Source organism: Manis pentadactyla, chromosome 15, assembly GCF_030020395.1.
Source record: "Manis pentadactyla isolate mManPen7 chromosome 15, mManPen7.hap1, whole genome shotgun sequence".
In the NCBI taxonomy this organism is placed as follows: Eukaryota; Metazoa; Chordata; class Mammalia; order Pholidota; family Manidae; genus Manis; species Manis pentadactyla.
The window spans coordinates 10,780,080-11,059,539 of NC_080033.1; the positions used below are offsets into that span (position 1 = coordinate 10,780,080).

Below are 279,460 nucleotides of genomic sequence, written 5' to 3' on the forward strand. Positions count from 1 at the left end.
GAACTGTCCCTGCAGATTCATAAGCAAAATGGGTGTTGTTTGGGGGATTTTATTTTGAGTTTTGGAATTATTTATTATGCAGTAGTGTAGCAATGCTGATACTGCTGGTCCATGGACTACACTTTGAGTAGCAGGAGCTAGATCACTAGATCATCGCCTGGCTTTTGCATAGGTAGTCTTTCCATTTGTTATACCCTCCCGTTCTCTTTCTGGGTCTGTTGCCTTACATGGGCCCTGACCCCTCTGCCCGGGCTGCTCCCATCCTGGCCCTGACCATCTTGGTGGGCCCTGCGTGGCGAGGGGTCTCCCGCTTCTGTTGGGCTGAGAGCTCCAGGAGGGCAGGCCTGGCGCTGACATGGTCACTGCTGGATGTAGCGCAGTAAATGTGGCGCCGAGCACACACCTGCCCATCTCCAGCAGGGGGGCTATGACGTGGTCACTACCCATCCAGAACAGCTGTAAACCCTCACTGCTCATCTGCTCAACCCACATTCCATTCTCAAAGGTCTCAGATAGTGCTGTGCAATTGAAATACAATGGAAAATACACGTGTCATTTTACATTTTCTAGCAGTCGTATTTAAAAATGTAAAAACAAACATGAATAAGCACATGAAAAGATACTCAACATCATGAATCATTAGGGAAATGCAAATCAAACCACGATGAGACATGACCTCACACCATTAGGATGAAAAAAAAGGAAGAAAACAAAACAGAAAAAAAGTGTTGGCAGAGAGTGGAGAAATTGAACCTCCTGTGCATTGCTGGTGGGAATGTCAAATGGTACCAGTTGCTTGGGAAAGAGTTCAGAGGTTCCTCAAAAAGCTAAGTATAGAATTACCATAACATCCAGCAGTTCCATTTCTGTGTATATGCCTCAAAGCCTCGGAGCCAGGACTTAAACAGGTATTTGTACAACCTTGTTCATAGCAATGTTCTTCACAGTAGCCAAAAGGTGGACGCAACCCACGTGTCCATCAACAGATGAATAGGTAAACAAAACGTGGTAGGCACATGCAATGGAATATTATTCAGCCCCAATGGGAAGGAAAGGCTGACACATGCTGCACCATGAATGAAACCTGAACACATTATGCTCAGTGAACTAAGCCACACAAGACTTGTACTGTATGATCCCCCTTATATGAGGTCCCTAGAGTAGGCAAATTCATAGAGATGCAAAGCAAACTGGGGCTGCCAGGGATTGCGGAGGAGGGAATACGGGGTTGTTTAATAGGTACAGCTTCAAGTTTTGTAAAATGAAATGAGTTCTGGAGATGGGTGGTGGTGATGTTTGCACAACAATGCAAATGAGCTTAACACTCCTGGATGGTACACTTAAGAATGATTAAAATGGTACATTTTATTAGCACAAAAATTTTTTTAATAAAACAGGTGAAATTAGTTTTAGTAATAGTTTAATTATCCTAATATACTCAAAATATTCTCATTTCGACATATAATTCTTTTTAAGATTATTGAAATGTTTTATATTATTTTTATCAACTAAGCCGTGGAACTTCAGCATGTATGTTACACCGATGGCACACTTCAGTTCAGAAGATCCACATGTACTCAGTAGCCATGTGCGGCCAGCGGCGACCATAATGGACAGCCTTGACCTAAAACCTTATCTGCAAGCATCCCATCCTATTTGCAAAGACCCGCATCCCCCTGCATCCCCGCTGCGGCTCGTGTGCACACATACCTACTGCTTCTCTGCAAACCAGCCAACAGCCCACAGGCCAGCGCCTCAGTCTCATCTCAGACATCTTAAGAGAAAGCACTTGCTCAGGGAATACGGGTCAATTCCAAATCGACTGTTAACAGGTTGATTTCACCTGCAAATGCCCCCTCCTCTTTGTGTAAATTTGCATCTCATTCGGAAGCATCAGGGCAGGAACTCAGATTGTCATTTCAAAGTCGGGGAGGTGGCGGTATGGGGCTGGGCAGGAGGCGGCCTGGTGTCCTTCCTCCTGCTTCCTCTCAGGCTTCTCCTCCTCCTCTTCCTCCAGGCTCTCCTCCTCCTCTTCCAGGAAGGCAACCAATTCCTCCCTCAGGGTCCCCATCTCCAGCCCCAGGCGGCACAGCTGGCCCAGCAGCTGGATGTCCACTTGGCGGAGGTTCCCCTGCCGGTGGGAAAGGGGAGTCATAGGCACCCCACCAGAAGGCAAGGGGTCGGCGTGCCCCCTCCCGAACCTGGGTGGCAGCAGGTCCCAGCTCGAGTCCTGACAATGATTCTTTGCTTGACCAAACTTTAGTTAGGCTCCTGAACCACGTCCTAGGCCCATTTACCGCCTTGAAAAATCCAGTTTCAGCCCCAATCCCCCTCCTCTGTATCCAATCACTCTCATATCCAGTGGGTTCCTCATCCCTGGCCTCCTTCCAGCAAGAATCCTGTTAGGTTGGTTCAGCCAGACCCCCACCCACCCCTGAGGTTTCCTCTTAGTGATTTTCCATCCACTGACTCCCCCCCTCTGCTCGTTGGCTATAAATTCCACTTGCTTGTGACGTATTTGAACCCAATCTCCCCCATCTAGTACAAAATCCTATCGCAGTGGTCCCTACACCTACCACCTTGCCATCTTTAATTGTACCATAATCTTTTTTTTAACAGCCCTGGCTTGAAGCATGTGGGCAAGGCCCCCACTGTGTCCCTGGACCCTGACTGCCATCCTGCTTCTCCCAGCATCCCTTGATCTCTGTCTCTCTGTCTCTATCTCTCCACTTCATTGTCCCTCCCAGACTCTACCTCTCTGTTTCTGAGTCTCAGTCCCTTTCTTATTTTATCTCCCTCTCCTTGTCTGTCTGTCTCTGTCTTTCCATGTCCCAGTCTTTCTGTCTCTGCCTTTGTCTCCATCTCTCTCTGTCAGATTCAGCCGGAGTCTGTCTCTGTTGCACCCAGTCTCTTCTTTCCATCTCTCTCTCCCTTTCTGGGTCTCTCTGTCTCTGTCTCTTTCATTCCTGTCTTTCTCTTTTTGTCTCTCTCTCTCTCTGTTAATGTTTTTATTTCTCTATTCCTGCCTCTCAGTTTCTGGCTCTTTCTATTCCATTTACTCGTTCACATCCCCACCCCCAGCTCCTGTCCCCCCAAATGCCTCACTCACCAGCTCCTCCCAGATCCACAGCAGACTCCCCCTGGCACCTCCAGTGTCCGCCCCCAAGGACACGAGGGCCTGGCCAGCCTTTCCCACTGGGGGGACCCCCCTCAGGGCACGTGGCAGTGGGCCCAGTCCCAGGGGCACCAGCCCCGCCTGCCTCAGCTGCCTCCACTGCTCCATCGTCTCTGAGCAGTGGTGGCCAGGAGCAGGAAGTAGCAAGGTCCAGAGTGACCCCGTCCCCCCGGAGCGGGGGGTGGGGAGTAAAGGGCAGTGGGGGGGCCTGAACAGCCTCCCAAAGTCCATTCTCCAGTGAGAATCAGCAACCTCATGTGCGTTTTCTTCCTTCTAAAGCCTCCCCTCCCCTCCCCTACAAGGGCCCAGCCCCAGCTCCCCTGTGGGAGGTCACATCGCTGTCCCCTGGCCTCTTCTCAAGCCTGACCACTCACGGGTGGGCGCTCGGTGTCTGCGTGCCTGGCCTCACCTCCTCCCGCCCTCTCCTGGGCCCCTCCCACCGCCGCTCCTTGGCCTCCTCCACTGCCCCCTCCTCCACTGCCCTCTCTATTTGACCTCTGGTTTGCCCCAGCTTGGCTCTTGCCTGTCTTCTCCCCTCAGGCCACCCTGGGCTTCCCAGCCAGTGTGCCTTAGGAGCCAGGGGTGGCTTCCAAGGGACAATCCCTCAACTGGAGTGCCACATGTTCAGGCTGCCGGCCCACAGCTGAGCAGCCAATTCTGCTGATGTTTGACTTGTCCACAGATATTACCACTTATCAGCCTGGATTCTGCCCTGAATCCAGGGCTGGGGCCAATGCAGGCTTCCCTCCACTAGAGTCCAGGGTGTTCAAACTCCATCTATAGATCATATATTCAAATATCCACCTCCAGAGACTCTACTCCTGACCTCTCTCCTGTGCTCCAGACGCCTAGTCAGCATCTCCAGCCAGGTATCGCAGGCATCTCCAGGGGAGTATGTCCACTACAGAGTTCTCAGGACTAACCCCACTGCTTTAGCTTCCTGTTGCTGCTGTAACAAATGACAAGTGTAGTGGCTTAAAACAACACAGAGCTATTCTCTTATAGTTCTAGAGGTCAGAAGTCTAAAGTGGGTCCACAGGGCTGGGTCCTTCTGGAGGCTCTACAGGTGAATCTGTTTCCTAGCCTTTCCCAGCTTCCAAAGACTTCTGCACTCCTAGGCTCATCACTGCGACCTCTTGCGCCTATCATCACGTCTCTTGCTGACTGACCCTCCCACCTCCATCTAATAGGACCCTTGTGATTACATGGGCCCATCATAATTATCAAGGATAATTTCCCCATTCCAAGATCCCTAACTTCCTCACATCCTCCCTTTGCCATATACAGTAACATTCACAGGTTCCAGGGATCAGGATGTGGCTCTTTGGGAGCAGGTGCTATTCAGCCCACCATGCCTCCCCTTCCAAACCTGCTCCTTTCCACTGTCTTCATCTCCACAAACCGCATCACTATTGTTTTAGCTTCTCAAACTATTGGATTGACCTTCAAAACAGGCGCATAATCTGAGCACTTCTCACCATTTACATTACCCCACCCCTGCTGCTGTCCCCATTCATCTCTTGCCTGGATTAATTGCAGTAGACTCCCCTGCTTCTGCCCTTACTCTCTAAGGTCTGCTCCCCACCTGGCAGAAATGACGACAGACCAAATGTAAGTCAGATCATGGCACACCCCTGGGAATGGAATAAAACAGCTTCCTGCCCACCTCTCTGTCTCCTACCTCTCTGCTAGCTGCTTCCCACCCCTGGGCCTTTGCACTGGCTATTACCTCTGCCTGGAACATTTTTCCTCCAGATCTTTGTAATGGCCGTTTCCTTCTTATCCTTCACCTCCACTTAAATGCCACCTCTTCAGAAAGGCCTTTGCTGAAGGCCCTGTGCCCCAGTCACTCCCTATTATATTGCTGCTGTTACTTGCCTCATCAAATACTGTCAGAATTTGTCTTGCTTAGTCATTTGTTTCTTATCCATCCTCTCCCTGACAGGAGTGTTGACTTTCTGAGGGGGGCTTGGACTGTCCTGGTCACTGTGGTAAACTCAGCATCCAGAACAGTGCCTCCATGTGGTAGGTGCTCAGTAAATATTTATCCAACGAATGAATACCACCAGACGTCACACTGAATCTTCACACTCAATCTTCCCACTGAGCTCTAGCCTTGAACTCCAATGTGAAATCGCAAACATATCACAAAACCAGTCCTGAGATCTCACCTGTCTCCTACCCTGAAATCTAACCTCACCACCCATTCGACTTTTCCCTTCCCTGGCCCTGGTTTAAAAAACGAAGTGTTTCTCGGTCACATCATTCCCTCTTTTAAGGAGGTAGCGAGAGACAGCTGGAGGAACAGGGAAATTCAGGGCGACTGAGTTCAGAGGGAAGGGAAGGTACTCTAACAGGAAGGACCGCCCGCCCTCTCCTAGGAAGTGGCTAGTCTCATTTGAAGGTCCGTGGGAGGGCTCTCCGAGCAGCCCCCAGCGCGTGCACCTTTAAGAGGAGGACTGGAAAACGAGGGGGCGTGGCCATAAAAGCAGTCTTAGACTGAACCAAAGGGGTGGGACAAGAAAAGGCCGGCCCCTTCCGGTTATGTAACTGTTGCAAAATGGCGGCGCCCAAGGCGGTAGGTGACCCGAGCGCCTAGGGCCCCAAAATTGAAGTCGACTCTGCTGCCTCCACCTTCAGCGCCTGTGTCGGCGCTCAAGGAGCAAAGAGCGAGAGGGAGCAGGAGGCCTCTCCCGCCAGGCCCAGGCTCGTAGCGCAGAGTTGCTCCTGGGGAACGAGAAGGGTCGGTGCGGGTCACAGCAGAGGAACTCTGGAGAGGAAGCAGGGCGGGGACTTAGCGGAGAGAAACCAATGAGGAAGCAGGGGGGCGTCCCGAAGATGGCACACTCAGCGAATCACAAGGAAGGAGCCGACTGCGGGCACAGGGAGTTGGGCCCGCGGGAATGGGACCAGAAAGGGAAGAGGATTGGGAAGAGATTGGCCGGAAAACTGGTATTTGAGGACAAAGTGTAGAAGACCCAAAGATACAGGATACCGGGGAGGAAAACATGGGAGAGTTTGGAATTTTGATGGACGACCAAAGGGATGATGGGGGTTGGGGACAGGAATCAAGAGGTGAATTTGGGAGTTCCAAGGGAAGGAGGTGGGGGAAATTAAGGGGAGAGTTTGCAATGTTCGTGGAGAGAATTTGGGAAGAATTGTGTAAAATCGAGGAATGAATTTTGGGGAGAAATTAAGGAAGGGTTTGGGAGCATTAAGAAGTTAAGGATGGTATGGAGAGAAATTAAGATTACATTTTAAGGAGCGACATAGTTATTCAGGAAGACTCCCTAGAGAATTGGATAAAATTAGGCGGGGGGGGGGGGTTGTGGGAAATTAAGAGATCAGATAATAGAGATGTTGAGAGAAAAATAGTGTTTTGGGGAAAAATAAGGGTGAGAATTTGGGAAAAATTAGATACGATTAAGGGGAAGAACATGGGGAAATTGGGAGGATCCCAAAGGCAGAATGTGGAAGTTCTGCAAGGAGCATTTCATGAGCCAGGAAGCAATAAGAGAGCGGAGATTCGTGCAGCAGCAAGAACAGGGGGATCTGCCTTTCTGTCAGGAGAATCCAGGGTGAGCGCCTCTTCTCTCCTCCTCCCCAGTTCCTGCACGTGGTAACCCCGATATGGAACAAGGGTATCCAGGGCAGCTGCCGCCTGAGCAGAGCTGTGGCCCCAGAAGGCAATCAGCAGAAGGGGAGAACACTGCTCCAGTTCCTGGCGGACCACTTTTATGACATACAGGCTCTGAGGGAGTACCTGCTCCAAAGGCAGACATTGAAAGTGCACCAGAAAAACCGGTGAGAACCCCTGGCCCTCAAGACCCCGCTGCTCAGGCTTCCCCAGTCAGAGCTCAGGTCTGGCCCCCACTGCTCCCAGGCAGCCTGGTGGCCTCCAATGCCAACTTGTATCTTCATCTCCAGCCTACACCTTCCCAAGGACTCTAGCTCATATGGGCAAACTGCTCCCCACCATCTCCTCTTAGAGGTCCAGCTGGTACCTCAAACCTAAGATGGCTAACAGCAAACCCTTGATTTCCTCCTAAAATAGCCTGTTCACCCACAAGCCTTCCCCATCCCAGGGAATAACACCATTGCCCACTCAGTTGTTTAGGCCAAATTCTAAAGTGTCATCCCTGATTCTTCTCTGCCCTCCACATCCAGTCCATCAACAAAATATTAAGACTATCACCTCCACTGTAGCCTTGCTACAACCCCTCCATCTTGTGCAGTAATCTCCTACCTGGTACCCTTAACCCCTCCAGTCTCGAACAGTCTACGAAGGAGACAAAGGACTCGAAATTAATAGAGAACATTACCACTTTGTTTAAAATCCTCAGATGGTTTCTGATTGCAACTAGAATAAAAGCCAAATTCCTGGGCCTAAAACCTGGCCCCTACGAGCTTTGAGACCCTCTCAGGGACTCCCCTCACCCCACCAACATGGCACCCTAATCACTGTTGGTGCAGCCATCCTGATTCAAGCCCCGCAGCCTGTGCACTAGCTGTCCCCTCAGCCTGGTAGGCTCTTGCCATGACTTTAAAGTTTCTTCCCACCATTCAGATCTCTGCCCAAGTGTCACCTTCTTTAAGAAGCATTTCTTATCACCCAAACCAAACTAGTCTCTTCCATTCCTACCCGACCCACTCCTAGTCAGTCCTCCTGTGATTGCCACCACAGAGTTGATAGTCTCTGCTCTTTGCTCTCACTTCCTGGTTTGTTACCTGTGTTTGCTGTACAATAGCCTCACAAGAACAGGGCCGGTCAGCTATCTTAGCTACCACTGTCCCACAGTGGCCAGCACCTAGTAGACACTCAGTAAATATTTGCAGCCTGACTCAGTCTGGGTGCAGTGAACTCTGACCTCCTCAGCAGCTCCCAGGCCTCACCTGTGGTCCCTGTTCTCTTGGCAGATCCTTTACCTACATCAAGGAGTACTACGGCCCCTATGTCGCCAGCGCCTATTTCATCCTGAAGCAGGGAGGTGCAGTCAAGTATGATACCAGCGGCGTCAGAACAGGGCTGGGGGATTAGAGCATCTAAGCCCTGGGCTCGTCCATCAGACAGGCTTCCGTATGAGCCCCCCTCTCTGCCCTCTTCAGGCTCTGGGGCTTGGGACTTATTCCTGAGCTTGTTTTGTCATCTGTAAAATGGGATGGTAGTTGTATCTAACCTACAGGGTTTGCTGTACAGATTCAAACGCATTTTGCAAAATTTACACACTGGCGTAGCTCAGGCCCTGTTCGTGTTTTCTTTCCTTGTTCCTCCTCCTCTTTTCCCCTTTTTATGGGAAAACATGGTTCATGTAGACTTCATCTTGGTTCTAATTGAAATTTACATTTGGTTTGAGCATATCTCCTAGCACCTTCCATAGAAAATAGTACACATGTACAGATGTCTCAACTTTTGCCCATGTCTGAGGGTTCTTGTATTATAGTTTCTTTTCTCATTGTAATCCCTCCAACGCTCAGCTTCCAGGTATGTAAAATTGGCTGAACATTCTATCTTGGATGGGATTGTCAGGGGGCCCTTAGTTTCGGGCCTGATGTAGAGTAAGTGCCCCAGACAGTCCAAGCATTTTATTTTCTGGGGACAGGGAGCATTCTCAGGAGGTGGGAGTCCTGGGTGGGGCAGGGCACCCTGCCCACTCGCCCTTGCTCCCCTTTCAGGTTTCAGGGTAAGGAGTGGACCCGGCCAGACAGGCAAGGCCGCATCTCCCCCGAGATCCTGGAGTTCCAGGCAGTGCCTGTGGAGGCCGTTGACGCCAGTGGATGTGTCATCAACTACCAAGGCCTGGACAACATCTGTGAGGGGATGGGGGCTGGAGATGGGCAGGGCTCTGTGCCTTCCCTCCCGAGGCGGGCTCCAGAGGGGCCCTCAGTGCCACCTGCCTTTGCCCCCACAGTGGTCCTGAAGGGGCTCCGGTCCCTGTGGCTGCAGCGCTGTCCCCATGTGGACGACTGGTGTCTCAGCCGCCTCTACCAGCTGGCTGACTCGCTGCAGGAGCTCTCACTGGCTGGCTGCCCCCAAATCTCCGAGCGGGGCCTCGCTTGCCTCCACCACCTCCGGTGAGACCTCAGGGCCCCACAGACATGGACATGGGGAGCTGGGAGGGGCCCAGTGGGCTCGCCCATAGCTCTGCCTGCAGGACAGACCCAGATTGTGCATGTGCGTGCACACAGATGAGCAGCCACAGGGACTCTGGGAGTATGAAAGGTCTCCTAGTTCTTCCATGTGTTTTAATGAAAATGCTATGATGTTTACACTGTTGCAGAGCAATAGGAGCCGGAGATACCTGTAATCACGTGAATTTCATGTAGTTGTACAGCTGAAGATGGTTACATACACACACACACACTCTCTCTCTCTCTCTCCCCCCTCCCCCCTTATGCAAGCCTCCCCTTTTTCCTCTCCCAGGAACCTGCACAGGCTGGACATCTCAGACCTCCCTGCCGTGTCCAATGCGGGCCTCATGCAGATCTTGGTGGAGGAGATGCTGCCCAACTGTGAGGTTCTGGGGGCTAACTGGGCTCGGGGCCTCAAGTTGGGGCCAGAGGAGCAGTCTCGGGACACAGCCAGCCCCGTCCCCACCCCCAGCTAGCCTTCAGCCTGTTCCCCATCAAGCTGGATCTCAGTGGGGCTATGTGCAGTGTCTGCAGTCTGGCTTCCAGTTGGTTCACGCAGGGTGAGGGTGGGGCTGGATGAGGTGTGCCACCAGCAGGTCTGAGGGAAGGGGAGCATGACATCGGGCTACCTCAGGGGGGCACTACTCCTGGCAGCCCCTTCCACTCAGTATCTCTCCTCCCAGTGCCAGTAACTTCTTCCTGCCTCTTCAGGCCTGGGGAGGCACGGGCCGCCAGAGGAGCCCCCTCGTGGTTTCCCCACACCTTGCCCACTGCTGTGGCAACGGACTCTTGACACTTGAGTGTGCTATTTCCCACTGGGATCCAGACTGACACAGGGGCTCTGCCCTGTGGGGGCCGCGGCCCACACTCACTAAATGCCAGTAGCATCCAAGTCCCAAGGTGTTCCCGCGTAGAGGTGTACTAGCTCTGCTCCAAATTCAACTTTTGTTTGCTCTGTGAAAATTGCCATGGGCCTTTGAAATCGGTTTCCTTTGCTAACTGGCATGATGGGGCTGCCAGTAGAGGGCGTGCGAGACATCTGAGGAGGAAAGCCTCTGCTTCCCGTCCCGCAGGTGATCGCGCTCAGCAGGCTCCTGCCCCGGCGCCCCCCTGTCCGGCGGGCAGCTGGAGGAGGAGCGCTTCCCGGGGGACACCTCCCTGTGAGCGATTCTGCCAGGCCCCAAAAGGTGGATTTCCCATAAATTCCGAGGAACCTTCCCAGTGAATCCCCTGATTATTTCAATTTGCTGTTAAAGTCGCTGACTCTTATATTAAACTACCTGTTGAAGTTACTCGGTGGTTTTTCTCTTCCTGATTGGATCCAAATGGATACAGCATTGGCCCCTGGAGTGTTGTGGGGATACTCACAAAGACAGGATCTGGGGGTTGGCTTGGTCCTGTCTGTGGCATGAGCACAGTATGAAGGGAAATGGGATATTAGAAGTCCATGGCATGTGCTGACATCTGTTGACCTCTCACCGTGGGTTGTGGGCTCCCCTGTGACTGCTGCACTTAAGGCTGTGGCAGTAATGACATCTCTAAGGGTAGGGGCTGGATGGATTCTTTGGCATGGCCTCAAATGCTTACAAATAAATGGTGACAAGCTCGGGTCTGTTCACACAGGTCGAGTCACCACTTCAGAACTGGAGAGCTTCCTTGAGAGTCCCGAAGTTTGTACTCCTTGCAGCCACAGGGCTGAAAGTGCTGAAAATACAGCACAATACAGGTTTGCATGGTTGCCAAGTGACAAAGGATGAATTCCCAGTCTTGACGTTTCTCATGTGAAAGGACGCTGGCTGGGTGGGGCCCCTGAAATCTGGAATGGAGTCATCCAGCTGAACCCAGAGGAAATCTGGAGCCCCCAAGTCACTTGTGACTCCCTTTCCAGTATCTGAGACCAGCAGCCTTCCTGTGCTTGCAAGCCCTGTCGCCTGGGCAAATGCCTTGGAAGGGGGTATCCGCTCTTAAGATTCACCCTGGCGCCCCCTGCTCTCAAAAGATCTGTAAATACCAAGGGTCAAATCTGAGCATGCTCCAGGGCACAGGTGCTCACTGTGGCCCATCAGCCCCCGCATTAAAAGAACTACAACACCTGCGAATACGTGTGTAGGCAGACACCAGGGCGTGGGTGCAGGAGTGGGTTCTCGGGTTAGAGAAGCGAGGATGGACATAACACCACCTGGCCAAGTCCACTGTGTGGAGGGCACTTAACTAGATTCTGGCAATGACCCAGTGTGGCCAGGGGTGAGGATGGGGTGGTGTCTCACAGCCTTCTCGGTTGGCTAACTGGAACTCGGCCTCAACAATGGCCTACGGTTACTGAGGTGAGAAGCCAGAACTACCCTGGCACAATCTGAGAGGAGGGTCCAGGGCTTAGGGGGGCAGGAACCTTGGACAAAGTTGGTCCTATTTGAGCTGCACAGCCATCACCAACCATTGTCCCCAAGAAGGCACCACTTGTGCTTCAATCATTCTCCATATTTTACTTTCCCTGTTCCAGTTGCCATGTGGTTTCTCTCTCCTGCCTGGACCCTGCCTGATGCACACAGCAACCAAAACTGCACCCTGACATTCCCAGCTGCCCCCAGGAGAAGCAGTGTCACCCATGGTCCAAGAACCTCTGTAGCCCTGGGATGAGCCAGGAGAGCTCAGGGGCCCTGACACCCCCCATTCTCTTCCAGCTCCGGTGGGGGTGGGGGTGGGGGTGGCTGGGCTTGGAGACCTCCTCGAGGGGTCTGTCATTTTCCCTGGCTGTCGTTTCCCACTCTGGCTTTTATTCCATTAATGTTCCCCACCTGTCTGTATTCTCTTCCTCAAGCTGGTCCCACAGGCTCCATTATTCAGACTTGGAGCGGAGATCAGTGCTGGATAGATAACTGTGCTATTGACACCCTGGGTTCCTGAGATGATCCGACAGGGGATGGGTGGTGGGGTTCAGGCCAGGCTCAGTGGGAGGCCCTTAGGCCCACCCCAGGTTCGAGGAGGTCTGGGAAGAGGAATCCCCACCTGCCAGCCTCCATAGAGAGCTGACGCAGCCCCAACAGCAGGTCTCCGGAGGACAGGGAAGTAAACACAAGCAGGCTCCCTCCCGTGTCCCTAGGGGCCGGATGTGAGTGTTCCCGGAGTCGCCGTGCAGCTGCGGGCGGGGCCAGGACCCCAGGGCGGACGGATTCCCACCCCGGCGGCCCAGGCACCAGAGAGGATGGTGGAGGTGCGGGCGTCAGCCCAGCCCGAGGGCTCCTGGGGCCCGCCCCCCGCCCCCCACCCCACTGCCCCTAGCTTGGCCCCCTTCACCCACATGCCCTTCCTTCTGGTCCCCTGCACTCCTCTCTGCACCCTGGGTCTGGCTCTGTTTGCAGCCTCCCTCCTCTCTGCCCCCACCCGCTCCACCACCTGCTCTTTACCCTCGCTCTACCCTCCCGACAGGGGCTTCCGGCCACCCCTTATCTCTGGCTCACTGTCTCCCACTTCCCTCCAACTTCCCGTCCACTATCTCTCTCTCGCAGGTCTCTCCTGCCTACCCCCGAGGTCTCCCAGGCTCGCGCTCCTCCACAATGTCTGTCTCCGCCTGCCTCGCCCCCTCCAGCCCCCTTCCCCACCCTCACCAGGACGCTGGGCAGCGACCGCACCTCCCACCTCTGACCGGGCCGACCCACTCCCTCCGCACGGTCACCACCGCCCCCGCGCGACCAGGCGCCAGCCCCTTGCCTCCCAGCTTCGCCACTTCGGGGCTCTGCATGTCCCTGGGTCACTCCAACACTACCCAGCCCAGGCTCGGGCCTGGCCCTCAGCCTCCCCCTACCCCGGACTCTCCCAGGCCCCTGGTTCTCTCCCTCCTGGGCCTGGCCGGGTCCCGTTGGCACCTTCCACGTCTCACCAGAAAACCAGCCCCAACACGCCGCCGCCGCCGGAGCCCTCCAGGCCTCCCCCGCCTCGTCCTCCCGCCTCCCTCAGCCCCGCCCCGACCCCTCCCGGCCCCTGGGGTCCTCCCAGCCTCCCGCTCCCCGCCCCTCCGGACTGGTTAGGCTGGGCTGCAGAACAACGACAACCAGTGCAGGACAACCACCGCAGGACCGGCACAGAAGGGAGTCAGGGAGGCCCCACCGGAGGCCCCGGCGGAGCTGGCGGGAGCTGGACGTGCAGGTCAGAGGAGGGAGCAGGTCCCTGGTTCCCTGGCCCCTAGGGTGGGGCTGGCAAGGCCAGGGAGGCTGGTTGGCTTTCTGTGAAGGTGGAAGGAGCTGACCCCTGTGCTCTTGGCTTTGGGTGACGGGATGAATGGAGGGGGCGCCAGAATGGCAGAGTCCCCAATCCCTGGGGTGGGGGACGGGCAATAGGAAGGTGGAAGGGTTGGGCTCAGTGGACAGGCAGGGTGTTGGAACAGAACCAAAACGGTTCTGAAGTCCAGCAGTAGGGAAGAGCAGTGCTTTTGGCTGGGGCGGGTTTACAGTCTGGGACTTGGAGAAGCCATTACAGGGGCTGGCAGGAACTGTGGGGGCCCATCCCTTCACCCCAAAGGCCTCCGTGGCTCCTTTGCAGCTCCCGCAGCATCCCTCCCCTGGGCCAGGTCATGCACTGCCCCAAGTGCCTTCTCTGCCTGTCGGCGCTGCTCACACTCCTGGGCCTCAAAGTGTACATCGAGTGGACATCCGAGGCTTGGCTTGGCAAGGCCTACCCAGGGCCCCCGGGCACCCTGCCAGGCCCCACACCAGCCAGCCCTGAGCCCACCCTGCCAGCTAACCTCTCAGCCCGCCTGGGCCAGACTGTCCCGCTGCCCTCTGCTTACTGGAACCAGCAGCAGTGGCGGCTGGGGGCTCTGCCCAGTGAGGACAGCTCTGAGGCAGGGGACTGCCGGGCTTGGGGGAATGCCGCCGCCACTGAAATCCCGGACTTCGCCACCTACCCTGAGGACCTCCGCCGCTTCGTGCTGTCGGCAGCCTGCCGGAGCTTCCCACGGTGGCTGCCTGGAAGCGGCAGTGGCCAAGTGGCCAGCTGCACAGATACCGACGCCCCCTACCTGCTGTTGGCTGTCAAGTCAGAACCAGGGCGCTTTGCAGAACGACAGGCCGTGAGGGAGACATGGGGCGGTCCGGCTCCAGGAATCCGGCTGCTCTTCCTATTGGGGTCCCCAGTGGGGGAAGGGGGACCTGACCTAAGCTCCCTGGTGGCCTGGGAGAGCCGCCGCCACAACGACCTGCTGCTCTGGGACTTCTTCGACGTCCCCTTCAACCAGACGCTCAAGGACCTGCAGCTGCTGGCCTGGCTGGGCCGCCACTGCCCGGGTGTGAACTTTGTCCTGCTGGCTCAGGATGATGCCTTTGTGCGCACCCATGCCCTGCTGGACCACCTTCAGGCCCTGCCACCCAGCTGGGCCCGAGGCCTCTACCTGGGTGAGGTCTTTACTGAAGCCAAGCCCCTCCGGAAGCATGGAGGACCTTTCTACGTGCCTGGGTCCTTCTATGAAGGTGGCTACCCGGCCTATGCAAGCGGGGGTGGCTACATCATTGCAGGGCCTCTAGCACCCTGGCTGCTGCGGGCAGCAGCCCGTGTGGCACCCTTCCCCTTCAATGACGTCTACACCGGCCTGTGTGTCCGTGCCCTGGGCCTGGAGCCCAGAGCCCACAAAGGCTTCTTCACATCCTGGCCGGCAGACCACACCGCTGACCCATGCACCCTCCAGGACCTGCTGCTGGTGCGGCCCCTCAGCCCCCAGGACAGCATTCGGCTCTGGAAACACCTGCGGGACCCTCAGCCCCAATGCTGAGCCTCAGTGCCTGCCCCTCACCAGCCTCTCCTTCTAGGCCTTGGTGTGAGGGAGGAGGTCCTAGAGTTGTGGCTGCCTGCGCCCCTCCTGAGTCCTCCCAGGCCAAGGGACTAGACAGCAGGAGGCAGCAGACTATTCTTCTCTACTTTTTGTTTTTGAAAAATATGCACTCCCCACTTTGAGGCGTGGAGTTGTCTTTGTGCCTGTGGGGCCCGAGTAGCTTACAGAGTTCAGCCACACCCTGACCTTCACACTCCTGACCCTTACTGGGCAGAGCCAGCTCCGATGGCCTCCTGGTCACCTTGCTGGACATCAGCTTTGTCCTGTTCTACGGGAGAGCAGGAGACCATCTCTGGAGCGCCCCCACTTCCTGTCCGCTGACACTGCCCTTCCAGCTTGCTCAAGCTTCCGGGGGAAGCAGATATCTCAACGGCCTTGGCCTTCTTCACTCAAGTGGAGAAGCAGGGGACGGCCCCAAACCAGTCACGTGCGACTCTCCTTCCACATCCAGAAGTGCAGTTAACAGACAAGGGGTTGAGCTAAAGGCAGAGACAGTTTATTCACTACCTGCTGAGCACCTCTCCCTGGGAGTAGGTTCCACAGGCTGACTGCCTGTCCGCCCCCAGCCCGGAGGGGTCTCTAGTCCCGCAGGTGCCCTCGCCCAGCCCTGGGGGAAGGCACTGTGACAACAGGTGAAGAGGGGGCCCACAGAGCGCCCGATGTAACAGCCTAGAAAACAAGGACGGGGAGGATAGCCTGGCCTGAGGGTGCTGGCGGGAGCTGGGTGTGGAGGGGCGTGGTGTCTGCCAGCTCCCTCCAGCCCCCAGAGTGGGGCTGCCTGTCTGGGCAGCGTGGGGTGAGCAGGCCTCACTTCTCAAAGTGGTCCAGGGGGTAGTGCTCGCCGTAGGTCTGGAGGTGACGGGCCAGGGACTCCTGCTGCTTGCGGAGCTGGGCAGGCATCTCCTGATACACGTCTGAGAAGAGCAGGCTGGGGCTGGGCTTTGGCTTCCGCTCCGCCTGCTCAAAGGCCTCCATCACCTGGTGGATGTGGGATGGTGGGCGGGTGCTGGCCTCCCACCCAGCACCCTGACTCCTACCCGGGTGGACACCCAGACAGTGCCCGTGGACAGTGGGCATGATCATCCTAACAGTGGTGATGACTGACATCCTACGTCCCAAGCCCCGCACATCCACCTTTAGGACCAGGCACCGGCCTCAGAGGAGAAGCTGTTTCAGCCTGTCAGGCAGGTAAGCAGCAAAGATGAGGAAGCCAGAAGCACAAAGAAGGGACGTACTCAAGATGGGCCACTATGGGCAGAGCCAGGATGCTCCACGCTGCCTGACACCAGGGTCGAGCAGGACACCCACCCTGCATGCGGATTACGCCATCTAACCTTCAGACCACCTTCTGAAGTGGTACCCAGCCTCCCCCTGCAGATATGAGGGAGCAGGGGGCAGACACTGAGCCAGGAAGATGGGCTGGGACTGCCACACATGCATGGCCACGCTCAGCAACGTCACTAGGGTTGTCCCGCAGATCCCAGCCTCTCCATCCTGCCAGGCTCTCCCTGAGGCAGCCCCCAGAGCAGGACCCCCCAGGGGGCGTCGGCTTCCCACCTTCCTGCGGGACTGCTTTCTCCAAGCCTTCTCCCGCTCATCGTCCCACCAGCCACGGCCCTGCAGATAGTGCCTCAGCCGGGAGATGGGGTGGTCCTGCCTGTCCCAGTAGCTGACCTCATCCACAGAGCGGTAGGCGGAGCTGTCGTCGCTGGTGCTGTGGTGCCCGATCCTGCCAGGGGAGGGGCGGGACTGAGGGCGGGGCGAGGATGGAATAGGCAAGGAAGGGGTGCAGGACGGGGCGGTGGGGCCACACTCTGGAGGCAATGATCCGCAGGGGAAGACGCGAAAGCTGGTGGCTGTGAGGGCTGCAGGCGGATGGGCAGGCAGCACCTGTAGGTCATGGCCTCAATGAGGAAGGGCTGGTTCTCTGCAACGGCCCGCCGCCGGGCCTCCTTGGTGGCGTTGTACACGGCGAACACATCGTTGCCATCCACTCGGATTGACATGATGCCGTACCCAGGGCCTCGAGCCGCTGTGGGGGCAGAGAGGGCAGGCCCAGGGCTCAGACGAGGACGACGAGCACGAGGGGAGGAGAGGACAGCAAACCAGCAGCCCCCAGGCAAAGACCAGAGGAGGGTGGGCTGCGGGGTGGGGTCGGTTACCGATGCCATCCCCGCGGTACTGCTCCGAGGTGGGCGTGGAGATGGCGTAGCCATTGTTCCGGCAGAAGAAGATGATGGGGCACTCAAGGGTGGCGGCAAAGTTGAAGCCGGCGTGGGCGTCCCCCTCGCTGGCCGCCCCCTCACCGAAGTAACAGATGACCACCCTGTTGGCATCGGCCCGCTTGGCCGCATAGGCTGCCCCCACCGCTGCCGGAGTGAGGGCGTGAGCGGGCGTGGGCAGGCAGCTCTCGGCTCACTCGCCCCGCCGAAGGTCAGGCCTGCCCTCCCAGCCTCACCCCACCTCCTCCCGCTGGCTCGTGGCAGCGCTGTCCTTCCGACTCACTGCTCAGGCCTGGCTCTGACCCCTAATCCCGCCATGCCCCACACCCACACCATCGTCAAAACTGAGCTAGAACTGACCCCTTCTCCACAGCCCGTTCACCTCAGCCTGGCCACCCTCTACCTGGTGCCCTCTAGGCAGCCAGAGCCTCTGTTAAAATGTGAGCCAGGCGAGGCATTCCACCACAGCCACTACCTCCCACCCCCGACAGAGGCCAAGCCCCAGTCTGCACCCCACTCTCCCTGCCTCCGCCTTCTCTCCAACACCCCCACACTTCACATCTGCCCCCCGGGTCTGCTTCCTGCATCTCACACACATCAGGACACCTGCCTCAGGATCCCCATGAGTCCCTCCCCCATCTCAAGGTCGGTAGTGAAAAGTCCCTTCAGGAAGCCTACCCCCACCTTGCCCCCTCAGTCCCCCTCCCTCTCACAGGGACCCGGCCTGCTCCGGGCATTGCTCCTTCACCTTGTTTACTGATCATCTTCCCCACTGACAGCAGCAGCACCAAGAGAGCTGGGGTTTGTCTGGTCACCCAAATGCAAGGTAAGGGCCAGGGGCTGGCCTTATAGAAATCCTACCTACCTTGAGCACAAATGCCACCTCTTCCCAGAAAGCTGCCCTGCCTGCCTCCCACGTTGGAGGCAGAATTGCTCCACATCCCCAGAGTGCTAGGCGCCAACATGACGGGGGCCCTCTGACAAGCCGGGTGCTCTGCTAAGCCCCCCAGACATCAACTCCTGTATCTCAGCTGCCTGGGAGCAGGGAGAGCTGTAGCCCCGACTGACCCTCAACCGGGCTGCAGGCTCCAGAGGGAGGCTTGGTCCCGTGGTCCCCACACTGTGTGGGTGCAGGCCTGGCCCCTGGTGGGTCTGCTGGCTGGGCAGTCACCTTCACAGAAGCCACACCAACCGCTCGGAGCGAGTGGGCTTCCAGAGGAAGCCTTAGGGGAGCTGGACTCTGAGGACTGAGGCTGAGCAGCACCAGCACTGAGAACCTGGGCTCTGGAGCCACAGGATCCACAATCTGAGTCCACGTTCTTCTCACTACCTAGCAGGTGGGCTTTGGCAAAGAATCCAGTATCATCTCAGCCACGCATAGTGGGCTGTTTGCAAGCAGACAAATAGGGCGAGCACAAGTGTGGGAGTCAAGAATGTGGTCAGAGGCTCAAGCCTGCCTGAGCGAGGGCACTACCAGAGCCCGCCTCTGAAGGGGCTCCCGCATGGGGCATCTTGAGAGTCTGGAGCCCAGACCAGCACTCCGGCCCTGGCAACAACCAGGCAGCCCCCAGAAGGGACGAAGAGGGCTGGGGCCTGCGCAGGGGTGTGAAGCAGGTCTGCGTGCACAGGGCCAGGGCATGCGTTCTCACCCTGCGGGATCTGCGTGGCCAGCGGAGAGGAGATGGTGACAAAGTGGCGCTCCCTGCAGCCATAGTGGACGGGCATCTGGCGCCCCTTGCCCAGGTCGCTCGCGTTGCTGTAGCACTGGGCCATGAACAGCTCCAGCGGGTAGTCCCGATACATCAGCACACCTGGTGGGGAGGGGGCAGCAGTCGGCCCGGTGGGGGCCAGAGGCAGGCCAGCCCATCAGGGGCTTCCACACCCCTTTCTGAATGGTACGGGAGCTAGGTTAGAGCAGGGGGGGCGATCTCAGATGCTCCCGGGGCCCAAGCGGGTCCAGGAACCAGGTGGGCAGGGCAGAAAGCACGAGCCTGTCCCAACAGGGAGGCCTCTGTTCAGCCCAACTGACTGCTCCCCAGGGAGGCCGGATGGTCCCAGGTTGTCAGATGAAGGCAAAATCTTTTTTTTTTTAAGAAACTACCTGATTTCTGTTTTAACGAATTTCATTACTTAAAAAATATAATCATATGAACCAAATGAAAGTTTGAGCCACAAGCTCACCAGACAAGCAATACTCAAACCTGTTTATGGCAGGAAAACCCTTTCCTCAAGTAACACCTCTGGTGGCCGCCCACCTCACCATCGCAGGGAACCGCACTGGGTGGAGGGGCCTTGCCTGCTAGGCTGGAGGGCAGGAGGGGGATGAGATGGTCCTGGGGTGAGCTACAACCCCCTGTCCCACCTGAAGAGGGGGACAGTGGTCACACCCACACCTTAGGGACAAGCCTGGGGTCAGAGATGTCCTGGGCAGCTCCGAGAGCCTGAGCAGTAATGAGCGGCGCTGGTGGGGTGCGGGCAGGGCAATGCCAAATCCTTCTGCCACAGAACCCTTCCCTTAAGTGAAAATGCAGTGGGGGTCACACTCTATGGCGGTCACATTCTGTGCACAGGACAGTCATCTTCCCTGAGTAACTACAAATGTGAATATAATATTACATTGCCAGGCAGGCGCCTTTATTCTGAGCACTTTTCAGACATTAACTTGATTGAGCCCTACAACAACCCTCTGAGGAATGTTCTCCCATTTACAGATGATAAAACCAAGGGAGGGGATCTACCCTGACTGGCTCCACTGGACACAACCATTCAGAGGCAGAGTAGAGAGCTGGCATGATGTAAAACTCACCATTCAAGGCTGATGCTGAGAAAGTGAGGTGGGAGCACTTCTGTGTATCAGCTAAAGGAGTGTCTTCATCAGGACGTTATCAAAAGCACAGTTTAGTATCTCTGGGACAATTAGCTTTGACTTATGCACTGGAAATCTAAGTTAGGGTTGAAGGGCATCTGGCTTCACCTTTATTTACCTACTTCAACATTCATGTCTATTACAACTTTATCAGGAATCTTCTGTCACACCCTTCGGACATAATACAAATTCACATACAATATGGCCAGGCTGTACATAAAAGATAAAAGAGGAGGCGCTCTGGCTGAAGCAGGAAAGGGGGCCTTGTGGAGGGCCTGAGCTACTGTCCCAAAACCTTGGCCCCAGGCTTCCTCACAGTGAGGTGTGAGGTCCACCCACAAGAGTTACTGGGCAGGGGCACAGGGGATGCTACAAATACAGAAGCACGGACCCCATGCCCAAGTGGCTCTGACTTGCACCAGGAAACGCAGGTCCAGTGGGAGCTACAGCTCTAGGTGGATACTTGCCACCTCTCAAACTCCTATTTCTGAGTATCACTTCCTGCCCAGTGCCAGTGAGCACTCCACACACATCCCTTGGTTTATACCAAACAGCCCTGGGGGGTGGGGGGGCAGCCCCTCGGAGGGCAGCCCCAGGTGGTGAGGGGCCAGGGCTGACTCCAGGGAGGACTCCTACCCCACCCTCGGGGCATAAGGCCTGGGCCCCAAGACAGTGCCTCTCTGACCCCAGCTGCCTACCAGCCGGCTCCGACAGGGACCGGGAGCCTGCCTCACGGTTGCTGGGACATTCCCGGAGGCAGCTGAGTCTCGACCTGCTCTTGCTACAGTGGGGCCCCAGCTGTGCCGCGAGCAGAAATGAGGCAGAGCCTCTGAGCTTCCAGCACTGACGGCAGCAGCCTGGCATTCAAGAGCTCAGCAAGCGCTAGTCTTGTTCCACATACCCTTGTGCTCCCCCCACTCTGTGGGGGACTGAGGGAGCAAGGCAAGGGGCTGCGCATCAGGGCCGGCCCCCCTTCTCCAGCTGCCCTGGTGAAGCAGGTAGAACAGCGACCCTGGTGCGCGAGGCCTCGCCTCTGCAGAGGTGGCAGGGAGCGGAGCAGCCGGCGTGGAGCACCCAGCTACGCCTGAGATACTAGGGCTCTCACTGGCCCTGCCTGGAGCCCTCAGCAGAGGCCCCTTACTGGGACAGGTGGGAGGCCGACCCGGCAGGGGCCTGGCTCATGACCTAGCGTCTGGGGACATCTAATGCTGCAGAACCACAGACTATCACAGGGCGCTTGCCTCCTAAGCGCGTGGGGGTGGGGCATCTGATGCAGTGAGAGGGGAGTGGACAGGACAAGAGCAGCCTGGGAGAACATGCTGGCCAGGGAGGGCTCTGGACAGCCAGCCTGGCCAGGAGCTGCTGTCTCCTGTGAGGCCCTGTCAGAGAGCCAACTCTCAAGAGCTGACCCCATGCCAGGCCCTGTGCTGAGGGCTGCGTGTCACCTGCCCAGTGAATCCTCTCAACAACCTTCGTGGGAGGTTCACCATCTTCAGATGAGGAAACTGAGGCAAGGAACACTTAAACAACTTGCCTAAGATCCTGCACTGCAGCATCGGAGAGGGAGGGTCATGATTCACCCTGCTTCCCCAGCATGGTTCCCTTCCCACAGCCACTCTGGAACCCTCACGCACAGCTCCTGGGCCAGCTCCAACCTCCCACTCACTCACTCAGACACTAGCCAGGACCCCCACCTGCTGCTGCCCCCTGAAGGGTCCGGCACCAGGAGAGAGGCCCGGAGGGACTGCACTGTGTGGGCAGGAGCCCAGCAGTACACACGCTGCCAGAGGCCGGCCCTCACCACGTGCTCCCAGCAGCCCTCAGTGCGGGGGGGCAAAACCACCGTGCTCTCTACACTGGGGGTGAGGAAACTGAGGCTAGAGGAGGGGAGTGACTCGCCCCAGATCTGACAGCTGGTAACAAGCAGAGCATGAAGCAGTCAGGAGCACAGGCTCCTAACCACAGCACCGCCTAGCTTGGCTCTTTCTTGCTCAGAAAGTTCTTCCTCCAACTCTAAGGGCCTCTTTGGTGCCAGGCCTCTCCTAGAAGAGTATGCGGGGTAACTAAAGCGGGCCCCCCCTTCACACCAGGAAGGACTGGGCCTGACCTGCCTGGCTGGGGACCAGAGAACCAGGGCTCTGGCATCTGCTCTGCCAGGCCTGGCCACGGGCAGACGTACCTGCCTCCCGGTACTGGCCAAACACCAGGTCTGTGCTGTCCAGGGCTGCCGCGCTGCCCACGTGTGTCCCCTCCTCGCCGTAGTTGGTCATGTAGAAGGAGATCCGGCCCTGGGGGTGGAGGAGGGTCCAGAAACCCAGGCTCAGTTATGCTGGGCAACAGCAGAGGACCATCCAAATACTGACCGACTTCTAATGACTCCATTTATCGATGGATGCTTCTTGCATGCCAGCTCTGGGCCAGGCCACACTGGGCTCTTGCCTACACGGAGGAACTGCCAGACTGGCTAAAGCCAGGGTGTGAGGCTGTGTGGTGGCAAGTCGAAGGAGGCGCCCGCCCCAGCACGGAGGGCAGCAGGGCGAGTGCCTGGGCTGAGCAGAGGTGGGGGCAGGTGGCGGTTTCCAGGCGGAGAGAATAAAAGCCATGAGGCCAGAGGGGGGATGGGGAGGGCTGGGGAGAGACAGGCAGGCTAGGCACTGCCCAGAAGGCAGGCAACGGTATAGCTGGACGGTACCCTGAGAATGGCGGGAGCCCACTGACAGTCTTCCTCAGGGGAGCAGTGTTTTAGAAATGTCTCTCAGGTTGCTGTGTAGGAAATGGAGGGAGCAGACAGGACTGGATGCAGAGAGCCAGTTGAGATGGGGCGGTGGCCTGGCCTGGTGGTGGCGGGAGGCGGAGAGATGAGGGGAGGGGGGAGCGTCTTGAGTAGGAGAGTCAGCGGTGCCAGGGAGCAGCAGACCCTGCTGCCTGGCTACTCCGGGTTCCAGGCTGACTCCCTTCTTCCAAGTCCCCTAATCCCAGAGCCTGGAAGAGCCATATATTCAGGTTCCCAGCCTCCCTTACAGCCAGAGGGACCACAGAACACAGTTCTAGCCAGGGACCTAAGTGGAAGTCTGCTTTTGCTTTCTTGATAAAAAAGACTGCTGTAGCTGGTGCCAGCCCTTCTTTCTGCCTTGCACATGCCGTAAGCCTGGGCCTGTGGCAGCCATCTTGTGAACATGAGGCAGCAAGCAGAGGATGAAAGCCAACTCACCCACAATGGTGAAGCAGAAAGATAGTAAGTCTGGGCTCCTGACCGTGGCACAGGGCAGATCAGATTTCTAACTAAATACCTAGGGACAGAGTGAGTAAGAGGGGGGAGAGTGATAGCGAGAGGCAGGTTTCCAGTTTGGGCAAATGGGTGGATGGTCACACCCTTCACTGAGAAATGGCCCAAGGCAGGAAGGAAGAAGTCTGGGAGGAGGATGCCCAGCTCAGGTTTGGACAGGCTGTCTTTGGTGTGGGGCATCCAGGGCAAGAAGCCAAGTAGATCTGGGGCTAAGAGGTGAAGTTTGGCTGAAGATAACTGGGAACCGCTGGCACAGAGACAAAACTGAGTTCCCCAGGACCACATGCACAGTGAAACAGCCTGGGCCAACACCTGCAGGCCCCCCTCTGCCCAGTCCCATGTTCTGCAGGCCTAGCTTTCTGTCCCAGTGGAGAAACCAGATGAACTTTTTTCTAAGCGGGGAGCCAATTAGAAGTTAATTGACTTCCCAGTGCTGAGTGGGCCGATGACGGGTGCTAAGGGCCTGGCAGAGCTATCAAGGGTGCATGGGGAGGAGCCTGAGATGGGCCCCTGAAGAAACAGGAGCTGAGCTGGCGGCACACTCCCGGTTGCCTCCCCAGTGTCCTGTCCCGTGTCCTCTTTGCTAACAGAGATCCCATCCCACTGCAGGCAGCAACTACCCACACTAAAGACTACATTTGTGTGTCCCCTGTAGCTAGGAGCGACCAACAGGGTGAGATGGTACTGGATGGGACTGCAAGAAAGTTCCATAAAGGTAGGTGTGGAGAGAACACTGGGATATGCCACGTCTGACCTTCCACCTTCGTTCTACTTCCTGCCTGGAATGAGATGTGATGGAGGGAGCTCCAGCAGCTATTTGGTTTACGAGTAGCCCTTGAGGCTAGAAGCCAATGCTGGGTACCCAGTGCCACTGTGGCGCCCCCATAGCAGCCCCAGACCACCTGTTTCCAGGTTTCTCTCATGCAAGAGAAAAAACTATTAATCTGTTTCAACTACTGCTTTTATTTTTGTTAGGACTGGTGTTGGGGTGGGAGGGGGGAGGGTTGGGGAAGGCCTGCTGCTTACAACTGAACATAATCCTAGCTGACACGGGATAAACTTTGGCAGATGAGCTGATCTTACTGAGGGCCTGCTCTGTGTCAGCCAAAGGCAACTGGCTTTAAGTGCTGGGTACTGGAGAATTCCTATCCCAACCCTACAGGGCGGATTGTCTTTTTAACCCATTTTTTAACAAACTGAAGAAATAGGCAAAGACAAGAAAAATTACCCGCCCAAAGTCACAGCTGTGATGGGACCGTGTGCCAGATTCCACAGCCCCTGTGTGCGCAGCCAACACAAGGGCAGGAAGGAGCCCAGACACGCATGGAGGGAGCAAGGGAGGACTGGCCTGGCCTGGCCTGGTGCTGAGGTGCGGCAGGGAGGGAGCCAAGGCCACGGGGGAGTGGGAGGCAGGGGGAATAGGAAGGGCCCGACTGGATCCGGTCAGGGTGGAGACACTGCCCTATCTTGCTAAACCCATGTGTGTGTTCCGGTGGATGGGAGTCAGCTCAGTCCTGTCCTGCAAGCTGGCGGGCCTCACACTGTAGTCCACAGCAGACTACCCAGGGTCTTGACACAAATGCAGACTCCTGAGCCGACCCCACTCCTGCTCAGCAGGTGCCGTGGACATCGGAGGCCCACCCGCCCAACATTCTCCCCTTTCCTAGCAGGAACCCCCGTGCTCTGCTCCCAGTCTACACCCCCTGGGACGGACCCCACTCCCCTCTTCCCTTGGTCCTGGGGCTGGGCATGTGGCTCCCGCCTGGCCAGTCAGTCACAGGGGTGGCTCAAGGCGGCTGGGGGGCCCAGCCAATGAACACCAGTCTTGAGCCTTTGGCTGGAACATTACACAGCACACATCCTCTTTCCACTGCTAAGTAAGAAGGAAAATAATCTCGAGGCTGGCAGGGTCACAATCAATAGCTAACACTGTGTGCTGGCTGAAGGCCAGTTTTGCTGTTCCTCAGACCATTATATATGCCACCTCAGTCCTCAAGAGAGCCCCACGCAGTAGGTACAGATGAGAAAACTGAGGCCCTGAGAGCACAGCCACTTTCCCAGGGCCGCAAAGCTAGGAAGCAACAGAATGAGGACCTCAAATGTACTGTCCTGCTCCAGAGCCCCACTCTGAGGCCCTCCTCTGCCACCTCTCCATGAGCCTGCAGCTTCCAGAGACCACGACTGCTTGAGAACAAAGAAGCCATGGCAAAGGAGAGTAGAAAGACACAGAGAAACAGGTCTGATAACATCTTCGGAGACCTCTGGATCCAGCTGTTCCTGAAACAGAACCTTCTGGACTTTAAGTTATTTGAGTCAATAAATTCCCTTTTTGTTGACACTGTTTTAACTGGGTTTCTGCCTGCTGATACTAACCCAGATCCCAGCCCAAGTGACATGGGCACTCCAAGAGGCACTGAGGGTCCGTGTGCCAGGACTGTGAGCTCCCAAGGAAGGAACGCCAGGTCCTCTCCTGCCTGCCCTCTCCCTGCACAGCCAAGCCCCCAGACAAAAGAGCTATTTGTAGTGACCTGGTGCATCCTTCCACCCTTGAGCAGGACCCTTCCTGTACAGAGCCTCAAGCAAACCTCAGGAACTCTGAGGACCCCCAAGCAAAGGATCCCCATTCCACCCTCCCCTCCTGAGGAATTGTCTTTTGGGGAATTGCCTACCAAACACAGGTAGGGCAGCCTCAAATAATCCCAGCCTGCCCCCCCAACCCAGCCTGTCCCACGCACCTGGCGCTGGGACTCATACAGGATGCGGTCCATGGTGTTGAGCAGCGTCATGGTCTTATACAACTTGAGAACCTTCTCCTGGGGCAGCTGCAGATGGAGACAGACAGATGTGGGGCAGCTGGGACCAGAGAGGAGATGGGCAAGGGGTCTGGGCAGGGGCGGCACCAGGGCGAGGGCAGCCTCTTACGTGCGGATCCTCGCTGGGGTTGACGATCTGGCCCTGCCGGTCCATGACACGGTAGATGGGGATTCCAGAGATGACATTGGGCTGGATGAATTCTAGCTTGTCTATAAACTCTGCCGAGGCCCCTGGGAACTGGGGCTTGTCATCCAGGGATGAAAAGTGCTGCTCTTGCCTCTGCGGGTGCTGGTGGGGGGGACGAACCAGGTCAGGAGCAGTGGAGGTTCCGCCGGCCCAACCCCATGGTGGCGCTATGGCCTCGTAGTTAAGCCGCTGGGGCCCTGGTGAACTCCAGGGCCTGGTGCACAGGGTCTGAACCCCAGCTTTGCCACTTGCTCAACATGTGACCTCAGGCAAGTTATTAAAACATCTTTGTGTCTCGGATGCTCATCTGCAAAACTGCAGTGAAAATAGTAACACCGATCCCAGAGGGTTGCTGTACAGATTACAGGACTCAATAGTGTCAGGCAGCTAAAGAACTGATTGCCCCTATTACTGTGAGAGGCCCAAGCCTCTCCCCGTGGCATTCAAAGCCTTCAAGGCCTCCGGATCTGGCCACAGACAGGCCCTCTCAACTTTCCACTGATACCACAGGCACACTGACCCTGGCATGGGGCCCTGGAGCCAGCCAGACGGGCTCTTTAGTGACCACGTTCCCACAGAGAGGCCACCCAGAACAGTGGAAGTCATGTGCTTTTAAGAGTCAGCTTGCCAGGGTTCAACCCCCTGGCTGGGTAACCATGGGAAAGTGACTTCCCCCCACCAGCCTCTCCTTTCTCATCTGTAAGATGGACAGCACCTCATGAGATCATGTGTATAAAATGGTTAGCAGAGTACTCCTGTTGTATAATAAAAACTCAAAAACTGATGATCATTTCTACTGCCATCTCTCTGCTCTCATTCCTTTACAAGAATGCTTCTCCCCTATCACTGGGCAAACTGCCCCCTACGCTTCCGCACCCTCTCCACTCCAGACCTAACCCCCAGCAGCAAGCCCAGATTGGCGCAGTCAACAAATATTTGAGCACCTGCTTTGTTCCCGGCCCTGTGCTGGAGGCCTGAGAGAGCAAGACACCTGTTCTTGCTGCCCAGCAGGGAAGACAGCTGCTGAACACAGTCCCACATGAGAAGCCCTGGGGCTAGGGCAGAGCAGATAGTGAACCAGGCTTCCCCGAGGGCTGGAGAGCAGAGTCAGCGAGGGAGCCTCCGAGGCCGGGCCACAGAACCTGTGAAAGGCACGAAGTGAGGAACAGCAGGTCCCTTGCCGAACCCCGAAGGAACTCAGAGGGACTGAAGGACCCCTGTAGACAGCACCACAGCTCCCTAGGTTGGGGGAGGCTGGGCTGGGAAAGCCCTTGAGAAGCCTACAGGCACGACAGCACATGGGCCATTTCCATGTCTCAGCTCTTCAGCAAGTAGCTTTGACCTGGACTCGGTGTCACAACACTTGTGACACTTTATTAAAAGTTTGCTGGGTGCCAAGGGAGCTCCGTACGCACAATCCCACTGAGCCCTCACAGCACGTCTGTGAGGCAGAGACTGTTTACTGTCGCCCTTGCACAGATGAGGAAACTGACGTTCGGGGAGGCAAAACAGTGCACAACCAGGCCACAGAGCCAAACACCAGTCAGCCAGGACTGGGCCTCCAAAGCAGGCTGGGCTGATACTCATACCCCCCGACCCATGCTCCTGACCCCCACTGCCATGCTGGCCTGGTTTCCATACCTCACCTCTACACCCTCACTTCCTACTGGCCACCAGGTTCCTCTGAGCTCAGCACCTGTGGCTTCACTTCCAATAGGAGCTAAAGAATGACCGGGTTTGCCATGAGCTGGAGCTCACACATGTGCTCAAGTGCACCCCCCTTTAATTGCCACAAAGAAGCCATCCAAGGTGCTAGCAGGAAAGCATGAAAATCTGTGTTTATCTGCGTTTGTGGTTATGGGGAAATGAAGGAAATCACCCTCCCAATGGCAGGTCCAGGCCTGACAACGTCACGGGAAACTCCCCCTCGGCTTGCAAGGAAGTAGCCAAACTTGCAGTCGCACCTCCCCTTTTGAGCGCTCACGTGGCCAAAACTTTCTGTCCACCCAGAGGAGTCCGTGGCCGCGTGTCTGACTCCCACACACATCACAGGCTCCAGGAAGGCAAACAGCACGTCCAGGTCAGTTTACACAGCAGGCACACAATAGGCAATACTGAGTGGACGGATGAATGAGCAGTTAAATTCTCCAGCTTTGGAGTCTGAGTGACCTGAGCGTCAATCTCTCAGCTCACTGAGCAGCCCTCTGCAAAACATCTTGTCTGTGAGTTTCCTTGTCTGTCAAAAGGATGCATAAGGCTGTTATGAAAAGTTCCTAAGACACACACAGGGCTCAGTGCAGGAATGGGACGTATTAGGTGCTCAAAATTGGTAGAAGGGAAAAAAACAAAATCTAGGCAAGTGAGGAAATGGGGAAAGGGAAGCAACTGGCACTTAGCAAGAGGGGTGGGGAAAGGAGGCGGGGAAGGGGTTGACTGCACCAGGTGGGACTGTTCCAGAAGGTGGCGGCCCCAGCACACCCCACAGAGATGTGCACAGGCTGCAGGCTAGGGTCAGGAGGACAGAGTCACAGGGATCCATTGGCTCCGAGGCTGGAGAGCTCCCTGTACTTGGGTTGGGCCCTGGCCCTTGCCCCGTCTTTCCTGGGCCCAGAGGCTGCAGTAATTTCCAATGTGCTGGCTCTGGGGAGTGGGCCCTGCAAAGGGCTCAGCACAGTGACTGATGTTAAGAAAATGCTCCATTATAGAGATGGTGTAAAATGCCTGCAGAGGAAGGATGCGACTCCACCCACTTTTTTTTGTTGGTAGTGGGGGGTGTTGTCCTGGTGGCCAGTGACTTGTAAGGACAGCGGCAATCCAGATCAACAAAGAGCCCTGAAGCCACGTCCTCTCCCACCACACAGGAAACAGGGGCCCACTCGGGGGGCTGGTCTACCCAGAGGGTACTGGGGTGGCCCCTTGCAGAATCACTCTCCACAATGTCAAGGTGGAAGGGCACAGAATGGGGCAGCACTGCCTCCTGGCTGTGTAAGTTGAAGTGCCTGAGGCTCAGTTTCTTGTATGACTAAGTGGCTGAGTACCCACCTGCGGGTTGTCAGGAGAATTAAACAAGGTGATGATATATGGACAGTACTCAGCCCAGTGCCTGGCACCTAACAGACGCACCATAAATATGAGTAGATAACAAGTGTTTTTGACAAATATTGTCAAACAGGTAGTTAGTCCGCCTCAGGCCCTGAACAGAGGGCTGGAGATGACAGGAGGAGATTGGTGATAGACACCAAATACACTAGGTAATGACCACGAGGGGCAAACTCAGAGGCAGGAAGTAGTGGGTAACCACAGGGCAGGGCGGGATGCGGACTCTAGAGCTAAATGCCTGTGTTTGAATCCAGGCTCTGTCCCTTTCCAGCTCTGTCACCTTGCCCGGAGACTGTCTCCCTGAGCCTGCGTCCCCTTGTGGAAACAGTAAGAATTTCTACTTCACAGGCTGGTGGTGAGGTGGGCATAAAGCCCCTGCTGCCTCTAGGAGGAACCTTTCACTACCAGCAGCAGATGGAGGAAGAGGAAAAGCTCCCTAGAGGAGTTAAGCTGAGGTGCTGGACAAACAGGGATGAGCCAGGCAAAGGCCAGAGGGAAGGATATGTCGGTCGTTGAGTGGAAAAGGCTCTGGGGCAAAAGAGGGGCCTGGCACCCTCGAAACCACACCTTCCACTTCATCCCTAACTGCTGCACCCATTCTTGTAGTGTGTGTCCAGTAAAGTGGGTGCCTTGATCACTCCCAATTACCTGCAGTTAGTCCTAGGCCACACAGACATTCAAGGTCTCTTTTGGTTGTTTGCTGGTCTGTGCAACACACAGGAAAAGCAACCAGAAGTCCAGTAGCTGCGTCCACACCAGTCATGGCACGTTGATACCCCTCTGACATGGGTAGGGCCCGGTATAGTCTATCTGCCACTGGATGAGGTTGCAGCCCATTAACATCAACAGCTAGCTCCAGGCCTCGGTGCTCACCAAACCCACAAAGTGCCCAGGTGAGGTAGGCACTACTGTCACACTTCCGTGACACAGAGGTAGCCTCAAGATTCACAGGGGTTACATGACTTGTCCAAGGCCGCAGAGCTGATGAGTGGTGATGTCAGCATATGAAGCCTGACCAGTCCTACCTGGGGACGCTGAAGAGAAAGGTGGGTTCTGGCCATGGAAGGCTTCGTGAATGGTTCCACTTCACCCACTGAGTCCTCTCCCCAGACAGGAAAGGCCGCCAAAACCCACTTTCTCCTGGGGTTTGAGGCATTCTGCTCTCACCGCGCGAAGAGCTGAGTCCCGGCCCTGCTTCCAGCTCAGGACGGCCAGCGGCCTCATTGGTGGCCGCCCCTTCCCTTCCCGGGAGACCTGGCAAGTGCAGAGTTGAATCAGGCTTCCTTGGGCCTCGGAGGCCAGGGGACTTGAGCAGCGCTGTGCTCTTCCAGGACTGAAGGCGGAAAGCCCCGAGGGAGGACATCCTTCCCCTGCATCTGTCATGGCCACAGCAGATCTTACTGTCCCAGCAGCCCTCATTTCTCGAGGCCTTACTGAAGCGCATTGGAAGGTGAAGTAAGCGCATCATTAAGAACCATTTTCTTTAATCCTCACCACATCTGTTTGACTGAGGTACTACTAGTAACCCCGTTTTAAAGAGCGAGTCTGGCAATGGGGGTCCAGAAAGTTTCTCTGAGGAAGTGGCCCGTCAGCCAAGCCTAAAGGACCACATCGCTACAAAGGCCTCCAGGTGGGAGGGGCTCATCCAAGGAGGCACTGCACAGGCCTCAAGAGCACCTCGCCCCGCCCACAGGCCTGGGGTCGGAGAATAACATCACTGGTAATTCACGCAGGCCCAGCTCTAGGTGCTCCCGGGCTCCCATGGGGTAGGGCCTCTTGTCATTCCCCCTTGCTAAGCTCAGAGAAGTGCAGTGACTTGGCCAAAGTCCCACTTGCTTCTTGGGGTGGTGGCTGAGAAACTAACTCCGAACTCCTTGACAATGAGTTTCCTTCCTCCTCTCCTCCTAGACAACAACATCAGCTAGCAGCGCAGGGGGAGAAAGGGAGGTGGAGTCAGGCAAACGCCTCCAGGGCACGAGGGTGTTCAGTCAAGGGCACATGACAGAAGGGCCAGCAGACAGGGACCCAGTAGGGCAGCCCCAGCCTGCCTGCCTGCCGGGGCACAGCCTCCCATCCTTCCCCCAAGGCACTATCTCGAGTCTCCCCCTTGACCAGCTAAAACTGCTCTGTCCAATATCATGGCCACCAGCCACTTGGGGCTGAACTCATTACAATGAAATAAAACGAAAGCTTCAGTCCTTCAGTCACACTAACCACTTTGCCAGTGCTCAAAGGCCACGTGTAGTTAGCAGCTTCTGCGTGGGACAGCACAGAGATAGCCCACTTCCAGCATCACTAAATATTCTAGTAGACAGCCCCTGGTCTAAAATCTTTGACTAAATGCCACTACCCTTACCTCCACTCAAGTAAAGTCTCTCTTTCAATCTTAGAAAGAACAAGTGGCAGAAATAAAAGTGGAGAAGAAAAAACAGGGACTCTAAGCACATATAACTAAAAAAATAGGGACTCTGAAAGACATCCTCCTCCTTCCCATTCCCTGCCCCCCACCAAAAAAAAATGAAGACGGGGGTAGTCCAGAGGGAGGGGGAATAGGGAGACCGCGCCAGGAAGAAAACAGATCTAATCAGCCATAAATGACTTTTCTCTCCTTTTGCCCCAGTCCTGCCCACCTCCCGCCTCACAGGCCCAGCCAATGGACTCTTGGGACTGAGATCAGCTGTGCAGGATCTTACTGATCCAAAAAAGGTACCCAAAACAGCCTAATGGCAGGAGACTGCCCCATCCCCATCCTAATCTAACAACCCTTCTGCAATTACCTGCCTCAGGTGACTCCCTTCTTAGGCCCAGACTCTTCATCCTCCTGTTTCAGCCCTGCTCAGAAGCTTCCTCCCTCAGATTCTGTTTTCCCTTGCTAATGGATTAGGATCAGAGGGTCAGACCCAGCCCCACTAGACCTTGACAGATTTTCCTTCAAGGCCCTCAGTAAGGCAGGCCCTCCCAAAGTCACCTCCTTTCCTCTCCCCATCTTCACGGTCACTTTCTGTCCCTGCCCTCCACCCTCACTTTCAACAGCAGCCGGCATTCCTATTGCCCTTATCAAACACCAGGTCCACTTCTTAGCACTTTACATATTTGATTCTTCATAACCCTCTTAGGCCACCATTAGCATTTTACAGAGGGGAACATGGGCTCCTCTGTACAGAGAGGTCCAGAGACGCAGCCCCTTGCCCAAGGGTACACGGCTGGAAAGAAGCGGATTAAGGATGTGAACCCATGTGATCTAGCTTGAGACCCCAATTCCCAAACCACTACTCTTACCTGTGAAATTTTAATTCATAGCTAGTCTGCAACCGGCCTCTTCTCTCCCTCTAAAGAGGCTTCCAGCTAGATTTCTGCAGGTGAGCTTACACACTGTTAACAGCATGAACCTAAAGAGATTCTGACCCTTTTGACAAGCAGATCATTTCTCAAGTGTTTCCAAGAAATGTGTGTAAAGTGCCCTACCCAGACCCCTCTCCCTCATCTCCCCTCATTAATTCAACAAGTATTTTCGGTTCTTCTCCTCTGTACAGTGACCAAATAGACAAGGTCCCTGGCCTGGCATTCGATCAGGGGACATGGGATCAAATGACTTTTTTACACAACTTATTTTAAAATCAGAATTGTAGCAAAGAATCAAAGATACACAGAAAAGTATAAAAACTTTTCTCTCTTTTCTCCTGGATGATGGATGGGGGTCTTTACCGAGAAGAAACTACCCCCTAACCAAGGCAGTTTCAACTCTCCAACCCCTGAGGGAAAAGGCCTCCCCTGGGGATGGGTGGCAACTCACGAGGACCCCTCCCCTCCCCAGTAAGTTGTCTCCCTCCCTCAGGGCCCACAAAGGAGATGCTCGCTTTTCCTCTCCCAGGACGTGGAACTTCTCCCCCTGAGTGTCCTCTCCGAGTGGCTCTGCCAGCCACGGCCCCTTCTGGGACACCCCTCCTCTCCCTGCGGAGTCCCAGCACTCTGAGGATGCGCTGACATCGCTATTCCCCCTTGAGGAAAACTCCGCGGTGTCTCCAGATACTCACACATCTAGCCAGCCCCCGAACGCCAGGCCACCGCAGCAGCAAGACGCCAGCCTGGCGCAAGCACCGACTCGGCCCCCAAATTGCGGCCGCCGCAGCCGCCAGCGCCATTTTGGCCAACAACACCTCGGCGATCCGCCCCTCTCCGCGGGTTGACTGAGGGCTGCCCCTTCATGTGCCTGACTTAAATGCCAGCACCACCCTCTCAAGAAACCACCGGCTACTAGTCCTGCAGTCTCCAGGACACATAGGTGATTGGATAAAGTAGTCTAGCTTCCCCAAAATTATTCGGATCGCCTCATCGTGATCTCTATAGCAGGCAAAGAAGAAGGCAACCTGGCCAGCGCCTCAGGATTTTACGGTCCGGGGGCCTCGGGTAGCACGAACCCAGGCCAAGGCCCGCCCCCTCATCTCTACTCTCCAATGGCTTTCTTGCACTTGCGAAGCGGGAGGGGTGGGGGGCAGATTGTTAGTAAACGCAGGGACACGTGCGGGCGCTGAACCCGGAGTCCCCACAACCCTCGCTCTAGGCGCGTGCGCACTGTATACACAGCCTGTACGCAGGCGCGCGCCTCTCCTCGGAAGCGGCAGTCCTGGCTGCACGTGGGCTCTGGTGAGGTGCAGGGGTACCATGCAGGCTGACGCGAAGATCCGCAATGAGTCTGGAACAGAATCCGATCCTCGGGCCCCCGGCTGCAGTCTCCGGCACTTTGCCTGCGAGCAGAACTTGCTGTCTCGGCCAGATGGCTCTGCCTCTTTCCTGCAAGGTAGGTACTCGACCCAGGTAAATACTACCCCGGGCCACGTTCACCTAGGTCGTATTTGTTTTAAGGAGCGGTTACACTGTACCGTTAAAAGGCGGGCCACCTCCCCTGATACTAGCTGGTAAATGGCCCTGCTGGGCTGATGGACTTCTTGCCTAGATGGATGCGCCAGGGGACAGCTTCTCTCTCCCTCCCGACTAGAAGGAAGAAGGTATCTCCACCCTGGTAAATGTTCTTCAGAATAGGAGCGGGACAGACACCATAAGAAGGAGTATCTAGAATAGGAAAAGATTCCACACTAGGGTGAATATTGCCCTTGACTAGGTACCACCACCCCCCCACCTCCGCCTCCCACACACACACCGTGGCTTAGGCAACAACCTGTACTTTTGCATAAGTTCTTCGTACACTGGAAAATCACCGCCCCTAGCTTAATTATTCCCTAGACCGCGGCAAATCTACCCATGTAAATACTTTTCAGATTGAGGGTGATGTTCCATCCCCACCCCACCAATTGGGTAAATACCCTTTTGACTGGATACACATCTCTCTATATGAGTAAATATCCCTAAGATTTGGGCAGGTCTTACCTATTGGGTAAAAAAAAAAATCTCCTTCCCTTAGTTAAAATACCTTTCAAACGAGACTCAACTCCCTGACCCAGGTAAATATTCTTCTGGAGATAGGCCTAAGACTCACCCTGATAAATGCTCACTTGGGTACAAAACCTTTCACTCATTCCTTCACTGAACATGTGTATTTCTTCTGGGCACTAAGAATACATAAATTAAGTTTTTTTTTCCAAGTCCCTGCCCTAACAATTTACATTCTAGTCAGGGAGACAGAAGATAACTACATGAAATACAGCCTAAAATGCTCTGGGAAAAAATGTAGTAGGAAAGGGGAAGAGAGTGTGCCCTGGAGGGATGCAGTCTTAGTAGGATGATCAGGAAAGACCTCAGTGAGATGGTGGTAGTTGGATAAAGACCCAAAAGTAGGGAAGCAAACTCCGAAGGTATCAGGAGGAAAAGCAAAGCAAGCCTGGGAACAGCGGAACAGAGGCCCGGAAGGAAGAACTTGCGTGGTGTGTTTAGGGAACAGTTGGGAGATGAGTGTGGCTGGAGCAAGGAGGAGGTTAGAAAGGTGAGAAGGGCTGCACAGCATTGAAGGCCTAGCAAGTGAGATGGCAATCACTGGAAGCTTTGCTCAGAGGGAGGACAGGATCTGAATATATTTTAACAGAAAATCTCTGGCTCCAGTATTGACTGTGGAGGGTATGAGGGAAAGGTGGCTGAGACCGGAGTGGAAGCAGTGAAGGTGGTGAGATTCCGGGTGTGTTTTGAAGGTAAAGCCAACAAAATTTGCGGACACTTTGTTTTGGGGGTGTGAGACAGACTCGGGTAACGCAAGGTTTTTCCGCATATCAGCTGTGCTGGGAGGAGACGAGGAGGAAAGTCTGGGCCGTGAAGCTTGCCGTGCCTGGTAGACATTGCAGAAGTGGTGTGGACTGGGCAGTGGGACATACAAGTCTGGAATTCAGAAGAGAGACCCAGTCTGGGCATTAAATTTGGAATCCTCTGGCTGTAGATGGTCTTTCAAGCTACTGAGTGAATGAAATCAGCCAGAAAGTAAGTGTAGATGGAAAAGAGAAGAGATTCCAGGAACTAGTAAGCCTTGGGTCTTCTCACTGGTGAGGAGCTAGCAGAAGACACTGAGAACAAACAGCCAGTGAGGCAGGGGGGAAACCAAGAGAGGGCAGTGACCCAGGGTCCAGAGGTGCATGTGTCTGAGCTGTGAGGGCCAACCCACTGCGCCGGTGCTGCTGAGAGGACGGAATAGACCCATGGGTTGGCAGTCCGGACTGATGCTATCGGGGACACTGTCAAGAGCTGCTCCGGTGGAGTGGTGGGGTCAGTGGGGAGAAGAGACAGCGAATGGGGAAGGCTCTTTGGGTGTGGCAATGAGAGGAGCAGATAAGTGGGGAGTTGAAGGTGAAGTGTTTGCAGAGAGGAGAGAAATGCGGCAGAGAGGAGCTGGAGTCAGTATGGAGGGGAAGGGAGGGAAGGAGGGTCTCTGCCCAGCTGACCACAGGCAGCTCATCCAAGTAACAGGAATGAAGAGCCTAGCGTGAACTTACTCTAGTGGGTAATTTCCCCCTTCCCCCCAACTCCAGGTAAAACGTGCCAACCTGGTTACCTTCCCCCACCCTCCCCCAGGCTTAGCTCTCTTGCTAAATTCAGATGCCTGGCATTTCTTAGACTTAGGAAGTATTGAGAAAGTTAGCCCCACCCATGTTCTAAAACCCCAGAGCCCCAAGACCCCAAAGCAAGGGGAGCCCTCATAAGTGTGTCCTCAGAATCTCTGGTGAGTTTTTTAAGAAATCAGAGCCCCAGATTCCACCGCACACCTACGAAGGCTGGTCCCTCTGCATTTGTAACCACTGCAGTGATCTGATGGCCAGCCAACGTTTTGAAGCTGACTCCAGCGCCATTTCTTCACGCACAGCTGCACACTAGAAAGGCCTACTGGGGCTCTGACACTCCCAGCGCCTGAGCCGCCCTCCCCAGCGGTTAAGTTAGGCTCCCTGGGGGTGGGGCCTGGGCATCCATATCTTTTAAATCTCCCCGGTGATTCCAGCATATAGCCATGGTTGAGAACCACTGCTTTTCGTTAGTGGTTCTTTTTAACTGGAATAAGTAAAAAATATCAGAGTACGTCAAAGCAGTAATGGTGAGAGCTGTTCTGTGAGGTCCGTTGCATTTACACACACACAGATGTGCATGACTTTTGTATCCCACCATAAGATACACTTCTTATTGGGAGTTACGATCAGAAAAATTTGGAAGCTGCTGTGTCATCCAGTCGCTTCATTTTGTAGATGGGAAAACTGAAGCCTGGAGAAGTGAGCAAAATCAGCCAAGGTTCCAGAGCAGGAGGCAGCGGACAGGACTAGCAGCCAGGCTTTTATTTGCCAGGTCTTACCTCCTCACCCCACCCCGTCCCCGTTCCTGGCCACTCGGGGGAAGGCAAGAGTCAGGACCCAGCCCCAGATATTTATCCATTTCTCAGGTGGTCTCGTTGCTGCAGAACCTGAGGAAGGAGAGCTGGACTGAGGGAGGCTTTGGAAGGAGAGGTTGAGACCAGCTGCAGTAATAGGGAGGAAGGTTAGCTCTCAAGAAGAACTTCCTGTTAAAGTTAATAATATTAGCTAAAGTCTGTTGTGCATTCAGCACAGTCTCAGTGTTTTACGTGGATCAACTTACTTAATCCTCACGATGCTACGGAGGAGGTACTGTTATCCCCCTTTTATTGGCAGCAATGGGAAGCAAGTGCTTGGAGAACCACTGCCAGCTAACATTGGGCGGAGTGGGGATGACATGGGGAGCCCTGGCCATCGCCTCAGTGCCCACACTAGTAGGTGCCATGCATCGGGCCCCAGAGACAGGGAAGATGCGGGTGAGGCCTCACACACTGTCTCCCCAGGGGATACTTCCGTCCTGGCAGGCGTGTACGGGCCAGCCGAGGTGAAGGTCAGCAAAGAGATCTTCAACAAGGCCACCCTGGAAGTGATCCTGAGGCCGAAGATCGGGCTGCCTGGTAATTGGGCCCAGCCAGCTCTCCAGATGTCCTGCTCCCTGGGGCCTCTTGCCCTACTTCTCCCTCACCTCCATCCCAGTCTCCATTCTCCCCTCAGCGATTTCTACCTCTTTCTCCAACTCTCTGCCTCTGAGTGTCTCGGTCTTCCTGTCCTCCCTCTTCGTGCCTGGCTCCATCTCCTCTTCTTTCCTCTGACCTGTTTTTTTGGCCCTTTTCCCCTCTGTCCGCCTCACCCCTGGGGGCTGGGTCCCCGCAGGTGGGAATGGGCAGCAGCATGGGCCCCCCCGCCATTTTCCTCTCCCAGGAGAGATGCTGGAGGGGGCAGGGGTGGTGGGTGGTGGTCAGGCCCTGCCTCCCCCCACCGGGGATCCTCTATCATCTATACGGGGTCCTGCACCAGCCCGGGCTAAGAATGCAGGCCCTTTCCAGAGGAACTGGGTGGGCACATGGAGGAAGGTGAGCCGGATGGAGGGGAAGAGCCTGACAGCCCCGCCCCACTCCGATTTCCCCAGGCGTAGCTGAGAAGAGCCGGGAGCGGCTGATCCGGAACACGTGTGAAGCCGTGGTGCTGGGGACACTGCACCCCCGCACCTCCATCACCGTGGTGCTGCAGGTCGTCAGTGATGCTGGCTCGGTATCCTTTCCCACAGGCCGTCTCCTCAGGAAGTCCTCCAGAATGTCCCTGATTGCCTCCCTTGCTGGTGGCCACGTGTGCACCCTGTCCTAGCCAGACGACCTTCAAACACTCGACAGGCACCCACTTGTTGAAGAATAGCCAACACAGCTTGAGTGCGTGCTCTGTGCCAGGCACTGTTTTGAGCACCTTACACATAATAACTCATTTAATCCTCACAGCGTAAGAAGCAGGTGCCATTGTAATCCTTGGGTTCCAAATGAGGAAACTAAGGCACAGCAAGTAATTGGCAGAGCCAGGACTTGATCCCAAGGCCCCTGGCAGGTGGGTGTTCTTGTGTCCGCATGTTTCAGGTAAGAGAACAGGCTCAGAGAGAGGAAGTCACTTGCCCAGGGTCACACAAGTGGAAGGCAACAGAGGCAGAACATAAGCCCAGGCCTGTACCATTGACTGACCACTCTGACCCTGAACTTGGATTTAAGGCTCAATGCTAGGGGAACCCTGAGTCAGCAGAGCAGTTGAGTCAGCAGCTTGAACTAGAAAGAGCCCTATGGTTGGGCGAGAGGCTGGGATGAGGGCCAGAGACTGGCATTTCTAGAGGGCCTTGCTGGTACGTGGCCCTGCGTTGGGCAGGCACTTCACAGACAGCAAGAGGGAAGGGCTGTTGTGACCCCATTTCACACGGGATATATGGAGGGGCAGTGGCAGAGGTGGGACTGACTGGCTGTAAAGCTGGGCCCTTACCTGCTCTGCTAGGCCTGGGGAGGAGAGACGAGGAAACTGAGGCAGGGCCTGCTGTCTGACTCCAGGCCTGTGCTCCCCTTGGACCTTGCCACAGGCACCCTTCACCCCTGGACCATGTGCTCCCTAAGAGCGATAGCTCCTCAGTCTGTCACTGGGTAGTGGCATCCTGCTAGATTCCAGACCCTGGGCCTTGCTCTGCCTCTTGTCACTGCCTCCCCACGTGATCATGGAAGGTTTCTGCCCTCTGCCCTCCATTGTCCTTGAGGGCACTTGGCACCTGCTTCAGTTCATATATGTATCATGAGCCAGTTGAGGCTCAGAGGAAGGAAGTTCCTTGCTTGAGGTCACACAACTGAGAGGTGGATCCCAGAGCCACTTAGAACCACTGTGACACTGCCTGCTTGTGACTAATCAGTGAAGTCCACCGCGAGCGCTGGCAGGGTGGATGGAGGCATGGGCAGGCCTTGCTGGCCAGCCCTACAGTAGAAATGCTTCTTAACCCCTCCCTGTGGCACCCAGCTCCTGGCCTGTTGCCTGAACGCCACCTGCATGGCACTGGTGGATGCGGGATTGCCTATGCGGGCCCTGTTCTGTGGGGTCACCTGTGCCCTGGACTCTGATGGGACCCTCATGCTGGACCCCACAGTCAAGCAAGAAAAGGTAGGTCTGAAGGCCAGAGCTGTGAAAGGTCACCCACAAACACTGCCTCACTTCTCCAGGACAGGCTGGAACCATGTCAGCCTCAGTTGGCAAGCTCTGCTCTGCTTCTCAGGGCAAATGCTAGAAACCCAACTCAGACCTACTTAAGCAGAAAGGGAATGTACTGACCTTGAGCATCAAACTCAGAACAGAGGTGTAGCTGGAGCGAGGGCCTCAGACACCATCAGGGTTTGCTGCTTTGCCTCTCAGTCCCTGCCCTTTGCACATGGGCTCCCTTCTCTGGCCAGCATCTTCCCTGAGGCTGTGACTGGCCCCTAAAGCTCCATGCTTCCCTCTTAAGAGGATCAAAAAGCAGAGAAGAGGAGAGGGTTTTCCTCACTGGCTCAAGTTCAGTGTCCTAGGGTCCTGGTTAGGCAGAGTTACTTGCCCAGTACTGTAATGGTCATGGCCAGGCAGGAAAGACACCACTCAAGAGTATTTCAGAAGGCATTTACTGCAAGGAACTGGCTATAACTGTGTTGGAAGAACTGAAAGAGCAGAAAGGAAAAAGGGGTGCTACCCAAAGACTTGGGAGCCTCTAGCCAGCTCCTGCTCTGTGCTGGTGGAGATGCTGTTGCAGTTCTGGATGCACAGAAGATATCCTGGCTTTGTCCTGGCTGTCAACCCACCCCAACTCCATGGCTACTGTAGGGAGTGCAGCCATGGCACCTGGCTTCTGTTGAGCACAGACCCGGATGCAGCATTCCCTCCTCCCAGTCTCCTACTGGTGGAACTTAGGTGGCAGGGGAGTCTGGGAAAAGTTTGCCAGCTTCCAGCCCTGGCAGGACAAGGTGAGGGCTGAGAGGTTGATGGGTAATGACCAGCAATCTGGCTTTCCCCACAGGGCAGGGAAACTACTTGGAAGCCCCCCTCAGAATGAAGTGGGGAACAGTTCTATGAGAGGAAGAGAGCGTTAGGGGGTCGTACGTCAGCTACACTTCATATGCAAGTGCTAGCTGTGAAAAAGTCCCCTCTTTGGGACCAGCCAAGGTCGTATCTTAAGTCCAGGGTCTTCTATCCCTTGTCGTTAGGAGGCCCGGGCAGTCCTGACCTTTGCACTCGACAGTGTGGAACAGAAGCTGCTGATGTCCACCACCAAGGGGCTCTACTCCGATGCTGAGGTACCAGCGTGGAGCTGGGGGTGACCCCCAGGTTCTTCCCTCCCCCCTGGCACAAGGTCTTGTCCCAGTTCTGCCCTGGGCTCGGATATTTAAGGAGAGCCCCTTACATCCCTTCTGTAAAGAGGAGGCATTTTCAGACTTTGTAGCACAGAAACCTTTTAGGAATTTTAAAGGGAAGCCCAGTTCATGAGTCAGGAAAAGAGCTCACATTAAAATCAGAAGGTGGGAGCACCTCAAGGCCCCCCAGCTTTCAGCGCAAAGCCATGCAACTCCCTGAATTCCAGGTCTTAAAACAGAGTTTGGAAACTCTTGGGTCAGATGGTCTCCAAAAGCATTTCCAACCTGGACCTCCGTGAATCTAGGAATGTGTGGCTGTAAAGACTTGGGGGTCTCAGATGCCATGGCTTTCAAGATTATTTGGAGTCACAGTGCTTGTGGCTCTTATCCCCTCTAAGAAAGCCCATGAAATGGGAAAGAAGCAGATGCACTTGGAATAATCCCCTCCCCACCAGCCTCACGGGGTGTGGGCCTGAGAATCAGATGGGGCCGGGGGCAGCCCGGCTGAGTGTGGCGTGGAGCTGGCCCTCAGCACTGACCAGCCCCTCTCCCTCCCAGCTCCAGCAGTGCCTGGCTGCGGCCCAGGCCGCCTCGCGGCATGTCTTCCGCTTCTACCGAGAATCACTGCAGAGACGTTACTCCAAGAGCTGAGGCGGCTGGGGCAGGTGCCTCTGCTGCCACCACCCACTACCTCCTGCGGAAAATAAACCAGCGGCCCTGCCCTGCCTCACTGTCCTTGTGTAGCCTGGTGAGCTTGTGGTCCTGTAGCTGCAGGGGCCCCTGAGCCTGGGGTCACAGACCCTGGCTGCCCCAGGGAGGCACTACAAGGATTGCGTATGCACTGAATGAATTCATTCAGCCTGAGAAATATCTGCTGAGCCCCCTGTGTGCAGGCCTTGTGGGGTGCTGAGGACTTGGCAGTGGCTGGGACCCAGACAGAGCCCAGGGCTGAGGAGCAGTGGGCAATGAACCAAAAACTGGTGTTTGGCCGATAGTGGTAAATATTACAAACAAACAGCAGGGAAGAGGGGCTTGGGGAGGGCACACCTGATGCATCAGTCAGGGATGTGCTCACGGAGAGGTGTGCATCCGTGGGAAGCCCAGGAGGCAGCCAGGGGTTGAGCTGCAGAGTGTCAAGGACCAGCCAGGAGGCCACTGCGACTAACAAAGCACGTGAGGGATGAGGGGTCCGGGGCGGAGTGGACACAGCACATGGAGCCTTGGCGAGGAACCTGGCTCTGAGTACTGCCGCAGCCGGCCCACAACCCCTCGAGGTGAGGTGGTTATGGCCCCCTTTTTAAGATGAAGAAACCGACTTGGAAGCCAGTTGGTGCAGGAGGCCACCAGCCAGTTGGTGGAGCCAGGGTCCTGCTCAGTCCAGTCCCAGGGCCCTCGCTGCTCAACCTGAGGAGATGCCAGCACACTCGTGGTCCCCCACCTGTAAGTGGAGGTGGCCAAGGCCTGTTGGTTCTCAGCCCAGGGTGTCAGCACGCCCTGAGGGGCCTATGGAAATACCATGTGGATGCACTTTAGTTGCCATGTGACTCCCTCCACCCCCCACCTCTTGGCCAGGAGCCCAGAACATGCAAGCATCCCACAAGGAGTGAGTGTCCCACAGCTGAGCCACATGGTCCCCATCTCCTGTGGGCCACTGATGTTTGGGGGTTTATGATGAAAATGACACGCCTGATAGGCCTCCTGCATGCTTCACGTGCTTGAACCAGCTCACCCAGTTCCCACAGACGCCCCTTTGGGCAGGTGTCATTTTCATCCCCAGTAGCCAAGAAGGAAAGGCGTAAATATGGATAGGAAGTGATGCTCCATGAGATGCTCAGGAGGCCACATGGGAGGAGCGCTTTCTTCCAGGAAGGTCCGCCAGAAGGGCCCTAAGCTGAGTGAGCCAAACCGCCTATCACTGCATTGCTTGGTGGCCTCAGGCCCCACTTAGTGAGCCGCTCCTGTTCTGCCTTCCCAGGCTCGGACCATCTGGTTCCCAAAGAACTGCCTCCCACTGGGGCTCCTGAGACAGGTTCTCGGGTGCCCGCGCCATTGTCCTCCGTCAGGAGTGGGAACCTGCACAGGACGGAGCCAGCAGAGGAAAGGGGGCCACAGCATGGAGACCAGAGCTTTCCTCTCATTTGAGCCCGTGGTCCCAAGTCCGCCCCCCTTTGGTTGCGTAGAGCCTTCCGAGTTGTTCCAGAGCTCAGAGGGAGGCTGCCTTTTCATGTGTGACCCACTGGGCCCTCACCACAGCTCAGAGAAAAGCAGCCCCACTTCGCAGATGAGAAAAAGTGAGGCTCAAAGAGAACTTACTCGGGCCGCTGGTATGCAGCTGACACCCAGGACTTGGAACCCACCTGTCATTCTCCACCGACGCCCCACACTATGCAGAGAACATTCTGCAATTTGGAATTCGTCCTCCCCTCAGAATCCCCCATCTCCAGCTTTGAGGCGTCTGGGAGCTCCTTGGGGACAGCCTGTCGCCCTGGCTTGTTCCTTCCTGGTCTCAGGCAACCCCAGCGCCCTCCACCTTTCCCCCCACATGCAGACAGACAGACAGGGCTGCAGCAGTGTGTGGTGTTTAATCTCACGTTGCAGCAGCCGGGGTGGAGGAAGGGGTTGCCGTGTCACTCCCGATTCTGGAGGCCATGCCACCCCTGCTGCCTCCTGCACCTGCCGGATTCTCTCCTCTGCCCCTGGATGCGCCGCAGCCTCTGGGTTCACAGTGAGGGGTGGGGGCAGCTAGGGCGGGTCTTGAGAGGCGAGGCAGGCGGCCAGGGTCACCAGGGCAGCCACATAAGTGCACCAGCCCAACAGCCACGACCCCAGCAGGAAGGCGCGGCGGGAGGCGGCCCCTGCTCCCCGGACGTCCCCCTTGGCCCACGCCTCGTTCGTCTGTGGAGGCGATGGGCAGCAGTGACTCAGGCGTCCCCTCATCCCACCCAGCTTCCCACAGCCCCAGACCCTTCTGTTCCCTCCCTGAGCCGGCACACCCTCATATTCATATATTCCAAAAACAAATGGCAAGCCGCTACTGTGGGTCAGGCAGAGGGGATACTGGGGGACGAATAAACGTACGTGCACACTACATGCCACTGTCCTCATTCGATCCTCACAGCGACCCTGAGGTAGGAATTACCCCCACTTTACAAATGGAAAATGAAGCACAGGGAGATTAAGTGGCTTGCGCAAAAATCTTGAGTGGCAGACCTAGGATTTGAGTTCAGGTCCTTCAGCGCTGCTCTGGGCAACACTTCATTTTACCCCTGAACGTTTCCAGCAAATCCCATCCGTCTTTCCCCCACCCCTGCCCGGCATGGCTTTTATGATTTTCCTTTTGTTCTGAATACATTTTGCTCATATCAGTCCCCTCCCAGCCCCGTCCACAGACTGACCTTCTGAGCCAGAGAGGAGGCAGCGATGCCCACAGGCCAGACACAGCACAGCATGGAGAAGACAGCCAAGCCCAGGTGGTCGTGGGGTAGGAGCGGGGAGAGAAGGCTGCCCCCATCCCAGCCTGAGTCGCTCGCTGTCACTGGACGACACGTCCTGTGGGTGGGAGAAGGCCTGGGTGGGCATCTGTGCCCACTGTCCTGTTCCCCACAGCCCCCAGAGACACCAAGAGAGAAAAATATTACAGGGGACTGGCTTTTTTCTACATCCTGGATTCCTTTTTGTGGAAGCTCGTAGACCTTGTTTCCAAAGAAGAGCCCCACCCATACCCAAAGTTTTGAGTTAAATTTCAAGGGATTCCCAGGACCAATCATGGATACTACAATGCTTACAATCTCAGTTAAAAGCCTCTGAAGTGGAGATACACACCAACGCAGACAGAAAACTAGAAAAATGGGAGATTAGGAGAGAGACCTGTGGTGGCCTAAATTACCAGGACAAGTCTGCTTTCTAGATAACTAATTTTTTAATCCTCATCACATAGCTTACAATATTTTAAGGAACTAATGTAAAGCCAAAAAGAAAATCCCAGATTAACAGAGTGGTCAAAAGAACAGGGAAGGCCTCTTTTAAATCTCGCATTCGATTCAAGATGATCTCTAGCTGGTGCCCCACGCAGCTGTCAGACGTAAGCCAAATCCTGTCTGGAGAAAGCTACCCACTCTAGGCCTCAAAATAATTTTCCCTAAAAATAACTTTCTTAATACAATGACCAGCATACAGCTAAAGATAACCAGGCACACAAGGAACCGTGAATAAGAACTAGTAGAAATCAGGTCCTAGAAGTCTTCAAACAGTGGAATTCTCTCACCCACACGATGTGGAAGCAGGCTCACTGGCACGCTGTGGCAAGCTGTTTCCAAAAATAGCCACAACCCTCTCTCCCACCCCACCATGCCCTTCTGACAGTGTGACTGATACTTTTCCCATCTAGGGGTGAGGTCTGTGTCCCCTCTCCTTGAGTCAGGGCAGGCCATGACTCATAATTGATAGACTGTGGCGGAAGTAATGCCACAGGAGTTCCGAGCATAAGTCAGAAAAGGTGAGGCAGGTTCTGCTTCGCCGCAACACATCCTGGAGGCTGAGGCCTCGGAGGAGTCTGCCCTGAAGCTGCCGTGCCGTGAGAAGGCCCAAACCAGGCCGCGTGGGGAGACCCAAGAAGAAGCAAGACTACACGAAGAGAGAGACCCAGCCAGCCCCCGGCTGCTTCAGCCCCTGACTGTTTCAGCTCTAGCCACTGGCTGATGGCAACCTCATGAAAGACCCAGAGGGCAGAACCACCGAGCCGCATCCTTCCCAATTCCCAAGGGCCTGGCCCATGGAAACCTCACGGGATAATAACGATTGTTGTTTTAAGCTACTAAGTTTCAGGATGATTTTGTATACAGCAATTGTAATCAGAAAGCCATGTTTAAAAAAATAAAAGGCAAGCTTGACGATGTGTACGAGGAATGAGAAATTACAAGAAGTGACAATTGGAAAAAAGAAAAGAGACCAGGGCCAACAAAGGCCAGAGGTGCATTGGCTCTAGAGGGAGATGGGCAGACAGAGACCAGGGGAGTCCAAAATCAAAGGGAAGACAGCCAAAGGCAAGAGAACAAAGATGAAACAAATGTGGAGATACAGAGGTTAAGAAACCAGCGGAAATGTAAAGAGGAAAAACTGCAAGTGGAAATCAAGGAAGCCCACACATCCAGTTGGGAAGTGACACTCCGGGCCAAAGGCAGATACCCCAGCCACCAGCCCACCAGATGGCCCTCCCAGCAGGATTCACCTCCAGCCACCACCACCCCAACTCCAACTGAGGTCTGCTGCTCCTACCTCAAGATCAGGGGGTCCTGGCTCCCTCAGACCAGCGCTCACAGAGGGAAGAGGTGGTGGTAGGAACTGCCAACCCCTCAAGGATTTGGCAAACATTGTCCCTCGAAAGGGGGACCCTCATTCAGTTCGCCAGGCTTCTGGTCTGGGGCCTCGCAGCCCACACCTGCCAGCAGAGGCTGTTGGAGCGCTTGAAGACTGGGGCTGTCCATGGCTGGGGAGAAGCTCCAGAGTGGTTTACTGGATGTAAGGGAAAGAAAGACCAGTTGTTAAGTCTCACCTTCCTCCTTCCCCTGACACCTGACTCTGGAGAGACTCCAGGCAGAGGCTAGTTAATTCAAAGACGCTAAGACCCACTCTACAGATAGTAAAACGGAGGCCTAGAGAGTAAAAGAGGCTGGCCCAAATTGTGAAGAGAACTCAGGGGTCTGGACATTCAGTAATTCAGATGGCCAACAGGCACATGAAAAGATGCTCCACATCGCTAATCATCAGAGAAATGCAAATTAAAACCACACTGAGACATCACCTCACATCACTTAGGATGGCCACCATCCAAAAGACAAGTGTTGGCGAGGATGCGGAGAAAGGGGAACCCTCCCACACTGCTGGTGGGAATGTAAATTAGTTCAACCATTGTGGAAAGCAATGTGGAGGTTCCTCAAAAAACCAAAAATAGAAATACCATTTGACCCAGGAATTCCACTCCTAGGAATTTACCCTAAGAATGCAGCAGCCCAGTTTGAAAAAGACAGATGCACCCCTATGTTTATCACAGCACTATTTACAATAGCCAAGAAAAAGAAGCAACCTACGTGTCCATCAGTAGATGAAAGGATAAAGATGTGGTACATATACACAATGGAGTATTACTCAGCCATAAGATGAAAACAAATCCTACCATTTGCAACAACATGGATGGAGCTAGAGGGTATTATGCTCAGTGAAATAAGCCAGGCGGAGAAAGACAAGTATCAAATGATTTCACTCATCTGTGGAGTGTAAGAACAAAGAAAAAAACTGAAGGAACAAACAGCAGCAGACACAGAACCCAAGAATGGACTAACAGTTACCAATGGGAAAGGGACTGGGGAGGGTGGGTGGGAAGAGAGGGATAAGGGGGAAAATGGGGCATTACAATTAGCACACATAACGTGGGGTGGGGCATGGGGAAGGCAATATAACAGAGAAGACAAGCGATGAACAGTGACTGTACATGGGTCATGTGGTGGGGACTTGATGGGGGGAGTCTAGTAACCATAATGTTGCTCATGTAATTGTACATTAATGATACAAAAAAAGCCACATAAGTGTTGCACACTTATTCCATAGCCTCTTACACACTTGCCCCATGAGCTACACACCTATCCTGAGTTCACACACCTGTTCCCTCACACATCCTCAATGATGCTCTACACTTCACTGTAGCCGACACACTTCTGTGTCCCCCAAGCCTGCACTCTCTGAATACCCAAGCCCCCTGCCACACACCAGGGCAGGGCCCAACACCCGCCTCCCCCTCTGCGCATTCATCTCCTTGCATACTTGCCCCAAACAACATCAGCTCCCAGAAACACCCCTCTGGAGCACCCAACCTTCTTATACATTCATGCCAAGTGACTCCTTGCACACTCCTAATGCCCCAACATCAGGTTCCCCCACGCGCACACATATGCACAAGCTTCCCTCACATGCACCTGGGGACGTTATCCCTTGCTCCCGTCACTTCCCTGGCACACCTGCCCCAAACACGCGGTCCACGCACGCACCCTCCCCTACTCCACGTACACCCATGACCCACACAACTCCCTGCACACCCACCAGCTCCCCGACACCTCTGTTTTTAACAGGACCCACCTTTGCACAACTCCCTGTAACATCCCCAACCCACCACACACCTACCCACTCAACCACAGGTATATTCTTGACACACGATCACCCTGGGGAGCCCCCAAGCCTCCAGCCCTCACTCCATACCTGGCTGGAGCCGATTTCCCCTCCAAGGGTTTGCCTCCCCATCCCACCACCAGAACCCGGGGAAGGGTCAGTGCCCCCACCTGCGCCCCTCACTCAGTACCCACTCTCGTATGCCGGGACCTCTGAGCCCCGCGCTTCCACTGGCGCTGGGTCTGCGCGCTCCGAGGGCTCTGCTCTCCGCGCCCCGGGCCCGCAGCGCGCGGGGGCGAGGAAGGGGGTGGGCTCCGGGCTCCGCCCCCGGCGGCCGGGAAGGGGGCCTTGAATGCCGAAGTCACCGCCCCAAGCGGGACCCAGCCACCCCGCGTGTGCAGGAGCTGGCCGGGGTCTCGGATCACAGCGGGCCCTGACTCCCCCGAGCCCAGGCTCCTGAGCTGCGGGGTGTAGGAGGTGGCGCCCCGATTCTCCAGGGCTTTGCCGGCTTGGCCCCGCCTCCACGCCACCACCCTATTTGTCCAACAATAACAGCAACAGCGGCTAGCTGTGCGCGCGGCTCAGTGCTCTGCACGTGCGCGTACACATTTATTCCTCAAGGATCGGAGAGGCGTTATCGCTTTCTGTCCTGCTCACCGGAGGAAACAGGCGCAGAGAGTTTAGCTGCTTGCCTAAGGGCTCGCTTCCGGTTCCCTGAGCTCAGAGGGCCCAGCCCCAGGGCTAGAGGCTTTACGTTATCCTCGCGCTGGTTCCTTTTAGTAGCTCTATTTCTAGCCCTATTTTGCAGACGAAGAAACTGAGGCTCAGAGATCTGCGCTTACTTGGCCAAGGTAAGCAACTGGAGCTAAGACCAGCAGATTGTGACCCAGAGCTGTTTCTTGCTGGCCCAAAGGGGGGGTGGGAAATCTGGGGTGGAGGTGGGGCAGAAGGTGGGGTGAAGGCTTCCTGGGAAAGAAGTGGGAGGGAGCAGGGGGTGGGATGCTGTGCTGATTTTCAGGTTAACACGTGATGGTTCTGAGTCAGTGTTTGGACCCACGCAGATCTTTCTTGAAGAGTTCCTTTTCAGGCCCTTCAAGGCACCTACTGTGTGACCTCTGGACTGTGGCATCACCTCTCTGAACCCCAATCTTTTCATCTGAAAATGAGGTAAATATCACCTGCCTCTTGGATGTGATGACATATAAAACGCACTTAGATTCCGCGGGATAACAAATGCCCACCATTTACCCAAAGCCTGGCTAAGTAGATGCTCTGAATGTGTTTGATGGTGTTTATGAGTACTATTATCTATCCATCTCCCGTCAACCATCAGTCTGCTTAAGGGACTTTCCTCACTGCAGGCCTCTACCTCCTTCAGGGAGCCCACCCAGCTTGCACTGGCTTCCCCTTCTTAGAAGCCCTCCATCTCACCAGTCCCAGGCTGCCAAACTAGAGGATTCCCGTCCTGAGGTGGGGCCAGCCAGAGTTCCCTCGCTGCAGGGTGCTGGGGCTCTGTGCCAAGGGTCCAGACGCTGGGGCTGGCACAGGTCCCATTCCCATGGAGAGCAGATGGCGCCTGCAAGTGCACTTGGCTGAGCCAGAGTTTCTGGCAGACGACAGGCGGGGAGACCCACAGGAAGGTAGATGAGATGGAGAGGGAGCAGGATTGCCTTATCAGGGACAGATACCCTGTTACTCTCTCTCTCCTGTCTGCTGGCTTTTCCATACAGCTTGCCACTATGAAACATGTATGTCTGTTTGTTACTTCAATGCTCCCACATTCCTGTCAGCTCCAGGAGGGCTGCGATTCAATCTCTTTTGCTCACTGATGTGCCTCAGGGCCTAGAACAGTGCCTGGCACAAAGTAGACTTTCGTTACCTATTCATGGGATAGGGGCATGAATGCTTATCAGCCTCAGATTTTCAGGTAATCGCTGAGCTGTTTGAGTCCCTTCATCCCCCTAGGCCACCACAGAGATTAATTCCTCTGGCCACCATTAGCTTGGTGCAGTCCCCCCAACCCTACCCATTGCGAGCAGTCACAGGAAACCCAGGCCTGTTAGGATTTATGATGGTCCTGGAATATTAAACATGAGATGACAGTCAGGATCATAAACGGGAGCTTAAACCGTTGATTGGAAGTTTGATTAGGAGCAGGATATTTATTTAGTCTCAAAGATCTTCCTACAGTTACTTATTTGTTACAAAGGGAAAAAATAGTACAAGTGGACAGTATTGGCAGACATCGCCTTAACCAGGTGATAGAAATTAACATCACCAGTATTGGCACAAGTCGACATCATGTGCTTCCCGACCCAACATGCACTGAGAAGGACACAACATAATTTCTGAAGGTTTCCTGCCCAAAATGTTTCATCTGAGTCTAATCATCAGAAAACATGAGATGAAGCCAAATTGAGGGACACTCCAGAAAGTAGTTGGCATGTATTCTTCAAAAATGTTGGTGTCATGAAAACCAAAACAATAACAAGAAAATTAAAAAGCTGGCACCTGTTCTAGAGTAAAGGTGACTAAAGAAGATGACAGCTAGATTCAAAGTGTGACCCGGGATAGACAGCAGACAGTGGTGACATATGATATTGAGACAATGGGGGTAATTTAAGTATAAACTACAAATTAGACTACAGTTTTGTATCAATGTTAAATTGATACTGAGGAAATGTTAAATTAGTATTAGGGTTACACAGGAGAATCCCCTTGTTCTTAGGAGAATTTTACTGTTAAAAATAATGAGTTATGAGTATAGTATACCTGTGTGTGTGTGTGTGTGTATGCAGAAAAGCAGGCAAAAGAATTGAACAAAAATTTCACGAAAGAGGAAATCCAAGGGAACAATGAACATTTAAAAAGCTACTCAACTAGTCGTCAAAGAAATGCTAATTAAAATCACAATGCAACACTGATACACACCCAACAGAATGGCTAAAGGAAAAAAGACTACCTACCACCAAATTCTGGTGAGGATGCAGAGGATGGGCGGCTCATACACCGCTGGTGGCAGAGCACATCGGTCCAACCACCAGGAAAACCATCTGGCAGTTTCTGTTATAGCTGAAAAAATCCTATGACCCAGCAATTCCACTCCAACCAGATGCCAACATACGTCCACCAAATAACACATTCTCGTTACTGGATGGATAAATAAACGGTAGCATTTTCACATAGAGGGAACTATACAGCAACTGGAAGGAAAGATATGCAGCAACGTGCAACAGCATGGATGGATTTCACAAGCAAAACACTGACCAAAAGACAGCAGACACAAAACAATGTATACTGTGTGATTTAATTTCCAACAAGTACAAAAACAGATTAAATTAATTCATATTGTTAGAAGTCTGGTTAGTGGTTACAGTAGGGGGCATCCTGGAAGAGACGTGAAGGGCATCCTGGGGGGGCTGGTCATGTGCTGTTCTGGAGCTGGGTTCTGGTTTCTAGGTGTGTTCAGTTTATGAAATTTAGTCCAGCTGTTCATTTATGATTCCTGTATATTTCTGTGCATATATTATACCTCAAACAGTTTTTTTTAAAGAGAGTGAGACCTTCACATACTGACAGATTTATTTCCAAGATATGTCACTGAGTGAAAAAAGCAAAATGTAAAACAACATGTACAGTCATGATGCAAACACTATAGCGGTTCCTCCAAAAATTAAAAATAGAATTACCGTAAACCCAGCAATTATACTCCTGGGCATATGATCCAAAGAACAGAGAGCAGGGTCTTAAAGGGATATTTGTACACCCATGTTCACAGCAGCATTATTCACAATAGCCAAAAGGTGGAAGCAATCTAAGTGTCCATCAACAGATAAATGGATAAAGAAAATGGGGTGACTGTTATTCAGGAAGAAAAATCTGAAATGCGCTATGATATGGATGAAACTTGAGGATGTTAAGCTGAATGAAATAAGCCAGTCATAAAAGGACAACTTCTGAATGATTCTACTTATATGAGATACCAAGGCAGTCAAATTAATAGAGACAGAAAGAATGGTGGTTGCTGGGGGGAAGGGAGAAGGGGAGTTGTAGAATATGTAAAATATGCCATTTCAGTAACAAGAACAGCAGCATTAACAATAAAGCCCATCAATAATAGCAAACATTTGTAGTGTTTCCTATGTGTCGGGCCCTGTCCTAAATTCATTATGTATTTGTGCTAGTTATCTATTGCTGTGTAACGAATTAGTCCCCAAAACAGATGTGCCATCTGGCATAGTTTCTGTTGGTCAGGAAGCTGGCAATGGCTTAGCTTGGTGGTTCTGGCCCAGGGTGTCTCATGAAGTTACAGTCAGCGTGCTGGCAGAACTATAATCATCTGTAGATTTGACCAGTGTTGGAAGATCTGCTTCCAAGATGGGCCACTCACATGGTGCTGGTTGTTGGCAGGAGGTCCCAGTTCTTCCCCAGTTGGGTCTCTCCACTGACTGCCTCACTGCCACCACAGCAGGGTGGCTGACCACCCCCCACCCCCAGAGACATCAACCCAAGACAACAGCAAGGAGGAAGCCCCAATGCCTTTTATGACCTAGTCTCAGGAGTGACACAGCAACACTTCTGCCATATTCTGTTGGTTAAAATCAAGTAAGTGCAGTCCACACTCGAGGGGAGAGGAATTAGCCTCCACCTATGGAAAGAAGGAGTGTCAGAGAATCTGTGGATGTATTTTAAAATAGCTTCACACATTAATTCGTCATATCCTGACAATCCTATGATTCATTCTCACATTACAGAGGAAGCAACTGAGGCACAGAGAGGCTAAAAGAGCCAAGACTTAAATCCAGGCAGTTGACCTGGGAACCATTTTCTTAATCGCTATTATCAACCAGTGGGTAAGCAACCAAGTGAAGAAAAAACATTTAAGAAGGTGCATTAGCAGCACTTGCTGGCTGATGGGATGTGTGGGAAGTGATGGAATCTAGGGTGACACCCACACACAGCCTCCACGTTCTTTTGATACCGGGAGACATGGATTCAAGACAGGCAGGAGAGCAGAGAGGTGGAGAGCATGAGGCTTAGGGACAGAGTCAGAACTCAGATCAATTAAGGCCAAATTTGTCTGACTTTCCTCTTCTTTTTTTTTTCTGCTTTTTGCCTTTATTGATGTTAGCAGCTTTTTTTTTTTTTGGTATCACTAATATACAATTACATGAGCAACATTATGATTGCTAGATTTCCCTCATTATCAAGTCCCCCCCACATACCCCATTACAGTCACTGTCCATCAGCATAGTAAGATGCTATAGAATCACTACTTGTCTTCTCTGTGCTATACTGCCTTCCCCGTGCCCCACCCCCACCCCCACTACATTATGTGTGCTAATCATAATGCCCCTTATTCCCCTTCTCCCTCCCTTCCCACCCATCCCCCCCAGTCCCTTTCCCTTTGGCAACTGTTAGTCCATTCTTGGGTTCTGTGATTCTGCTGCTGATTTGTTCCTTCAGTTTTTTTCTTTGTTCTTATGCTCCACAGATGAGTGAGATCATTTGGTACTTGTCTTTCTCCGCCTGGCTTATTTCACTGAGCATAATACCCTCTAGTTCCATCCATGATGTCGCAAATGGTAGGATATGTTTTCTTCTTATGGCTGAATAAATTCCATTGTGTATATGTACCACATCTTCTTTACCTATTCATCTACTGATGGACACTTAGGTTGCTTCCATTTCTTGGCTATTGTACATAGTGCTGCGATAAACATAGGGGTGCATCTGTCTTTTTCAATCTGGGCTCCTGCATTCTTAGGGTAAATTCCTAGGAGTGGAATTCCTGGATCAAATGGTATTTCTATTTTTAGTTTTTTGAGGAACCTCCATACTGCTTTCCACAATGGTTGAACTAGCTTACATTCCCACCAGCAGTTTGAGAGGGTTCCCCTTTCTCCACATCCTCACCAGCATTTGTTGTTCCTATTCTTTTCTATGTTGGCCATCCTAACTGGCATGAGGTGATATCTCATTGTGGTTTTAATTTGCATTTCCCTGATAATTAGCAATGTGGAGCATCTTTTCATGACTTTCTTCATTTTAAATAAATTATTATTAATAATACCACCTACCCTGTGGGATGTCTGGAAGAATTGAAGGAGACCATGCATGCAAAACGATTAGCATATAGGGACTGATAATGAGAAAGCACTCAATAAATGGTAGATTTCAAATATATCCATTAGTGGAATATTAGCCTATTGAATTATTTTATATAAATATTATCCTTTTGAAATGTTGTCCCCTCTAACTTTGAGTTGATGACTGTAACTTGTGCAGACTTGTTTTGCTAAGAAGTAAGGTAATAAGTTCCCTTTGGACTCCTGATCTGGGCTAGAGAAATTGGGAATTAAGATTCAAATGGATTTAGAGGTTGAGAAACCTCTGACTCAGTCTCCTTGAGCCCATTAAACGGATGGGAAAACTGAGACTTCGAGCTGTGCATGGTCATAAGATAGCACAGGCAGAGTCCCGTCTTCAAAAGCCTCGTTTTCTGCAGGGGCCTCAGTTCCTCATTTCTCATACCCCTTCCTCCACAGCCCCGCCCTTGCTCAGAATCAGCATAACAGTTTAGAACTGGGCATTATTTCTGAGAGGGAAGTTGATTTATCAGTTGTTGAGGAGACTGGGAAACTCTAAAAAGGGAAGGAAAACCCCCTCCCCAACTTCTCGACTCTGTTGAATGAGGAAGGCTTTTATTTTCATTATAAGGCAGGGGGATGCACACAATGCCTTGAAGAAGGTTTCCCCTTGGCCCTAGCTCAGCTGATTTGCAGTGCTGGTTGGGAGAGTTTTGTGGGGCGTGGAGCACCGACGGATTTGTTTTGAGGAGGGTATCTAGGAGAAACAGCGCTCAGACTTCCTCAGGCTCGACTCAACAGAGCGCTGCCCGGCCACGCCCAGATGGCGCAACCGTGCGCTGCGGCTGCAGCGACGCTTTCCTTAAAAATGGAGAGAGGGGAAGATGAAACGTCCATCACAACTTAACCCCGCCCCCGAGGGCCGCCAGGGCCAATTAGCGACCCGCAGGGCGGGTGCAAAGCCTTAGGAGGAGGCTGCTGTTGCCCCAGCAACAGCCAGGGAGCTCGGGCTCCAGGCAGGCGTGGCCTCTGAGGGATCGGCACCTCAGATCTTTCGCGGCCAGGAAGGTCCTGGGAGAGGCGCGAGCCAGGTCTGGGAAGTCAGCGTCCGCGGTGAAGGGACAGGTCAGTCCCATGAACTCCAGTCCCACGGCCGCTTTCGCCCTCTTAATCGTTAGGGGCTCTGAGGTAGGAATAACGCATGCGTGGGTCTGGAGGCGGGGCTGAGGCGGCAGTGCACTTAACACGCATGCGCATCAGGGGGCTTGAGGTTGGGGGGAATCAGACGCGGGAGGCGAAGCTTTTGTGTCTGTGGGAAGAGCCTTAGGCTCCCAGAGCGGTACTTTCTGCTGCTCCAAGCGGGAGGAAGAGGTTATTTTAGGGGCGGGAAGTTAGACACCAGCAACGCTGCTCAACCCTCCTTCTCCCTCATTTTTCCGGGGCTCTCCTAGAGAGGCAGTTAAGATCTTGGATAAGATTGCAGCCTCCGTGTGTTCACGAAACTAGCTTGGCATCCTACCACTGCCGCATACTACCTGGTGGGCCTCAATTTCCCCATCGGTCAGGCGGGGATAATAGTACTCTTAGGAAACATGTTGTGATTACATTTTCCCCCTCTCAGGGCCATGGCTGAGGTGCACGTGATCGGGCAGATCAGGGGGGCCACCGGTTTCTCGGAAAGTAGCCTCTTCTGCAAGTGGGGCATCCACACAGGTATTCCCGGACCTGGCTCATTTCCTCACCCAGACCCCCAGCATAGGGCTCCAGCCGCCTTGCTTGAGCCCCTGGCCCAGTGCCTGATCCTCATCTTCCACTGGCTCTCAGGATCCCTCTCCCTGACCACTCTGTCCATGTGAGTCTCAGGCTCCCTTCTTACCCCTTCCCATACCATCCCTGGAGGTTGCGGCTCCCACCCTCTGAACACACAGCCCCTAAAGATACAGGGCTGGCCCCCTCGACACACTCCCAATCCTCAAAACACTAGGCAGCCTGACCCCACGGGATTTCATTCACTGTCTTAAGGGTGCCCTGGGTCCCTCCTTCATCTTAATTCTTTGTAAAACAGTGCCCATTTATTGAGTTCTTACTGAGAAGCCACCCTTCTGTATTCATACTTACCTGTGAGAATGTAGGCACCCCGTTCTGGCAGTTGTCCGAGTCCATCCACACAGACCCAGGAGAGACCTCGGAGGCCCCAGTTTCCATGCATTGGCATCAGAAGCAGTATAATGGTTGGGACCATTGGCCACCAGATCTGAGCTTAAATGCTAACTCCCTGGCCTATTGTTTGGGAGCCTTCAGACTTGACCTCTCTGAGGCTTGGTCTCTTTGTTTGAAGTGAAATTAATAGCAACTAAGAGGCGGCAGTGTTGAGCTTAAGAGCACAAACCACCTGGGTTCAAAACCAGATGGTGCTTATTAAGTATGTGACTGTAGGCCTTTGTCTTTGCCGTGATTTCCCTGTCTGTACAATGGGAATAATGACAATACTTGCCTCATGGGGTTGTTCTGAGCACTAAATAATAGCAGCAGCACTTAGAAGGCGGCCTGGCCTAGCCAAGTACTCAGGAAGTATTTTCCTAGTTCTTGTAAAAACTGGATGGGGTCTTGTTTGTAAAGCCCTGGGGGTGTTGCCTAGCAGAGATAAATGAGTGTGGCTGTTGATGTGATCATCATCTCTTCAGGCCCCACCTCCTTTGCAATTGCACTGGTTGTTGAGATTTCCTCGGAAACGGGGACCCTCCAGCTGAGCGGAGGCTCTGGAGTCAGAGTTGGTTCCCAGTCTGGACCTCACCACTTACTTGCTGTGTAACCCTGGACAGGTGCTGTCCCCTCTTAGGATCCTCAGTTTCCTCATCCAGGAAGTGGGAATATTTGTTCTTCATCTGGGTGTTGGGAAATCTTGTATGAGAAGAGCCTGACTCAAGCCTGGTGCTTTCCTTACCTGGCCCAAAAGGGAGCAATAACTGACCTGATTTTTATTATTTCAGGGGGCATGGGGTGGGGGCAGTTAATCCAGCAGAGAGCTCAGGGGGAGTTGGATAAGGGGCTTGGGCCCTGCAGTCAGAGCTGTTTGAATCCCGCTCCTCCATGAACCTTAGCCTATGCGGTCCTGCTGTACCCCTAGCATAGAGAGCAGTGCTAGGCACACAGTAGGTATTCAATAAATGTTTGTGCAATGAATGGTCAAGTGACTTTCCTTCTCAGAGTCTGTTTCTTCACCTGTAAGATGGGAATTATATTAACATCCATCTCCTAGGATCACTTATTTGTCCAACAAATATTTACTGAGCACCTTCTGTGTACCAAGATGTGGGTTTGAGGTCCTGGGGATCCAGCACTGCACAAAATCCCTGGTCTCCTGGGGCTCACAGGGGAGACAGACAATAAGTAAGCAAGTAAAGAACTGAGAGAGACTGTGATTACCGGTAGTGGTAGGTACTAGAACAAAGTGAGATGGGATGATGTGATAGGGACTAGTTTTGGGGTAGGAGGGTGAGGGAGCACCCTCTGTGAAAGTGGCTCTTGAGCTGATCCCTGAAGGATAAAAACAAGCCTGGCATAGGGACATCTAGGAGCAGAGCTTTCTAGGCAGAGGGAACAGTCAGTGCAAAGGCCCTGAGGAAGAGAGCAAAAGTCAGAGCAGTGAGGCTCGAGGGTGGTCAGGCATGGGGAGGGTGTTGGGAGCTGAGTTCAGGAAGGGGGCTGCAGGCCAGGCCCTTCAGGGCCTTGTGGGCTACAGAGGAGAGTCTGTAAACTGGGGGGATTAAGAGTCCTAGAGGCAGATTAAATGAATTACTAAAGCTCTTAGCCAGCATCTGGCATTTAGTGAGCACTCAGTGCATGTTTGCTATTATTACCACCTTCAGTAGGATTGCTCTTATCATGCACCTTTTGTGATGTGCTTATGCTCAAGAAGGACACCCTTGGCCCCTTCTTAGTCCTTGCACTGGGCCTCTAAACATGGGGTGAGAAGAGTAATAAAATGACAGCCAGTGCTTCTCTAGCACTCACTGTGCCCCAGGCACTGTTCTGAGTGCTTTGCGTACATTAGCTCATTTAATCTTCCCACAAAACTATGAGGAATGCATTATTATTACACCCACTTTACAGATGGGGAGACCGAGGCAGAGAAAGGTAATTTACCCATGGTCGCACAGGCAGAAGTAGTGCCAGGGTTTAATCCAGACTTTTGGCTCCAGAGCCCACGCTTTTTAACCCCTGCCCCCAGTGCCAGGGAGTAATAGGGTCCTCTAGTCATGCTGGTGTCTCCTTCCTGATGGCTTCCACCCTTCCTTGCAGGAGCAGCATGGAAGCTCTTATCTGGTGTGCGGGAGGGCCAGACACAGGTGGACACCCCCCAGGTAGGGGACATGGCTTACTGGTCCCACCCCATCGACCTGCACTTCGCCACCAAAGGCCTACAAGGTGGGTTTCTGCCCAGGAACTAGGAGACCAAGTCCTGTCCCCACTCTCCATGCCCTTTGGGGCCCTGGCCCTGGAGCGGCTGAAGCTGAGGTCTCCTTAGGCTGGCTCTAGTGCGCTGGATGAGGGCAAGAGCTGGGGGGGACAGGGCGGGGTGAAGGGAGGGACCAGGGGGAGAGGCGAGGTGGTTTTCAAAGAGACAAATCCAGAGAATCTTCCTTCCAGAAGGAAGCTGGGTGGGGGTTATGAGAGAGAGGGCGGCTGGTGGCTGCTGGCAGGCAGGGCTCTTCTGGCTGCTCAGAGGGGAAATGAGTATGCGGGGGAGGAAGGGTATCAGAAAACTTTTTCTGGTGGAAAATTTGTATCACTGGAGAAGAGTGGATTCCAGGAAATGGCCTGGGTAAATATTCCATATATTTCAACAATATAAATAATATTTACTGAGTGACTGCCCTGTGCTGGCCTGTGTTGTGTGATGTCAGGGAGATGTAGGTAATTGAGACAGCCCCCTGCCCTGTCCTCAGAGGACTCACCATCCCTTGGGGGAGACAGAGCTGTGTCCCCAGACAGTGGCAGCCCAGAGATCCTAGAGGGCAATGGGAGCCCAGAAGAGGTACATGACTCTGACAGGGAGTTCAGGGAGGGCTTCCTGGAGGAGGGGATGTTTGAGCTTTACTGTGAAGGGCCACCAGCAGCTAATGAGGCAGTGGGATGGAAGAGGGTTCCAGGCAAAGAGCTGTGTGTGGGAGGCTCAAAGTGGAAGGTGAATCAACATTTGGAGGACTGAGATGACTGTAGAAGGTGAGGTGGCAGGGGACAGGGGACAGGCCGTGCAGGGCCTTAAATGCCAGACCACATAGCAGAGGCCACACCCTGAAGGCACTGGGGAGCCACAGCAGGTGCCTGACAAGTCATTTTCCTTTTAAATCCTCCTGGCTGCCTTGGGTGATGCATTGGAGGGTGAGGCAGACAATTGTCTTCTCAGCTCTTCTGACCCTAAGCCTCATAATGTGAGCATCATCCTTGCCTCCTCTTTTATCAACTCCCAACTCCATCCGTCAGGAAGTCTGGTGGGCTTGGCCTTTGAAATGCATCCTAAATCCCACCACTTCTCCTCCTGCTCCCCTAGCACCCTGGTTTGTCCACCTGTCACCTGGGCCAATGCAGTAGCCTCGTCACAGGTATTCCTGTCCCATCCCCATAGTCTGTCTCCCTGTGAACACTTAGGTCACATTCCTCCTGTGCTCAGAGCCCTCCATTGTCCTGTCTCAGGATAAAAGCCTTGCTGTGGATCACAAGGCCCTGTGTCGTCTGGTTATGTCACCTCCTCTCCTCTCTCCCTCTCCCAGTCAGCTCTAACCACACTGGTGCAGCCTGACAACTCCCACCTCAGGGCCTTTGCACCTGTGCCCTCTGCGGGCATGCTCTTCCTAGAGGTAATGGCCCACACCCTTCCCTCCTTTAAGTATTCACAGAAATGTCACCTTCTCAGTGAAGCTTTTCTTGATCACCCCCTCTCTAAAACTGCATCCCTACGCCCACCCTGCCTGGCTTTATTTTTCTCCAGAGCAGTTATCACCATCTGTCAGACCCTATAATTTGCTTACTTAATACATTCGTTGTCTAGGATGTCAGCTACACAAGGGCAGGAATTTTTATATGTTCTGTTCACCGCTTCTAGAATAGGGTCTAGCACAGAGAGGCTCAGGAAGGAGGGTGAAATGGGGCTGGATCTCCAAGGGCTTTGCCTACTAGAGTGAGTTGCTGAGCTATATTCTGAGGACACTGGGAAACCTATGGAAGGGGGAGAAAGATGCCTCAGCTGCAGGTAGAAGGTGTATTGGAGAGGGCAAGAAAGAAGGCTCTGAGCCCAGAGAAGACAGGATGGACCATGGGGAGCGGGGGAGGGAGGTGTCCAGGACAAGGCCCAAGGTGCTCACCTGGGGACTCGTTGTCCTGAGATGGGAACCGGAGGGGGAGGCCATAGAGAGGGAATTCAGCAGAGGACAGATCCAAGGGCTTTTGAATGTTGAGGTTGGACTTACACTGAAGGCACTGGGGAGCCATGGAACAATTTTGAGCAGGGGAGGAACATGAATTCAGAAAGGTCCCTTTGGCTGTTGCATGGGGATGGGAGTACAGAGACAAGGCTGGGGCAGGAACCATGGGGGAAGGGATTGGGCCTGGAGTCTCTAGCAGGGATCAGGGAAGTGGGGATCTAGGAGTGGGAGAGCTGCACCCATCCCTGCCTTTCTGCCTCCCTCCTGTCCTGCAGGCTGGCCCCGGCTCCATCTCCAGGTGTGGTCCCAGGACAGCTTTGGCCGCTGCCAGCTTGAAGGCTATGGCTTTTGCCATGTGCCCAGCAGTCCAGGTACCCACCAGCTGGACTGCCCCACTTGGCGGCCCCTGGGCAGCTGGCAGGAGCAGCTGGCGCGGGCCTTTGTGGGTGGTGGGCCTCAGCTGCTGCATGGTGACGCCATCTACAGTGGGGCCGATCGCTATCGGCTGCACACGGCTGCTGGTGGCACTGTGCACCTTGAACTGGGCCTGCTGCTGCGCCACTTTGATCGCTACGGTGTGGAGTGCTGACCCTGCCTCCCACCGCTGGACCCCACCCACATCCCTGGATACCCATGAGGGGCAGGATGGCACAGAGATCAGCAGCATGGGCTCTAGAGACTCAGACCTGACCCCAGTCTAGGCATGATGCCAATTATGTCCTGGCTTGTACCTCCAGCCCAGTGGCTGTCCTCCTGGGTCCAGTTTCCCCGCTGTAAAATGGGGGCAGTAAGTGTGCAGGGTCACAGAGGCTGCTTGCCCATGTAAGTGCTCAATAAAGGAGAGCCAGTCTTACAGGTGTGGGTGCCTTCCTGCCTGCCGTCATCTGTCAGACGTCCCTGCCCCACCCTCCCACTGACACCTTCCATCCTCAGGCCTCCCCCATCTTCTGCCTCAACCTCAATCTCTGACCCCCTCCCAACCCCGGGTGCCCCTCTGACACAACCCCCACGCCTTGGGGGTCCCTCTCTTCTGTGCCCCTTCTCTGCCCCTGCGTCCCCATGCTCTGATTGAACCCTCTGAGCCCAGGTCTTCATTTTCTTGGTGACCCAGGCACAGCCCTCAAAACCACACACATCCCGGTCGCCCACTTTGGTAGCGCTCGGCCGCCAGGAGGCAGCACCCCGTTCGTGGGGCGGAGCCGGGGTGCCCGCCCCCTCCCGCCAGGACTTAAGGGACCCCCTCGGAGCCCGCCCACGCGAGATGAGGAGGGTGGCCCGGCCCCCCTGTGTCTTCTCCCTGGGGGCCGCCCTCGCCCCACGCGCTTCCTGGGTGGGGCCGGGGCGGCTTCAAAACCCCCGCCACCCCGGCCGGTCCCCGCCGCCGCCGCCGCCGCCGCCCTCCGCGCCCCGGGCTGTCCCGCCCCCTCCTCCGCCGCGGATCCGCCAGGCGGCGAGGCCCCCGGCCGGGGGCAGGGGGGACGCCCCCTCCGGGGCACCCCGCCCCCGGCACCGAGCCGCCCGCCGGGCCGGCCGCGGCCGGGAGCGAGGAAGGAGTCGCGCAGGAGCAGCCCGAGGCCGCGGAGTCCGAGACGAGCCGCCGCCGCCCCCGCCGCCGCCGCCACTGCGGGGAGGGGAGGAGGGGCGGGAGGAGGGACGGGCTGGTCGGGAGAAGAGGAAAAGAAGTTTTGAGACTTTTCCGCTGCTGCTGGGAGCTGGAGGCGCGGGGACCGCTTGGCGCGACGCCGCCCCTCGAGGAGGCAGGACTTGGGGACCCCGGACGCCCCCCCACCGCCTCGGACGCCTGCTCCCTGCCTGCCCCCTGCGCGGCGTCCTTCAGGCGGCCCTCCTCCGGACCAGCCTCGGGGAGCCGCGGACGCGGACTCCAGCAGAGCACCCAGACCTCGGGCGCACCCCCTGCCCGCCACCCTCGGCCGCCAGCCTCTCTCCTGAGCCGCTGCGCATCCAGGACCCTCTTCTCCGGGAGCCGAGAGACGGGATCTTTCTCGGACCGGCCTCAGCTTCCCTATCCAAGACCACCCACCTCTGGGACCAGATCTCGCCCATCTCGGTTTTTTTCGCGGGATACGGAGAAACCACCGATCAGAGACTCCCCTCCACCTTCGATCCACCTCCGCTCCGTTCGCCCTGAGGGCCTCAGCTCCCCCTCACCCCCACCCCAACCCTCCTACCTTGCCTCGGGAGACTCCCCGGCCCCTGTAGGGGCGGGGCCTCCCTCTTTTTACCGCAGCCTGTTCGCGCTCCCCGCAGTGCCAAGGGCGCCGCCTCCCCCATGCCGCCCTCGGGACTGCGGCTCCTGCCGCTGCTCCTGCCGCTGCTGTGGCTACTAGTGCTGACGCCCGGCAGGCCGGCCGCCGGACTATCCACCTGCAAGACCATCGACATGGAACTGGTGAAGCGGAAGCGCATCGAGGCCATCCGCGGCCAGATCCTGTCCAAGCTGCGGCTCTCCAGCCCCCCGAGCCACGGAGAGGTGCCGCCCGGCCCGCTGCCCGAGGCCGTGCTGGCCCTTTACAACAGCACCCGCCACCAGGTGGCCGGGGAGAGCGCCAGGCAGGAGCCCGAGCCTGAGACGGACTACTACGCTAAGGAGGTCACCCGCGTGCTCATGGTGGAAAACAACGACGGTACGGTCGGAGGGGCAGGGGACCCTGGAGGGGCGGGTTCACGGAGAGGAAATCACTGGCTGGAGGAAGAGGACCCCCGGCGGCTCCGGGAACACGGGAAGGGGGGCGTCCCAAAAAGTATAGGGCTGAGCTTCCCACCCCGCCGAGGTGTCTGGTCTTGGAGAGCAGGAGATAGTGGAAGAAGTGGAGAGCTTCCAGAGGGCAGCAGGAACGTGCGGGATGGCGGGGCGGAGTCCCCTGGAGGAAAAGCAGCAATTGGAGGGCGGGGATACAAAGACTTCCACCTACTGGGTGCACCAGAATATGGGGGTCGTGGCATGGGGCTGCAGAGAGGGAACCCGCTTGGGGAGAAGCGGAGACCCCAGGAAGGGACAGGCAGTGTGGAAAGCCGACCCAGAGCTCGAGGGTCGCGCGGAGAGGCCGGAGAGTAGTGGGCAGCGGGATTCAAGGACAGGAAAGCTATGTGAGCGAGAAAGTGGAGGGCGCGAGAACACGCGGGGCAGGGGGAGGACCCGGGGAGCTGCGGGGAAGGAAGGGACCGAGGTCCCAGGAGCGGGAAGGTAGCGGGACCGAAGCGGAGCCTCCGCGGGGGGCCGGGGATGCGCGAGGAGGCGCCCGTGTGTCCCGAGTGTGGACGTGAGAGGAGGGAGGAAGCCCAACCGAGGAAGCGAGCCGCCGGGAAACTTAGACGACTGCGGCGTGGGAAGGAGTGTACAGAGAGGGGAGACCGGCGTGGGAAAGCTGGGCCCCGAGGCGGGCGGGGGCAGGAGCTCCCCCGCGCCGCAGGATGATAGGGAGTGGGGTGCAGGGGGAGAGGGGGTGGGTGCGACTCTGCGGGACCGGGTGAGAGAACCGAGCTGCTAACCGGTAGGAAGCCCCACGTGGGTACCACGCGCGGAGGGAGGAGCCTGCGCCTCCCGGAGGGGGAAGAGGACCCCGCAGAGCTGAAAGCTGACAGCGTGGACCCCAAAGGCCCAGTTCCTCTCCGGGAGGCTGGGGAAACCCCAGCGTCCGGCGGCCTAGCCCTCCCTCCCTTTCCTTCCCGTGCCCGGGGGGCGGGGATCGCGCGCGGAGCCTGGGGCGAGACGAGGCAGGTCGGTCCCCGCCCTCGCCGCGGCAGCGCCTCCCGCCCTCTGCACCCTAGCTCCGGGCGGGGCTGCTGCTGGGCCCGCCCCGTCCGCGCCCACGCGGGGACCCAGGTGTCCCGGGCGGCCGGGAGGTTTGGGGGCGGTGCCCCTGCTTTCACTTTCTGTCTTGGGCGATGGACTTGTGCATCCCCAGGCCATTCGTGCACCTAGTTTCGGCGCCAGCAAAATGATAGCCCCTCGCCTCCCATATCTCGGTCTCACGTTTTCTGTGGTCCCTTCACCATAGCTGCAGAGACTTCTTTAACGCTGGTACCTTCTGTCCTCTTTGCTCCCAGACTGGCTGCGTCTCACCCCGAAGCCCTGTGTCTCTCCCGTGTGGGTCGTGTCACCTCTGTCCTTCCATCCTTCTGGCATCCCGTTCCTCTGCCCGTTCCTGGCTCTCCCAGCAGCCGTCTCTCCTTCTCTTCGCCGGCCCTCCCCTCTTTCTCCTCCATCCTCTCTCCTCTCAGCCTCTTCCCATCTCTCCCTCTGACCACGCGCACCCCTCCTTTCTCTCTTCCTCCCTATCTGTCTCCCTTGCCTGGGCTCTCCCCTTCCTTTGGGGTTTGCTGAGGAACCCCTGGGCCACGATAGAGCCCATAGGGGGGCAAGGGCTGGCCTGGGTAGAGTGGGGAGGGGCAGGGGGCCCACAAGAGTTTCCTTTGTCCTTTCTCATCAAATCCTGTCCCCACCGTATCTGCACCCGCCTGCAGAGGCCTGAAGCATTTGCCCCAGTTGATCTAAGTGTTCATAGCCTCACTTTATTCCCAACCCCAGACTTTTCCTAGACTGGAAAATGTTTTTCCTAATTTTCTCTCTGGGAGACAGCAATTAATGATAATGATGATAATGTCTCAACAGCAGGGAGGCAGCGTAGCCTAAGGGTTAAGAGCAGTCTTCAGAACCAGACTGCCTGAGCTTGAATCCCTGTTCTACAGCTTCCTAGCAATGTGACCCTGGGGCAAATTACTTAAGTCTCTTTGTGCCTCGGTATTCTATCTATAAAATGGGTATAAAAATATTTTCCTCATGGGATTGTGTGAGGTTTAAATATTTCAACCCTTGTTAAGTGCTTTGAATAGCACCTGGCAAAGAGTGAGCACTTTTTAACAGATTAAAGTGACAGGTGTATGGAGACTCGAGAATTCCCTTGCCCGAAGTTACCCAGTATTTCATTGAGGAGAGCTGGTATTAAAAGTTAGGGGAGCTTGATGTGGTTGCCGGTTCCCAAAGAATAGCAGGAAACGGAGGCCCCAAGAGGGAGTACGGCTTGCCCACAGTTGCAGAGCTAAAAGCAGCAGAGGCACGTTCTCCAAGTGCCCTTGGATCCTGTGCTGCAATTGAACTTGGATCCAAGATTCCAAGCACTGGGGACGCCTGAGCAAGCAGAGCAGCCCCCCTTAGTACCAGCATTGTACTGAATGGACAGTTTACGGATGGTGGGAGAGAAGGGTGGTTAGGCCCTGTTTTACAGAGGAGGAAACAAATCCAATGAGGGACAGTCACTGACCCAATACCACACAGTTCAAAAACGTCAGAGTCACATCCCAACCCTGGGCTGTCAGCCTTGGCGCCCACGCTCTTGGACTTGGGATGCCCAGCGGCCCTGCCAAGCCCCTGACAGCTGTCCTCTCTGTACCTCCTGCCTAGAAGTCTACAATAAAGTCAAGCAAACCCCACACAGCATATATATGCTCTTCAACACATCGGAGCTCCGAGAGGCTGTGCCCGAGCCTGTGTTGCTCTCCCGGGCAGAGCTGCGCCTGCTGAAACTCAAGTTAAAAGTAGAGCAGCACGTGGAGCTGTACCAGGTGGGCGCGGGCACAGAGGTAGGCCAGGCTTGGGCAGTGCGGGGGCAGGACCCTGAGGGATAGAGGAGCACAGACATGTGGCGCCTTGAAACTTTCAGACTCTTAGCGTCCTAGGATATTCAACACTTTGAAGGCTGGAGTCTTGGAAGTTGGACTCTTGAAAGTTGGAATCTCTGAGAAGGTAGGGGCCTCGAACTGCTCTGTCCAATATGGTAGCCACGACAGATGGCCATTGAAAGTTGCCTAACATCAAATATAATAAAAAATACAATTCTTCAGTCTCAGTGGCCATATTTCGAGTGCCCTGTAGTCACATGTGGTTAGCGGCTGCTATTTTGGACACTTCAGATAAAGAACATTTCCACTGTCACCAAAAGCTCTCTAGAAAAGCTCTGTTCTAGAAGGTTTAGAGTCTCCAGGAAGACTGGGGCCTCCAGAAAGGCTGAAGTCTCTAGAAAGTTATCTGACCTAGAATCCATGTCATATGGAACATTAAGTTTAATGATCAATGTTGAACTCTTACAAGGGAGCGTTAATTTCTTGGAGTTTAGGGCATTCAGCTTTATGCTGCCAGCCCCAGAGGTTCATCCCATGCAGATGTCAGGCATGGGTAACATCTAGTTTGGGGGCATGTCTGTCAGCCTCCTGGCTGTGTAGAACACTGGTCTAGAACTTCTCAGGCTCATTGAATGTGTAGTTCTTGGGGTTCTAACAAACACTGGAGTGAAGGGATGACTTCTAAAGTAAGTCCCTAGAAAGTTAATAGACTCCCAGGATTTGGGGTATCATATTTGCAGAACTGTATGCTCAGTTCTGCAGAACCCCAGAATATCTGCAGGATGAGCTTAACATCATGGGTTGCACAAGCTCAAAGGGGCCTGGCATTTCACTGGTGGGGAAACTGAGGCCGAGAAAGGGAAAGGAATTTCCCGTGGCTCCATGGTGGGTCAGGGTGGAGGCTGAGTTGCCCAGGTGTCTTGATCCCAGCCTGGGGCTCTTCTTCTCTCAGGGCCTCTGTGGGGGTAGGTGGTCCCTGTGGGCCCCACAGTGTGGATGTCTGGGAGGGGACTGCTGGTGGAGCAGATGGAATGGGGGGTGTGGCAGCATCTCCTCACTGTCTCTCCCTGCCAACTCATCATCCCCCAGTTATACAGCAACAATTCCTGGCGCTACCTCAGTAACCGGCTGCTGGGTCCCAGCGACACGCCAGAGTGGCTGTCCTTTGATGTCACTGGAGTCGTGCAGCAGTGGCTGAAACACGGAGGTGAGGACTGCTTGTCTGCCCTGCCCTATTTCATAAAGGAGTTGACCCCATTGTTTGTCCTGGGGTCACCCTGCCTAGCACTCCCCACTCTCTGTTGGTGCCAAAGAGCCCAGACCTGGCCTTCCTCCCAGACACTCAAACCTGAATGATTAATGGTTAATCCATTTCCTGAGCACCTGCCCTGTGCTGGGTGGTGTGAGGATGCAGTAGTGACCAAAACAGCCATTCTTGCCCTCACGGAGCTCCTGGCCCATTGCTGGGGTGGGAGGAAGGAGGAGAAAGACCAGAAAATTGGATAATAATGACCCAGAGTGGGCATGCTGGGGTGGGGAGCCCAGAGAAGGGGCCTGACCCAGCCTCCAGTCCAGGAGTGCTTCCTGGAGGAGGGGACATCAGAGCTAAAGTCTGAGGAAAGAGTGGGAACCAGCCCGAGAAAGAAGTGGCAGCAAGAGTGTTCAAGGCAGAGCAGCAGGCTATGCAAAGGTCTGCTCTGTCTGGAAGAGAACTGTATCTATCCTGTCCCATCTGTGTCCACCACACCCATGTCTCCCTTCCTGGTGTCCCTCTCGTTTACACCTCCATTCAATCATTGCCAGTAAATCCCTGCTCTGTGCCTAGCCCTGTGCTGCGTGGTGCAGGAGACACAGTGGTAACCAAGACGACTTCTAGGCCCTGCCCTCACAGGGCCCACCGTTACAGCTGGACACCTAGGAAGTCTTGCTGAAGCCCTAACAGGGAGTAATAATGGCCAGAATGATCAGGGTCAGGATGGGGGAGGCACTAAGCGCTGTGGAAGCCCAGAGCAGGGGCATCAGGAGGGCTTCCTAGGGAGGCATGAATGTGTGGAGACTTATGGGACAAGCGGTGGTTTGGCCAGATGATGAGGTAGGGCTGGAAGTGGGCACTGGGAGGAGTGGCTGGGCCACTGGACAAAGGCCTTTGTTGGTCACTGCTGAACCCAGAGCACCTAGCTTAGAAAATCATCCACTCATTCATTCGAGAAGCCTTTCTCCTGCAGCCGCCTATGGGCAGGAGCCCGGGTGTGGGTGTGCGTCCCAGCCCCGCCTTTCCCCACTCTGGGCAGCCACCTCCTCCTGGCGAGCTTTGGTGAGGATTAAAGGAGTAATACACACGGAGTGTTTGGAACAGGGCCTGGCACCCAGCGCACACTTGGTAGATGTTTGTTCTGTGACTGCGGGCTAGGCCCCGCAGGGAACAAGAAAACAGGATCCCTGCCCCCATGCATCCTGCTTTCCGTTGAGAACAATGAGGGAAATCAGTAACCAAATGGAAATGTCCGAGAGGGCAAATGCTTTGGAGAAAATACAGTGGTGTCTGGGGCCAGGGGTTGGGTTGGGGTTGGCTGTGTCCTGGAGGGCTTCTCGGTGGAGGTGGCATTTGAGCTGTGATCTGAAGGAGGAGAAGGAGGCAGCAAGGCAGAGAACTAGAGCAAGAGGGTGTAATGAGAAGGCAGGCAGGGGAAGAGGCAGGAAGGAGGCCCCCCAGGTTTGCTCCCTCCTTCCTTCCCCAGGAACTGGTGAGCCACCCCTCACCCTGGCTTCCCTCTGCCCACTCCCACAGGGAAGATAGAGGGCTTTCGCCTCAGTGCCCACTGCTCCTGTGACAGCACTGATAACACACTCCAAGTGGACATTAACGGTGAGGCCCTCCTCCCTGGCCCGGTCCCATACCATGTGCGTGCGTGTGTGTGTGTGTATGGGGGGGTGGAAGGGTGTGAGGGATCCTGGGTGTGAGTGTAGGGCAGGTGCACATGGGGGTGCTGTGTGTGTGTGTGTGTGTGTGTGTGTGTGTGCGCGCGCGCGCATGCGTCCTACCTCCCGCCCACCCCCCATCCATCCATCTTGAGAGAAAGTATGTGTGTCTCCCTCAACCTCCCACCCGACTCCCAAACCAAAGCAGGGTTCGGTTCCAGCCGCCGGGGTGACTTGGCCACCATTCAAGGCATGAACCGGCCCTTTCTGCTCCTCATGGCCACCCCGCTGGAGAGGGCGCAGCACCTGCACAGCTCCAGACACCGCCGAGACCTGGACACCAACTACTGCTTCAGGTGAGCCTTGCGTCCTGGGACTGAGGCCTTCCAGGCTGGGGGCTGATTGCCGTTGGCTGGCCAGTCACTGCAGGTTGGGTGCCCAGCTGGTGCTCTGCTTGGCTGGCATCTCCTTCAGCCTGGAGGGCTCAGGGGATAAGGCCCGAGACCTAGAATGCTGGGACGTGTGAGCTGGGAGTCCCCAGATGAGATCAGGTTGCTTGCTCGCTGGCATGTTGGAATTAGAGACTATTAGAATGTTGACAACAAGAATGTGGGAATTCAGTGTGCCATGTTAGAGTCCTCTACTGTTGGCAGGGTGGGGTTCTAGAATGTTGGGATTCTAGGATGCTGGAATTCAGTGTTACTGAAATCTGAGAATGTTTGACTCAAGGAATGTTGGGATCTTAGAATTTGGGAATTCCAAATTGGAAGATTGCCAATGCTGGATTCCTATACCATTCCTCAATTGGAGTCTGCAGTGTTGGCAGGTTAGAGTCTTTGAATATTGGGCTCAGAATGGTGGAGTACTGTGTTAGAATATCAGCATCCATAACTGTTAGGATTATCATGATATCATAGAAAATTGACACTTACTGTTAGAATGTTAAAATCTTGGAAGGCTGGAATCTTAGAGAGTGGCGGTTTATACCTCTCAAGTAATGGGCTCAGAATTGTGAAATATTGGAGTTCAGGGAAGCCAAGAACTTTAAGAGCTGGAATGTGTGAATCCTACATTGGGAAGGCTCTTGGAGAGGTACTGGAGGCTGCGATGTCAGGAAGTGCAGAGTTGGAGTCCCAGGAATGAAGTGAATTTAGAACAGTCATGTGATCTGAGAGTCTGACCTCATCCCTCCTGTGCTTCGTATTTTGATGGTGCTTCTGGGCCTTATCACAAGCTATTCCCCTGCTAGAAAGTCAGCTCTGCTGTCAGCTCCTTCCCTACCAGACGGTATCCTCAGCTCAGCAACCCTATGAATGAATGAATGGTTCATTCATAGGTTTGAGTGACAACCCCTAGTGACATTACAAGGAGAAGCAGCCAGCCGTGTGAACCTCTGTAGGGAGGGACATAGTGTCACCTGCGGAGTCTTGCCAGAAAACTGAACCTGAAGCTCATCAAGGTAGTAGATCCAACTACCAATTTTCTAGAAATACAGGAACAGAGGAATATGTTAAATAACAATGCAAGCATAGGTGTAACCAACAACAATTAGACTGTGGGAAGCCTGACCTAGTTTCTTCAACAAATAACATTGCAAAAGGGGGAAATAGAGATGGTTCTATAGATTTTAAAAAGAATCTTAAGAGATAGATATATCAACCTATTATAATTGGTAGAACCTTATTTGGACCTTCATTTATACAGGCTATTAAGAAAAAAGATGTTTCTGAGACAGGTGGGGAAATGTGAACTCTGACCTGATACTTAAAGATATCAAGGAATTATTGTTAATTTTTCTTATGTGGTATTCTGGTTATGTTTTTAAAGAGTCCCAATTTTCTTAGAGATACATACTGAAATATTTGTGGATGAGATGACATGGCATGTGCTTTAAGATCATTCAGTTGGGGAGAAGAAGTGGGTAGGGACAGAGGTACAGGGAAGTTGGCCATGACTGGTTGACACTGGGTGATGGAGACATGAGGAGGGCTCAATAGAATATTCTCAGCTTTTGTGTGTGTGGTCGAGGCTTTCCATAATTAAGTTATTTTCAGCTCAAACACTGTCTCCACTGGGAATCCTCTCTGACTTCCCTACATCCAGGTAGACGTGAGCCCCTCCGCTTGCCCTGGGGCCCCAAGTGAGTTTCTTTTACTCATCAGGCCCGATTGGACAGAAGATACAAGAGCTTCCATAATGGTCCGGACCGTGTGTATCACGGGACCAGGATGCAGAAGGCTGGGACCTGCCTGGAACAAATGGGTTATAGAGGGCCTCAGGGTCACCTGGAGGCCTGCTGTCCCTCATCTGTACCCCAACCCCCAATTTCTGATTCAGTGGGTCTGGGATGGGGCCCAGGAATTTGCATTTCCCGCAAGTTCCCAGGCCATGCTGCTGCTGCTTCCGGGACCCCACAGGGAGAGCAGCTGATTTGGGTAGTGAATCACCAACTACTCAAAGCTTAGGACCTCAGAACCCCAGCCACATTTGGACAAGAAATGAAAGGTTATTCTGGACAGTGATTGTTTCCCTTTTGTGAGTCCACGACCTCCTTGAAGAGCTGAAAGCCAGGAACCTTTTCTCCCAGAAATATGCCCATAGGTACACCCACTGTACACAAGGCTTCCGGTCCCCAGGACCTTCCCCGAGCCGTGCATGGACTTCCTGACGCCTCCTTGGCCCTTCACAGCACCTCACTTGGTCCAACATCCCCTGGATCTTTGGATGGATGGGGAAAGCTGAGGTTAGGGGAGGACCAGGCGAGCTCATGGGGAGCTCAGTTTCCTGCCTTCCTTTCCAGGGCTCTTTGGCTTTGGAAAGGCTGTCTTGGCCCCGGGAGAGCCTGTGCCATCGCTTCCCCCCCTCTGCTCGAGCTGCCATGGCCCCTGAGCTCCACCACTCACATGCTGCCTGCGAGCAGGCCACTTGCCCCCTTCTCTGAGGCTGTTTCTTCACCTTTAAGTGGGAAGAATCATAAGGCCTGCCTCTCAGCATTTTGACATTACTTAATTCTCTGTTGATCACTTTTTGAAGTCGTGAATATCTGCAAATGGACCAAACCTAGAAAGGATACACAGAGACCCTCCAGCTCTGAAGAGGCAGCCACTTGATTATCTTTGTGTATTCTTTCAGAGACAGTCTCTGTATGAAACACTTATACACATTCATAGAGATATGATTTTTGTCCAAATAGTAGGGTCTTTTGGGGGGTGGGGTGGGGAAGAAGATGAATTTTTGTTGTTGTTAATTTTTTCCCCCCGATTCTAAAAATAACACATACCCACTGTCAAGAATTTGGAAAATACAGAAAGATAACACCTATCCCACTATCACATTTAAAAAGCCATCATTTTAATATATTTCCTTGTAGTTTAGTGCAAAGCAGAATTTGGGTCATAGTGTACCCATAGTTTTGCATAGTGTTTCTTTCACATGTAATATTAATCATTCTTGGCTGTCCATGAATCAAGCTTTTTAGCCAAGCTCATTGCCCACCTCAGCCATGGCCCCAGAGTCCAGAATGTAAAATGCCCCAGTTCCTTTCAGACAAACAGAAGCCTGGGCTCTAGGCTGAAGAGAACTGACTTTTGCATCCAAGCGTGGGACAGAGATCATGGCTCCAGAGCAGTGAAGTCTTATACACCACTATTTTCCAAAGTGCTTTTGAAAACACATAACATATTGATTCATTAATTTATACGTATAGCCAATATTTGCTGAGCATCAACTGTGTGCCAGGCATTGGCGCAGGCACTGGGGATACATTAAGAGACAAAACAGACCAAAAGTCCTTTCCACAGAGGAAGGCGAATGATGAACAGATAAACCAATCTCTAATAAAAGAGCAGGTAGCAGTAAGTTATAAGAAAGAAAATAAATCAGAGGAAGGGGAAAGCAAGAAATAGATATTGTAAACTGTGTCCCAGAGTGAGGGACTTCTGAGCATGCATTTAAATTAAGTGAAGAAATGAACCAGAGTGGGTATCTGTGGGAATAGCAAGCCAGGTGGAGGGAAGAGGAAGTGCCAAGGCCCTGGGGCAGGACTGTGAGGAGCAGAGAGGATGCTAGTGTGGCTGGAGTACAGGAGAAATGAGAGTGAAGAGGGACTTGAGATCAGCCAGACCCAGTAGCATCTGGGGGTTCATGGGGACATGAGCATTTGTCTTGAGTGAAATGGAGTTGTGTTCGGAGCCAGGGAACATCATGACAGTCTCTAGCATGTGGCCCTAGAAGGCAGGGATTTCTGTGTTTCATTTAAACTGAGTCCCTAGCATGAACATGGAGCTGCACTATGTTTTTTATATTCCAGTTTGTGGATGTACTGTGATTTATTTAGCTGTGCCCTATGTACGGTCATTTGGCTTCTTACAGGCTTGTTTTGAGCATTGCATGAGATAATGGTAAAGGATGCCCTTAGCACAGTGCTTGACTAGAGGAAGTGCTTTATCAGTGTTGGTGATTACCACTACTATCACTGCTATTACTGCATTGCTGTTATTATCACAGGGGATGCAAGGGAGACCAAGATGTAGACTGTACTGGGGGGCAACCAGGGCAAAACACACACACACCACACCTGGGGCGGAGGGGCAGGGCCTGCCCCTGGCAGACCTCTGCCTCCTGACCCGGCACCTTCCGCCTCAGCTCCACAGAGAAGAACTGCTGTGTGCGGCAGCTCTACATTGACTTCCGCAAGGACCTGGGCTGGAAGTGGATCCACGAGCCCAAAGGCTACCACGCCAACTTCTGCCTGGGGCCCTGCCCCTACATTTGGAGCCTGGACACACAGTACAGCAGGGTGCGTCTGGTCCATGGGCTGGGTGTGGGCTGGGGGAAGCAGGGGCTGAGGGATGGGCGGGAGAAACAGAACTCAGAGATGAATTGGCGAGATGGAGAGAAAGAGAGACAGGGAGATGGGAGGGAGATGGCAAAGAGATGGGAGAGAAGCTAGAGACTGGCTGAACGGACAAACACACAACGCAGAGCCAGATGGAGATACGGGGAGACCCACAGAGATGGAGCAACTTGCGGGTCGAGGGAGAGGCAGGGAGATGGAAGGAGAAAGGCAAAAACAGAATGAGAGGAAAAGGCAGGGGACGCAGATCAGTACCGAGAGGCAGTTAGGAATATATTAGGAGAGAGAAAGACTGAGACACAAGCCAATTGTGGAAAATGGGGAGAGGCGGAGTTTGAGAATGAATGGACTGCGGTAAGACAGGGAGATGGGGAGAGGCTGGTGGGGTGCGGGCACCCTCCCCAGGACCCCCGACCCTGACCCTGACCCGCCCGCCCGCAGGTCCTGGCGCTGTACAACCAGCACAACCCGGGCGCGTCGGCGGCGCCGTGCTGCGTGCCGCAGGCCCTGGAGCCGCTGCCCATCGTGTACTACGTGGGCCGCAAGGCCAAAGTGGAGCAGCTGTCCAACATGATCGTGCGCTCCTGCAAATGCAGCTGAGGCCCGGCCCCGCCCCGCAGGCCCCGCCCCCGGCAGGCCCGGCCCCGCCCCCCGCCCGCATGCCGGGCTGTATTTAAGGACACATGCCCCAAGGCCACCTGGGGGTCCATTAAAGCTGGAGAGAGGACTGGGGTCTCTGTGTGATTGGGCGCCTGACGGGGGTCTTCCTGCCCAGGTTCAGGACTCCACTCCATCTGCGCCCCCCATCTCTCTCCACCATTCATTCGCCCTCCCTGCACAAATGCTGAGCATTTCTGCTCCAAGTGCTCCCGATGAACACCAGTCAGATTTATTTATTGGGCACCTTGGACTCTTAAGGGCCTTATATTAAGTCACTTGATCACCATAACAAAGCTCTGAGATACAGACTCTAATAAGACCTACTCACTATCAAGGGGAGAAAACAGCCCAGAGAGGTTAAGGGACTAGTTCCTGCCCACCGGGAACATACTTTCAGTGTGCCCTACACAGGGTAAGTGGTGTGAAGAGACGAAAGCAGGATGGGGCAAGACGTGGCTTTGGGGAGGAGAGAGGGCTTCTCAGAGGAGGTGGCATTTGGGACTTGAAGGAAGCCAAGAAAGCAGCATGGGGCCTTGGGGCAGAGTGTTCTAGGTAGGAAGACAAAACAGAGGCCTAGAAGTGAGGACGAACGGTGGCTGAGCTTCACAGGGAGGAAAGAGGCCAGGGTGGTTGGGAGGGAGGGGCAAAGGGAAGGGTGACGGGAGCCGAGTCAGACTGTCACATTCCAGGCCAGAGAGTAGTAACAAGTCTCCACACCAGGGTCTACTCACTCACTGCATGCTCTCCACAGCCCAGCAGAGCAGGGGTTGGCACACTATGGCCTGCAGGCCATGCCAAGCCACTGCTGGTTTCTGTACATAAAAGTTTTATTGGAGCACAGCCACGTTCGTTTACGTATCATCTGTGGCTGTTTCAGTACCACCAGGGCAGAGTTGAGTAGGAACTGTATTCAGCACCGAAAATATTTACTCCCTAGCCCTTTACAAAAAAGTTTGCTAACTCCTGCTAAAGAGACTGCTTGCTCCCCACTTTACAGATGGGACTACTGAGCAGAGAGACGCTCTGTCTAGTACTGCTGTCTAGGCTGCACCAGGCCTGCAGGGAACCTGTCTGAACTTGGACTCGGGAGGGAGACGGGAGCCACACTAGGTTTCTGAGCAGAGGAGGGGTGTGATCTGACTTAGGTGCTGAGGGTCCCTCTGGCTGACGGCTGAGAGTAGGCTGAACAGGGCCAGGGGACTACGGGAAGACCAGTCATCCAGGCCAGGAGTGCCGGTGCCCCGAGCCAGGGCGGCTTTCCGCTGCGGGTTTCTTCCCAGCGGCTGTGGTCTTGTGAGCTCTCTCCTGCTTCCTCCTCCTCCCACCTCTCAGTTTCCCTTCTTCCTCCCAGGTTTCAGTTCCCCCATCTCTTCCCTGCCCTTCCTAGGCTTGGGCCCTGACCTGCTCCTTTGCCAGGCAGTTGTCCCAGGGGAGGACTGTCCTGGGGGAGGACAGTGTGAGTGCTGAGCCTCCTTTATCTGGGTGAGGGGGCCCTGGGGCCCACCCAGACCAACCCAGGCCACATGTCTGGCTCAGAGGGCTGGGCGGGGGCGAGAGCAGTGCCCTGCGCAAGGACCTGCTGCTGCTGTCACCACCCTCGCCTGTGGAGACACAGCCACATGGAATGTAGTCCCTATAGCCCTGTGAGGATGCAGCACATGCACACACACGATCACACTCACCCAGAGGTTCAAACATGGACAATGTTCCACAGCCACACTAACACATTTACTCTGAGAGCCACGGTAGACACACAAAACTCCTTCAGGACTCATGACACATGGATTGTGACACCTGGTAGCAGTCACAGCCCACACATGCCACCCCATTACATACACACAACCCAGAGCTGGAGCTTCACTGGGACACGACACAAGTAGAGACTTCAATAGGGACAAGGCGAACCAAAATCACACATTCTATAGGTTCACAGTCATGACCAACACACAGCAGACACAGTTTCAGACACAGCGTCACGCACAAACCCACACCTCACAGCATCAGCTCCGTCAGGAAATGAAACAGAGACTCCGGCTAGGACCGACCAACAGTTACACAAACATCCTCCCTGGGGTCATGGTCACAAAGAGGCACAGTGTACATGCACACGACCTGACACATCACAGTCCCACCCAGACACACACAACACATGGAGCTCTTGACACGTCACGATCACAGACTGTAAGCTGGTCGTGCCCACTCGGTCTGACGTCTCATGGCCCCACACACGCAGGCCTGTGGAGTCCCACAGGGACCTAGAGACAGAAGCTGACCCCTCATACCCAGACACGCTGTCACACCCCAGGTCCCAGACGGAGCAGTCCCACACACCCAGACACACCCCCAGGGTCGTGGCCCTCACACGCCCAGCCCATGCCTCTGCCGAGGACAAGTCCTGGCCCACACTCCCAAGGTGGGCCCAGACCCTCGCCACGCCTTCTGTGACACACCCCACCCACCTGCCCGCGGGCTGCCGGGTGAGCTGGCAGGCAGAGCTGCCCTCCAAGGGAAACGTGCGGGCTCAGCACCTTCCCTGGGCTGCCTGCACGCTGCCCCTGTCCGACCCCGGCAACCACCCCTGGCCCCTCGAGGTGGCCAGGCCCCCTTGGCACTAGGCAGACCTGGCCCTCAGCACCCACAGGGCAGGACCAGGGTTTGGGGTGCCCTGCTCCCCTCCCCCACCTCTGCAGGCAGCCTGGGCGTGGAGGGAAGTTGTGGGGGGAGCTCGGGTTCCGCTGGAGCCCCAGCTTCCCGTCCGGCCCCCACAGGGCAGGAAGCCGGGCCAGGGGAGGTCAGCTCAGGCCTTCCTGCTCCTTCCCCGAGACAGGCCTGGGACTGGGGTCAGCATGAGAGGGAGAGACAGGGAGGGAATGGTGGGGGGAGGAGAAAACCCCTTGTCCCTAAATCTCTGGACCTCTGGTGTGGGGTGTGTGTGTGAATCCACAAACTTGGTGGTGTGAGTCGTGTGCCTAGTACCAGGGTCTCACACCAGCCGGTGCCTGTGGGCTGTGCTGGGAAGCGATGGTGTTTTCAGTGTGTGTCCTCAGCACGTGGCCAACTCCGTGTGACTTGGCAAGCCTATGCATACTAGTGGATTCTATCCCTGGGGCATGTGTGTCTGCATTTTTTCTCAATGTTTGCTGTTCTTGGGGTGTAAAATGTGCGCCTTCCTAGCCTAAGTCTGTCTTGCAATGTGGGTGTTTTCACTGTATGTTTATAGGTCTGTGAGAAAGGTGTGTTTCCAGGTGTTGTGTTTTGTGTTTCCTGCACGAACTGTGTTTTCAGTGCGGGTGACAGTTCCTAGTGTTTGTATGCCTGTGGGCGAGTGGCTTCTGGGTTACGTTTTGTGGTCAGTGTTGTGCGTCGCTTGTAGACAGAGCACGTTTGTGAGAGTGCATGTCTGCCCCAGAGACTGGCATTCTCAGATCTGTCAGCAGGTGGGTTTGCACTGTGTGTCCCTGTGTGTGGGCAGCTGCAAAGGTCGTCATTCTGCACCACCTTCCGGGGCGTCTGGAGTTCTCGGTGGGGTGGGTGTGTACTCCTGTTCGCAGCATCTGCGCCTGCGGGGCTGCGTTTCTGTGGTGTTTCCAGGGCAGGCAGGCATCCCGCGCCCCAGTGAAGCTCCTGGGGCCTCCGTGCTGAGAGGAGGCTGCGCCTGCGGCGTGTCCCCGTGCTGGCTGGTGCCACGCTGGCTCAGGGCTGGCTGCGGCGGGCAGGGCAGGGCAGGGGCTGTGGTGGGCACTGGACCCGCGCCCGGACCTCGGTATAAATATCCCAGGCTGCCGTTGGCTGTGTTTACTCGGCCCCAGTCCGGGGGCGGCAGCAGCCCGGCAGGTCCTGGGGGCGGGGATGACCAGGCCACAGCACAGACACTTCCTTCTGGCCAGACAGGCCACAGCCTCCCAGTCCCCCGCCTGTCCCTCTGGGTGGGGGCAAGGCAGCAACCCCTCAGGCTAGGCTTCCAGGGGCCCTCAGGGAACGTTTGACCTGGACGTCCCTGCTGGGTTTTCCAGGGTAAGAGACAGAGATGGGGTGAGGGGAGCAGGCCAAGAGAGAGAACCGGGAGCGGGCGGCGGGGAAAAAATGAGGGTGAGGACTAGCAGGAGCAGAGCAGGAGGGACACTGCCAACAGGCACGGGGAGACAGCGACAGTGGTGCTCAGACAGGGATTGAGGGACTGACAAGGAGAGAAGGGAGAGGAGGTGGCAGAGGCCCAGGAAGAAGGAGAGAGGAGGCCACGGGAGGGGGAGTAAAGTGATAGGGAGACACGGAGAGCCAGAGGTGCAGAGTGGAAAGCCAAGGAGGGAGGCAGAGGACAGGAGACAGGAGCGGGGAGAAAGACCGGCAGGAGGGGCAGGGAGCGCGGGCAGCTTCGCAGGACACCGAGGTGTCAGACATGGGCGGTGGGGGCAAGGACTGCGGCCAACTGAGCTGGCCAGGGCAGACAGGAGACACGAGGGTGGGGGCCGGATGCCCATGGGGGGCTCCCCCAGCTGGGCCCTCCCTCCCTGACTCAGCCTCTCCGCCCACCCCAACCCCAACCCCAGGGTGGGCAGAGACAGTGCTCCCCAGGCCCCTCTGCGTGTCGGCAGCTCCGAGGCTGCTGGGGGTGTGTCTCTCGGCTACAGACGCTCCCATCTCCATCTGACTAACCCTAATTGACTCAGTTGCTCTCTCATCACTCCAAAAAAAAAATTATATAACAAATTTATGTATGGCAAAGTATATCATAAACAACTTTAATCATCAAATGATAAGACTGGTGAAAAATGTACACACTGCCCAGGGCTCAGCCCTCTTATGAAATGGCTTTCACAAACTGAAGGCATGAACCAAGGACCCAAGATACAAACATTTCTCTCTTCGGTGTGAGTCTAGCTGGCTGGCTGATCTCGGGCCTCCTCTGGAGACGGACCATCAGTACTGACGGTATGAACTATGAGCACCACCGGATGCATCGGCAACCCAAGTACTTGTCTACACCGGGACGATTCAGTCCACACCTGTGTGCAGGACAGCGCCAAGCGCGAGGGCAGAACCCCCAAGGCGTCCCTGTTGTCATCCTCAACAGCTAACTCTGCTTCAGTCTTTCCAACCGAGGAAGTCTGTCCGCGGGCCGGCCCTGACAGCCGACACGCAGGCTAGCAGTGGTCTCACAGCTTGTGTGGTTCTAGGCCTGGGTCTCCACCTCTGATGGCCTTGTGGCCTTGAGTAGGTCACAGCTCCTTTCTGGACCTCTCTTGGCCCACATGTATGGGGCTGTTTGGAGGATTCAGTGTGGCAAGTTCAGGTCAATTCAAAACCACTCGGGCCTGGCACAGAACTGCTCAGTAACCGGAAGTTTCCTTAATAGTCTTTCCATCTGAACGTTCCTTGGCCTCTGTCCAGCTCTCTTTCTATGTCTGGCTGTAATTCTGGTTGACCCAAAGGGCAGAGCTGAGGCCTGGGGGTCAAGAGCCGTGGCCCCAGGTGGCCTCGGGGTCTCCCCCTCGCTCTGGGCCACATGCCTGGGGAGGTGTTTTTGAGGGTTCTCCAGACTTGGTTGTGGCAAGATGCCACCATTCTGGCTCATAGGAGTGAGGGGTCGGGTCCCTAGGCCCCACCTGATTCTTGGCCTGCGCTCCCATCCTGCCCCCTGCAGCTGGCCCCTTCTGTGTGTCTACTGGGGGAGCATGAGCTGGGTGTGGGGGCATGGGAAGGCAGGACGCCTGGGTTCCCACAGGCCAGTGGCTGAGTCACCCGGCGGCCATCTGGCTCCCATTAGCCCAGGGCGGCAGGGGGCTCTGTGGGGCGGGCCCTGTGGCCGGCGGGGGCAGGGATGCCGGGGCAGGCTGTGTGTGGGATGACTCAGGGCCCATGATAACAGCCTGTGCGTATTTGGGGAGTATAAACAGGAGAGCGAGAGGGAGGCGGAGGAAGTGAAGGGAAATTGTGGCCAGGCAAGAGAGGGCTGGTGGGGCTAGAAGCGGGGGGCTGGGAGGGGAAAGCCCCCCTCCCTATACCCCAAGCTGGCAGGCCCATGATGCCCACTGCTGCCCCTGCTCATCCCTCCCAAGCCTGGGTGCAGAGGGAAAGATGAGAGCCAGTGGCCACCCTGCAGTCTCCCCGCTGCCTGCAATGAGGCTGTATCACTGGGCAGCCCGACTGCAGGGGACACTGAAACCCCGAGATAAAGGCTGGAGACAGACAGAGGGGGACAGAGCACAGAGGCCTAGAGATGGAAATATACTCGGAAGACCCACAGGCCCAGAGTGAGGCTGAAGGAGAGATGGGAACATGACAAGAGGCAAGGAGGGACGAACTGGAGCCTGAGACACAGGAGAAACCAGGTAGAGACCAGGGGGGCAAGGCAGAGCTGCGCCAGGCTGGCTCAGCCCCAGCCCCAGCAGGGCCCTGGCACCAACCTGGCTGCTCCAGCTACCAAGGGCCCCACTGGCCTCGGACAAAGGGAAGGTGTTCATCCTGGGGACAGAGGCCAAGGCACAGAGAGAAAGAAAGAGAAAGGTAGAAAAGAGAGTGAGGAGTGGAAAGAGGGAGACACACGGGAAGCAGATGACAAAAAGGCAGCAGAGAGACACAGAAGGAAACTGAGATAGCAGAGATGCAGGGTGGGGAGGAAAGCAGCGAGGGGGAAGGCAGGGAACCCAGAACACGGACCTGGGTGTCTGGGACAGGACTGGACCCAGCGAAGCTGAGGGTGAGGGGCAATGCCCTCCCGTCAGGGAGCCGGCCTGTGATCGGCTGTCAAGTTGGGGAGCGGGCAGGGCGGGCAGCTGGGGGCCATCAGTTCCCGTCCAGCTCTGGGCTGGGTGCATCGTCGGGCTCCTCCTCGTCAAAGTACCTCTCCTCCTCATCCCGAGCCACGATGTCCAGGTTGTCAAAGTCGGGGTTGTCGTCCACGGTGCTGCAGGGGTAGGGGCTGTCAGGGGCTCGCTCTGCCGGGGATCCCAGCCTCCCCACTTTTCTGCTTCTCACCCTTTGGAGGAGCTGGGGCCTGTCCCTCGACCTCCCCGGAAGGCCAAAGGCTGCACACTGGCAGCTGAGAGCAGGAGCTAACTTCCGGAGGGGGAGTTGGTCTCAGGGCCTCAAACAAAAGGCACCATTTCCCAAATTGGAGATGTTACATAAAAACTTCATAAAGCTGGAAGATGTGGTGACATGGGCCTGTATTCCTGAGTACAGGGGTTCTCAACCAGTAAAATTTTGCCCCCCAGGGGACATCTGTTGATGACTGGAAACAGTCTGGCTGCCACAACTGGGGGGACCAGGGATATGTCACTCAACACCCTGCTGCAGAAGACCATTCCCTGCACAGAGAATTATCCCACCCTAAGGCAATGGGTGACCCCAAATTGTGAGGGCCCCCACTCCACTCCATGCCCTCCCACGGCTCCCACCACACTGACTCAGTGCACAAGCTCTATCTGACCCAGCCCTACCACCTGGGACAAGACCTCCTACTCTTCAGTCCTCGCCCCTTGCCACCGCTCCAGCAGCCTTGCCGTTCCTCCGGGACACCTTGGGGCTCTTGCACTGGCTATTCCCCACCCACAGGAACTCTCTCTCCCCCAAGATTTATTTCACTTACCTCTTACTTCCTGCAGGTCTCTGCTCAAATGTCACCTGCCCAGCCAGCCTTCCCTAGCCCCTTGGCACTCTCCCTTGCCGACCCCGCTGTGCCTTTCCTTGTGGTCCCATCTCCACTAGATGCCCAAGGGTGCCTTGGCTTCCTCACTGGAGCGGGATGCCCTTCAGGGCAGGGAAGGCTCAGTTCCCACCCCTCCCATTCCTCACTCAAGGCCCACTTCCTTGTGGGCACCGGGGTTTATGGCGGCAGTGGTGCCCCTACCAAGGGTTCCCCATGACCCAGGTTCTCTGCCCACTGCCGGGTGTGGGGATTCAGGCTGTTAAGGCTCCAAGGCAACTGAGTGGATCAGCCAGGTGTGCCTGCAGAGCCGGGATTCCCAGACTGGGTTGGTGATGCTCAGTCCTGGGGTTGCCTGTGGCCGTGGCACCCGCGATCCCCACTCTACTGATGAGGCCCTGAGGGTCCACTTGTTCATTGGAGCTGCGTTTGAAACCAGGGCCCTGTTGTCACTCCCAGTGTTCGGGACAAGGTGAGACTGTCTCAGGTGACAAGACTATTATCCTTGACTCTGACACTTCACTCTCCTGTGTCCTTTCCCATCCTTCCCAGTGCAGCAGCCACGTGTCCTGCCGCTGGAGTTGCACTGGGAGACTACAACCAGCGCTGCAGGCTGTCCACTACATGCCCTTCTCCTATGGGGCATTAACTCTGCCAGGGGCCCCTTCCTATAACATGAGGCAGGCCAGGCTCCTAGAGAAGCTGAGGTCCCTGGGGACACTGAGGGGACTTGGGGTAGCGGCATCCTACTAGGCCACCACCACGTACCCGAATGGAAATGTTTCAGTGTTTTATCAACTTCAAGCTGCATGCCAGCCCTGTTCATTCCCCTCCTTCAGGTGAGGGGACCGAGACTCAACAGACGGGCAAAGCTAGTCCGTGGTCACCTGCTGACACTGACCTTCTGGGGCCTTCTAACACCAACAACTGAGGCCCTTGGAGGAGGCGCCTGGGATCTGGCATGCAGCCGAGGGCTGTGGGGTGCCAGCTGGGGTGGGGGAACGGGGCACAGGAGCACCTGTAGTCGAAGTCCCCGTCCTTGCCATCCAGGAAGTGCCGGTGCATCCGGCTGGTGAACTCTTCCCGCAGGATCAGCCTCTCTTCTGAGTCGGGGACCCAGGCCTCCGAGTCTTTGCTGGGCCTCTGGTCTGCAGTGGGGACATCCACAGTGGGGGGGATGTGAGGGGTGTGCTGAACCCACGTTCACAGAGGGCTGCTTCCTTTGTGCTGGGAAGGACTGGGAACAGTAATGACCAGGACAGCCCAGTCTCAGCCCCCCAGGGCACACTTCACACACGGAGACAAGGCAGTGCACTGGACACTGCACAAGGTCGGGACCTGATCCCCGAAGGGTGCTGAGGTGGGGGCATTCCTGGAGGAGGGCACAGCATGAGCAAAGGCCAGGAGATGAGGGATTGCTGGGTGCTTTGAGAAGTAGGGGACGGAGACGATGGACAGGCAGGGAAGGGCCAGGGCACCCAGGCCGGGCAGGGGAGGATGCGATGTCAGCTCTTGCAGGTTGGGGCTGCCCTGCTACTGGCCCTAACCTTCCTCATCACTGTCCTCCTCTTCTTCCTCCTCCTCTACACAGGCCTCTTCCTCCTCCTGCTGCTGGAGCAACCGCTGCTGCAGCTCCCGTTCTTGGTAGGACTGGAGTAGCAGATCTGAGAGTGGGCAGGCAGGCATGCTCGGGGAGCCGGGCCTGGGTGGTTGGTGGGTTGGGGTGCGCGCGCTGAGCTCCTCCTGGGTTAGGTACTGCCCGATGTACTGCTCGTACAGCAGCGGGGCCCGGAACCGCATCTGCTCGTCGCTGAAGTACTCGCCCCCTACACAGAGGAGACAGGGTGGGCAGGGGCCAGGGGTCTGCAGGCGAGGAGAGGCCTGGGTCTAGAGTACGTGTCTGAGCAGGTCATGTGTGATTGTGCTGGTGGCAGCCACGAACATGCAAGCACAGGCATGCGTGTGCACACTCAGGCATGTAGGTAAATAGGCAGATACAGGAGGTTGGCAGCCACAGGCACTCCCGCGTGCATCTGAGCTTGTGTGTGTCAGGCCTCTACACGTGCCTGGACAGGATTCCCAAGCTCCTGCCCGTCCGTGTATGTGCATGGTTACACATGTCCACACATTCTGTGAGTGTCAGCACGCATGGCCACCCAAGTGCCAGGGAGCTGGCATGCACGGTATTGTAGGCAGGTGTACTGTAGACTATGGGCACCTGTTTACTGAGCCCCCTTCCAGCTGAGGGGGAATCGCCTGGACACGGATGCACTGTGGGGCATGTAAGCATGTACATGCAGGGAGCTGGCATGTGTGCGCACAGGATCTGGTAGGCAGGGCACCTGCCCAGCTGTGGGTGTCCCTGGTGGTCTTCCAGATGCCAGATCTCACCTTTCCCCAGAGCGCCCCTCTCTGCAGCTACCCCTTGGGTGGGCCTGGCTTCCCCACCCCTCCCAAGCCCAGGTCCTTCCACTCCCCTGGCTGCTTGCTCTTGCAGAAGAAGCTCTGTCCCTCAGAAAACAGCGTGACCTGCCCTGGGCCCTTTCACCCAATCAAGGGTGAGAACCTGCCTGGCCTCTGCAGCCCTGGGGTCTGGCTGCTTGGCCCTGCCCTCTCACCTCCACCTCCCTGGGTCTGGCATTTCCCACCACCTAGTTTCTCTCGCTCCTTCACCCTGCCTGTCACCCCTCTCTGGGTCTCAGTTTCTCCCTCTCCACCATTCCTGTCTCTCTTGCTTTCTCAGCTTGTCACCTGGGCTCCCCTCACCCAGTCCTCCTGCCCGTCCTGTCTTCACCTCAGCTCCCTGCCTGCTGCTGTGCCTCACTTTGTCTCCTCTCCCTATATCTCAGGCCTTGTCCCTAACTAGAAACTTCACTTTCTCTCTGCTTCATTTGCTCTCATTTCTTAACTTTAGGTCAGGTGTCTTTGGTCACAAAGATGCTTGTAATTATGTCAAGGTCAAAAAGGTATGAATGTTTTCCTCCATGCTTGTCACATGTGCCTTGTTCCAGAGGGTCTTTGTGTCCCTAGGGTCATAAACACATTCTCCTCGGTTTCCTGCAGTGCCTTTGTGTATGGTGTGAGGTACAGAACTAATTTTCCTAAGGGATAACCAGTTATCACAGTGCTGGGTACTGGGTCCTTGGCCCACTGACCTGAAACGGCCTCCTGTCACATCCTAAATTCTGACCCTTCCCACCACTTGTCCCATTCTCTTCCCCGGGACAGTGTGTCTCCAGCTGTCTCTCCCCAGCACCTCAGTGTGTCTCAGCCTCTCCCCGTGTCCCACTCTCACAACCAGGCCCTCTGAGCCCCCGACTCCCTCCCACCAGCCCCACCCCCACACCTTGGATGAGCTCCCGCAGGGCCGCATAACGCCGGTTACGCAGGCAGGTGCGCAGGGCGCGTGGTCGGGCAGTGTCCTGCCGGGCCACCTCAGCACAGTAGAAGTCTGCGCGGTAGTCACCACGCAGGTGGCCAAAGCAGGCCAGGTGCTCCTCGCGAAGGCCCGTGCGGAAGCGCTCCAGGAACACCAGCGGCTTCTCGCGGTACAGCCGGCCCAGGATGGCCACCTTCTCCCGCTCAGTCAGGTCAGGCTCACCCTGCTGCTGGCTGCACACAGGCAGGTGGCTGGCGGCCACAGCACGCAGCATGGCACTCACCGCCGCATCCTCAGCCTCAGCAGGGTCACTGTCCAGGGCCCCCGGGGCTCCTTCTGCTGCTTCCACCTTGTCCTGGGGTCTGGATGGGCCCAGCATCCAGCTCGGCTCCCCCCAGTGTGCAGGACAGGTCTCTGTACAGCCTGTGGGGAGAGGGGAAATTTGTTAGCCCAGGGATGGGAGTCGGGGAAGGGAGAGTGGGTGGAGAGGACTAGGTGTTCAATGGTCTACTCAGTTCACGTTTACTGAGCGCCTACTATATTGTGGGCACTATTCTAGGCTCTAGCAATAAGTTGGCATTTTACTGTGGAACACAGGCAATTAAAAACATAATTACTGAGAACATAGTGTATTAGGAAACACATAGTGTGTTAGGTGGTTTCAAGAGTTATGCTAAAAAAAAACAGAGGAAAGGAGGGGGGAACCATGGGGGAAAGCTGCAATTTTAAATGGGTCAGTCAGAGAAGACCTTGCCCAAAAAGTGACACTTCACTAGAAACCTGAGGTAATGAGGGACTGAGCCATGAGATTTCTGGGGGAAGAGTTCCAGGCAGAGGGAACAGCCAGTGCAAAGGCCCTGAGGCAGGACTGTGCTTGATGTGTTTACTCAGTCCTTTACCACCTTTATTGATCCACTCAATTCTTTACCTTTCCACTTATTGCCCCCCACACCCACTCACTCTCTCCAGCTCATTGCACATTTATCCAACCACTCTAAATCTATGCAAGACCCCAAGCTGGGCAATGCTAAGGGTCCATGGGAGGTATCCAATCTAGCTCCTGCCTTTGGGGAGCACTCAGTCTGATGTGGAAGACAGGCAAGCTCAGAGAAAATTACTGAGCACCAGGAAATCATTGGTGAGAGCTGTTTCTCAAAAGTGGAAAATGAAGCAAGGCTGCAGCAAGCAGGACGTAAGTGCAGCAGGAAAACGAGAGGGGGTGGTAGTTAGAAAGCTGTTCAGGTGGCTGGCAGACAATGGGGTGGAAGGGCTGAGAGGTGAAGGAGGCAGCCAGTTAGGGCCCCGGCTCTACCCAGGGACTGGTCAAACTGCCGAGACAGAGTCATGGATTATGAGCAAATTTTGGGAAAGATGTTGAGGGCTGTTTGGGATGTGGAGGGTAGGAATGGACCTGGGACATCCCCAGGGAGGCACCTAAGCATCGCTGGAGACTTCTTAGGAGAGGGGGCTGGGCTGGGGACAGAGTGGTGGGAGTCATCAGAGCCCAGACAAGAACTAAAGCCAAAGGAAATGAGAGGTGGCAGGGAGGGTCAGGGAGTGTGTGAGGGATGAGAAGAGGGGGCTAGGAGAGAGCCTTAACTGGATGGGGAGATGTCCCTGTGCAAGAGAGTAAGAGGTGGCCCCTGAACCACCATCACCACCACATCTTAATTCCTAGAACCTGGGAGTGTTACTCTACATGGCCAAAAAAAAAGGACTTTGCAGACTGGATGAAGTTAAGGATCTTAAAGAGGGAGCTTATTTTGGATTATCTGGGTGGGCCCTAAATGCCATCTTAGGTGTCCTATAAGAGAGCCCAAGGGAGATCCGACACACACAGAAGAGAAAGCAATGAGAAGACAGATGGGAGCAAACATTGCAGTGATGTGGCCACAAGCCAAGGAATGCCAGGAGCCACAGAAGCTGGAAGAGGCAAGGATGGGGTTCTCCCCTTAAGCCTCTGAGGGAGTCCTCCACGTTCCTCCCGATGCCCTGATTTTTCAGCCTAGTGATCTTAGACTTCTGGCCTCCAGAACTGAGAGAGAATAAACTTCTGTTATTTTAAGCTGCCCAGCTTCTGGTCATTTGCTATAGCAGCCCTAGCTAGTAGAGGCTGAGCAGGAGAAACCCAAGAGTGAGGAAGGAAATCAGAACGTGGTGGTGCCACTGCGACCAAGGGAAAACTTTCAAGAGGAATGAAGGGGCACCAGAATCTCCAAGTAGCCTAGTAAGAAAAAAACCCGAATAGGGTAATTGGGTTTAACCACATGGTGGAGGTCACTGGTGACCCTTATCAGAGCAGTTTCTGAAGGTCAAAGCCAGACTGCAGTGAGTGGAAGGTGGGAAAAAGAAGACAAGTGGAGCTGATTTTGGAGAAGGCAGGTGGTATCTATCTGGAAGGCAGCATGGGTTCAGGGGGTAGACTTTTTTTTAGGTGTTTAGTTTTATTTATTTTTTTCTTTTTAATTATGGAAAACTTCAAACATGCACAAAAGTAGTGAGTACAATGACCAATGACCACCCCCTCCCCCACATACCTATCATCCAGCTTCCGGATTAACCAATTTTTGGCCAACCTCCCAACCACACCTCTGGGGACAGGGCATTACTCTGAGCAGAGTGTGCATGGGCCAGGAGAAGGGCTACCCTGGAACAGTAAAGGAGTTAGCTTGGGGCAACGAAGAGTCACTGTGACACAGGGAAGGTTAACTTGAGAAGCACGGTTGGCTGGGACCTTGGGCCTAGGGCAGAGGGGAGGTTCAGGGCAGAGGGGAAGTTTATGTTAACCTGAAAGTTAGCCTGGTAAGAAGTGGGTTAGCCTGTGCCCCGGAAAGGGCTGGCCTGGAACTTGGAAGAGATTAATTTCGGGGTGGGGAGGATATGAAGGAAGTCGGCTTGCAACCAGAGAGTAGTTAATCCGGACAAAGTAGTGAAGGAGACAGGTAAGGCCCAGGGCAGGTGTCCCCCTATAAAGAGTCTTCCTTTCGCGTTAACGGGGAATTATTTCCGTCACAATCCAGCCACACATTCCGGCCACCTCCGCGTGGACAAGACCTCACCTTCATCGGGTTTCCTCGTAGCCGCCCCGGTCTCCATCCCGATTCTGTACGACTTGCTAACCGCCGCCGCAGCTCCGCACGCCCAACCAGGTCCCACGCCCTCACCGGTCACTTCCGGCGGAGGACAAGCTCATGGTCCGGAGCTCCGCGGAACCTGGAACCTAAGTTCCGGGCCCAAAGACGGCTGTCCTACGCGCATGCGTCCCTTTCCGGGGTACCGTCCTCCGCAGCCAGGAAGGAAATGAACGTCTAGAGCAGAGAGATCCTTCCGCCCCCACCCCACCAAGCCACCTGAACTGCCGTGAAATTTAAATATGTGTAAGGATCTGAACCATTGTTCAACCTGTTAGCTGCTGTTGACTCCAAAGCCTGGGATGCTTAATTTGGGGACTGATGGTTGAATGACTACCTTCCCCGGCCTCTGATTTGTGCTTTTAGAAGCGTCTATTCCCTTAACTACTAAAAAGTAGTATTTACTGAGCCTTATCTTGTGTCTGTCATCACACCCACTCCCTAGCTAACAGATGGGTGTCGTGAGATAGAACTTCCCACTTTGTATTCCCAGGACCTGGAGAATCTAAGATGTGGAGAGGTAGAGCTTGTGGTCCTGATTTACCCTAGGTTATGAATACTCATAGTCAGGTGTGCTACTAACAGGAGTAGAGACATGTCACCAGTGATGATCCTGAGTGGCCAGGGCTCTGGTGGATCCACGGGGTTAGGGGAGCTGCCCGCCCCAGCTTGGAGGGTCAAGGAAGGCTTCTTTCTGGGAGGAGGGAATGCTCAAGCTAAGACCCAGTGAACAGGAATTAGAAGAGGAGGGTCTTAGGCAGGAGGTTGGACCCTGAGGGGAGGCCAGTTCCGGTTGTTGTATGGTCACAGGAATATGGAACAAGCTTGGATTCCCTGACTGGGCTGCAGAAAATTTGAGAACCTCATAAATCTTTATACACAATCCCACATACATGTGCTTTTTGCAAGGCAAATTCACATTTCTAGATTCTAAAAGGGATCTGTGAATCTCCAAAGAACGAACCACTGATTTAACGTTCAAAGGGGGAATGGTAAAGATGAACCCAGTGAGGCCAGCAAGCGGTCAGGCACATAGGGCCTCATAAATTGTATTAAGTAGCTTGAGCTCCTTTATCTTAGGTGAGCAGGCATGGGGTATCAGGGTAATGGACTGGAAATCAGGCAGATCTGTGAGGAGGCAGGCATAATCGAGACACTGTGGCCAGGAGCAGAGATGCAACTTCCCACTTGCATTCCAGGTTAGGGGATCTGAGTGGCTCATCTGCCGCACTGGATAGGTGGGGACTACAGACAATAGCCAGGAGGGGCCAGCAGGGGGCGCTGTTGCCCAGCGCATGGACCAGTAGAGAAGGGGACTTCCCAGATAGCAGGGACCTTGAGGCCCTGTTAGTTGCTCTCCCAGAGCCAGAGAGGTGGGGGCAAACTAGCCAACCGTAGCTCCATCTCAAAGTTCAGATGCCCCACCCCTAACCTCAAAATGGGTTGCCTTCCTCCTCCCTTTCTTTGCAGCCTGTTTCCCCTTTACAACCATACTTCCTGTGAGGGTAGGGATGGAGCTGAGCTGGCCATGGCCACTCCTGTGCCAGCATTGTCCCTCACAAGTGGCCAGGAACACATGTCCAGAGGGATGAAGATATGACTGAGGCTTCTGGGGAAGGGAATGATAGGCTGTGGGGAGGCAGAGTCTATTTAAAATGTTCCCTTCTTTAGGAAACCCTCACCTCAATACAGCCCCACCCCAGGACTGCACAGCTGGCCACTTGGTGCTATCACTGTCTGACAACAGGTCTGTTGTTTCTAGACTGGGAGCCCCGAGAAGGCAGGTGCAGGACTGCCTTGGCTATGCTGTACCCCCAGCACTGTCCAGACAGATGAGGAACAGAGCATGCGCCCAAAACATACCAGCTAGAGTAGCCCCTGGAATCCCAACTAGCCTGGATCCAAGAGTGTAGGCAGAACTGTCCTAAGTCCAGCACACAGGCCAGGCCTGATGTGGATGGGCTGTCACACCCCATGACAACCCCCAAGAGCCCAGCCATGGTCTCTACTCCTGTGATCCTACCTTGCCTTCCACCAAGGGACCTGTTTCATGCTTTCTACTTACAAATTCCCAGAGGCATTTGGGACTGTGAACTGACTGGAAAAGGCCACTGGACCAGAAAACCACTTTAAACTGAACTAGTATATTTTAAACTGAGGGCCCCAGGCTTAAGGAGACACTGCCAGCACCAAAAATGGGGCTAGGCACACGAATCCCTCAATAATGTATGAATGAGTGTAATGAATTAGTAAATAATGTCCCCTTAGAAAAGTCCCACCCCAATTAGAGGCCAACTGCAGTTAACACTTCAGGGTATCAACCCTGCTTCCTTCCTGCTAGGAGGTGCCATGTCATTTATTGAAAGAAAACAAAACAAAATAAAACAAAACAGGGCAAACACATTTCTTAATAAGTGCAGTTTGTTAAAATCCTGTTAAAACATATGGGTCAAAGGGAAGTAAAAATAATCAGAGGATCACTGCAGGACAAACCTTTAGGTATGACACCTGGGAGACCTCTGGAGAAGAGGTAGTGGGAGAAATCCTTGTTCTAAAAGGAAGGATGCCCCCTCCCTCCACCTCCCCTTCTTCCCTCTCACCCTCTTAAGCCCACCAGAAACTACCAAGACGCCTGGAATAAAAGGATTCAAGTTCAATAGTCACACTCTCTCCAAATACAAAAAGCAGTTACAATTCAACTCAACACAGAAGCTTGTGTGCAAAGTTATGGGAAACTGAGACATTGTATAAAAGTTAGGTTAAAGATGATTCTGTGGTTTTGTTGTGTTATATGTTTTGTGTTGAGGGTGTGGCTCTTCCTCTGTCACCTGAACTCAGCAAAGAAATGGTTATCCTGATAAGTATCAACAGCCACAGTAAAAACGGACAAATTCTAAAAATTACAAAAAAAAAGAGGCATAATTACAAAAAAAAAAAAAAATCTGTCACTGCTTCCTCCCTCCTCCACATTTTGTTTTTTAAACTTGTGGTTTTTTTTGTTTTTAAGTTTTTGATTTCTTTTTTAATTCTGAAAAGTAGACAGTAAAACAGCTCCTGGAAGAATTTACAACTGCATCAGGGTCTGGGAAGCTGAGGGGTGCAGCAGGGCTGGGATGAGGGGACAGGAAGGGTCTGCCCCTCAGCCATTGTAGCCTCACTGTATGACCAAGGGAGGTGGGGTCTTTAGCCAAAAAGGAGGAAGGCAGGAAGAGGAGGAGGAGGCGGCGGCAGAGGAAGGAGGGGGTACGAACAGAAAATAAAAGGTCATTGTTGCCTGTTTGAATCCAGAGAAAAATGCCTGGCCCCGTGTGGGGAAGAAGCCCCTCACAAGGGGAGGCAGTGGGCTGGAGGCGGCAGCCCTGGGATGACCCATCCCCCAGCACCACGGACCCGGTTGGGTAGCGGAGGGGGCCGAGGTGGGCGCTGGTGGAGGAAGCCGGCAGGGCCTCCAGAGCACACTGGCTACTGCGTGCTGGTGCCCCCCTGTGTGTTCCCGGAGTAGCTCCCGTAGTCATAGTTCCCGTAGTACGGCGGCCACTGGCTCTGGTTCTGATAGTACTGGTTCCACTGCTGGGCATACTGGGGGTGGGGGGCAGAGAAACCAAGAACACCAGGTTGTCCATCATCCAGACCCATATTGGAATCCTCCCCTGGTCCCGCTCTTGCCAAGGTAGTGACATGGGTCCCAACAAAAATCAAGGCAACTTGGAAGAACAAGTGAATGACCTGCTGCCCAATGTGTGGAGTTAGGGGCTGAAGCCCAGGTTTCCTGGCCTGCCAACCCAATGCCCTTTCAGGTACAGACAGACACCAAATTCAAATTACTTAATGATAGGTGTGGCGGCCTAGAACCAACCCAGCAGAATGGACACTGGCCATGGTGCTGAAGCAGGCTTTGGAGGCTCCCAGTCTGCCCTTGCTGCACTGGGGAGGGGGGCTGGATACCAGTTATTTAGCGGTCAGTGCAGAAGTGTTCTCCAAACAGAATGTCTACACTAGATGACCACCACCAGCCTGAGGCTAGTAGCCTGCCCATCTTCTCAGGGATCAGCAGGGACTCAAGTCTACATGGTGCCCCTGGATGTCTCCCCATTCCTCTGCCCACTGTGCCCACTACAGCCCCCCAACCAACTGGCACCTACCTGCTGATACTGGTTATAGCTGGGTTGAGGGTAGGTCTGTGCGGTAGGGGGCGGTGGTGGGGTGTAGGGGGCTGGGTTGTAGCCGCCGTAGCTCCCGTAGTTGTAGGTGGGTGGTGGTGGAGGTGGAGGTGGTGGGGCTGTATAGCCCTGGTTGTAACCTCCCTGGCTGTAGGGTGGCTGGCTGTAACTCGGCTGCAAAGTGGGGGGAAAAACCAGGGCCTTATGAAATAGCCAGCTCAGCTGGGATGGCAGGAGACCCTTCATAAGCACTGGGCCCACAAAAGAGTGGAGGCTGTGTGAGGGCTGAGGAGGTGGGTCAGCCCTAGAGAAGGGCATGGTAAGGCTGGACTCTAATCAGCTCTGAGACCCTGAGGGAGCACAGCACACGCTCTCTTAAAATCCCAGGGTTTTTCCCTGGAGAAAAGAGAGAGAACTACACCTTCAGATGATTGCCTTGCACATTCAGTAAGCTGAATGTGTGCCCAAAGTACGGGGCACTCCGTAAAGGTGGGAGCTGTTATGGGAAGGCCTGAGAAGGAGCAGGGGGGCTTTCCTAGGTGCTGCCCGCACCCAGGCTGTGTCATTCACTCATTAAGTCCCCATCAACTCTGGGAGGTGAGGCTCCACTAGCGTCATCTTACAGATAGTCCAAGGCCCAGGGGTGAAACCACTGGGCCCAAGTCACACATCTAAACGTGGCAGAGCCGGAATGTGACCCCACATCTGCTCAGTCCCCAGCATTACCCTTCAAGTTACAGTGCCACTCATCCCTCAACAAAGCCTGGAAGTGAGTTCTACTAACAACTCTGGTCGTTCATGAGGCAAATAAGGTCCACAGAGGTGAAGCTGTCCAAGGTCACAAAACCAGGATGTTGCAGGGCTGGGGTCTGAGTATGTGGTTGCCCAATTCCTGTCCAGAAATATTCTGGTTAGACCAGTACTAGGAACTGTTGATCTCTACCTTCCGGCAGCTGTTCTTAGGCTTGGCATGTGGAAGGTGCTCAGGTACTGTGCAGTAAATATGGAGACTATTCTGGTTAAAAGGGGCCTGTGGGCACCAGAGCCTGAGCACTGGCTTTCAGAGAACTGGAAGTGAGCCAGGAGCTGCTCTGGGGCAGAGGGTGAATCCTCCCAACCTCAGGGCCTGTTTCCACATCCTGAAGGGTCAGCTCCTTCCAGCCTGGGCAAGGGGTAACTCTAATTAAGCACTTTCTTAGGGGTTCTATGAGTCCAGCAAAACAGCTGAGAGAAATGCACTTGTTAGAGAGACAAATGCTTGTAGCTTGTCCCCCTTTTTGAAAAGTGAGAGAAGAGGTAGGTTCCTGATTTATGCTGGACTTAGTAGTAATCTGGGATGTCTAGGGTCTATACTAGTCAAAAGCACTGCCAGGGAAAGAGCAGGGTTCAAGGTGAGAGTGGAGACCTGTGGCTGGAGCACGTGTTGGCATACGCCCAGGTCCCACCTCCTTTCACCTGCACGTATGTGTGCATGCATGCACACACACAATTTCTCTCACCTGTGGGGGGCTGTAGCTGCTGACAGTGGGGGTGCTGGTATTGGCGCTCGAGCCAGGGATGTTGCTGTTCTTGTAGCTAGGTGCCCCTGGTGGGTTCCGAGCAGGGCTGTAGCTGGGTGGTGGTGGCGGCTGCTGCGGTGGTGGCTGTGGTGGTGGTGGCTGCTGTGGAGGTGGCTGTTGCTGGGGAGGCCGGTTGTAGCTGCCTCTGTTGGAGTTGTTGTTATCCCGGTTGTTGTTACCCCAGCGGTTCTGGTTATAGCCACCACCTCCGCTACGGTTGAAACCTGTGTTAAAGAAACCAGATGAAAGGCCCTGTCATTCTCAACTTGGGACCCTCAGGAGCTGGACTGACTTGGTGACTATGGTCCCAGCATGACCAGGCACAAAGCAAAAGCTCAGTTCACGTGAAAAATAAAGCCCTGCTCTGGGCTTCCCTAGTAACAGTCAGCACTGTCTGCCATGGACAGGTTTGTTCTGCTCTCTGACTACGAGCCTGGGACAAGGGCTGCCTTGCTTTCTACCATGTCCCCAGCATCTTAATAGCTGTCGAACAAATCTGAAGAGATATTCAGAAAGAGAGATGCTAAGCACTGGGGACAGTCCTCTTGAGGCTTGGCCAACAGGCTTGCCTCTCCTGAGCCCTTGTGCACCTGTTTATTGGGCCCAGAACCCCCCAGCCAACTCCTACTGGTCTCTGGGCCTTAGCTTAGACATCAGTGCTTGAGGAGGCCTTTCCTGAGCCCTGTTCCCCCACAGGCTGGACCAGGTATTACCTGAGCTCACAGTACCCCCTGCACTTCCCATCCTTCTGGGCTGTCACTACAGAGTGATGTGTATGGGTCATGGCTGTGTCCCCAGAACTATCCAGCACAGACAAGTCTAAAACAGAGAGTACGGCATGCTAGTTAAATTTTACTTCAGAGAGAGAGGAACCCGGTGTCAAAGAACTTGGGCTTTGGACCACTTGATCCCAGCTCTGGATTTAGCTTAGTGAATCTTGGGCAAATTAACCTCTCTAAGCTAGCTTCTCCATGTTTTAAAACCAAAAACAAGTCCTAATATTTGCTTTAGCTCAGGTCCTGAGCTGGGAGCCAGGATTGGTAATAAACTCGGTCTGGCCCCTCTCCTAAAAGAGCTCATGGTCATATGGAGATTCACAAAAACAATGGCAAGGGGACTACAAATGAGCGAGGGCTTCAGGAGCAACACCCAAGGGTGCAGGGCAGTGGGAGTTTCCCTGAGGTCCCAGAGTCTGACTGATCTCGGTTCTCTGCCAGAATTGAGCCCACAGCTGGTGCTAGGGAAGCTTCATCTACTGAGAATAAGCAGTCACAAAGCCCAACCCTGATCCAGAACCCAAAGTGGAGAGAGTGCTGTTTGAGATGTCTCACCTCCTCGGTAGTTGCCTCCTCCACCACTGCCTCCCCCTCGGCTCTGGAAACCTCCTCGGTTGCCCCCAGGGGGGCCTCGGTTGTCATAGCGCTGGAAACCACCGCCACCCCCGCGGCCCCGGAAGCCGCTTCCACCTCGGTTGTCAAAGCGCTTTTCAGGGGGTGGGCCGGCCTTGCGGCCTTCTTCGTTGTATTGCCTCACCAGCTTGTCTGCTTCATCTCGCTGCAGCTCAACGAACAGCACCTCGTCCAGGAAGTCCCCAATGTCTGGCAACGTGAAGTTGGCTAGGAAGACGGGATGACCCCAGAGGGAACAAGGAGAGGCAGGTCAGTATCTTCTGCTGTCTGCACCCCTCTATACCCAGGGCACAGCAGGTGAGAGGGGAGGAGGCACTGGAGTAATGAGCAACAGAGGTGAGGCAGGGTCCCAGACTCAGCCTGACAATAGCCAGGGGCCAACAAAGGCCCTCTTCTCTCTTTCTTGGAGAGGTGGCTGGGCGCCACCACACTGGTGTTTGTAAACACTCCCTCTGGCCTCATCCCAGGGAGTGGGCCAGGAAGGTGGAAACCCCACCCTTATTTTTAAAGAGAAGCAAAGTGCGGCTTGCTCAGTCATCCTGCCCAGCAGGCATGACCATGACCGTGCAGTCTCAATGTCTGCCCCCACGCATCATCTTCCCAATCCTGCCCTGGCCCCATCTGGGCTGAAAACCCTGCCACTAGAGACAGAGGCAGCTTTTGCAATCACAGCTGCACTAGACAGGGAAGGAACAAAGGAGAAACAGAGAGAACAAGCTTAAAGAAGGAATAATCAAGGAGCTGGGGAGAAGCTGCCTAAGGAGCTTTTCCTTTAAGGACCCTGCTGTGGTGTCCCCCTGAGAACCACTCAGCTCCTACCTTTCATTTCTAAGACCGCGTGATCTGGGACATCCTTCCCTTCCTCGTCAGTTCGCTTTATTGTTCGGTCTTTTAGGTCCTCATCAGTGGGACAAATTACAATAGCTTTGCGCTGGAAGCCTTCAAATGGTCTCATTTTTCGTCTCTGGGCTGACCCATAAACATTTGTCTAGAGGAAGGTAACAGAAGAGACAAAAGATAGTACATTAAAAGTTTTTCCCTCTGTGGGGCATTATGTAGGCCAGGTACTGAGAAAAGGATACTTGTTCTCCTAAGCAAAGAAATTCTGGAAACTGCTTTCCTTCACTTTGAAGATTCTTGAATCCACTCCTCAGTAAAAACTGACATGGGAAAGTGGCTACTGACAGTCATAGGACAAGGGATTCCTAATGGCTGGGCTTTGCCTTTTCATCCTATTTGTTCTTGGTATGTGGCTTCACTCCACCTGCACCTGCTCTAAAAGTAATACTGTTTACAGTAAAAACTTCAGAGAGCAAGGTGTAAAGTTTAGAGTAAGAATCCCTTCATCTGCCTACGGTCAGACTGAATTCCCAGAGATGAGCTGTTCTCTATTTCTCATGTACTTCTAGTTCTAGAACATTTGTGATTTCTAACACTAATGGAATCATACCATACATACTCTTCTGAAGGCTTTTTTCACTTAATGTTTCTGTAACATTTTTCTGTGCCAGTGTTCTTTTAATGGCTGCTTAATATTTACAGAATTGATGTCATAATTAACCAGGCCCATTGACAGTTATAAAGATTGTTTTTATCAAATTGGTTCTTTTATTCCCTCAGTGCTTCTCTGAAACATCAGCTTCACCCACAAGCTCCTAACCAGGGGGCTTCCCAAGGCAACAGCCTGTGCTTTTCACAAGTGTAGTCTTCCTGCAGATGTTTTCTTCCCTTTCTCCAGGTGTCAGGCAGGGGCGTCCTAGGCTGGTACTGGCACAGAGTTGTGCCCTACGACACATCTGATTGAGAGCAGTAATGACAAGAGATCCCATCTACTGAATACCTCCTACATGCCAGGCCCTTGGTGATTTGAGCTCAGATTTGTTGGACCCCAGGGCTCCATGGACTCAGCTTATACGTCTGAATCACTTGGAAACTACTGAGAGAGCAGCCCAAAGCTCACCTGAGACCTCCTGAACTCCAAACTCTGGAGGTAGGACTCAGGCATCTACCCTATCCAAACTCAGACACCCAACAGAGCTGGAGTAATCAGGAATAGCTGCATTTAAACCACTTTTAGGGGCTCTGACAGGGACTTAAGGGAGAAGCTGTAGAGGAAAAGAACAATCTGTAAAGGGACATGCACAGATGGATAAAATATGTTGTATTTTGAAGATGTGGGTAGTAGGGTGGAAAGAGCCCAGGTTCAAGTCCTGGTACAGCCACTAACTCTGGCCAGTCCTTATGGTTGCTTCATCTGTAAAATGGGGAAGGAAGCCTCCCCTCCCAGGGCTGGTGAATACTGACTGGCCAGACAGCCACAAAGCTACTGAGCATGCGTGAGGAACTCCTAAGTGGGGGCCAGGAGGTGGCCTCCAGCATGGGAGCTGCCTGACTGAGGCAGGCAGTGTGGCTTGGCACAGCCCAGCTCTAACAGTACTTCTACTCAGAGCCTCAGCCTGATCATCGGTGAAGTCCACTTACTGCATGTTTACAACAAGAGTCTCAAGCTTTGAAAGAGGAAAACAGTAGGAATGTCATATGGTTGCTACTAAAACGGAAGGAATTCATGTGAGTAAAAGCCCTGGTTAGCCCTGGGCCTGGCTCAAAGCCAACACTCAACAAATGGAGCTGTTGTCGATGCGGCCGTCACTGGGCGGGGTGCCAGGGAGGTTCTGTGACAGTGCCTTGAAGCAACCCAAACCAAGGGAAGTTCTGGCTACAGTGACTTCCCATCAGCAAGGCAGGGACAGTGAGGCCAGGTGTGAAGACCACAGGCTCTGGGGAAGAAGCTCGGAGTTGAAATCCCAGCCATGTCCCTTCTTTTTGTGAGATTGTAGGCAAGTCACCTAATTAGTCTGAGTCTCAAATTTCTTCATCTCAAAGACAGGTATTGTATCACCTCCTCCTGGATCTGGTGGGGATTTGGAGATGTGAAAATGTCTGGCATGTGGCAGGGAGGGGCAAGAAAATCAGTCAACACACACAGGGTAGATTAGAAGTATGGCCAAGAGGACTGATATTGTCCTAGGGGAGGCTTCACACTGGAAAGGACCAAGGAAAGTTAAGTTTGAGAAAAAGATGAGGCACAAGAGAGCCTCTTCCAAGACACAAGAACAGGAAGCGGGCTTGTAGGTCAGCCAGAGGCCAGGGCCCCCAGTGCATACCTGCTGGGAGATCTGGGCTGTGGATGCAGCTCTTCTCTAAACTGACCTGACCCTCTGGCCCCAACACACATACCAAGAAGTTCTTCCTGGTTCCCCTGGGAAAATGCCCCAGCCTTCACCCAGTGTGTGTGCTGGGCATATATATGCTGTGATCTGGGCCTTGAGCACTGGCCCAAGGAGAGGCTTTGGGCCACAACTGGTTAAAAAGCCCACAGGTTACAGAGGAAAAATCAAATCCCTCTCCCCACTGCTCCTTCTCCTTCTGGACTCTGTCCCTTAAAAATACAGAGGTAGCTAGTCAAGGAGGATATAAGTTGGCTTCTTCCAGCTGAGTAACAAGGTTTCCCCCTGGCTTACAAGTCCTAGTGGGGAGGCGCCAGGGTGAATGTGGCCTCAGACCATTCCCTGGACAACCCATTCCAGTTTGTTTGCCCATAAGAAACAATCCTATTTTGACTCCTTTGAATTCCAAAGCCATGGATAAATACCTCCTGGGTTTTCTGGGGGGGAGACCTGCCCTGTCTTATGTTCTGATGAGGGAACAGAGAAGAGAAGCAGTTGCCAAGAGGCCCAGCCTTTGCACCTCCAAGGGATGAGAGAACCTGGGGCGGAGCAGACTGGACTCATACATAGCTGGCCTCTGTTCTGGGAAGTGGCTAGACTCTTGAGGGATGGCTCCTCAGACTTTGGAACTGAGGTACTGAGAACCCAGCAGTTTTTAAGACTGTCCCTCCCTCCCCTTAAGTCTTTGGCCCAGGAAAGGGAAGAAGAGTTCTGAACCATGCCAGCAAAAATGCAAATACTTGGCTTTCCTGGAGGAAAGGGACCTCGCTGCTGGTGGCTGTTGCCACAGCAAACACAGTGAGGTCAGAGCCCCCGGCTGGCCCCGCACTGCTGTGGCCACTAGGGGCTGCTGGTGGCTATTGCTAGGAGACCAGCACAACAGCTAGGCCAGCTTTTCCAGCTGTGCGGGCTCCCTCTGCCTAGCTGCTGCTTCTCCTAGTTTCACCCTGCTTGAAGATGCAGACTCTTTGAAGGTCTTGGGCTATCTGTGTCCCCTGGATCCCTAGCTGCCTCCAACCCCCAGTAATGCAGAACAAAGGACAGCAGCTGGGTGTTTCACAGAAGCTGTGTGGGCAGTTTTAGTGTGTGACAATCTGTGGGAGCAGGGGGGAATACAGCATGCTGCTCACAGCTTGAGTTCTGTGAGAGTCCTACTGTACCCTGTCCACAGCTCAACAGGGTCAGGCAGCAGAGGGAGAAACCTGGCTGGATCCCAGAGGAGCAAACTTCAAGTTGAAGACAAGGAGAATGGGCTGAGGCTCTGGGGATGGGAAAGGTTGAGGAAAGGTACATCCCCTTTGACAACACCTGCCAACAAGAGGCAGTTTACTCTACTCTAGGCCTCTGCTCTAGCCCTAGGATTCTGTTTCAGGCAAAGGCATGGCACCTGTCAACAGGGATGCAAAGCAGGACTAGAACCGCATGTTCTGATGGTGTTGGTGATGATGTCATATCCAGCCCTGCCTCTAATCACTGCCTAGCCTTGCTCTGAGCTGTAAAGCCCTAAGGAACTCCAAGACTGCAGTCCTCAACTCGGGGTAATTTGGGACCCTCACACATGAACTTTGCTGCCTCACAGAGGCCAGCTCCTGCTCTACACCCAGTCTTGGGGCTCCTTGGTAGGCTAGGGACAGAACAGGCAGCATCTCATTCTGGAGGCTTTCCACGAGCAACAGTGGACCCTTACGAGTCACTGGAAGCAAAGTGGCCTCCTACTTTTCTTTTCTCCTTGCTCTTCAGCCTTTCACTAGCCAGGCAAATTTAGCCATATCCCTCCCTGATTAAAACACATCCATGGCTCCCCACTGCCCTTAGGGCAAAGCCTCAACTTTTTTATTATCTTTCATGTCCTGACTCCAACATCGCACCCTCAGGAAGTGCTCCCAGTTTTCCACCATGGCCCCAACTGTTCTGGGCTGTAGCCATCTGGGAAGTCAGCAGACACACAGTCTACTAGTAAACTGATGGCATAATTTCAGACAGGTTCCTTTTCTTTATTGGGCCCGTTTTCCCACTGGTCTCTTTTTCTCCTCCAACATTCCACAGCTCTAACGCCCACATGATCTGAAGAGGATACTCAGGTCATCAAGGAATGTTGGGTAAAATCCCCAACACACCTGAGAGCTTGTATCTAGTGAGACACATCCAGGGGTGGGGGCAGGAGTCCAGGCCAAAGGTAGAATCCTGTCTCCCACAGCCTACTTGGCTTTTGTAGGCATGTTCTTAAGCTCAAGACAAGCAGCTTTGCAGCCAACCTACATTACTAGGAGACCCAGAAGAATCGATGTGGGAGGTCTGACCACTTGGCAAAAATGAGAGGGGAAAAGGATAAAGACAACTCTGAGCTGAGATCGAGAGACTGCAGGGACTATGTCTGTAGTACTGGCTCCGCTCCAGGAGTTTCATCTAGAGCAGGACAGTTATGTCATCAACTTACTGACACACAGTTTTCTGGAACCCCCTTTTGGGATTTAGGCCAAAACAGTCAAACCACTGGTTTTAGACCTCTTCCCAGGCCTGAATAACCTAGAGCTTCAGGCCCAAGTCCATCCTCCAATCTGTGGTTAACCAGAGAGCACTCCTCCCTGACCTGCAGAGTTTAGGTTGTTTTGCCTCACTTTTGGCCTAGACCATTTGGCCCAACCTGCATGTCCCTCCACCAATAGCCTTGAAGACCACAGATGCACCTGGTACAGCCCTGGACCCATACGCAAGCCAACACAAGCCGAGGCCAACAGTCTTTACAGAGCTCAGCTGTTTGTGCCTGGCTGGGGTGCTAGAGGCCTGATTTCCAGAGAAGGCCCAATCTACCCTAGGACTATAATCCTTCTCCACTGGGCCATGTATGTGAAATGGGTTTCACAGCAGATATAACCAGCGAACTGAGAAAAAGGCAGGCAATACTTGCTGGGGTACCCCCAGAAAAAAGAATCATTGGGGTGTTAACACACCACCACTGCTCTTTCAGGACACTGAGTTCCCTAGGGGGCCAAGCCGGAGTACGATTCCAAAATGCCCTGATGAGAAGAATGGGGCCAAGTGAGGTCAGGGTTAAAAAACAGAAAACCAACAAAATTGTCTTGGACTGCCCTATGCTTAACTGCTTTGTTGTTGCTTTTCCTCTCCAGAAATAGATGTCTTCTAGACATTAGCCCAATTAGTCTTAGTGTTTTTATCAGAATTCAGTATTATGGGATCATGTCCTGTCTTCGTTTCAAATGTGAGTCTTCAGGGTTCGGTCCCATAGTTGTGGCACTAGTCATTGGATGAAAAGTACATGTTTCCACATCCACCTTCCAGAAAAGTAGAACTCAGAGTAAATCTCACATTACCACTGTAATGGAAGAGTGCCAAGGGTGTGGCACAGCCTCAGCCAACTTTCAGTTTTTCCAGCATGGCTCTTTCATCAGCAAACCACAGATTTCCACTCACACCACCTAACTACTTGGCAAGATCATTTAAATTGTCCTATCATGAAGAACCATCACAAGCCAACAGCCTTTTCTCTTTTTGTCTTTAGAAACTAAGTTCTCATTATGTGCTCCTTTCAAATGTTGGATATAAGGCATAATTTCAACCGTTAAATACTAGATCATTGGTTTATTATAAAAGGAATGGCCAGATGTAAGAGATGCATTGGGCAAGGTATGTGCGAGGGGTGTGGAACTCCCATGCTCTCCGAGATACCATTCTCCCTAAATCTCTGTGTACACCAAGCCGGAAGCTCCTGCTCAGTTGTTTTGTGTTAAGATACTCACTCCTATGCAAAGGCAGCTTGGTCCTGTAGTTTCCAACCACCTTTCTGACAAACCAGTCACCATCACTAGTTCACTAGTTAGCCTTCTGAACTCCTGGTGACCAAGTACCCAGGGCTACACAGAGGGATAGTACCCCTGTAAGGCTGCCAGGGCAGGGGTGCTACACTCAGCTTACATATTTACACACTCAGAGGTTTTTATGGAAGCACAAATGCAAGTGATGGGAACAGAGGCTTATTTACAGATCCCCAAATACAGGGTCATCTACTTGAGCAGGCCTTCAGGACAATGTCAAGAATGATGTCCCACAGGTAGTAAACACTAGGAACTCATTATTTTGAGACAGGAATCCCAAACAACATTTGGGTCACTCACACTTTTGGGAATGTTGAAAGCTATGGACAATCTTCCTATCTTAATTCAAAACTGTCTTTAAAAAAAAATGACATATCTGAACCTCCATATAAAATTCTGTGTTTGATTTGAAAGACTCCCGGATTGCCTGATGGAACCCTGCTCCTAAATTAAAATGCAAGTAGAAAATATTTGGCTCAGTTATGTACCTGACCGTAGAAGCTGGGATGTACCTATTCTGTCGAGTACTTAACAACAGTCTCTGGCTAGTCTGTGCCAGCCTTGTGCTAGGTATGTGGGTCCATCATGAGCTCTGTTTTACAGACAAGAGACAGATTGGGAGGATGAAGTCAGCTGTCCACAGGCACACAGCCAGGGGTGTGGCAGAGCTGAGATTCAAGCCCAGGATCATTCAGCTTGGAAATCCTGGTGATGTTCTTTGGGCTACTGAGAGTCTGAGCTAGGTGTATCATGGCCCCAGACTGGGCTCAGAAGGCTGTGATCAGTCTGCGTCTGCACCACTATGTGTGGCTGACCACCAGTGCCATAGAAGAGCGATATGGGGAAATAAAAAGACCGGAGGGGAATTCCCAGGCACCCAACAGGCCCGTTCCCCCTCCCGGGGCATCATGGTCACCAGTAAGTACCTGATCTAGGATATAGTTGCGTTTCTTGCGGGCGGCGATCTGGATGAGGCGGTTGAGACACTGGGTGGCCTGCTGGATCAGGACATCCCAGCGGCCAGCGTAGTTCCGCTGCCGGCGTAGGCCCATCACCTGTAGGCAGGGGATGGTGAGGGGAGGGTGGTCCTGGATGCAAGGCAGCAGTTGGAGGGTGTGAGGTGGACATGGAGAGACCAGGGGCCATCCTTACCCGCATCTTATCCATGATGGCATTGGTACCTAGGATGTTGTACTTCTTGGAAGGGTTGGAGGCTGCATGTTTGATGGCCCACGTGGTCTTACCAGCAGCGGGCAGGCCTACCATCATCAGAATCTACAAGAACGAGACAGGGAGGAGCACAGTGAAGCAGCAGCAGTGTGTGGCGCGGCAGCCTGGTCCCACCCTGACTCACTGGTGAACCCGAGGGTGGCTCTAAAACTCACGGACACTTCTGGGAAATGGAAGCAGTTAAGAGCAGCTACCTAACACTGATGCTGTTGGAAACCAAAGAGATGAGGCTTGCAGAGGGTCTGGCATGGGGCAAGCACAAAATCAATGCTATTCTACGGCTATTTACATTTTTTGTTCACACATGATCAAATAACCTCTGACAGGGAAAGGCCCAGGGAGAGCTGTGCACCGGGACCAACCCACATGGAGTGCACATGAGAAGTGGTACAAGTTTCCTGGAGTGTGAGATGGGGATAGACTGTATGCACAAGGACAACCATCCTATCTGTTCAGTTTATTTAAACTTTGGCCAAGTACCAGATGCATCCCACATGTCCAAAAAGGGGAATGGTTAATTTGTGAGGCCAATTAAAAATGGGTTTAAAAAGAGGTGTTCATATGGTAGGATAAAGGCCACAAAATAATGTTAAGTGAAGGGGGCAAGATATCAAAATGCTTATACTCTTAGGATCTTAATTAAACTTTAAAAGTAAACTTATTTGTGGATGGTAGAATTATGTGAAACTATTTCTTAATTTCCTACAACAAACATAAAATCATTTATAGATCTAAGAAAATACTATTTTGAGAACAAAGCCCGCCAGCATGGCTTCTGTAGCCAAATCATCCCCAAAGCTAGTTATCATTTTAAGACAGCTTTGGATAGGAGTGTGAAACTACAAAACTCCTTCAAGAATGCACTTACCAGGAAGTGCCTTCATATCCTTTTCTGCAGGGTGGAAAGCCTCGTTTCCACGGTTCTGACCTCATCAAAGGAGTGCAGTGTGGAGGGAGCAACGTGGCAACTTCCTTTTGGACCCTTTCCAAGAATTAGGTCTCTTACCTCAGCCCCACCCTCTTCGGCCTACGCCACACCAACAGCAGCTTTCAACTTGGGAGTGGAGCACTGAGGAGCGGGGAGGAGGAGGTCCCCTTGCCCCAAGGTTACTCACGCAGTGAGGCTGTGCTGCCTTCATCACACCCAGCTGCCAGGTGTGTCCCCTCTGTTGCCCTGCCTCGGCAGCAACATGGCTCTGAAGAGGGAGGCACCACGTCAGTCTTCCAGTCCCACTCACCTCACACTCTGCCTTGCTCTTTGGTCCGACAGTGCCCCGGATCCGCTCACTCAAGGGAAGGTGCTGGATGAAGGTGAAGCCTGGGAGGACAGAACAGTAGGGCTCTGCCCTCTGCCCAAAGTTGAACTCCACTGCACAATTCTTCACCAGGACATGAGGATAGAGCGCCTGACCCCCCAAGGCTTCCTTCTGGATTCTGAAGGCAATGCCCATCCACTTCCCGTTCTTGGTGAAGGAAAGTTCCACATCATTTCCACATTCAAAGTCCTGGGAGAAAAAGCCAAAGGAAGATAACTGCTAATGCTCAGCCTCAGGCACTAAGGACCACAAGCTGGAGAGCAGATGCAGGGAGTGGAAATACAGCTGGCCTCCCAGATATAAGTGCACCCCTCCCCAACACACAGATACATCAAGCAGCACCAGGGAACAACTCGGAGAACATGCAGCCCAAAGCCCTCCTTGCCCAAGATCCAAAAGCTAGTAGATGTCATTTTAGGAAGCCCCAAGTATTTTGCATCTTGTGTCCAGCCTGAGACAAAGATGAAGGAAAAAGCATCTCTCCAGTCTCAACCCCAGCTCTACAAATGCAATCATCTATTTGTTCAATACATGTTCCCTGAGTTTCTGCTCTTCCTAATACATGTATCTGTGGTGATATGCGCCTGACAGGGCTCAGGGCCTGGTGGGGAATTAGACAGAGATACTACCCTACTTCAGTAAGCACACTTCAGAAGATTCTCTGAGGTGAGGACTGATAAGCCAAGTCCTGAACAATAAATGGAAATGAGACACATTTGGGGTGGGAGGAGAGTCCTAAAAAACCTGGCAGTGAGAGAACATAGATTGGCTGAAGCATAAAGGATGAGGGGCAAGTAATTTCGGGTACAGCTGGAGGCCCAGCAAGGACCAAGACCATATTCGTTCACTCAAAAACTATTGTTTATTGAGTTCCCACTGAATGGCTGTATCAGTTAAGATCCTGTTTTTCAGCTCCACCATTTACTAACTGTGGGGCCCAGGGCAGCTGGAGTTGCCCAAAGCTAAACGGTTATTTCATACTCAGTTTCCTTATTAAAGAGGGAGGTCAGGAAGATTCTATATGGCATATGGTTGTTCTGTTAAGTGGACCTTTACTACACAGCAAGCACAGAATGAATGGGAGCTATCATTCCAAGATGCCTGGCACTGTGCTAGGTGGGAAAGAAACATGGTCTCCGCCCTTAGTGTGAGGGGCTCTCTATCACCTCAGGAGGCTGGACTTCAGGATGATGGCAGAGCAGAGTCCCTCACTTGTTCTGAATATGGGGTGGCCTGGTCAAAACTTGTTTCAGAAAGAGCATTTTGGCTGTAGGGTAAAGGTTTACAATTAAGGAAGACCAAGAACTTGGGATCAGACCACAAACTGAAGCAAAGTACAAGATCAGGTTCCTGATAAAAGTATAAGATTTTATGGGTACTCTTTCCCTCTGAAATGGGGATACCAGCTTGGGAACTGCCCTTTAAGAAGCAGTGAAGGCTCGCTTACCCAGGGAGCTTCCTCACCATCCTCCTCAGTGCTCGCACAGAGCAGCTCTATGGAGTCCTTTCTTATCTGTTCATGTCTAAGTGCCCACACATGTCCGGGCTGTGCAGAGGAGACACATAAAACATTTGCCAGACTAAATTCTGCCCAGTCCTGCAGCTTGGTCCTTGCATGTCTTCTCACCTGAGCGAGAGTGGCCCAGGTCACCTTTGCTCTAACATGGAAATGAACGTCATGGGGTTAACCTTCTTCATGGCCACAAGCTTCCCTTCCCTACTGAACTTGCCATATTGTGCATAAACCAGCACCCTCAACTGACCAATACCCTACTGACAGGCCATCTGTGCAAGAAGCAAGTGTAGTCAGGTCATTCCTGCTAAAGAACTTGTGGTATCAGTCCGGGCCCTACAAAGTCCTCAAGCCTGGCATTTTCGAGAGCATGCCACTTTTGTAGCCTCATCTCTCACATCTTGTGTTGTCCTCAAGACTCCAAGGATGACACTCCCATGGTTTGCTGAAATGGGTTATACTCTTCTCTACCTGGAAGGCCATTTTTGTCCTTTGTTTTGTGAATGTCAAAAACTCAAGAGCTGATGCAAATGTGCTCCACCTCCCCGCCCTGCTGCAGGTTCCCTCAGTTCACTGTTTTTCACACCTCCTCCAACCCCTCACCTTGAGATTTTTATGGGATCCTTTGAATAAAGAGAACTGCACACAGAATGTTAAAAACAGAAGTAGAGATGACCTAGTTGAAGCAGCTGCCACATTCACAGAACCCCACATCAGATGGGAGAGTGTGTGGAACACTGTCACACACTAATGACATGTTAAATTGCTACAACCTCTTTGGAGTACAGTCTTGGTGGTAGCTATCAAAACTTAAAAAACATACCTTTGACCCAAAAGTTATGTATTTAGGAGTAAATATTACAAGTATATTCCCCACAAAATGCAAAGATGTATGTGCGAAGTACTCACCCCAGCACTGCTTAAATGTGCTCCAATGGGGAAGTTAGAAAGACTAAATCACACAGGAGATCCATGTGTGGAGACACAAAAACATCTCCAATGATATCCTCTGGTAAGTGGGAAAAGATAAGCTGTCACTGCAGCTATAACTATCCCAGCAAAATAACTTTGAGGTCCACCAACAGAAGACTGGCTAAATGAAACCAGGGTAAAGTGATGCCTGCAGCAGAATACTAGGCAGCCACTAAATAAAGAAACTACCCAAATGTCCACTTCTAGAGGAGTGAGCATGTAAATACGATAGATCCACATGATGGTGACAGACTATAAAAGAACAAAGAAGTGCCCTCTAGATAGTGACATAAAAAGAGCTCTAAGGTATAGTTAAGCAAATAAAGATATAGAATAACATGTATAATATGCTACCTACAATATATTTAATATATAAAAGAAGAAAAATAGCAAACATCTTTCTTATATTTGGATGAAGAAATCCTGAGCACCACTGGGTTCACATGTGGAGGAGGGGATAAATGAACAATGGGTGGAGGGGAAGGGTCTGAGGAAGATTTTACACTGTATATACCTTTTTATATTTTTGCTATTTCTGGAAACCATGTGGATTTGTTAACTATTCAAAAGTGTTTTTAATTGAGCTAGATCTCTATTATCTGTGCAGACAAGGAAAGATAACCTAAATTTACTGTTAAATGGAAAAAATGCAAGGTTTAGAATAGTCTGTAGAGCATAAACATGGTTAATTTGTAAGAAAATGTTTTTTTCATTAAAAAGACAATGAGGTCATAAAAGACAAAGGAAGACAGGAACTGTTTCAGGCTAAAAAGACATGACAAGAGTATGCAGTACGTGATCCTGGACTAGGTCCTGGGCCAGAAACAAAACTGTTCTAAAGGATATTGTTGGGAGAACTGACAAAATTTTAGTATGGACTGTGGAGTAGATAATAGCATTATATTAATGTTAAATTTGATAACTGTACTGTAGTTAAGATAATAGCTTTATTAAGAAATACACACTCAAGTATTAAGGAATAAAGACATGAGTACACAACCTATTCTCAAATAGGTCAGATAAAAATCATATATGTATCTGAGAGAAAGATAATGCCAATGTGACAAATGTTAGAATCTGGACAAGGCTCTAACAAGAATTCGTAGGGCTTTTCTTTAAGTTTGAAATTATTTCAAAGTAAGAATGAAAAAGAAGGGGGAAAATATACGTGTGTACAAATATGAGGGAGGAAAAGAGAACAACACCAAGACCAAGTACCCACCTGGGTAGCCACTGCCTCACACTCTACGAACATCTGTGACTCCTGATGATAACCATAAAGTAGTAATTACTGCCTACTTACTATGTGCCAGGCTTTGTTGTAAGCACTTCTAATGGATTTACTTAATAGCCCCACATGAAATTCTGAGGTAGGTGCAAAGGTTCTCTAAATTTAGAGACTGAAATATAGTGAAGGTAACTTGCCTAGGGCTGTGAGTGGAAGAGCAGGGACTGGATCTAGGAGTTTGGCCCCAGAGCTGAGCTCCAGCCTCCACAGCACTGTGAGCATCAGTCACTACTCTCAGGGACTGAAACTGGGCAGCTGCTCACACACCCTTTATTTCTTGTTTTGTACCTATCCCAACTATCCTAGAAGGCAGTACACTGTAGGAAGCCTGGCTCAACAAATGTGAGGTGAAGGAAGGGTGAAGTCTGGGAAGAGATGATGCTGAAGTGGGGCAAGAGCCAACAGCATGGCCTTTGAGAGCAGATAGGCTATTCTGTAGCAAAGAGAGATAAGAAAGTCTTGGGTTTAGAAGACGTCATCTGGAATCTAGGAACGGAGGAAGGCTGTGCACACCCAACATCCCCACACCTCTTCAGGGTGCCATCAGACAGCTTTGCACAGAAGACCAGAGGGATATAATGGCAGAATTTTGCACAGAATGACAGCAAACATTCCCATCTGTTGAAGAGAGACAAGAGGTATGGCAAGAATGGCTGGACATGGGGCAGACAATGGGCAGAGACAGTCTGAAAAAAAGGTCTGCAGGTCCATCTGACAGGACTGACATCTGGTCTGCTAACTCCCACAGGCTGCCAGAACTCACCGCAAAGCAGCCAATCACATCATTCTCTGCAAACTTGTCTCCGTAGTTCTCAAACCGGCTACTGGTGGACTTCTTCCCAGTGCCTCCATAGCCATAGGAGAAAGGCTCTTCACCTAACGGAAAAAATAGGCAAAGGCAGGTTAGCCTGCGATGATCACAACAGTGTTTATGGCTGTCACATACTTGTAACGAAAATAAATCATTTTCTTTACTAGTTTACTTATCAGATGTTTTCGGGGAAAGGTGAGGAAGGTTCTGAGGAAAGGAAGCCATTCGTTATGCAGAACTCCTGAGGGCTTGATGGGTTTAGGTGATAAGGCTGGGAGCAGGGGCTGAAAGGAATTGCTCTGTAAAGAAACAGAGAATTTGGAAAGAAAGGGAAGAGGGGAAGAGAGGACCTGGGATGGAGGCAGGTTATCCACTGAGATGCAACCCTTCCCTGTGATACTCAATGTTCAATCAAGTCCACTATTGGCATCAATTTTTGGTGCCAGTGGGTTTTTTGGCAGAAATCAGTAAAGGAGCTGGGTTTTGCTTCTGGAGACCAGGAGGTCTAACCCTTAGGAGAGGTACTGATTTCCTTAGGCTATAGGGCTGGGGGCTGAAGTGGTCTGACTGAGATCCTAAGGGCCCTGGCTTGTACCCAGGTTATATGAAGATCCTTGGTCAGGAACCCAAAGAGCATCCTACTAGAAAAGCAGGAGCCAACAAGCAGAAATTTCAGGTCCAGTTCTTCTACGGGCCAGTTGTGTGACCCTGGACATCTGCTTGACTGTTCTGTATTTTCTAACTTCATCTATACCAATTACCCATCACTTACATTTCAAAACTGAGACAAACATTACATGAGATGACAGAGTCTTAAAAGCACTCATAGGTCTCAAAAGGAAAACTGTACACTCCTTCTGACTTAGCATTTCTACTTCTAAGGTTCAGTCTTAAGTGAATAGCCAGACCAGTGACACACAGGATAGTTCGTGTTTAACAGCAAAATACTGCAACCAACTTAACTTACTAAACATTTATAAGTAAGTGATACAACTATTAAAATGGAAAATTATGCAGCAAAAAGCTATGCTTATTTATAAAAATATGCCCATCTTATATTAAGTAGGAAAAATAAATCAGGCTATAAAATAGTATGCATAGTGTGACCCAGTTTGAGGTATACAAAGAATAAATGAACTGTAGATGAAAATGTTAACAGTGGTTGTGGTCTCATGGTTTAAGATTTTCATCTTTCCCCTCTAGTATGGCCTGAATTTTTACAAGGTATACATATTATTTTCATAATCAGAATGTCTGTATGAGGGGCAGAAGGTCTCAGTATAGGTCACCGAAATCAGTCCCTTGGGGTTAAGAAGGTCATTGAGACCAAGATCCTGTGAACACTCAAAACCTCTCAATGGGCACCCCATCTCCATCTGCCAAAACACCCCAGCTCCACTATGCTCTGGTTCCCCTTTCACTCTGGGTTAGGCTCTAGACATTAAATCCCAGACATAACTTAATGGTGCTTAAGGAACTTAGTTTCAGCATGGTTTGAGGACAGGAGACAACTGATCTTTTTTTTAAGAAAGGGAACCATTTCCTAAAGAGAAATCTGGACCCTTTCCTAAAAGATGAAAGAGAAAATTTTCATACAAGGCTTAATATGACTATGGTCTTTCCAGTTGAATTCCGTATACCTGAAGAGAGACAGTGGCATAAACCTAATTTATGTCTTTTCCACCCCAGACTAGTTCTGTTCTGAGTGCAATGCTGGGAAGAGAAGCTTAGGAGGCTTGAGAATCCAGGGATAGAGGCTATCACTCTATCCTCGGGTTTGCTTGGCTGACCACCCCTTACCTAGCTGGGTGCTGCAAGAGTCCAGGGACCAGCCAATGCGGACAACGTGCGGGTCAGGCTCTGTGGATGGAAGGTGCTTCACAGAGATTTCCTCATTGATCTGGGGACGGAGAACAAGAGAGCTCAGAATTGATTCTCTGGAGGCTGGTGGGTTACAAGGCAATACAGGAGGAGTGCGCATAGGCATTAAAAAAGTTACGGCTTTTGCTGCTGGGGAAAAGACATTTAAGCTGTTCTGAAGGCCCTGTGCACTGAAGTCAGGGCCTCCAAAGGGCTCAGGAGAGCGTAGGGCTATAGAAATAGGTATTTTCAAATGCAATTATTTTTTAGTTTTAATTTAACACTTGTTGCAGGGGAGACAGGGACTCTCACATTATTTATTGGCTGTAGAAGGTAAACAAGTACAATGTCTTTGGAGGGCAATTTAGCAGTCTCTGTAAGAACTGCGAATGTCTAAGTGCTCTAGAGCTCAGCAACCCCAGTTTATCCTACTGATACGGTCATGTGTGTGTGTGTGTGTGAGAACTCACACAAACATCTAGTGTGACATGGTTTCTACGGAAAACAAACCCAAAACAAAACCAGAAAACAATAAGGCACCAGTCACATTATGGCACATCCTCACCACAGACTATCACAGTTAAAAAGCTTAAGGCAGGGCTAACATACCTGGTATCGAAAAATGTCTAAGATATGGTATTAAGTAAAAAGCAGAAAGAATAAAAGTAAGCGGAAAGAATTAAAAAGCACCTTCCGATTTATCAGGGGTTAGGCTGCCTAATAACCATATCTAACTGTATTAGTCTGTGGCTTTTGGTAAGTTACTCTATTTCACTGACTTGCAGATACACATTTTTCAGTTTTTAACATCTCCAAAATCAGGAAGTATCTTCCAATTGGTGTGGTAAAGAAGCACTCTGTCAGTTTAATTAGCAGTGTTTCTGTGAGTAGCACACAAAACAGTGCAATGTTAACAAGGAATGGTGGCTTAGTCCATCAAATATGACAGCCCTCAGCCTCAGCTTCCCCTCTAAAAGTGGGGATAACTGTACCTATTTCATCATGGTACTGTGAGGATTCATGGAGATGTCCCTGTGAAGAGCTTGGCACCAAATCTAGTGTATGTAAAGGGACCTATAAGTGTAAGCTACCATAAATAAATTTGGATATATAAAAGATACACAAGAAATTGTTAACACGTAAGTTACCTCTGGCGGGTAGGACAGGGACTGGGAGGACACAAATGTAACTTTTGTTTTTTCTGTCCTATACTCCTCTGTGCTCCCTGAACTTTTGTTAAACATGGCCAAGCATTATTTCATAAACGTAATTTGGCACGAAACTGTGACAAGATGATGGTAGAGGATGGTCTGAGGCAGAACCTTTCTTTGCCCTGCTCTTCCCTTTGGCTTCCCTCTAATTGGTGATTCTAGAGCCCGTTCTTTCAAACAACTCCTTTTCCCTGTATTACAAACACATCACACCCTACAATGGTTGGCTATGTAATACCCGAGTCAAATCGTACCAAGGAAAAATTTGCTCGATGAAGCAATATATGGTTAACTTGCTTTTCTGATACAGCACTGAGCAATGGTTTAGTTCTCTTCAGTTCATCCTACTTTTTTTTTTTGACTGGACAAAGCCTATGTTCAATCAAATCTCTTGCAGTTGTGGGCCTGACCACAGTGGCTGATGTCAGGCTATTCCAAAGACGGACCTACTTTCTGTCCTTATTCCCTATGTTGCTCGCGCTCACCTTCATCTCGAAGCACACACGGCCCCTTCTGACCCCGTAGCTGGCACGGGCTCCTGACCATAGGTATGCAAAGCCCTCGATTGTGAGTGGGTAGCCACTACTCCGGTCTCGGGCCACCTTGAAATGGAGGTCACAATTATCTGTGGAAGAAAGTGTGTGGATGGTTGATGTTTTAAAAGGTCCCAAGAGAGGGACAGGCAAAGTTAAAATTCCCCAAGAGTGTTAACCAGGAGCACAACAAGCTGACACGCTATAGCGACAGGGTCACAAGAAACCAGCTACCACGTCTGTTTTTTCTTTCAGTACAAAGGCTCTGGACTTTTGCAAACTGGCCTGCACTGGTTCAAAGCAGCCATTCCACAAAGGAATTGGGGTTTATCTGGCTGGGGTCCAAAGAGCCATTAAGAGGACCCCTGGAAACTGGTACACGAATGCTTTTTACTGGGATGTACACTTGCTAGGGAGAAGGTACATATGTTCACCAGTTTCAAGGGTTTTTAGAGAAAAAAAAAAAAAAAGAGGCTAATCCCCGCTGCCGTAAGCCTCAACCATGTCCCCACACTATCAGTTTGGGACCCAGATTCCTGCTATCCAAAAGCTGCACAAACATCTGACCCTGACCCACACCTGCTGCCCAGGCACCACTGTCAGGTGTACCACAGGCTCCCTCCCACTTCCTCTTGTGGGCCCAGGACTCCTCTGCTGTAGTTCAAACTTTTCCCACTCATCAAATAACCGGTCATGCCTCCAAGAAAAGTCTTTCCTGACCATCCTGTCCAGGAGGCTCCTTTCTCTAAAGACTGAGTGCTATGATCTGTACATTTGGCATTTGATCAGATGTTGCTTCATGGACCCCTGCCATCCAACATTTTAAAAACGCCTGACTTTACTTTGGGTGTACTGTCTTTGAGATCTTGTGATAGAAGGAAGTGTGCACAAGATATCTTTCTCTCTTCCAAAGCATGTAGCCACTGCTCTTTAATCATGAGTTACATCAAGGAACATGTGAATGAACTGCTGTTAACATTCTGGTCTGTTGAAAAGTACAGTGTTCTTGGACCTGACTGGGCTTCTGGTATTTTTAAAATTCAGATTCACAAGTTCTACAACTTAAGACTCTATCTTAGGAGGTCTGAGGAAGGACAGGACTTCTATAATCATTCCCTCATGTGTTTAGATGTGTAGTCAAGGGGAAAGCCACTTATCCAGTGCAAAGAAAACTGAACTGGAGGACAGACAGCAGGGCAGCCCAGGTTAATGCCGCAGAGAACAAAGTAGCATTGGTTTCACCAGGAACACGAGCAGATGATGGAAACTGGGGAACTGGTCACCAAAGAGTTAAGTTTCCCCAGCAGCACTCAGGTTCTCTCTGTGATTAGTGACAACCCCTGTGTATACAGGGTGGCGTTCAAGGATTCCGACATGGCTCTCCCATTCGTTCTCTGATGAGTGTCACTGAGAGGCCTCTGAGGTTTTAGGGCAGGATTACTCCTCCCTGAAGAGCTCAGAGAAGTAGAATGACTTGCCCAGGATCCCAACTAAAGCTGGGGGCAGATCTTTCTCCAAACCAGCACCCTCACTCCACAGCTCTGCTTTCTCACACCTGGACTAACACTGGCTTTGGATGGTGCCAGGCAGGGATTTGTGAAGGTCAAGCCACAGTTTCCCAATACTGATCGGAAGGCAGAATCAGATAGGTACTCCAAGGACTCACATGTGTCGATGGCAACAAGGGTGTCATCAAAGTCATCTTCATCTTCTTCAGCAGGAGGCTGAGGAGAGCGGCCCCTGTATCAGAAAGAGGGGTCAAGTCACATGACATCGGTCAGACAAACACAGAAGAAGGAAATGAAGGTTCTGCTGGGCTTTACAAGTTCTTCCTGTATTTCAATTTCTTCCCACAGAAGTTAGCAAAAGAATACTAGAAACAACCAAAGTGTCCATCAACAGATGAATGGATAAAGAAGATGTGATACATATACACAAAGGAACGTTATTCAGCCACAAGAAATTCTGCCATTAGCGACAACATGGATGGACCTAGAGAGAATTGTGCTAAGTGAAATAAGCCAGGAAGAGAAATACCATATGACTTCACTTACTTGTGGAATCTAAAAACAAAACAAAACAAACAACAGTAGACTCAAAGACACTGAGAAGTGACTGGTGGTTACCATGGGGAAGGGGTTGCGGTGGGTCAGGGGTGAGGGAGATAAAGGGTCACAAAAATTTGTCATAATATAAGCTGATCTCGGGATGGTAGTACAGCATGGAGAATATAGCCTATGGTTCTGTAACATCTTTCTGTGTTGACGAAGTAACTGTACTAGTTGGGGCAAGGATTTAATAGTGTGTATTAACTGTTGACCCACTGTAACTGTATACTTGAAACCAATACTATGTATCAAACTATACTTGAAAAACAAACAAAAAACTTTGCAACCCTACATCCTTGCAATGAGAGCAATGACTGTTAACTCTTAGGGTAGGGATGGGCACTAGAGAGGGCAAGCTCTGCAAGAGAGGGCCATCAGAATCAGACAGCTTGTCAAAGAGGACAGTTCACTCACACCCCAAGATTCTGATCCATGCCCTCTGCATATTGAGAACTGCCTCCTAACTGAACTCCAAATGGAAGCTGTGGTATCCCAAAGGGTAATGAGCCAGGAAGGGCAGTGTGCAAGAGCTTAGATAAACCCCAATAATTACAATCTGTCCACACACCAGGCTTCTTAAACCCTACATGTGGAAGGATTTGAGATGACCCATTTTCTCAGTCTTTCTCACTTTCAAAAGTATCCTAAATTATGAACGGGATTCCTCTTTCTACCAAAACACTAAAAAGAGACTACGCTAAAATATCACTGGTTTCCAATGTATAGAAATAAGGGAGAGGGATCAAAGGGTGGGGTCTAATGCTCAGGGTCCTGCCCGGGACAGTCTGGATGACTGCAGTCCACCATGTGCCCAGATCGGGTATCCCATGCCCTGGCAGGCTTCCCTCTGGTGGAATGCCTTTCTGGCCCTGCCAGTCTAGGGTTAGCACAGAGCCTGGTATGAAGCTCACCACACGGTAACTCCATTCTAGGAAGCTTTCTCTGCCAGCCTGGGATCAGAACAAGTGTTCCTTCTGTTTTCCATCAGCAAGCAGCTCTAGGTCCTCTGCTGTGCGGGAGGCAGGGGCAGAAACTCCTAAGAAGTGGGGGTCCATGTCCTAACTTTAGTCACAGCCATGAGACCATGTCTTAAAAAGAGTCACAAGCTAGAAGAGGATGGATTCCACCAGGTAGGAAATAAAATGTATAAAATGACCAGTGCAGATGAGTTAGAGGAGTGGTTATTCCTAGTTTCTGTGATCTGAAAAGGCTTCACGCAGGACCTGAAGAAGGAAAGGGAGAAAGATAGGACTGGGTCTGGAGGGGGAGGGGAGGGAGATGGCTTGCAGGAAAAGGAAAAAGGGAATGAACAGGGCAGAGAGGCCACTCCTTCCTGTGAGCTCCTGACACTCACATACCCTGACTACTCATCCCAGTATGTTGTGGCTTACTTATGTGTCTGTCTCATCCCTATATTGGGAACAACAGAAGGCCAAGACCCACTGTTCAAATCGTCTGTGTCCCCAGTGTCCAGCCCGAGGGTGGGCACTTTGTAAGAAGGATCAGGAAACAGACCTTTCAGTTGAGGAACATGGAGCAGCCATTAGAAATAAACACTGTGGAGGACTGCAGGGCAGAGGGTGGGGAGGACTGAAAAGGCAGGCTGGCATCTCACACATGAAGGAAAGCTACTTGGACTTTACCCTGCAGGTAATGAATGGGAAGGGAGGCATGAGGAAAGGAGCAAAAGCTGAGCAAACTGAATCTGGACGTGAGTGCAGGAAGGACTGGAGAGTGAGGGGGCAGGGCACTCTGCTCTGCCCCTTGGTTAGGACAAAGGTCCCAGTGGGCATCAGGCTATGGACTTAGAGACCTACTGGAGAAAGGGTGACTATCACCTCACACACCCACCTCCTATCCTCTCTGTGCTCGAAGTACCCCCGTCCTCGGTTTTCTTCATAAGGCCTCTTGCGACTCTGGAATTGCTGTCTGTCTGGCTTGAGTTGAGATGCTTCGGGAGGAAGGAAACTTGTGGGTGCTTCTTGCTTCATCTCTGTCTTCACTTCTACTATTGGGACAAACGCAGATGGTCAAGGCACTCAGAAACTCCTCAGCTATCACTTTCCTGGTCCCCTTTACCTCAGGAGATACTGGCAGGATCACGACGACAGTGATGAAGTGCTGGGCACAGACAGCTTGCTGGATTCAACAGAAGCCTGCTGGGGGAGCCAAGAAGGCTGTACTGGAGAACGGAGGGCTAAGATAAAGGAAGGCCTGGGAGGGCCGGACAGGTACATCAGCACTGGCAGGCAACTGGGTGACTGATGCCAGTCAGACAACTCGCAGGCTTTCTCAGGTGGGAGTGGAGACTTTGGCATTAAATAAGGCCAGGCTCTCCAAGGGCCCACCCAAAGGTAGAACGGCTGCCTTTGGCTACTTTGCCAGAGGCCCCATGATAGTTGGCAGCTACCTTGGCCTGCACTAAGTGGGAGGGAGCCCTACAGGAATTCTAAGGTCCCTGAGATTCCATGCACCTACATCCTCTAATTTCTCCTCCCAAACAATCTCTCCACCTTAGTTCTTACAAAGCTTCTTCAATCTGGTAAGGACTGGGGAAAGGTCAATTCAACAGGGTATTAGAGTCCTGCAGCTAACTCTCCTGACTTTAATCACTCTACCACAGAGCCCAGAATCTCTCCAGAGGGAGATTCAGCACTTAAGCCAACTCAAAGGTGTGACGGCCTCATTAAGTCACACCACAACAGGAAATCAGCATGGGATAATATGCTGTGGACTGCACAAAGTCCCGGTCCCAGGAAGACTCCAAGAATCAGCACCTAACCAAGAGCAAACCGTAGACTCAACCTAGCCTTATTCCTCCCACACCATCTATGCCTGACGCTGTGGGTCACGCATATCTTCTCATTTTAGCACTCACCCAAGCCCACCATGGACCACTCCCCAGCTCTGGCATACAGACCAAATCACATGCAGAAGGCTCCCATTCTCCAGGGCAGGGAGACCCAACAGTTCCCAGCACAATTTTGTGCTCACAGGAGGTTCTGATAAATATCAACTGTTGATAATGGCACAGAAAATACTCTCCTTGGGCCAAATGATCCCACAAGTCTCACAGAGCCTGACATACATCTGCAGTTTTAACCTACATTCATTAAAATCCTAAGCCACCCATAAGAAATGTCTGGGGATTTCACTTTGTGGATGAACCAGAATTAGACAGAATCAAGTAGACTCACTAGAAAAAGGCACTGGAGCCACAGCACAGTGAAGAGAACACAAGACAGAGAGTGAGTCCTGGTCTGTCATCACTCAACAGTGGGACCCTGCTTTCCAAACAATAGGACACAAATGATGTGCAGTGCTGCTTATTAACCAAGAGCAGTGGCCTGCAGCCAGTTTCCTGGGTTCTAACCCCAGCTCTGCCATCAGACAAGCCACCTCCCCAATCCTCTGTAAAATAGGGAATAGACAGCTGGGTTACATCTTTCCCAAATTGGCATTACAGGGAACTCTTTTCTTCAAAGACATATTTACATGTTGGAAAATCCTGGGTTTAAATAATGTGACAGAGGCTTTTTTAAAATCCAGGACTTCTCAGAGCCTTTAATGCTCTAATGAGCACAATAACTCCTGCAGAGCTGGCAGAGTATATGCTGCATTCTCCAGATGTGTTTGACCAAAGAACCCTTTACTGAGGAGTCCCTAACAACGTATCTTGGAACAGTATTTTTCAGAACATGGGAAATACTGGACTAAACTTAGAAGGCCCTTTCTGGCTTTCATGTTCAAAGATACTAAGAAAGATTCAAATATTGGCCTCTAGGCTAACTTCTCCAGGGTGCTGATACTAACACCTCGAAACACACACCAAGGAGACCCCCTCTCCCAACACCTGAGAGGAGAACAAAGTTCTTTCCTTCAAAAAAACCTTGCCAGAGTGACAAAGCCCCAGTGGACTGCCCAAGAGGAAAATGCAGTTTCTCTGGGAGGACAGGCTCTAGGTGGAGGGTTAGGGCCACACAGAAGTTCTATTTCCTTCCGGAGACAGACCACATGCTCTCCTACCTGGGCGATAGGCCTGCTGCTGTGGCTCCATTTCCAGCGGTCGCCTCTCGTAGCCTAACTCATTCTCTTGCTTGATGACCTGGGTCTCATAGAATTGGTTCTGCCTGGTAATATTGTCCATGACATCTTAAAACAAAAAAAGACCAGTCAAATGGGTGCTTCTTGGGACTACAAGTGGCTTTTTTATGCTTCACAATGTCATTTCCACTGGGGATAGTTAATAGCCTATTGTACAGAGGACAAATACATCTGGGCACAAACCAGGTGGAGCCCAAAGGGAAGAAAGTAATCTGCCTGAGGACATGCCCTCTTACCCCTCAAAAGGTTGGAGATCTGTGACTGGGCTCTACAGAATCCCAATATACGAAACCAACTGAAGCAGAATTGTTCTGGTTGAATTGAGGAGATGGGAGGGTCAGAGAAGAGGTCTGGCTTGCCCTTGCCCTCTAAGTCCCCACTTTTGGGCAGGGAGCAACTCTACAGACACCTGGGACCCCATGGAGCCCAGTTAAAAAATTACCAGCCCTGGCCGTTTGCTGACATGGTATAATGCTTAGAGAGTTGCCTTCAGGGCATAACCTTAAAATTTTGGGGGCACAAGCCAGTCTTCTGCCAGTCCAATTTACTGTTCCCACCTGCACAACCAATCCTCTTTAAAATTCTCTCCCACCCTGCAACTGCTGCCAAGATAAGTAGCAACCATATCTGTTGAAGGAGAAATGGAGAGGGAAAGGAAAGGAACTGTTAAGAAAACAGGAGTCATGATAATAATGGCCTTCAAATTCATTAGGGATAAATCCTGAAATATTTGGAGTTAGGTGGGAAGGTTTTTGGGAAGGTGTCCTTGTGCGTCCAGGAGTTGCTCAGTTTAAGAACAAGACTAACTTCATGGAGTGCATACTACACTCCTGAACCTGGGAAAGGGCTGAGAATTGCCCCACTGAAACCTTCAGTTCAGTGAGACAGACATACATTAAGCGAATACTTAAACACAAAAACCTAATTATAATTGTGTTAAGGGCTATGAAGTACCAGGAGCTAAGACAGGGAATCAGAAAGTAACAGACAAGCCTTGACTCAAAGGATGCATGGGTACTAAGTTAGTGACAAGAAAGGAGAAAACATTCCTGGGACTGGGACTAAAACAGGACCAACCAAACCTGAAGCTCCCTCAACAACCTTGCAGCCAAAACCAGACAGAAGTCGAAACCCAGGCTGAGCAGCATACAGGCACTTTAACCCAGGGGCAAGTTCTGCAAGGTGCCTCTAGGGCCCTACTAGTGACTGTGCCAGGACCAGTGAGGCAGAACCACAGGGAAGGAGAAACTGTTCTTGTACTGGCTAACTGATTGGATCCTTTCTCAGAGGACAAATACATCTGGGCACAAACCAGGTGGAGCCCAAAGGGAAGTAAGTAACCGATCACGTGGTTTGCTACAGGTCTGTTTACCAGGGCGGAAGGCAGGGTTGGAGGCAGGCATGAAGGGGGCTTAAAGAATTCTGTTGTAGGGAGTATGGGAGAGAGGAAGAAACAGACTATGTCCTTAATTGGAACACCAGGGCCCTTTCAAACCATTCTGTTTCTTCCAGGCTCCAAGCAAGGGTTCTTCCCACAAAGCCTCACATCTCTCTTCCCAAGACTCTCTCCTTTGCCCACAGCAGTCTTGCCCAGAGAAGCTATAATTCTGGGGTCTTTCTCCACTCCCTAAAATATCTACCTTCTAACAGTAAGGCAGGCCCAGTGCTAAGATCCGTACACACATGATCTCATTCATAACAATCTGGAGGTGGGGAACACTATTATTATCCCTACTTTACACAAAAGGAAACTAGGGTTCAGAGGTGAAGGGACTTGCCCAAGTCATGAAGCCATATTTGAAATAATGCCTGATTCTAGAGTTTCAAGCACCCAGTTCACTTTCCTCTGATACACCTCCGGCATTGGCCCTTCCTCCTCAGCATTCCAGCCAGGGTGTTTCCTGCCCTAGACCTGCAGATTGGGCCACACTCTTCTTTCACAGGTCTGTGCAATGGTAAGCACTCTTCCTAGCACATGGGTCCTGGACAATCACCAGGCTCCTCTCCACCCCAAATCTAAACTTAGGTTACCTGCACTCCATGAAATCCCATCTCTCATGAACAAGTAAGTCTGGTCCTGTCTCTTCCCTGGCTTGCTCTCCTTATTCCCTTAGTCCTATGGCTCATGCCCCCTTTTCGGAGAAATACCACAAGGCCTGGATGCCAAAGTCCTTTCTACTTACTCCTTAACTTCTTCAATCCTCATTCCCCTGTCCTGCTAGAATACCACCCTTTACTGCCTCCCACACCAAGGTCTCCTCTCTTCAGACAATCACAGATCGACCCTATCTCCTCTCATTCTGAGCCATACCTCTTGGCTGATGCAGAGGTTCATCATTTGGCTGCTACCCCCTGAGACACTCCCCCAGTCCCTGACACACAAACAATCGCTTCTGGGGAACCAACGAGCTCTCCTGTGGAGACAGTCTCAGAAACACCTCCCCCAGACACTCTTCATCCCCTCCCAGCTAGTTAAGAGGTTTTCTTCCTCCTTCCACTTCTACACTCTCCCCTCCTCATTTGCTAGACCAGCTACACACTCTTGTGCTGAACACAAGGATCTGTTGCCCCAGGTACTCCATCAACTCCAAACTCCACCAACTTGTTATCTGCCACACCCCACCGCTAGCTACCTCTATTCTCCAAACAATCCATACTGTTAATTCAAAACCGTTCAGCAGTAGCCACTGAGTTACCCGTTCTCAGAATCCCCCCAGCTCTGGACCTCTAGGTCCCTCGGCCAGTGAAGCATCCTTCCCTCCCCACCTGCCTCCAGAAACCAAAGTACCTTATACCACCTCCTCTAGAAGCCAACCAGAAGGTCCCCAGATTTCCCAGCACCAAATACCCGGGTTGCCCCTGAGCCTTCCAGCCCTGTATCTCAGAGTCTCCCAGGCTACCCTCAGATTGATGGGGGACTCCCCAGTCCACTCACATGGCGGACTCCCACAAACCCTAAACGCTCGCCAGCCGGACACCAGAGTACCCAGTCCACCAGACTTCTCTGGCCAGACACCAACACTTGCATCTCAGCAATCCCTCCCAGTACCCCATCAGCAGCAAACTCAGGATCCTCCATCCGCAGAACTCTCCCAGCCCTGGACATCGCCTCATTTCTTCCCTAGCACTGAAAACATCTCTCCTAACGCCCAGCCCACACGCTGGACTACCACAGCCTCAAGCCCACCCAGCTCCAAACCTTAAGATCACCATTTCCAAGATCCTCCTTAATCCTGACTAGAAAACCTCTTGTTCTGCTATCTTTGGCTCCAGAAACCACGGCTTCCGGTCCCCGAACCCTAGGCTCCGGAATTCTCTACACCCCCTAGACCTTTCTCATCTCCGACATCGAGAGCCCCCACTCCAGGATCTCCTTGCACCGAATGCCCAGATCCACCCTCCGGTCGTCCCAAGGCCCTTCTCCCCAGATTCTTTCCAGCGGCGGGTGGCGGAATTCCCCCAGTCCTCACAGCGTCTCCCCGACCTCAGGTGCCGGACTCCCGCGTCCCACAGCCCTTCCTCGGCCCGGATTCCGGGCCCCCCGGCCCCCGCCCCGCGCACTCTCACAATGTCCGTCCGGCCCCGAGTAGCCGCCGGGCTCCGGGTGCGGCTGCAGCCCGGGCGGCGGTGGCTGCGCGGTCCCCTCCAGCTCGGAGCCCCCCTCTGTCTCGACCTCCTCGTTGTTGTGCCCGGGTAGCCTCGGTTCGTCGTCGGCCTCGAGCTCCCGCTCGTCGTCAGGCTCCTCGGCCTCCAGCGCAGCCTGCAGCCGCTCAGCAAGCTCCGCCTTGAGGCCGCGAGTATCCAAGCCGCGGCGCTGCAGCTCCTCGCGAAGTTCGTTCACCTTCAGACGGCGCACATCCATGGCCCGGGACCCCGGGGCGGCCCCCGAGCCCGCCCCGGCCTCCCAGGGCTCTGTCCCCCTTAAACCTTTCCTGTCAGGAGGCGAAAGGGGAAAGGAGGGGGGGACACTCCAATGGCGGCGGCGGCTCAAAATGGCCGCCGCCGCCGCCACCTCCCCCTCTTCCGTGGCCCAGTGCGATGCAACACGGGTACCAATTGGCCACCGCGTGGGGACAACGGGCGCGGGCCTGGAGACTCAGCCAATCAGAACGCATGTTTCAAAAGCACGTCACTGAAAGAGCTCAGGAGCCACCAGGGAGGAAGTATTGGCCTACGTCGCTGCAGCAGCCGAACGGAGGGCGGGAAAAGACGAGAGGCAGAGTGTGTGGTGATTGGTACCGCCCGCGCTCCCGCTCCCGTAAGGTCAAATGAAGGAAAGGGAGTAAGGACTCAAGCCAATCAGCGATGAGATCTCAGAATGAACCCTCCCCCCGCGCCCCGCCTTTCCTGCGCGGTCTTTTCATCAAACTAGTGTCTCTGTAACATATACTCCAATTGGTCTAGATCTCCCGCCCCTGAGGAGTGCAAGCGGGTAAAGCTACTAGAACCAATCAAATGGAAGGTCGGCCAACACCCAGCCCCCACCCTTCGCTATTGCCTTTAATAAACGGGAAAGATGAATTCCCGAAGGACCCGCCCCTTGCCGTTAGGGCGGTTTCAAAACAATCTGTTGACCAATCGCAGTTATTGTCTTATTTCACTGAAGCTAGTACAGTTGGATTGCTTTAGGAAAAGCTAACCAGATTGGCCATTCTTCAGCGGACTGCCTCACAAATTTCACTGTAGAGGGAGTATACGAAATAGGGATTAAGCAGATAAACTATTCTTAATCTAGAAGAAACTCAGTTGCCTTTATGAAAAGCAACGGTTTACTTTCAGAGACCTGAGAATTTGAAAATATTGGCTAGGTTAAACGAGAAAAGGTGTAAAGGAAATCGCACCCTCCCTTTTTGATAGTACATCTCACAGGGCGCCTCTTTCCACGGTGGTAGCTTCGCCAGACTTTTTCTATGGTTATTATCTTACGTGGAATGGGCGCTCTGCAACGCGACCATAGAGCAGTTCCCTCCCGGAAGACCTCCAGGAGTTCGCGGGCTCTACCCCAAATCCTCTGAACTGCTGTTCAATAGATATGTGGCGTCTATACGGACAAACTCAAAAACACACAGGTCCGTAGTTGGGCCTCATGCTACTAAACACAAACGCAGCGAGTTTCACAATACCTGACCAAAGGACAAGAAACTTATGTGATACGCAATAGAGATACACAGCAAATGCCCGCTGCCCTCTGAGCCATAGTTTACGCATACAAAAGCCACACAAAACCTCTACTTAAACAAAGGTACGCACAACACAGATAAACAAGTGGCCTTGAGTCGGCCAGTAGTGCAGTGTAGATGTGCCCAGTAAGGTCTGCAAGGTAGGCGTCATCAAATAATGACACAAGACAGTTACCCACAAGTTTACAATACGGCAACCTAGACACACAGCACCCACTCAGAAGTGGGACAGACACTCACGTGGACCCGGAGGTTCCAGTCCAGACACCCCACCCCTCGCCCACGTCCGACTTCCTCTCTCCTCCCAGCTTCCCTCAATGATTTGTTCCAAGAAAGTTTGTGGCCCGGATTGAACTGTTGCGGTTCTCAGAAACCTCCACCGGAGGGCGTCCGGGCGCTGCCTAGGGTTCCTCCATCTGGTGCGGGACACACCCAGGACCGTGTGCCGGCGATGCGAGCAAAACACAGCGGGCTTGCCTTGGCAGGAGTCCCTTTGTGGACCTGTGATTATCGGAGGTGCTCTGTTTCTATGTGAATCTGAACTTTTGCATCTGTGACTACTCATTGTACTCTGAGTATTTGTGTCACTTTCTTTACTCTTTGTATCTGTATCTGTGTCACTCTAGTTTCTTCTATTTCTGGTAGCAGCCTGTGCGTAAGTTTATATCTAGGTAATTTTGTGTGTCTCTGTTACTCTTATGCATCTGAATTTCAGTGGCTCAGTATTTGTGACCAGGTGTACCTGAGTATGTACATTAATTAAAGTGTCTGTTATTTTGGTGTGTGCGTTGGGGAGGGGGTCTCTGTGTGACCCTGTGAGGATCTATGTGCCTATTCCTCAGTAGGGGTTTGGGAGAGTCTGCATTTCTTTTCTTGCATTTCTTTTTGTCTATGTGTATGTTCATTCCTACCCTCTTTGTGAGAGGAGAACTTCCACCAAACCCCCCTCTGTTTACTGATGGGGAAACTGAGTTGACAGAGAGAGGAACCACATACTTGACAGCTGAGTGGGATTACAAAGACAAGAGAGGATGGTAGTGGGATTACAAAATTTTATGTGATCTGAGCCCCTCTGGAGGCACCAGAGTCCATACTCTGTATAGGGGGCATGAGAGACTGGCTCAGGGGGACAGCATGGCCCACAAGGAGGGGACTGTCCCCTGGGGAAAGGAGGTATCCCTAATGCATTGCACAGGCTTGAGGTGGGGGGCACACTCCAACAGAGGGAAAGAAAGCAGAGGTGCTAAGAAGGGGAAGGTCACACAGAAGAATGGTACAAGGTTAGAACCTTGGAACCGTATCTTGGAATTCTAGACCCGGTAGATCTTTAAGAATCTCACAACATTTGAATTACAGTGTCTAGAATTGGAACTACAGTGCCTAGAATCCTAAGATTTAGAACTGTGGATTCTTGGACCCTTAACTAAAATCCTAGAAAGGTGGAATGCAACACAGAACCTAAGGTGTCCAACGTTAGAAATGATTAGAACGTTGGTATCTAGTTAGTCACAACTAACTAGAGTCTTATACTTAAGATGCTGAGGTTCCAAATCTTGGACCAATAGAACTAGTGTGCCATGGAACGAAGAACAGAGCATTAGAATCTTAGAGTTTAATAATCTAGAATCTTGAAGCATATGATCTAGAATTTTAGACATAGAGGATCTAGGTTCTTAGACTAAGTCTTAGAACATCACATCTTAGGACATTAGACCTTAGAATCTCCATCTTTATACTCTTAGAACTTATGAATTGCAGATTCTAGAATCTTAGACCATAACTGTCCATGACCTCATAACAAGAGTTTCAAGGATCATAAAACCTTAGAACCTATAATTGACCATCATTAGAATCTTAGAAATTAAAAAGATAAAATCTTGAAGCCTTATGATCTACAGCCTTAAGGCCAGAGGCCTTATGCTGTAAGAGGCTTAGAACATTATGTCTTAGAACCTCCACGTTTAGAACTGTAGAATTTTTAGAACCATAGAATCTAGATTCTTATATCCTAAGGACTCAGAATCCTAGAAAAATATAATTTGAATCATAGAGCCTTAAATCCTAGAAGTAGAATCTTAGAGCTTTAGAACCTAAAATCTTGTGGGCTTTATCAAGAATCTTAGAATCAGAAAAATCTAGAGCCATAGAATCTCAGAGCCTTGGCATAGAGGCCTTGGAACTTCCATGTCCAGAACCTTAGCACTTTAGAATGGAGACTTTGGAACTTCAGGTCCTTAGAACCAAGACCTTAGAACCTTTGAATCTAGACTCTTTAAACCTTAGAATCTAGAATCTTTGACTGTTAGACCTGGGAGGACCCTTAGGGATTGCAGTTCAACCCTTTCCTTTTACACACAGGAACACTAAGGCACGGAAAAGGGAGAAGATCTGTCTGGGATGGAAGTGGAATAGATAGGAAGAGAGGGCTGCAGCTGAGGGTAAGACCCGGAGTGGGAAAGTATCTGGGGGGGAGGGAGGGTCCCCCCAGTGGCAGTGCCTAGCTGGGTCCTGAGAGGGAGTCTCAGGTGTAGGGGTGTTTCAGGCTCCATCCTCCTGCCCTGGGGCTGCTGGGGAGCTCCTGTCAGCAGGCAGGATGGGGCCAGGGGCTGTAGAAGGGCAGAGGACATAGCGTCCAGCAGGATGGACCTCAGCTGCGGTGAGGCAGCTGCAGGAATCCTTAGGGTCAGGCTGGGTTGAGGGGTCAGCTCCTCCAGCAGCTCCAAGTGGTTCCGGATGACCCCCACCCTCATCCATGTTGACGTAGAGGATTTCATCAGGCTCCTGGGCAGGGGGCAGGGCCTTCAGTGTGTTCTCCAGATCTTCCCGCAGTTCTGCAAAACTCGGCCGGTCCCGGGGGTTTAGCTCCCAGCACCGGGACATCAGGGCATACCTAGGACAGCAAAGTGAGGGATGGGAGACTGAGCAGGAGCTCAGATGGGGGGCCATTCTGAAAAAAAATGTGGTGGGGGGAATTCTGGGAGTCTAGAGGCATTTTAGGACACTCAGAGAGGACTGTAGCATTTCATGGGACCAGAGGGAACCATCACAGTTTGGGGGCACCTATAGGGATTTGGGAATTCTCAAGAGTTTCTGAAGGGGGTTCCTGGAGTTGGAAAGGGCCTTGGGAAACATCTCTGTGTATTTGGTGGTATTCTAGTGAGGGCCGGCTAGAGCAGAGCTTCCCAGTGTGGCTCCCCAGAACAGACTCTGGCATCAAAGCCTTGCAAGCTATGTTGGTTTAAAATAGGTGCTCAATTTCTTTGACATTCCTCCCTTCAAAAGTTGGAGCCTGATTTCCTTCCCCTTGAGCATGGACTGGACTTAGTGATTCATTTCTGACTCGGCAGCAGGGAGGTAAGAGTGACTTCTGGGACTAGGTTATAAAAGGCAGTGCGGCTTCCTCCTTGCTCTTTCTCTCGGAATGCCCACTGGGGAAGGCCAGCCACCATGCCACGAGGAAGCTCAAGCAGCACGGTGGAGGGGTCTGCACGGCAAGGAGCTGAGGCCTCCTGCCGCAGCCGTGTGAATGAACTACCTTTAAAATGATCTTCCAGTCCCAACCTTCAGGTGGCTGCAGCCCCAGCTGACATCTTGACTATAACCTCATCAGAGACCCTGATTCAGAATCACTCTGCTAAGCTATTCTCAGACCCCTGACCATTGGAAACTATCCCTCTAATTTATCCTATGGGAGGTAATAAATGCTTGTTTTAAGCTACTGGATTTTGGAATATACATAACTAATACAGCAGCTATGCAGACTGTGGCAAGTGATTTATCTTCTCTATAGACGTCAGTTTCCTCATCAGCAAATGGGAATAATAATGCTACCTAGCCACCTCATATGGCTGTGGGAAGAACCGAATGAGTTAATACATGCCAAACACCTAAAACAGTGCTTTCTGGTAAGTTCTATAGAAATGGTAGCTATTATTCTTAGTCCCTCAGCCCTTGCAACACCCAAGGAGGAACTGGGGAGTCTGAAGCCCCAGGCTTTCCCCTCCTGACCCAAGTAACATCTTCTCTTTACCCTCAAAGTGCTGGATAAATGTTCTGTTCTCTTTGTGCCATGAGATGGCAAAGTTTGAAAAGCACTGTCCTAAAGGATCCTCAGAACATTTCAGAGGAGACCTGAGAGTTTGGAGAAGTCAGTGTAACACACTGGTGGGCTTTGCAGAGGATTCTGGGTGTTGAAGAGCATCTTGGGGAAGCACAGGTACCCAGGAGTCTGGGATGAACTAGAATTCCTTGAGAGTGGGGGTCTCAGAGGCAGGGCGCCCAGGGAAGTCGTACAGTTATTCCCTGCCCACAGACACCTAGCCAAGAGGGCTGGTCCAGCCTGCATTCCACGTACAAGGCAAAGGAGGAAAAGGCACCCTTTGTTAACTTGCACCCTGTCTGCTGGAAGGGGTCCTGCAGAGCACTGGTCGGGGTACCCTTTCATTCCTCACAGTCTGAGGAATTCTGTACTGGTTTTAGAGGGTCCTGGAAATGTCGGCCATGTGGGGTGCTCAAGGTTTTGGAATGAAATCTGGGATTGTGCAGGGCAGGGGAGGGGCCCTAGGGGTCCTCACAATCCATCCAGACAGTCCACAGGCTGCTTCAGGCGGTGTCCCTGGCACAGGTAATCGTAAATCTCACTGTTCTCCACTCCTGGATATGGGGTTTGGCCCCGTGTGGCAATCTCCCACATTGTCACCCCGAAGGACCACTGTGGGAGCAGAGGGGAGAGAATTAGAGGGAATTAGAGGATGTCCTGCACAGAGACATTCCCCCAACACACAGGTTCATGGGTGCACCCACACTTATGTGCACAGTGTCCACAGCTATCTTTGTGGGGCACCACCGCTATTCCGAGACACTTTGGCACATGTACATATGCATAGTGCAAACTTCTGTGCATAGACATGCTAACCCATGTGTACACGTACATACTTCACGGACACATGGTGTCACATGTTCCCCTCCATACCCTGGCTACTCACATGTATACATATTTACTGCTGCCACTCCTAATCCAAACTGTCCACATGTCCCATGAATGAACCAGCCAACGTGCACACATGGGCCTGCGTAGACCCCAGAAAGCCCCCACTGCTGTTCACAGACACCCACCACACTCCCAGACATACCCAGCTCATGTGGACAGGCCCCTGTGCAGGGAACCCTAGTGCCCCCATACAATGTGAGATGATCAGACAATGTGAGATGATCAGGCCATGCCCCTCGCCCCCACTCCCATGGTGGGGTGCACATACCACATCACTTTTGCTAGTATAAACGCGATCTGCCAGGCTTTCGATGGCGATCCACTTGACTGGCATCTTGGCAATGCGACCCTGGCGGTAGTAGTCCCCATTATAGATCTTCTTGGAGAGCCCAAAGTCTGCCACACACACGGACATGTTCTCGTTCAGCCTGCCCGGATTGGGAAGAGGACAGGGTCGTGCTATCAGCCCCCTCCACCAGGAAGCCTGTGCTCCCTCTCAGACACATCTCCATCTCCTGTCCTGGCTGTCCTGCTTGGGGATGGGGATCTGCCTACCCCATTGCTCCAGATCTGGAGGGAACTGTGTTACTTCCCATTCTTTGCATAAATTGAGGGAGGGGCAAAGGGCTGCTGAAGGCCTTCCCAGCTCTGGCTTTTTGTTGGATTCTAGGGTCTTCCCTAGGCTCCTTGGGTTCAATTCTTTGTTTTTTTAAAAGAAGTTCTTGAAGTATACTACATTTACACAAACATGCACAAATCTGAAGTGAACAGGTCACTGAATTTTCATAAACACACCCATATAACTAGCACCCAGATTAAGAATAAGAAAGAAGAAACAGAACATCGCAGGGCATCCTTACAAGGAATACCATACAGCAAAGAAAAAGAACGAATCACATGGGCTAACCTCAAAAACATCATGATGAGCCAAAGAAGCCTGACACAAAGGAGCACAAACTGCATGACACCCTTTACAGATATTTAAGAACAGATGACATAAGTTGGTGGTGACAGAAACCCAGAACAGTGGTTACCCCTTGGGAGCAGTCACTGTGTTGGGCATTAGGGAGCCTGCCAGGGCCTGAACATGGTCTGTGTCTTGATCTCACAGTGGTTATTTACACGGGTCTACAGACATGTAAACATTCTTTGAGCTGCACAGATCAGATGTGCATATTTTAGTGTGTGTAAAATATACACCAATTTTTTTGAGGATAAAAGAGAAACATATTACCATTCCCCACTTCCTGTAACTAGCCCTCCAAGGGTAACCACGATTTTCACTTCTGATAGTGTGGATAATTTTTGCTTGTTTTTGGGCTTTATAGAAATAGGCAATTCCCTGACTCTTGTATCTGAGTTTCTGGGATTTAGTTTTTTAAGAATTGATGATTTCCAGCCAGGGTGATGGATGGGCTTGGGCAATGACCAATCAGAACAGACCTGAGAAGCCCCTGATATACCAGGAGTTAACCTTTAACTGCTGGGTCCAGGGAAGGTCCAGAAGATAATGGCAAGGGGGCCAGGAAGGAGGAGGGATGTCTGCACATTTGGCTAGTGTCTGTGGAGCATGTCGGAGGCTTGGGGTAAGGAAAATGGAATGCTTCCAACTTGGTAAGGAAGTATTTCAATGTTTTAACTTAACAAAAATGCACCAGGTGCATAACAATTGCTTGTCCATTCTGATTTTCAGAATCGTTATCTCGGGGGATTGACTAGGATCAGCCCAAGTTATATGGAATTAAAAGATTTTCCATTTTGACTGAGTCTATTCAAGCCTTTGGGTCTACTTTCTAGTTCACAGGAAATACAGGGAACAGAGGAACAGAGCAAATGCCATCACAAGGAAACAGACACATCTTATATGCAGGACATCCTAGGAGACAACGGACCTGGTTTCTTCTGAAAGAATATGCCATAAAAATATAAAAAGGTGGTGGTGGGAGGCTGTTCTAGACGCAAAGAGACCAAAGAAGCCTAAGAATCAAATGTGATGTGGCTCCTGGCTCAGGGGAAAAGAGCCCCTGAAAGACATTTTGGACGACAATTGGCAGAATTTGAATATGGATTGGATATTAGGTTATGTTATGGAATTCCTCTTAATCTTCATAGACGGGTAACAGAGTTGTGATTATTTAGGTGTAAGTCCTTATTCTTAGGAGATACCTGCTGAAGGCTTAGGGGTGAAGCATCACCATCTTGGCAACTTACTTTCAAACGGTTGAAGGAGGAGAAAGAGGAGAGAGGAGAAATGTGGCAAAATCTCAACAGGGAGAGACTATGGGTAATCACTGTACAAATCTTTCAACTTTTCTGTAGGATTGGAACTGTTCAAAATGTAAAGTTGGGGGGAATAAAGAATTTTTCATCCGTATTCCCAAGAGTTGTGAACATTTACACATCTTGTAGAAGACTCTCTGATCATTCTGCTCCAATTTCTATGAATCTAACACTGTGATGAGGCTAACAGTCTAAGCCCGTGTTTACATATGCACACTCACACATACACAGCATCTTCACCATGGACCTGATTCTGACCTACATTCTGCTTATCCATTGATAGGGGATCTTGTCTCCTTATTCAATGTGGCCCCTCCCCAAGGGCAACTCAGGCCAGACACTCAGCATGGACGGGGACAGAGATGCAGTTTAATGTCATCACCCTCATTAGTCACCTCTGCTCCCTTCATGCTGTTCAGTAAGCTCACCCTCTTGTCTCTTCTCTCTTCATATCCAGTACTCTAGGATTTCAGTTTAGGGCCCCACCTCACCCAGGAAACCTTCCTCAACCCCCTTGCTGACCTCTCTATCCCAGTCCTGAGTTCTGACCTGCCTGAGGGGTGTGTGTGTGTCTGGCCTCCTCTTCCATCCTGAGAAGGAGGGAAGGAGCCTCCAAAGGAGGTGGGGGTCCCTGGAAACCTTGACACTCACATGCAGTTCCTGGCAGCCAGGTCCCGGTGTATGAATCTCTTGGTACTCAGATACTCCATGCCACTGGCAATGTCTGCCATGAACTTCACCAGCATCTGAGTGGGCAGGAACTTGGGGCAGGGGGTGGGGACAGGACAGGAGGGAGCAGAGGTCAGCAGAGTCCCAGAGAGCCATCCCTCTCCCCTTCCTCCTTCCCTTCCTGTGTCTGCCTAGCTCTGCCCTGTAATGTTTTCCCATGGCTCTGAGAATTAAATCCAACACCTTTTCAACAAGGCCCTATATAACACACCCTGCCTTCCACTCCAATTTGACCTCCTATTATTGCCTTTGACATATGCTCCTTTCTGGCCTTTGTTCCCACCTCTCAGCCTTTGCCCACGTTGTGCCCTCTACTACGATTGCTTCCTCCCAGACCTTCCCATCTCTCACCAGCTGGCTCCTCCCTCAGGGTCACCTCCTCAGTGAGACCTTCCCTGTTGGCCCAAACTGACTGGCTGGCTGGACTCCCTATTATTCCTCCTTCCTAGTGCATAAATTATCTTATTTACTTGCTAACTTGTTTGTTGCCTGGCCCCCCCACTGGTGAGTGGCTCCTGAGAGCATGCTCTCGGTCACCATGCTCTTCCAGTGTCTGAACAGCAGGGATGTGTGTAGGTGCTCAATTAATACTTGTGGACCAGATAATGAAATGCCCCTCACCACTGGCTGGTCCCCAAGCCGGGAATAGAGAAGGAAACTGTGGAGGTCTCCGTGTTTCATGAAAGGTAAGATGACCACAGGTGCTGGGAAGCCTTCTCGTTCAGAACCCTGAAAACAGACGCCTGAGCCCCCAGGCAGCCATGTCACTCCGCTGTGCAAGAGAGGAAGCCATCTCTTCTCTCAGCCCTGGCTCTCCCTCCCCCTCAAATCTGGCCCGGAAATAGTTGTTGGGGGGCAAGGACCAAGCTTCAGAGAAGCCATTTCCAGGACTGTTCCCAGCAATGTTTCCCTAGCCCTCCTGGGGACCTCAGCTATTTCTGGGAGAGGTCAGAGGTCCCATTCCAAGAGGCGGGAGAGAAGGAGGGGGAGCTCGCTGACTCTGAGGGAGGGAGGGGCAGGGAGCCTGGAGGTTGGATCTTCTCAGTGCCAAAGGAGGGGTCTTCCCTCTGCTATGGCCCCCACAGGGTCTGCAGATCCTCTAAACCCGCCCCTCCCTCACCGATGAGCCTCATGACATTGGGGTGGTCGAATTCCTTCATGCAGACAGCTTCGCTCAGGAAATCCTCCAGCTCCGACCTGGTGCAGATGGCAACTTGGGGGAGAGAGGAAGGTGGGTGAGGAGGGGGAGGCAGGAGGGGGCTCCTTCCTCTTCTCCATCATCATCATCTTCTTCTTCATCAAACATGATTAGTAAGTACCAGGTGCTGTATTCACCCAACTACATTTATTAAAGTCACTTAATCCTCTGAGGTGCTACTATTATTTTCCCAGTTTGAAAGATGGGGAAACCAAGGCATAGAATGGTTAAGGAACCTGTCCAAGGGCACACACAGCTTGCCAATGGAATAGGATAGTTCAAACCCAGGTCTTTGTGTGCACATCATGCTAGGCCCCTTGCCGGCATATTTCCAACAGTCCTGGGAATCCATATGTTATCCCTATTTCACAACTCAGGATGCTGGCTCACAGAGGCAAAGTGCTTGTCCATGGTCACACAGCTGGGATTCAAAGTTAGGTCGAGAACATAACCTGGTACATAGGAGGTGTTCATTAATGAATAAATGAGTGAGAGTGAGTGATGACTCTACAACCCAAGCTTTTAGCCCCTGTGATTCAGAAAGGACTATTTCTCACCTCCACCTCCAGCTGACCCTCCCTTCATCCCTTTGTGGAAAAGACTTAGCCCTGGACTTCCTGTGCTGTGTGACCCTGGACTGGCTCCCACTCTCTCTGATGATGTAAATAATATAGTCACAGTCCACATTAATTGTACATACTAGCATTCAGTGTTTTGCCTCACAACACCCTAGGAAGTAGGTAGTATTAAGATCTTTTTCTGAAAGTCACTTGCCTGAGATCACACAGCTGGTAAATGATGAAGCCAGGTGTGCCTCATTCTGGACCCTCCCTGTTCTGCTATGAATATGAATCACAGAACCTGGCCCCTGAAAACTACATTTCCCAGGCTCCCATTCCAAGTAGTTTCCTGTTGGAGTTTGCCAATGGGAAGCACTGATGGGAGATTGGCAGGTAGGCGGGACAACGGGAGAAGCCAGGGTATTTCATCCAGCATCCAGTATCGCTGTGGGTGGTGGCTATGTCTCCTTTGTGTTTCAAACTCCCACAGGGTGGCCTCTAACTATGATTCCCAAATCCCACCAGGCTTCCTGGCTGTGGGCTCTGGTAACACCACTTCCCACTCTGCCCTGCATCCTAGGGGTAGAAGTGACATTGCTGCTGCTAATCTCCAGGAGGCCTCGCTGCTCCCAGAGGTTCCTTCAATTCTTTCTACACCTTTGTGGTCATCTCCCCGTGTTAAATTCCTCCTGTTGAAGTACCTGACATGGACTCTCCCATCTGGAAACACTGAGGTTCTGTGGTAGGCCTAATCTGCTAACTCTTCTGCTCTTCTGCCTTCTCAGGGATATAGGGAAGGGGGCTGGGGTCAAGGTTAGGGGACAGGATCCCACATGTGTGCACATGTATGCACAGACTCACTCTTCATTGTCTTCACAGCCACCTTGAGGATGGAGTCATCCTGGTTGAGCTGGCCTTCCATTACAGCTCCAAACTCTCCTGTGGGGGATTGGAGGGAGACATTGACCTCACGGGGGCCTGTGGGGACTGCACTTCCTGTGGTTGTGTGGAGGTGGGAAAGTGGAGGACTTCCTCTTTCAGGGGGATGTGTGTGTGGGGGGCACTCACCTTCTCCCAGGGTCTTCCCCAGGGCCACCTTGTGCCTGTCCACCATCACATCCCGCAGCTTCTCCTTCAGCTCCTCGCTGATGCCCAGGCTGTTCACTGCACGGGGGTGGGTGCAGACAGAGCCATGAAACAGCGCTGACATTCAGGTGACACTCACCAATAGGGATATACTCATTGTTGACATACTGAAATACTTCTGCATGCATTCAAAAATCGACGCTGCCCTGAAGACCCCCTGCCCACCCTCGTTCCTCCTCTAGACCCGCTCAATCTTCCCCCAGAGCAGCAACTAAAGGGTTAGAGCTTGGCACAAAATCTTGCACCAGTGGCTACCCTGATTGGCCAGTGACCTGCCGAACTAGTTGTTAAAAACATTACTTAAATTCTTATTGAATTGTAATCTGTACGAATCATAAGTGAGCAGCTCAGTGGATTTTCACAAACCAAGCACAACAGTATAACTAGCACCCAGGTCAAGAACAGACCATGAGCTGCCCTCTCAGGAGTGGCCACTTTCCTGACTTCTTTTTCCTCAGATCAGTCTTCTCTGTTTGGGGATGTTGTTCACATGGAATCACGTAACATGCTCTCTTTTGTGTCTGGTTTCTTTCACTCATCGTGGTGGCTATGAAGTAATTGTAATGTAGCTGCTGAGTGTAGCTGTAATTTACCTCTTTTCATTGCCATATAGCAACAGTTCTCAACCTTACATTCTTAAAATTATTGAGGGCTAAAAAGAGCTTTCTTTCATGGGAGTGATAGATATCGATATTCACTGTATTAAAAATTAAAACGGATGGATTTGTGAAGTGCCAGAATACTCAAGCACAGGTTCTATCAACCAACAAAGTGACATCATCACACATTGGGAAGCCTCTGGAAAACTCCATAGAACCCTTGTGAGAGAATGAGGGTGCAAAAGGGCAATTAATGTCTTGGTATTATTATGAAAATAGTTCTGACCTCATGAACGCCCTGCAAAGGTGTTGAGTACCCCGGGGACTGGGGTCACACTGAGAACTGCTGCTGCATGTTATTACATTAGGTCTCCACGACCTCCTAACTTCCTCTTCTTTCTCCTCTTAAATAAATGTCTTTCCCAGCCCCATCTGATGTCTCCCTGGGGCCCTGGCAGCCTTCTCACTGTAGCTAGGAAGAAACCTAACTCTGTCCCTTCTCTTTATGGATTGAAGTTTTCCCAACTGGAAAGATTAAGTTTTGACTGGGTGGCCTCTGAGGTCCCTCCTTAGCTGGGACCCTCCATTACTCTACAGTCTACTAACAAGAACCTATAGTTCTGAGGTCCCATGATTTTTCAAGATCCCAAGGGTCTATTCTACTGAGCTTATAATTTCCTAGGCCAAGATCAACTCTATCTCTCTAGCATTCTATAATTCCAAGAGGCAGTTTAGAGGATGGACTTCAGAGTAAAATTGCCAGCATTTTAAGTCCCAGCTCTCCAACATACAAGCTGTGTGGTTGTGGGCCAGTTATGTAGTCACTCCAGGCTACAGCTTCCTCATCTGTCAAGTGTGGGGGATAATATACCTACCTTATTGGGTTGTTATGAGGACCAAATTAAGTGACACATGTACACCTGTCACGTAGGACATGCTAGGATTGACTTTCATCATTAGCTTCCTGATCATCTCCTTCATCTTTTTCAGCATCATTATCATCTTTATTATCATCATCATATCACTATTCTAAGATCCTATGGCTCTGAGGTTTGGCCTCTCTAAGATTTACTGTGTCTGAGATTCTATTATTCTAAGGTTCTGTGTGGTTCCACATTTCTGTTGTTCTTAGGGTTTGTGGTTCTATCCTCCTAGAATTCCAAAAACTTCAGAAACTTCTGGTTCTTGCAACTACAGAAGCCCAGCAGACCCAAATCTCTACACTCGTCCCTACTCCAGGGCAGGGAGGCATGCGGCTCACTTACAGGTGGCTTCAGTGGTCCGGCGACTGTAGGACTTTCGAACGCGGTACCTGACCACCAGCTCACCCCTCTCCACGGTTGGTTCAAACACCTCTCTGGGGGAAGTGGGGAGGAGGTGAAGGCAGGGCTGAACCATGTGGAAATGCTCTTTCCACCATCAGTGAAAGCGAGCACCATCCCAACCCCAAGCCCTGCCTGCCCACTCCTCCCGTGTTTGCTGAGCATATCCCAGGCCTTCCGCCTTCCATTCATTCCCCAGACTCTTGCCCTCATTCCAATTCTTGGTAAACTCTCCTCCTGCACCAGCCTCCTCATAGTTTCCCTGCTTCCAGCCTCCTCTCCATCCCAGTCCACATTAGCCCTCCCCACTCCAGCCCTCGTGGTTCCAACTCACCCATAGCGGGTCTCCTTCTTCCGCCGATGGACAAGGAACAGGGCCAAGATGAGGACACAGGCAGCGGCCACAACTGCTCCCAGCAGTACGTACCACCAGGGCCACGAGAAGGCAGGGGCGGGGGGTTCACTCACTGTCGGGAGTATGGGGTATGGGGACAGGTTATGGCTGAGGCCCTGGATCCAGCTCCCTCGGATCCAAGGCAGATGTTGGAGGGAGACAGATGTGGACATATTTGATGAGGCATGTTATAAGTACATTCACATATTGGAGGAGACTGGGCTGGGCACTGCATACAATGGATGAGATAGGAGTGTGCATTACAGTAGAAGCACAAGACTTGTGGGGTGGGTGAGGTGAGTTAGAATGGGATGAACACTCAAGTGTGGAAGGAGAGTGCAGGACTTGTGCAGAATGGGTGTGAGTGTGGGGAGGGCTGAATGCACACTGGGTGGGTGTGAGTAAATCTCAAGTTGTATGGGCGTGTATGATGTGCGCTGACTGTGCAAGGAGGAGAGACTTGAGCACTGAAAAGCAGGTGAGTGGGGACAGAAGGCATGCAGGATGGGACTGGTGCACGAGGTATGCGTAATGCACATGCAAGGAGTGTCAGGCTTATGGGACAAAGGGCAGAGGAAGAGTTTTCAGGAGTGTGCACTGACTCTGGAATGGTTTCATAAAGTGAGGGAAGTGAGTGAAATAAATGTGCAAAGGGCCATGGTGTGCAAAGGAGTGTGTACAAAGAAGAATTTTGGATGGGTGTTGGAGGAGTTTGCACTATGTGAGTGAGGTGTATTCAAGGAGTTTTAGATACAAGGAGTGAGCAGTGACTTATAAAGATGTAACTTCAGTGGGAGAGGAGTGTGCAATGAGCACATAAATCACATGGGAAGGGTAAATGAGTGGCGTGGAATGAATGGAAAGGGTGTGCAAAAAGGGTGGGAGTGGCTGTGCGAGGAATGGGGAAAGGAACGGGTATGTGCTAAGAGTACCAGGTGTTTGGTGTGGGTGTGTACACACAGTGAGAATGGGTTGGGATTGGCTAGGGGGGAGGGGATAATGTGTAAGGAGTACTGGATGAGTGTGCAAGGAAAGTTGTAAGGTGTGGGATAGTGTGGACAGAAGGTTTTTCAGTGTTTGTAATATGGATGTATAGTGAGTGTGCAAAAAGTATGCAGTTTATGAATGAGAAGTGTGGGTGTGTGCTGGGTTTGGGAGGCATGTGTGAGGAATGAAGGATTGTAATGGGATGACCATAAAGGAAGGTGGGATCAGTGTGCAAAGGGTTTGCAAAGAAATGTAGGAAGGCATGTGAAGAACAGCTTGGATAGTAGGTCGTGTTACAAGAGGTGGGCTGTAATAGTGCTAGGAGGGTACAATGGATGTAGGAGAGTTGTTGGAGAATTATTTGAGGGGGATAGATTTGAGAGGGATAATTTATCTATCCATCTGTCCATCCATTCATCCATCCACCCACCCACCCACTCATTCATTCATCCACCCACCTACCCATCCATTCATTCATTCCCTCATCTACCCATCCATTCATCCACGCACCCATCCATCCACCCACCTACCCATCTACCATTCACTGAGTACCTACAATGTATGGGGCTATTCCAGGCACCTCCATCAAGGGCCACACTCAAGGACAGAATGATGAGTTTGAGAAACACAAAAGGGACGTGCAAAGAGCATGTGGTTATGTGGTGATGGGGTCTTCCCTCGGGGTTGAGGGAAGGGAAGGAGGAGAGGGGGTGTGAGAGCCCTTACCCAGCTTGTGGATTGGCTGTCTTTGTCCTGTGAGGAGAAAGGACAGAGGGAGGACATACTCAGAAAGGGCAGGGATGCTGTGGCTGGGTGAGGCAGGGAGGGTCTCAGAAAGGCTCCAGGCAGGAACAGAGCCTGGAATGGGGTGACTCTGAAGGGTTCAGGGAGCAGGTCAGGGGCCCCTGGGAGAGACGAAGTCCTTGTGGGGAGGTCGAGGGGGCTGAGTGTGGCTTTGGAGTTACCTGGGTGCCAGGGCTCCAGGGGCACAGGGAGGCTCCAGGGTCCATCCCCGGCGGTGGTGTAGGCTGCCACGCATACTGTCAGGTTGGACACAGTCCCATCGCCCCGCAGCTCCAGGGTCACCTCTCGCTTGAGCCCTACGTCCATGAGCACCTAGGACGCCGGATGTGGCAGCAGGGTAGAGCCCCAGGCCCCTCACTCCTAAGCATACACCCTTGGCCTCAATTCCCCACCTTTCCCAAAGCCCTCTGTTCATCTCCAGCCTCTCACTCTTCCTACCCCTCACCTCTCACTCCCCATTCTGTCATCTCTGTCCTTCCACCAAAATGTCAGTTCCACCGGGACTGGGCCTTTGACACAGTGCACACAGTAACTTTGTCTTAGAGCTGAATTCTCATCATTCACCCTCAACTTTCCACCCGCTTCTGACTTCCCACCCTCTTTCCCACCCATCTCTCCACTCCAGGACCACTGCTGGCTCAGATGGCACCTTTGTGCAAATTAGAAAAGACACTCCTTGCTCAGGATGCTATACAGTTCTCTGCTGTAAAACTGTGAAAGTATGTACAGAAGTCTACTGAAACTCTTTTACAGTGATTTGTAAAGAGCCATTCTCTTACCCTCCCCTGGGGCCCTTTAACCTCCCCAGAATCGCTCTCCTAGCAGAGCGCCATTGCCTAACCCCCAGCCTGCACGACGGTCCATGTCTGCCCTGTCATCTTCTCCTCTCCACCTCCCTCGTCCCCAGTTGCTCTGCCTCAGCCCAGCCAGCAGCACCCACCTCGGGGGTGTCCTGGCCTCGATAGGCCAGCCGATACCCTAACAGGGTGCCCTGCAGGGGTGCTCTTGGCTCCTGCCAACGCACGAGGGCTTGGCTCCCATTCCGCACGGCACTAACATTCTCAGGGGGACCCAGGGGCACTGGAGGACAGGGAAGAGAGAAAGCTGACATCCCCATGCCTTCCTGACCCCCTCCCCTGTTCCCAGGAAGTGGGGGCACAGTGCAAAGGGCATGCGCAAGGGCGACTTGTACAGGCCTCCAGTGAGCGGAAGCACAGGGAAGAGGTCTGGGCGAGATGCCAGTGGGCAGTGCTGAGGAGTCGGGGACTGGATCGGAGGGACAGCGAGGCCACATGGGGTAAATGGGTTGGAGGACATGCTAAGCTGGCACCGATGTGAACAAGGTCCAGCAGGGCAGCGAGCCCCCAGCCAGCCCCTACTTACCTCCCTCTGGTGTCTCCACGGGAAGCCAGTGGGTCCAGGGTGAGGGGCCTTGGCTACTGGTACAAGCCACCCGGATGTGATAAGGGGTATGAGGATGTAGGCTGCCCAGCCGAAGTTGGTGAGGGGGAACAGATGCTTGCAAGATGAGGGGCTCCTCTGGGGGGTCTGGCTCTCTCAGCCAGATGCCCACCCCATCGTCTGACAGCACAGCCTAGGGAGAGGGGAGGGAGCATGAGGACAGGAGGGCCATGCAGTCACGCAAGGCAGCCACACTGCTCCCAATGGTAGTGACCCTAGTGTGACAACACAACTTTGCAAAGATGCATGGGTGTGTGTGTCACAGCTCTATACTAGTGCAACATGGGCACCTGCATTTGCAAAGTGAGGAGATCACACAGCTGCATGATGTGGCTCCATCCCCACTTGTAAAAGCCACCTCTGGCTCAAGACTCTCTGAGCCTCAGTTTGCTCATCTGGAAAATGGGGGCTTAAAGGAGCAAAAATGCCTTACAGGGCTGCTTAAAGATGAATATAGGACAGCTGCACAGTGCATGGCAGGTGATCAACATGAACATCAATGACAACAATAACAGTAATGGTCAACCACAGGCAAAAGCAACATCCTACTTTCAGAAATAGAAGTAGTAGAACAATACAAGTCAGAGAGCAGGCATCTTTGGGGACTGAGGGAGGCTGCTAGGGGCTGGGAAGGGTGTGTGTCTTGATTTGGAGATAGGTACATGGGTGGATGTGTGTGTTAAACAATCTAGGTGCACACCAAAGATGATGCACGTTATGTATGTTGCATCTTAATAAGAAAAGAAAAGCCCTTTACAAATCAGAACTCTCTGACCCTCACCTCTGCCCTGCCTTGTGGACACCGTGTTTACCCCCATTTACAGATGAGGACACTGAGGCTCAGAGAGATGGAATCACTTGCACAAGGTTGCCAACTTGTCACTGATGAAGCTGGGACCTGAACCCCCAAACCTTTGCCCTACTTCTAGTAAGAATGTCCACTTAAGAACTTTCATAATAGTAACAATACTTCTTTTCTGTCCAGAAAGGCAGCACAGCTGGAGAGCACAGATGCTGGGCCAGGGTGCAAATCCAGCCTTTACCCTTCCCCAGCTCTGCGCCTCAGTCCCTCATCTGTCCAATGGGATGGCAACAATGCTCCTGCCTTCACAGGGTCTCTGAATGGGCGCTTGCAAGCACTTAGAAGTGCACCTTTGCATATTAAGTGTTTGTCATTATTTCGGGCGGGTGTGAGGTTGCCTGGCAACAAATGTCAAACCCTGCACATCCTGCAAAGTGGCACAGGCTGGCACAACCCCCTGGTCCCCAAGAATGGCGCCATCAGGATGGCAGTGGCCACAGCTGGAGAATGTATCTGCACAGCCCTACCACACAGAATCAGAAACGCATCTCAGAAGTGCTTTCTTCACCTTGGGGAGCAACCAGGAGACCCAACCACGTCACCACACAGTGTGTGGGGAAGGAGTTTATTGCTTAAGGGTGTGCGCTCCGAAGCCAGAGTGCTTGGGTCCAAGTCCTGGCTTGGATATTATTTGCTGTGTGACCTAGAGTGAGTGTCTTAACTTCAGAGTCTCAGTTCCTGTCTCTGGAACACAGGCATCCAAGAGTCCCTACCTGGCAGGGTGTGAGGTTCAATGACATGATGTAAACTGGTTTGCACATTATATCAACAGCTAACATTTCTTGAGTACCAACTATGTACCAAGCACCCTGTCAAATACAATCCTGCATGAACTCGTTGACTTCTTACCGCCTCCCTATGGGGGTCAATTCCTTTTGATTCCCATTTCACGGATGAGGAAACAGAGGCCCTGAGAGGTTCGGCAGCTTGTGCAAAGTCACAAAGCCCCGATATGGGCAGATGGTACCACTATAAGGCCTGGGGAGGAGGTGGGTGGATGGTGGGTAGCAGATGGGGAAAGGCTGTCCCCAAGGCTGCTCTCTGACCCACAGTGACAGATGAGAAGGGGAACCTCTGCTGGGACAAAGGGGACATGGGTGCAGACAGTCAGCCTCCCCAGGCCTGCTCCCACTTCTCTTTTCCCTGGGACGGTGGTGACCCTCCCATTCGAACCCTCCAGCCCCAGGCCGGGCACAGCAGGAAGTGAGACGTGGAGACGGAAGAGGACACCCTTCTGCTTTCCTGTGGGCACTGGATGGATGTAGGTTGGGGGGTACAGCTGATGCCTGATCTGGCCTTTGAGGTCTCCCAAACCAGCCCAGCCTCTGGGATTGAATCTGTTTCATCCTTTTCAGCCATTGAGGAGGGCAGGTCAGTTCCCCTCTCTGAATTTCAGTTCCTTACCCTAAAAATGGGAAGATTAACAGCCGCTGCTTTTGAGGGTTAAAATGACAAGTGAATGAGATTGTGTCCGGGCTCATAATTATAACAAGACAGCTCTGTTTAATCAAGCACTGGTTCTAACTGGTTTCTAAGGAGATAAGGAGCACCGTTTGGTTCTTTGAGACAAGGGTTCGAATTCCACCGCTACCACTTCCTGGCTGTGACCTCGGGTGACTTGCTGACCTACTCTGAGCCTTAGTTTCTTCATCTGGAAAACGGGTGTATCCAGAGGCCCTACTTCAGAAACGTACAGAGGTGTAAAGCTGTACACCTCCTTGGTCACAAGACTCAGTACACAGTTGACACTCGACAAAAATTGTCAGTGGCTGTCCCAGGTGCACTGTCCCACTCTCCCTCCAACTCCAAAACTCAGAGAACGTCAGGCCAGAACCGGGCATCGCATTCAGAGATCTGTTTGTTTATTTTCTACTCTAGAACAGCAGCTTTGGTGCTGAAGGCTGGATCCGGCACATTTCACTTGTCATGTGTTGTACCATCGAACAATTCCCTACTCTAGGTCCGGGCCTGGGCTCGGCGATGATGGACACCCTGTCGTGCCTGGGGCTGCCGGGTCCTGCCCTCCCCAGACAGACTCACCCTCAGACAGTGATAGCCCAGAGTGGGCAGGGCTGGGATGGGAGAGGCCCAAGGGTGACAGAGATGGCTCTGGGCCCTGCTGTCTCAGAGTCCCCATTTCAGCGAGAGTCAATATTACTAAGACTAAAAAAATTAAAATAACAGGTAGTTTATTAAGCATTTCCTTTGTCCTGGATACTATTTTAAGTTTGTTCCTTTTGTTCACTCATTGAACTCTCACAATAAGCCTATCAGGTCAGTCACCATTATGCCCATTTTATAGATGAGAAAACTGAGGCCCAGAGAGGTTAAGGCACTTGTCCAAGCTCATGGAGCCAGCAGTTGGTGGAGCCAGGATTTGAATTCAGAGCGTCTGGCTCTACTGCCCCTCAACACACAGACGGCTGGGAAGAGCTAGTTTTCCTGGGGAAAGGTTGGGAGCCTGTGGGTGTGGATGGAAGGAGGGCAGAGACTGAGGCGAGCAAAGACTGAAGTCTCACCTGCAGGGTGCAGTGGGTGAGGGGGTAGATGCCACTCAGGCCTGGAGTCCAAGCCACCTCCAGTTCTGTGGGCTGGCTGGAGACCAGGTGGAGGTCGCAGGGCCGCTGGGGTAGCACTGTGGACAGATGAGGGGATGGACTGACTTAGGAGGCCGCGGCCCAAAGCTCCCCACCTTGTCTTTTATCCCAGCTCTGACCTTAGACCCAAGCCCCCCACCCTCTGACACCCAGTTCCCTTTCCTGTTACCTGTGATGGTGGCCGTGCGAGATGTCGTGACCCCTTTGGCATTGAGGGCTTCACAGGAGAAAGAAGATGTCTTGTTTAGACCTGGGGAGTGATATGAGGGAGGGGTCCAGGGTCAGAGAAGGGAAGGAGGGGTTCCTGGACCTTGCTGGGCCACCCCCTACCATGCCCCACCTGACAGGGTCAGTCCAGCTCACCTGGGCACCTGATGGAAGGCAGAGTATGGGAAGGGGAGGCAATGCATGGGGAACATAGGCCTCCTTCCCCAAATGTAAGGACAGGCCTATGGCCTCAGCCCTAAAGCCCCACCACACACACACACAGAGGCACACACACACACTTATGCACAGATACATGCATACGCATACACACAGACTCAGAAACACACACAAAGAGACACATACTCATACATAGACACACCAGACACACACAGTTATACACACACTCTCTCACACCCAGAAGCATATATAATCATCCCCAAACACACACACTCACATCCAGGCACAAACAGTCACAATCACACTGAACCACAGAGACACACACAGAGCCATGTATACCGAAATAGTCACACACTGAAGAAACAGGCCCTCATGAGTATGTGTAAATATAGAGGTGCTTGTTCATTCATAAGCTTGGCCCCTACTAACCCCTCTCCCCCTTGCTCACTCACTGGCCTCCAGAACCTCTGGAACGTTCCCACCTCACCAACTCTGCCCTTCTGGCCCCTCTGCATGGAGTAGTGTTCCTGGACATGTCTACGAGGCCCTCTCTCACGTCCTTCTCATTAGCTACTCAGACCCCTCCTTCTAAGTCACTCAGTCCCTGACCACCGTGTTGCAAGCTGGAGCCTCCCCTCCATGCCCACCCCCTTCCCTGCTTGACTTTTTCTCTTTGGGTCTTTTCATACTTCACATGTTACTGTATGTCGTGCTCACTGTCTCACAACTCCACTAGCAGGGCAGCTCCAGGAGGCTGGAGTTCTTGTGTTTTGTCCCCTGTGTATCCACCCCCTAACCAAATGGCCTGGCACAGAATAGGTGCTCCATTAATGTCTGTTGAATGTGCCAATGAATTTATGTGTGTGCTTTTGAGTACTTAACATTTCTGTGTGTGTGTAGAAATGTGAGCGTGTGCGATTCTGTGGTGAGTTAAGGTAGCGTCTTGAATGACTGCTTTTGAGTGTCTATGAGTGAATTTCCTCCCCTCCCCAGTGTGATGGTGGTGGGAACGCAGGCAGGCACACACACACACACACACACACACACACACACACACACACACACACACACACATGCAAACTCACATACCAGTACAGAGACACAGACACAAACACAGAGATGCACAACACGCACAGCTATACAACACCCACAGATTCACACACACAAAGACATGCTCACGATGTCTGGGTGACAGGATGTAAGGACCAGGTCTTAAGTCTGCGCGTGTGCCCGCAGGTGTGTGTGTCTGCGGAGGCTGTATGTTTGTGTGTGTCTCCCGTGTTCGTCCCGCGTGTGTGTGCCTGCGTTCCCACCATCTCCCCGCAGACACAAGTTTCCTTTCCTTCAACAGCAGAGGGAGTGGAAGGACGGACGGCCACCGCGGCCGGAAGCGGGCGGGCAGGGAAGCTCCCCAGCCCGGGCCCGGGCGGCGCTCCCGGCTAAGGTCAGGTGCCCGCCGCAGCCCCGCTGCCCGCTGCGCGCGGCCCGGGAGGGCCTGGACGGCCGGCCCCGGGCCTGCTGCCGGAGGGGCGGGGAGTCTGGGGGCCGCCCAGCCACCTGGCACGTGGGGGCCCGCCGGGGTCACCGCGCCGGAGCTGGCGCTGCCCACGGGGGCAGCCGGGCGGGACGGGGCTCTGGAGCCGGCCGTGCTCCGACCGCAGCATTCCTGCCCGGGCGTGAGTCACCGGGCGCCCCCCGCCCCCGCCCGCACTTCCGGCCCGGCCCGGCGCGGCCGAGGAGCCCCCTTCCTCAGCCCGCTGCGGACCCCGAGGGAGGGGAGAACAGGGACCCAGGGGCCTGGGGCCCCCTCCCCCTGGGGCCCCCTCCCCTCCAGCGGGCGCCCCCTCCGCGCAGGGAGCACGCCGGCTCCAGATGTGCTTTCCAGATGCACTGCCCAGCCCCCTCTGCGCCCACGCCCAGCACCCCACCTCCACCCCACCCTCTTCTCCTCCCCACCCCCCACCCGCCCCAGGGAATGAGGGATGGAAAGAGAGAGGGGGCGTGTCCTGAGGCGATCAAGGGACAGACTCACAGACTGACAAATTCCTTACACAGCCCTCCCCCAACACACACACACACACACACACACACACACACACACACACACACACACACAATGAATCACACTGAAGACACAGGAGCCGTTACTGGCCCCAAAACGGAAAACTGGACACTTGCGAAGCTACACACTGGGCTGGTGCTGTTGCAAACGTGCAGTAACACAGTATACATTCAGTGACTCACATGTATACACACGGGTTGACATTGCTGCGTATACACAGACACACACATAAACATAAACACATAATCAAACGTGCGCATATCAGGTATGAACACCCAGCAACCCATTATACACATAGGCTGAAACCAACAAACACACAAACCTCCCTGTAGGTTGAGATGCACACACCAAGCAACAAACATAGCATTGAGGCTGCAATGGGGCCAGCAGGTACACACCAGAGCGCGAAAAAGCAGAGTCAAGCTTCCAACACAGCTAGACACACTCAAGTTGCTTCAGAGACATTCATGGAGATGCAGACTGATACAAAAGCATGCACTTGTACAGACGCACAGAGCTGCGGCAGACATACAAGCGGGGAGACGTTGCCGTGTGCACACAGGCAGCTTCGGGTACACACACATATACACACGGGCTAGGAAGCACCCAGTTTAATCTACTGAAAGGCAGTTGGAGCAGGGCTGATACAGCGGGAGACCAGACAGAAGCAGAAGGCGGTGGTGCTGCAGGGACTCACACACACACACACACACGAACAGGCATTCATACACAGATACAGGGCTATGCTACATACAAACAGTCTCTCCAGTCACATGTATACAGACACCAGAGAGACATCTGTGGACACAGTCACAGTTAATGAAAACACACAAAGTTGTCTGCTGACACATCCTGACTCCGCAAGGAAACAGAAGTCCACACTAAGACACCCTCACACCCATAGGTGCACACCTGTGAACTGATATTCTCACCTCTATACAGGAAACAAGACAAATACCCACAGAGCACACTACTGTCCCTCACTCTGCCATCTGCACCTCTACTAGGCTGACACTGGTATACTCAGTCACACACACGCTGGCGGCCCTGGACAGACTTACAGAGAATTACGACCAAAATCCAAACCCACAGTGGCACAGACACCAAGGCTGACAGGAACATACCCAGCGAGACGCACACACGCACGAGATTCACGCTGAGGCTGACCCTCGCTGAGGCACATCCTCATGCAAGGGGGATGATGGTGACAGACATACTGAGACTCAGATGGAGAGGGACACGGCCGTACACCCAGACCCCTCCACATGCACACACTGAGACACACACACAGCGCCCCCTGAGAGTACCGCGACACACTGGGCACACAGAGACCCCCCGCACACCTTCGGTCTCCCTATTCCTTCTTGCTCCTGGCATGGGGTGGGGGAGCCGTTCCCCCCTCCGCCTCTCCTGGGTCCTGCCAGACTGACTCAGGCCCCAGAGACTTGGGCCTGACTCACCCCTCCGGGGGCTGGCATGCTCACCACGCTTCCTTGCACACTCAGGGCCCGCGGAATGCTGGGAATGTGGGCACCTCCCTCTACCCCAGGACCCTCAGTCCAGAGTCCCCTCCCCATCCCAGCAGATGGAGGCAGCAGGTCTGGGGTGCCGGACGCTGATGCCCTCCAGGGTGCAGACTGACTCACTGAGCCTCCCCCATCTGTGTCCTCTGTCTCTCCTTCCTCAGTGAGGTGGGACCCCTGGTGCCCAGGGTACCCCAGCCCTGCCTCAGACTGCTATGTGACCCCAAGCTAGGTCCTGTCCCACCTGAGTGTGGTGCTGAAGTTTCTCCCGCCACTCAGACGTCCCTGTCCCGTCTCTCTCGGCCATGGGTTACCTCTGCAGTCTGTCTCTTGCTCTCTCCCTCTCTGTAGCTATCTTTCTTGTCTCTTCCACCTCCCCCCCTGCTTTCAGCTCTGTCCCCACCCTGGGGCTCATCAGGCACAGAGGTGGGCAGGTAAGGGGGAGGTGGAGGAGAGGAGGGCACCTTTGATTCCAGGGCCCTGCTTGGGGTCAAGGGCTGACAAAGGGGCACCAGGCCCACACACACTTGGGCCATGGCACAGCTCAGAGGAAACCCAGGACAAAGAATTCATTCAGAAAGGCTGGGTGAATGGAGGGAGAAGGAGCAGGGAGACAGACACACAGACACACAGACACACAGAGAAACAGAGATAGAGAAAACATACAGGGAGAAATGAGGCAACAGGGACAGAGATTCAGAGACAGAGACTCAGAGACAAAGGGAAAAAGCAGAGAGAGACAGGGACAGAGACAGAGACCAAAGGGACAGGAGACATGTGCCCAGAGGCATGACGGGCTCCCTTGCTCTCCACTTCCATCCCATCTGGCCGCATTCCCAGACTCACCTGGAACATGCAGCATGTGCTGGGGGCCGCGGCTCGTGGCCGGAGCCAGGGGCACTGCATCCTGGAGCCAGAGTAGGTCCACAGGCTCCGGGGGTCCCTGGGCCTGGCAGCTCAGGTTGAAGGGGGTGTTGGCAGTCACAGCCCTGTCCTCAGGCTCCTCCAGGAAGTAAGGCAGGCCTGGGGTGGGGGGAGAGGCTGGGGTCCCTGCGAGCCCTGGTGTCTGACTCACAGCAGGGCTATTGCAGGCTGCAGGGTATCTGACCCCTCTGTCTTATCCCTCAGGACACTTGAACTTTCTTCAGTCTCTACCCCCAGGACACACGATCCCAATATCTGATTCCCCTACCAATGTCTGACCCCAGGACATTGGGGCTCTTGTGTCTCTTTTCCAGAATGTCTGACTCCTCACCCCATTTCACCAACGAGGAAAGCGAGGCCCCCAAGAGTAGGGGAGAAGGGTAAGTCATGCCTCTGACCCCTTATCTGGTCCCCAGAATGTCCTACCCCAACCATGTCTGACCCCAGGACATCTGACAACCCCCAAATGTCTTTTCCCCCAGAACATACAATCCCTCCCAGGCCTGCCCCCAATAATTTATAGACCATCCCATCTTCCACACCCTGTATCAGTATCTCCCACTTTCCTAGGCTGCATGTCCCCGGGGACACCCAGAATCTTCCAGTACCCTCTGACCCCTCAGGATTCTTGCCCTCCCATGACCTCTGAGCCCAGGGCTTACCCTCCAGCCCGACATAGCCGGGCTGGGACACGAAGGTCTTTCCTCCCAGGACTGTGGCGCATTGGTACCAGCCTGCATCTGACAGCTGCAGGGATGAGATTCTGAAAAGGCAAGAGGGGTTGGGGAGGCTCAGGTCAGGCTGGACACTGGGAGGGGGTCATCAGAACTGAAAGGGGGTTCTGGAGTCATAGAAGCTACGTGGGTACTATTATTAACTCATTTTACAAAAGAGGAAAGTGAAACCCACGGTCAGGTCACATGCTCAAAGCCACACAGCTAGCGAGTGGCCACTCTGGGGTTCAGACCCAGGTGGGGCTCCTGCCCATGACTTCACCGTGTGATGGAGGTTGGAGGGGAGGGACCAGGAGGGATGTAGGGGCAGGCTGGGCACCTGAGTTGGCTGACCACTTTCCAGTCATCCTGCCCGTCTTCGCCTAGCGGCACCTGGGTCTGGGTGCTGTCTGCCAGCTCCAGGACCTGGCCATCCCGAAGCCAGGTCACCTCGGGGGGCTCTCCCTGAACCTGGAGCTCACACCGAAGGGCTCCTGTGAGGCCCCGGGCACCGGTGACGTTCCCCGGACTTCCCACAAAGGGGTCTGCCTCAGCCTGTGTGCCTGCAGGGAGATGGGGAAGATTAGCTTAGGCACCCAGTCTTCCCCAACCCCTCAGTCCCACCTTGGTCTGCCCAGGGCTACCAGGACCCTGCCAGGCCCTTAGGCCCACATAGTTGTAAAGTGACCTCAGCGGGGGGTGGAGGGAGGAGGCTTTGAGGGGAGGAGGGGAGCCTTCCCAGGGAGCTGGGGTACGGCCTCCGTTTTCTCATCTGCTGGAAAGGAGGCAAGCAGGATCTGGCTGCCTCCCACTCCCTGGACTGCAGGGCAGGGCCAGCGCCTGCCCCACTGCCCTCCCTTAGGGTCTCTAGAGACTTGACAGATCTGGTTGGTGGATGGTGGGGAAGAAAAGGCGGTGGGGAAGGAGACAGAGAGATTGAGAGAGAGAGAGAGAGAGAGACAGAGAGACAGAGAGAGGCGAGCCAGAGAGAGAAGCCAGAGAAAGTCAGGCATGGGGAGTTGGAGTCAGAGAGGAACAGAGACCTGGAGAGAGAGAGCGGGAGAGATGAGAAGAGACACCCCCAGAGGGGAAAAGGCTGGGGGAGAGACACACGAGAGAAACAGAGAGACATTGATAGAGACACCTGGAGAACAGGGAGAAAGACAAGAGACAAAGTTAGAAACGGGAGACCCACAGAGCTGGTGGACTGGAGCCAGAGCCAGGGGCCTCCGCCCCAGAGATGGAGAAGACGGAGGGACAGGCGGGCAGTGCAGGGTGGGGGAGCAGCGACCAGGGCGGGGGTGGCCTGGGGGCTTCCCCAGGGCTCTGCGGCCCTCTTCATGCTGCTGCCTGACTTGGTGCTCCTTTCTAGAAGATTCCTTCCTGGGAAGCCCCCAGCTCAGCCCCTCTTCCCAAGGACCCCAACTCCAGTCCGGTCCCCACTCTGCCTTCGGCTTCTGCCTGGCTGTCTCTCTGTGTCCATCTCTTCCCTTCTCTGACCCTCCCAGTTTCTGTTTCTTGTCTTTCTGTTTCTCTGAGTCCCTGTCTCGCCCCGGGCCTCTCTGTGTCTCCCTGTCTCTTTCTGCTGTCCCAGGGAAACTCCCTGAGACAGCCCAGTATTCACCCCCGACACCTGCCACCCATGCGCCCCTGCTCCTCCCACCCCAGCCCCCCCGGGTGGTCTTGCCCACCGGTGGCATCACTTACCCTTGGGGGCCACGCACCCCCAGCAGCACAATGCCAAGCCCCAGGCCAGCGGGACCCTGCCCATCCTCGGGGCACTTCGCAATCGAAGCCAAACTTTCCTCACAAGTCGCTGGGCACCCCGCGGGGGAGGGGGCAGGGCCGGGCTGTCCCCGGCCCTCCCCCCAGCTCCGGGATCCCCGGATTTGGCACTGCCCTCCTGGCACGGCGGAGCCCCCTTGCCGGATCTGCTCCGTGGCCGCCTTCCCTGCTCCCCTGTCTCCTACTTTCCCTCCCGCCTTGGGCAGCCCTTTTCCCCGCCCCTGGCCAACACCCCCCGCCCCGCCCACCGGCCCGGAGCCCAGGGGGCCACCTGGGCTGCCAGGGGTTAACCCAGAGAGGAGAGGGCCAGCCCTGCCTTAAAGGGGCCCTGGAGGCAGGCTGAGGAGGGCGAAGGGGCCCCTGGTGGCTGCGCCCCTAATCCTGGGGAGGCTCTGCGTCTCTCTGTCCTGGCTCCAGGCGCTGTCCCTCTGGGCTGTCTCAGAGTCTGGTAAACATTCCCCAGAGCTCCGCTTCCCAGTCAGACGTGACAGCCCCCTGCCCTGCCTCCACCCCCAGCCCAGCCCCAGCCCCAGCCCCAGCCAGGCACTCCCCCTCACACAGCTCCTTGTACAAGGGCACACACAGTCTCACACACACACACACACTCAGATGTCATCGACACTCAGAGGCTGGGACAGGAGGAGACACGCAGGGGCATGCTGCCGGCCCACAGGCACACTCAGACAAGCTGGGTCAGGAGCGCCATTCCTGGAGAAACCTCAGAAACCAGGAACAGGAGGATGCTGCTGGGTGGGCATCCCCTGGGTGATGTGGGTCCTCATGCAAAGGAGACCCACATGGGCACAGAAACAGGACCCCAGTGTGTGGGCACTCACAGGGGTGCCTCCAGACCTGGGCTGGATTCTACCGCCAACCATGTGACCTTACAAGTGACTGGCCTCCCTGAGCCTTGGTTTGTCCATCTGGAAGAATGGGAATAAGAATAGAACCCACTTAGCAGGCTAGAGAGAGGATGTCCTAGGTCATCACACATATGGTTCTTTGCACGTGGTGGCAACAGATGACAAGGGGCCCTTGTTTCTTTGTATCTCATCTGTCTGTCTGTCTGTGCATTGCTGACTCCCTCTGGTGGGATTGTGCATCCTCATCCTTGCAGATCTGCTGCCTGTGTGTTGGTCCTGCTGCTCATGGATTTCCACGCCCTGTGTACTTTGCACGTGGAGGTCTCTGCAAGCCTGGGTGCCTATGCAGGAGGCCGCTGGCGTCCATCTCCCTTCTGTTGGTGTATCGGCATCCCTACAGCTCATCACAAGGTCCTGTCTGTTCAGTCCTTCAGTGTCTCTCCCTGTCCGATATAGTCCAACCCCCTCCTGCCTTCTCCCTGGCCTCCTCCCCTCCCCTCTGGCTCCCTCCAACTCATCTCCCATTCAGCAGCCAGAGGGATGTTTCTGAAACTCAAATCTGACCTTGTCCCTTGGCTGCTTAAAACCTTGACTCCCCACTGCTGTCAGGGAGAGCTCCCAGCTCCTCAGCCTGGCACTGGGGGCTCTTGGTCATCAACTCCCTCCCCTGAACTGTCTTGTTTGTGTTCTGTTTCAGTCATGGCCTCAGCATCCATCCTGCCATCCAAGCCTGACCCAAGGGTGCTCTTGGACACCCCCTACCCTGCAGTAAGATATCAAGTCCCATGGAAGATTCGGCTTCACAAACTCCTTTCCCTCCTGACCCTGCTCTCCTCCCCATGACCTCACCCTGATCAGGCCCCATCCTTTTCTACCTGGACCCCTGCTCTGGCCTGGTTCCCCAGCCTCCACTCTCCCTGCCCCTGACGTGTGAACAGTGAGAGGAATGTTTCTCCGTTCTAAATCAAATCCTTTCTCTTGTCTGCCCAAAAACTTTCAAGATAAAACTGCAAACTGCTTACATCGTGTCCCCGCTGGTGCCCTTGACCGTCTCCTCCCCTTCCCAGGCTTCTTTCTCTTGTTCATAAGCTTGGGGGCCTCCTCCTGCAGCCCTTTGTCCCCAACTCCTACACACCCCTCAGCCCCATCTCAGTCACCCCCGCTGTCACATCACTGCCTGGCCCTTCCCAGTCTAATCTAGGTCCCTCTGTTGTTCCCTTCCAATATTCTGTCCTTTTCTTGCACCACTTCATGGGTTGTCATGATATGTTTATCAGCATGACTGTGTTTCCTGTCTCCTCCTGCTGCTCTGTGGGCTCTGGGAGGACAGGGATTGGGTATGTCTTGGTCGCTGCTGCAGCCCTACCACCCTGTAAGAGGTCTGTCATAAAGAGGTCAGTTAATTATTGTGGCCTTATTTTGGATGAAAATATGTGCAAATTTCTGCCCACTTGTTTGAATACACTGGGAGGCTCAACACGCCTAGGTCTCTGTGGACCTGGCTCTGTCCATGACCCCTTAAACCTGTGATGGTTCACTCAAGAACTGTTTGCCGATCATCTACTATATGCTTGTAATTTGCTTTCGAATGCATTTATTTTTTAATTAAAAAATCTTAAAGTTGAAGTATAGTTAACATACAATATTATATTAGTTTCAGGTTTGCAATATAGTGATCAGGCAATTACATACATTATGAAATGCTCACCATGGTAAGCGTTGTTACCATCTGTCACCATACAAAGTTATTACAATATCATTGATTATATTCCCTATGCTTTACTTTTCACCTCCATGACTTATTTTAAATTAGAAGTTTGTACCTCTTTATCCCCTTCACCTATTTCACCCATCCCTGTACTCCCCTCCTCCATTATTGTAACACCAGTTTCTCTTTTTATGAGTCTGTTTCTGTTTTGTTTGTTTGTTCATTTGTTCTGTTTTTTAGATTTCACATATAAGTGAAATCACATGGTATCTGTCTTTCTCTGTCTGGCTTATTTCACTTGGCGTGATACCCTCTAGTTCCATTGTGCTGTCACAAATGGCAACATTTCATTCTTTTTTATGGCTGAGTCATATTCCAATGTATATGTTCCATGTCTTCTTTATCCATTCAGCTATTGAATACTTAAGTTGCTTCCATTTCTTGGCTACTTTAAATAATGCTACACTGAACATAGGGGTGCACACATCTTTTGAAATTAGTGTTTTTGTGTTCTTTGGGTAAATACCCAGAAGTGGAATTATTGGATTGTATGGTGATGGACATGTAGATAGAAATGTTTCCTGTACCAGGGCCTGGGGATTCCACAGTGAGCAAGACAGATCTCTGCCCTCATGGAGCTCATATTCCAAGGGGAAGAGAGACAACAACCAGATATTTATCAGGAGGGAACATGGGCAGTGAAGAAAAATGAAGCAGGGGAGGGGATGTCAAATGGGGAGAATGCCATTTTGAAAGGAGTGGTCAGAGAATGTCTCTCGGAGGTTTTGATCAAGATCTAAAGTGTATTAGCAAGAGAGTCATGTAGGGAAGGGCATTCTAGGCAGAGGGAACAGCCAATGCAAAGGCCTAGAGGCAGGCATGTGAAGAATTCAGGGAGGATATTTCCGTGGATGGAATGGGGATTGGAGAAGAGGTGGGGTCAGGGAGGGCCTCAGCCTGGGGAGAAGGACTTGGCTTTTATTCTAAATATGACAGAACCCATGGGTGGGGGGAGGGGCTACTTTACCCCCAGCTTTATTGAGATATAATTGACAAAGAAAACCATATAAATTTAAGGTGTATAACATAGTGATTTAATACACGCATATATTGTGAAATGATTACCACAGTAAAGTTAGTTAACACATCCATCATCTCACATAATTACTACTATTTTGTGTGTCTGGTGAGAACATTTAAGATCTACTCTCTTAGTAAATTTCAAGTATACAATACAGCATTGTTAGCTATAGTCATTATACTGTACATTAGATCCCCAGGACTGATGCAACTTATTACTGAAAGTTTGTACCCTCTAACCAACGTCTCCCTTATCCCTCAGCTCCTGGCCTCTGGTAACCACGATTTTACTCTCTTTTTAATTAATTAGTTAATTAATTTTTATTGAGCTATAACTGACATATAGAACATTATATTAGCTTCAGGTATACAACATAAAATATGAAATTTATATATACTGCCAAATGATTGCCACAATAAGTCTAGTTAACATCTGTTACTACACATCACATGTATATTTCAATCTTTGTATTTATTGTAAAACGATCACCATAATAAGTCTGTTTACGTCTGTCCCCAGGCATAATTACCAAAGAATTTTTTTTTCTTGCAATGAGGACTTTTAAGATCTACTCTCTTAGTAACTTTCAAATATACAGGGTAGTATTATCAACTATAGCCACCATACTGTACATTGCATTCCTTGTTTCTGAGTTTGGCTTTTTTATACCACATATAAGTGAGATTATACAGTATTTGTCTTTTCCTGGTTTATTTTACTTAACATAGTGGCCTCAATGTCCTTCCATGTTGTCACAAATGGCAGGATCTCCTACTTTTTTATGGCTGAATAATATTCCATTATATACACACACATATCTATATGTATTATGTACATACATATATGTGTGTGTGTATCTCACATTTTCTTTTTCCATTCATCTGCTGGAGACACTTACTTGTTTCTATGTCTTGGCTATTGTGACTAATGCTGCCGTGAACATAGAGATGCAGGTATCACCTCGAGATAGGTTTTGTTTCCTTTGAATATATATACAGAAGTGGGATTGCTGGATCATATGGTATTCTATTTTTAATTTTTTGGGGAATCTCTGTACTGTTTTCAATAATGGCTGCACCAATTTATATGCACAAGGGGTCCCCCCTGGGGGACTTTGAGCAGGAGAGAGATCTGATTTGATCTGGTTTTAAAGGATCCCTCTGCTAAGGCTGGTAAGTGAAAGGTTGAGGGAAAACTTACTAGCAAAGGCACGGGCACCTGGACGCACTACATGGAGCCCCTGAAACGGCAGCGTGATGCACCGAGGGGCCCAGCACCTCCAGGGAGGAGCTCTTCGCAGAATGAGCCCAATCCGATCTACTACTTCCCAGTTTCCAAGTAATTCCTGGGAATGGAAAGACACCTGGAGTGGCACCACAAAGATGCCAGCAGCCTAATCTGGGATGTGAAAAGTCATACAGGGCAAATGACTTAGTTTCTTAAGAAATACCAAGGGCGGAGGAATGGTTACAGAAGGCTTAAGATGGTTTAAAGGAAGGCACTGCGCGGTGAGCTTTTAGCTCCTCTTTTCAACAAACTTGACCACATACGTTTATGAGACAGGGAAACGTGAACACTGATACAGCCGACCTGTTGTGATAGGGATGAAAATGGGTATTTTGGTTGTGACTTTTAAAAAGTAAAATTTAAAGGGGGAGTTATTGTTCAGTAAATAGAATACATTGGGGATAATGAAGAGTTTGGGGTATAGATAATGGGGATGGCTACGCAGCGTGAATGTATTTAATGCCACTGAATTGTACTCTTACAAATGGTTAAAATGACAAATGTTATGTGTTACCATACCATTTTACACAAAAAACTGAAGATCACACTAACTCTAAATACTTTCACTTTGGGCCCAATTCATTCTTTACTTCTTAAGACATCCTGGTTTATATATTCTCTTACTACTAAAATCATCCTAACTCACACCAATTTTCAAATTGTGCAAGGTCTCTCTTTAAATGAGTTTGCTGGTATTTCTGATTCCAAATTTCCCTGAGTGTGAATTTTGAATACAAACAAAAGCAGTCAGTGCCTTAATTTAAAAGGAGAAAACCTTCAGCCTCGTTCCTTCCTTCCGATAGCACACTGACATATAAAACATAGTAAAAGTAAATCCAAGAGCTTAGCATGTTATTTCATTCCTATCAAGTTCCATTTTTCCCATTTCTCCTTTAAAATTTAGTCAGTCTGTTAGAAGCTAAATTCCTGGTCAAGGTGTGACTGGCTAGAAAGTGGCAAATTTAGGATCTAAATCCAATGTCCTCTTTTTCAATTCTTTATATCACTATTCTGTGCTACTTCCGTAGAACGTATGGAATGCTTTGAGGCATTCAGAACGAGATAAACTGATGTCTGTCATTTACTTCGAAATGCCTTTAAAAAAAGTGAGCTTGTTGGACAGGTAGATAGAAATGTGCCAAAACAACGTGGCAAATTGCTGGTGGGAGCATCAAGGCGGCAGGCCATGGGCCTTCCCACAGAATCCCCGCAGCTCTGCTGCACGGTTCAAAATGCCATAAAATGTGTGTGAAGGGGAATGCCCTTTACCATTACAAATGCATATTTAATTATTTTCTGGGTTTTGCTTTAAAATAATTGTAGGAGTGGTAGAATAAAAACTAGCAAAAAGGGGATAGATGAAATGAAACTAGCAGAAAGTGGATGGTTATCAGATGAGATGGGTGATGGGCACCAGGATTCCTTGTTCGGTTCCACTTTTGGGTGACTGAAAACTTCCTTACCAGTTTATTAACAAAGAAAAGGATGCTTCTGGTTTCCTTGGGAAGAGTAGGCAGCGGGCAAAGGGTGCTGGGGGTAGGGTTTCTGCATTTGCTTGTTCAGACTGGGAGAGTTCCCAGGGCCGAAGGGCACCCTCAGCCGCCCCCGCCCTGCCCCCGCCCCCAGGCCTGCGTCCCTCCCTTACCGTGTCCCGGTCCACCCCTCACTTCTCAGCCTCACCGGAAGTGAGGCCTGGGACAGGCCCCCTCCCCCACCTCCACATCTGGTACTGATGTCAACAGCCAGTGTGGGCGGGGCCCATGTTTTTCAGCTTCCACCCGGCCTCAAGGGAGGGGTGGACCCCCTCATCCCCACCCCTTCCTCACACTGATGGACACTGTCACGGACGCACCAGGCCCTGCCACGGGCCAGAAATGAACTTTTATTGCAAAATGGGGACCTTCAAGTTCTAAGGACGTCAGAGCTGGCCTCTTCCTCAACACGGAGCTGGAACCTGGCCCTGCTTGGTCTCCAGCCCCTTCTACTGGGTCTAACTGGGACTCCGAGGCAGAGGAGGTGTGCGTGGGGGGTGGGACAGGGAGTAGGGGACACTTTCAACATGGTTACATAAGAGGAAGAGGCTAGGGAGTGTTCCTCTGGTCTGAGGGTTCTCGTATGCCCAAGTTTACTTGGTTCCCAGGCCTGTGTGCACAACTGCACACTGGGGGTGTGTTTGTATTTGGGAGAACTGAGAGATCAGGGTGCTTGGGAAGGAGGGGGTGTCCTTGAGGGTTGAAAGTGTGGAGGCCGGGGCTGGTGTGTCTCAGTGGGGAGATATTCAGGAACGGGGAAGGTGTCATGCGTGGGCTGGCTGTGTGGTTCAGAGGTCGGGAGTATGTAGACAGCGATGGTCCTGTGCCTGGATAGTGCTGTGGCCACGTGAGAGGGCATGAGGGGCTGAGGACAGGGACAGGGCCTGTGTGATGACATGACCCAAGAGGGGGCAGGCTCCCAGAAATGGTGGCACTGGTAAGATTGATGGGTGAAGGGGCTGTGTGGGCCATGAGTACTGTGGCTGTTTCTGTGGCTTGTGAAGGTGGCAGCCTCACACCTATGTGTGGGCTGTGGATCCAGGGGAGCTGTGTTGTGTAGTTGTTGGTGGGTTACCTGGGCATGTGGTCATGATTCCAGACAGACTAAACTTAAATCTGTAGAAAGCTGGGGTGGCCAAGGTGCCTCATGACCCTCATGCTCGTGTATGAGCGTGTATACCTATCCTATTGACAGCTGAGTGAGTGTGAGTATACCTATCTTGGCTGAGTGAGTGTGGCCCTGTGGACATGTAGGCTCAATATCTGTGTGACTGACTCCAGGAAACATCTATAGGTGTATGTGTGGCTGCCTGTGGTACAGATTGTGGCTCGGGAGACAGAGCCACGTCCATGCCCCCTGTCTTGGCCATCACCGCCCAAGACTCCTTCCTCCATCTGGTCCACACAGTGTGACGGAGATCAGCGGGGCTGGACTTGCAGCTGGAAGGCTGGGGGGATGTTGAAGAGGCCACTGACAGCTGGCTGGAGGCTCAGGGCAGCTGGTGGGCATGGGCTGTCCAGGGAGAAGGCCTGCAGGATGGTGGTGAAGAGGAGGAAAAGCTCCGCTCTTGCCAGGCCCTCTCCGAGGCAGACGCGCTTACCTGGAGGCAAGAAGGAGATGCGCTGAGCCAGCCCCCCTCACGTCCAGTCCCAGGGCGGAACAGGGAGTGGGCAGGAATGGGCCCAGCAGATACCTAGGGAGAAGGGCAAGAATGCCTCCTGCTTCTGGAACCTTCCGTCTGCATCCAGGAATCGGCCTGGATTGAACTCCTCTGGCTGCTCAAAGATCTTGGGGTCATGCAGGACGGAGCCAAGCAGGGGGAAGACCTCAGTGCCCTGAGGGGGAATAATAGTAAAATTACAAAAATTTTAATTTTTTAATTTTTTTAAATTGCCACCCAGGCCCAAGAGCACAGCACAAGAGACTGGAATGCTGGAGACACCAGTTCATAGAACACAACGATATCAATGGTGTCAGTGGTTATTGCAGCCCAGGCACTGGATTGAGCATTTTATATGTATCATCTCATATGCAGTAAGTCTATGTATGGTGCACACACACAACAAACATACACACAAACTAACTCTTTTTAACAAGTCTAGGCAGCAGTAACTAAAAGGATCCCTACGTTAATGATGAGAAAACTGAGGCCCAGAGAATGTAAGCAATTTGGCTAAGGTAACATCTGGATATGGAAGAGCTTATGCTTTTACATTTTGTTTTTAAACTTTGAGGGTATGTTGTGATTCATCTGCGGCTGTCCTAACCACTTGGATCAAGTCTGGCTTTTTCCCACTATGGTCCTGCAGAGGTGAAGGCACAGGTGGGTAGGTGAGGGCTGTCCTCAAAGGCTCCCCCTGTTCCTGGAGGGTGGCAGCCCCTCCAGCTGAGACCAGCTGTCATGTTCCCAGGGCTGTGTGGCGGAGGGTGAAGGAAGTTGGAGAGTGTGAGGACAGGGAGAGGAATGTCCTTTGCTAGGGACTATAGCTACCAGGGGTCTGAGTTGGGAAGCTGAGGGGCTCTAGGAAAAGATAGGGTCGTGTTATTGCTATTAAAATAAGAAAAAGGCAGATAGTAGTGGTCAAAGCACAGGCTCTGGGTACAAATCTTGCCTGGACCCCATAGAGGGCTGGGTGACCTCGGCAAGTCTTCCAGCCTTACAAGGCCTCAGCTTCCCCTCATGCAAACTGGGCATGATAATGGTGTAGAGCTGCTCTGAAGATTAAATAAGGTAATATATATGTAAAGCACTTAAAATGATGCCACAGAGCGTGCCCTCCATTACTGAAGCCAGTTAGTGTCATCAGTAGTCCTTGGAGTTGCAAGTCACTGATTTAGCAACAGTTGCTCCTGCCGCGTACATTGGACTCCTCCCATCCCCCCCACCTCATCCCATCGCCCCACACCAAGGGCTGAGCTGCTGTTTCACAAGCCTTATCTCCTAGATTCCTTACAATCCCAAGTGATACTCTTATCGTTCCCAGTTTAGAAGAGGGGTAGATGCAGTTCAGATGGAGTGATTTGCCCACAGTCCCAGATAGGAAACAGTAGGACTGGATTCTACAGTGAAGCTCAAGGAGGGAACAGCTGGCAGGATGGTGCCTTGGGCTCCTGGGAAGACATCGCCCCCTGGTGGTGCTGGCTCGGAGTTGCTCTCTAACCGAGCGGCAGGCACTAATGGGGTGGAAGGAGAGAGAGGGCAGGGGAGAGGCGGACTGCGGGCATCTGCAGAAGTGGGGATCTCTTCTAGCCCTCAGGTCTCAGAAGGCTTCTCTGTCACCTCATCTGATTGTCCCAGCCACCTTGGGAGTAGGTAAAATTAGGATAACCACTATGTAGAGGGGAAAGCGAGACCCAGGGACAGATTCAAAGGGCTGGAGAAATGATACCAGAAGAAACAGAGAGAGATGCAGAGACTGGAAGAGAGAGGGAGGGAGAAGCCGTCAAGAGGAGAGCGAGTGAAGAGGAGGAGGATGCAGAGCTGAGAGACACAGAGAGACCAAGATCCAGAAAGTCAGAGAAACACAGACAGCAACACACTCTGCAGAGGCAGGACACCCGCTGGGCGGCAGGGACTGCATACCCACCTGGGGCAGGGTGTACCCTCGGAAGCAGGTGGTTTTCGTGAGGGTGTGGGGCATTCCCATGGGCACCAGCGCCAGCAGCCGCTGGGCCTCATGCAGAACTGCATCCGTGTACGGAAGGCGGGCTCGGTCCCCCAGGCCTGGCGCCCGGCCTGGCCCCAGCTCCCGAGTCAGCTCCTCCTGCACGCGCTCTGCACCCAAGAAGAGGACAGGGCTGGGGGGTCAGAGGGGAGATGGGGGCCTGTGATCTTCCCCCTTGGGAGCTCCATGGTCTTGAGCAGCTGTGGACAGGGTGAGGCTGGCAGGCCAGGAGAAGTCCCCCAAGCCAAGCCTGGGTCCCGCACATCCTGTGTGCTGGCCATTACAGCTCAACTCTCCTAATTCTCACAGCAATCCTATGAGGTAGGTACAATGATCAGTCCCCATTTCCCAGATAAGGAAACTGAAGCCCAGCAAGCTGAAGCCATAGCTGACTCCAACCACCGAGGTCCCAGCTTCCAGCCCAGCCCACTGCACTGCCCAACCCCCCAGTGCGGGGGCCCCTTGGGGCTCATTCCAGCCCTGCTCTTTCCCATACACTCTCGCTCACCATTGCAGCTTCAGCTCCGGCCTGTGCTCTCACGACCCTGATGTGTCCTTTTATTTTTTATTTTTTTTAAGGTATCCTTGATATACAATCCCTCATGCCACCATCTTTTGGGAGGAGCCCCTGATGTGCTTTTTATCTCTAGTTCTGACCTGGGTGTCTGTGACCCCCTGGAGGCCTCCCACCAGGTGGCCCCAGGCCCCTCATATTGAGATTATTCCAAGTTAGCCTCAGCATCTCCCCTGGAACAGCTGCTCATCCCTTCTGTGTCCATCTCAGCATGGCCCCATGGTCCCCCAGTCTCCTGGCCAGAGCCCTGGTCCCTGCCATTCTCTACCCCTGTCCCCTCGGCCCCTCGGCCCCTCCTCCCCTCCCCACAGCTTGGCCCAGCCCTGTCATCCTTCCTGGGCTCCTGGCAACCTTTTTCACACCTTACAATCTACCTTTCCATGGCAGCTCCATAGATTTTTCTAAAATGCTAATTTGACCCCACCCTCCCCTCAACATCCCTCCGTGGCTCCCTATTGCTCAGGATCAGGCATACAGTGTACCACCAGAGCCACAAGGGCCTGAAACATCCATCTCCTGCCTCATTTCTTGTTTCATTCTGCCTCATGCTGCAACGGCAGTCCCCCAACTTCTCACCCCTCAGACACCCAGAGGCCAGACTCATTCTTGCCTCCAGGCTCTGTCTGGCTGCTCTCCTGAACTCTTCCCCGTGGGCCCTCACTCTGTTCCCAGGGCCTGGCTGGTGGAAAAGGCCCCTACCTTGGACCTGAGGGTATTTCAGCAGAAGCAGAAGGGTGTAGCGGACTGTAGTGCTGACTGTCACTGTCCCAGCAAACAGCAGATTAATGACAGTCATCAGCAGGTTCTTGTCAGTGAATTCTGTGTTTGCATCTTGTTCCTCCTGGGAGAAACCAGGTAGAGGGGCTCAGAGAACACGGGCTGTGGGACAGAGGCCGAGCACAGCCAGGCTTGGGGTTGTTGCACAGGAAGTTAAAGCTTTGTCAGGAAGTTTAGATAAGTGTTTGGGAAAGTTAGGGAGTGGGCTCTTGATATTAGTTCTCTCGGGTTTGAACGTTTTTTAAAATGAAAAGAGAATGGCCTCTACGAAAAACAAACAGAAAACGTCAAGTGTTGGTGGGGACGTGGAGGAACTGGAACCCTTATCACCACTGGTGGGAATGTAAAATGGTGCAGCTGCTGTAGAAAATGGTATGGCGGGTCCTCAAGAAATGAAAATAGAATTGCTGAATGATCTAGCAGTTCCACTCCTGGGCATATACACAAAGGAACTGAAAGCAGGGTCTTGAAGAGATATTTGCACACCCACGTACACAGCAGGGTTACTCACAATAGCCAAAAGGTGGAAGCAACCCAAGTGCCGCTGATGGATGAATGGATGAGCCAAATGTGGGGGATACATACAGTGGAATACGATTCAGCCTTAAAAAGGAAGGAAGGAAATCCTGCCACCTGCTATGACAGGGATGAATCTAAAGGACACTATGCTATGTGAAACAAGCTGGTCACGAAGGAACAAATACTATATAATTCCACTTATAAGGAGGTCCCTAGAGTAGGCAAATTCATAAACAGAACATGAAATGGGGGGGTTGCCAGGGGCTGGGGGAGGAGGGAATGGGGAGTTAGTGTTTAATGGGCACAGTTTCAGTTTGACAAGATGAAAGAGTTCTGGAGATCTGTACAACAGTATAAATAATTAACACTAATGAGCTCTCCACTTAAAAATGGTTAAGAGGCAAATTTTATGTTATGTATTTTACCACAATTAAAAATTTTAATATAAAAAATGACAATTTTTTAATATAAAAAAATGTAACAAGGTTAAGAAACATTTTCTCTCTCTCCATGTTCAGAGTGGCTGCGTTTATTTAAAGATGTGTCTCTGAATATCTCCCATAATTCCAAAGTTTGTACAATTCAAAACAGTTGTTCTTATGTAATTAATAGAGTGGACTTTATTAGCATAATTGATATTGTAAAGTTTCATAATTAAATGATTATGCTTCACTGTGCGTGTGTGGGTGGCAGTGGCGGGGTGTGTTGGAGGGAGGCGAAAGAAGAGATACACACACATGCAGAGAAACACATGCACCGAGGGGCATGCAGAGAGAGAGAGACAGAGATTCCCAGCTACACCTGGGTAGGGCCAGCCAGGCCACCAGTCCGATTCAGGGGGTGCCCCCATCCTAACCTTCCCCCACCTTTGCCATCTTCAGCCGGAAGGCATCCACGATGTCGCGTGCTGGGCCTGAGGCGTCTAGGCTCCCCTGGTGCCTCTGCACCTGCTGGATGGCGAAGGCAGCCAGGGTGCCCAAGTGGCCGAGGAGCTGCGTGTGGGGGCCCGGCAGCGGCTGCAGGAGCCAGGAGAACATCTCGTAGGTCTGCGGGGAGGAGGGACAGGTGGGTGGGGTGCTCTGGGGTTTACTTGGAAGAAGCGGCAGGAAGCGGCTGGAGAGGGGTCTCACCCATTTACCTGGCCCCATGGGGAGCTGATCCCCAGTAGGGTGCTGCCAGCCGCCTGCACCACTGCCTGGAATTCCTCATCCTCATAGGGAAAGCGGAGGCCGAAGGTGAGGGAGCAGATGATGTTGGAGGTGGCCTGGGCCAGCAGCAGGGAGGGGTCAAATGGCTGCCCTGAGGGGGAGGGGCAGAGGGGAGCTGACCTGCAGGCCGGATGGCCCCGTGGGGACGGAGTGGGGGCGGACACCACAGGAGACAGGCATAGAGAGAGACAGACAGAGAGACAGGGAAAGAGAGAGGAAAAGGGAGGCAGACTTACAGGAGAGAAAAACAGAAAAACGGAGAAAGAAGAGAGGCAGTAAGAGTGATGTGACAGTACCAGGCAGACAGACAAAAGGTGGAGGAGGAGATGGGGGCTGCTGGGCAGAGCCCTCAGCCTGGCCCCAGAGTCCACCACCTCCCCTCCCGCTCCTCCCGAAGCATAGTGGGGAGGTCCTCCCCCACTCAGGCAGGACCCCGGGGACGCCGGGCTGACCCCGCCCTGCCGACCTTCTGTCCCCCGGAGTGCCTCCACCAGGCACTGGGCCTCCTCCCGGACCAGCTCCTCGCCTTCACGCTTCCCCATGCCCAGGTCCCGCAGAGCGTGCAAGGTGAACTTCCTGAGCTGCCTCCACCGCTCCCCGTTGGCGAAGAAAACCCCTGTGGAGAAGGCTAGACTCAAGGAGGGACCGGCTCTCCATCGCCAAAGCTGCTCCTTCCTCCCAGTGAGGTGCTGGGGGGTGGGGGGTGGGGGGATTCTCTGGGCCCTGTCCTGGGTCCTGACCAGCCTGGGAGGAGCACTCAGTAGGTGCTAAATAACTGCCTGGCCATGGGTCCGAGGGTGACAGTCGCCTGAGAAGTTGATACCTGGGATTATCCAGCCTCCTTCTTCTCTCCCACCCACACACCCACCCATCCCGACATTACAGAGTACGATTGGGGCCCAGGCCCCAGTCTGGAGGCTGAACAGGGAGGGAGGGTAGAACTGCACTGCTTTCCCCCTTTACCCAAGGGCCTGGACAGACCCTTTGCTTCTCTCAGCTCAGTGTTCTCACCTGTAGAATGCCCACCCCAGGGGCCCCCCGGGGACTCCTCCTTTGAGTGTCCCAGCCCTCCACCCCCTGTACCCTGGTTACCTCTCCCAACCACCCCCTCCCATACCCCACGTCCCCAGCCCTGAACCAGCCCAGGCCCCTCCTGGTGCTCCTACACAGCAACCAGAGGATCTTTCTGACTCTGACCATACTCCTTCGCTGCTAATAATCGGCAGCACCCAGGAAAACTCAAAGCCCAAACACTGACGGGACTCAGGCCCTGCATGGCCAGGCTCTGTGGACGTCTCCAGCTTTGTTTCTCAGCCCACTGTAATTGCACTGGCCTTCTCTCACTTCCTCAAAGGTGTTAGGATCCCTCCTCTAGGCCTTTGCCCTGCTGTTCTCTCTGCCTGGATCACTTACCTCTCCGGTCATCCTCCAGGTCTCAGCGCAAACGTCACCTCCTCTGAGAAGCCTTCCCTGATTCCTCTGATTCTCCTGCTCCTTCCCGACCTTGGGCCAGTATAGGTCTTTGTGTCCTGCTCTCAAAGCTGTACCTCTCATTTTAGAATTCTATTCTTCCTATCCACTGTCTTATTACAAGCCCATCTCTCCTGCAGTACGACAGGACACCACATCTGTCTTGGTTACCTCTGTGTTCCTAGTCCCTAGTTTGCAGCCAGGCATAATGAAAATGTGTCCAAAGGACAAATGAAAACTTCTGTCACCTCCATGCCTGTGCATGGCCGGTCGGTCTCTCTGCCTGGAACACCCTTCCCATTCATCTTCTGAATCTGAGCTTAGCCACCCTGTCTTTCAGGAAGCCTTCCCAGGCATCCCCCACCAAACAGGCTGGATCAGGTGCCTGCTCGGACGCCTGTAATCCCAGGGCATGCACACTTTGTGCAACACCCAGTCCTCAGTCAATCCTCAGTACAACCTGATGTTAATAGGCACTATTATCATCCCACTTTGTAGATGACATGGAAGTCCAGGGACAGTAAGCCAGGCACAAAGGTCATCTACAAGTAAGTGGCAGCAGGCTCTGAGGGAAGGAGCAGGCACCCTCCAGCTTGCCTCATGACTCACCATGTCCATCAAAGGTCCTGTCCAGTGTCGCCAACATCCCCCGCCCACTGAACTCCTCGGCGTGACCTCCCAGGGCCTCCTGCACCGCCTTGTGTCCAACCAGGACCACCACACGCCGCCAGGGTCCCAGGTACACGGTGAATACTGGTCCATACTTCTCACTCAGCTGGAGGCAGAGGGGCAGAAATGGGCTGGTGCTGTGGGGCAGGCTGCTGCCTCTCCCAGTCTAGGTGTCACCATCATGGCCCTGTCCCTGGATGGGCCACCAAGGACACCCCTCCCCGAGTTGGGAGGCTCAGCTCTCCTTTGTACCAGGTCCTTTATCCTGAGAAACCCCCTCCCTCAACATGCTCTTTAGTCCCCATCCTCTGACTCACGCGGAGCCCTAACTTCTGGCCCCAGGGGAACCCACAAACCACCCCTACCCCCCTCAACTCAGACATTTGGCAGCAAAAACTGGCAGCTGCTGCTCTGGCCCCTCCTAATTCCTCAGCTTCCCTCTACCTCCAAACTAGCCATCCTTTTCTATCAACTGCAACCCTCCAATTATGGGGAAGATACTGCTGAGCTCCTGCCACATCTCTCCCCCAGACCCCACCGTCCTTGCCATGCCTTGGAAGTCCCCAGACTCCTTTTGAATGGGGAACCTCTGGCCTCTTCCCACTGCCCACCCCCACCCCGACCCCCACCAAAGGTTAGGGCCGCTTCTGCTTTCTTTCTTGCCCTCCTTCCCTTCTCTGCTCCAGGGACTTCCAGCCCCCTCCCAGCTGAGCTCCACCTACGCTCCCACACCCAGTTCTCTGCAGACAGATTCCTGGAACCCTCCAGCCCCTGTCTCTGCTGTCCCCCAGGGACCTCTCCCCCTTTGCTTCTCTGCCTCCTGGGAGCAGCGGGGATTGCTTGTGTCTCCCAAGCAATCTCTTCCCATGGGACAAGGACCAGCTTCTCTTCTACCTGAGGGCTTGTCTCTCTCAGCTTCCCAGGATTCTGTGGGCCCCTCTGCCTGTGGACCCTGCCACAGGAGCCCATTTCCCTGCTCACACCCTCTCCAGATTTCTGTGGGCAGAGGTCTCTGCCTCTCCCAGTCCTGGCTCCACACCCCAGACACGCCCTCACCCTTCTTAGCCCTGGACCCCCACTCCCACCCCACCGCGAACGGCCAGAGCCCCTTGCCCTGGGACCCTGGCCCACCCCGTCCAGGATACCCCCAGGCCTTTCTGCCCTAACACCCTGCTGTCTTTCCTTGGGTCCCTCTCTTTTGGCCCTAGCCAGGGCGTCCCCGCGGCCCCTTACCCGCAAGAGTCCCAAGTACAGCGCCCCGGGGCGAAGCTGCAGGAGGTTCCCCAGCAGCGGCAGCGGTGCAGGCCCGGGAGGCAGGTGGCCGGAGGTCCGGGTCCGGGTCCTGGGCAGCGCCAGCGTCAGCACCAGGAGGAGAACCAGCAGCAGCGCCCAGGTGCCGGCCGCCTCCATCTCGGCGGGCGTCTCCCGGTGCCAGCGGCTCCGCGCGCCAGGGCCAGGGGGGCGGCTCCCTCGCCCTCGAAATCAGGCGGAGGGGGTGGGGCAGCCAGGCCCTCCCCGCCTACAGGCAGGACTCTCGCCCGCCGTCTGGCGTCTCCCCGTCTGGCGTCTCCCCGGCCCGCCGCCAGCACGTGCTGTTGGCGACGCGCTCTCGGGTCTCCCAGGTCACCCCGGTTCCGGGGGGCGGAGACAGCGCCGTGGGCCCCCAGGTAGGGAGGGGGCGAACATAACGAACCTGGAAGCCAGAGACTTCGGCGGCCTCCAGGAGGCCACACCCGGTGCTTGGCGGTGACCCCGCGCCGCCTTCCCCAGCCCTTAGCCCGGGCCTCATTGTAACCTCTGGGCGTGCGTGCGTGCGTGGTCTCCAGCATCCTAACATCTTCACCACCGACCAGGAGGAGGGACTCCACCTTTAGCAATAAAGAATCTGAGGTTCAAAGAATTAAATCGGTTGGTTCTAGGCCACACAGCTAAGACGTGGCAGGGCTGGGATTTGAATTCAGGTCACTCTGAAAGATTGATTGAATCATTTATTCACTTAGCAGTGCAGTACACGGTGGTTTATAGTGATGTCTGAAGCTAGACTACCTGAATTCACAGCCTAGCTTCTCTGCGCCTCTACTAACTCTTTTGTAAGATGAGGATCATTATCAGGATTAAATAGGTATGCGTGTGTGCACAACTGAAAACAGGGCCTGGCACATCTATAACAAGGGATATATAAATGTCAGCTAATATTCTTTCAATTAATTGTTACTGAGGTCTAACCATAAACAAGGCTTTGTTCTAGACCCAGGTAAAAAGCAAAAGGGCCCTTCCCTCCTGAGCTCTATCTACATGCAAATGAAGTCATAAATTAAGATAATTTCAGGTAGTATGAAGGCCTGCCAAGAGAATAAATGGGCTTGCTGAGGAAGAAGATGGTTCGTGGATCATGTCACATCCACAATATTTCGTTCAAAGCTGTAACCCCAGCATTTAGAGCAATGCCTGGCACATAGTACGTGCTCAGTAAATATTTGTTGCATCAAAGATTAAATGTGGGACTTGAGGTCAGTGAGGTCAGCAGGGACCTCCTGCAGGGCTTGGAAAAGCTTTGCATTTTATTTCTAGTTACTGGCGGTGCAGTTGGTTTGCTTTGCATTTTCATTTAATATTTTATCATGAAAACTTTCAAACGTAGACATCTGTATATTCACTACCTAGATTCCACCAATAGCATTTTACTCTCCTTGCTTTGCTACTTACCTATTCATGCACCATCAATACACCTTATTTTTTTGATTCATTTCAAGGACAGTTTCATACACCAGCATACTTCCTAAACATATCAGCAGGTATATTTGCTAGAATTCAGTATTTGTGGACAGGCCATTTCCCCAGGTAAATTATAGTAAAATGCACAAATCTTAAGTTTATTTTAGATGAATTTCAACAAATACATCTGCATGACCCAAACTCCTATTAGGACCCAGAAACTTTCCTCGTGTCCCTTCCCAGCCAATCCCGCCACCCCTCCCACTTCTGTACTGATCACTGCCCTTTCCCCCAGAGATTAGTTTTCTCTTTGCTTTTAAAAAGACCGTTCTGGCTGCCCTTTGGTGAATGATTTGTGGAGGACTGGGAGCAGGGGAAGAAAACACAGGGAACTTAGTGTAAGCAAGCTCCAGGCAAGGGGTGACAGTAGCTTAGAGCAGAGTGGCCACAGTGGAGAGAGAAAGAAATAGATACATTTGGTAAGTATTTGGAGGGAAAGCCAGCAAGACTTGCTGACTAATTGCATTTGCCAGCAAGGGAAGGAATTAATTAACTCTCAAATATAAACAATTCTGGTCTTAGGTAAGGAGACTTTCTACCCAAAGACTTGCAATAGAAGGAAAGTGACTCTTGCAGAGACAGGGAACAGACCAGAATCTGAGAACCCAGAAGGAGGTGTGGTCTAGTGAAACATACATTTTCCCCTACTCCTAGATTTTTTGTCCTCAGCAAATAGAAAGGTGGTGATATCAGCCTTTCACAGAAGTGAAGAAGGAGACAAGGGAAGGTATGGGGACCATGGGGGTGGGGAGCTGGGGGAACAGGTGTTGCAGGAGGGAGGGAAATCAGGAATTCTCTTCTGGGCCCATGAAGGTTAAGGGGCCTATTAGCCATTGCAGGCAGACAGGTTAGAGGCTGGATTTCCAGAATAAGGCAAAGGAGGAACCAAGAACTGGCACCTACTTCCTGGCAGCAAAGGTAGGCCAGCCTCCCCACCTCTCCTTCCCCAGTTGCAGGGCACACCCCTCTAATATCAGAGGCTAGAATTAAGACCAGAAGAGACTGAATGGAGCAGTCTGGTCAGGTTTTGAGGGAAGTGGCTCTGGCTAGAATAGAAGTTAGAAGATTTCAAAGGTTCTAAGAATCTAATGTTGTAAGATGACCTTCGCTGCAAGATGCTGTAAGTTAAGAAAACCAAAAAGTTCCCAAGAGTCTAAAAGATTCTGAGACAAGATTTCCCCCTACCCTGATAATAAAAGTCAAGCCCCTCTTGGTGGCCTCTAAGGGCCCTTTAGATCTGTCTGCTGGCTGCTGGGTCTGACGTCATCTTGCCCCACTCTGTTCTCTGCTCACGGCACTCCACTCGTGGGGCTGCCCTTCAGTTTCTTGATGCACCGAGCCAGCCTCAGGGCCTTTATACTAGCTCCCTGCCTGAGATGCTTGGCCTGGGGATTGAGGTTGGCTCATTTTCTGTTCCCAGCTCAATGGCCAGTCTGCTCCAGAAGAGACTTTCCCAGATCACACAAGCTGAAGCAGCTCGCTCCCCCATTCCAGGCTCTGCTTTAATTTATTAAATAAGATATTTCATAAATATTAAATGAGTTAATATTTTCAAAGCACTTATAATGGTACCTGACATATAGTACATTTTGAATGTGTTTGTTAAATGCATACAAATTTCTCTTCACAGTCTCTTTTGATCATCTGAAAGCATCTTATATGTTGATTTCCATTTTTATTCTGACATCCCCCACCAGAATGTTCTCTCCATTGGACAGGGACTTCTGCCTGTTTGGTTCACTGATGTACTCCCAGGGTCTGGCATGCAGTAGGTGCTCAATAAAATATTGTGTTGACTGAAAGAACTGAGTACAATTTGCTAGTCTCTCAAATTCTTCTAAAGAGCAATCAAGGTTTCCAAATTCTTTAGTCGAAAGAGCAAAGATTCAGAGGTTTCCGCATAGATTTCATAGTACTGAGTCATCTTTGGTGGATACTAACCTCCCCTCAATCCAATGCTTACCCATCCTGTTCAGCAGCTGACATCTGACCTCTGCTATCCCCACCATCTACTTCCCATCACCTGGCACTGGTTTGGGCTGGTTGGGGCTGGAGTGACCTCTTTAAATTTAGCCTCCTACCCTGGATCGCCATAGGAAAATCACACTGGAGGCTGCTAACCCCAGGCTTCCAGCAGGTTGAGTGGAGGGTGGATTCTGGAAATTGCTGGAGCGTTTATTTTGCTTGAGATCCTCCAAGCCTAATGGCTCTGGCCCAGGCCATCCCCCTGACTTTGTCCTCTCAGCCTTGCTTATCTCAGTCCCTCTCCCTTCCCTCTTTCAAAGCCACCCCACCCAACGCGGGGAACTGGGCAAAGGGGAAGTCAAAGATGAGTCTTGCTTTCTTCTGGCCACCGTGGGCAGGCCTGGGGCTTCCCCGGATTCTAAGAGCACCCACAGCTGCTGAGTGACATCAGAGAACCATCTGTGTCACAGACCCTGGAGCAGCAATGCTCTTTGGTCTAATACCACTGCCCCCTCATGCCATCCCTGGCTCTGTCACATGCCCTACCTCATCTTCTGCTTTCCTGGCACCTTCTCCGTGCCACATGCTGTAGTGGGAGGAGGCACAAAGAAACTGGCACAGCTCCCACCATTTCCCACCAGGAAGGCCACCAAGGGCTCAGAAAATACAGTTGCAAAGCTTCTCCCGTGGCCCTTGCTCCTTCCCCCCGACCTCTGTCTGCATAATTATTGTCTGGTTCCACCCCTCCTCTCTTTTGCTTTAAAATAATTATTGCAAACACAGAGACAGGATGGGTTTGGGGGAATTGTCACAATTGTGTACACACACCTATCTTTACTATATCTTAACATTTTGTCGTTTGTTTATTTAGAGAAATAAAATATTCCTGACTGAGTTGGGGTTTCCTCTGCCCCCTCCCAGATGTCATATCCCTCCTCCAGAGAACCACTCTCTTAGAGTTAATATCCTGAGATCCTTTTTTAAAAAATTTTACTACATATTTGTGCATCCACACACAATATTTGGGGAAGTATTCTGTAGGTTGAAAGACTGTACCCTGGGCAGCACCCAGCCTACACACCTTTCTGCAACTGGTCTTTGTTCTTCAGTTTCTGAGATTTGTTCATATGAATACACACAGCCCTGGTTCATTTGTTTTAACTCCTGGGAGGTATTTCGTGGAATGGCTTTGATGCAACATCTTTCCATCCACTTTGCTGTGGCCCCATCTCTAGGTTGCTTTGTTTTTTGTCTTATGGACAGCACTCCATCTCTCTTAGTTGAGAATTTTCTTGTTTCAAATGCCTGAGGCCTGGGGTCTGATTCCTTTGGCCTGCAACCTTTGGCTTCTCTGCCCCTTCCACCCTCTCCTCTCGGGTCCAGCCTAGCATCTGGCCCCTGCCAGTCTCCTCCCTGAGCTGCTGCTGACCTCCAGGCCTGCAGGCTCACCTTCCCATCCACTCTCCATCGTAGCGGGGAGCGGGGGTGTCTTTAAACTGCACAGCTGTGATCATTTGTCTGATGCTCTTGGCGCCTCCACATCCAGGGCTGGACAAGGGTGGGGACAGGGCTTCCTCACCCCCGGGTGCCCCCGCAGCACCTGGCTGGGAAGACACATTAAGTGGGAGGAAAATGTACCAGTCTCAGCAGCTGGCTTTGGAATTCTCCCAGGACAGGAGCTGTCTTGGTTGATGAAAATATGTGGCTCAGCCGGTTGGTGGAGGCGGCAGGAGTGAAAGAAGGGTGGAGGGCCGCAAAGGAGCTGAATGGTTTTGTGTTCAAAAGGAACAGGAAATGTTCAGGGAGGCAGCCCAGGGAGGAGTGGGGTGGCCCATGTTTGAGCTTTGGAAGGAACTTTTGGGAACAGGAGTTACCTGAATTCTCTTTTGTGACATCGGCCAAATAATTCAACCTGTTTTCCTCTCTGTCAGTGGGGCTCCTAACTGCACGCAACTCTTGGGGATGCAGCAGCAATGAAATGCCACAATGTTGTGCTCTCGTAATCTTTTTGGCGAGCCGGCAAGAGTGAGGGGTTTTTGTGCACCTCTGAATCCCCAGGCTTGGAGGGCTCAGTTAAATAGCAAGCCTTGACCGCTCGCCCACCAGGCTGGGTTAAAGAATCCCCTTTGGTCCCCTCCCTACGAAAGCTGTAAATGTGAATCATACTTTTGCTCAGAGACGCTTGGAAGGACATGCTCTATCACCTCCATCTCCAGCAGAGTAAATGCTCTGGAAGAAAGTTGTGCTCAGCTCCAGGTCGCACGTCTAAATAGCCCTTGTTCTGGGTTGCTCCCTCACGCTTCTGCCCCTCACACTGCCTCCCTCTCCTCATTTTGGGAGGACTGTTCTGCCCCATCCCTACCCACCGCTGGCTCTGGGCCATGGGGAAGGAATGAATGAGGAGTCCTCGCCTCCAGCTCGGCCCACCCCTCTCTGCTTTCACCTCCCAACCCTCTAGCTTCCATGGGAGGGTGCTGGGGGTCACCCCGCCTCACAGGTCACCTCACTGGGCTTTAGCTGGGAGTGGGGGAAGGGGCTGAGGAGAAGGCTCCCGGATGAGGAGAAAACCCTAGACAAGGGGGTGAGGAGAAGCTGATGGGGGCAGAACATAACCCTCCCCCTCCTCTTCCACCTGCCAGGGGCAGCCAGGAGTTACCCGGGTTCAGATCCTGCACTGGCCTCGATGAGCTGTGTGACCTTGGGCAGGCGACCTCGTCTATTCCAGTTTCTCCTCAGTGAGGTGGGGGTGATATATTAGTACCTCCCTAGGAGGATTCATGGGCATCACAGGATCAATGGTCAATCCTAGCAGACAGTCAGCCTGCAGCCCCAGGTCACTGGTCAGGTGCCAGGTGTGGCACGGGAACCTCACAACAGCCCCAAGGCACAGGAATTTACTGCCATTATAGCTTTTCATAGAAACTCAATTACACAAGTAGTATATGATTATGAGCTCATTACAAATTTCAAAGACTACACAAAAAGAACTCCCTCTCTTCCTGTCAATCTTGAGGAACTGCTAAAGTCACCGGTGTTCTCAGTTCAATGGCCAGAACCAGCCTGGACTGGTTCCCTTATTTTCTATCTTTCTACAAATGAGACCCACCCTTGGAGAGCTGACAAAAGGCCACACCCAGGATCCAGAGGTCACGGGCCCCTGGTGTTACTTTGGGGGAAGTCACATTGTCCGTCATACACCCTTGTCTTCAAATCAAGGTAAATTCCAGGCTGCATTTAATTCATGTTTTATTTCAACATGCCCCAGCTTCCAGAGTAAGGAGTGGCTGGAGGAGACAGAGGGAGAGGATGCAGAAGGCCTCTGTGCTTGGTGGTGCTGGAGGCCCCAGGGACACTGGGCCGTCGTGCCTTACATTCAGAGCTGATGCCGGCCAGCTGTGTGTCCAGGCCTGGCTAGGCAATGCTGGGGTCTCAGTGAAGACAGGCAGCCCTGCCCTCTTGGGGCTCACGGCCCTGTGGGGGAGACAGATCGGTCACCACTGGCTGCCTAGTAGGGCTTGGGCTGGGCTCTGGGAGGCACAGGCAGAAGGGCTGGGGTTGGAATGGAGGCATGGACGGAGAGTTCAGGGCCAGGATGGGGGAGGCACAGGGGACTGTGGGAGCCCAGAGTCAGTGCCTGTCCCAGGCTGGATGTGGTGGGGTGTCAAGGAGGGCTTCCTAGGAGAACATATGCGAGTCTGAAGAATGAATAGAGGAAGATCATGGGGGAGAGTGTTCCCTGCTGAGGGAATGGCATTCTGGGAGGTTCGGAGGTAGCACACGGGATTGAAGGAGCTCAGGGCTGTTGACAATGATTCCAGCACAGAGTGTTGGTGGGGGTGGGGGGACAGGTAGGGAATTGGTTTTTACCTCAAGGAGGGGCACGGCTTGGGAGGAAAGATGGGAGTAGACATTCCAGGTGGAGAAACTGAGAGGCAGCTTGGAGAATCAGCAAGGTCCTTGTGATCGGATGGGAAGGGGGCAGGCAGGGGCTACATGATGCCAGATCTGGGCACTGGGAATAGGTCTGGGGGTCCTTAGCAGACAGAAATGGCATTTGAAGCCTGTGAATTGATGAACTTACCGAGGAGAGAGAGCAAGAACCTGGGTCCTAGCTGCAAGGAATCCTAGCTTTTGGAGGTGGGGCTGAGGAGGCCTGGAGCCCAGAAGACTGAAGGGAGGGTGCCCGGGGGACAGGAGGACTGTTCCCACTGGTCAGGAGGAGTAGAGGTTCTAAGCCAACAGAATTTGTATTCTAGAATGACGTGTGGGACTAATATTCATTTTGCATTACAATTTAGCTTCTTAAGACTTTGTGCCAGTCTTGCAGATCCCTGGCGATGTTTCTAAGAAAGTTTTCATCAGCACTGCAAATTTTATAACCAGAGTTGAATATTTTTTTTAAATCATAGCTTGGTATCCTGCTCTGTGAACCCTGAATTCAGTGCCAGAATTTTGATCGAATTCCTTTTCAGTTACCTGAAGAGCAGTAGTCTAACTATTTTGCTTTGGTAGCACATAAACATTTTTTGAAAATTTTTGTATTTTCACATATTTTTAAATGGTTGGTAAACTTTGTTCATAAGTTTAAATTGTTACAATTTTTGGTGTATTGCAAATACTGAAATTAAAAAAATGAAAGGTATGCCACTCTCTTAAACATATCCAGTGGAATCTTTGAGACCTGAGATCAACTGACTATTACTCTTTTAAGAAAGACATATGCACCTTTTTCTTTAATTTTACATTTTCCTTTTGCTTTTTGAACTTGTATTTCATTCGGATAAAACAGAATTTTATCCTAATAGGTTATTTCATTCTTAAATAACCTTTAGTGATCATTTACACCTTCTTGTCCAACAAAATATATGTAAATAAACAAAAACCAAACAAAATTTGTTTCTTGTGACCATTAGGCTCTAAAAGATGAACATTTTTCCTTTTGAATTGGGTTTTTATTATGCCTATTATCTGTATACAAGTGATCAAAACATAACTCATTACATAATTTGATATGCAATTATTAAACATAAAAAGCAAAATTATATTTGATACTTATTTTTTATGGGCTTTTTCTCTGTTATCTATTGTATCTGTGAATAAAAACTACTAATTTTACCAACAGAATTCTGCCCGGTGTGAATGACGGTACCATGAGCATTTAAAATACTTGTCTCTTGATATATGTTTATGCATTTCTGTTGAGTAAATACTGAGGAGGAAAATTTGGATGGGTCATTGGATGTGCATTGCTTTCCTCTTGGTAGTTACCACCAAATTTCAGAAGTGATAATACAATCATAGTAATTACCATTTGGACGAACAGCAAATTTTCTGTAACCCATCTTTGCCAACATTTACTCCAGACCTTGTGCTTTTAGCAAATCTGTGAGCCTGTTGCACCGCGGTTTTAGTCAGACTGTCCTGACAGCTCATTCGGTTGAGCATCTTTCAATATAATTGTTGGCCCCTTAAACTTCCTCTTTTGTAAACGCTTGTAACTTTTGTTCATGTTTCTTTTGTGTTGCCTTCTTTTTATGATTGCTCTTTAGGAATTCTTTATCTGTTCTGGATATAAGCTCTTTGCCGGTTACTTATTGCAAATATCTTCTCCACCCTGTGGCTTGGCTTTACTCTGCATGGTGTCTTCTGATGAACTGTCTTTGAATGTAACCCCATTTACCAACCTTTCCCATTATTGTTAGTGCTCTTCTGTGTCTTCACTTAGGAACCTGGTCTCTTCCTTGATATACTCCTATGTTATCTCCTACAGCCCTTATTGTTTTGCCTTTCCCATTTAGATCTACAGTCTATCTGGAATTGATATTTGGTATAATGGCAAGTAGTTGTCAGATTTCCTTTTTCTCCATATACTCAAGTGTCTCAATCCCAGTATTGAAAAGGCCATCCTTTCCCCATTGCTCTGAAGTGCCATCTCTGACATCAACCAAATGTGGGTCCCTAGTTTTTTCCATTGTTCCTACTTGTGGCAACTCCACACCATCCTAGTATAGCTTCATAATAACTTTGATATCAGAGAGAGTAAATCTTCCTACCTGGTATTCAGGAGTGTCTCGGCTTTGATTGATGTGTTGCATTTCCATGTACATGTGCACTATCCACATACATTTTAGAATGAGCTTAGCAAATTCCACAAAATAATGCTTAGCCCTAAGTGGCTGGGCATTGCCAGCCCAGACTGTTATGAAAAGCTGTTGTAAACTCAACAGCAATGACATGTGGAGTGTGTGGCCCTAGGTATTTTGCTGTGTTCCTAGGAGGCAGTGCCTTATTTGATCCCCATTTTACAGGTGAGGCCACTGAGGCTCAGGAGTGTTCATTCATTTTCCAAAGACCCCCCCAAAACCAATAACTGGCAGGCTTAGGGCTCAAACTCAGATCTGCCTGAATCTAAAGCCTGTGTCATACTGCCTGGGGCCTCTAGGCTCTCGGCACAGTGGAATTTCAACCTTGGGACCCCTTAGAGACTCTCTCACCTATTACCTCTGTTTTGCAAAGGAGGGGCTGGGTCCAGAGTCAGGGAGCTGCTTGCATAAGGTCCCGCCAGGGCGTAACAGGTGCAAAGGGTGAAGAGGGTGCTGGCAGCATGGGTTTGAGCTTCTCATTGTTGACATTCAGATACCAGGACTTTGGTACAGTTCCTTTTGAAGATAAACACCTGGGGGCACCAGTGGAATGAATTGCTTAATTTTCTGAGAAATTTCTCCAGGAGGTAGGGGCATGGCTGAAATGGCTTTAGGGAAGCCCAAACCAGATGCTCCAAAAGGTTCACTACCAGGGCCCAAATAGGCACGGGCTGGTCCATTTCACATTGTCAGTGGACATCCCACGAGAGTAAGTCAGCAGAGTCCTGACCCCAGGTACAAAGTGACTGATGATCAGACCTTAAATCTGGATTTATTCTGAAGCCTAAATCCTACCGCAGAAGAAGATCCAGGGAGGGGCAGAGCCTGGCAAAGACCAGGAGGTGAGATGCATGTGGTCCGATGGGGGCACTGGGCTGTGTAAGCCAGAGGGACTCCCCAAATCTTTGTGTCCACAAAAGCCACCGCAGAGGTATGGAAGGGAGGAGGTTGAGGCCAGGAATCACCCAGGTATGGGGTCTCCCTCTCATCCCACTTCAGAGCAACTTGGCATCCAGGTGTATTAGTTTCTTATGGCCGCTGTAACAAATTGCCTCAAACTTCATCACTTACCACAAGGTTATTTTCCTACACTTCTGGAGGTCAGACATCTGAGATGAGTCTTAGGGGGCTGAAATTAAGGTGTCAGCAGGGCAGGTTCCTCCTAGAGACTCCGGGGGAGACTCTATTCCCTGCCTCTTGCATCACCTAGAGGCTCCCACTGCGTCACTCCAACCTCTGCTTCCAGTGTCCCATCTGCTTCTCTGACTCTGGCCCCCTGCCCCCTCTTATAAGGTCTCTTGGATTACATCGGGCCACCAGGATAATCCAGGATAGTCCCCCCATCTAAAGTCCTTCAATTTAATCACATCTGCAAAGCCTGCTTTACTGTGTAAGGGAGTACATGCCGGCCTTAGGGCACGGGCATCTTTGTGGGAGGGGAGCATATCAGTCAGCCGCCCACCTGGGCACAGAGCAGATCCAGTGACCTCAGTCTCCGACAAAATCCTTCAGGAGCCGAATCCTGGAGTGCCTTTGGTGAGCATTCCCATCAACGCCCATTCTCTCCCCCTCCCACCCCATGGTCCCTCCCTTGAGTTTATCATCATTTCTAGTTAAATCAGTGCCAGATGTTCACATTATTATGACCATGTAGAGTTCACAGCTGAACCATCCAGCACACCCATGACTGCATTTCTTTTCTTGTTTTTCCTAAAGTTAGTAACTGCCTTGTATTTTATTTGCTCACTTTTCTAAGCACTTGTCTGTATTTCATCCAGAGATACAGACATAAGCATAAAACTCTCACTATGATCAAGCATATCAGCAAATCAACCTGATACTCAACAGAACATTCTGGGTCACTGCTGAAGGACCAACACATTTATCTGAAACTGATGAAAAAAAAAAAAGGAAATAATTAAGCATTTCTCTTGCTTTTTCTACACAGACAGTATATCAGGACCCCTTTCTCTTAAGCTGAAGATCTTGGTTCTTATATTAAACATTCACAATATAAATAATACTTTGTAAGATCTTGGTTCTACATAAATATTAACATAATTACCTGCTTTATCATCTGTATCTATTTATGCATCCATATTGTATGTTCATGCCATATTTATATTGCCTATATTCAAATATCTACCTATACATTATCTACATCTATATAGCCTGTCTTTTTATTTATATTATATATCTGTGTCATCTTTATTTTATACATAGCTATGTCTATACCATCTCTATGAATACCAGTTGTATCTATACATCTATGCTAATATATATCCATATTCATAGGCTATGTCCAATAGTTTCATAATAACAGCATCAGCATTATTACTATCTAATTACTGAAAGCCATTTAAGATGTTTTTCTGGTCCTTTTTGTTTTTAGGGTGGTACAGTCAAGCTACTGGGTCCAAATAGCACATTCACATAATCACACTCACACAGAGTGTCCCAACAGTGCAGGTACCCAGCTGGGGCGCAGACACACCCTTGACACACCTGCTGGGAGAGACTTATGCACATACATATGCTCATCTCAGAACCTTCAGGTTAGGCTGGTTCCAACTGTCTCAGACTTTCAACTGCCCTTCACGTACGCCTTTCACTGCCAAACCCACGCATGCACGGAGCCCAGATCCACGGACACTCGGCACAACATGCACAGGGGCACTCTCTGTCCCACACACAGACTGTGGTCTTTCCCAGAGAGGGCAGGAAATGTCCAAGGCTCTGGAACCCTCTCCAGCCCAGAACCTCCTCTTAATCAGCTCCTGTGTCATGTTCCCTCCAAGGATCTGACTCTCCAGACCACAGGTGGTGCTGTGAGCCCCAAATGACTGGTCTAGCTGAAGCGGTCAGGGGGAAAGTGGGGTGAGGAGATCAGAAAAGGTTAGGGCAGGAGATGGCAAGAGGCGGAGAGAGAGAGTATAGTAATAGTAAGATGGTCCCATTTAATTCTCAAAAAATCCTGAGGGAGCTACGCTTATGATTCCCACTTTACAGATAAGGAAACTGAGGCTCAGAGAGGTGATGCAATTGCTTAAGTTCACACATCTCAGAAGCAACCGAGCCAGGTTTGAACCTAGATGTTCTGGCAGTGAAGCCCTCTTTCTCGAGCTCTGTGTGTGACAATATGTGCCTGTGGGTTAGTGTGCACAGGCTACAGGTCCATCCCTGGTCATCTTAGACTGATTGGACTAAGACAAAATATGTGTGTGTGCACTTCTGAGTGTGAAATGAAATACATGTGCAGTTACCATGCTGTCAGCATGGAAAACTGACTGGTTATTGCATGTGTCTGAATGTGTCAGTGTGTATTACCCTGACTGAATTTCTGTACAAAGTACAGTAAAAATGACTCTGCTTCATATTTTCACCTCCCTCTCCCTTTTTGAGGTCACAGTACTTTACAGTTTATTTTTTATTTTCTATTTTGGTATCATTGATATACAATTACATGAACAACATTATGGTTACTAGACTCCCCCCATTATCAAGTCCCCCCCACATACCCCATTACAGTCACTGTCCATCAGCGTACTAAGATGCTATAGAATCACTACATGTTTTCTCTGTGCTGTACTGCCTTCCCCGTGAAACCCTCCCCACCCATTATGTGTGCTAATCGTAATGCCCCATTTTCCCCCTTATCCCTCCCTTCCCACCCACCCTCCCCAGTCCCTTTCCCTTTGGTAACTGTTAGTCCATTCCTGGGTTCTGTGCTTCTGCTGCTGTTTTGTTCCTTCAGTTTTTTCTTTGTTCTTATACTCCACAGATGAGTGAAATCATTTGATACTTGTCTTTCTCCACCTGGCTTATTTCACTGAGCGTAATACCCTCTAGCTCCATCCATGTTGTTGCAAATGGTAGGATTTGTTTCTTTCTTATGGCTGAATAGTATTCCATTGTGTATATGTACCACCTCTTCTTTATCCATTCATCTACTGATGGACACTTAGGTTGCTTCCATTTCTTGGCTATTGTAAATAGTGCTGCGATAAACATAGGGGTGCATATGTCTTTTTTGAATCTGAGAAGTTGTATTCTTTGGGTAAATTCCAAGGAGTGGGATTCCTGGGTCAAATCGTGTTTCTATTTTTAGTTTTTTGAGGAACCTCAGTATTGCTTTCCACAATGGTTGAACTAGCTTACATTCCCACCAGCAGTGTAGGAGGGTTCCCCTCTCCCCACATCCTTGCCAGCATTTGTTGTTCTTAGTCTTTTTTATGCTGGCCGTCCTAACTGGTGTGAGATGATACCTCGTTGTGGTTTTAATATGCATTTCCCTGATGATTAGTGATAATGGGCATCTTTTCATGTGCCTGTTGGTCACCTGATTTCTTCTTTGGAGAACTGTCTCTTCATATCCTCTGCTCATTTTTTGATCAGGTTATTTGCTTTTTAGGTGTTGGGGCGTGTGAGTTCTTTATATATTTTGGATGTTAACCCCTTGTCAGATATGTCGTTTACAAATATATTCTCCCATGCTGTAGGATGCCTTTTTGTTCTGTTGATGGTGTCCTTTGCCGTACAGAAGCTTTTTAGTTTGATGTAGTCCCATGAGTTCATTTTTGCTTTTGTTTCCCTTGCTCAAGGAGATGTGTTCATTAAGAAGTTGCTCATGCTTATATTCAGGAGATTTTTGCCTATGTTTTCTTCTATGAGTTTTATGGATTCATGACTTACATTCAGGTCTTTGATCCATTTGTGTTTACTTTTATGTATGGAGTTAGATAATAATCCAGTTTCATTCTCTTACATGTAGCTTTCCGGTTATGCCAGCACCAGTGGTTGAAGAGGCTGTTTTTCCCTATTGTATATCCATGGCTCTTTTATCGTATATTAATTGGCCATATATGTGTGGGTTTATATATGAGGTCTCTGCTCTGTTCCATTGATCTATGTGTCTGCTCTTGTGCCAGTACCAACTTGTTTTGACTACTGTGGCTTTGTGGTAGAGTTTGAACTTAGGGAGTGTGATACCCTCAATTTTGTTCTTCCTTCTCAGGATTGCTTTGACTATTGGGTGTCTTTTGTGATTCCATATGAGTTTTAGAACTATTTGTTCTAGTTCGTTGAAGAATGCTGTTGGTGTTTTGATAGGGATTGCATTGAATCAGTAGGTTGTTTTAGGCAGGATGGCCATTTTGACACTTCACAGCTTTTTTTTGAAGCCACTAAAGCCTAAGCGACTAACTCATCAAACTTCTTTCTGTTTGTCTCTGGATCAAATAATCTAAAAACCTAGTTAGCCCAAACTGATTTATCCAAAATGCTTATTTATTGAATTTGCTTTATTTCAGAAGTATCATTCTCAGCCTCACTGTCACAAAACAACAGTGGCCCCATTTACTGGTCATAGTAACAATAGTGACACCACCTACAGTAGCTCCATTTGCTGGGGCTTCATCTGGTAGATGGTTAAGAGGGTCCAGCTCCAGCTTTGACACTGAACTACTTGTGTGACCCTGGATAAGTCACTCAATTTCTCAATGTGTTAGTTTCCTCACCTGCAAAATGGGATGATTTAATAGTTGTTATGTTACAGGTTTGAGGTGAGAATGAAATGAGGGATTAAGACCTGTCTGTGCCTGGTACTTTGCAGTGTCACACATTATCTAAACCTGAAGCTCTATTTACATTTTTAAGGTAAAATTGACATAGAATAAAATGCATTATATAGAACACTACCATCTCCCCAAAAAGTTGTCTCAGGTCCCTTCCCGGTTAGTCTCAGAAGTGATGGTTCTGTGTGTCTGTCCACATAAATTAGTTTTGCTTGTTCTAGAACTTAGAACAAGTGGAATTATACTTCATGTATTCTTTTTTTTAAGACTTGTGTTACTCAGCATATGATTTTGAAATGCATCCACGTTGTTGCATGTTGTTTAAAAATGGCCAAAAAAATTTTATGAGCAGTTGTATCAGTTTATAGATCTGCCAGAGATGCATGAGGGTCTGGGATCCTTGCAGCATCTGGTGCTGCCTGCCTCTTTCAGTGTAGCCATTCTAGTGGGCGTGTACTGGTATCTCAGTGTGTTTTTATTTTCCTGATGACTGATGATAGAAATGATATAATGACTTTTTCATATGCCTATTGGTCAATTTGGTTGGGTTGTTTTCTTATTGTTCTTATTCAAGGTTCAAGTCTTTTATGAGATACCTGTTGTGAATGTTTTTTCCCCAGCCTGTGTCTTGCCTATTTATTTTCTTAAGGGCGTTTTGTATGAGCGGAAGCACTATTTTGGACTCAGTCCATTTTATCAATATAGTTAGTGATTGGTATGTCCTGAATTAAAAAATTTGTCTACCCCAAGGTTATGAAGATGTTTTTCTAGAAGTTTTACAGTTTTAGCTTCTGTATGGTGTAATTTTTGTGTATGGTGTGAAGTAAAAGGTAGGATTCATTTTGTTTCCATGGATAGTCAGTTATTGTACCATTATTTGTTGAAAACACTATCCTTTCCCCATTGAGTTACCTTGGTCAAAAATTAATTGATCAAAAACCAAAAGTTTCTGTGATGACTGCCCTTGAACGGTTCACCATGTAAGAACTTATTCACTATGTAAGAATTTGTTCACCATGTAAGAACTTGTTCGTTATGCTTCAGAAGATTGGAGACTGATGAGAATTAGGCTTGGGGTGGATTAATGACTGTGCATTGAGCATTGACTCCCCTATACAGAATTTTATTGTTGTTAACAACCATTTGATCAATAAATATGAGAGATGCCCTCTCAAAAAAAAATTAATTAATCACATATTGATACTTTACATTCCTTTGGTGGGTATTTCTACCTGTATACCAATAAACTTTGTCTTTATTATTAGAGTTTTATAGTAAATCTTGTCATCAAGTACCATTAATCTTTCAACTTTTTCTTTTTCAAAATTGTCTGGCTATGATTGATTCAACATTTAAATATAAATTTTAGTCTCTGCTTGACAAAAAACAAAAATTCTTTAAGAAATAAAGCTTGCTGGGATTTTGATTTTTGTTTAGGATTCATTTAGTCTATAGGTCAATGGAAGATTGACATCTTAACAATATTAATTTATCCAATTCTCGGACATAGTGTATCTCTCTGTTTTTTCTGTCTTACTCTATTTTCCTAAATAATGTTTTGTGGTGTACGGGTCTTACACATATTTTATTAAATTTATCCCTAGGGGCTCACAATTTAGAAGTGATGGAAAATTATGTATATTTTATTTCAGTACATATGAAAAGTACATACAACACGTGAGTATCACTCAGTTAAGTGTTACAAATCGAAACCGGTGAAGAGCCAGGAGGTTTCCTCTCCCCATGACCACTACTTCTCTCCTCCCAAAGGAAAACATTTTCCTGACTTTCTTAGCATTTTAGTGTTTTTGCTTGTGTTTGCATTTTACCTCCTAAGTCTGCATCCTTAAATGTATGACTTTGTGGACTTTGCATAAATGGCACATGAAATAGCTATTGGTTTGTGTCTGGCTCCTTTACTCAAAATCCTTTTTCTGAGATTCATCTTTTTTATTGCATAGAACTATAGTTCATCCTTTTCCTCACTTTATAGTAGTAATCCGTTTTATGAATATATGACAGTTTATCTGTCCTGTTCCTTTACCTTCATTTTTATGTAAATACAGCCTATGTACAGTAAAGTGCAAAGCTTTTAAGCATACAGCTTAAGGAGACATATTAATAATAGATACAGAATTTTTTTTGTACCCTGAATGGCTCTGTCCTGCCCCTTCTCCAGTTGATACCCCCTCAACTGGAACCACTATTGTGACCTTTCTTATCTAGAGCACCTCTGCCTATTTTAAAATGTCACATAAATGGAATCATATGCTATATATAGTATACAGTATGTACTCTATTTCTAAATTTTAAAACTTTGGAGGGAAGGTAATTTCAAATGTACAAAGAAATTTCAAGGATAAGTATGGTAGAAATAACATGCATTATACTCTACCAAGATTTGCGTTGGGTTAACATTTTAACCATTTCCAATATCATTTGTCCCCTACCCCTTTCATCTATCTATCTAATACTTTCTCTGAATCATTTAGGGTAAATGACATACACCATGGTCCTTTACCCCTCAATACTTCAGTGTGTATTTCCCAGGAACAAACATGTTCTCCGATAGAGCTGCAGTACAGTTACCAACTTCAGTAAAGTTAACAATGACACGGCACTTCCATCTCTACTGTTTGTATCCCAGTTTTGTCAGTTTGAGAAGCAGTTTGACAGCTTTGTAAAGAAATGGCAGAGTGTTATTGTATGAGTGACACCACACTCTGGAGGCATTAGGTAATTAGAGGCCAAGATTCTGGAGGCAGACCACTGGGGGGTGTGTGATCCAGCCTTTGTGCCCCATCAGCAAAGTGACATGGATCAGGTTATGGCAACCTTTTCATGCCTCAGTTTCTCCAAAAGTAAAAAGGGGGATACTTTAGAGACATCTAATTGAAAATATTTACAATGAATTGATACACTGTCTGGGCTTTGCTTTAAAATAATTCTGATTTTTTTTTTAGGTGCAGGGCGAGGGACTTTTTGAGAGTACAAATGAAACTATGTTGGCCATGAAATAGCTAAATGTTGAAATGGATGATGGATATATCATTATGTCTACTTTTGTAAATGCTTGAAACCTTCCATAATAAAATTGTTCTTTTTAAAGAAAGAAAAATAAAAGTGGGGAGGGTGGATATTAGTTAATAATTACATGCTTTAGAGGATTTTTATAAGGAGGTATTAAACAAATTAATCTAAATTAAATCTAAGTAAAACATTTAGCACAGTGCCTGGCACTCGGCAAGTGCTGTCAGTGTTAGCTGTATTGGTCTTGTTCCTCCTTCGGGCTCAGAAGCAGTCAGATAAATCACCACCAGGTGGCGCTATCTCCCAACTCCACCGGATTCCGGGTTCATGCTTAGCCCCGAGTTTGAATCCTGCTCTGCAGCTTCCTACCTGAGACTTGGGACGTTTACTATCTCTGAACTTCATTTTAATCATGTATAGAATGGGGGCAATAAGAGTATCAGCTTCCAAGTGGTTAGGATGGTTGAGAGACAATGACGTAAAGCATCTAGTGCATACCTTTCCGGGCACCTGTCTCTGGGGCTGGATCTGCCTGGGGACCCAGAGTTCCTCGTCTTTCCTTTGGGGATTCCCCAACTGCCCAAGAGACTGAATTCTGAGAGAGGCTGCACAATGGGTAAGCTCTTTCTCCCCTACCTCAGCCGCATCCATTCCTACCGCAGGCCAGCCCTCCAGCCACTAGATGGCGCAGTCTTCCTAGAAGACAAGAACTTGGAGATACCCAGTTTCCTTAAGTGATTAAGATGCCCCTCAGTCTCCTTCTTTATAAATGTATTTCTATATATAAAATACACCAATCACACCTGCAGCATGAGGTTCAACATGATATTATAAGGGAAAGCATTTAATACAAGGCTTGGAACAAAGAGCTGCTCCTATCAACATTAAAATATTAGGATGAATAAGCTACTATTTTGAGGGCTTATTATGTGTGGGGCATATAACATTGTGAATTCTCATAGTAATGATCTAGATATTGATCACCATACAGGAGAGGGAACTGAGGCTCAGGGAGGAGGGGTTACCTGTCGAAAGTCACACAACTGGTACATGGCAACTTTGGGATTTAAACTCAAGCAGCCTGTCTCCAGAATCTGTACTGCAAGCTGTTATTCTAGACTAGACTCCTTCACCCTCTTAAAACAAGTTACATGCCCGGAATTCAAGTTTCTTCTGGGCCTGAGGTCTTTGAACTTCCATCCTGGCCCCCTCCTGAACAGGAAGGGATGATTCAAGAAATACAAAGCCCTTCCTGCCCGTTGACCACACCACGGGGCTGCGGTCCTCTATCTTGAGCATCCATCATGATCACCTAGAGTCCTTGCTGAAACAGAGATTGCTGGGCCTACCCCCAGTGTTTCTGATTCGGTAGATCTGGGCTGGGGCTTGATAATTTGCATTTTTAACAAGTTCCAGTTGATGCTGCTGGTCTGCAGGCTTCACTTTGAGAGCCACTGAATTATGGCAGAGCACCAAGATGAAGAAGTGGACCCTGATTGGCCACATGGAGGAGAGCACTTGCCATCTTGGGTAACCTGCCTACCTTGAGAGGGCCAAAAACGAGAGAAAGAACCTTCTATTTTATTTAAGCCACTATATTTTGGGATCTATTGGTTACAGCAACTTGGCCTTTACATTAATTAACACAGATATTCTCCAGGCCTTCTTCTTGGAAATGCCCTAATAGACAGCCTTGGTCCCACCAGTCATCAGTAACTTGGCCAACATCTTCCCGCAAGTCCAGCTGACTCCCCTCAGGGGCCTAGTGACTGTGGCTGGTGGCCAAACAGTGAGTGGCTGTACAGTGGTGCAGGTTGTTCACTGCACAAGGAATGAGCACACATCCTGCTCACATTTCACCTGCCAAATCATGCACCTTGGTACACAGGAAAATACTTTTTTATTTAAGAAAGCGACATTCATCAAACTTTGAGGAATGGAGCTGTCCAGATGAGATCCTTTTTTAAAAATTTATCCACCTAGAGGGACACCTTTTTCTAATTAACACAAAGACACCCAGTTGGCTCTGAGTTCAGATTCAAGAACCAAGAGTTGTCAAGATTTCTGGTGTTATAGGCAACTTCCATGGCATTCCCCAGAACTGAACCATCTCCCTGATACTGGTTTGAGGGAATTGTCCAAATAGACCTGAAATCTGGCAATTAGGGGCCTGTGGTTGATCGAGGCCATGGTAAGACCCCGGAACAGGAAGAACCCTGGAAGGAAAATCCTCCTTGAAACCCCCTCCAGGCTGGCCTGGAAGGACAAAGTGGAGAACTTCAGAGAAGAGGACTAGAGGTATGTTGGTTGTCAACGGGAGTCACCTCACTGCCGAGCTGTTGGCAGTCAGAATGTTTTTAGTGCCATGTGGCCTAATTGTTGAGAAAGGCAGTCTCATGTGTACCATCTTTTGACCCCAGCTCAGCTGCGTAAGAGCAGGCCTTGGTCCTGGAACACTTCTTTACCAAGACATAAGGAGCCCGCATAGCCTGTTCAGGCTTATAATTTTGTGAAGAAATATCTTTCCCTGTCTCAGACTCCAGGCGTATTGTCTTGTTCTGCTTAATCGCATGTGTCAGTGGCTCTCAGGCACACCCCCAGCTTTCTGAATTTCAGACTGCATGGGGAGGGGTTGGACAGGAATTTCACTGCAGCACCAAGTTAGGGGTGTGCGGTCGCATCATCGGTGCTGGCTGTGGAGTGGATCCACTGGCCGGCGGACTGACGCCTTGCAAGGGGCAGGGTCTGGTGCCCTCCATCTCTCTCCTGCTACATGTAAAGGCTGTGCCACTTTTGCCTGATGGGCATGTGTGGTCTGTGCCCCGCCACCTCGAGTCATGCACTGTTCACTGCTGTGGGTTGCATTTATTTGCCTTTTATCCTTGGCCCCACAGCCTGATCACCCAGTGAACTGGTGAAACAAGAATCTTGGATCAACAGTGGATTTCACAACGAAGATACTTAATTTATCTTACAAAGCAAGGAGTCTGAAGGTGTAAGCAGTGCCAGAGCTGAAGCAATAACTCAACGAGGGAATAAAACACACTGTTTACTCTGTTCTTTTGCTCCATAATCTTGTTTGTTGATTTTTAGGCCTTGCGTGACCTTCTCCAAAACAAGCAAGCAAAGGGCAGCCTGAACTTTAAGAGGGCTTGCCTCACATTCTGCTCTCTTTTTATTAAAGGGGAATAATCTTTTTCTGGGAACTCTGTCCCAGGAATCCCCCTAATAGCTCACAGACCACCTCTTTGTCACATGGATACCCCTAGCCACAAGGAATTCTGGTAAAATGAGTATTTCCAAACTCTTCTGTGGGACACGGACCTTTGCAATTTGAAGAAAGAGGATGGGAGTGGCTGTGGTGTAGGCAACCCACAGGTTCCACTGCAGGGAGACAGAGCATGGTTTCAATCATCACTTGGCTGTAGATTTTGGACATCTGACTGACACCTCACACCTCACTCAGAGTTCCTTGATGAGACACTGGCACAGCAATTAGACTTTATGTTGGGGAGGAAGGTAAATGAATTTTCAGTCATGTGTGGGAGAGTTGCTTTTGTGTGGGGTAGGGCATTTTTGAGTTGCATGTATGAGCAGGTCTGTGTGTCTCAATGCTGGTCTCTAAAACGTGGACTAGGACTGAGGGATGTACTGTTTACTGTCACCCAAGCATACCCTCAATTCCTGCCTGGCCTGGTAACCCCTTGATTTGGGGAACTTCCTCTGCAACATCTGGCCCTAGGCAGCCCGTCATTCCCTTTCCTGCCCCTCCCACCCCCACCATCCTCAAGGGTGCCCCAGTGGCTACCATCATAAACTCTTGGTGATTGGCCCAAGGATGGGCATGTGACCCAGGCAGAGCCAATCAGAGTCTCTCCTGAGTTAATGGGAAACTGGGACTGTCAGTGACCATTCTTCTTACCAAAAGATGTGAGGGTGACAGCAGAATGAAGCCCTAACACCAGGCGGGGGAGGGCAGGGGCAAAGGAGGTTGGGCGTGGAGAGAGGGGGTGTTACTGAAGCCAGGTGCAGTTACACAATCCCAATTAACCAATGATAGGAGCTAATGAACACTGCCCCTCTGTTCCTTTCTGCTTTCTTAACTGGTCTGAGCAGAGTTATTGCAGCTGGAAGAGAAACGCCATTTATGTATTGATTATCAGTCTTCTCCACAAACATCCATGTTCCACGAGGGCAGAAACTTTGGTTTCTGGCTGAATTCCAAGTTCTTAGAACAGTGCCTGGTGCAAAATGGGAGCTCAATAAATATTCGTTGGGTTAATCAACCAGTTCTGACTATTCTGTTTCCATGACCGGAACCCTTTTGTGCGACCATAATGAGCTGACCTCCCAAATTTGTGCCTGGCCTTCCAGAGTTGTTGCTGGGAAGTGGCTGTCTAGTGAGTGTTACGTTAATGAGACCGAGCATCTGGGTGCAATCCTCTCTACTCTTTCCCCGAGTTGGCAAGATAGAAGAGCCACAAAATGGGTGGGGTGGGGGGTGGCGAACCCCATCAGTCTCCTCAAGTCACCACTAGGGGGGCGATCCACCAAACCATCACCTAAATGAGGTGCGAATGAGAAATACACTTGTGTTAAGCCACTGAGATTTGGGGGTTCTTTGTTACAACAGTTATCTTCTCCTGACTATTACACCTCAGAGTCATACTACCCTCCTCCCTCTCCCACCCCCATAGTCTGTCTCACCCCCTTAGATCCAGTCTCCAAACCAGAGTGCATTTTCTAAAGCACAAATCTGTGACCTTTGCTTCAAATCCTTCATGAGTCTCCAAGGCCCTAAGAAAAAGTCAAAATTCCTCAGAGGGACATTCAAAGATTTTGCTAACAGTCCAAGGGAACTCTCTGGATCCTTTTTCCAAAAGCTTCCCTCATGGGCCCTCTGGCCTAAGCACTTCCCTTCTTACCTCTAACCAAACACAACACACAGTCTCATGGCTCCTGGTCCCTGCTCCTGCCAGCCCTTCTCCTTGCAGTGCCCATCATGGGCCAGGCTGTGTTCAGGATCAGTGTGGAGTCAGCAGCTTGGATAGGTCCTGATGGGTGACCAGGGTCAGCATTCACTGAGTGACCAGGAGCCAGATCAGTGCCCTGGCTGACGCAGGGCTTGGGCTTCAGATTGCTAATTTTTAATTTTCTTGGAATGTTTACAGATCTGTTGTCGGCTGATACTTTGAGATATCTGAGCCCTGGCCCATCAGGTGCCAGAGAAAGTTCAACATCTGGGGTTGTGGGACTCTGTATCAGAGTAGAGCACCTTGGCCCCCAGCCTGTCCCTGGAGCCCCAGAGCCCCCTCCTTGTCCTGCTAGGCCAGGGGCTCAGATCCCCCCATGAATGCATTTAGTAGGTAAAGTTTTTTAAGCAAGGTATCTGCTAAGCTTAGTACACTCACGTCCTCAATGAGTCTTCAAATAACCCTATGAGAGGAGTACAATTTTACCCCCATTTATAGGTAAGGAAAACGAAGCACAAAGAAGTCAAGACATTTTCCAAGCTCACACAGCTAGTAAGTGGCTGGTCCAGATTTCGAATTTAGACCAGTTACTTCAGGTCTGCACCCCCATACACTCCCCATTTTGCAGCCGGGAAACTGAGGCACAGTGAGGGGAATGGGCTTCATCAGGATCATACAGGAAGGGCTAGTGTATTCCTCTTTCAAAGGCACAAAGAAGTACCTGATGGATTCTGGGGCCAACCGGGTGGAGGCACTTCTCAGCAGGAAGAGTACGTAGAGTGGGCGAGACATCAGAACACAGTTCCAGAAAAAGGGATTAAGGGCCAGTGCCCGCTTTGTCCACAGTGTTCATGGTGTCCTCAAGAAGGGCATGAAAGAAAAATGTGCAGGATGTCTACAAACACTGGGTTCTGATCCAAGACTTGTGCCTCCTCTCTGCCAGTGTGGTCCTTCCCAGGGCTGCAGCTTGCTGGGGGAACTTACACAGGATCCTTTCTTCCCTGGCCCTCTGTCCCTTCATTTTCAAGTTCAGGGTGGGGGAGGGGGTCCCCTCTATGGTTCTAAGGTGGCCTTTGGAGGCAGACACAGCCTGGGTCCAAGCACACCTCTGCCACCTGCTCGCGGGTGACCTTAGCATCTCTGAACCTCGGTTTCTCCCTCCATGAGGAGTGGGGGTTAAATAATACAGGTCTGTCAAGCGTCCAGGTAGTGCTGACTCACAGCAGGCACTGTAAGGAGAACGTTCTTGTTGTCATGACCGTCTGGTTAAGTTAACATTGGCAGTAGTGTGAAGAAAGCTTATTGTTTAAGGGTCTTGGAGTCCGGCCAACCTGGAATCAAATCTGTCTCTGCCACATTCCAACCCTGACCAGAGACCACCCAGCTGATTCAGACACCAATGGGAGAGGTCACCACAGTCATGAGTGTAAATTGCTCAGTGCAATGCTCAGACTAAGGGCTCTGTCAACATCAGTTCTTATTAGCTTATGATTCTAAGATCTTGGGGTTCTAAGAGACTGTAATTTTAAGATAAAAAAATTCATTCCAAGATTCAGTCTGCAAGGGGGGCACCTCCCACAGCCCCTGCCCTGCCAGGTGGGGCACCTGCCCTGGAGGGCCTCCCCTTCCCCCCAACGAGGGTGCTCAGGCCCCAATCTGCTCATCTAGAGCAGTAGCAAGCCCAGGGCAACTCCCAGCCTTTGTGTGCTCGGGAACTTCCCAGCCAGCTTGCGTCCCAGCCAGAACCCCACTGCGGCCTTATCCTCGGCACATCCCCTCCCTAGCTGCCTTGATGCGACTCATCACTGCCTTCTGTTCATTTTACTTCCTAAATATCTTTCCAATGCATCCACCCTCTGCATCTCCACCAGTGTCATGGATTGACACAGCCTCAGGGTGTCGGGCTCCCTGCACAGCTCCCCCAAGTGGCTCACCTGCCCCCTCCTCACAGCAGCCACAGTCTTTTCGGCAAAGTGCAGGTCTGATTACATCCCTGCCCTCTGCACTTGGGATGAAGGTTCGGGCCATGGCCAGGTCCCTGTAGGGTCAGCCTTGGTGTCCAGTCACCAGGGATTTCTATGACTCATGACCTCAATGCATTCAGGCCACTTCCCGAGGGTCTGCCCTTGGGTGACTGCCCAGCGGAAGCAGCAGGCCCCCCTGCAGCCCCTTACTCAGGTTTGGTTTGCTTCAGACTACTACCCGACATGGTGCTTTGTATCTGCTTAGTACTTACTGTCTGTCTCTCCCACTAGAATGCAAGCCCCGGGAAGGCCAGAAATAACTATCAAAATCTATTAATAAAAATCAGCATCACTAAATATCAAGAAGAAATGGATGGGTGAACTCTGAGAGGCCATCTGGAAAGACCCCTGAATCAGTTCCTTGGGGCTGCTGTACCCAAGTGCCCCAACCTGGGCGGCTTTAACAGCAGACACATGCCATCTCCGTTCTGGGGGCCTGAAGTCCAAGATCAGGTTGTCTGCAGGGCCGGCTCCTCCTGCGGGCTGGGAGGGGGAGTCTGTTGCAGGAGCCTCCCAGCATCTGCGCCGTGCAGGCAGGCTTTGGCGTTCCTCAGTTTGGAGATGCATCATCCTTTTTCCTGCCTTCATCTTCACGTGGCCCTTTCCTGTGCATCTTGGTGTCCAGATTTCCCCTTCTTATAAGGACACAGACACACTGGATAAAGGCCCATCCTTCCCCAGTATGACCTCATCTAAGTATGTCTGCAAAGGCCCTATTCCCAAATAAGGTCACATTCTGAGATACAAGGGGCTATGATTTCTGCATATGAATCTGGCGGGACACGAGTCAACCTGTAACTCAGTTATCTCATCTGGCCATCGCCTCAGGCTTTACTTAGCAATCATGCTGCCTCTGCCTCAGAGCTGGGTTTCAAGATCTTCCTACACTCTGGTCTAAATACAATCCTCCTAGCAAGATGCCTGATGCAGGCTGCCAGTGAGGTCTGCCAGCGACACCTTCAGCTAGTCCCAGGGCCTCAGCAATCAGCGTGGGGTCACTTCTGTCCCAACCAGAACCAGCCAAGTCCAGGAAGCTGTGTGTCCAGGAAGGAGGGGGCAGAGTCTCCTTTTTCAGGGTGGACATCATTCTCCCACTCATTTCCTATCCTCACCTCGAAGCCAGAAAAATCTCTACCAGCTCAGGCTACAGAGTCCGTGGTACATTTCCTTATCTGTTATTCCTGTTTGAATGATTTCCATCCTGCTGTGGGATAGAGTTTGGAAACTCAAAAGCAAAGAAACAAGTCCCCTTTCCTCTGATTCCTTTTGTGTCATCCCTTCCATGAAGCAAAAATTGCAAACTATCTTTATTGGCCAAATGGTCAAAGGGCCAAGACACAGGAAGAAATGAATGGGAAGGAAATCTTGGTTACTATTTGGCGTTGGTAGGGCCGGCTTCGGGGGCCGTCTCTTTCTTTGGCTTGTGGATGGCCAGCTTCTCGCTGTGTCCTCATGTGGTCTTCCCTCCGTGGGCACATACGTGCCCCTGGAGTCTCTCTGCATCCACACATCCTCTTCTTGTCCAGATACCCGTTAGACTGGGTTAGGGCCCCACCCAAGCAGCCCCAGTTGTGCTTGATCACCTCTTTAAAGTTTCTATCTCCAAACACAGTCATTCTGAGGTGCTGGGGGTGAGGGTTTCCACGTAAGAATCCAGCCCGTGACACCAATCCTTCCTCTCCTTCCCTCTCATTTTCTGCTGTGGTTCCCCACTGGCCAAAGCCACCCGGAATCTGAGACTGTCCATCCAGGTCAGTCTCCTGGGGCCCAGAGCAGGTGGAGAAGGGTGGATGGTGGATCTAGAAGGCAAACGGAAGACACTTCGTGGAATTCTGTTGCCATATGTCTCACCTCCATAAACCTTTGCCTACTTACCAAGAAAAGTTACTTAGCGGATTTCCTCTCCCACCATCACCACCATCTGTGTGCTTCAAGCAGGTGGGGGCCAGGGCTCTGGCCCCAAATGGTTTCTTTAAAACAGTGATTCTCACATACAAAGGAGCAGGTGGCTGTGCAGGAGCTCCTCGCCCACCTTCAGCCCCCTGCCTGGTTCTCCATGGTGGGCCAGGAAACCAGCTACATCGTCCAGGGACTCCTCCTTCCCAACAGGGCTGCATCCATGTTCTAGCTTCTTCCCAGAATTTGGGGCCCCATACAGTTCCTCCTGAGCTGCAGCAGGCCCCTAATGGAGTGGCAATCATCTGTTGGGCAGTGATAACTCTCTTTGCTCATGACAATGGACTGTCAAGCCTGTGTCCCAGTCCACACCCTGTTCCTCCTCCTCAGTGTATTGTCCTCACCATGGTCCTCTAGACATATCATGTGAAAAGGGAGATGGGTATTTACTAAGCTCATGCTCCTCTACTGGTCCCCTTCTGCCTTCCCAAATTCCCAGTGGTTGATGGGGTGGAGCATTGCTTCCAGTAGAGTCATGTATATTTCCATCCACTGATTCCTTCCACAGTGAATTTTCTAGAACATAGCTAGACCATGTCATTCCCTGCTTAAAACCCCCTGTGGCTCCCTACTGCCCTTAAGACAAGATTCCCTTTTTGGCCTGATACTGGAGACTTTCATCCTCAAACCCCAGCCCCTTCTCCCACCATCTCCCTCCACATACTTCTTTTCTCAGTAACCCACACTCTTCACCAGACCCCAAACGCACCACCCATTTTCCTGCTTGCTGGTCTTTTCTCCTGCTGATTCTTCTGGGATGCAGAGGCTCATTTTGGAGCCGGGTAAGGGCTCAGGCTGCTAATGAAGATCCACTATTTGGAAGTCACCTGCTATTTTGAGGTTGTCCAGGCTCTGCTCACTTAGACCTAGGGGCGATATTCCAATTTCTGGGCATGAGATACGGAGTTCCCCAAAGGTTGCTTCAGCCGTGCCCTGCCTCCACAGTCTCCTGCCCGTCTTTGGAGCACTATATCCACAGACTCCCAGGAGACCTTGCTTGTGGTACTTCCCTCCTTTCAGTAGCCTCTCTTGTAAGCATGTGGGAAGGGGAAGGATAAACATATATTCAACTGAAATGTGTTTCCCAGCAGTATTACATATGTCATCTCACGTAATCTCCTCAGCAACCCCTGGGGATCATTAGTCCCATTTCTTAGATTCGACAGTTATCTACATTATTAAATGCTCACCCCAGTGAGTGTTCTTACTATCTGTCAACATAGAAAGATATTAGAGTATTATTGACTCTGTTCTCTATGCTGTACTTTCATTCCCCGTGACTACTTAATATTGGGTGTTGGTGTTTATCAGCAAACCTCAGATGGGAGTGGAACCTGCTGGCCAAGGTCCGCCAGGACAGGAGCCCAGGGCCTTGGAGGCTGAAGTGTTTTGTGGACAACACAGTGGAGACCAGGAAGCCCCGGGTATTGCTGAGGAGGGTGGAGAACATGGTCTGATCTCAGTTCCAAAAGGAATTCCTCTGGAGATCAAGTGCTTGTTGCTCAGAGTGCGCATTAGCCCTTAGGGGCTGGTACCGAGGAGGCCTGTGCTCAGGAGTGTTAACTGAGAAGACTCCCCTGGCTTTGGCCCCTTTCTTTATACCTTTGCTGGGTGAACTTAACATTAATTCTCTGAGCTGAAAATCCCACGTCCTTCCAGAAATGTCACATTATAGTTCCAAGTAGGGGTGATATTACAAGTGTCTAACACCTGTACAATGATCTGGCAGGAACAGGGTGGGGAGGCCCCTTGCTTGTTAACCCTTTAGGTGCTGGATTCTGAGAAGGACTCGGGGCCCTGGGGTGGGCCAGGGCCATATGGGAACAGTATAGAAAGCTGGATTCTCAGGGTAGTGGATTTTTGCCAACCAGCTCAGGAAGTACTTAGATATTTTACCAATATTACACCTTGGCTCCCAGATCCTAAAATTCTGAAGTTCCATAATTAAGGGACTCCACAGTTCCATATGTCAGTGTAGCAATGGCAGGGAAGAGCGAGGACTCAAAATTCAGACAGACCTCCCTTTAGTTCTGCCCCTGACAGTTCCTTCAGCTCTTGTAGTCCTTGTTTTGCCATGTGCAATGGAGTGATGCCTGTCATGTATGAGCCCAGGATTAGCATGAAGCAAATGATCACTTCATGGGAATTGTTGCTGGGGTATTCGTGAGGCAAAATGATGCTATGGTTAAAAGCGTGAGCCCTGAGGTCAGGCAGACCCTGTTTAAGTCTTAGGTATGCTGCCTTCTAGCTGTGTAACCTCGAGCGAGGCCTTCCTTTCTTACCTAACTCTCCCCATCTTGCCCACTCAACTCCAGCCACACAGGCTCCCTTGCTGTTCCTGAATACACCTGGTCTACTCACCTCAGGGCCTTTGCACTGACTGGCTCTTATGCTTGCAATGCTGTCCCCTAGTATACCCGTGGCTCCCATCCGCACCTACTCTAGGGTTTTGCTCAAATACTCTCCTTCTCAGGGAGGCCTCCCCTCTGCTCCAGCACTTCCTTCATCTACCCCTGTGGGTAAAATTGTAATATTTCCAGAATATCTTGCCTGGCTTTAGTGCATATGCATATCAATAAGTGTTCCTCAGGGATGGATATAAGTTCATCTCCATATTAATGGCTAATTACCTGGTGTGGGTAAAATTGTAACATTTCCAGAATATCTCGCCTGACTTTAGTGTACCTGCATATCAATAGGTGTTCAGAGGTGGAAAGAAGTATGGCTTTAGTACATTTGCATCATTCCTCAGGGGTGGAGAGAAGTTCATCTCCATATCTATGGGTAATTACCTGGGCAAGGAGGGCTTATTTGTACCTGAGAGGTGAGGAGGAGGGCTGGTTTTGGGGCTACTGGAGGAGGAAAGAGAGATGGCCATGGGCTGCAGTTTGTAAGCAAAAAACGGATTTCAAACTTTATTTCTCCCTCTGACTGATTTTGATTTTAGAGGTATTTTGCCCCTGGGATTTCATCTCCCTGGAGTTACAACCCCTCCTAACTTTATGTTGACCACAACACATAACATCATCCGATAGGCCATACATTTTGCTTGTTTATTTATTATCTGTTTCCAAACACACCAGAATGTAAACACTTTGAAGACAGGGGTTTTTGTCAGTTTTATTCACAGCTATTGTTCTAGGTACATAATAGGTACCAAGTAAAATTTGGTGAGTCAGTGAGTGAGTGAATGAATGAATACAGTTGACATGGAGGATGAATGGATGTGCCAAATATGGTTTATCCATACAGCAGAATATTCTCAGCCTTAATAAGGAAGGAAATTCTGACACACGCCGCACTATGGATGAACCTCAGGGATACTGTGTAAAATGAAATTAGCCAGACACCAAAGGATGCATGCTGTATGATTCCTCTTTTTTTTCCCCTCTCCCCATGATTCCTCTTATTTGAAGTACCTAGAGTAGGCAGATTCATAGAGATGGGTGGTGGCTGGGGCTGGCCGAGGGGCAAATGGAGAGTTCGTGTTTAGTGGGTAGTCTCAGATTTGCAAGATGAAAAGCTGGATGGTGGTGAAAGCCGCACAAAAATGTAAATGTACCTCATACTGCTGAACTGCACACTTAAAAATGGTTAAAATGGTACAGTTTTATGTTATATATATTTTACCACAATTAAAAACCTATCAATCTTCGGAAGAAACCTGAAATAGGGGGCCTTACACCTACTCCACTGGCTTGTTGAAAAGCAAGGCGATCCATGTGAGCCTTCAGCAAATACATGTGATTTTTATTTTTATTCATACAAAATTCTAAATTGTCACCCCTCTGACTAGAGAACGGCACAGAATTGTGAAGCAGGTGTAGTATAAACCCTGGGCAGCTTTTTCCCTTTCCTTTTTTGTAATGTGAGTGCCTGATTTAAGCTTCCAAAGCTAAGACATCCATTTCAAAGAGGCATCCACTGCAAGGACGGCTCTCTCTTGAATAAACGATAAACGCATGGCCAGCCCCACAGCTAGATAAAGAGCCAGGCCACCTCCTCCCACTGAGGCTCCTTTCTTCTAGTGATCTTGGTTGGTTTCGTAATGGACCATTTGTGCCACACACGTTTTCTTTTCCTATACTTTAAATTCTGGCTCTGGTGTTTTAAATTCCCTAATAAAGAATGAGCCCATAAAACCCTAGGCCCCCACCCTTGACCCCAATAAAGCAGAACCCCAGCCCGTACATGCTGTCTCTCAACTTGCGACCGTGCTGTATTGCTCCAGGTGTGCTGTGTAATTTCCAGGTTCTGTAAGTAATAAACCTTAACTTTTAAAGTTTTCTGGTGGTTGTTGCTGAAGGACATTTTGCAGTCATAAGAACCGTAAGGGCTGCTCCAGTCACATTGGTTATTGACGTGCTGAGACCTGCACATAGAACACTTGGCTTATCCAGCAGGGTTGGAGGGTTGCCCTTTACCTGCAACTTGTTGAATAACCACCTGACCCAGGCAGGTAGCACCATCTGGAAGGCAGCACTGCTTGCTGGGTGTCTGGCTCACTACCGTGTGCTTTGCATATGGGTCCTGTGCTGCAGATGGCATGCAACCCCAAAGGTCATGGCTGCTGTAATAATCCAACAATCTCCCTAGAGCAGTGTGATCAAGGCCATATGGTCTAATGAGAAGATTAGGATACTAATTATAAAGGCCTTCACTGGCTGTTCATGAGAGTAACGGTCTTTCAGTGCCTCAAGGCCAAGGAGAGCTCAGGAAGAAAGATTGGATCAAAATGCTATTGTATCCTCCCAAAGACAGGCTCTGGCCTAAAAGATTCCTGTAGGTGAGGCAGATGGGAGACCACTGAGTCCTCAGTCATGCCCAGATTATGGTCCTAACCCAGAAGAGTGAAATAACCTTCCAACTGGAAACCAATGGCACCGCCAGAGGGAAAATACAAAAAGTTCTACAGTCTCTGTGTCACCACTTAGCTCAATACAGATGCTTTGCATCCCCTGACCTGGGATATTGTGGGTCCAGTCCCTGGCAGGATGTTGCTAAAATACTAAGGGACAAATATTAATGTCTAGAACATCTGGTACCAGAGCCTCCTAAGAACCCCGAGGAGATATACCAGCTCCTTGATAAATGCAAAACCCTATGAAGGCTTCCTGGGAGTTATTCAGTGCCATTTATATCAATATGCCAAGATTCTGGTGTCATGCTCCAGAGGCCTAGGGGCTTTCCACACAGGCCCTGTGCATATCATGCCAGCAGAGGCAGACCCCACTCCTGGAGCAGTCTCTTTCCAGGCACACTGGAAAGGAAAGTGGTCACCTATGAAGGGGTTCACAGTGACACTGCTGTGGGGGTGGAGTTCGTTGTCCTAGGTTCTTGTCCCCGCTGCAACAAAGACTGAAGGGCAGAGACACAGTAGTGAAGTGGAGCAAAAGTTTTATTTGAATGCCCTTGAAGGGAGGGATGGGCTAAAGTCAAGGTAGATAAAGGCAGGTTTACTTGAATAAAGCAGAGAAGAAGGAAAAACAGAGGGAGGAAAGGGATGCTCACTAAACTGCTGCTCGGGCATAACCCCTTGCCAGCTCCTAAAGCCAGCGTCACCTGGAGTCCAGTGTCCGCTTGAATTTGCGTAGCGTGGGAACTAAGTTCCTACCACCCCAGGATGATTTGGGGGAACCGCAGAGCAGTGGATGGAGTGAGATGATGCTCTGAGAACTTCCTAAAGGCAAAAATATTTTCAGGCAGGCTACTAAGGAGCATGACTGTATAGCTGCAGTTCCATCCAGGTCACCCAGGCAGTGGGAACTTGCAGGCCCAAATCAGAGCTCTCAGTAGCCCCTCCCTCCCTATCTGGAGTGGGACATAGTGACGACTTATGCTTAAAGTGTGGGAAATAGAATGAAACAGCAAAGTGACAAAGACCCATTAGAAGAGCACAGAGACAACATGTAATGGGTTGAGTAGTAAGAAGTCTTTTAAAAATACCCACTCCAAGAAAGGGGACTGCGGACCACCTCTGAGAGGACAAGGTATGCCCAAAAGCTGGGATTCACCTTTTAAGGAGTTTCAGGAATGGGCTGAAGGTGAAGGGTTGGTGGCACACAGGCTTGTCAGGTGGTCTCGTGATGTTTATCTCTGGTGAGGGACAATATGTCTTTTTCTATAGCCAGTCCTCTAGATAATTCTGTAGTACAAACCTTTTATTCTCCTCTACGATATTGGCCACTCCCAAGAATTGGGAACACATCTGTTAAAACTGCCTGCCTTTCCTTAAGAGAAGTCATTGGCTGATTACCAAAGAATGTTAGGAATCTAACTTCCCAATTCTGTTTCCAAAGTGGAATCTTAGCCTTAAGAGAAGCTCCTCCTGTTCTTGTTACGCTCATATTGGCATTTTTTAAGGAAAATTAATCATAATGCTTGACTCATGTCCCTGCCCTATCTAACCTGCATTAGCTAAGGGCAAGTCTCAAGGTCAGCCCAGATTCAGAGCATGAGGAATCAACTCACATGGCAAAGGGCGTGAGTCCTTTCTGGCTTAATCTCATCAACTCCCTGAGTTCTTCGTGGGCCCCGCCCTCTTTTGATCCCACTCATATCTGTCTTTCTGCCTAACAACATCGTCCAAAATTTTCTAGCAACAACATTAAAGATTAACAGGAGAAAAACAAGAAGTAGAAATGGAGATAAAAAACTATATCTTAACTGAAATCCAACTTTCTTATATGCCACAGGGAGGAGTGAGGGGAGCTAATTGGCTATGATGGGGTTTTTTGTTTGTTTGGAACAGGCTCTGATTTATTACTTGCAGCTGCCAAAATGTGTCAGCTGGTCAGTATCTCTAAAGACCCTAAAATCCATAACTTCCTTTAAGATCCCCCTGGGCTATATGCTCACTCCTCCCAAGATACCACAGATCCTGAGCCCCCTTGGCTTTCCCCTGAACAGGGCAAAACTAAGGAGCACGCTTCAAGAGGCATCCCTGCGGCCAAGGGGAAAGCTGACGGGGTTGGTGGGGCCTCCAGTGAGGAGGAAGCCCGTAACTCAGGGGGAAAATAAGGTTCCAGCCTGGGGCAAATTACCTTTGAAGCTGAAATCAAAGAGAGAAATTGTCTTTTGCCCTGTATGTTGCAAATGCTGGTAACCATTGGGCTACATTAGAGGCAGGCTTTCCTTCTAGCCGATGCACCGCACCTGGGCCAACGTGTCCGTTTCATCATTCCCTGGGGATGCCTAAGGCAAATGGCCAGTCATATGATAAATGGTAACTGTCTTAGTCTGACCAGAGGCCCATAGGTTTTGCCACAACTCTTGCCCCCAAAGTGGTCAGTGACCAACCATCCAGTTGGCACGGTACCATGTAGGTAGCCACAGGGCCAAGCCCCAATTGACAGCCCAGCTGTCAGTGCAGACAACTATAGGGGAGAGCTCCTGAGTGATCACGAGCCATACCGCCTGCAGCTCAGCCCATTGGCTGCTCTTCCCCTCTCTGTCTTCCATCCACATGGTCTCAGTCTTGGGATGGAAAGCCACAGCCCTCCACTTCGGGGGCTTCCTGTGACTGGAGCTGTCTGTATGCCAAGCATCTTCAGATATAGGGGCTTTTCCCTCCTGATAAGGACTCTTGGCTACCAATGGCTCAAAATCAAGTTCTTCCTGCTTTCCACTGGTATACATCACTGGCCCCAGTAACTGCTGGAGTTCTCCATTTAAGGGGCTAGTAGACAGGGCACTACGCTGCTGTAAGTAAGTGCCCCATTTAGCCAGTGTTAGGTGTCTGTATCACACCATTCCATGGCCTTTGGGTCCAGTGTCACACCCACCGTGCAATGGGATAGTGGTTATTACCTTGGTCAGAGCTGTTTCATGATGGGCTCCATAGCCAGCAAGGCATGGTACACAGCCGCCAGTTGCTTCTCTATCAAGGTGTATAGGACCTCTGCTCCTTTCCATAGTTGTGAGCAGAATCCAATAGGTTGGCATGTCCATTCAAGCTGCTGCCAAAGGCCTCATCCATAACCTTCTTCAGTTACATGAACATCCAGCTCACAGGGCCTTGATGGGTCCATTACACTCAAGGCCTGTACGGCCTTGACTGCTCACTTAGCAGCAGTAAAAGCAGTTGCACACGATTCATCCCTAACTTGTTCCATCTGCCAGACACAATTTGGATTTAAATGTAATTTACCAACTGGTGAGTTTTATATTGTTGTACTTGATTCATGGATAAAATTTGGGAATGGAAGTTATAGGGTCTAAGTTTGTGTCTGCCTGCATGTTTATATATGTCAATGGATGTATGTTTTATACATGTGATTCACCATCTTTTCAGATAGTATTGCCAAAAGTAATTTGTTAAAAAGCTCTATTTAATTGGCTTAAAAATAAACACTTATGAATTAAGTATTCCTAAAACTAAAAAATACAGAAACTAACCTAGTATTTCTCAAGTTCACATGATCTGAGAAAATGTTCACTAAATAAAAGCTAGTTTAAATGCATTGGTTTAATTAAAAGCCATCAACATTAGATATAATGCAGACATGCAACTTTTATTTTTCCTGGATTTGCTATTCAAATAAGTTTATGTTATCTCTTCATAATCTTTTCAGCAAGAAAAATAGCTTGGGATGATGGCTGATTTTGTCTAATGCGTCATGAAGCTTTCATGAGTAGTCTAAACATAATTGTTAAGAATAAGTGATTTAAATAGATATGAATGTAATAAGACTTTAGGTGAACTTTTCAGCAATAATTATGTGTTATGGTATATTTACTTAAAATAGTTTCTCAAATCTCTTGTAACTTGAAACTTCAGAGTTTTGCTAAGTTAAATTAAATGGTGGGGAATTCAGTGAATTATAGGCATTTCCAAGTAAGATAAAATACTGAGTTATTAAGTGCTAAGCAAGTCTAAGTTTACTTTCTTTTGACTTCTTATTACAGAGGAACTAAAAATATTTGGGTCAGTTAGTAAACATGTCTTGTGCCACACTGGAAAATTGTTCTATGAGGAAATGTATGTTTCCAGAAATTATGAAATGTAGACATATATTTGTCAACCTAAAGAAGGCTGGTGTAACAGTTCACAATTGCTTACTTCTTAGTTTTCACTAGAAATTAAGGGCTAAGAATTCTAATTAATGTATGTAATTAAAACTACTAGAAATAATAAGGGAAACATCTCTGTATGCAAGGAAAGTAGGATTTTCTTTTCTATTTGGTTAATAAAGGTATGAGGTATGGAGAGCAATTTTATAAGGGAAATGAAAAAATAATTTTGCCCTAACATAAAGCTGATTATTTCAGAATGGGAAAGAGGAAAATAAAGGACAAAATGGTATAGAAAGTTGGGAAGAGAGAACAAGAAAGAATTTTACCTTGAGTGGTCAATAACTGAACTGTTATTATAAGGATTTTTTAAAATAAGCTTTAATATCAATAGTATGCTCATGTAATTTTCTGTCATCTGCTAAAAGGACAAAGTTTTCTTTAAGTATTGGTCTGATAAGAGACTGTGATAGGTTTTTCTTTATCTTAAGCAATCTGGCTATAATGCAAAGTTTTTGTTTTATCAAAATAATTTCCTATGCTTCTTGTTATCTTAATCAGGTATTTAATTACTTAAGAAAACTGAGTCTTCTCAATATTAAAAGAGCTAAGTTTTGCTCACAACAATGTAACCCTCTATATTTGCCTTGAAAAGCTTTGGTCATTTGGTTATACAGGTAATTAAGTATTGTTTCAATCCTATTTAGTCAAAGGTGTCTAAAACCTTTTGATATTTTTTGACAAACTGCCCAATATCAAATTCTAAATGAAGTCTTTTTGACCTAGAAGTAATTTTGGGATTTTTCAGAGGGTCCCAGGAGCATCTCAACAGATTTGCTCTCTCTTTATAAAAAGAGAGACATTAAACTAATTAGGCTTTTTTTAATGTTAAATTACATGGGAAGCATTGTCAAATAAGAAATAATGCTAAACCTTTTTTTTTTGATGATAGCTGCCATGCTTTATTATTTTGTCTTAAGACATTTGTCTTCAGTACAACTTTATTTTATGTCTAGATGTGATAATTTGTCTGCAAGAGAATCTACATATTTTAAGGAAAGCTGTTCATAGTTTGTATGTGTAGACCACTAACTGCGGAGTTGGGAGGGAGGGAGGGGATAAGGCAGAAAGACGGATGCAAAGGTCCAATCAAAATGAGCCAGAAGAAACTTGGGGGTATTGAGGTAGCAGTCAACGGAAGGAAGGGAATCAAGAACAAAGTAGTTGACAGTGTCAAACATCTAGGGACACCAATGAGGAAGAGGGTGAGAACTACAGAGCAGCCATCAGGCTGAGCAAACAGTGGTTTGCTTGGCATGAACATTTCACAGGAGGAGGAAGACTGCTGTCAGTCGGTGGGTGAATTAAAAAGGAGGTGAGGAGGTGGGTAGAGTATGGTCAGAGTTAACCTCCAAGAATCTTAGGTGTGGAGGGAGGTGACAGGATTTCTAGAGGAGCGGAGAAGGTTCAGGGAAGCTCTCCAAGTCTAGATGCTTCTACCGATATGGATAGGATATTACTGTCAACAACACATTCTCCATAGGCTTAGAATGGGAACTTGGGTGAAAAAAAATCTCTTTACAGTGTTTACTCCAGTTTCATACTCATTTTAAGTACTCAATAAGTGTTAAACTATATTATTTTTAAACTTTGAAAATCTGGAGAATGAGTACTGTTTCATTATTTTTTATATTATTCTGTTTCTTTGAACTATTTTGTTGGCCCCTTGAGCTTCTGTGAATTGTGTTAATACTGTTTGCTTGTTTTTTTTTTCTATTGAGTTATTCTTCTTGTGCTTATTATTTTCAGAAGCTTTCACAATATGTCTTGTTTATATATGCCTTTGTCTCTTCACACTGCACACTGGAAGACATTTTTTTTGACATGTTTTTTAACTTTTCCGTCCAACTTCACCACCTCCTTTTCTTAAAAAGAAAACACCACATTTTCTTAAAATCCAGTGGAATTTTAGTTCTGGATGATAATTATTTTTGCATTAGGCCTCTAAGTACTTGAAGGAATTTCTTAGCACTCCTATGTTTTATAACCCTATTACAGCTGTATATTTAGACTCCGTAAATGATACAACTTTTGTTAGTCTGCTCTGCACCCTGTTGGTCCTTCTATTCCGAAGGTAAAATTATTTCCCTGCACCACTAAGCTGTCTTTTCTCTTTGACTTCTGTGATTATTTTGTCCTTTACATAACTTTCTACTTTCTATCCCCTCTGTAGAACTCCTATGAGGTGGGTTTTAGAACTTCTAGATTTTTTCTCCCATGTGTCAGTGTTTTTCTTTTAATATCCATCTTTTGTTCCCTTCACTGCTAAACCTTTTTTATGTGTATCCTGGTATGGATATATGTTATTAATATAAGTATTCCAGAAATTATATGAAATTCCTAAAAATCTGATATGTAAAGTTATCAGTCATAATTCCAGTTACCATCTTAAAATGTTGTGTGTCACAGAAGTAACCAAATATCCTTGTCAATTGCATTATAATGAACTTTCAGCAGATCTCTAACCATGGACATTTTAAAGGCTTTCATCATTGTCAGGCACTTATGTTTTACTCTGATGCTTTTGCAAAAGCGTTTCATCTTCCAGGAGATTCATGGAAAGGACTCTGGTGAGTACAAGTTTCTGGTAACTTTCAGATTATACCACTGAACTGGATAGGAATTTACAGAGCGCTAAGGAAAACTGGATTTGTAAAACTGCTAACGGAAGGACCAGATCAAGAATTAATTACATAGGACTGAATGAACTGATGAAGATGTTTATAATTTTTTATGACCTTTTATTTGAAACATTGCTGGTTCTTTAATCTTTCATTTTCCGATTTAAGGAAACATTTCTCCTTAGCTAACTATGACTTACAGCAATTCTATAAAGCAGACTTTTGTGAACAAAGATGAAACAATTGCCTGTTCTCCCTACCTAACTTCTCCAATATTCGGAAACTCTCAGTGAGTATTATTTTCATGGCAATATAGTTATTTGCATAAGTTCAATAAGAATCTGTTCTCTTTGTAACAGGACACAAATGGAATCATTGGTTATATTACCAAGGCTTTGCCTGGAATGTTGTGTTTGAAAAAGATATGAATAGACTCAGATATGACCAGACAACTTTAAGGAACTAAGGTAGACTTTGTGGACCACTAAAGCCCTTTGGGAAAACTGGCCTGGTTCCCTGCTTGAAGGGTTCCCAGCAGCCTTGTGAGTAAGGAAGGTCACTTCCCGGCAGGTCCAGGAACCTCAGGATATTTTGGGGACCTCAAGAAGAGAAGAAATCACCCAAATCTACAGGTATTGCAGACCAAGTATGATGATGATGAGTCTTGGCCTGGTTTCTTAGCCTCTAGAGTCTTTTAAAAGCTCAATTTGAGATTCTTTAGGAAAGTCCCAGCAAAGCAGACTTAAAAGAGTCCATATGGTGGGTCACTATTCTTGCTGCACATATGTAAATGACCAGGCCAAGTTTAATGAGATGAACTTACTTTACAAACAAGTTAGTCTTGTTTTTACTATCTCTTATAGAAATGGGGGTGATTGTAGAGAGAAAAACTATGTTTCAGTAATATATCTTTGTGGATATCAGATTCTAGTCCTGTTCATTGTCTTTGAGGTTTATTTTCTACCTGTAAACTGGACTGAAGACTGAATTCTTGTTTCCTCCAATATCCAGCTATAATTATCTAAATGAATGTTTCCAATTTTTCTCCCATCCTTTGACTTGGAATCATTGAGATCCAAAACTGCCCTTTGCCTGAGCCATGTAAGCCAAAGAGGGACAACTTGATATAAACTCAGAGAAATCACCACCACAGCTTGTGTATGGACCATCTTTGTGCTGGTGGCTGTGTGGGCCGCTCAGAAAGATAATCAGAGACATTCAAACTCCAAAATGGTAAAATCTATCAGATTGCTGTTGTCTACCATCACGCCACGGGAAGATGCTTTGAGCTTGACATCTAGGCATTGTCTCAACTGGCTGCCTTCAGAACTCAGAAACTGGGATTATAATCTATTCGAATCATTAATTGTTTTTTTTTTGCTTGTTTCTGTAGGATTGCCTTTTATTAAGTAACCTGATGCAAATTCTTGCATCATGCAGATCTAACTTGGGGAACTCACCTGCATCCCTACCACCTGAAATGAGACACAACCTTTACGTGAACTGACCTATTCTCAGGACTAAGAGACTGATTTGATGAGATATGGAACAATCTACCAACTCAGGACAGGTTCATACCTACTTACACTAGATGGCTCAAGATGTGGAAATATTTCATAATATTACCCAAATCCTTGAAAGGATTCCCAGGGTTGGCTCCCAAGATCACTGACCCATTTTCACAGCTGGACCCTTTCAAGTTTGTGACAATGGCCACGGATTGGATTTCAATAGATCGCCTATATAATTTTACAGGATTTCCCACTGTAATCCTTTTGAGACGTGTACTTCCTGGGTTACAGTGAGCCACACCCAGGCAGTTAATGGCCTCACTATGGACTCTGATGTCTCGGCATCACAGGGTGGATTGTAGTGTAAACCCAGACAGCTGTTTTATTTTTTCTTTTATTTTTTGTAATGCAAGTGCCTGATTTAAGCTTTGAGTGCCAAGACACCCACTTCAAAAAGGCATCCCCTTCAAAGATGGATATCTCGAATAAGCACATTGCCAGCCACAAAAGTCAAGAGCCAGGTCAGCTCTCCCTCTGAGGCTCCTTTATTTTAGAGATCTTGGTTGATTTCATAGCTGACCATTTGGGCCACTTGTGCTTTCTTTCGTTACACTTTAAATTTCTGCTTCTATGTTTTAAATCTCCCAATAAAGTGTGAGCCAATGTAACCCTAGCCTGCTCCCCTTGGCCTCAATAAAAGCAGAACTCCTACCCAGGGGGTGCTCTGTCTGTACCCTTGATCTTGCTGTGTGACCCCAGGTGTGCTTTGCAATCTCCAGGTCCTGTAGGCAATAAACCTGTATTTTTTTTTCTCTTTTGGTATCATTAATCTACAATTACATGAAGAACATTATGTTTACTAGGCTCACCCCTTCACCAAGTCCCCCCAACAAACCCCATTACAGTCACTGTCCATCAGCGTAGTAAGATGCTGTAGAATCACTACTTGTCTTCTCTGTGTTGTGCAGCCCTCCCCGTGCCCCCCCCCACACTATACATGCTAATCGTAATGCCCCCTTTCTTTTCCCCACCCTTATCCTTCCCTTCCCACCCATCCTCCCCAGTCCCTTTCCCTTTAGTAACTGTTAGTCCATTCTTGGGTTCTGTGATTCTGCTGCTGTTTTGTTCCTTCAGTTTTTCTTTGTTCTTATACTCCACATATGAGTGAAATCATTTGGTACTTGTCTTTCTCCAGCTGGCTTATTTTACTGCGTATAATACCCTCTAGCTCCATCCATGTTGTTGCAAATGGTAGATTTGTTTTCTTCTGATGGCTGAATAAGATTCCATCGTGTATATGTACCACATCTTCTTTATCCATTCATCAACTAATGGACACTTAGGTTGCTTCCATTTCTTGGCTATTGTAAATAGTGCTACCATAAACTCGGGGTGCATCTGTCTTTTTCAAACTGGGCTGCTGTATTCTTAGGGTAAATTCCTAGGAGTGGGATTCCTGGGTCAAATGGTATTTCTATTTTGAGCTCTTTGAGGAACCTCCATACTGCTTTCCACAATGGTTGAACTAGTTTACATTCCCACCAGCAGTGTAGGAGGGTTCCCCTTTCTCCACAACCTCACCAACATTTGTTGTTGTTTGTCTTTTGGATGGTAGACATCCTTACTGGTGTGAGGTGATATCTCATTGTGGTTTTAATTTGCATTTCTCTGATGACTAGCGATGTGGAGCATCTATTCATGTGTCTGTTGGCCATCTGAATTTCTTCTTTGGAGGACTGTCTGTTCAGCTCCTCTACCCATTTTTTAACTGGATTGTTTGCTTTTTGTTTGTTGAGGTGTGTGAGCCCTTTATATATTTTGGATGTCAATCCTTTATCAGATCTGTCATTTATGAATATATTCTCCCATACTGTAGGATGCCTTTTTGTTCTATTGATGGTGTCCTTTGCTGTACAGAAGCTTTTCAGCTTGATATAGTCCCACTTGCTCATTTTTGCTTTTGTTTCCCTTGCCCAGGGAGCTATGTTCATGAAGAAGTCACTCATGTTTATGTCCAAGAGATTTTTGCCTATGTTTTTTTCTAAGAGTTTTATGGTTTCATGATTTACATTCAGGTCTTTGATCCATTTCGAATTTACTTTTGTGTATGGGGTTAGACAAACCTGTATTATTTTTTTAAGTTTCCTGATGGTTGTTGCAAAGGGTGTCTGGCAGTCATAATAACACAGAGCTGATCCAATTACAACCTCAGTTATTGACAGGCTGGGACTGGCATATAGCAGGATATTTCAAGTTCTGGCTTCCCCATTTATCAGCTGGTAGCCTCTATGGTTCAGTTTTCTCAACTGTAAACTAGAGATAACAATTCTTACCTCTTAAAGTTGTGGAAGGATTAAATGACTTAATAAGTGTAAAGTATTTACAGCATTGCCTGGCACACAGTAAGCAGTTAATAAAAGCCAGCTATTTTAGTTGTTTGAAGAATCCACAATTCTAACATCCAATCTATTTATGATGTTAACTATTTACTCTTAAAGTCCCTAACTCCATTTTCCCCCCAGGTAACTGGGCTGTAAAATCAAACTGTTTTAACTGGAGGCCATATACTTTGATGTCCACTCTGGGATTAAAAAAATTTTTTTATTAAACTATCATTGACATACAATCTTACATTGGTTTCAAATATACAACACAGTGGTTCAACAGTTACCCATATTATTAAATCACTCTGGGATAGTTTTGAGAGTGAAAAAGGCCATATTAATAATTAAGCCAAGACAAGGGACAAGACCCTGACTGTCTCCAGCCAATCCCTGCTAAGGATAATCCTTGCTGTAACTCATTCCTCCACAGGGGGCAGCAGAGAGCGAATCATCCTGCTGACCCTACAAAACAGGGTTCGCTGGTTCACCGCTGCGCAAGCCTCCTTTCCATTACCCGCTGTATTCAAGGACTGAGAGTTAAAGCAAAAGACAAGGGAAAAAGCACGTGAACCTTCTCCTGGGTACATGCCACGGCTCCGAGGCAAGAGCGTGGGTGGGAACCCAGCCTTGGCGTCCTGTTCCTGCTGGGGCTGAGTGGTGGCAGGGGACTGGAGAAAATGGTCTCTAGGGCCCCACCTCTGCTGTGTTTGCCTCAGGGAGACGGTTCCTTGGGGACAGACAGGTATGCAGCTAGAGGGATCCTTTAAAAGCATAAGTCATATCACGTCCTCTGAGGAAAATTCTCTCCTGTGTTCCATTTCTCTCATGGGAAAAGCTGAAATCTACGATTTGTCCCATCCCCTCTATGCTCATCTGCCACAACGCACCTGCTCACTCCTGTGCCAACCACGCTGGCCTCCTGGCTGCTTCTCCAAACTCTAGGCACATCCCGCCTCAGGGCCTTTCCACTGGTTGTTCTTTTTGAGGAGACTCTTCATTTAGACGTGTGTGCCAGCACTCTCTCATCTCCAAGTTTCTGTTCAAATGGCCCCTTCTCCACAGGACCTTTCCAGTCACCCCACTGAAAACTACAAATGGCTCCATCCCACACCCCTACCCCCTAATTTAATCTCCCCACAGCTTTTATTACTTTCTAACATCCCATACAAGCTAGCTTTTTCTTGTCTCCTGATGATTATTTATCTCCTTCTCCCACCCCTGGACTCTCATGAATGTCCACTCCACAAAGGTGAGGCATTTTATCTATTTGTTCCCTAGAGCATGCCTGGAATAGCAGAAGCCTGATAAATAATTTGTTAAATTAAGACTAATAATGGTTTGTGAGGCATGTATTTTTATTACCCCATTTTACACATGAGGAAACTGAGGCTGTGAGAAGGGACATCACTTGACCCAAGGTCACACAGTAGAGTAAGTTTAGAGCTGGGATTTATTTTAAAAAACTCATATTCAGCAAATATTTATTGAGCACCTACTGTGTGCCAGTCACTGTTCTAGGAGTTGGGGATCCCACAAGGAATGAGGAAGTCCCAAACCAAGGTGTGGACCCTATGAAGCCTCCATGTCTCCTTGTTGTGCCTGTAGGGAAACTGAGTCCAGACAATGGAGGGAAGCCACAGGGTCATAGCCAAGTAACGGTGGTCAGGGTGGGAGGTGGGCTTGGGCCTGCAGGAGCTGTTGTGGTTGTAGGACTGGCTGCAAAAGGGGTGGCTGCTTCCTGAAGCCTCTGTCCTGGGGCTGCAGGTCACAGTGCTGAGGTGGGTGAGAGGTGATGCAGCAGCCATGACAGGTAGAGAAAGAGCTCAGTCCAGGCCAGGGACTCTCCTGGACATGCTTGGCACCCAGGGGGCAGCAGGGAGATCTGCCATCAGAGGTGGGGAGGGCGTGGGAGGGACAGAGCTGAGACGAGAGGACACTTAGAGAGAGAGTTGGGGGGAGGGGATAGATCAGAGATGAACCACTGGTGGTTTAAGACTGAGTGATTTCAGCCACATCTTTCCCTATTTCCTCCTTGAATATATACCTTCCTTCTCTCATAAGCCAAGGTGTCACGAACTCTGGTCCACCTATGATGGCAGGAACATCCTAGGTGGTCATCTTAGAGAGTGTGGACAGCTCCATCTGAGAAGTGAAGCTGCCCCTTGGTCTCTGGAGGAGATACACTGCGACGTTTTCAGTATCTTCCCAGAGGGACCATGCGTGAAGTGCTGTGGCTTTCAAAGACCCCAGGGCTCATTGCTAGGTTGTAGGACTTCCATCCTAGGGCCAGGATGGAGGAGTGTCTTGCCAATGGGTTTCAGGCCGGGCAAGTTCGCTATGGATTCAGTGTGACCAAAGAAATTGACAGCAAAACGTTCTTTGGGATGAAAAGGTTTATTACCCGGCTTGTTTTCCAGCTGTAGGTCGAGCACTAACGTCTCTGCCTCCACCGAGAGCACTGGGCCGAGCTCTCTATATAGCGCAATAATAGCTTATTGCCTACAGGTGTGGAAGCGGCAGCCCAGCAACAGGCCAGTTACATCATCAGGTGGTTTTAAGTTTAGTGAGGATCCTGGCCGTAGGGACTCCAACTTCCCCACACTCCACCCCTCCAGGATTCTTGCCTTACAATCTACATGCTTTCAATCTTCCGCAATGGTCCCTGTGCGAGAAAGCTGGAGCACTGTAAACAGATTCCACAACAGCAGAGGAAACAACAACTTAGAGATAATAAAAATTAAGATACAGCAAGATTTTGATACAAAAATTATAATAATCCTTAAGCCAGAGGAAGTTCCCAATTCACAAAGACTTTAGGGGCGATAAAACACATGTTTTAATGCCACCAACATAGGCAAATCTTGTCCATCAGGTAGGATGCATGCAAGAGAGTGGTCCTGTGAAAGGACTGTAGCAGGAAGGGGGTCCCTCCCAGGTCTAGTATACCATACTTTTACTCCTTTCCCTGTGGGGGTTACTGAAGGGTCTATATACAGTGCTACTGGAGGTGCATGCACTGGCCATAATGATAAAACAAAACTCCCCGGTAAGATGCTCGTTCCTTCTGGCCGTTCAGGATATACTACTGTGACCTTTGGCGGCCACTCTGCTGTTATTCCAGGAATACACAGGAGGCCAGCTTCCAGGTCTTGTTCCCAAAGGTGCCAGGAGAGCCAGCCATCGTTGGTCCAGGTGTCGAAAGGTCCAGTGGAGTCTCCGGGGTTCAGTGCAGTTGGTGCTGGCAGCAAGATGTTATTCTGGTAGCCAAACCTTGGCTGCAGTGATTCTTCCTTGGTTTGTACTTGCAGTTGTATGGGGGAGGCAGCCGTATGTGTTAACATGTCGATGGGGCTCAAAGCTCCCTTTTGGGGTTTCTCCTTCAAATGCCATAGCACGGTCCATAAACAGACTGACCATCCCCGCAAACTATTGGTATCTGACTTTAGTCCTGATTTTAACAAGCCTTTGTGCCTCTCTGTCATGCCTGCTGCAGTAGGATTGTATGGCACATTAGACTTCCACTTGATTCCCAGCTGTCGTATCCATTCTTGCAGTGTATGTCCAGTAAAATGGGTGCCCTGATCACTCTCAATCACCTGAGGTCGGCCATAGGCAGCAGAGATGCTCCAGGCCTCTTTTGGTCGTCTGGTCTGCACAATGGGTAGGAAAAGCAACCAGAAGTCCTGCAGAAGGTCAAAGGCAAGCCCCACTGACGGGCTACAGCCCACATTGTCTTTTGCCCTGCATGCAACAACCACTGATGTAGCCATTGGGCTACATCAGAGGCAGGCTTTCCTTCTAACCAACGTATCTGGGCCAATTTATCTGCCTCATCATTTCCTGGGGATGCCAGTGGCAAATGACCTGTCACATGGTATACTGTAATTACTTTAGTCTGACCACAGGCCCACAAATCTTGCCATAATTCTTGCCCCCAAAGGAGTCGGTGACCAACCAGCCAGTTGGCATGGTACCAGGTTGGTAGCCACAGGGTCAAGCCCCGATAGACAGCCCAGCTGTCACTGCAGACAACTAACTATAGGGGAGGGTTCCTGGGTGATCACAAGCCACACAGCCCGCAACTCTGCCCATTGGCTGCTCTTCCCCTCACCATCTTCCATCCATATTGTCTCAGTCTTAGGATGGAAAGCTATGGCCCTCCATTATGGGGGCTGCCCATGGCTGGAGTCATCTGTGTACCATGCATCTTTGGGTATAGGGGCTCTTCCCTCCTGATAGGGAATCTCTGCTACTAATGGTTCAAAAGCAAGTTTGTCCTGCTTTTCACTAGTGTATGTCACCAGCCCCAACAAGCATTGGAGTTCTTCACTCAAGGGGCTACTAGAGAGGGCACTATGCTGCTGTAGGTAAGCACCCCACTTGGCTAGTGTGGGTGTTTGTGCCACACCACTCCTTGGCTTTTGAGTCCAGTCTCGTACCCACCCCAAGATGGGATAGGTGGTTATTACCTTTATGGGGCCATTGCAGTGATGGGTTCTGTAGCCAGCAAAGCATGATACATGGCAGCCAGTTGCTTTTATATCAAAGTGTATCATATCTCTGCCCCTTTCCAGACTTGTGACCAGAATCGAACAGGTTGGGGAGATGGTTCAAGCCGCTGCCAGAGACCCCAGCCATAACCATCTTCAGTGACATGAACATCCATCTCACAGGGCCTTGATGGGTCTATCACACTCAAGGCCTGCACGGCCTTAATGGCCTGTTTTGCTGTAGTAAAGGCAGATGCACATGTCTCATCCCAGTCCCACCTGACGCCTTTTCATACCAACCAGTATAAGGGCTTCATAATTTGCGCCAAATGCGGTATAAACACTCTCCAGTAGCCCAGAAGACCCAGAAACTCCTGTAGCAATGCTACAGTTGAGGGGGTAGGAAAGGCCTGGACTTTGTCTATAACTGCTTCTGGTATAACTTTGGTCTTACCCGACCAGATGACCCCCAAGAATTTAACAGACAAACCAGGTCCCTGAACCTTGGTGCTGTTCATAGCCTGTCCTTTCTCCTGTAAATGTTGCAGCAGTCTAGGTGCTGCACCTTCTAGATCTGAAAGAGAACCAGACATGAGCATGACATCATCAATATAATGGTACCACCGCACTGTTGGCGGTTTCTCCCATGTAGCCAAGTCCTGGGCTCCAACTCCATGACAGATGGTGGGGCTGTGTAGATATCCCTGTGGAAGGACGGTGAAAGTCCTTTGCCATCCTTCCCACATGAAGGCAAACTGTTCCTGACTTTCCTGCTCAATGTCAATGGAAAAGAAGGCATTAGCAAGATCTACCATGTAATGATATGTTCCTAGTTCATGGCTGAGGGTATCCATCAGGCCTGCAATAGAGGGGACAGCAGCATGCATAGGGGGTATGACTTTATTTACTTCTCTGTGATCCACAGTCATACACCAGGAGCCATCTGGCTTTTTTACAGGCTACACTGGGGAACTGAAAGGACTATGGGTGGGCTTTATAATACCCACCTTTTCCAGCTCCTGAAGAGTTTCTGCAGTCTCTTTATGCCCTCCAGGCAGTTTGTATTGTTTGGTATTAGTCACCTGCTGAGGCACAGGCAAAGCTATGGGCAGGTGCCTAGCATGTCCCCTTAGAACCCCCTTCACCACACATACTCTCAGTCTGAACTCACCTGCAGTGGTCTGCAACCATACACCCTGCAGAATATCAATCCCAAAAATATACTCAGGGATAGGAGATTTATACACAGTATACTCTTTTGGGGGTAGATGCCCTAGTCCCAAAGAGATTTGGGCTTTTTTCACCCTGATAGCCTTCCCCCTGTATCCATCTATGATAGTGGGGGTCCTGGGGAACTGCTCAGGGTTACCATAAATTAGTGAACATTCAGCCCCTGTGTCCACCAGAGCCAGGACACATTGTATGCTCACTGGGGACCAATGGATAGCTATTTCAACATGTGGCCTCCGTTCCCCCCGTCCCTCAGGGCAGATACCTTGACCTTTCCCTCAGTCAAACCGTGTTCCCCAATCACCTTCCTGTGTGGGCTTAAGTGAGGTTGGCTCACTCTCCAGCAGGAAGTCTTGCAAATACACAGGCCGGACTCGTGGCTCTGTCTCTGACCTCTGCCTCTTTGGTCTTAATGGCTGGAACTGCTGCTCTGGTTTTAGCTGTTACCATAGCTCCAGTAAGATCCTATTGGACTTCCCGTCTAACTTCCTTCCATCTGCTCCTGCCCGTATTAAATCAACCCACATCTGGGTCCTCGTAACCTTCATGGGGCCCTGTAAATTCTTCTTGTGAGTAACAGGTCTTATTTCTTTCTGGATCCTCATTGCTTCTGCCTCTCCTAAGTCTGCTACTGTATGTGTCACCTCGCTTATGGGATATCCTAAGTGAGGGGAAAGAATGGTCACTACAGACCCAAAGAGGGATGTAGGAGTTGTTTGAAGTACAGTATTTCTCATCCCAGTAGTGAAAATCTCTTCATCTGGGCCATAATTCTCTGGACTATAGATGGCATTTCTTATGCCTAGCTCTCGTGGCACCTGTTGGAGCTCAGCATATGTCTGCCATCTAACAGGAGAGGATGGCAGATCACCCAGATTGGGCCACACAGCACGAAGTGCAGCCATAAGCCAATCGAGGAGGAAGTGACTCCTTGGGGTCTGATGTGCATTTTGTAATCGCTGCCTCAAGGCAGGCTGCACTGTCAGGGAAGCCAGCTTTCCCATCTCTGATCCCCACAGACAATTCCATCCACCCCTGAGTCCCATAGATGCAGGAGCCAAGCTGACATTGACTCCAAGGGCTTCTGCCTAAACCGGAAGCCCAAATCCACCAGCTCAGCCTGAGTACAGGGGCGGACCATGGAGTGCTCCATGACCTGGGGAGGGGGCCGCTCCTCTCCTTGGGGAACTTTCAGCTGCTGGGTTTTTATTTTCTTTATAACCACTGGGCATGCTTTCAATACAGGAGGCGCCAGGGCCTCCAGCACCACCCCTTCATCCTTCCCCAGCTCCTCCATTTCTGGGGCTGATGGCCCCTTTCTCTCCCCTCCCCCAAGTGCCTCCTCTGCTACAACCTTTACCTTTTCTACAGTGCCTCACAGCAATGCTGTCTCAGTCATCAGAAGGTCTCTTACCTTCAGCTCAATGCTTCGCAGCTGATGCTCTCGTGCCACCTCTGCCTGTGCTTCCCTGAGGAGTGCGTCCTTTTCCTTGATGGCCTCTTCCTCCTTCAGAACACCTGGCAGTGCAGCTGTCTCGTCTCCAATGGCTCCTTGCTGCCGGCGCTCTCGTGCTGCCTCCTCCCGCTTCAAGGCCATCACCCTCTTCAGGGCATCCACAGAAGTCTGCAGCTCGTGTTATCCTGCCGTCTTGCAACAATGCCACTTCCCTCCTCAGGGAATCTACTGAAGTTTACTGCTCGCATTCTCGTGCCGCCATTTCTTGGGTCTCCTCTGTAGACCTTTCTAAGACTGTGAGAAGCAGCCAACCCGCAGCCCCACTGCCTCCCGGGCACTCTGCTTCTCAGAGGATCTGCTCACTCTACCAGGAGCCGCCCCTACTGCCTCACGTGTCACTTCCACCTGCCTCCAGTCCTGGGGTGGGGCCCAGTCTTCTAGGAGGCAAGCCACCTCAGACCACATACCCATTGGGGGGTGATCCACTGTCTCCCCATTCACAGGGGCAGCCCGCTGAAGCACCCCTCCCATAGGGCAGCCTGTCTTTTTCCTTAATCAACAGTGAATCCTGCCGACTATGCCAATTGTCTTGCCAATCGGTTTCAGCCCCGGGCAAGTTTGCTATGGATTCAGTGTCACCAAAGAAATTGACAGCAAAACGTTCTTTGGGGTGAAAGGGTTTATTACCTGGCTTGTTCTCTGGCGGCAGGTCAAGCACTAGCATCTCTGCCTCGGCCCAGAGCACTGGGCCGAGCTCTCTATATAGCACAATAATAGCTTATTGCCTGAAGGTGTGAAAGCGGCAGCCCAGCAACAGGCCAGTTACATCATCGGGTGGTTTAAGTTCAGTGAGGATCCTGGCCATGGGAACCCCAACTTCCCCACAAGGAGGAAAATTTTACTTTCATTTTATTCTGTTGTTCTCCTTGATTTCTCTTTTTTTTTTTAACCAATGTTTGCACTGTGCATATAAATAAAGACTGGTTTAAGTAAAAATGTTAGCCAGTGTTTGTATAGCTGTCTAATTTTTAGACAACTATAACAAAAGTGATCATGTCAAAATATTTAGTATTAAATGTGCTGTTTATTTTATCTGGAAGTTGGGGGATTATGCAATTAATTTTTTTAGCAAATGGAAAATTAAAAAACAAAATTTTGGGGGTGTTGTTCACGGATCTGGCCAAATCTACAGTTTCTGAGTGAGGATTAATCTCAGGATTAACTGTGGTGTGGGGGGTTGTATCTGCCTTCCCCATTCACCCTCCTCACCCGAGCCTGGCCTGTAGCATCTGTCTTCCAACCAGCAATTAGAAAACCACTTGCTTATGTTAAAGAAGGAGGTGCAAAGGGGAAAGGCATCCTCCCTGGAGCCCCAGAGCAGCCCCTGGCCTGGGCAAGAGCATGGATGCTGACCTTGCAGAGAAGGGCAGAAAGGCAGGGCTGTTCCAAAAGACCCCTTTTGTATCTAGGAACCTCTTGGGCTGGAAGGAGGTGGGGTCTTGGAACTGGTCAGGATAGAGTGAAGCAGCGCAAACCCTGTGGAGCCCTGTGGAAGGCGTTAGTCCAGATGTTCATGCCTGCCCACCCAAGAGAGACCCCCAGAGGTTGGCCTAAAGCTGCCTGGTCTAGTTGGCCCTGGGAAACAGCAGGGTGAGGAGACTGTGGGTTTGAATCCCAGCTCTGTCACTTCTAGCTGGGTGACTGAGTAAGTGACTTTTCTCTGAACCTCAGTATCTCCATCTACAAAATGGGCATAATAATAGTACCTATTATCATGGAGTCAAATGAAATAGAATCATTTGGGACAAAATAAGCACTCAGTAAATGGTTGTTATAACTACAGGGCTGCCACATGAGGTCACAAAGGCTACGTCTTGCACAAGTGGGGCTGAAATCTGAGATGGGCCCTTTTCCTTCATACCAGGCCTTCAATGGGCCATTCGCCCAAGAAGGTGCCTCCTTAATTTCTCACAGAGGTGTATTATAAGGGCTAGTGGCAACCCTGGTACTATTTGACTGCTTCTGAGCATGTTATAGATTTCTCAACCTCTTCGCCTCAGGGAGGGTTTTTTGTTTTTTTGTTTTTGCTGTCAATTCCAAGCAATGTTGATTCCAGTCAACACTAAGGGCATTCGGGAACTTTCAGGCTGCTGAAGACCAAGTACAAGAACTCCCCTGATGAGCTTCTCTCCAACCTGGCACTGCTCACCATCGCTATTGCAGGGGGAGGAAAAAATCTCCATGGCACATCACAGAACGCCTGTGTATGTGGGCACACTGACCCTCACATTCAGGGAGATTTTGCAGGTGCTGGAAGCCTGATATTTCTGCTGCGATTTAGGTCTGGAGAGGGTGTCTGAGAGGACTTCTCAGAGACAGATCCAGGCCTGGGCATACACCCAGAAGAAGTGAAAGCAGGGACTTGAAGTGATCGTTGTAAGCCCACGCTCATAACAGCACTATTCCCAACAGCCAGAAGGTGGAAGCAACTCAAGTGCCTGTCAGCAGAGGGCTGGACACACAAAAGGTGGTCCATCCACACAATGGAATATTATTCAGTCTTAAAAAGGCAGGGAATTCTGACACACGCTGCAACACGGGTGTACCTTCAGAGCTTTGTGCTAAGTGAAATATGCCAGTCACGAAAGGACAAACACTCTGATTCTTCTTATATGAGGTTCCTAGAGTAGCTAAACTTCATAGAGACAGGAAGTAGGTTGACTGCCAGGGGCTGGGGGAGAGGAAAGTGGGGATTTAGTGTTTAATGGGTGCAGAGTTACAGTTCTGCCAGATGAAAAAGGTTTTGGAGATGGATGGTGGTGATGGTCACACAAGATGTGACTTAATGCCACTGAACTGCCCACTTCAAAATGGTTAAAATGGTCAATTTTATGTTGTGTGTATTTTTTCACATGTTTTAAAAAAGAAAAAGAAAAAGAAACAGATCTAGGCCTTCTGACCCTCTTCCAGCCATGCCCATGAAATTGGGGAGGAGTCTGTTTGCAAGGATTCCTGCTTTCTGGGAGCCCTTGCTCTTCTCTGAGCGTCCCTGTGCACACCCGGGCTGCAGGATTCCCTGTCCAATGGCCTCAAGTCCGTGTCCAGAGCCCCAGGGGCCTCCTCTCTAGGTTCATCCTCCAAGGGCAGCCTGTGCCCCTGGTGTGTGCACACCAAGGCCCCAGGGACGGTCAAGGGTGGCTAGATGTGGGTGTGGTGGGGAGCTTTGCACATGTGGGCTGGGGGGTAGGATGGAGCCGCCAGGGGAAGGACAGGGAGGTGGGCCTGGGGCCAGGGCTATTCTGCTGGAACCAGTGCGTTTCTTTGAGGAACTCTGAGAATATCTGGGTCAAAGCTTGCTTTCCAGGCCGCTGGGAGGGTCTGTGTCAGGGAAGAAGCCGTGCTTTATTTGACCGTTGTTAGTGATCTACTGCCAAATACTTAGAGAAGGCTGGACCTGCACTGGTGTCCTGTCCTGTGTAGTGGGCACTGTGGTGGCTGCCCAGACCTCCTTCGTGACCGAGATGCTTCCTCCTAGCTCCTGGGAGTGTCTGCTGTTAACAGCTCAGAGCGGATCCCTTGCCGAGAACTGCCTTTGGCCAGAGAGAGCTACCCATTCAAGTGGGTGCTTCTCCCCATGAAAGCCACATCCAACCACTGGTCCGTGCTGGAGTATGAAACCAGCTCCTCCCTTCAGTTTGGGACAGCTCTGTGGGGGCACTGTGTGACAGCCCACCGCTGTGCCCTGCCCCACTTCCTGGCAGGTGTCTGTCTAGAAGCTTCTCTGTTGCTCCTTCTGTGTGCATGTATCTATCTCAGTGTCTATGTCTAGGCACCCAACCCCAGAGCACACTGTGTTCACAGATGGTCCATGTGGACCTGGGACTTTTCTCTCTGGGCAATTCCAGGGCCAAACATGGTCCCCAGGAGCCCCGTCTCTCCTCCATGGTGACACCTCCACCACCCCTTCCCCTTGACAGACACAAATGCCCCACTTGGACTAAACCAGAGAGACACATCCCTCTGTACTGTGCAATCAGTTATTCATTTGGGAGCCAGGAAGGGATTCCTTTGGGAAGGTGACTTCTGAGCAAATTCTAAAGAACAGGAGAGAGTGAGCCATGGGGGTCTCTGAGGGAAGGGCATTCCAGGCAGGGGGACAGTCAGTTCAAAGGCCCTGAGGTGAGAGATGCCCCAGCACATGCCAGGATAATGAGGAGGCCAAGTGTTCTGGGAGTCAGCTAGGAAGACAATATAGGAGGTGAGCTCAGAGAGCGATCTGGAGGCCTGGTCATGCCGACGGGAGCCACGGGGGAGTTTTGAGCACAGAAGAGATGTGACCTAACAAGTTTTATAAGATCACTCTGGCTTTGGTGTTGGCAATAGATATCTGGTTGTAATAATAATCAAAATAGCTAAAAATTTTAAGCATTTACTATGTACCATAAACCCACTGGATCTTTTCAACTACATAGTGTAGGTAGTATTATGATGCCCATTTTGTAGAAGAGGAGACTGGGGCTCAGAGAGGTTGAGTCACTTGCCCAGAGGTGTACAGCTGGGAAGCACAGGTGCAGGGATTCTAAGGGTCCCCAGAGCCCCAGTTCTCAACTGCTGCACTTTGGCGCTCCACTAGGGAGCTGGCAACTCCAGCCCCGCTTGGGTTGAGGGAGGCGAGGTAGGGGTCAGACTATGGAAGGACCTAGGAACCTAGTACTGAGAGGCCCAGCCTTGCAGCTCTACATAGGAGACCTGGAACACCAGCTGACTCCAGAGGATCCGTACTCAACCTGTATCTCGGAGATGTCCTCGGAACGGGGTGTCCTGGGTGACAGTATGGGGCACACCAGGGGCATGATGTCTGTGAACCTCAGGATCTCCTGGAGAACAGTATCTGTGTGTAGCCTCCAGGCTCTGGCCCCACTGCTCTGCTTGGTCAATGCCTTGCTGTTTGAGTTCTGCTCCATTCAGAAAAGGGTGGGAAAAAGAAAGCCCTGGTCACAAGAAGCCTTGTTGCCCTGGGCACCTCCTTCCACCCTCAACTTCTCAGACCTCAAGCCCAGGATTGCATTAATGGCAGCCATGAATCCTCTAAAGTTAGTACTAAATGCCCTCTGCTCTCTCCCCACAGTGATATGCTATGAGTCCTTGGTCCTTGTGCTCAGCTTGATGACATCAGGATAAGAAGAGAAGGATTCGTCCTAACCTGTAACCGGTGGGTGCTTTAGGAGGATCAGGAGCCCATATCTGAGGGTGGTGCTGGTTGTCTCGATCTTGGCAAAAAAGATGTTGAGAGTGGAAATGAGCAAATTCTCTTGGTTGAATTCTGTGTGGGGGTCCGCTTCTTCCTACATACAAAAACACAGAATCACAGAGGGTCAGAATTAGAGAGGAGCCAGGAGAGGCCATCTACCTAGACCAGGGATGGCAGATACACAGCACTCCTATTATACTTCCACCTCCTGATTCTTTGCCCACAGCAGGCATCACCAGTCAATCCCAGCACTCTTGTGCACTAAACCTCAGACTCCTTCTCCAACCCCCTATGTCAAAGGAACAAAGCTGATGCAAGAGATGAAGCCTATCTGTAGTTCCATATCTAGACCAAAGGCTCCCCTACCAGCACATTGATTTTACTGATAGAAAACCTGAGATCCAGAGATGTGCAGAAAATAGTATCTGGTCACACAGTAGGCTGAAAGGCAGAATGGGGGATTTAGGACCCGAGCCTCTTGAGTCCCACCCAAGGATGCTCCAAGACCCTCAGCCCCCACAGACCCCAGAATGGAATGAATCTTGCTCCCAGTCTCAAGTGTTACATGAGCATGAGGACGGCGTCAATGAAGTCCTGGGGCTGAGCTGCATCCAGAGAGAACTCATGTTCTCTTCCCACTTCAGCCACAAACTCCTTCTGCTCCTCAAAGACCTCAAGGAGCCAGTTGTGTGGACTGGGAAGGCGCCTCAGCAGAGCAGGGAAGAGGCCATTCATCCTGGGGCGGGGAGAAGAGAGAAAGTCTCTTGGCACCTGCTGCTCCCTCTGCCTTAAATACTGCTCCCCAGCCTTCTTCTCACTTCTGCTGGTTTAAGCCTGTTTACTTAGGTCTCAAGTTGGATTTATTCTCCTTCAGAACCTTCCCTGACCTCTGGACTGTGCCAGGCACTGCCTCTGTGCTGCCAGAGCTGCCTGAGCTCCAGCCATGCCCCCTCTGCCTGTACCCCCAACCCAGCACGGTCCATTCTGAGCTAACACTGTCTTGTGACAGGTCTGTCTCTCTGAATTGAGAGCTCCAAGAGTGGCAGGTCCCAGGGCTGGTCTTGGTCACTCCTGTGTCCTCAGCATCAGCCGTCACAGGCTGGCATGGAGTAGTGAGTTCAGTGAACATTGATTGAATGACTGCACAGTTTGTCACAGTTCTGACCATTCTGGACCATCAGTGTCTGGTGATGGTCTGTCTGCACATTGGACTGGGAGCCCCATAAAGACAGGCCTGGAGCTTTCTTAGCTCCTGCTGTATCTTCAGTACCCAGCAAAGATCTGGATACAACATTCGGGTTCATGGCAGCTCTTTGAATTGAACAATAGGATCTTGGAGGAAGGGCTATGGGGTGGGGGGAGGGTTCAGTAGCTACCTGCACCCAGAACGTGTCCACGTGCTTCAGGTTTTCAGTTCACAGTCCTAGGAAGGTCTTGAAGTCCTCATCCTGGTAGGCAAAACGGTGGTCAAAGAACACAGAGCAGATGATGTTGGTTGGAGATGGAGCGGTGAGTCAGGAAGGTGGGGTCCTAGGCTCTGCCTGTGCCAAGCTAGGTGGAGTCATCTGCTCTCGCAGCCACAAGGACAGGCCCAGCCCACCTTCTACACAGCAGCCAGACTCAACCCTTCCAAGCACACATCTGACCATGTCACTGCCCTGCTCAAAATTATTCCATGGCTCCCCAGTGCCCTCAAGACAGAGTTTGAGTTCATCACATGAATACAAGGACCTCACGTTGTCTGGGCCCTTTTTGCCACTCCAGCCTTGCCTCTCACCACCTCCTCCCACTCTAGAGGCTCCAGAAAACTGGGATTTTTTGAAGTTTCTCCAGAGCACTGAGTTCTCTTGTCTGTAGATCTTTGCCCATGCTCTTTCTTCTGCTCTTCTCTTATCTCCCTAAACTGACTAATGTCTATTTATCCTCAAGGGTCACCTCAAAACGTCTCTAGGAAGCCTTCTCGACACCTCCCTCCTTGTCTTCAAAGCCAAGAGCTTCCTCTGGGCTTTGCCATCATGGACCAGAAGGGTCAGTGCTGTGATGGGAGAAGCACGGGGCCCTCGGGGACCCAGAGGGGGCTCTTGAGAGGGTGGTCAAGTGGTGATCAGCACAGGCTTCCTGGAGGAGTGGGTGTCTGAGCTGAGACCTGAGTAGCAGCCAGCCAAGCTAAAGAAGGGGAAAGAACATTCTAGGCTAAGAGTTTGGCTCATGCAAAGGCCCTGAGGAGTTACACCAGGATGGCTGTGCAGGGTGTACACAAAGGTGGAGTACGTAAGGGGATCAATTACATTGTAGACGCCTGGATTTACATATCTATTCTGGCTGCTCTCCGGCAGATGGTAGTCAGGTGTCTTGAGATGGAGGCACTTTTTCTAATTCACAGAGGGGCACCATGCAGCCTAGCAGTAGCCCTGCCCTTAGAGGCTCTCAAAGGCTTTCATTCAATATGTATAAATTTATTACTGTATTGACAGATTGAAGAAAAGAAATGCATGCAAATGCAAGTACTATCTTCAAGGATAGGGGCTTGTGGGACACTTTCCAGAACCCCGGGGGGGGGGGGCACGGCACAGCATCAGTTGGAAAATGCTGATGGAGTCAAACTGCCCTTGGTAGTGGTGAAGAACAGAAGGAACAGAGAAGGGAAGGGTTTGTTCAAGGTCATGTGGTAAGAGGAGCTGGGTTGGACTGGTGTGCATGCACACACACACCCCTGACCCTCCCCTGACCCCTGGCTCTCACCGCATGTCTTCTCCAATTCCTCCTTCAGGCCGCCCACCTCCTCCTCGATCTGCTCTTCCAGACTCTGCCTGCCCAGGCCTAGATCCTGGAGAGACGTCAGGACAAACCCCCTCAGAGGTCTCCAGGGCTGGCCCTGGCTGAAGGCAGTGCAACGTCTGCAGGGAGAGGCCTGGGGTCAGGAAGCAGGTGAAATATTCCATCTCGGCTGACCCTTGACAAGGAGATATAGCAGAGGGAGGTGTGAGGTGAGAGTGGGGAGAGGAAGGTGCATCTGTGGGCCTGAGGCAGGAGGCCTGTGGGGCTGGTTGCGCCTGGAGCAGGGGTGTGTGGTTGGTGAAGAGGGGCTGGTGGTCAGCAGCGATCAGCAGGGGCCAGACCGTGAGGATCTGGTGAGCCAGGATGGTGTCTGAGGGCTATGGGAGGCCCTGGAGGGGATTTAAGGAAAAGAAGGATGTGATGTGATCAGAATCAGCCCAGCCAACACCTTGATCTTGGACCTTTAGCTCTAGAACTGCGAGACAGTCAGTTTTTGTTGTTTAAGGTCCCAGGTTGTGGTACTTTGTTACGGCAGCCCTAGCAAATACAGACTAGGATGCCGCAGAGAAACAAATATTTACAGAGCATGTGCTACGTGCCAGTGTCTGTCTAAGGGCTTTATGCATATTACCTAACTGAAATCTCACAGCATCCCTGGGGTTGAGGAGCTGGCATAATTATTCCCATTTTACAGATGAGAAAAGAGGCACAGAGAGGTTAAATAAGGTACCAGTCATCACACAGAAAGTGGGTGGCTGAGATCTGGACCCAGGTCATAGAGAAAGTGAGGGGCTGGGATTTGGACCATGTCACAGAGAAAGTGTGTGGGACTGGGATTCACACCCAGGTCCTCTGGCTCCAGCACCTGGGCACTTAACCACTAGGCACTGATGCATCTTGCAGGGAACTTGGGCATGACCCGACCCAGAGCCGGCCCCCTGCCCACCCTGCCAGCCTCATAATAGTCCCACCCCTGCTGGTCCTCTGGGACCTGGCCACCTGAGCTCGTCCCCTGGGGCACCACCTCGTAGCTGTAAAGCACGACCACGGACAGACATCAGGCCCAGGAACGCCGTGAACACGGCCCGACCCGGGCCCTCAGCTGCAGCGACAGGACAGTAGGGGCCCTGTGCGCCTGCCTGTCTCCGGGCAGGTATCCGCTCCAGTGCTGCCCTCTGTGTGTGTCCCTGTCATGCGGTTTCCCTCCGATCTGGGGTCTCTCTGTGTCTCTGTGTCTTCATTTCCCCACACCTCCCAATCTGTTCCTCTTTCCCTCTGGCCGCTTCTCTCAGGGCCCCTCTCTGGGGCCCCTGCCTCCCGGGTCCCCACACCTGTGTTTCCATCCCTCTCTCTCTGTGCCTCTGTTCCTGACTCGTGGTCCCTCTGCCTCACTCTTGAGCTTCCCCGTTCTCTCCCTCAGGGTGTCTCCTGGCCTCGCCATTTCTCTGTCATGACCTCTGTCTCTCTGCATTTCTTTCCCTGATTCTCTATGTCTCTGTCTCTCCTGTATCTCTTTCACTCTGCTCTTCTCCCTGTCTCTTACTCTCCTTGTCTGTTTCTGTCTTTTGCTGCCTCGCTCTTCCTGGGTTTCTCCAGGTTTCTGCCCCTGGGCATTTCTGATGGGGAATTCCTCCAGGCTCCCCTCTCTCTGCAAACCAGTCCTGGGCCCCCCCACACCTGAGACCTGCCCTGTGCTTGCCCCGAGCACAGCCTGGAGGAAGGGCGCTCCCCTCAGCTGCAGGAGGTTGCCCGGCCCTGGGAGGGATGGTGGGCCTGGGAGCAGGCCCACACGGGGGGAGCCTACAAAGAGGAGAAGGAGGAAAAAGGAGAGAAGAAACACGGGCAAGGCCATGAAGCCTGGGTGCTGAGGGCCCAGTCTTGGCTGGAAAAAGCAGGAGGAAGAAGTAATCCAGGTGGGCTCCCCTGAGTCTGGGAGGGGGCAGGGAGGAGTTGGCCAGGTCTACCTTTCATCCTTCCCGCTGCCTTTCTCTCCGCTCCTCACAAGTCCCCTCAGCCCCTCACTAGTCCCTTCCGCCCCTCACTAGTCCCCTCAGCCCCTCACTAGTCCCTTCAGCCCCTCACCAGTCCCCTCAGCCCCTCACTAGTCCCTTCCATCCCTCACTAGTCCCCTCCGACCCTCACTAGTCCCCTCCGTCCCTCACTAGTCCCCTCCACCCCTCACCAGTCCCCTCAGCCCCTCACCAGTCCCGTCCACCCCTCACCAGTCCCCTCCGCCCCTCACCAGTCCCCTCTGCCCCTCACTAGTCCCCTCAGCATCCTGTCCTTTCTGTCTCTTGCTGTATCTTCATTTTCCACATTTCTAGGTCTGTCTTCCTGTCTTTGTGGGGGGGTGCTGGTTCCTCTCACCACCTGTCCTCCTCTCTCCACCTGCCTCTCTGCCACGCCTGTGCTCCCCCTGCCTCAGGCACCAACACTTCCATCTCTGTGCCCCTTGCCCTGACAATAACACCACCGCACTCTCATGTGATGATCAAATGACTTCACACTCGGTGCACGTGGAGGGAGAACAACCAGGAAGCACAAAGCAGGGCCCGATGCCTGAATCCAGCCTTGTCCCGAGGTGAGTCACTGTGCTTACCTCTTTCACTTTCATCTGTTCCTCCCCGAGATGTCAGGTACTTGCCTGTTTTGTTCTCAGCTGCATCCCCAGGGCTGGAGGAGGGCCTGGCACGGCATAGGTGCCCCATCTGTGTTTTGAATGACTGCTTGCCGCTCTCGCTGTCTCACCAGGACCTTGTCTCACATTTCTCCCTCTCTTGTTGCCTCATCCTGCCGTGAGGCTCCTTCTGGGGCTGCCTGCCCCTCTGTAGCCACAGTCTCTGTTTCTCCCTGCGGTGTGCAGTCACTAAGCGCCCGTTATGTGTCAAGGCTCTTGCATGTCAGGTCATTTCTCCACCCTCAGGATGACCCTGTTGGGTAGGTATCCACATTTTCCAGATGAGACCCCAGGCTTGCAGGGTGTCTTGCCAGTGGGTTTCAGCCCCAGACAAGTTCACTATGGATTCAATGAGACCAAAGAATGACAGTGGAACATTCTTGGGGTGAAAGGTTTATACCCGACTTTATTCCCACGGTGGCAGGTCAGTCCCTAGAATCCCACCCACTCAGAGCGAGTCTGCATGCAGCAAGCCCATCTCTGCTTCTGCACTTTTCTACCCCCACAGCCATCTCAGTCTCTCTCTTCAGCATTGCCACCACTCCAGTCTCGTCTCTGCCTTCCTGCAGCCTTGCAGCCATGACACCACATCAAGCAGAGCACCAGGCAGAACTTTTTATATGGAGTCAATAACGACGTATTGCCCACATGTCTGTAGTGAGCTAGCCAACCAGGGCCAGGTGAGAATCTTGGCCATAAGAGCCTTCAGTTTATCCACACAGGGGCAGACACTTGCTCAAATATCTTTGGCATGACAAAGAAATGATGCAGCTGGGTTTTGAGACTGAGTCTGTTGACTAAAAACGAGGGCTGTATTCTGACATGTGAGCACTTCCCAGAGTGCCTGCTGGAGGCCCAGACCTGGGAGGCACTGATGGGTCTTCCAAAAGAGAAAAAAGAAAAAGAAAAGAAAAGAAATAATAGGTCATATCAATGGGAGAGCTGCTGTCAACTCCCTCTCTTCTTGATGAGGTATTTATAGTGCACATTAACAATCTAAAGGCCCTGAAAAGTCCTGCAGGGGGAGGAACCAGTTTATTTTGTTTAACCCAGTCTCTCCCTTGTTGGTTTATCCATAGAATCCCTTTTCCCAGAATTTACTGTCCTCTTCTGCCTCTCACCTTCTCTCTTTCCCTTTCTGCCTCCACTGTCTGCTATCTCTCCCTGTATCTCTGCCCCTCTTTCAGAAAGGCGGCATAGGGAAGTGTTTGAAATAGCAGGCCCTGGAACTAGACTGGCTCTGCTACCTGATTCTACCTCTAGACAATTGTGTGACCCTGGGCAAGGTCTTAGCCTCTCTGTGCTTCACTCTTTCCACCTATAGAGTGGGGATGACCACAATACTGGCCTCACAGGGTGAGGATTAAGAGAGTTACTCCATGTAAAGCACTTCATGTCTCCCCATCTGTGGTTCCTGGGGTTGGAACGATGACACCAACCTCAGGGCCAGACCACACAGGTTACACAGAAGAGCAGGAGCCAGGATCTGGGGCCAGGAAAGGCCATCATGGCCCCTCTCCAAGTTCAAGAAAGTATAGGTTCCAACCCTGGACTCAAGAGGTCAGGATTTTCAGTCTCTCCCGGGTTAGAGGAGTTTAGGGTATGGCTGGCTCTGATAGCTTTGGCCTTCAGATTCAGGTAAAGCACATACTTGCCTCACTCCCATGCATGTGTGGTGACATAGCCTGCCCCACCTGCTGGAATCAGGATCCTCAGTGGGGGCGAATGGTTTGTTTAGCTTTGCAAACAAGGTGCTGCTTTTCCCCATTTTAAAGGAGAGAGAAAGACAAAGACTGATAGCCAGGCAGAGACAGGCAGACATGGACACATTCATTCACACGGTGGGCAACCTGAATGGGGCAGATCTGAGCCTAATGGACATCCCCTAAATTGGACCCAGACTCTGCACTCCTGGAACTCAGAGCCTGGAGAGAGAGACAGAGAGACCAAGAAAGAGGGAAAACTCAAGAGAGAGAGCTGCAGAGAGTGTCTGAAAAAGACACCCACACCTGGCAGACACAGACAGAAGGGACAAAGAGAGAACTGTCTGGTTTGGTCAGAGAGACACAAAGAGCCCAAGAGAGACAGGCCTCTGAGCTGACTGTATGTTCCATTCTCAGATCGCAGTCTGTGCCGCTCTCCACCTGTTCTGCCCCTGCCTCTGGGCCTCACCACCTTTGTTTTTCTCATCATCTCTCTCTGTTGCTTTCATCATCTCTGTCTTTAAGGCTGTCATGGAAAAAGGGAGGTGAAGGAGAAAAATGCTGAGCATCTGCAGGCCCAGGATATGTGTGCGCATGCACACACACACACACACACACACACACGCACACACACACACATATACGCGCACACACACATGCACAAGTATACAACACACACATGCATACTCATATTCAGGAGCACATACCACTGCCACCATGCAAATGTAAACACACCTCACACAGAAAACACTACAAGCCTACACAAGCTTACGTGCAGATGCCACCGCCTCATCCCAGGAAGGCACATATAGCACCTTACGGCCAAGGACAGTGCCCACGTCAGCCCTCTCGCTGAAATAACCACCACGTGGAAACAAGATAGGAAAGAGGTTTTATGAGACAAGACGTCAGGCCACGAAGGACAGTTATCCCTGAGAGATGGGAACCAAAACAGAAGAGCACTACCCTAGCCTCAGTTTTTGACCTTAAAGGAGTTTCCAGGCTGCAGTGCAATCACTGCCTCTCATTTCATTCTAAGTCTTTGGAAGGTTGTATGTGTTTTGCACTCATAGCACATCGTAACTTGGAGCCTAACATCTTCAGAAACACCTGCTCTGTATTTAGATTTCAGGAGATTTACAATTAAAAAAGTAGATTCATCTACCTAAGTTGTTCCAAATATACTTAGAAGTTTTCTAATAACTGAATTGAGTATCAGTTTTATAACTAAAATTAGATTTTTTATTTTAATTATTTCTACTATCCCTATTTCAAGTGCTTAATACCCACCTGTGGCAAGTGGCTACCATGTTGGACAATGGGGCTCTAACCTGCTGTGTGACTTTGGGTAAAACTCTCCACCTCTCTGTGCTTCATTCTCCCTATCTATAAAGTGCATATGACAACAATACCCACCTCAAAGGGTGCGGCTGAGTGAGTTACTCTGTTTGAAGCACTTCGTGCTTCCCCATCAGTGATTCCTGGGGCTGGAATCAGACCCAGAGTCAGTGCCAGATCACACTGCACAGCGGCAGCCAGGACCTGGGGTCGGGAAAGTCCACGGTGGCATCTCTCCCAGGTCAGGAAAGTGGAGGTTCCACCCCTGCGTTCCAGATGTCAGGGTTGTCAGTCCACTCCTCTCGGGTTGGTGGCATACGACTCAACCCCCAGGGTCAAGGACCTGGGTCCAACGAGGGGTTTGCCTAACATTGCCTAACATTTCAGAGGAGAGAGACAGAGAGGTGGGACGCCAGACCCAGAGCACAGCAGGTGGACAAGGACACATTCATCCATGTATTCAGCAGATACGGCCTGAGACTGCCAGGGGCTCAGAGCGGTGATGGAGACAGATGTGGGCCAGGTGGACATCAATCAAAAATGAACGCTGACTCTGTGCTCCTGGAGTCAGCCAGCGTCTAAAGGCAGAAACAGGGACAATGAGTCAGGAGAGATAGCAAGAGACAGAGAGACACACACACATGCAGATTATCCAGAGAGGGCCCGAGAAATGTCCTGCTCTGTGAGGACAGAGCCCAGAGGCAAGGTGAGGACCACCCCGAGGACCCGAATCTCCACCTGCCAGTCTTAGTCTCTTTCTGTCTCTCTCCACCTCTGACTCCCACCTGTTCTGGTCTGTGTCTCTCTCTGCTCCTGTTTCTGCCACCAGCCCCATCTGTGGCTGTCACAGAATGGGGGGTGGAAGAAAGGATGACTGGAGAGATAGACACCAAGCACCTGATGGCCCCACAAAGACAGGCGCTGGGGCTGTGCACACACAAGCATGCACACTCACACACAGGGCCATTTGCCACTAGCACCACCACGTCAACACAAACACACGTGAGCCCACCTAAATACACACATGCCCGCGTGCAACGATTATACATGATCACACACTGCCTCAGACACAGTAACACATTAGCACATCAGCACGTTCAAATACATACAAACACCCCTCCACATGTAAAAATCACAGAAGCACACACAGATGTTGCAGGCAAGCATGGACAAAATTCTAACACCCAAACATGACCAAGAAAAGCAGTTTTGAGTTCATTTGTCCCCACAGAAGTAAACACAAGCATGGCATGTGCACACACCCATTCATGTGGACCTTGGTATCTGTGCCAAGGTTTCTGCCAACATCTAGGGTTACCTGACTAGGAAGTGTGGGACGCCTAGGACTCCTTTCAAGTTCACACTCCTGGACAATGATGAAGGGGTGGCAGGGAACTGCTGAAGTTACATAACTGGTTGCGGAGGTAGTTTCCAGATAAAAGGCCCAGCTCAAGGCTGCAGTTGGGTGGAAGGCAGCAGGGCGTGGATCATGGAGCTCAGTGTCCTCTTCTTCCTTGCTCTCCTGGGACTCTTGCTTCTCCTGGCCAGGGGCCACCCGAAGGGCCATGGCCGCCTCCCGCCAGGCCCCCATCCTCTGCCCTTCGTGGGGAACCTTCTGCAGATGGACAGAAGAGGCTTACTCAAATCCTTCATGAAGGTGAGATGCAGGTGACAGAGTCCCAGGGTGGCTCCCGCCTCTGTACTTGGGGAGCGCTCACCAGGAGTGAGACGGCCTTCCAGGATCAGGGGTGGGGTGTGTGAAGGGTGGTGAGTGAGGGTCCTGGAGCTGAGCAGGGTGGAGGGCAGTCAGATAGAAAGAGGTGTCCCTGCTCCGTTGAGGTGTGTGGGCACTGTCCCTGGAGTGGGCAACCGGGCATGAAGAGGCATCTGGGGATGAACCCTGAGAATAGAATTTCATACTCTTTTGCCACCCTGTGTTGCATCCCTGGGTAACTGCCCCCCACTGGGAGAAAGAGAAAAATGGGTGATGGCACCAGCAAGCAGGTTTCTCCTCTGCCAGCCAAAGAGAGCACACAGCGGGCTCATGTCGGGACCTGGACAATGGGGAGGTGGGAGGGAGAGCAGGATGGGGAGGCCAGGGGCAGATGCTCACCAGGAATGCACATTAATGCTGTGTGTGATAGCTGACACCATGGAGTGTTTACTAGGCTCTGCATTGCTGCTTTCCAGGTCTGATTTTGTGTTTGGTATCTGTTTATTTGCTAATAATGTCATCTATGCCCATGAACCCGTGGAGGAACTGGCACACTGATGTAACTTCCAACCACCCTGTGCTGCTCTGTGCCCCACAAACTCTATGGCAACCACACTCTTGACTCTTGGGCTTGCCATTCCTTTGCTTTTAATCGAGAGTTTTGTCACATACCGAGAGGCCCCAAGCATGTATTACTTAGTTCATTGTCTTCAATGTATCACTAGGGTACCATGCTTTTGGGCAAACTCCTGAACTTACTTTCTTCACTCAGAATTATGTGGCCGGGTTTTATCTGTATTGTGGGAATTCATTAGGTCTCATTTACAACACTCTGTGGGCTCGGTAAGGTACTATCCCCATCTTAGAGATAAGAACAGTGAGGCTCAGCCTGGGAAAGTTACTTGTTACAGAGGGGAGGCTGGGGCCCAGCTGGGGTCTCTTCATATCCAGTGCCTCATAGATTGAAGCTGCCTAGAAATGTGAGGGTCACTAGACCCTTTGAGAATTCGATGAAGGCTGGGAGCTCCCTTCCCTCCAAATATCCACAACCATTTTTGCATAAAATGTTGAGAATTCCAGACTCTATAAAGCTCTTCCATGGACCTCCAAGGACCCTCTAAGTGTCCGTGACCTCTACTATCATTGCATCTCTGTGGAGAGAGAGATAAATCAGTTAAGAGAGGGAGGGGGGTGCATATGGGATAGTGGGTGTCATGGTGGGGTTGATGGGGTGGGGATACTGCTCCTCCATTCACCAATATGCTCCCCAATCTTTCTGCAGTCAGACGTCTGCTTGTGTTTCACATTCAGCTCTTGTTCATTGAGCCTCAGTTTCCTCTTCTGTAAAACGAGATGGTGATGGGTAAGGATGTGTGCTCCCAAGATTGTTGTGAGGATCAGAGGAGATATTTCATAGAGCCTGGTGTATAGCAGGCAGACTTGTCAAATGGCAGCCACATACTTTGTCTTTTTTTTTTTTTATCTTAGGCCTGTACAATATTTTTATTATCATTTTTTTTTTGAGAGGGCATCTCTCATATTTATTGATCAAATGGTTGTTAACAACAATAAAATTCTGTACAGGGGACTCAATGCACAATCATTAATCCACCCCAAGCCTAATTCTCGTCAGTCTCCAATCTTCTGAAGCATAACGAACAAGTTCTTACATGGTGGACAAATTCTTACATAGTGAATAAGTTCTTACATGGTGAACAGTACAAGGGCAGTCATCACAGAAACTTTCGGTTTTGATCATGCATTATGAACTATAAACAATCAGGTCAGATATGAATATTCGTTTGATTTTTATACTTGATTTATATGTGAATCCCACATTTCTCCCTTATTATTATTATTATTATTATTTTAAATAAAATGCTACTTTGTCTTTTAACAATTAGTAGAAGTTTATTGTGCTCACTTCAAGAAGATAGCTGTAGAACGAAGAACTCAAACCAAAACACGGAATGAGGCTCAGGGTTATGTTGTTCTAAGGCAGCTTCTATAGTGAGAAGGCAGTGACTGTTTATTTTTCACAGTGATTGGCTATAACATTGGAATTTTCTCAAATGATAGGGCGTTGAGTGGTTAGATTAAATCAACCTTGGGAAACAGTTTTAAGTTTTGCTTATGGTTTCCAGAGGCAGAGCAAGCAATGATCCAGGTACAGTTAGTCTTTCAAAAAAAGCTAAATTAAACTTTGTGTTATTAGATTGGCATTATCTGCTCAGAGAATTTTCAGGGCCGGTCCCCATTTGTGAGCCTGTGTTCCACACTTACGGCACACCTCATTTCCAATTAGCCCACGTTTTCGGTGCTCAATAGTCACTTGTGGCTACTGTGTTGGACAGCACCATACTAATTAGCAATGTAAATAAAATTAGTTAATATCTGTGTAGTACTTTGTAGGTTCTGAAACTCTTTTGATATGTAAATCTCATGTTAGCCTGGGTGGGTGGATCTTACGTGTAATTCACCCAAGGTGGTCAGCTAGTGAACAAGGGCACTCAATCCTTGTCTTCAAATGTGGGCACTTTCTCTTCACTTCCTTTTCTAAACAAGCAACACAAAGGGAAACATTAATATTATCATACCTATGGGTGCCAAGGCTCAGGGCACTAGTGCTAAATGCACGAAAAGTCACTCTTCTTTCAAAATCCACCTAACATCGCCTCTCCTCCAAAAATCTTGCCCAGTTCAGTCCCACCTGAAAAATGGCAACTATTTTGATCCCCTCAGTCATTTATTCACTCATTCGGTAGTTATTTCCTGGGCACCTTCTGTGTGCTGGGGAATATTCTAGGCATTGATGATGTGGCATTGGACAGGGCGTACAAAATAAACCAATAAGGAAATATTAGGTTAGACGGAAGCTATGATGAAAATAAAGCAGGGTGCTATTTTAGAAAGTGGTAGGGCTACTTTAGGGTGGGCGGGGGGGAAGGCTTGGTCTTGCTTTGTTTCTGAGCAGAGGCTCTGAAAGATGCAGGAGGAAGACATCAGAGAGAGGAAGCGTCGGTGCAAGAACCTTGAAGCAGGAGCAAGCTCAGCATGTTTGGGGGACAACATGGAGGCTGAGTCTGTGTGAGCAGAGGGGTGCGGGGGAGCGGGAGCTGGGTGAGGGGATGGGGCCACTTCGTGTGGGGCCCTGTGAACTGCAGTGGGGATGTCAGATCCTATTCTCAGCTCAGTCAGAGTGCTGGAGGGTTTGGAGCAAGTTAGAAATACTATTTAATTTACATTTTAATAAGATTACTCTTGCTTTAGGGTGCGGTGGGTGGTGAAATGATTATAGTGGAGACAGGGAGACGGCGGAGACCAGCTCCACAAATCAGCTGAACCTGAGTGGAGTGGAGGAGGAGCTTTAAGAAAACAGAGAAAGATACAGGAAAGACACGGAAACCAAAGCTGAGATCAGGAGGTTCACTGCTTGCTGATGGCAGACAAGTGACGCAGTTTATTTTCTGAGCACCACTTGTATACCCAGGCTCATAATGATGTCACTTCTGGACTGATCGCATATCAGGTTATCTCATATCCGGTGTAGTTGCTTCTGTTTCCAGTGATCTCACTTCTTGTTGATACCATTCCCTGGTGATATCACTTCCGGTGATATTACATCCTGTAACTGGGTCTGGTGATGTCGTTTTCAGGGTGACCTCACTTCCAGGGTGATATTGCTTCTGGACCTCCACAGGAGACCAGTGAAGGGGCTTGGCCAAGGTCACTGTGAGAGATTTTCCAGTAAACAACCTTTTTATGATTTTAAGTCAACTTTTCATTGAGGTTTAACATTGCCCTAAGAAGTGCACAAATCTTAAGTGTTCAGCTCAGTGAATTTTATGAAATGAACACACTCATGTAATTGACATACAGATAAGTAACAAACATGGCCTGTCCCCAGAATCCCCTTCATGTCCCCTTCCAGCCGTTCCCCTGTCACTATCCTGACACCACAGATTCATGTTACCTGTGTTTGAACTTCATATAAATAGAGTTATGATGTATGGGATCTTTTGTGTCTAGCTGCTTTAGCTCAGTGTTACACCGGGAGTTTCATTCATGTTGTTGGCTGTAGCAATGCACTGTGCCTTTTCATTGCTGCATAGAATTCCATGGTATGAATATACCACTATGTATTTATTCTTTGTCTTTGTTGTTGAGCATTTTATTAATCAGTCTTCCTTGTTCTTTTTTTTTTTTGGTGAACTTATGTGTTCATTTTGGCTGGGATGTATGTGGGAATAAAGTCACTGAGTTGCTGAGTATACATACTTTCAGCTTCAGTAAATATCGCTGAGCCGTTTTCTGAGTGGCTGTACTGATGTTGTGATTTTTCAGATTTCATGATCACCCTTAGGGGGCCGTCACTTTTCTTTCATGTCTACCTAGTGGGTGGTTCAGGATAGTTCTCCAGGGAAATTGGCAGGAGGCAGGTAGAGGCAGGTAGCAGGTCGAAGTTGGGTCACAAGAAGGATGATTCTTTAGCTGTGATGTTGGGAGGATCTGGCCAGATTTAAGGGTATGTGCAGGGGTGATATTAGAGATATTTAACCATCTGTACTGCTTAGGGCACCAATCACGTGGACCCTGGCTGGGTCATGGGTTAACCCTTTAGTTGCTGCATCCTGGAAGGGGAAAGACAGCCTGGAGTGGAGGGCCTTGGGGACAGCAGCTAATTACCAATCTATAGGTAAGTGTTTTAATGGTTTAACATGGGGGTTGGCATACTGACTAATAGCAACCCTGGGTATGTGTACGCTTGGCAGCTCCGAGAAAAATATGGGGATGTCTTCACGGTGTATCTGGGACCAAGGCCGATAGTCATGCTTTGTGGGACAGAGGCTCTGCGGGAGGCCCTGGTGGACCAAGCTGAGGCCTTCTCTGGCAGAGGGAAAATCGCCATTGTTGACCCAATCTTCAAGGGATTTGGTAAGGGACTCAGAGTCATGGGGATGGGACAAGACGGATGATGGAGCTTGGGGAGGGTGAGCCTGGGAAGGGCAGGTAAGGGGTGGGGAGGGACCCAGAGGCTCCTTCCAACTTCTCTGCATCCCATGCCTCCTCTACCCCCCAGGTGTGATCTTTGCCAACGGGGAACGTTGGAAGGCCCTCCGGAGATTCTCTCTGGCCACCATGAGGGACTTCGGGATGGGAAAGCGGAGCATTGAGCAGAAGATTCAGGAGGAGGCTCAGTGTCTGATAGAGGAGCTGCGGAAAACCCAGGGTGAGCCCAGGGGCGTGGGTAGGAAAGGAAGACAATGAAACTGGGAGAGATGCAGGGTGCAAAGCAAAGAAAGGGGTATCCGCAGGCAGAGAAAGAGAGGTAGAGAGAAAAGATAGAGCCTGGGAGACTGTAGGACAGAGGGACCGGGACAGAGAGAGGGGCAGAGACTTGTGGGAGAGGAGGGAGCTGACGTGTGGCACGGAGGACAACTCAGGCATAAATGAAGAGCAGAGGGCTCTGCACTGTGCTCAGGGAAACCAGCTGATGGGTTAATTGTATCTAGTAAAGGCAAAACTAGGATTTATATAAAGTGAGAGCAAAGAGAGAAAAGGGAAAACTATGGACTCTTTGAAAATGAGGAAATGTGTTTTCCTTCCCTTGGGTGAACTGCTCGCAGGCCGGCAGTGGGCGAGGGAGGCAGTCGGGGTGTGCTGCTCTGGTCCTAGGTGCGCCGGCAAAGAAGCCCTTCTGTCTGTTCTTGGATTCTCCATAAACAGGTGTTTATGAGACCTAAGGGGGTCAGGGTCCTTTCTTAAGAGGCTTGGGGACATAGCGTAGAGGCTGGAAGGGAGTGTAGGAGGCAGAGACATAGGGAGCAATAGAAAAATAGGGACAGAGGACCGAGAAAGGCAGGAAGGAACAGGGTGACACAGACAGAGAGACAGAGAGGGAGAGACAGAGGGACCCAGACAAAGAGGGAGAGCGGAGGGCACTCGGAGGGGCAGCAAGAAGCCCAGGCAGAGAGAAACCAAGGCAGGGAAAATGGGAGGCAGAGGGGCTTGGGAAGGGTCAAGACAAGACGGACAGGTAACCCCCACAGAGACAGGCCGCACTGACCGCGCACCCGGTGGCGTGCGCGACCGACTAGCAGGTGCAGAGGGGTTCCCTGAGGGCCAGAGAGCCCTAGAGGTGGAGAGGAGAGGAGGGCGAGGCGGAGGGGCGCTTGCGATGGATGCAGCACTTGCTCTGTGTCCCCCCGGCCCCTGGGACTGCACTCTACCTGCTTCCAGAGTCAGAGCTGGGGCCTGGGTGGGGACAGGCATGGTGGCTGAGCTGCTTGGGTCTGAATCCTGGCTCCAGTGAGTAGTAGCTGGGGATCCCTGGTCAAATGACTTAACCTTTCTGTCTGCCCAGCTAGGAGATGGGGATAACAGTCACACCTTCCTCACAGGCTTAATGTGAGAATTCAATAAAATTATATGTGTAGTGCTCAGAATAGGGCCCAGCCCGTCACGTAGGCTACTGCATGTTGGCTGTCGACATTAATGTTTTCCTTATCATTACCGAGCCTTGGAGGACACAGGGATGGAGCAGCAGCCAAATGCTCCCCAGTCTGTGTCCCATGACCTGTGCCTCCTTCTTCTCCTAGGAGCCCTCAAGGACCCCACCTTATATTTCCACTCCGTTACCGCCAACATCATCTGCTCCATTGTCTTTGGAGAACGCTTTGACTACAAAGACCCCAGGTTCCTGCGGCTGCTGGACCTCTTCTACCAGACCTTCTCGCTCATCAGCTCTCTCTCCAGCCAGGTCAGGGGCAGGCGGAGGGAGGGAGGAGATGAGGGGACATCCAGGGCAGCGCAAGGGGACATCTGCACCGGGGGCCCCAAAAATGCAGCTTTGGGCTGGAGGAAGGGTGGAGACAACAGGAGAGAAGGATCCCGAGACCTTTAGGGAGAGCGAGACGTCAAGACAGAGGCTGAGAGACTATGAGAAAAAAGGGGAGGAGAGAGGAAAGAGAGTCAGAGAATCAGAGAGACTAACAAAGGAGGGCTTGGAAGGGAAGGCAGAGATAACAAGAGGAAGGGCCGAGATAAAGAGATCCCAGGAGACAGAGTTGAAGACGAGAGAGAGAGAGAGAGAGAGAGAGAGAGAGAGAGAGAGAGAGAATGAATCAGACTTTCTGTCTGCAAGGGCCCTCACTTGAAGAAATTCCAGCATACATGAAAATAAGGAACCACATTTCTTCATTTTCCCTGTTTCTCCTCCCTTTTTCTGATTTTTAAAAAAATGCCTCCCAGGTTATAAAGTAATACGCTCCTCATTTATTTATTTATTTATTTGCTATTGAAGTATAACTTCAATATTGTATACAATACTGTATTGGTTTCAACTATGCAACACAGTGGTTTGACAGTTATCTACGTTATCACATGCTCACCCTGACTAATGCCGTTACTATCTGTCAACATAGAAAGATATTAGAATATTATTGGCTATATTGTCTATGCTGTACTTCGATACCCATCACTAACTTAATATGCCCCCTTTGAAAATGACATAATAAAGTCCTCTTTCTTGACTAACCTGGAAATACCTGGTTGTATATTAAGTTGAAACAATTAAACTGACTGCAGAATGGTATGCTTTGCTATCGTTCTTAGCCAGGAGTATATGTCAGATCTGCACATAGGACTGTCACAACGACAAACTCCCACGACCTTCTACTGGAGTGTCGGAAAGGGGCCCAGGTGTTTGCGACAAGCCCAACAGCTGATTTCAGTTTTTCTCCTCTCAGAGAGAACCATGGAGAGAGAAAAGTCTGGAAGGAGACCCACCAGTTAGCAATGATTATCTCTAGGAGGAGGCATTAGGAAGGAATTTTACATTGCACTTTATGTGCTTCTGCATTCAGAACAATAAAATATGCTCCATAATAAATCAGTAGTCCGAAGTAGCCAGTAGACTCATCTGTGTAAGCATCACGCTGTCTGTGCCTGACAGAGCAAGGGAGATGGGAACAGCGGAAAGAGTCAGAGAGGTCTGCACCAAACAGACTGGCGGAGGCAAAAGAAGCACAGAGAGGCCATGGGAAGGAGAGACACACCGAAGGAAGGAGTGGTGGAAAGGGGAGAGGCAGAGAGGTGGGTCAGAGACCAGCAAAAGGACTTGAGGATGAGGGAGGGAGATGGAGAAAGAGAAATGAGTGAGCATAAGAGATCAAAGGAGACACAGAATCAGTGAGTGAGGGACTCAGATACAGAGAGACAGGGACAAAGACATAGAGACAGAGACAGTGAGAGAAACAGAGACAGAGGGAGACAGAGGTTCCCCTCTGAGGTGCGAGGGCCCAGGAGGGCCTCACAGCCTCTTCTTTCCATAGATGTTCGAGCTCTTCTCCAACTTCTTGAAGTACTTTCCTGGCACACACAGGCAAGTCTACAAAAACCTGCAGGAAATCAACACGTTCATTGGCCACAGTGTAGAGGAACACCGCAGAGCCCTGGACCCCAGTGCCCCGAGGGACTTCATCGACACCTACCTGCTCCGCATGGACAAAGTGGGCCTGGGAGAGGGCAGTGGGAGGGGGGAGGGGCAGGAGGAAGAGATGGGGTGAAAGACGGCAGGGGAGAGGGGGGCAGAGTGGGAACGAGGGGAGGGTGGGAGGCAAGCGGAAGGGGACGGAGGGGAGATGAAAGGAAGGAGAAAGTAGGGAGGAGAGAGTCAGGAATACAGACCAGGGACAAAACACCGCAACGGGTGGGGAGGCCCACACAGGCAGAAAGAGGCTGGGAGAGAAAGGGACAAACGCCCAAAGAGATACAGAGATGGACGGGAACAGAGCCAGGTGGAGTGAGGAGGGGCGGAAAGAGACAGAGAGAGTGGTGCCCGGCTGGGCATGGGCAGGAGAGAGAGGCGAGCCAGCCGGTGGGAGACCCAGCAACAGGTGGAGGGTGCTCGGACAGCAGGCGGGCAGCGTCCCCAGCCGCCTGACACGCACCCTCCCCGGGCGCAGGACAAGGACATCCCCGACAGCGAGTTCCACCACAAGAACCTCATCCTCACCACGCTCGCGCTCTTCTTCGCCGGCACGGAGACCACCAGCACCACCCTCCGCTATGGTTTCCTGATCATGCTCAAATACCCACACATTACAGGTGGGCGGCTGGGGACAGCCCATCCAGGGGGCGCTTCTCACCCCTTTTTGTGCCGCGCAAGTGCAACTAGGGGTCTTTCATGAATGAAAGAGGCAGAGTTCTACTCTTATACCAGGAGCACTGCGGGTTTAGAATGAGCCCCCAAGTAAGCCAGCCCTGTTGGTGGCTGGATGAATGAAGAATCTGTCAGTCTGTTCCCACTGTTTCCTCTGATGACTTAAAGATCATCCATCCACCCATCCATTCATCTGCCTGTCCTTTTACTTATTAATTAACTTGTACACCCGGATTCTTTCATCTATGATTCATCCAAGCACATACACTTCCATTCTTTATTTGGATTAATTGGTTCATCTGTTGATCCTTTGCATCCATCTGTCCTTCTATGAACCAGGTTTCACTTCTTAATCCCTCCACTGGTCAGTCTTTTGATTCATCCTTCATCTATCTAGCATTCATTTAACAATTCACTCATTTATTCATCCTTGATTTATTGATGTTTCATTCAATCTATCCACCCATTTATTCCTTTTTTTACCTATTCCTTCACTAATTTATTCATTCACTTGTTCCTCCATAAATGTAGTTATCTATCCATTCATGTGATTTATGGACCATTTATTAATTAATGATCCATTAATTAATCTGTATAAGTATATACATATATCCATTCATTAATATTCTTGCATTTATTAATCTTTCCATTTGTGCATTGACCCATTGATTGATGGATTCATTTAGTTATTTATTCAGGTGTTCATGGGTTAATTTATTGATCTACTCTATTGTTATATTCCTGACGACCTAGCACAGAGCCTCAACTATAATAGACACACAACAAATCATTTTCTACTCATCTTAGAGGGGGAATTATAATAGACTCATAGCCTTGAGTTCTTGATTGGAAATTCTATGCAAAATTGTGATATGAGTGTGTGTGTGTGTGTGTGTGTGTGTGTGTGTGTGTGTGCATGCGTGTGCTTACCTGTGCTGGTGGGGAGATAATCCATAACATTCATTAAATTTCAAAGGGTGAGAATTCTTGCTTCTTCACACTCCCCCCTCATCCCACTCCAAGCTGGTTTCTCTGAAAGGTGTCAATAATCTAACCTTAACTATAAATTGTTCCCAGCACATTGGTGCATAGAAAACAAGGTCCCTGCTGAGATGCTTCTTTAAAGTGAGGCTCACTGGTCCCACCCACTCTTCTTTGCAGAGAAAGTTCAAAAGGAGATTGACCAGGTGATCGGCCCACATCGCCCTCCAGCACTTGATGACCGAGCCAACATGCCATACACTGATGCAGTCATCCACGAGATGCAGAGATTCGGGGACCTCATCCCCCTCGGCGTGCCCCACACGGTCATAAAAGACACCTACTTCCGAGGCTACATCATCCCCAAGGTGAGGCCAGCCGGGTCCCAAATCTTGCCTATGCGGGCATCCGGGTTCTAGTCATCTCTGAACTTTGACCTCTTTGTGGTTTTATCACTGGGGCCCTCTTGTTCTGTTTGTTTTGTTCAGTTTTGGGGAGTGGGATGGGGAAGGGAATGGCAATATCTTTCCATCTTGTGACTCTCCTTCAGGACACTGAAGTATATCCCATCCTGAGCTCTGCTCTCCATGACCCACTTTACTTTGAAAAACCAGACTCCTTCAACCCTGATCATTTTCTGGATGCCAATGGGGCACTGAAGAAGAGTGAGGCTTTTGTCCCCTTCTCCATAGGTAAGCTGGACCCAAACTCCCTTTCCTAGGCACCAGAGTGCAAGTGCCATTCCCAACCTGAGGCAACAAGGAGAGGTCTTTGTTTATTGAGCAGTTAGTATATGCAATTGGCTTAACTGCGTCAACCCACTCCATCTTCGCTGCAACCATAGAGGCTGCTAGAGAATTAAGATCATGTCCCATAGACATATCTTGGTAAGCTGGACCTTGGGAAAGTATTTTAAACTCCCCACACCTCAGTATAAAATATCTCTGGAGCACTACTCTGAGCCCAGTACTCTTTTCGAGACTGAAGGTAGTGCTTTGGCTAAGTCACAGAGACCCAATTCCTGCCCCAGGAAATGGCCAATCAGCAGTGGGGATGGGCTTCCAACAAATGGTCACAAAATAATACCTCATTAAATTAACTGATGTTTGCCATATGCTTAGAACTGCTGGGCACAAAGAAAGAGCTTTGGAGCAATTACTATTATTATAATTAATCATAATTGTGATAAATGCTCTAAAAGGCCTTTGGGAGCTCAAATAGAAAGTCCTGACTACCCTTGGAAAGTGTACCTGAGGAGCCCAGAGTCCAGCCCAGAGCCTTGATTTCCATCAGTGACTTTGGTGGCCCAAGGCTCCTGGCTCTGCCCCGCGCAGTGGCCTCCTCTCTCACGTCACCTTACATGACAGCTGGGGGACACACAGGGCGGTGGGACAGGGGTCAGTTCCTCCATTCAATTCCCGCTCTAAGTTTAGAGAGAGGCAGAGATGCAGAGAAACAAAGACAGAGACAGTCAGATGAGGACACAGGGAGTGAGAAACAGAGAGAGGGAGAAGGAGAAGAAGGAGGGAGGAGGAGGTGGAGGAGGGAAAGGAGTCAGAAGAGGGAGAGAGAGAGCATAAGAGAGGGACAAACCCAAAGCGACTGAACGGAGAAGAAACAGCGAAGGAGAAAATCCGTGTATGTAGAGGGAAGTGAAAAATGAGAGAGGTGCAGACAGAGTCAATCCACATAGACAGAGACAGGGAGTTGAGATTGAAGAAAGCAGAGAAAAGAGGAGAGAGAGAGAGAGACCATGCCCGACAGCAGGTGCAGACAGAAGGAAAGCCTGGGCAGCCTGCCACGGGCAGAACGAAGGACCAAGCAAGCCAGAGGTGTCAGAGCCCAAGGGGCTGGGACCCATCCCTGGAACCTGAACAGCCTGCCCCACGCGGTCAGCGGGCAGTTCAAGAGGCTCGGAGGTCAAGGAGGAGCCGTCCGCAACCTCTGCCTTTCCCGACTCCCTGCGGCCCTCATTGTTCCCCAAGCCCTTGGTTTGTAACCGATGGTGGCGGGGGTGGGGGGCTCCTTACACCTCAGAATCCGCAGGAAGCCACGGACTCCAGTCTCCTGTGCCTCAGCCCCACTCACAATTTTATGTACAATTTGGGCTTTTATTTCCCCAGAACTCTTAAAGCCCACGGCTCTCAGGCTGACATAAGAAGACAACCTTGAGCCAGACAAGAACATGCCATGCCAGATACACCCACACACTCTGCACCGCACACACCCAGAAACAAACAAAGCAATAACTACACCCACAGAATCCTTAGGACGGGCCAGATGCTGGTCTAAGAACTTTTACAAATATTAACGGCTTTAGCATCACAATAGCCCTATGGGAGAGGTATCATTCTCCCCATACTAGAAATGAAGGACATTAAAAACGCTGTCAGAAATATGCACACACCTACACATGTGGAGGCAGACACGCACACACTTCCAACCAGAAGCAAATGCTTTGGAAATCTAACAGAAGCTATGAAGTCTCTCCTGGAAAAATGGGCAAGCACATCCACCCAGAGATTGGCATCCGGGCTTGGGAACCCCTTAAACGTTCACCCCGACCTGCAGGTTAAAGGCCAATCCTGTGCAAACTGGTCACAATGCACACAGGCGTCTGTCTCTGGGATGGGAGGGGGCAAAGAATGCCTATTCGCCCCCCACCCACATTGGTGCCCTCTGTGCCCACAGGGAAGCGCATTTGTCTTGGTGAAGGCATCGCCCGCAACGAGCTATTCCTCTTCTTCACCACCATCCTCCAGCATTTCTCAGTGGCCAGCCCGGTGGCTCCTAAGGACATCGACCTCACACCCCGGGAGAGTGGTGTGGGCAAACTGCCCCCGACATACCAGATCCGCTTCCTGCCCCGCGGAGGGGGCTGAGGGAAGGGAGCCAAAGGATGCCAAGGTCTTGACGTATCTGCAGAGAACGGCCCCTTGACACTCTCTGTGTCTTCTTGTTCCCAGAGACCTGTTACTTCCCCTCCTTCTCTGCTACCTTCCTGAGGAAGTCCCCTCTGCGGTCTCGCCTCCTGCCCTCATTCCGCAGCTCTTCTAAAGACCCGAGGAGGAGGTGTTTTCCTTTCCTCTGTTCACAGGTGTTTATTTAGGAACTGGGACTGAAAGGGGAAACATGACTCAGGATCTGTGCAGGTCTGCCTCCCAGGCCACGGCTCACCCGAGGGATCTCCCCCTTGCCCAGAACAACCACAGCCTCCACTTACCAACTCCTGGCACTCCATGATCTGGGCGTGCATGATCTCGCTTGGATCCTCCTCCTCACAGTAGCCCCAGGTGGCGGGTATGATGGTTATGCCCATTTTAAAGATGAATAAACAGAAGCCAGGCAATAGCATGCATTGTCCGAGATCATATGGCTAGTAAATGGAGGGGCGAGGTTCATGCTCTGTCTCCCCGGCTCTTGAAATCAAACTCCACCACATTCCCTCCCCACAACACACATAGACTTTACAATTAAGGTGAAATTCACATAACATAAAATTGACGATTTTGAAGTGTATAATCCAGTGGTATTTAGTTCAAACGCAGTGTTGTGCAACCGTCACCTCAATCTAGTTGCAAACATTTTCCGCAGCCCAGAAGGAAACCCCATACCCATGAGCAGTACTTCCCATTCTCCCTTCCCCTCAGCCCTGGCAAACACCAGTCTGCTCTCTGCCTCTACAGATTTGCCTATTCTGCATATTTAATGAAAATAAAATCATACAGTATGTGATCTTTTGTGTCTGGTTTCTTCCACTTAGCATCATATTTTTGAGGGTCACCTGCGTTGTACCTCCAGAGTCCTCCCGCATTCCCCCTCTCCTTGCTTCTCCCTACTTCTTCCCTCTATGAAAAGACCTCCCCAGCCTTTGAGCTGTATGATTCTAAATTGGTGCCTGGGATTCCCCAATCTTCTCCTTCAAATCCCTTGAGACTCAGATAAACATCCTTGGGACAGGTGGTGATCCATGCCATTTTAGTGTGACCCATTTATCATCAGGTCGCTAGGGATCTTTCGGGAAGGTGAGAGCCACAGGCCAACTCCGTGAAGGCAAACCCACTGTTTTGCTTATCACTGTATTCTCAGCATCTGGAGCAGTGTGTGGCATGGCATTCCAGGTTTAAAAATATTTGCTGAGGGATGAATGAATGGATGAATGGATGGACAAAACCGGCTACCCCAAACCTACCCAATGTGGAGCTGGGCTTCCCCCATCAGACCATGTCTCCTTTTCCATATCTCATTCTCTTCTGATGCCCAGACTAAATCCCTGTCCCCAGTGAGTACAGGATGCCCCAAGTCTGCCTGCTAGCTATCCCCATGCCTCATGATGCAATGCCAGCTTCCAACAAAACTATCTCAGAGCCACACTTGTACTGCAACCATCCTGGTCCAGCCTCCACATGTTCCATCAGCTGGCACCACCACCCTTCCTTGAGGGGGACCTCTATTCAAGGGCACTGTCAACCAAGATGGCTCCAGCCAGCCAGGGGCCAATAGGAAGCTAACTTTGGGACACCTGAGATCCAAACTTCCTGGCCTCTGTCCCACCCATCACCTTTGGGCTCCCTGTTGCCTCTGGAAAGTTACCAAGAACTGTATCAAGGTGGATTCCCGGCACACCCTCTCCCACCGGGCACAGAGGAGAATCCAACAAGCAGAGAGCAGCCTGCCCTTTAGGAGGGACAGCAGGATGGGCACCGGGCACAGTGGGCACCAGGCACTCTTGGCCGTCCTGCTGCTCACTGTCCTCACTGTCCTCCTCCTACTCTGGGGCTACCCCACCTCTCAAGGCTGCCTCCCTCCAGGACCCTGGCCTCTGCCCTTCCTGGGGAACATTTTGCAAATAGACCACAAGGGCTTCCTCAAGTTCTTCCAGGACGTGAGGTGGGAGGGGAATGGGGTGGACAGCAGGGGTGGGTGGATGGAAGGCAGCTCCCAGGTAGCAAGGCAAGCTTTGGGTGGGACTTCACAGGCCAGCGTGGGGGTTTCTTCTTCCACCATGATCTGGACCAATATGCCTACTAGAGAAGCTTCTGTAATTCCTGTGAGAAGGAATGGAGGGAAGATGTGATCCAGGTGTGGGGGTGGAGACCCTTCTCTCTGCCTAAACAGCTGCAGGAGGAATACGGGATGTCTTCATGGTCTACTTGGGGTCCAGGCCTGTTGTCGCCCTGTGTGGGTACAAGGCTGTGAGGGGGGCCCTGGGGATCAGGCGGAGGCTTTCTGTGGCTGAGGGCACATCGCCATCAGTGACCCCACCTTCCAGGGATCCGGCGATGGGGAATGGGGGTGGGGCTCCAGGAAAGGACAAGGGACCATCCTATGCACCCCCCAGCCTCCCCTTCATGCCCCACTGATCAGGTGTGTTCTTTGCCAATGGAAAGTCTTGGAAGGCCCTTTGGCGGTTCTCTCTGGCCACCATGAGGGACTTCGGGATGGGGAAGTGGAACATCGAGGAAAGAATCGAGGAGGAGGCTCAGTGTCTGGTGGAGGAGCTGCGGGAACCCCAGGGTCAGTGTGGCTGGGAACAGGGACAGAGAAAGCCAGCGAGAGGATGGATGGGAAGAGACCCAGAGCCAGAGACATGGAGACACAGAGCCAGGGAGAGAGAGGAGACAGAGACAGAGACAGAAAAGGAGAAAGACAAGGAGAGGCAGAGAAAGCTGACAGAAACAGAGAGCAGAGACAGACAGAAAAAGAGAGAAAGCAAGACAGCAGGAAACTGAGGACACTTACAAGGATCTACCCAGAAGCAGAATCTGCAAGGAAAAGACAAGAAGAGGGAAAAGAGAAGTCGAGTCCGGGGAGAGACAGGATGACAGTGAGTCCAAGGAGACGGGACACAAAGAGAGAACAGAGAGAAAGGGGTGAGTCCAGAGGCAGAGATAAGAGCAGAGAGAGACGCAGGGGTACCAAGAAAACCAGACCAAGACAGAGATGGAGGAAAAGAAGAGACACAGAACAGGAGATGCCCAGAAAGAAAAGCTGTGATGCAAAAGCCCAGGGAAAGCTGGCTACCAAGAGGAAGAGAAAGAAACCAACCGAACAAGCTCTGGTTCAACCCACCCAGGAAGACAATGCAGGGGACCCCCCACGACAGACCTCTCATCCCCAGGTGCCTATCTGGGTCCCATCTTCCTCTTTCACTCCACCACGGACAACATCATATGCTCCATCATCTTTGGCAAGCGTTTCAGTTACCATGGCCCAGATTCTTTCGGCTGCTACATTTATTGAATGACTCCTTCTCTATTATCAGCTCCCTTTACAGCCATATGAGGCCAAAGATTCCACACTGGGCCAGGAATCCGGGTAGGTGGACACTAGAAAGGGATCAGATGCTTTCTCTTCCGAACACTGATGCAAGAAGGCACCAAGAAGTCAGGTTTCTGTGTACACACTTCACCCCCTAATGCCCTCCAGCGTGAGGCGATGAGTCAGAATGTGGGTAGGATTCAGGCCTCCTTAAAGGAGGGACTGTGAGAGAAGGAACCTCCGCAGATGTTAAGAGCTATTGAGGCAGCTGTTCACATGTGGCTGATTATGTGTGTAGGTTCTGCTCAGCTGGGAGGTGCATTCCCCAAGTCCAAGGGTGGACGATGCCCTTCAGACATTGCCCTGCCGTGCAGGGTACAACCTCCACACCCACGGCTTCAATCCAGCGAGCAGCGCAGGTTCAGAAGCCTTCCGCGCTTCCCTGTAGGTGTTTGAACACCTCTCCGGCGTCTTAAAACACTTTGCTGGCATCCGCACTGGCTTGTGCAGCAACACTGAAGAACCGGAAGACTTTGTCACTGAGAACGTCGAGAAGCACTGGAAAACGCTGGACCCCAGCTCCCTGAAGGACTTCACTGATTCCTTCTGTTCCGCTCGGACAAGGCAAGGGCAGAGCTGCACTGGGGCTGGGTGGCAAACGGAGCTCGAACGTTTGGGTACCACGTACATGTTGTTTAAATATTAAAATACTTCCCTATGGGTTGGTAAGAAAGCCACTGCCCCCGTCCCCCCCTCCATTCCTTCCTCAGTTTACCCAGGCCCTCCTCCTGGAATGCCTGTTAAGAGGTAGCAACTAAGAGTTCACATGTGGCCCAGCAGGGGGCCTCTGAGTCCCTGCACGCCCTCTCCCATTCTGATTGGTCGGAGACCCATGTCTGTTCTGATTGGCTGGAGGCTAATGTCTGTTCTGATTGGTCTGACAAATGCCATATAGTTGTTAAATATCTTCAGTATCAGCCCTGGACAGAGAGCTGCAAGGGCCTATCAGGAAAGCAGAGGCACCCAAGGACGGAGAAGATAAGACCCACCCCAAAATATTAATCCCTAATGTTTATCGAGCACCTACATGCATGATGTCAAACCAACTCCAGATGATGAACTAACGCATAAAGAGATTAAGTTCCTTGCCAAAGACACACAGCTAGTAAAACGCTAGGCCTGGGTTTGAAACCAGGCAGCTTAGCTCCAGAGCCCACCCTTTTGTTATATTGTTGGCCTTAAAAAGAGGGGGAAGGGGGAAGGAAATAAGGAAAAAGAAAAACTGGCACAGAGCTACATGGGAGTGGGTCGGGGGAAGAGAAGACCTGAAACTTTGCAAGGGGTCACATTAAGGATTGTCCATCCCCAGGAGTGCTCTGATCCTGAGACTGGGTTTCACTATAAGAATTTCATCCACACGGTGCCCTTGCTGTTCTGTGCTGGCACAGAGATCTCTAGCAGCACTCTGCTATGGGCTTCTATACCTTCTTAAGAACCCTGATGTCTTAGGTGAGCTGGATTTATGGTGGGTGGGAACTGGGGAGGGTTGAGGGTGTTGCAGCCATGCTGGAAGATAGCTGGGTGATGGGTGAAGACAAAGGTCTTGCTTAGTCTGAGAAATTTTAAAAAATCCTTGTAAGGAAGGTTTGCTGCTGCTGAAGCTCTTTAAAGTTGACAAGGTAATTTACAGTTTACAAAGTATTTTTCATTCAATAAAAATACCCAATGGGGTCATTACGATTAGCATGTATAGTGTGTGGGGGGCACGGGGAAGGCTGCGCAATACAGAGGAGACAAGTAGTGATCTTACAGCATCTTACTACACAGATGGACAGTGACTGAAGGGGTATGTGGGGGGGACTTGGTGAAGGGGGGAACCTAGTAAACATAATGTTCTTTCTGTAATTGTAGATTAATGATACCAAAATAAAAATAAAAAACCCTACCGTTTCGAAGGAACTTTTGTAATGATGAAGCACATAAGGTGATTGTAAGGTGCTTTATGGTTTACAAAGCATGATCCAGTCACAAATCACACCATTTACAGAGCGTTTTGCAGTCTACAAAAGCACATGGCTCTTGACAAAACACTTGGAGGTTGACAAAGAACTTGACTAGACTGCTTCATACTAGCATGTACCACTTTGCAGATTTGTGTTCAGTGTGCCTGTCTCTTTTCCCCACTGTGTTTATGTTCATATCATTACAATTTGCAACTTGTTTTTTTATCTTGTGTGTGTATGTGGCTTTCCTTTTATAATATAACAGTATATGTCAATATATACCACATTACTGATCTGCAAGTGATGATATTTTAATTTAACTCTTTCTTACATTAAATCCATGTATCATGTTTTCCCTGATGTCACAGGCTAACACTTCCAGATCATGTTAAATGATAGTAGTGACTGTGAGCAATCTTGTCTAATTACTTGCTTAAGGAGACTATATTCTTTTTCTCTATTAAACTTAATACTGGATAGGAATTTTTTTTCAGAGTTCTTATAAGCTATTCTAGCACAGTTTTCTCAATTTTGAATTGAATTAAGAAAATAACTTTTACAACAGATTGTTCATTTTTAAAAAACTTTAATCAGGATTGATGTTGAGTATTCTCAAATATCTTTCAGCTCCTGTCAACACGATCAAATTATTTTCCCCTTATGATCTGTTTTAAAAAATAGTAGATGTCTTAGTGTTGATCATACAGTCTGTTGCACAACTGGAACAAGAGAGGCCCAGGAGGGCTTGCCCAAGGGGCTGTAGGAAGTCACAGCCTATGGTAATCAGGGCACACATGGCAGTGACAAACAACCAGCACAACTCAGCAGCTCAAAGTCAAACAGTCACCTTACTGCTCACGCAACATACCCATCCTAGGCCGTCACAGCCCCACTGAGATGGGCGCTACTGGAGACTCTGTCCTGACACATGCAGAAACAGGAAGACAGCAGGGTACACATCGGTTTCACCCTCGCTTCACTGGACAAAGCGAGTCCTATCCAGATTCAACTCTCTCGGCCCCACCCTTTCTCAGTGAGGCTGCGCTTCAATGGGGCGCAGTTGGAACCACGGCCCAGCCCAGACACATGTGCTGCCCACCCTTGGTTAAGCCTGTGCTGGAGTGGATCCTGAGGACTCGTCTCGATGGAACACTTGAGGAGAGATTGGCCCCAACTTGCAGGGAGGTATGGGTGGGGATATGAGAGGCAGGAGTGCTATTCAAAATGTGAATTCGGCATGATGTGGCCCGCTGACCAGTGAGAACTGCCACTACTTGGAGTGTGGGAAGTGGGTCTGGGAGGCTTCGCCTGTTAGCTGCTGCTTGTGGGCAGGTCTGAAGGGCTGGAGGATGGCCAGGGTGACTGGAGAGTGGGGACACTGAGAAGCTTAGCGCAGTGGCATGTTTCAGGAGTAGTTTGATATTTTACCAGCCAATTAGACAGATACGGGGCCCACCTACTGCATCTCTGTCCAGGACTGGGTGGCAGAGGTCTGAGCTACCCTCTACCTCTCTCTCATGATTCCTCACACCCACGGCACACTAATGGGGATTTTTCCAATGTTTTCACATTGTCTCATAAACTGGCTTAGTTGAAAAAAATAATTAACCCAAAATACATGGAGAAAGATAGACTTCAGACAGGTGAGATGAGACCAAGAGACAGGAGGGCATGGTGCGGGACAGGCTGAGAAGAGGTGGTCCTGAGAGAGACATACACACACATACACTACACACGGTTGTTGTTGGTATCGAGGACCAGAAGAGAAGTAGCTCACATGTAAATCTATGTAAATGAGCATGCAAATGATCCCGGGGAGCATGGGTGGGGCAACAGGTGCCCTTGAGGCTCCCACAGGGACACACCCCACTTTGTGCCTTCAGGAAACCCCGTGTGTCTAGGTGAGAGCTTGGCCCATGTAGAGATCTTCCTCTTCTTCACTTCGATTCTGCAGAACTTCTTGCGCTACCCCTCAGCCCTGGAGGCCATGGACCTCACACCTTGCAAGAATGGGCTGGGGAGACTGCCACCTCTGTTCCAACTCTGCTTCCTGCCCCAGAGGGAGGGGAGAAGGGATGCTGCCCCGACCTCTGCCCACAATGAACCTGTGGGAGCCCCCTGACTGCTCCCTGCTCACTCTACCCTGTGGAAAGTCCCTCCTGCAGTCTGTCCTTGCAGCCTGCTGTAGTCTCCATTCATCCCCAGATGACCTGCACTGTTGATGAGGGTAAAACCTTTGGGTTTCAGGGCCAGGAATATATCTTCAATAACTTAGTGTCCCCACCATCCTTAGGACAGTTAGGGAAACTGAGGCCCAAATGATGTAGATCCGAGGTTACCCAGGACAGCAGCGGAACCTAGGTGCGCCCCTCCTCCCTCACTTGTCCACATCTGCACCCCACTCCCCACCCCTCCTGTCCCTTCTCCAAGTTGAAAGGGCCAGTTCAGCCCTCCACCTCTCTGCTGTGTGACTCCAAAATATCTCCCTACTCTGATCTTATCCTTTAAAAACTGAGCTCAAAATAAAGTTCTACTGTTTCTGGACCAAATGACTATCTGTGCTATTACGCTTCTTTTTTTTTAAGGTAAAATTCACATAACATTAAATTAACCACTAACTCTTTTAAAGTATACAGTTCAATAGCATTTAGTACAATCACAATGTTGCGCAAATGATCCCAAACATTTTCATCAGTCTCAAAGGAAAGTGCTTTTTATGGCTGAATAATATTCTACTGCATGGAAATACCACATTTTGTTTACCCCTTCATCAGTTGTTTGACACATGAGTTGGGTCCACCTTTGGCTGTTGTGAGTGGTGCTGCTATGAACATCTGTGTACAGGGCAGCCCTGCTTTTGTTTGACCCCTCACTGGGGCAATGGGAGGATGGGGCCAGACTCCCCTTTCGCACATTCTTCGGTAACAGTTTTTAAGATTAAATGAGGCAGTCCTGATAAAGTGACTGGAGCAACCAATGCCTGTCACCAAGTATTATTCAAGTGACTGATAAGTAAGTAAACCTTCAAGTTGAGATGCAAAGAGGTGAAGTCACTGGCCTGAGGTCAGAGCCTGACTCACACCTGAGCCCAGTGACTCCCAAGACTGAGCTCTTACCAGACGGGGGCCGTAAGGCAGGAAGGCTGGGTGCCATGAAGGGAAATGTTCTTCCCGTCAGCCCCATGCCTTGGTGTTCCTCTGCTGTGCTGACGGGCCCAGTCAGGGCATGTCTGGAGTGAGGCTGTTTTGTGAAGAGTGGATGGGGTACCTAGTTCCTATGTGTGGGGACATGGATGCACGCACGGGTTGGGGCTGCCAAACAGCTAAGCAATCACCCTCATCCCCTGTCCCATCATCTCTGCCTCAATTCCAGGCAGGCATAGTGTGTGTGTAAGGCCCTGGTGCTCAGGGGAAGGGAGGCTGGGGGCCAGGGAGGGTGAGATTACTGTGTCTCAGATTCGGGTTCTCCGCCTGCACTACACCTTCGCAGCTGAGGGAAGGGACGTCCTGGAGGTCACACATGGAGATAAAGGATGCTCCTTCTCTGCCTTGTTGGGGGCCACAAACACCAGGATTCAGGCTCAGCTGAGGTGTTACCCTAGAACTTTGGGAGGAAAGCCTGGCATTGGCCTTCTGCCCAGGGCTCCAGTCCATGCTTGTGCTGGGGTTGAGGTCATTCGGGAGAAGCTGATGGAATTCTCCAAGGGATTCTCCAGGAGGGATGAGACTGGGTTGCTGGAACCAGTTTCATGGAGAATCAACAAGAGGAGGGTGGACAAAATGTCCTGAGAAAGGGCCAGGTAGAAACTATACTGCCTTTGACGACCTTTTATGACCTTGCCTTGGAAGTCATGCCCCATCACTTCCACTGCATCCAATTGGTCACGGGAGTTACAAATTCCACCCAGATTCTAGGGGTGGGGGAACAGATGACATCTCAGTGGTGGCATGTGAGGGTCACATTGAAGGAACAGCAGAACTGAGGCCTCTAGCTGACTTGATAGTCTCAGCCAACCCTTTTGATGGCATCTGTAATAGGTAGATAAAGTTTCCTTTGCTGCCCTAACTTTCAGGCCAAAAGGGAAAAAAGAAAAGGGGCTTCTGCTCAGCCCTGCAGCCCTGCACATAGGCTTGTTAATCATCAAGAGGATTTTTGCTGACTGTGGGTAAAATTGTAATATCTCCAGAATATCTTGCATGGCTTTAGTACATCTGCATATCAATAGGTGTTCAGAGGTCAAAAGAAGTATGGCTTTAGTGAATTTGCATCATTCCTCAGGGGCGGAGAGAAGTTCATCTCCATATCAATGGGTAATTACCTGGGCAAAGGAGGGCTTGCTTATCTGTACCTGAGAGGTGAGGGGAGGGCTGGTTTTGCTTCTGCTGGAGCAGGAAAGAGAGAAGGGCCTGGACTGCAGTTTGTAAGCAATAAACAGATTTTAAACTTTATTTCTCCCTGTGACTGATTTCGGTTTTTAAAGGTATTTTGCCCCGGGATTTCCTCTCCCTGGACTTACACTTACAGTTTGAGATTTCTGCAAATAGCTTCTTACCCAAAGCTTGTCTCCTTCAGGACATAGGGAAATATGGATGAAAATAATGACTGTCCCATCAGGGATGTTTAGGCACACCATGATCAGACCCAGGGTCAGCAAGAGTCAATTGACCAAGGACGTTGAGTTCCTCAGCTCTCCTTGGACCTTCCCTAGCACCTAGATGACACCCCCCTGCTCTTGCTGTCTCTTGCACATGTCACGTGTCCCTGGGGACTCCCTTATCCCCACCCAGCATCTGCAGACAGGCCCCCTTAATCTTCCCTTGACTAAGCCCTATGAGTGTGCCATCTGCACCTGCTGGAGCCTGAGGGATGGGTCAAGGGGCCATTGCCACAGTAGTACCCAGTCTGCACAACCTTGGGAATGAAGGCAGAGCTGAACCCATGGGACAATCCCATTCTCTCTCTGCCTGGCTTCTGGAATCAAAACTGACACCTTTCAGCATAAAGCCCTGGATTTCTGGGCAGTCTTGGAAGAGAAGTAAATACTGGGTCTTTGTTAACAGACATGTGAAGTCTCAAGCAATGCATTAGAAAATAAAGATGTTTGTGTCCCCTGCCCCCAAATTAATAGGTTGAAGCTCTAATTCCCAGTGTGATGTTGTTAGAAGATGGTGTCTTTGGGAGGACATTAGGTGTAGATGAGGCCATGAGGGTGGCACCCCTAGGATGGAACTAGTGCCTTTATAAGAAGAGGAAGAGACCTCAGAACTTCCTCTCTCCACCATATCAGGCTGCAGAGAGAAGGCAGCTCTTGGCAAGCCAGTAAGCAGGACCTCACCAAGAACAGAATCTGCCAGTACCTTCATCTTGGACTACCCATCCTCCAAAACCATGTGAAATAAATGTCTGCTGTTTGAGCCACCCAGTCTGTGGCCTTTTGTTAGGGTAACTCGAGCTGACTACCACATGTACCATGTTTGAACCCTATAAAAGTGAAATGGATCATGCAGGCGTGTGAATTAGTGGCACTCACTGGACACAATTGTTTGCCTTTTGGTGATCAAACTTCCATCTGGGCCACAGCTCCCCAGTTCACCAAGCCTTGGGCATTTCACAGTTGGCATAGCTTTGTAGTATGCGTTGCTGGAGCTATGAGAATGGAACAGCACAGAAGGAATGCTCTTGGCATAGCTCACCTGAGCTCACCTGAATCCACGGGACACTTGGGACATCACAGTCCAGGCCAAGGAACTTTGGGGGCATATGAAGAGTCTTAGTGGTTTTAGGAGCTCCTGGAACTGTACCGGATCTCAGACTCCCTCTCCAGTTTCCTCGGCAGTGCATGTGAAGTGGGTGTGGCACATAACATCTGTGACAGACACAGAACAGCCAGCAGGGGGTAGGCATGTCCTGAAAATATCTGAACACATCCACAAAAATGGGATAGTCCCCCTGGTTTACTTCTATGCACTCAGGTGACTGAGCAGAGAGTTCATGGCTACTGCAATTGGGTTCTAGGGAAAGCAGATTCCGAGCTGGTGTTTAGCATGCAGGATATTTACTGTTGGGATCAACCAAGACCCGTGGAAGGCAGAGGAGGCAAGGGAGCAGTGGGAGGGAAAAGTTAAGTTGTGGCACTGGGCACACCAACCCCCGGGCTCTCTGGAGCAGATCCAGCCAGTCAGTATCATCCAACACTTTTACCTGGCATTGAATGTGACCTTGGATTAGGGGACTCTCTCTTTCATTTTGATAGAAAACTTGATTCAACATACAACATTCTCCAGCAAAAAGGCCATATGTAGGAAGAGCTGGCTATACTCTGATGCAATAATACATACTGGTAGAGGATGGAAAATAAGTGGAATTTGCCGAGTTTGTTTCGGGCACTCAACACAAGACGTGCAGTTGGCATTAGCCCCAAAATAAAAGAAAAAGGGGCTGGGACTGAAGTAAAAGTTTACATGCTAATATCAACATCAGAGAAATTTTCTCACCAACTCACCCGACAAAAAGTTACCTGCCCACCAGTACAGGTATGCATGCCCATTCATTAAATATACAATTTCATTTCTCCTGTTTTCCTTCCTTTTCTCACTTAAAAAAAAACTTTAAAACCTTTTTTTTTTTTAAACAAAGGCAACATCTTACTAACGACTGGGGAGCCTGCTCTTTTGCTAAAAGCCTCTCCTTTCTCGTTGAACTGGGGTGGGCCCTGCTGACCAGTGACACCCCCAGTGTCGGGACAACCTTGGTTCTGCCTGGAAGGAGAGTGGGGGCAATGCATCTCATCCACCAAGGTGGGCCTGGGGGTCCCCAAGTCTAGAGGTAAGTACTGCTATGGAACATGATTCCTCCTCATTGGCTTAAATATTTCTGATCTTAAATGAGTCCCTGACTTTCCTTATACACAACTGAAGGGCCCATTGAAGCATTTTTCCCAAAAAGAAGGGCCTAAGAGAAGTGTTTTAACATTAATTGTAAGTCAGAAAACTGCTGGCTGCCTTAAAGTAAGCATTCCATTTCCAGTCATTTGGGCTTAGAAATTATTGGGTCCTTGAAAACAGGTGTCCAAATAAAAAGTTGCACAACATGAATGTCCACAGCAGCACCATTAACAATAGCCAAATGGTGGGCACAATCCAAATGGCCTTCAACAACAAAATGCGCTATATCCATACAGTGGGGGTATTTTTCAGCCATAAAAAGGAATGGAGTTGTTATACTTGCAACAACGATGAAATTGAAAGTGCCCCAGACCTTGAAAATATGCTAAGTAAAAGAAACCAGTCACAAAAGACCATGTATGTTTCCCTTTGTGTGAAATGTCTGGATTAGGCGAATGCATAGAGGCAGAAAGTGGACTAGTAGTTGCCAGAGGCTTGGGAAGGGGGAAGGGGGAGGGCCTGCCTCATGGGCACGGGTTTCCATTTGGGGTGGTGAAGAAGTTCTGGAACTAAACAGAGGTGGTGGCTGCACAAAATGTGAATGTACTTCATGCCACTAAATTGTGCACTTTAAAGTGGCTAAAATGGCATGTTTTACGCGATGTGTATTTTTCCACAATAAAAAGTGAGCTACATTTTGTAAAAGATCAGGTCCTGTGGCAGTCACAGCGCCCAGGCTCACCGGCCACTCAGCAGCCAGCCTCGCCCTCCAGGTCGCCTCAGGGCTAGTCACTGGTACCCAAAGCCCCTTTCATGTCGGGGAAGGCAGAGCCCAAGAGAAAAAGATGAAAAAGGGAGAAAAGGGGAGGGGGAGAGTGAGTTGAAGAGCAGCGGAGAGAGAGCTAGGCAGAGACGGAGATGGGGATGGGATGGACAGGGGAAAAGATGCCCTCAGAGGGCGAGGCGGACAGGGAACGGGACACCCAGAAGGAGGGTGGGTGACTGAGGAGAAAGGATGACAGAGGGAGAGGGAGCGGGACGGATGGGGAGCGAGAGGCAGAGGGAATGTGAGGAGCCTGAGGGGAAGAGTCTGAGGTCGGGTGGGCCTTCTGGAACCTTCCGAACAGCAAAGACCCCTCCTCAGGGCCCATCCTGGCGCCCAGCGCTGCCTCCCGGCCCTGGCGGCGTAGTCAGCCCGCGCCCGCCTGCGCCTTGCGATGCTCCAGCAGGGGGCTCACGAGCCCCGGGTCACCTGCTCGGCCACCTGAGCGGCGCCCTCGGCAGGTCGCCAGCCAGCCTCTGGCACCGTCGTCCGCGAACTGACCCCCGCAGGGCAGCTCTGCTCCTGCCCGGGCTGCTCCACGTGTGGGTGGGGCCCGGGCCAGCCTCGGCCAAGGCTGGCGCTTGCTTTGTTTCTAAAAGAAACAGATTCAACAGGAGAAGCCAGAACCTAGGTTATGAAATCAGGGGTCAGGCCAAGTGCAAACACGTGAAGAAACAGCGGGCAAGAGGCGCGGGGAGGGGAGAGGACCGGCTGCCTCTCCAGCCGCAGGGGGGCTCGTCCCCACCGCCTGGAATGTTGCAGTAGCCTTCTGTCATCTTTTTTTAAATTGAAGTATCGTTGATATACAATCTCATATTGGGTTCAAGTATACCTGCTGTCTTTGTAATTAAGCTGGGGCGGGGACACAGTAAAGACTGAGACGGCCCGTGTCTCAGCACACAGTCCAGAGAAAGAGACAGACCTGCCCGGAACAGTGACTGTTCAGAGGGGTCAGGGTCCGGGGCGCAGGGCTGGGATGGGAGGGCCAGGCAGAGGGTCAGGGCCTAATGGTGAAATCTCAGAGTCAGCCAGCTTCCCCCCTTTCTCGGGCCCTCCTGTTCTCCAGCCTGTTTCTGTCCCGCTCGCCTGCTGCCTTCCGCCCCTGTCTCCTGCCTCCCGTCCTTCCCCACTTTCCTCATAGGTGTCTCTCAAGCCTGGGGGTGGGGGGGCACGTTACCCCATCCTCTGCAGACACTTTTCCCTCAGCCAGAGGTGTGAGGCTGGAGGAGCATTGGGCTGCGGGGTGTGTCCACGTGTGCGTGTCAGAGAGAGGATGGCCTCCCTGAGGACGCTGTGAGAAGGCCCTGGGCTGTCTAGGTCATTGCTGCATCCCCAGCACCTTACACTGTTCAGATTTCTAATGAAATCCAAGGAAGGGAGTTTCCCTCATGCAAAGATTCCCAGACTGGCATTCTTTGTGTTAATAATTCACCCTAATTTAAGATCTGGTTCCCATCACCCCTTGCTCTGCTGTGTTATCTTAGATTCTGTATTTGTCTTGTGGGCATCCAGTTATCACAGGGCCAATCGTATGGAGTCGGTTTCATGTTTTCTGTAGTCCTGATGCAGTGCCGTTTGTGGTCTTGCTGGCTAGAGAGAGACTGCCCCTCCCAGGCTAGCTGATTCCTAGAGACAGTCAACAACCTGGCAGCCAACCTGCCTTGCATATATAAGCCCTCAATCCTGAGTCCGTGCCCCCAGCCAACCCCTTGATCTAACTTTCATACCATCATAACAAGCCAATATTTTCCCCGCTGAAAACAACCCAGGGCCAGGTACCAGACAACTGGGGACAGCCCCTGTGCCCCAAAGCCCACCAGAATCATCCAAATGAACCAGTCCTATGCTGCTCACCCTGTAGGGTGACCAACAGGGCAGAGAGGTGAGGAGCAGTGGTACCTGAGGTTGAATTGTCCAGTGCTGTGAGTTTGAGCAAGTTTCTTAATCTCTCTGCCTTAGGTTCCCCATCTATAATCCCTTCCTCCAAGGGCTATTGAGAGATTAACTGGGTTAATACATGTCAGAAAGGGGGATGGAGCATCTAGTGGTCCCTGGAGAGCATTATACATGAGTCAGTTGTCATTACTGATCAGCAAAGGTTTAGTGAGCACACTGCATATTCATGTAAGCAGAGGGGCTATAGCAGAGAACTTGAAAATCAAAGTCCCTCTGGTCTTAGGGTTTGTAAATCCTAGCAGGTGAGGCAGACTAAAAGCAAGGAGCATCCTGAATAAATAAAATGACTTCTATCATGGTGAATGCCATGAAGAAAATTAAACAAGGAAATATGATGGACACTGATTGATGGATACTGAATTGGGTGGTCAGGGAGGGCTTCTTGGAGGAGGTGACTTCTGAGAGTCAGACATGGGACAGTGAGGGGAGGAGCATTCTTAGCAGGGGGCACAAGGGCAATGGCCTTGAGGTGAGGGCAAGCTTGATGACCTTTAAGAGCAATCAGATAATGTCTCCTCCTGCCCAAACGACAGCTCCAGGGGGACAGGGGTTCTTGCTCATGTATTCATTACTGTCGTGTTTGTTTGCTTTGGCCCTGGTGGACTCCCCCATCCGGGGAGCCCAGAACAGTGCCTGGCCTTTGCAGGGTTCATAATAACCATGTATGGAAAAAATTAGAGCGGTACCTTCCAGGGATCCAAAATGCTCAAACAGTCCCCCCAGGTGGACATGACAGAGCCCCTGGGCGGCGCGGCACAGCCATCATGTTCTGAGGTTTCTTCCATCCATCTTTGGATTCCAGGGCAAGTGCCCCCACTTCTTCATATTTGGGGGCCAGCTCTCTCTCTCTCGGGAGGTGGGGAGCTGAAATGACGGATTGGAGCCAGACTGCCTGGGTGTTGGATCCTGGCTACTAGCTGGTGACCTTGAGGAGTGATTTAACCCCTCTGCATGCCTCAGTCTGCCCCCCTGGGCAGTGGAGATGGCAGCTGCCCTTCTGTGCGGGGTGGCAGGGGGAGGTTTGCCGTGGACCCCGGGAAGACGAGCAGAGGCTCAGAATGCCCCGGGACTCGGGCAGAGCTGTGTGAGTGTGGGTGTGATCATCGCACAGAGAACTGTCGTGGGGACTAGAGAGGCCAGCTCTGACAGAGTCTGCCTCAGAAGGGACTAGAAAAATGGTGTCTGTGATGCCTGCTCACCAGGCATGGCCGGGTGACCAGCCCCCACCACCACCCCCTGGCTGCCCTCTGTTCCTGCCTCAGGCACGTCTCTTTCTCCTTCATTGCGCTGCTTCTACTTTTCTGTGCCTCTTGGTCCTTCTCGCTGACCTTCCATCTCAGTCTATTTCTCTGGCTCTCGCCTCTGAATCTCTGTTCCTTGCTTCTCCACACCTCCCCACACCTCTCCGCGTCTGCAGCTCTCCCTCAGTCTTTGTCTCTGTCTTTACCTCGCCGAGTGTCTCTCTTCAGCTCTCTCTCCTCCGTTCCCTGTGTCTCTCTCCACCTCTGCTCTGGCGCTTCCTCTGCGGGGGTCTTCCTGATTCCTTCCCCCTGTTTCTCTGGGCCCCGGTTAGTCATGCCGTCCCTGTCTCTGGTCCTCTCCCGAGGTGTCTCTTCTCTTCTCTCTCTGACCCCTTGTCTGTCTGTCTGTCTGTTTCTCTCTGTTCCACTGCCCCTCTTTCTTTCTCTTGTTTCCCATCACCCTGAATCCCTTTCCCTTGCCCCCTTCCTTGCACAGGCCCTTTGCTCACACACCTCCCCATCTCCTGGCTGGCCGCCCACTGCCCGCAGGAGGGAGTTGGATGGCAATGCTTACGTAACTTTTTGTTATGCATACGGGCTGAGGGCTGAGGAGGACGCCAGGAGGGAACATTTTCTTCCCTCTCACCTTCCTCGGGCCTCTCCTTTTTCCCCAACCTGACCCCCTGGACGCCTCTCCCAGCTCCCTTCTTCCTGGATTGGGTAGAGAGATTTGATATCTGCCTCCCTCACCTGGAGACAATCAGAGAACAATTAGTGCAGGACCCAGGGAGTGGGGGCTTAGACAGGCGGACAGAGGCTGCAGTGGGGGGCACTTCCTAGAGAAGACGGGCAGCCTGGCTCTATGCCTCTCCTCCAGTCCCTAGAAAAGGTGCAAAGTAACAGAAACAAGGCGTTAATGGAAACTTGAGCGGACCATCCAGTTCAGTCCAACAGAGGCTTAAGACATGCAGCTTCTGAAAGCCAAAACCGAGACCTCTGAGGACAGGAGCGATGCTCCCTCCCTAGCCCGCTGATTTGGGGCTTCAACAAGTGCTTTATTATCTATCCCCTTCCTGGGGATAGTTGGTCACCACGGCGCTTCCGAGGATTCTGTGGGTCACTGCCCAGCCACCAGACAGCCTATCCTCCCAGCATCCACATTGCAGCCTTAGGATCTCCTATGCCCCTCACACGTCTCACTCAGGGTTTCTTACTTTCTCCCCAATACAAACCAGCCTGTTCCATCCCCAGACCAAGCTCCATGTCCCCCCACCCACCCTACAGGCAGCCTGTGGAGAGGAGCCCCAGCAAGGGCTGGTGGGAAATAGCTCCTGGAGGTGAAAACTGGTGCAACCAATCCTAACCGTGCTCTTGGAGGGCCCCGTGACCTCTGTCTGTTTTTGTGTCAAATGGGATTGGTGCACAAAGACCTGAGCTCCACCAGAGTGTGAAAATAAGGAGCTGAGCCCAGGGAGGCACAGGAAGGGCAGTCCCCCTTCTTCTCCTTGCCTCCCCTGCTGGCCCAGCATCCTGACAGCCCCACTATCTGACGGCAGCCTCCAGCCTCAGCCCTGTCAACCTCACTGCTCTAGCCATTGGCCCCACTTGCAGGAAAGTCTTCCCCGAGAACAGATTCCAAAGGGCTGAGGAGCCAGATGAGAGAGTGGGTTGAATGATGGTAATGGCACCATGCTGAGGGCTCTAAATACAGTTATCCATGCGACGTGGCAAGGGAGGTTCTGTTATTGGTATTCCCACTTATAGAAATGGAAACTAGGTTCAAAGAAATTAGGTGTCTTGTTCAGGATTATACTCTATACGAAAGTAGCAGAGGCGGGACCTAAACCTGGGTTCCCCCCGACCCTAGAGCATTCCATGACCTTGGATGTGCTCTCAAAGGATGAAATTGGAGGGTGTGGACATGGGCGAAGAGGAGGCTGAAGGGATGAAGAAAAGAGAATGGCCTCATGAGCCTCACACTCCGTGTAACTAGAAGTTATATAAACCCCACAGCCATGGCAAGCTCCCATGTGGGATCCAAGCCCAAGAAATTTAATCCAAAAATATTCAGGTTACTGAAGAAGTTGAGTCCCAGGATCTTTGTAGCCAGGGCCCACGGCCAAGGGCTGTTCCTTCTTCCCAGTTACATGGAGATCTGAGAGGTCTTTGCCCTCTTCTAGTTTGCCACATGGCCATCCTGGTGATCTTTACCATCTGGAAGCATGAGAACAAAAGCAGCAAGATGCCTCAAAGTATTTATCTCTGCCATGTCTGGGAACCTGTCTGGCACTCCACTCCCTGTCCCCAAATTTCATAGTGATGAGTGCATCAACTATCAACCCTGCTCTTTGTAGATTATTTTCCTTTTGTTTATCTATCAGCCCCGAGTCACTCCCTATGACAGACATTGTTAACTGCTACCCAACAGCCATTTCCCTCTCTTTATTTAGTAATAGAATCCCTAAATCTGAGCTGAATTCAAGAACATACAAAAGAAAACTGCACTTCTCAGCCTCCCTTGCAGCTAGGCACGACACTGAGGCTGTGAGCAAATGAATTTGAAGGGAGGTGATGTGTGCCTTCTCCAGGTTGTGACTTCCACTCGTCCTGCTGGTTGGAATGCAGACCCAGCAGGTGAGATCATAAGCTGTGAGGATCAGGGCAATGCCCTGGAAAATTGTGGAGCCAAAATCAGAAGAAACTTGGTTCCAGCACCAGAGCTGTCATATCAGCCTCCGAAAGATTACACTCAGACCAGCATGTCAGAGATATGCTGTTATCTTGCCTAAACCACTGTTATTTTTGGGTCTCTGATACTAACAGATACAACATTCTTTCCTCTATTGACTTTGTAACAGAACACCCTCTAACCCAGAATCTGTAGGAACCACACAACTTTAGCCTCAGAGAGACTGACTGCTGTAAGATCCATCCATTCATCCCTAACTGCCCCTGCACCGACTTCAAAAGGCCTTTCCCCTCCAGGGGGGTTCATTCAACCTCCCCTTCATCCTATACCTATTCCACCTATTATCCAGGCATTCTTCCATCCATTTACATCCAACCAGGCAATTGTCTCAAACTCCTAGTTATGCACCCTTTCAATACCACCCATTCTTCTATTCTTTGTCCTCTGATACACTCACCCTCCACTTATCTGTCTCTCCCTCCTACCATGTATCCATTTAATGATCCATCCACTCTTTTTTTCCAATCACTACACCCTCTTATCCATCTATCAATATATTTATTTATTCCTCTTTCCTTCACCAATACATTCAACCTTCCACACACTTACCATCCTCCCATTCACTTATCCATTGATCCATCCACATCCAGTGTTTCTGTTCATTTGTCAACCTACCCAGCTATTCATTCATCCATCCTTTACATCATTCAGTCGCACATCTTTCCATCCAGTCCTTACATTCATCCACCTCTACCAGCTTCGATCTCTCTAAGCATCCATTTTCCCCCATTCATTTCATCCTCATCAGGAAACTCCACAGCGCTTAACTCACTTTTCCTCCCTCCCAGTCTGACCCTTTAATTGATTCCTGAGTTATCTTCTAACATTTTGGGGAAGGGAGAGGTTAGGATCTGGTCTCCTCATCCAATGTTAGAAGAAATGAGGAAGTGAAGGATCAAATCTCTTTGATTTCTTTGAGTTTCTAGTTTTCTGTATACAGAGTTTGCACAGATTTTGTTATATTTATAGAGCTTAATATTTCATTTTGGGGGGATGTTAAGTAGTACTTTTAAAAAATTTCTATTCCAGTTGTTCATTGCTTGTAAGTAGGAATACATTTGACTTGTGTTCTGTGACCTTGCTAAACACACATTTTTTGTGTGTATTCTTTAGGATTTTATGCAGAGACTTTCATGTCATCTGCAAATAAGAAGTTGCATTTCTTCCTTTCTATATGCTGTTTATTTCTTTTTTCTTGCCTTATGGCACTAGCTAGGACTGCTGGTATGATGTTGAATAGGACTGATGAGAGAGAACATCCTTGCCTTGCTCTTAGGAGAAAAACATTTAATTTTCCACCATTAAGTACAATATTACCTGTAGGCTTTTCATAGATAACCTATTATTAGATTAAGATAGTTCCCTTCTATTCTTAATTTGCTGAGATTATTTATCATGAATGGATGTTGAATTTTGTCAAAAGATTTTTTTTTTTGCATCTACTGATACAATCACATTTTTTCCTTATTTAATAATATGGTTAAATTCCCTGACTGATTTTTTGTGGTGTATTTTTTTATATATTGCTAGATTCAATTTGGTAATGTTTTTGCTAAGGATTTTCACATTTGTTTTTGAGAGAGATTGGTCTGTAGTTTTCTTTTCTTGTAGTGTCTTGTCTGTTTTTAGTATTGGGGTAATGCTGACCGCATTAAATGAGTTGGGAAGAGCCCTCTCTTCTTCAGGGAGAGGCTATTTAGAATTGGTGTTATTTCTTCCTTAAGTATTTGGTAGAATTCACCAGTGAAACCATCTGAGCCTGTACTTGTCACCTCCTTTCCCTCCTCTTCCTCCCCTCCTCTTGCCCTTTCTTCTTGCAGATTCTCAACTACAACTTCAATTTCAATTTAGGTTATTTATTTATCCTTTCATGAGTTTTGGTAGTTTGTGTCTTTCAAAGAATTGGTGTGTTTCACTTAAGTTTTCACATTTATGGGCCTAGAGTTGTTTGTAATAGCCCCTTATTATCTCTTTAATGTCTGTGGATCAGAAATGATGTCCACTCTTTTGTTTCTGATATTGGTACTTTGTCCCTTCTTCTTTGTTTCCCCGTTAAACTGGCTAGATCAACTTAACTGTTTTTTTTTTCCCAAAAGAATCACTTTTGGTTTTATTGAGTCTATTTTTTCCTATCAGTTTCATTTATTTCTGGTCTAATTTTTATTATTTCCTTTCTTCTGCTTGCTTTAGATTTAACTTGCTCTTTTTATTCTGGTTTCCTAAGATGAAAACTTAGGTTATTGATTTTAGATCTTTCTCCTTCAATGCTATAAATTCCCTCTATTATTACTTTAGCTGCATCCCACAAATTCTAACTTTCATTTAGTTCTAATATTTTTCAGTTACATTTTGAAAGTTTTGACACATGGATTCTTCAGAAGTGTACTGTTTAGTTTCTGAATATTTTTTCTACATCTTTCTTTTATTGAAATCTAGTTTAATTCCTTAATGGTCCAAGAATGCACAAAATATTATTTTTTCTTTTAAATCTGATGATATTTGTTTTACAGTCAAGAATATGGCCTATCTTAGTCAATGTTTCATGTTTACTTGAGAAGAAAGTGTATTCTGCTGTTGTTGAATGGAGTTTTCTTTTGTTTTTTAACAGCTTTAAGGAGATTATAATGAACATCTAATAAACATATTGGAAGTGTACAATTTGACAAGTTTGACATGTGTCTGTTTCCATAAAAAAGTATGACAAGACAATGAGCATGCTTCTCACTCTTTATAATTCCTCCCTGTGCACACCTCCCCCTACCTCACCAGGTGGCTGCTGATTTGTTTGCTGTTACTATAGTTGCATTTTCTAGAATTTTATGTAAATATAATCATAGACTATGTACTCTTTTTTTATTGGTCTAATTTTGGTCACTCAGCATAATTATTTTGATATTCCCCCATGGTGTTGCACTTATCAATAGTTGGCTCACTTTTTTATTTTTTAAATTCAAGTATCATTGATATACAATCTTACAGTTTCACATGAACAATATTGTGGTTTCAACATTCACCCATATTATCAAGTCTTCACCCCTACATTGCAGTCACTGTCTATTAGAGTATTAAGATGCTATAGAGTCATTATTTGTCCTCTCTGTGCTGTACTGCCTTCCCTGTGACCTACCTATGTTGTGACTGTGAGTTATAGTGCCCCTTCTCCCTCCTTCCCCACCCACCCTCCCCAGTCCCTCCCCTCTGGTAACCGCTAGTCCCTTCTTGGAGTCTGTGAGTCTGCTGCTGTTCTGTTCCTTCAGTTTTGCTTTGTTATTATACTCCATGATACTTGTCTTTCTCTGCCTGGCTTATTTCACTGAGCATAATATCCTCTAGCTCCATCCATGTTGTTGCAAATGGTAGGATTTGTTTTCTTTCTATGGCTGAATAATATTCCATTGTGTATATGTACCACATCTTCTTTATCCATTCATCTACTGATGAACACTTAGGTTGCTTCCATATCTTGGTTATTGTAAATAGTGCTGTGATAAACATAGGGGTGCATATGTCTTTTTGAATCTGGGATCTTGTTTCTTTTGGGTAAATTCCTAGGAGTAGAATTCCTGGGTCAATGGTATTTCTATTTTTAGTTTTTTGAGAAACCTCCATATTGCCTTCCATGATGGTTGAACTAATTAACATTCCCACCCACAGTGTAGGAGGGTTCCCCTTTCTCCACATCTTTGCCGGCATTTGTTGTTCCTTGTCTGTTGAATGTTGGCCATTCTAACTGGTGTGAGGTGATATCTCATTGTGGTTTTAATTTGCATTTCCCTGATAATTAACAAGGTAGAGCATCTCCTCACGTGCCTGTTGGCCATCTGAATTTCTTCTTTGGAGAAATGTCTGTTCATATCCTCCACCCATTTTTTAATTGGGTTATTGGTTTTTTGGGTGTTGAAGCATGTGAGTACTTTATATATTTTGGATATTAACCCCTTATCAGATAAGTCATTTATGAATATATTCTTCAATATTGTAGGATGCCTTTTTGTTCTGCTGATGGTGTCCTTTGCTGTACAGAAGCTTTTTATTTTGGTGTAGTCCCATGTGTTCATTTTTGCTTTTGTTTCCCTTGCCTGAGGAGATGTGTTCAGGAAAAAGTTGCTCATGTGTATGTTCAGGAGATTTTTGCCTATGTTTTCTTCTATGAGTTTTATGGTTTCATGACTTACATTCAGGTCTTTGATCCATTTTGAGTTTACCTTTGTGTACGGACTTAGACAATAATCCAGTTTCATTCTCTTACATGTAGCTGTCCAGTTTTGCCAACACTAGCTGTTGAAGAGGCTGTCATTTCCCCATTGCATGTCCATGGCTCCTTTATCATTTATTAATTGGCCATATATGTGTGGATTTATATTGGGGCTTTCTATTTTGTTCCACTGATCTGTGAATCTGTTCTTGTGCCAATACCAAATTGTTTTGATTACTGTGGCTTTGTAGTAGAGCTTGAAGTTAGGGAGTATAATTCCACCCAGCTTTGTTCTTCCTTCTCAGGATTGCTTTGGCTATTGGAGGTCTTTTGTGGTTCCATATGAAATTTAGAACTATTTGCTCTAGTTCATTGAAAAATACTGTTGGTATTTTGATAGAGATTGCATTGAATCTGTAGATTGCTTTAGGCAGGGTGGCCATTTTGACAATATTAATTCTTCCTATCCATGAGCATGAGATGTATTTACATTTTTTTGTGTCTTCTTTGATTTCTCTTATGAGTGTCTTGTAGTTTTCAGAGCATAGGTCTTTCACCTCTTTGGTTAGGCTTATTCCTAGGTATTTTATTCTTTTTGATGCAATTGTAAATGGAGTTGTTTTCCTGATTTCTCTTTCTGCTAGTTCATTGTTAGTATATTCCATTCCTTTGATTTTAAATCTAAGTCTTTATATTGAAAGTGGATTTCTTATAGACAACATATAGTTGAATCTTACTTTTTTTTATATGGTATCATTAATATAATATACAATCACATGAGCAACATTGTGGTTACTAGATTCCCCCCATTATCAAGTCCCCACCTCACACCCCATTACAGCCACTGTCCATCAGCATAGTATGATGTCATAGAATCACTACTTATCTTCTCTGTGCTATACTGCCTTCCCCGTGCCCCACCACCACATTATGTCTGCTAATCGTAATGCCCCTTAATCCCCCTATCCCTCCCTTCCCACCCACCCTCCCCAGTCCCTTTCCCTTTGGTAACTGTTAGTCCATTCTTGGGTTCTGTGAGTCTGCTGCTGTTTTGTTCCTTCAGTTTTTGCTTTGTTCTTACACTCCACAGATGAGTGAAATCATTTGGTACTTGCTCTGCCTGGCTTATTTCACTGAGCATAATACCCTTCAGCTCCATCCATGTTATTGAGACTTACTTTTTATCCAGTCTAACAACTTTTTTGAAATGCTGTATCCATTAAATAATAACTCCCCGTTTATCCTTTATTTTGGAATAATCTTTTTTCTGTATGTAGAATTCTTGCTTGACAGTTTTCTCTTTCAACATTTGAAAGATGTCCCTCTATTGTCGCCTTGCTTGCATGATTTCTAACAAGAATTTTGCTATTATACTTAATCTTGTTCCTTGTAAGAAAGGTGTGTTTTTTCCTCTGGCTATCTTCAAAATTTTCTCTTGGTCTTTGGTTTCCTGAAGTTGGAATATAATATGTGTATATGTGGGCTTTTTCATATTTACCTTGTTGCTATTCTTAGAGGTTCTTGGATCTGTGGTTTGGTGTCTGTCCCTGCTTTTGGAAAAAAATTTAGCCATCATTCTAATATTTCCACTGTCCTATTACATCTTCCTTCTTCCAGCATCCCAGTCATGCACATATTATACCATTTCATAGAGGGAGGAATGAATGGGAAGGGAGGAGAGAAAGGGAGAGGAGAGGAGAAAGACAAAAGGAGGGGGAGGTGAGATAAGAGACAGAGAATGAAGGAAGGAAGAAGGAAGATACAGAGGGAGAGTCTTTGAAAGAGGGAATAGAGGGAGAAGGAGAGAAAGGGGATAGAGAGTGAAGGCAATGAGGAAAAGAGGGGGGAATGGATGGTGGGACAAGGAGGTGAAGGGAGAGAGTTAGGAAGGAAGAGGTAAGAAAAGGAAGGAAATAAAGGATAGCTCTCAAAATGATAAAAACAATTCTCAAAATAGATGTACATGTGTTACAGATTATTAATTCATTAGTGAGAGTACCATGTACAAAGCTGTTCAAATATAAATGAAACACTAGGATTTTTATAGTAAAAATAAAAGGAAATATTGAGTTAAATACAAAATTGGTTAATGTTTAATTTTATTGTATTTTTTTTTGATTTGGGGGCAAGGTTACTTACTCGACCAAACAGAAAAGATAGTTATCATGACTTGGCAGTTTTACAGAATTGTAAAAAGCTTAGATCTTGATCAATTGTGTAAACAAATTGATTCCATTTTTGGAATGAGATTATCTTTAAATGGGCCTGTTAGAAAATATGCTTAGTTTAATATGAAAAAGTCCCTTAATCACTTTTCCCTTATTTCCATGTTTTGGATAAGTTTTCTGAGCAGAAGGAAAGGAATTCAGAAGCCCCATTCACTACCCCTCCCACTGTCCAAAAAAAGAACGACTCTTGTGCCAAATTTGCTCAGCAGAATTTGGTTCCTGAGACTACAAGTTTATTTTGGATGGGAATGAAAGCAGCAGCCACGCGTTGGCTGTACCTTCGTGTTCCAGATGAAGAGGGCATCCTTCCCCTCCTCCCACTGTTTGCACTTTTCTAAAGTTAATTCCTCCCACTCCCAACTGGAAGAATCATAGACCACTGAAACCTTAAAATCATAGAATTCTGGAATCTAGAACAACAAATTCTGAGAACCATGTAATCTTAGAAAAATGCTAGCTTGGGGAGGGTGTTTAACTCGGTTTACAACTGTCCCATAGGACACCTCCCACAGTGGGTCTTAGACTATGCGTGAAGATATCCCAGACTCATGCATCTTGCTTCTCTTGAAACACAATTCAATTCTAGGTATCCTCCCTTCTACTGCAGCCAGAAAATAAGCCAAGAGATTTCTCCAGTTTCCATGGTGAAGGAAGTGAATGTCACTTCTTCACTTAGCTTTTCCTGATCCCACTTCCATTGTCCCAGCAGCACTCTCATTTTCATTTTAACAAATATTTATTAAATGCTTGCTGTGCGCCATAATTCATTGACTACTCCCCCAAGCCCCAAAGAGCAACCCAATCATTTGCCCCATTTTCCAGTGGAGAAAAGGAGGCATAGATAATGTCCAAGGCTGATTCTCAGGGAATCTTAGGACCATACCACTTTACAATCACCTAACCATGCTAAAAGAACCCCGATTGACTGAGCCTTGTATTACATGCCAAGGTCTACGTTAAGAGCTTTACATGCATGTTGTCAGAAACTTCAAAAACCCTGTGAAGGAGGCACTATTGTGATCATGTCCAAAACACAGATGAGAAAGGCACAGAGAGGGAGGCTCAATTTTCAGTGTGCCTCATGTCTGTCAGTCTCCGACGTCATAGGGTGCTGTTCCCTGTGTGCCAGAGCCAGCTGAGCCCACCTGAGTCCTTTCTCCATTGCTCTCCCCAGCAGTGACCCTGGGACTTCAAAAGAGCCTACGTAGGACTCCTCCTGGTATCAGCAAGCACCTGAAGAACTTCCCCCATGTTCCCTTGTATCACCTGTCGACATCCACCCCAAGCCCAGATCTCCACCTTTGGAAATGCACCCTTAATGGTGTGCTGGTAAATGTTTAACAGCCAGCTCTTGGGTGGGTGGGTGAGGTGGGGGTAAGCCCTGATTTGTAGTTTTCCAATTTCTATGGTGTAAATATATCCACCACCACCAATTTCAAGCAACCAGCCAATCTGGTGTCAGTGAATATGGAGCTGGGAAGAATGTGCAGAAACCACACTATCATACAGTATTGTCACCACATAGATACAAACAGACATAAATAACCTCAAGAGCACAGCTAATGGTAAAATAATTAGGAAGTGTGAGCTTTGAATGTATTACCTTCTTTTAAAAATATAATGAATTCAATTTTAAGTTTACATAATTTAATTAATAATGACTGTGTTTCACAACCAGCTCACATAATTCCTGAACACTTAATAATCAACTCTTGCACCAGCTCCACTACACTGCTGCCCCTGACCTACATGTTTTGCACCAAGCTCTGCTGAGATCTCTGCCCAGGAGAGAGAGAAAATTATGGAGGGCAAAGTTCAGGGCTAGAATTCAGCACACACATGCCGGTGTGGTCCTATGAGTTGTTAAGGGCATCCTTTGGTAGGGGTTGATAAACAGCCAACTCAGACATTTCTCCAGGACTGTCCCTCAGCAATATTCCCATAATTCAGCAACAAAAGAGGCCTCTAGGCTCCATCACTAGCCAATATCTGTCGGGGCTGCACCAGTTGTTAGGTATTTTTATTCTCACAGCTGGCAATATCCAACTACATACATTTTGCAATACCTCAAAACTAACAGTCCATGCTTTGTGCTGGCATTGGGTCAAATTACACATCTCATGCCTTTTTGAGAAACTGGACTAAAAATATTTCCAAGGGCTCTTCAAGCTCTAGACACATTGTGATTCTAGGCCAGAGTCCCAAATGAGAGGCTAGGAAGAACGAGGAGGACAGGGGACGTGGAAAGAAGTTGGGTGTAGTTACAAGTACCAGAGATACCCCAGTGGGTACATGGGATTATGGCATTAAAGTACACTGATGCACAGAAACTGGGAAATAACAGATGACTGTTGTTTAAGCAACTGAGTTGTGTTTTGTTATGCAGCATTAGATAACTAATACACAGATATTTCTAGTTATAATAGAGGAGAGTTAATTTTCTGTTAGAGAGATATCATGGTTCCATTTCAAACAAATAAATTCAAGTTTTTAAAAAGGAGAATCAGTTTAAAGAAACATTAAGTAAATATATTGGTGGTACTCAGAGGTGGGAAAAACAAAGTAGGACAATGTCTGAAGCTGGACTAACACTTACCTGGTTCAATCATTTTCAATCATTCTTTACTGATAGAAGCTGCATATTCATTAACTGCTGTAACACAGACCCAAAATAACAGTTTAAAGGGATGGAAACAAGAGGGAAGTTTAATTTTCTTTCACTTAATGGCTCAGCATAAGCAATCCAGGGCTGACCAGGTAGATCAATAGGGTTAAAGACCCAGGCTTCTTCTATATTGTTGCTCTTCCTTCCCTAAGGTGTTGCCCTCCTCATCTCTACATCCCATTCCGCCAGTAGAAAGGGTAAATATTTAGGAGGAAAACCTGCCTCCTCCCTTTGTGCAAGTTGCATAGGCCACTTCTGCTCAAACCTCATTGGTCAGAACTTTGGCATGTAGCCAGGCCTAGCTGCAAGGGAGCCTAGGAAATGTGCTCTTGCATAGCCGTGTGGCTGGAGAGAATTCTGTTACTATGGAAGGAGGGGAAAACAGGTATCGAGACATCTAGGTGCTTCTGCAATACAAACCTTCCCTCAAGTAGAGTCAAATATGGATGATGTACCAAACCAGATGGTAATGAAAACTATACTTCCAAGCACTCCAAAATATCTGGATGTCTTTTCCCCTGGCAGGCAAGGTAGAGCTCAATAGTGCTTAACATTTCTGGGAGACACACAAAACTCTCCAAAGTTCACCCAGCATCCCCAGGTTATAAGAACACTTGCTTTCAGGGGACTTGAGTCATCTCTGACCACAGGCCCTGCCTTGTAAGCCAGCTGTTTGGATTAGAAGATAACCCGCTTGTCAAAGCACACAGCTCAGTACCTGGCACAAAGATGACACTTAATAAATAAATAAAAACTTCCCTAGCAGTGTTGCAGCATTTCTTAGAATGTGTCATAAGGAGTGACGTGGGACTAGGCATAAAATGATCCAGGTTCCGTTTCACGCACATGCGCCACGGGGCCCCATCACCCCCTCTCCATCTCACTTTACCCCGGGTTTGTCTCTATCTCCGTATCTTTCTGTTTCTTTGCTTCTGTCTCCCTGTCCATCTCAATCTCTGGCTTTTTGTCCATTTGGATTCGTCCTTCCAAGTCAAGGGGTTTTTAGTCATGAGAGAGAGAGAGAGAGAGGATGGGAAGGAGGGAGGCAGAGCACACCCTGAGTTCCTGTTGTTTCTTCTTCCTTGGCCATATATCTCTTCTGTCTCTTGCTTTGTCTCACTGAACCTTTGATTCTGTCTTGCATATTTCTTCAAATTTCCTTCTGTCTCCGTGTCTTTCTTGGTATCTGTCTTTGACTCACTGCCTGTCTCTCTCTGCTCTGTTTTGATCTGGCTCTGGGTCTATTTCTCTGCACCTCTTTTTTTCTCTTTGTTTCTCTCACTCTTGGTCTCTGTCTGCATCACATCTTACCTGGTTTCATCTGCCTCTCTCTGTTCTTCTCTGTTCTGGGTCCTCTGCAATTATTTTTCCTCTTTAACTTGTTTGTACACTTTAGCTCCAGTGCCTCCATCCGGGCTGCCTGGCTGGAGTAGGATGATGAGAGGGGTTCTGAGGACATTGTCTCTCTCCTTTCCTGTCTGAACGGGGAGACCAGACTCAACGACCACCATCACAGGTGGTTAAGGGGCCAGTCCTTAATGGGTGTACGTGTGGGGGCGCGGGGGAGGGGGGTGGGAATGGAAAGGAGGGGCAAAACCGGGAGAGTCAGAGGAGGTAGCCGAGAGCTGACTCCTACTTCAAGAAAGACATCCTAGCGGCAGACCCGAGGTGCAGAAGGTGGTGCTGTGTGAGTTGCCCAGTTTTCCCAGAATTCCTACCACTTCTCCTGGACACAGGACACCTCTGCTCAGGCAGCTAAGCCTTATCCTAAAACCTGTGGGCTCCCTAACAGATTCAATTTCTGAGTCTGAGAATCCAGACACATGAGAAGGGCACTGGGTTTTGTTTAATAATATGTATAGGTAGGATATAATACCCAGGAATTTTGTTTCTGGACAGTAAAGACTTATGAATATTTGGTACAAAAAGGATTGAAAAACATTTGTTTATATTATTTCAGAGAGAATCACTAGGCCATTGTCTCTCTAGAGATTGGGGCTCAGAGGTGGTCTCTACACCTTCGACTTTGAAAAGAAATGTGCATATGTGCATACACACACACCAGCAAAATTCTGATTAACCAACACGAGTGATCTTAGATTACTACTATTTAATATCATCTTGAGGAGAAAACCCTTTCAGTGGAGTTTTTTGTCTTGCTATTCTAAGTTGTCATCTTACTGTCTTTTTTTTAACTAATTAATTAGGGTCACAAAGAGAAAGGAGTCATCAGTATTCTCTACCAAGACTTTCTAATACAGTGGTCATCCAGTTACTTGACAGATGGGGAAGCTGAGGCCACGAGGTGTAGGTGACTTACCCACTGAAGAAAAGATGTGGGTGAAATTTGAACCAAGATCGTCTGATTCCTAAATGCAGTAGCCTAAAAATAACAGTCAACTGCCTCCCATGCCCTACCAAGCATGCTGAATGAGGGGCTGAGTGGAGGGAGAGCTGAGGGACTGGAAATATGAAGAAAGGAGAATGCCCCCGGTGGATCTGCCTGGGTTAATTCAATACAGCTTCATGCAGGTGGGAGATTAGAGGTTACATAACCACCCCCCAGATAAAGCAATCCCTTCCCTGATGGCATCCATACCCGGAAAGCTTGAATCCCAGGGCGTTCAGATTTCTGCACACAGAATGTATTTAGGCAGAATCCGATGCCCTGGACACAACCCCTCGCCCTGGCACCATGGAGCTGGGAGGGGCCTCCACCATATTTCTGGCACTCTGCTTGTCTTGTCTGCTTATCCTCATCGCCTGGAAACGGGTCAACAAGGGTGGAAAGCTGCCTCCTGGTCCCGCACCAATACCCTTCCTGGGGAACCTGTTCCAAGTCCGCACCGATGCCACTTTTCAGTCTTTCATGAAGGTGAGTCTGACTACTCCTTGCATAGAGCTGGAAGCAATGAATTCCACAGACAGATACATGTAGCACCCAACTTCTAAAACACAGACTCTTGGAAATACAGACTTCATGAACCTTAAAATACTGAAATTCCTGAATCATAGACTCTCGGAGACAAAGACATCTAACACAATGCAGCTTAGGACTCTCACAGTCTCAGGACTTGGGAATCACAGCACCTTATGTCCCTATACACAAGAACTCTTAAACTCTTATTGCGTTAAAACTCTGAGACTCAGTCTCATAAAATCGTAGAATTCAAGAAACTTAGCCTTTCAGAAAGAGAAACGTGGATCCTGGAGTTCATCTCATCCAGGTCCATCATTTAACAGAGGGTGAAACTAAGGTTTGTAGAGGTGTTGAGGGGGTCTTGCCCAGGATCGCAGACGCCGGGAATCTGTGCCTTTTTCTCAATAGTTTCCCCAAGCCCAGGCCTCACTTTTATCTGTTATTCCCATTTTGTGTTCCCTTGAAATCTGCACTCCCTAAAATCCTTGATGGTGTATACTTGGTACCCCAATCAGCCCCCTCTTCTCATGTCTTCCTTTGCTCCCAGCTCAGGGAGAAATATGGCCCAGTCTTCACTGTGTACATGGGTCCCC

The 279,460-nt window shown here is 50.5% G+C and overlaps 13 protein-coding genes, 2 long non-coding RNA genes and 1 pseudogene across 30 annotated transcripts in view; 8 read left to right on the forward strand and 8 right to left on the reverse strand.

Moving 5' to 3' along the window:
* Positions 1-620: 620 nt before the first annotated feature.
* Positions 621-13,246, reverse strand: ERICH4 (glutamate rich 4). Of its 4 annotated transcripts, none has more exons than XR_008994226.1 (3): positions 13,182-13,246; positions 10,673-11,008; positions 1,997-2,131 (listed from the first exon to the last, which is right to left on the reverse strand). XR_008994226.1 is itself a non-coding variant. In XM_036896623.2 (2 exons), exons 1-2 carry the CDS (start codon positions 3,404-3,406, stop codon positions 1,907-1,909), a joined length of 522 nt encoding a protein of 173 aa, XP_036752518.1. In that variant the 5' UTR covers positions 3,407-3,564; the 3' UTR covers positions 621-1,906. The 4 variants fall into 4 exon arrangements, 1 of the variants encoding a protein (XP_036752518.1); XR_005026985.2 differs by lacking the exon at positions 1,997-2,131 and adding an exon at positions 9,254-9,474; XR_008994227.1 differs by lacking the exon at positions 1,997-2,131 and having other exon boundaries at positions 10,529-10,705; positions 10,892-11,008.
* Positions 8,849-15,247, forward strand: B3GNT8 (UDP-GlcNAc:betaGal beta-1,3-N-acetylglucosaminyltransferase 8). 5 transcript variants are annotated; one of them, XM_036896611.2, is made up of 7 exons: positions 8,849-8,985; positions 9,061-9,247; positions 9,597-9,685; positions 10,928-11,030; positions 12,405-12,515; positions 12,811-13,447; positions 13,820-15,247. In XM_036896611.2, the coding sequence occupies exons 2-7, from the start codon at positions 9,130-9,132 to the stop codon at positions 15,063-15,065; spliced, it is 2,304 nt and encodes a 767-aa protein (XP_036752506.2). In that variant the 5' UTR covers positions 8,849-8,985; positions 9,061-9,129; the 3' UTR covers positions 15,066-15,247. The 5 variants fall into 5 exon arrangements, with proteins under 5 accessions (XP_036752506.2, XP_036752505.2, XP_036752507.2 ...); XM_036896610.2 differs by having other exon boundaries at positions 9,085-9,247; XM_036896612.2 differs by having other exon boundaries at positions 9,085-9,247; positions 13,841-15,247.
* A 352-nt stretch (positions 15,248-15,599) lies between these two features.
* On the reverse strand, positions 15,600-33,785 carry BCKDHA (branched chain keto acid dehydrogenase E1 subunit alpha). 2 transcript variants are annotated; one of them, XM_036896619.2, is made up of 9 exons: positions 33,633-33,785; positions 26,422-26,601; positions 26,235-26,321; positions 22,393-22,501; positions 18,997-19,158; positions 17,288-17,494; positions 17,016-17,157; positions 16,683-16,854; positions 15,600-16,103 (listed from the first exon to the last, which is right to left on the reverse strand). In XM_036896619.2, exons 1-9 carry the CDS (start codon positions 33,738-33,740, stop codon positions 15,933-15,935), a joined length of 1,338 nt encoding a protein of 445 aa, XP_036752514.2. In that variant the 5' UTR covers positions 33,741-33,785; the 3' UTR covers positions 15,600-15,932. The 2 variants fall into 2 exon arrangements, with proteins under 2 accessions (XP_036752514.2, XP_057349585.1); XM_057493602.1 differs by lacking the exon at positions 33,633-33,785 and adding an exon at positions 32,878-32,896.
* A 392-nt stretch (positions 33,786-34,177) lies between these two features.
* EXOSC5 (exosome component 5) lies at positions 34,178-41,980 on the forward strand. The gene is made up of 6 exons (XM_036896567.2): positions 34,178-34,396; positions 37,898-37,990; positions 38,503-38,624; positions 39,888-40,028; positions 41,099-41,188; positions 41,804-41,980. The coding sequence occupies exons 1-6, from the start codon at positions 34,261-34,263 to the stop codon at positions 41,894-41,896; spliced, it is 675 nt and encodes a 224-aa protein (XP_036752462.2). The 5' UTR covers positions 34,178-34,260; the 3' UTR covers positions 41,897-41,980.
* Positions 41,981-43,808: 1,828 nt separating this feature from the next.
* Positions 43,809-48,764, reverse strand: TMEM91 (transmembrane protein 91; the record flags this gene model as incomplete). Its single annotated transcript, XM_057493353.1, has 4 exons — positions 43,809-44,140; positions 44,324-44,368; positions 44,641-44,794; positions 48,574-48,764. Coding segments are annotated over 4 exons (543 nt in total), but the record flags the coding sequence as incomplete, so codon positions are not given.
* Positions 48,765-55,443: 6,679 nt separating this feature from the next.
* Positions 55,444-61,770, forward strand: B9D2 (B9 domain containing 2). Its single transcript, XM_036896489.2, has 4 exons — positions 55,444-55,617; positions 56,114-56,205; positions 58,795-58,920; positions 61,193-61,770. The coding sequence occupies exons 2-4, from the start codon at positions 56,118-56,120 to the stop codon at positions 61,504-61,506; spliced, it is 528 nt and encodes a 175-aa protein (XP_036752384.1). The 5' UTR covers positions 55,444-55,617; positions 56,114-56,117; the 3' UTR covers positions 61,507-61,770.
* Positions 61,771-62,574: 804 nt separating this feature from the next.
* Positions 62,575-75,063, forward strand: TGFB1 (transforming growth factor beta 1). 2 transcript variants are annotated; one of them, XM_036896485.2, is made up of 7 exons: positions 62,575-63,562; positions 66,340-66,500; positions 67,647-67,764; positions 69,346-69,423; positions 69,682-69,832; positions 74,121-74,274; positions 74,773-75,063. In XM_036896485.2, exons 1-7 carry the CDS (start codon positions 63,208-63,210, stop codon positions 74,929-74,931), a joined length of 1,176 nt encoding a protein of 391 aa, XP_036752380.1. In that variant the 5' UTR covers positions 62,575-63,207; the 3' UTR covers positions 74,932-75,063. The 2 variants fall into 2 exon arrangements, with proteins under 2 accessions (XP_036752380.1, XP_036752381.1); XM_036896486.2 differs by having other exon boundaries at positions 62,578-63,562; positions 69,685-69,832.
* Positions 75,064-79,698: 4,635 nt separating this feature from the next.
* On the reverse strand, positions 79,699-89,519 carry CCDC97 (coiled-coil domain containing 97). 2 transcript variants are annotated; one of them, XM_036896488.2, is made up of 5 exons: positions 89,075-89,338; positions 85,983-86,438; positions 84,184-84,462; positions 83,655-83,784; positions 79,699-81,895 (listed from the first exon to the last, which is right to left on the reverse strand). In XM_036896488.2, exons 1-5 carry the CDS (start codon positions 89,109-89,111, stop codon positions 81,775-81,777), a joined length of 1,023 nt encoding a protein of 340 aa, XP_036752383.2. In that variant the 5' UTR covers positions 89,112-89,338; the 3' UTR covers positions 79,699-81,774. The 2 variants fall into 2 exon arrangements, with proteins under 2 accessions (XP_036752383.2, XP_057349416.1); XM_057493433.1 differs by lacking the exon at positions 79,699-81,895 and having other exon boundaries at positions 83,412-83,784; positions 89,075-89,519.
* A 1,849-nt stretch (positions 89,520-91,368) lies between these two features.
* On the reverse strand, positions 91,369-124,302 carry HNRNPUL1 (heterogeneous nuclear ribonucleoprotein U like 1). 4 transcript variants are annotated; one of them, XM_036896482.2, is made up of 15 exons: positions 123,848-124,302; positions 120,203-120,328; positions 118,028-118,181; positions 115,735-115,808; positions 114,021-114,160; positions 112,265-112,364; positions 110,417-110,529; positions 105,803-106,069; positions 104,487-104,609; positions 104,261-104,389; positions 97,094-97,262; positions 96,197-96,481; positions 94,806-95,089; positions 93,289-93,480; positions 91,369-92,725 (listed from the first exon to the last, which is right to left on the reverse strand). In XM_036896482.2, the coding sequence occupies exons 1-15, from the start codon at positions 124,140-124,142 to the stop codon at positions 92,609-92,611; spliced, it is 2,568 nt and encodes an 855-aa protein (XP_036752377.1). In that variant the 5' UTR covers positions 124,143-124,302; the 3' UTR covers positions 91,369-92,608. The 4 variants fall into 4 exon arrangements, with proteins under 4 accessions (XP_036752377.1, XP_036752376.1, XP_036752379.1 ...); XM_036896481.2 differs by having other exon boundaries at positions 118,028-118,184; positions 123,848-124,301; XM_036896484.2 differs by having other exon boundaries at positions 123,954-124,143.
* A 2,196-nt stretch (positions 124,303-126,498) lies between these two features.
* Positions 126,499-152,960, reverse strand: AXL (AXL receptor tyrosine kinase). The gene is made up of 20 exons (XM_036896537.2): positions 152,703-152,960; positions 151,336-151,558; positions 150,945-151,045; positions 150,205-150,381; positions 145,559-145,639; positions 145,312-145,427; positions 141,853-142,063; positions 141,410-141,549; positions 140,631-140,781; positions 140,392-140,418; positions 138,619-138,751; positions 138,228-138,319; positions 136,286-136,381; positions 136,079-136,156; positions 134,580-134,672; positions 134,081-134,202; positions 133,382-133,491; positions 130,719-130,878; positions 130,035-130,171; positions 126,499-128,350 (listed from the first exon to the last, which is right to left on the reverse strand). Exons 1-20 carry the CDS (start codon positions 152,764-152,766, stop codon positions 127,999-128,001), a joined length of 2,664 nt encoding a protein of 887 aa, XP_036752432.1. The 5' UTR covers positions 152,767-152,960; the 3' UTR covers positions 126,499-127,998.
* Positions 152,961-153,475: 515 nt separating this feature from the next.
* LOC130681070 (uncharacterized) lies at positions 153,476-155,538 on the forward strand. Its single transcript, XR_008994131.1, has 2 exons — positions 153,476-154,054; positions 154,341-155,538. It is a non-coding gene; the product is annotated as an uncharacterized LOC130681070 (long non-coding RNA).
* Positions 155,539-159,564: 4,026 nt separating this feature from the next.
* LOC118918098 (cytochrome P450 2S1) lies at positions 159,565-169,684 on the reverse strand. 3 transcript variants are annotated; one of them, XM_036896560.2, is made up of 9 exons: positions 169,368-169,684; positions 168,075-168,240; positions 166,462-166,611; positions 165,926-166,110; positions 165,654-165,833; positions 164,191-164,332; positions 162,840-163,027; positions 160,946-161,087; positions 159,565-160,781 (listed from the first exon to the last, which is right to left on the reverse strand). In XM_036896560.2, exons 1-9 carry the CDS (start codon positions 169,542-169,544, stop codon positions 160,621-160,623), a joined length of 1,491 nt encoding a protein of 496 aa, XP_036752455.2. In that variant the 5' UTR covers positions 169,545-169,684; the 3' UTR covers positions 159,565-160,620. The 3 variants fall into 3 exon arrangements, with proteins under 3 accessions (XP_036752455.2, XP_036752453.2, XP_036752456.2); XM_036896558.2 differs by having other exon boundaries at positions 159,565-160,852; positions 169,368-169,681; XM_036896561.2 differs by having other exon boundaries at positions 159,565-160,852; positions 165,926-166,086; positions 169,368-169,677.
* Positions 169,685-195,456: 25,772 nt separating this feature from the next.
* On the reverse strand, positions 195,457-197,567 carry LOC130680931 (uncharacterized). The gene is made up of 2 exons (XR_008993976.1): positions 197,283-197,567; positions 195,457-196,416 (listed from the first exon to the last, which is right to left on the reverse strand). It is a non-coding gene; the product is annotated as an uncharacterized LOC130680931 (long non-coding RNA).
* Positions 197,568-234,468: 36,901 nt separating this feature from the next.
* On the forward strand, positions 234,469-248,296 carry LOC118918093 (cytochrome P450 2B4-like). The gene is made up of 9 exons (XM_036896550.2): positions 234,469-234,741; positions 239,571-239,733; positions 239,879-240,028; positions 241,398-241,558; positions 243,132-243,308; positions 243,765-243,906; positions 245,123-245,310; positions 245,493-245,634; positions 247,634-248,296. The coding sequence occupies exons 1-9, from the start codon at positions 234,574-234,576 to the stop codon at positions 247,822-247,824; spliced, it is 1,482 nt and encodes a 493-aa protein (XP_036752445.1). The 5' UTR covers positions 234,469-234,573; the 3' UTR covers positions 247,825-248,296.
* A 1,342-nt stretch (positions 248,297-249,638) lies between these two features.
* On the forward strand, positions 249,639-252,106 carry LOC130681121 (cytochrome P450 2B5-like; annotated as a pseudogene).
* A 26,065-nt stretch (positions 252,107-278,171) lies between these two features.
* The window catches only part of LOC118918094 (cytochrome P450 2G1), an 8,457-nt gene continuing 7,168 nt past the window's right edge, over positions 278,172-279,460 (forward strand). Inside the window, exons 1-2 of the mRNA XM_036896552.2 lie at positions 278,172-278,822; positions 279,415-279,460. The exon at positions 279,415-279,460 is cut by the window's right edge and continues 117 nt beyond it. Coding sequence (XP_036752447.2) covers positions 278,643-278,822; positions 279,415-279,460 — 226 coding nt within the window. The 5' untranslated portion in view covers positions 278,172-278,642. The remainder of the gene's footprint in view (positions 278,823-279,414) is intronic.

Excerpts from the sequence above, each read along its gene's own strand:
- ERICH4 (XM_036896623.2), bottom strand. The coding sequence starts at position 3,406 with ATGGACTTTGGGAGGCTGTTCAGGCCCCCCCACTGCCCTTTACTCCCC. Across the intron at positions 2,132-3,109 it reads TGTGGATCTGGGAGGAGCTG|GGGAACCTCCGCCAAGTGGA; the intron begins GTGAGTGAGGCA and ends TCCCACCGGCAG.
- B3GNT8 (XM_036896611.2), top strand. The coding sequence starts at position 9,130 with ATGTGGACGACTGGTGTCTCAGCCGCCTCTACCAGCTGGCTGACTCGC. Across the intron at positions 11,031-12,404 it reads GAAAATACAGCACAATACAG|GGGCCGGATGTGAGTGTTCC; the intron begins GTTTGCATGGTT and ends CCGTGTCCCTAG. Across the intron at positions 13,448-13,819 it reads GGCGGGAGCTGGACGTGCAG|GCCTCCGTGGCTCCTTTGCA; the intron begins GTCAGAGGAGGG and ends TTCACCCCAAAG.
- BCKDHA (XM_036896619.2), bottom strand. The coding sequence starts at position 33,740 with ATGGCGCTGGCGGCTGCGGCGGCCGCAATTTGGGGGCCGAGTCGGTGC. Across the intron at positions 26,322-26,421 it reads ACCCCAGCGAGGATCCGCAC|CTGCCCCAGGAGAAGGTTCT; the intron begins GTAAGAGGCTGC and ends CTCCATCTGCAG. Across the intron at positions 19,159-22,392 it reads TGGCCAGTACCGGGAGGCAG|GTGTGCTGATGTATCGGGAC; the intron begins GTACGTCTGCCC and ends CCTCCCCACCAG.
- EXOSC5 (XM_036896567.2), top strand. The coding sequence starts at position 34,261 with ATGCAGGCTGACGCGAAGATCCGCAATGAGTCTGGAACAGAATCCGAT. Across the intron at positions 38,625-39,887 it reads TCGTCAGTGATGCTGGCTCG|CTCCTGGCCTGTTGCCTGAA; the intron begins GTATCCTTTCCC and ends TGTGGCACCCAG. Across the intron at positions 40,029-41,098 it reads CCACAGTCAAGCAAGAAAAG|GAGGCCCGGGCAGTCCTGAC; the intron begins GTAGGTCTGAAG and ends CCTTGTCGTTAG.
- B9D2 (XM_036896489.2), top strand. The coding sequence starts at position 56,118 with ATGGCTGAGGTGCACGTGATCGGGCAGATCAGGGGGGCCACCGGTTTC. Across the intron at positions 56,206-58,794 it reads CAAGTGGGGCATCCACACAG|GAGCAGCATGGAAGCTCTTA; the intron begins GTATTCCCGGAC and ends CCTTCCTTGCAG. Across the intron at positions 58,921-61,192 it reads CGCCACCAAAGGCCTACAAG|GCTGGCCCCGGCTCCATCTC; the intron begins GTGGGTTTCTGC and ends CCTGTCCTGCAG.
- TGFB1 (XM_036896485.2), top strand. The coding sequence starts at position 63,208 with ATGCCGCCCTCGGGACTGCGGCTCCTGCCGCTGCTCCTGCCGCTGCTG. Across the intron at positions 67,765-69,345 it reads GCAGTGGCTGAAACACGGAG|GGAAGATAGAGGGCTTTCGC; the intron begins GTGAGGACTGCT and ends CCACTCCCACAG. Across the intron at positions 74,275-74,772 it reads TGGACACACAGTACAGCAGG|GTCCTGGCGCTGTACAACCA; the intron begins GTGCGTCTGGTC and ends GCCCGCCCGCAG.
- CCDC97 (XM_057493433.1), bottom strand. The coding sequence starts at position 89,111 with ATGGAGACCGGGGCGGCTACGAGGAAACCCGATGAAG. Across the intron at positions 86,439-89,074 it reads TACGAGGAAACCCGATGAAG|GCTGTACAGAGACCTGTCCT; the intron begins GTGAGGTCTTGT and ends CTCTCCCCACAG. Across the intron at positions 84,463-85,982 it reads CCTGCGGGAGCTCATCCAAG|GGGGCGAGTACTTCAGCGAC; the intron begins GTGTGGGGGTGG and ends TCCTCTGTGTAG.
- HNRNPUL1 (XM_036896481.2), bottom strand. The coding sequence starts at position 124,142 with ATGGATGTGCGCCGTCTGAAGGTGAACGAACTTCGCGAGGAGCTGCAG. Across the intron at positions 106,070-110,416 it reads ATGTGATTGGCTGCTTTGCG|GACTTTGAATGTGGAAATGA; the intron begins GTGAGTTCTGGC and ends TTTTTCTCCCAG. Across the intron at positions 96,482-97,093 it reads CGCGGTCTTAGAAATGAAAG|CCAACTTCACGTTGCCAGAC; the intron begins GTAGGAGCTGAG and ends CCGTCTTCCTAG.
- AXL (XM_036896537.2), bottom strand. The coding sequence starts at position 152,766 with ATGGGCAGGGTCCCGCTGGCCTGGGGCTTGGCATTGTGCTGCTGGGGG. Across the intron at positions 142,064-145,311 it reads TCACCCACTGCACCCTGCAG|GCTGTGCTGTCAGACGATGG; the intron begins GTGAGACTTCAG and ends CCCTCTCCCTAG. Across the intron at positions 138,752-140,391 it reads ACAGCCAATCCACAAGCTGG|TGAGTGAACCCCCCGCCCCT; the intron begins GTAAGGGCTCTC and ends TACTCCCGACAG.
- LOC118918098 (XM_036896558.2), bottom strand. The coding sequence starts at position 169,544 with ATGGAGGCGGCCGGCACCTGGGCGCTGCTGCTGGTTCTCCTCCTGGTG. Across the intron at positions 166,612-168,074 it reads CAGGACCTTTGATGGACATG|GGGTTTTCTTCGCCAACGGG; the intron begins GTGAGTCATGAG and ends CCTTCTCCACAG. Across the intron at positions 161,088-162,839 it reads GAGGGTACACCCTGCCCCAG|GGCACTGAGGTCTTCCCCCT; the intron begins GTGGGTATGCAG and ends ATTCCCCCTCAG.
- LOC118918093 (XM_036896550.2), top strand. The coding sequence starts at position 234,574 with ATGGAGCTCAGTGTCCTCTTCTTCCTTGCTCTCCTGGGACTCTTGCTT. Across the intron at positions 243,309-243,764 it reads ACCTGCTCCGCATGGACAAA|GACAAGGACATCCCCGACAG; the intron begins GTGGGCCTGGGA and ends CCCCGGGCGCAG. Across the intron at positions 245,311-245,492 it reads GAGGCTACATCATCCCCAAG|GACACTGAAGTATATCCCAT; the intron begins GTGAGGCCAGCC and ends ACTCTCCTTCAG.